This window comes from Astyanax mexicanus, chromosome 15, assembly GCF_023375975.1.
Source record: "Astyanax mexicanus isolate ESR-SI-001 chromosome 15, AstMex3_surface, whole genome shotgun sequence".
Taxonomy (NCBI): Eukaryota; Metazoa; Chordata; class Actinopteri; order Characiformes; family Acestrorhamphidae; genus Astyanax; species Astyanax mexicanus.
Window position 1 is genome coordinate 29,077,967 of NC_064422.1, and position 288,358 is coordinate 29,366,324.

A 288,358-nucleotide genomic window follows, 5' to 3' on the forward strand; every position below is an offset into this window, starting at 1 on the left:
TCTGAAAAAAGTATGCTAAAGCAATTATCTCCGCTTTTATCAAGAAGGAGGGGGTGCTTTTCCTGGCGGGGGTGCTGAATTTAGTACAACAACTGCTTTACACGCAAGGTCAGTGATGAGAGCAATAAATAGCAACAATAACAATATACTGAAATAAAAACAGGTTTTGTAGGTTGTAAAGTAACCTTTAGTTGGCGAGAAAAAGCTTGTTAGTATGTGCTTCCAAAGGTAGTATTCATGGTAAAAGAAACATAGAGGACACACTGTTTCAAAATAGATCTAGAATACTTGCCAAGGTGTACTTTAACTGTATTGTTTAAAATCTGTGAAGATTTCACATCCCCAGGCCTGTGACGGTCAGTGTGTGAACGTAAAAGGAATCTGCGTGGCGTTTTCATGGAAGCATGTGGGCCGAGACTGTGATACACTATCATTTTGTCCCAATAGCTACAACATGCCCTCTGACATGCACATACATCAATTCTCATTACACACACACTTACACTTTTACGTGCTCTCCGTGGGGCCGGTGTAACCGCTCTTCCATGCATTAGTCACGGCTGTGAGCTGATTTACGGACGTGTGTTTACTGAGGCTAACGTTTGAAACCGTACTCCTGTGTGGAGGAGAGGGTCTCGGAGGCACGGAAACAATGTGAGCGCTCTGGAAAAGATGGCCAAAACCTGTAGGAAACGATGCTCAGGAGAGAGCGGACGCATGAACATGAGAGCAGGCCACGGCCTGCAACGACTCCTTCCCCCTGCAGACACCGGGAACCTGCACAGCACACGCAGCTCTTTTTCATTCTGTAGATTTCATTCAGTGGATTTATGAAGAAACAGAATGTGATAAATGACTAAATATGAGTATTAAAAAAAACAAAAACATCAAAAGTAGTCTTGATAACAGATATAAATTAATTTCATACAACAATTAACAAATGTAAACCAACACATGTAAATGGCTTTTATTAAATTGTTTTGGTGGAATGTAGCAGCTATGAAAAGCTTTCTGCAAAATAAATCTGATTAAAGAGGAGTTTTAATACCATACTAATGTGAGTGCAATACATTGCAAGTTGTATGCAAATTTTCAGGCATCCCTAGTCGAAAAAACATGTTTTGTATATGGTTTAGCAGAAACCTTACACAGTAGTCCATTGTAATGCACACCCATTGTTTCCATTCATTCATGCCACATATGGTAAAAAAATTAGAGACCACTTTAAAATGATGAGTTTTTTTATTTTACCAAATTGAAAACCTTTGAAATATAATCAGGAGAAAGATGGATGATCACAAGCCATCAAACCAAGCTGAAAATCTGAACTGCTCAATTTTTTTGCACCAGGAGTGGCATAAAGTTATCCAAAAGCAGTGTGTAAGACTGGTGAAGGACAACATGCCAAGATGCATGAAAACTGTGATTAAAAACTAGGGTTATTCCACCAAATATTGATTTCTGAACTCTTAAATCTTTATGAATATGAACTTGTTTTCTTTGCATTATTTGCAAAGTCTGAAAGCTCTGCATCTTTTTTGTAATTTCAACCATTTCTCATTTTCTGCAAATAAATGCTCTAAATGACAATATTTATATTTGGAATTCGGAAGAAATGTTGTCTGTAGTTTATAGAATAAAACAACAATGTTCATTTTACTCAAACATATACCTATAAATAGCAAAATCAGAGAAACTGATTCAGAAACTTTAATATATATAGTATGTGGGTTGATTTTTTTTCCTTTCACAAAATTGTAATCTGGTTGGATTTTTTTTAATAGTCTGTCAATATTTTTTGATGAATGTACAAAAACGATCCAACAAATAATAAAAAAATATTGTCCATCTTTGCTTTTTCAGTAAATTTAATGGTATAATTAATTTAGCTGCTTGCAGAAAATAAATTCAAACACATTTGAAGTAGTAAGAGTAGTATTATTTATAAAAGATCAAACAGTAGCACAGATTCCTCCACAATACATACCCTGGAACCCTGAAACAGCTTAATGCTGATGTATTTGGGAATAAACCTGACTCTGATTCTCAGAATAAAGTGAAATTTTTGGGGGGAATGAATGTGAAATGAAGTCATAGAGCATCCACCAGTGGCAAGCTGCAGTACTGCACCTGTGCTTTTATTACAGTGTGACAAATGAGTGACCAGGGACAGATTTAAACATGATTTCTGCTCTGGCCAACAGGTGCCAAAATCCCTGCCTTATACAAGGGAGCACTCGGATCCAGTATGGTCCCTGTGAATGCTGTGGAATGAGTATCCCTCTCAATATGGCATGTTTCAGTGCAATATAAATAAATATGATGTAATGTTATGCAGTCGAATAAAAAGTGGAGGTCATTCATTGTCTATGAATAATGACAGAAATGACTTTGGCCAGTTTGACTTAAATAGAAGACAGATGTTCTTGTGAAAACAGTTCTTGGGTGGTGTAATTTAGGTCGCCCTCAGACATGGGGGAGTATAAAAACAAGGTTTCGACACAGTCACCACGACTGGGAGCACAACTGTGCGCCGTGTTACTGTGGTTTTAGGCTTTTTAATCCATAAAGCTGACAATTCACTGAATAAATACAATCCCAGATGAGTCTTGACCACATTTGAGGAGTATGGATAGTAATAGAACTGTAAAACAGATAAAAGGAAAGCTCATACACCCACATGCGCACACACACACACACATGCACAACCATGCACACACACATGCGAACAGTATGATGGTATAGTTTTAAAGTCTAACACATGTGGTTGAAGGTCATGGCCAGTGCATGACAACATGCTGAAATCACTACTAATGGCAACAAGAAGTCACATGAGTAATGTACGTAATTATTCACTGAATTATGGAGATCTCCTCGCTCTTTTAGTGGTGGCCATCTCTGAACATATTCTCTCAGGAGTCATATGGCTCGATAATGACCTGAAAATGGCTAAATGCTAACTCACACCGACTTCTGTAGCTTAAAGGTATTGTTCAACAATTACACTCTTACTCCATATGTAGCTGAACTGCTAAAACATGTGTTTTGTCTAAAGCACATTCTCTCAGGAGTTACGTAGCTTAATAATGACTTGCTAACTCCCACAGACTTCTGTATTTTGGTACTTTCCTGTAACTTGAAGGTATAGTTTCACAATCATACCGGCTAAAACATTTTTGGTGTTCAGTGTTTACCTATTTAGTTTTGTACTAAAGCTTTGAGTCTAATATGGTTAACAAATATAGCTATATGTACAGCAATTAGCATTATGTACTCATTATGTAAAAGCCCTATACTTTTTATTCTCGGTGCTCTATTACTGAGATAAAAATAATTATTTATTTCATATTTCATTACATTCCATTATTTTTCTCCACAATTTACACGGCCAGTTACCCAACCCACTCACACTAGTGATGCCCCAACACAAGTAGGGTGAAGACTAGCACATGCCTTTTCCAATACATGTGAAGTCAGCCCGCGCCTTTTTTTTTCAAACTGCTGCTGATACAGCATTGCCAAGTAGCATCACAGCGCACTCGGAGGAAAGCGCAGCAACTCGGTTCCGACACATCAGCTCACAGAGGCCCTGTGCTAATTGATGTGGGGAGAGAGCGCCATCTACCGATCCAGAGAGAGCAAGGACAATTGTGCTCTCTCAGGGCTCCGGCAGCCAATGGCAAGCTAAATGAACAGGATTTGAACCTGCGATCTTCTGATTAAATTCTAATTTTATCATTTTTTTTATCATTATATTTTGTGCAAAATGGTTCACTGTAGAGAAACATACTCAATCAGATTTTATGATAGTGAGAGTGATGCCTCGTAATGTATTTTCCAGGTTTTGAATATGTATTGTTGAACATTGTGAAACAAAAAGTAAATAAATAACAGTACTAATTTCCTGTCTAACCCCCTGTAAGTATCCCTGTGCAATGAATAAACATATAAATGTATGTTTAATGCCAGGAACTCATAAAATTCTGGATCTCATGTCCACTACTGTCATGATTGGACATTTCGGACCCATTCTGACAGGTTTCTCTGGAGCACAGAATTTCACACTTAACAACTCTAAAAACAACTGTAACAACTGTAACAGTAACATTAATACTTGTATATGCTGGAGGCAAGACCAGGAGTTGCCTAGAAAGTGAGACTGGAGAGGCCTAGGCTGAGACAAGACGCAGACCAGATTAAGCAAAGTTTTATCATGTAAAAAAAAAAAAAGTAATTCATTGTACATACATTTTCATAATAATTAATATTACATTCTATAATACATTTTTTAAAAGTAACATTACATTATATACAGCTTCAAATGTTATACATGTTTAATTCATTATAGTCGTGTCAACGTGTGTGAATTTACTGTAATAAAAATTAAAATATTAAAATCAACATAAAAATTATACGTTTTGACATTGCATTTTATACCCTTAAACATGACTAACCTAAAAAAAGTAACCTCAGACCGATGCACTAAACTTCTCTGGTTTCGACAACAATTTCGGAGTGGACTTCACCATTAGATTGAGACAAAAAGAAATTCTAATTAGTTATAAATGAGACCTAGACCTCTTTTATAGTCTTGAGACACTACTCAACACTACAGTCAAGAGTCCAGACTGTCATGTAAAAGTTGTGGAGTTCTAAAACTAATATGCCTTAAAGATGCATTTTGGTTATGCAAGATTTTGTATTGAATGAAAAACAAAAAACAGTGTTTAATGCTTCTAAGTTAAGGGTATGACCCTTTTTCCATGAACCAAACTCTCATTATTTGAACTATATCAAGGTCAGTAGAGTTTCCCATTGTATAGCAAATTTATAGATTTAAAGGTGATACTACAGGGATACTATACAATGTACATTTTACTTGTAGATAAAAGATTAAATGTTATATAGTATCAGAAACCATATAAGCAGGTTTTCATGGTTTGCAAGGTTTTAATTAGTGAGCATTAAGTTTCCTGTCCTTATTACATTAACCCTCAGTGCAAAACCAAATAAGCAAGATTCAGACACCAAACACGTCACGGCTGATAGACGTTGTGTAGACTGGTGTTTTGGGCAGAACTAGTTCTTTAACAATCCTACTTGTGTGTTCCTGAGTTAAACAGCTGTGTGGTAGATGTCACACTATCCATCATATGTTCCCATACGTTTATGATTTTGTTTGATTCCACCCTTCCTGAGGTGGTGCAGTGTATAGGAAATCATGTCTGTATAGCAATAAATCATGCAACACATTCATTCCTGAGGTCTGAGAGCTGGATTCTGACACCAAATCAACATTATTGAAAGCACAGCATACCAGCAAATTAGACACATTGAATATAAATCCACAATCCCTCATGTCTAAAGCTCTTAAGTTTCAAGTGTCGATGCATCTGGACATTATCTGTCAGTTTTGTATAGAAGTGTGGAGTGTGGAAACCTCACAAACGAGGCAAGAAATTAAAGTGACTGACAACAATCTGCAAGTGATTATCCCACCTGCTGCCAACTAGGAGTTATTAATGAATTTAAATAGTTGAAATGTTTTAACGTGTTCAGTGTGTTTTGTGTTGTATATGAAAACCATTTCTCACCCATCGCAACCTGGCCATCGCCTGTTTCAGATCCTCCACAATGGTACAAGCTTCAGTCAACGCAGGATAAAAATAATCAGATCGCAGAAAAAAGCTTCTTTTCTCAAGCAACCATTACTCTCAAGAACAGTTACTGCAGATCTTAGATTAGATGTTTTTCTTGACATGCCAATTTATTCTTATCCTTTTAAATCATGTTTTCTCTTATTGTATTTTACTTTATGTAACCTTATTATCCCAATTTAGGAAAAAAGCTGGGGCAGTTTCTATTAAAAATACAGAGAGCGACAGCGGTGAGAGACTGCTTCCCAGGGCAATTCCAAATTGCATAATTAATGCCAACCCGTCTCACCTTCTGGTTCCTTCATTTAAGTCTGTGGTTCCTGCTTGTCTTTGTCACACTTTTTTGAGTGGTGACTGGTTAGATACAGTCCAGACAAAACAAACCCAACACAAAGTCAAGACAAAGACAATACAAAGTGAACAAAAGTCAAAAAGGCAATGACAAAGTCAACACAAAGGCAAAGACAAAGTCAACAAAAGTCAATACAAAGGCAAAGACAAAGTCAACACAAAGGCAAAGACAAAGTCAACACAAAAGCAAAGTCAAGAAGAAGGAAAAGACAAAGTCAACAAAGTCAAGAAGAAGGAAAAGACAAAGTCAATAAAGTCAAGAAGAAGGAAAAGACAAAGCCATTAAAGTCAAGAAGAAGGAAAAGACAAAGTCAATAAAGTCAAGAAGAAGGAAAAGACAAAGTCAACACAAGCAAAGTCAAGAAGAAGGAAAAGACAAAGTCAACAAAGTCAAGAAGAAGGAAAAGACAAAGTCATTAATGTCAAGAAGAAGGAAAAGACAAAGTCAACACAAAAGCAAAGTCAAGAAGAAGGAAAAGACAAAGTCAAAAAGAAGGAAAAGACAAAGTCAACAAAGTCAAGAAGAAGGAAAAGACAAAGTCAACAAAGTCAAGAAGAAGGAAAAGACAAAATCAAGAAAAAGGAAAAGACAAAGTCAACACAAAGTCAAGAATAAGGAAAAGACAAAGTCAACACAAAAGCAAAGTCAAGAAGAAGGAAAAGACAAAGTCAAGAAGAAGGAAAAGACAAAGTCAACAAAGTCAAGAAGAAGGAAAAGACAAAATCAAGAAAAAGGAAAAGACAAAGTCAACACAAAGTCAAGAATAAGGAAAAGACAAAGTCAAAACAAAGTTAAACAATTGGCGAAATAATCTGTTTTCATGCATCTTAGCATGTTCTCCTCCACCAGTCTTACACACTGCTTTTGTATAGCTTTATGCCACTCCTGATGCAGAAATTCAAGCAGTTCAGTTTGGTTTTGTGGCTTGTGATCATCCTTCTTCCTCTTGATTATATTACAGAGGATTTCAATTTGGTCAAATCAAAGAAAATCAGCATTTTAATGTGGTCTCTTATTTTTTTTCCAGAGCTGTATGTCTTACATGATGTGAATAGATTATTTCATACACAAAACTCTAGATGGTACAAGAATGCTCTTTTTTTGTCATTTTCAGTCATTTTTGGTCTTTACGTCATTCCCACATACCATCCATTATCAGTATTTCACCGTTTATTCTCAGTGTGCTGATGCTGTTGCATTGTCAATATTTGATAAAGCATAAGTATTTGCTCGATTTTCGAGTTGCTTTAGAGCATTTCTCAGATTAGAATTGAGTTTCTCACAACACATTCTACAGCATAGGGTACATAGGTACACTGCTTTATGTAGGCTATATGGTGTAGGTTTGACATAAAAAGTATAAATTGACCTTAAACGTTGCTTAAGGACCTTCCAACTGTAGAGGGAGCCAAAAAGAAATAAATATTCTCAGATAATGCTGCATTAAACATTTAATAAATGTATTCTGTGAATTGTATATGGCCTGGTATAGTTGCACATACAAGGGCACTTATGGAGCAACATATGTGGAGCAAGGGCACTTGTGTATCAAATATACTCAAAGTTCTACTAATCAGACATACACACACAGACATTGAAGCATGCACAAATATACATTCTTAAATAAAATGGTATTTAAAGGACAAATTTTGTTTAAACTCAAACTGTATAATAGTAAACTATTTATTATAATTGCAGTAGTGAAAAAACTGGTGTACCATAAACACAGGAAGAATATGAAGAACACTGCAGTAAATGGAGGGAGTAATATTAGAAGCAAAATGCTGTGTTTTTCTTAATGTCCAGTAGAGGGAGCTATAGTCATATGTTAAAAGGGCTCTTTTTTTCTAAGAATGCAAAAAAAAGTCCATTTCACAAACAGTACAGAATGTAATGTAAAAGAAATCTGAAATTATTTGAATGTATTTATTTTATTTTAAATTTTGGCTCCAAACTGTTGCTGGCAGAAGGAAAGTTTACAGGAATCACATCAGGGTCTATTATTTCTCTTAAACTGTTTGGCATCGTAAGTTTGTTCTGCTCTCCAAGTCAGTGGCATGAATTCAAAAGGCTCTCAGACAGTGAAACCCGAGCGCCCGACTGAGGGCTCGTGATCGTCTGGATGTAGTGCATTATGTTTGACTTATAAGACATGCTTTCTAATGGAAATCATGGCAGTCCAGAGCAGAGTCTTACGCTGTGATACGCTGGCTGCACATTTGACACCCCCACAGTCACCACCTACACACTCACGCAGTGTTTGGCTTGGCTGTGGTGCTTGGGTCAGACTATCTGTATTGTTTCATGTTCTTGGGGCTGCACCAACATTCTGCCGGATAGTGTCCGCTTGCATAGAGGACAGTAAAACAGCGCTGAAGAATTCAGGATAACGCACACTTGTTATTATAACTTGTTAAGATATGGGGTCATACATACAGCTCTGGAAAAAAATAAGAGACCACTTCAGTTTCTGAATCAGCTTCTCTGATTTTGCTATTTATAGGTTTATATTTGAGTAAAATGAACATTGTTGTTTAATTCTATAAACTACGGACAATATTTCTCCCAAATTCCAAATAAAAATTTCGTAATTTAGAGCATTTATTTGTAGAAAATGAGAAATGGCTGAAAAAACATATCAGACCTCAAATAATGCAAAGAAAAAGTTTATATTGATAAAGTTTTAAGAGTTCAGCAATCAATATTTGGTGGAATAACCCTGGTTTTTAACCATCATCAGCCAAGCTACTCAAACGCTACTTTGTAAAAAAAATTGATTAAATCAAACTGTTTGAAATCATTGCATTACCTGTTTGATATCATATCATGTTCATATTTAGCTGTTTGATTAATTACTAGTGTAAGAAAGTGGTATGAACTGCCAACCCCCAGTAGAGGGCCTGGACACTGCAGTTCAAGAGCTGGTGGCAAAAAAACTCCAAGTCCCAGAATCCCCTGTGGTAATCATCACTGACCAGGCTCAGCTGTGTGCCACAGCATAAAAACCCCAGTCATAGTTCAGTTCTTTGTCACACCATTGTAGAGGGGTGACCGGTAATAATAGGTAACAAAAGAGAAAAAAAGAAGAAAAAAAAGAAAAAGAGATCGCAAAAGAAAGCTAAAGATGTAAGAAAGCGGCAAGTTCTGCCAACCACCACCGGAGGGCCTGGACGCTGCAGTGGAAGAGCTGGTGGATCTGGGGCAAAAAACTCCAAGTCCCAGAATCCCCAGCACTAATTAGTGCAAATCAGCCTCAGCTGTGAACAGAGCTTAAAAACCCCAGCCAAACCTCAGTTCACCATCACACCTTTGTAGAGGGGTGACCAGTGGGTAAAGAAGAAAGAGATTAGAAGGAAAAAAAAAGAAAAAAAAAAAGAATCAAAGGCTCACAAAAAAGAGATCTCAAAAGAAGCCACAAAAAAAGAAAAATATCTCAAAAGAAACAAAGGCTTACAAAAAATAGAGATCTTAAAAGAAGCCGCAAAAAAAGAGAAAAGATCTCAGTGTTATTTAAAGTTTTGTTTTTCAAGAAGTCTTTCCTAAGTTTTTTTCATTTCCTTTGTTTGGGCCATGCCACGTGGCAGCAGATCCTTTGTTTGATTTTCCCGCCCTTTTTCCTCCACTGCCACATGTAATGCCCTCTTCCAAAGACACTGCACACACTCTAAGTCAGGGGTCACCAACCTTTTTGAACCTGAGAGCTACTTCTTGGGTACCAATTAATGCGAAGGGCTACCAGTTTGATACACACTCGTGAAATTACAAATTTTCTCAATTTACCTTTAATTATATGTTATTATTAATAATTAATGACATTCATCTATGTGAAGACACAGATATCAATAGGCAACACTATTATTATAAATCTCTGCAAGTGTTTACATTTTATATTATATTTTAATATAATATTACATATTATATTACATTATATTGTATAATAATATATAAACTATAGGCTATCTCTAAGCTAATATTAATGTAATATAATCTAAAATTACATCAATGCAACTGTGATTTAAAAAAAAAAGAATAGCAACAAAAATGCTATTTTTAGACCAGGCCTGCGGGCTACTCATAAGGTCCTTGCGGGCTACCTGGTGCCCGCGGGCACCATGTTGGTGACCCCTGCTCTAAGTAGTGCAGTGGTAGCACACCTGTCTGCCGTTCCAAAGGTTGGGAATTCAAACCCTGGTTCAAGCACTCCATCCCAGATCTGTACACAGACACACAAGTAATATCAAATATATTGATAAATAATAAAACTAATAAATAAGCAAATAAATAAATAAAATAAAACAACTCCCACCTCCCCCACTAAACCGTAACAAAAGAGAAACAGAAAGCAAAGGGATCTTAAAGGAAAGCCACAAAAGAAACATATCTTAAAAGAAACCAAAAAAACTAGTTCCTTAGTAAAGTGTGTTTGTCCTTTGTTTGAGCCATACCATGTGGTATGTCTCTTGCTTGCCTTTCCCGCCATTTTTCCACCTGACATTTTTAACGGTTTATTTCACACCTCTTGCCAACATTCCCATTGGGGCAGTGGTAGCACACTGTCCTACAGACCCCAAGTTCAGGAAGTCAAATCCCACCTTGGGTAGCACCTTTAATCCCTCTTTTAAACTGACATACAACAAACTATATTGGCATATATACATATACACAAACAGACAAATTATAATAATATTGAATGAATATGCATTTTTAGTCAACTCGTGCTTTGTTGGTATTGGCACAAGGTTGGTTTGGTTTGTACTTGGTAGATTGATTGAACATACTATTTTTCCTTTTTTTCTGATTTCACACATGATTTTAATCCCAACGTTTGCTTCTACTTTAGCCACAGTTTTTGTAAGGCTTCATTATTTTTATCCAGACTTTTCATTGATCAGGACATTTTAATTCATATATATATATATATTACAAACCCACTCATATGTACACACAATGACCACACATTTTAAACATCTGCATGGAAAGCTCATAATGGAATATTATGTAGCAGTAAACTGTAGAATCATGTTTTCTGCTTTGGGTGTTTTGACTTCAGCAGCTGGACAGATCCTTCTTCCAGGGTTCAGAAGTTTGACCACCCCACGATGCAACAAAACATACGTTTTGATTCTCGATTTCTCATATCGATTTCTCATACTGCATATAAAACTCAAGAAAGTCCTGTACACTTTGTACTGAATCAAAGCCAGTTCTGGAGTGGTTACAGAAGTTGCTGTGGTCTGCTGTAAGACCTTTGCTGCAAGACCTCTCTGCTTTTTTCCTGAAACATTACACATGAAACACAACACGGTACATGCATGCTTTCTGTAGCCCTCTGCGAGTGATCCAGAGGGGTCTGGCTGGATATTGCAGTTCCTCACTCTCTTTCTCTTTCTGTCTCTCTCTCTCTTTCTCTTTTTCTGAGGCTCTCTCTGTTCTCTTACTCTCAGTTTGTCTATAAAAGCAAGCCAAGTCCTGCTGCTGAATGTTTCAATGTTTTCTCCACCAGCACTGGTTCTGGTTCACCTCAGTCCAGCATAATTCATATCTATAACCCATTTCAGCAGCTCTGGGGTCAGCCAGGGAAACATACTGCACTCCTTTCAGAAGAATAGGAGGCACAGTGGAACAGGAACAGTGTTGGGAAAGTTACTCATTAACTAAATTCTCATTATTAAAGTTGTCTGAGGATTGCTTTATTCATTAATTACTGGAAAATGTCTCATTCCAAATTACTATACTATATACTTCAGTTACACATACACTTACATTCTTAAACCTGTGCAAATGTATACAAAAATGAATGCTACAAATCTGAAAAGTTATTTTTATATATACAGCTCTGGAAAAAATTAAGAGACCACTTCAGTTTCTAAATCAGTTTGTTTGAGTAAAATGAACACTTTTGTTTTATTCTATAAACTTTAGACATTTCTCGCAAATTCCACATAAAAATATTGTCATTTAGAGCATTTTTTTGGAGAAAATGAGAAATAGAAATACCAAAAAAGACGCAGAGCTTGTCTTTTTTTTAGACATTAAATAATGCAAAGAAAACAAGTTCATATTCATAAAGTTTTAAGAGTTCAGAAATCAATATTTGGTGGAATAATCTAGTTTTTAATCACAGTTTTCATACACCTTAGCATGTTCTCCTCCACCAGTCTGGTAGGACTTCCTATGAAGAGTCCTTCTCAGAAGTGTGTTGGTCACATATATGGAACAGTCTAATGAGATTTTGTTATGACATCACAGTCAGGTGCAAAACGTGGGAGCTTTTTAAATTTTTTCTACAGAGATATCATTTTAAAAACATTTCAAAGTTTTTGCTCAATTTTCTTGGTTCTCTCGCATTCCCCTTACTTTGGACATGAGCAAAGAATTGTGGGTAACCAAGAGCCATGAAGGATACATCAGTTGAGCCCTGTCAATCAAAAGAGACAATTTAGGAAACAGCCTTGATTTTGGAATGCAGTTAAAACAGGGTTCTTGCTGAGTGCATTTACAGTCAGATGTGTCAAGGCACATATTACGCAGAAGATAGCATAGGAAATGTTTTATTTGTGGGGTTTTAAACACTTTTTTATTAAATAATTTAGTGTAATAAGTTAATTTTTAACTAATTAAACTAGTGCAACACACTACTTTGGGCTGTGTTAGCCCCAACGCTGGCTAGGATACTGTAGAACAGGGGTGTCCAAACTACGGCCCGCAGGGTATTATAGAAATAGAATGAAAGTTGGCCCGCTGTTAAGCAGGTTTTTATAATGTGAGATTCAAAGTTTGAACGCTAGGTGTCAGAAACGAGCCAAAGAGTCTAAAAGCGGAGAGAGTGCACATTTCTAGTGCAAAAAAACGGGCCAAAGAGTCTAAAAGCGGAGAGGGTGCGCATTTCTAGTGCTGAACGGAGGGAGTGCGCATTTCTAGCGCAGAAAAACGGGCCAAAGAGTCTAAAAGCGGAGAGGGTGCGCATTTCTAGCGCAGAATGGAGAAAGTGCGCATTTCTAGCGCAGAAAAACGGGCCAAAGAGTCTAAAAGCGGAGAGGGTGCGCATTTGTAGCGCAGAAAAACGGGCCAAAGAGTCTAAAAGCGGAGAGGGTGCGCATTTGTAGTGCAGAAAAATGGGGTAAAAGAGTCTAAAAGCGGAGAGGGTGCGCATTTCTAGCGCAGAAAAATGGGCCAAAGAGTCTAAAAGTTGCCGTAATTAAGGAGTTTAATTAAGAGACATCATGAAATTAAACATCAATTTGAATCTTAGTTGTGTAAACTAAATCTTAGTTTACACAACACTGTCAAAAAAAAGATAGTAAGTCAAGTAAAATGGTGTGTAAATGAAATAATCAGGAAAAAAATATTATTTAAAGTGGTATATTTCATTATTTGTTTTATTACAGAGTTTGTGGCCCGTGACTTCAAATATATTTCTCCTTCTGGCCCCCAACAAAAAAAGTTTGGACACCCCTGCTATAGAATCATTGATAGTGTTCATAGACCCTCTACATCAGCTTCTACAGGCAGGGAAAAGCCCCCATCTAATCACTGCACAATTCCCACACCTTCACTGGTGGAATTCCCAAACACCACTTCTACTGACAGTTTTTCACAGGGATTTGGGAAGAGCCTGGCACACTGAGGCAAGGCACTGCAGCCACACCGACTGATTGAAAGGCTTCCGAGAATTCTCTGACCACGTTAGTCTCCGTAGACGAGGCGGCTAATGGCTTTAGCAGGACAGGTACACAAAGCTCCTGTGAGCAGACACTGGAGCTGCGCCGAGTTTACTGTTGACATCTGGAATGTCTTTCCTCCTTCGCTTTTCCGTTTGATTGATGAGTGAGTCACATCAGCGCCCACCGCTGCCTCTTCCTCCTTCAGCCTGAAGCCCTCCACAGCTCCCAGCCCACACTCCGCTTCATTACAGTTAAAGGAGAGCTCCAGTGTGAGATGAATTTGGGTGTATTAAAGCTTGATAAAAAAGTACTCATCTTTGTTGAATAGCCCACCTCCGTTCTCCCGCAGCTTTTCGAGATACAGCCATTATGTGCACTTTACACAAAAAGGCTTTTAGAATTGATATTGAGACAGGGCATATTTTGCCCCTGCAGATAAATTACTTTTTTCACCCGTTATCCAGGCTAAAAGTAGCTCCAAACTTCATTGGTAGGATCTGGAGAGCCCTGATATTTTAAAATGATGCGTTTCGAACTTGAAAACTGCACAAGAAGTTTAAAAAAAAAAGCCACTGTTTACAATGTTTACTCATAGTATAGGTAAATCTCCAGGTGGCACCATCCTAAATTTAAGTCATAATAAGTCAACCACCGAGCACAAACAAGTAGGTAGGTTGAAATCCAAAAAGAAATCCTTTTAAATGCATGAGTTCCAGCTGTTGCTGAAAATATCTGCTTACTGTCGATATTAGAATGCAAAGAACCAACAACAAATTACATAAACATAGCAAAAAAAAATCACTATTTGTGCTCACTGGTTGACTTTTTGTGACCTAAATGTTAGATGGCAACGCCCAGAGGCAAACTATACCCTGTCTCACTCATTCTGCAAGCCTGTTTTGGCAAAGTGCACAAAAGACTGGATCTTAGAAAGCTACGAAGGATTGAAGGAGGGCTGTTCAACAAATGTAAGTACTTCACGTTTTAATACACCCAAAGTCCATTTCACACAAGGAGTTCTCCTTTAACTTGCATTTTAAACCTGTTAAAATCTTCTACTTAGAAATTCCAACATACAGCTCTGGAAAAAATAAGAGACCACTTAAAAATTATGAACTTTTTACCAAATTTTACCAAATTTAAAACCTCTGGAATATAATCAAGAGGAGGATGGATGATCACAAGCCATCAAACCGAGCTGAACTGCTTGAATTTTTGCACCAGGAGTGGCATAGAAATGATCCAAAAGCAGTGTGTAAGATTGGTGGAGGAGAACATGCAAAGATGCATGAAAACTGTGATTAAAAACCAGGATTATTCCACCAAATATTGATTTCTGTATGAACATGAACTTGTTTTCTTTTTTTTTTGTTATTTCAGGCATTTCTCATTTTCTGCAACTAAATGACAATTTAGATTTTTATTTGTAATTTGGGAGAAATGTGGTGCGTAGTTAATAGAATAAAACAACAATGTTCATTTTAGAATGATTTGGTGTTATTTTATTAAATTGGTTCGGGTTATTAAAATCATTGATTTAAATGTTTTTAACTTTCCAAAAATGTCTCCAGGCTTTGATCTATGGTGTACTGTATGTCCAACCTGATATGGTGATGCCTGGGTGAAACATGGTTGAACTCTGATCTTTTATAATTTGCTGTTAGGGAGATTTGTTCCAGTGTAAGCAGATGTTTTAGATGACTTTAGGAACTTACTCATCATTGTGTGTTCATTCATACGGAGAAAAAAAAAAACAGCAGATCTGAAATGCACAGCAGATCATTTCTTTCATCCTCCAAAACAAACAGGAAGAGTAAAAGCCCCAGAGCTCTCTAAAACATCAGAGCGGGGCAACGAGTCCCCTCTGGCCACAATAATGGATGGATATTATTAATTATTACCCTGGAAACGTGTCATTTTGAATTCTGAAGAAATTTGAGTTTGCATCAGGGGTGTCCTAATGACTGTAATAGCATAATAGCAGTACATGTGGTTTTATTAAGCTAAATAAAACAACAAGAGAGAAGAACATTTGCTTCCAAAGCTGACTAAGCCTTTGGCGATATCCTGCTCTGGTCTTTTAAACTCATAGGTGGCTGAAGATCAAAAAGAAACTGGACAATTGATGGAATGGAAAATAAGCACTCTGGAACAGAAAATACCTGAGAGAAAGTGATGGATCATGAGGTTCCTGATGAACCTGATGGGGATCACTGTCAGCAGGCCTCTGGGGACACCTTCGACCTCTGCAGATGTTCGTCTGAAAGCACAGAAAGCACTGCAGCCATGAATAACGCACTTTAAAAAAGCTACGACAATTTATGATCCATGTAAGATGCACTGAACTGAGTCTACTGATTCAACAAACAGTGCTGTTGGGCCTGAAGCCACTTCCATGCTGAGAAATGAGTGATATGTGTGGGATATAAAAGACACAGCATACACAGATCACATGTGTGTGTGTGAGAGAGAGAGAGCGTGTGGTGGCCTGGAACTTTCAGCAGATTCTGTACACTTGGAAGGAAGAGATAAGATGCTAATATTACGTGTGTATGTGCGTGAGCCTCTCGTGTAAACCCAAGTGCTTGAAGAGTGTCAGAGGAAGTGTTTGCTGAGGCTGTTCCCAATCGGGTTGTTTAGCAGGCTCGGGCCTGATCCTGAGAGGCCTCAGGAGAGCGGCCGAGATGGTGCGCTTCAAAGAGCCGCTCACACAGCAGGAAGTCCAGCCCTCGGCTGTTTGGGACAGGACAGGAAGGTATTCCACGAGTCTCAGCCCATCCCAGCAGAGCCAGAGACAAGCCCCCCAATGCAGGAAGCATCACAGAGGAACAAAGGGTCTACCCTCAGCACTGCACAGCTAAATACAGCAAAAATAAGTTCTGCACATATCAGAATCAGACACATCATTACCAGCTGCATCAGTGTTGTGAGTTATGTGCTCCAATGTGCTCAATATTTATATGATTTATATAAATATGTACTGTTTATAATAATCAAGGGTTATACCAAATACCAACATTGATTCAGTAGAGTACAGTAAGTGAAAAAGATATAGCAGTTCTAAATGAAGGATGATTCATAAAATACTCATATAATCCCAGTAATATCTAAGTAAAAAGGTGATTTTTTTCTCCATAAACCCTAAATTAACCCAATTATTATAATTATAATTGATTGTAATGTATAATTATACATTATTTATTCAGTTAAATTTGATTCCATTCCATTCCACATTCTATTCCACAAAATAAAGCCTTTCATCAAAGAAAAAATCAACGCAATGGTTTGCAATAGACCTTCTGAGTTGTGTCAACTTCTTGTAGAATTACATTGATCCAAAACAGTATTTTAAGTATGGTGAATTAGTATTTCAGTTACAGTAGAAAGCGTTTTAAATAGCATAAACTTAGCCCCATTTAGGTTATATGAATTTGTTTTTTGTAAGATCTGCTGACTATTCTTTAAGATCAACTAAAACAGTTAACTTGTGTCAATCATACTTTTTACATAAATCAAACTCACATAATAATGAGCACAACACTACATTTTTTGGTAATATGTTAGCAACTAAGAATTCATGACTATTACTTATCTGTCTTATTGGCAGCCACATAAGTATATACAGTATATACACTAGCAACCCAAAACACAGCAACTTACTCTTATAGCCTGCAACTCAAATAGCATGACCAACATCAGGTAAAAAAACTCCTGCATAATAGCTCAGTAGACCTCGTGTAACTAATGAGTAAAACTGAGCATGTGCAGTAGTGCAGAGTATTTGGCTTGGCCTCAACTAGAGCACAACTACAATTAGTTAATTTAGCAAAAACAAATGATTTAGGTAAACCAACTTTTAACAAGAAACTTAATGTTAATTGAGGCAACTAGTTTGAGTGTAGAGTGTACTGGGTTGTATAGAACAACAAACCACTAGACCTCTAGACTAGACCTCTGGTGCAGTAAAAGATAGACGTTAGTTCAAAAATAGACATTTGATAGACATTAGATCAAGAAAAAAAAACATAACTTCATGCAAGGACAATAAGTACAGTTGACAACAGACAATAAATACAATACATACAAGCACAGTTCCAGTCAAAGGTTTGGACAAACCTTAATGTTTTTTCTTTATTTCTTTATTTTAATTAATTTTTTACATTGTAGATTAATATTAAAGATATAAAAACAATTGTGAAGGAAAAGCAGCCACTATTGTTCAGCACCTCCAGGAACTCCAAGACGCTGAAAAAACAGGTGACTCTACCTCATAAAGACACTGAGATTAAAATACCAAGAGTGTGCAGATCTGTCCTCAAAGATAAATGTGAAACTTGGAAGAATCTAAAGTGTAAAACATATTCTGAGTTGTTTAACACTTTTTGTTTGCAAAATAATTCTGCATGTGTTCTTGTACAACTTTAATGGCTTCAGTATTGAATTTCCAATGTTAAAAATCATAAAAAGAAAAAAAAAACACATTGAATGGGAAGAGGGGTGTCTAAATTTCGTGATTATGTTGCAGTTTGTTACTGATTGTAGTAAATATGTAGTCAGTGATTTAACAAGGTAACCAAACAAATCTAATCATTTGACAACATAAACAGACCATGGATTTTCAAACACAATACCGTGTTATTGTCCTATAATATTCGTATTTAAAAATACAAATCCAATTCTAAAATGTTATTAATAATACCCAATTTTAACTTTTTAAAGATCAAACTTTTTTAATCATCAAACTAACATTGCAAGTCAAAGATTTACACCTTTTACCTCTTACCTTCTACAACTTGCTACTATCGGTTTAATGCGTACACATGAAAAAAAATGTTTGTTAAAAACATGTTTATTAAGCAGTACTGTAGTATTATTATCAGTCAAATTACATTTTACTGACGTAAAGGCACTAAAACTGAAGGTGACAGACATTTGTGACATTTTAAAGTCAATACCTGTGTTAATTGGAACAGTAAGATCTGGTCAGGATCTGCTCTTTTATGGTGGGATTAGTTTTAATACAGTGTTACAGCTTAACCTCTCAAAAAAAACTGTGAGATAATGTCCTCATCAAATGAATTCAGAACAGATTGTATTTGAAACCTGATTTAAAGGTCTTCTCAAATCTATTAGTATTTTAAATCATACTTTTTTTCCAAGAATACCCTAAATCCATATTCTCAGAACTCCCTTAAACTTAATTTGTTGTTAATATTTTTCTGAATGTGAGAATGTAAATACTTCTGTACAAAAACCCTGTACTTTAAAAAAGTCGAAAAAGTGTCTTTTTGATGTGATGTAATGCTAGGGTAAAATTCTTTCACCCTGAACAGCCTGTTGTTGTACCATAAATGTAACCTTTTTGTAATTACTCTTAAGTTTTGTGTAAAAATAACTAAATTCACTCGTAAATTATTTTAGTCAGACTCTAGACGGCTGTAATACAGCACCAGAAAAACAGCTCACAGTGGGAGCTAACAGGCTAAAGTTCAGCCTCCACACAGCAGGATTAGTTTTAACACCATGTAACAACTAAGACTAAGACACCCCCAAAGTAAACAGAGTAAACAATGAGCCCAAATTCATTTATTCAAAATTCAAAAATAAAGTTTGATTTTTTTTATGTGTAATTCTTAAATTTGCAGGCTAAGAAATCACATTTAATTGAGTTCACATATTTTATTTTTTAATATATAATTATTGATAACTTTTATAAGTAGCTCTTAGTTGTGGCTTTGGCATTTGGGTCACTTTAGACTGAATTGCTCATTTAAAAACAGTCTATGCTGGAGAAAGGTGCACAACATTTCAATTTGCAGCAAATCTGAGTTTGTTAATTGTGTAAAAATATGATTACTGTTGCTTAAATATATTTTAATTCATTTAGAAAAAAATATAATATGTTGTAATCTGAATACAGTCCATTTTGTACTTTATAAAAAAGTTGATTTTAACTATTTGTGGTTCTTTTAATTTGTGCAGTGTTGCTAAACTATAAACATATGCATTTGCTACAAAAATTGAAACAGCTCGTAAAAAATACTGTAAACTGAAGAGGCTTTATTTTTCTATTTTGTGCTGATCTTAATGTTAAGTCAAAAGTTTCAGTCCCAGAAATATCAGATCATCACCACAAGAGGGCATTATAGACTTGTTCTTACACTCCATTGTACTGATTCCAGGTCAGAGAATGGAGATCAATGCATTAAATTGATGTAAAATAGATTAGTAGATAAGTTATAAAAAAAAAAACACTCTTTGAATGATTAATATTTAATACTAGTTTTGAGAAATTGGTAATTTGTTCATATCTTACTTTTAAGTACTTTTCTAGTACCTACAAATAATAACAGCATATTTTTTTAATTTATATATTCTAAATATGATATAGAATATGTTTATACATACAGTACTGTGTAAAAGTTTTAGGCACCTGTGGAAATTACACCACAAAAAAAGCTTCTTATCTGGTAAGTGTTTTATTTGCTTAGTAACAGTAATATTGTAATAAATACAAAACAATAAGTGGTTTTATATCAGTAAAACATCATCAATTCTCTCCATGTGGGAGTCTGGTATTATTTCTAGTTCTTATCACATCAGCAGCTGGAATTGGTAAATCAGTGCTTATTGCTTATTGATGATAAATCAGGTGGCTGTGGGTGCTCCGGGAGAAATCCCGAACTAGAGATTCTTCTTTAGACTAGTTCGCATGAATATGATATGAATTAGTTTCTAATTACTAAAAATGAGAAATTCTTGTTACTTTTTACTTTGTTATTTATGTTCATTTGTGTATTTGTGGTGTTTTAGGCAAGTGTTTTTCATATTGCTGAGATAAATGGTTTTGAGTAAAAAAAGAAAATATCATTTCCTAAATAAAATGTAGTGGATTAAAATATAGATCCCCTCACCCATTACTTGTTGAGGTATCCACATGGGTATCCATGGGTAAGATTTCTCTCACTGTCCACACACAACTATATGTCCTTCAGATTGACATGGATTTTAAGGCAAACACCTGCTAGTGTTAAATGTTTATTGACTTTCCTGACAACAAGCTTAACGTCACTGGAACATTTCTTCAATACGTTTCTTTTTCTGATAGAGCTTCTCTTGAATTTTTTAATTTTCCACTGGCTTTGCTCTGTTCTGTATGTTTCTAAAAGCTTTCAGAGTACAGACACAAAGAATCTGTCTGTTTACTTATCTGTATTTAACAATGAGCATAATTGAGCTGTAACACTACATTCTCCTACATCCAATTTAAATATACCGCAAGTCCCACTTAATGAGAACCACAGGGTCCGTCCTAACAATAAGTGTTTTTAAATAAGTGTAGTCGAAAATATTTCATTATTACATGTTGGAATAGACAAAAATGTGGCACATTTATGAACGTAATAATATTTAAAAAAATTAATAAGATCATACTGACCAGTTCTAAATGCACTTACCTGTGAAATTAATCAAGCAACATTTTGTTACAGTTAGAATCAGATATGATCAAATGCTCAGTTGAATAAAAAAAGTGAAGACAAAACAGGAAATCATTCATGAAACGTTCTGAAACATTTTCACAATGATACCCTTCTGTATTAAAACTCTGACCAGACTAAAAAGAAAGTGTTCTACATGTTATACATCTACATGTTTAACGGTAGGCTGTTAGTAGCAGGATATTTCTTTCAGAAATGTATTGTGAACTTTATGTCAGCCTTGTAAAACTGCAGTTCTTTGCCAAGATATTGTATTCAGTGGTCTGGTGTGTGTGTGTGTGTGTTCTGTGGTGTGTGAGTGTGGTGAGCTGATGCTGGGCCGGGACGGTGAGTGAAGTGGACCTCAGCAGGGGTTCAGCAGGGCTGCGGGTTCCTCTGGGCTCCCACAGCTCGATGACCCCGGGCTGGACCGTCCCCAAACTGCCCATACGCCTGCCTCCCGTCCACTTCATCTTCTGCTCTGACACCAAGATGGATCAAACAAAAACACCAACACACCCGCACCATTCCACCACTGCCCTGCTGGAGTGACAGCAACAGGTTTCAGAGAGCAGCGGTGACCAACTCATGACTTACACCTACTTTCCCTCCAAAAATGTGTATGGAAACACACACACACACACACACACCGGGGCTTCACAATATGAACAAAATATCATATTTCAACTAAATTGCTACATAGTGTGACTGCAGTGTATTAAAAACACATTGATCTGCCTTTGATGTAACACTGGGCAGCTGTATTTCGACCACAGTAATTTTTATTTATAAATACTGGATTATTTAATGAATCAATACAGCCACAAAAACAGGAGCCAGGGGAATTATTGTTTTCCTAAGTGCACAAACAAGTAACATGTATAACATCCCTGTCATGCTATCAAGTTTTGGGATATTGGCCTATTTATTATCTTCAAAATCAAGAGGATTAAAAACAGACTTGTTCCTGCTTTTGCTGGAGTTTCTACTCTCTAGTGAAGGATTTCCACTAGATATTACTTTGGAACATTGCTGTGAGGATTGCATTGATTGCATTTAGCCAAGAGTTAAGAGTGATACTGATATCAGGATGTTAAATGCTATGAAGTGCTATGAAGCTTTATAACCCTCTAGTCCACACCTGGCATTGGGTTTGTCACAGCCTACAGCAGGTTAATATAAATCTGCTTCAGAAAGTAATATTTTATTATACCACGACCCTGCAATGTGATTGACTAAGAGGTGTTCTATAAGTGCCATTATCAGCTGGTAATGCACACAATATCCAAAGTTCTCCATGTATTACTCCGCCACATACAGGTAACTTAGCAGCGATGCAGCGCTTACAAGCCAAACAACGCAGCTACAAACAGAGCAGCAATTGAACTATTTTAACTTGCTGAATGTTTATAACCAAACAGATCATATTATCATTATTATCTCATCCTCTTTAACTATAAAATCGTTTAATAAACAGCAATAATCAAACTGTGTTATAATCGCAATGCAATTGCTAATGGTAATATTCGTAATGCTAATGCTTTATGCTTCATGCGATACGTGTAATATTGGCACTGCTATGCTGCAGTCATAGGCACGAGGCCGCAAGCCAATATTGCACGTCATAGCACTCCCTCTCATGTATTATTGCTTGATTATATTATATTATATTGTATTAGATTAGATTAGATTAGATTAGATTAAATTATAAGAAGATTATTTTAACCATGCAAACTGATTGGCTGAGACGCATTCAATGAGTGCTGTTATCAGCCGGTACCACATATAGGTAACCTAGCAACGATGCAGTTTTTAAGCCAAACAGCACGGCTACAAACAATGGAACTATTTTAACTCGCAGAGTGTTTATAACCAAACAGACCATATTTTCTCGTCCTCTTTAACTCAGTAAAAAGTGATAATGGAGCTGTGGTATAATTGTAATTGGCAATTTTACATGCTATAGCACTCCCTCTCGTGTATTATTGCTTAATTACATTATATTATATTATATTCTTATCTTATTTTATTTTATCTACATAACAATAGCTCTTGTGTGTAACTGGACTGTGAGATTACAATTTTGTTTCACCTTATGTACCACATGTGATACAAATGACAATGAAGTCTCCTTGAATACTTGAATATGGTCTAGACAAGCTGTGTGTATGCAGTGTTCATTAATTTGTCAGCAATTTTGTTAGAAGCGGTGTCCACAGACATTTGGACAAATATAAGGTATCTCCAGATGTGCAACTTGATAAGAGAAGCAAAAAATTGTCTAAACTTTAAATGAAAATCAGTGTGAAAAGACGTGATTTTGGAGCATGGATCTATTTATCATGAAATTTAGATTCAATGTAAAGAACATGTTACACCTTAGCCCATGTCTGTCTTCTGTTTCTCCCTTATTTTGTCTCTTGTGCTCCTGCCCCTCTGTTTACCTGTCATGTTTTCCAGCCATGTGCTTGTGTTGTTGTTTTTGTACCTGTCTCCACCCTAACTCCGCCCCAGCCCAGCCCTAGCTATTAGTGTTCTCACCTGTGTCTTGTCTGTAACCCCGCCCCCTCGTCATCCTAGCCCAGGTGTTTCTCACTCTCCTCATGTATTTAAGCCCGTCTGTTTGAATGTTCAGTGTCGAGTCTTTTGTATTTTGTCTTTTGTATCTTGTATCCAGTATCCTTTGTATCCAGTATCCAGTATGTATCCTTGCTACCCGTATGTTTCCTTGTCTTAGTTTCTTAGTCTGTGTTTCTAGTTTATATCATCCTAGCCTTGTTTTTGCGTTACCCGCGTTTTGTTTATTGTTTTATTTTATCTTGTATGTTTAAATAAATATATATTGCACTTACGTCCATCCCTCCCTCCTTCGTGACAGAACAACTGCCGGAACAACAATGATGTTTTTATTAAGAAGGCTGCAGATGTTCTGTTTGATTTATATACTCTTCAAGAAGAGGTTTGATTTGTTTTACTTATTAATTAATTCTTAATTCTTACTCCTTTTAATTTAAGCCCTCTTGTTCACTAGCAGCTCAACACTGTCAGAACAGCCAATAATGACCTACAGTATAGTTACCTTGATAACTGAACTGAATAATTGGAATGTCATGAGACAGCAGTATTTACGGAAAACAGTTACAGTTTTTTTTAAATTGTGAGGTGTTATCTTGTGAGTGTGGATGAACACTGGTCAGTGTGCTCATGGCAAGGTGATGTGAATTATTGGATCAGGAGAGGCCTGATAGCGGGTGTCAGATGGATGGAACACTTAACTTTCCTGGATTCACAGAAATGTGTCATATTGTATAAGGCATGACCACCAATGATCACTATCAGTGGTGTTTGACGGTACATACAGTACATTCTGCAAGTCACTGCAGTGTTCTTTGTCTTTCATGAGATATGGCAAAAGTCATGGGATATGATACCAATTTCATGATGTCATTATAATTCAATTTTTTTAAAGTCCATTCAGTTTCAGAAGGAGGCTATATTGAATGTTAATCTAAAATCATAACCATGGTGTATATCGTCATAATACACATCGACATGACGATACATACGTCTTAACCTTCACTGGTAAAAGATTAATTTCTTATGCTCCATTCATTGAGAAATGTTGATACAGTGTAAGGGAACATTTGTGTTTCAAATTGTGTAGAAAAAATAGAGATGCTTGTTTTTTTATTAGACAGTGATGATATGATATATGTGATATCAGAAAGGAAAATGAACAGCCCTGAGATCCTCAAAATGCTGCTTTGGATTTATATGATTTATTTGTGTCTTGTGAAGTCTTGTGACTGCAGTGTATCTAACAGTCTACATTAATAATGTAACATCAGACTGCATTCATTTGTTTGTATTTTTTGTTTATTTCTGCAGCCACAGAGACATTTTTGGAATGTCTGAGGTAATATATGAGGTTAAATATGAATGATTTATTAAAGAGCTCTTGTCAACAGTGCATAAATGTGTAATATCGGAATTGTGGAGAATGATAATGTGATAATTTATAAATTGCATATTGTGCAAGCAACAAACACACAGGCAAACTTTCTCTCTCTCTCCCTCTCTCTCACTTTCTCTTAACACATACACACACACACACACACACACACACACACACACACACACACACACACACACACACATGCTCCCAAATATACAGCTCTCACACAGATGGCCTGCACTAACCACAAATGCTGTGTAACCCCAGCCCCCTGTGGTCATGGCAGGGTCCAGATTGCCAGTAAAGAGGGGGATGCTTCATGGCTCAGCTATTCGCTGGTTAAAGGGAAAGGATTTCAGGCTGACCTCAGCCTCTTCACGCTCAGCCTGCCGCAGGAGAAGAGCAGGCCGCTCTCGCCGAGGAAATAATGTGAGGACCAAGCAGGAACACCGACCACAGATATTTACAAATACTAATACAAACATATGCTTTACATCATTCTCAACACAGCCCGAGGACACAGAGCCCGATTCAAACCTCAAATGTGTTCAAATAGCAGAGGAGACCCACAACAGCACAACAGCAAGCAGCCAGCATAAACAATCCCTAATAGCCTGGACTGTTACAGGCAAGAAGAGACCAGGAGTCCAAGAATTCCACTGAGTGATCCAGACTATGTGCAGAAATAACAGTCTGACCACAAACAAAGAACTGTTCACTCACTGTACTCATACACTGTGATTATCAGAGGTTAACACAGATATCCACCAATACATCACAGGATAGTGCTTATTCACATGAATAAAAAATACACGTACAAAGGTGAAACCAGTGGCAAAATACTGGCAAATGAAAGGGTTAAAAAAACGATTAGATGTTGACTTTGATAAACGCTTTAAATTATGTTTAAGAAACAAATGAATCAATACAGCGAGCATATAGGGTTCTATAAAGTACCAAAACACAATTAAGGAAAAAAAAGGACAGTGATTCAAACTAATTTGGTTCTATACAGTATAAAAAACAAAAATTAAACAAGAAAACAAGAAAATGTGGTTATATAAAGTACCAAAAGAAATGTAAAGTATGACATTAAACAATAAAACACATATTAAACAAATATAGTGCCATTATACATATATAGTGCCAAAGTACATAAAAAACAACTATATAACAAATAAAAATTGTTCTATACACTTAAATACAGTTGGCAATGAAAATGACAATTATCTATATCCATATTTATATCTGTATCAATAAAAAAACAAAAAAATTAATCTAGTACAAAAATACACTTGAATAAGAAATATTCAACATTGAAACATACAAATATTCACTTTAATTGCTTTAACAAAAGAAAAAAGGTTGATATAGTATTAAACACATTTAATTGAAAAGACATGGTTCTACATAGTAACAATCGACCTTTTAAGAATAAAAAATAAATAAAATAAAATACTGCTCTGTATAGTACCACAATCAATGTGAAAGGCAACATAAACAAACAGTGATTATATGATTATATATAATGTACCAAACAGATTTAAAGGAAAAGATATGAACACTTTAACAAGCAAAAACTGTTCTAAATAAGACCAAGACACAAAACAATAAAACAAACACAATGTGTTCTATATAATAGACAATAAGGACAGTATATAATATAAAACACCTTTAAATAAAACAACTTAAAACAATAGAGCAAGCTAAATCAACACATTCCATATAGTGTTATATAGTTCGTTTAAAAATGCAAATTGTAAACAATAAAAAATGGTTCTACATAGTCCTAAAAATAAAAAGCTTTTTCATGTGTAACAATAGTGAAAATATTTTTATGAATAAAATCTTGAGCGTAATGTATATGGCAGGTACTCGATTATTGTGGAGACCTGTTTACCCATACAAAGAACCATTCCACCATTCAAACTGACAGATTCCACATATAAACAAATATTAAAACATATACTAATAAACCTTTTTAAGAACACTCTTTTTTAAGGGTGTAATGCACACACCATTTTTGTTACAGATCTGTTTTCAATATTTTTGTGATTGATCCATTTCAACTCACTAATTGTAATTAAAACCTGAAACTGTTCAAATCAATTATTTAAATGATTCCAGTACATTTCTGTGGTTTCCTGTTTGTATATTGGTCTTGCTTGAAGCTTCCGCGTACGAGAGGTGTGAGAGGAGGCGCCCCTGCCAAAAAGTGCTTTTACACAGCAGCGCAGAGGAGGCATGAAGAGGAAAAGCTGGTCCTCAGAAAGGAAAAGCTGGCCCTCTTCCGCATGTGGGTGTTCGCTTTATATTTAACAGACAATGTTCCTTTAAAAGCCTGCGCCTGGAAATCCCATTAGATGTAGATATAAAATTCCCCCCATGATTAATAGTAGATGAGGCAGGGCTGGGTTGGAGGGTACCAACATGTGGCCTGCCGGGCTCCTCCTCCGCCGGCTCGCGTTACACTCCATAAACTTGCCACTCTTTCCCACCTAAGCATTTAAAAGGGAGGAGGGATCACTTGACAGGAACTGCTTTAGAAACTGTGAAAGCAGCCTGTAGAGCTGAGGCTGGATCTGAAGTGGGCTAAACCTTGAATGCTTGAATGAGAGGGTGTGAAAGTGTGGACCACGGCTCCATCACACACACACAGTCGCTCACACACTCACTCACTCGCACAGGGACTTTCAGAGAGGCTGTGGTGTAACACCATCACTGGGTGAAGGTGTTTGACCTCACACTTCTTGGTATTAGGCGAAGCAGCTTAAACTCTGAAGCTCTGACGGGATATAAGCCTCCAGAGTTAGCGTGCGATTTGATTTGTTCGAGGTGGTGGAAGAAGAAGAAAAAGAAGCAGAAGAAGATGATGATAATGATCATGATGATGTGTGTGTGCAAAACCACATGCTGAACTGGACCTTTCCAGCGCAGACCTGCTCCAGCTGCATCTCTGAGGGACTTTCGCTTTAGACTCTTGCTTTAGCAAGTGAGAGTGTGTGTGTGTGTGTGTGAGTGAGTGTGAGTGTGAGAGCGTGTGTGTGTGTGTCTGCAGGAGCACGTTTGAGACCTCATTTTCTTCAGAATGGATCAGCCGGCCAGCAGCTGCATGAGGAGCTCTCACCCCGGCAGCTCTCTCTGGGGTTGCGTGAGAGGCCCTCAACCAGTGGGGACGTCCGGACCAGCGGGCCCCTACCAGCAGGCCCCCTTCTCCCTGCACCAGAAGCCCGACTTCCTGGCCTACACAGACTTCTCGGGCTCGTGTTTGGTGCCGGCGCCGCACGTCTACCCCAGAGAGGACAGGCTGTACCCAGACCCCCACAGCGCGGCCTACCAGCGGACAGAGTGGCAGTTCAGCACCTGCGAGCCGCGGGTCAGAGGGCAGGAGCCGTGCCAGGCGGCGGTGGGCGGAGGAGCCGACATGGACAGTGCAGGAGCGGACAGGCTGCCCGGGACTGTGACGGCGGCTCTGGACGGGGAATACTCCCCTCAGAGCATGGGCACGGCCGAGACGGAGAAAAAGAGCTGCAAGAGGAAAAGAGAAATTACAGGTGAGTCTAAAGAGGAGGGAATGCTCTCACCTGTGTTTAACCCCTTAAACCCTATAAAAATGCAGACTAGAGTTAATTCCTATAAAGACCTGTACAGTATATGGTGCAAAACCTCTGTTTATTGGTTAAATTACTTGCTAAATAATATATAAATGCACTTATTAAAACTTTTATACCTACATATACATATACTGTCACTGTCTAAAAAAAAGTGGAATGGTGAATTGAAGTTCATGTAAATTTTATATACATCATTAAAATGATGATACAATGTCAAAGACAGCATTTGTATTCAAATGATGTATTAAGCTAAAACAAATATAGATACATGTTTTCATTGGACAGAAAAAATATATCACTTGTAGGTAAGATATCAAAGGCTTATAATAAACTCTTTAAACTGTATGTTTATTATCCAGCTGAAAATGACACATTTTCTTTTTTAAATACGACTCCCCAAATCAACTAATCAAAGCAAATCGTATTTATAATTCTATCACTCTGATTAACTTGTTAATCAACCAGCAGAATATATTACCTATATTTTGAGCTTTAGTAAATTGAATAATTAAATCAACTAATCAAGAGAAATATAGGGCTATAAATCTACTTATTTAAATAGTTCTCACTCTCAGTTTTGGTTCTGTAAAGAAATAAAATATTAATGTAATGTACATATGTGTGAAACTAAAGAACCTTGATGTTAAAGTTTATACATTTTTTCATTTGTTTTGGTTTGTTTTGACCAATATAAAGTTTTTTTCACACTGACAGGGTGGTTTATATATAGCATCACTCAAAGCACCATTTAAATCACCTTTATTTTAAGAGTGTAAACACAGAATCTAAGCAGTTTAAAAAGAAAAATCTTTAAGGTATTCATAAATATCTGTTTTTGTAAATTGTAATATTTCAGTATTACATTCTCATTACTAACACCACTATTTAATCAAGATAATCAGACAGAATATCATGTAGAAATGTTAGTTTACACTTGTACCATAATGTTCCTTCATAAGCAATGAAGAAAAGAGCCCTTCTCACAATGTGAAATAACAAACACCAGCTCACAGCTGGATTTAACACTCAGCACACTGCTCCTACCCCAGTGTAAACACTGACCCAGGCTGGATAATTAACACATGAAGCTTTGTGCTCTGAAAACCCTGGATCCATTCAGGAAGATGATTACAGCACAAACCAATGTAATGTAATGTAATGTAATGATGTTGCTGCGATAGCAGGCGTGCACACGGCTGATGATCCACAACACATTAATCTTATATGTATGTTTCCTGCTATTGTTAAAAGCCCTCAGGCACTTGGGTAAAGCTCATCCCCTCCTGGGAATTCAATTGTTTCATACTATCCATTTTGTGGTTGTGTCATGCAAAAATATACAATACCATATTCAGCCTACTGGTGAACTTCTGCACCAGTTACAGTCACGCCTGAAGATAACGAGAGATAGCAGCGACAGCAACAGATGGATCTGATAATTGTACTAATCTCATAAAACTCAGTGAGACAGTGAGTCATTTCAACTCTGACAAAGTCTGAGCTCATGAAATTGATACGACCCCCACGTATGGACACTGTTTTGTAGAGTAAAAATGATAAACAACTGTATTTAAACTCTTTAAATTAATCCAAAGAGCCCAAAGAGTGACAATTATCTCACAGACCCATTAAAAGATGTGTTAGATAAGTTCCTTACAGCACTTTCCTTGCCCTTCAGTTTAGGTCATGAAGTCCCTAAGTGACATACTGTATATTGATCATGTTAAGAGCATCACAGGACAGTGTGTGAATGTGTGTTTCTTCATCTGACCTCATTTCCTCATTAACAGAATGTAGGTGCGCTGGGTTAGTGCTTAGGGTGAAATTTACTCCTTTTAAAAATTTATTTATTTTGCTTCTACAGGTCTGTTCCAACCACTTTAACCAAAATGTTTTACATTGTGCATAGCTAGTTCTAAAACAATTTCTCAAACAAAATGTCAAAAAACAAGAATTTGTTACAGGATTATATATATTATATATATTATATTATATTATATGTATATTAACTCATGTCCTCTTTTTCACAATAAGAAAAGAAAACATGAAAGAGCTGCTCAATTAATTAAATTGATTCAATTTTAAATTTTGTATCAACATTCAGAACTTGGTCTGGGCTTTTATGGGTTAAAATAAAGTCTTTGTAAAGGTTTGTTCTCTACATCCAGAGCAAGTTTTCCTGGTAAAGCGAATCTAACAGAGAGAGGTCTGGTGCTAATCTACCATCCAATGGAAAGAGAATAAAATACCAGAAATCAGTATTCATCCAGTGCTTTGTTCTATAGGAGTCTATATTTCAGGGAATCTTGAGTTTACGCTTAATAACAGAAACGCTTAATTCTATGTATCGTAGCTCTAGAACTCAGGGGTTTTTTTGCATTCTTCCGATTTCATGCTATTCTGAGCAAAGGGGAAAGAGAACCTCAATGTTTGTGGCACATCTGGAGCAGGCATTAATTTCAGCTTTCAGTGGAAACTGAGACAGGCTGACCTTTCTGGAATAAAGGAAACTTTTTCAAAGATAAATATATTTCCCAAATAGCATTTGAGTGGTTTTGCGACTCATTGGCCAAAAAGGCAAGATAATAGTCTTTCTCTCTCTCAGACAATTGTGATTGGCTTACAGAAGTGATTAGACAAACTCCATCATCATCTGGTCCTCTCCCTCGCCAATCCACCCAGACCTTATGACTTAATATGGAGTAGAAATATATGATTTCTCTCCCTAAGTTACCTTAATGCAACCCTCACTCACACACTGCCGTTCGAAACATGCCAGACCACGTCTGTGATATAACTTCCCCGCGATTCCACTCCTGCGTTCTTACCCACTGACATTTTCCTGTCGTTAAGAGGTAACCAAATCCTAAGTGAACACACTCTCCGACCGGCTGGAGAGAAATACGCCATTGCGAAATGTATTCACAGCTAAAAGAAGTGAAATGTACTGCATACATAATAGATCATCAATATACGCTCGGTGATAGTGCGTCTCCGCCGAAATATCTACAAGGAAATTAGCATGAGGCAGTGTGTAAAGTGGTAGGTGATGACAAGATAATCATTCCCAGCTCTGTTTATGTTTTCACTGGGGTTTCACCTCGTCTGACAACAAGACCACTGCTGATTGTGCATAATTGTTAACAGATATGATATTTTGCTGCCAAAAACTAATTTTCTGTCAAAACCAATGAGCTCATCCTCATTTAACCTGCCAGAGTCAGGTCCTTATGGCAGATTAGAATTCAGGTGACTTTAGGTATGGGTACTGAATAGGAACAGAACTGTAAATGGTGTTTATGAAAATGTTTTCTATTAAAATAAAATAATTTTATAGAAACACTTTTGGATTCATGCAATGCAGTAAAAATCTTAAATACTTTTTTAACTCATTCTCACATACTCATGCCTAGTCTAACCATTCCAAAAATCTGATATAGCATCAGTCATAACAACTTCTTATAGCACCTTAATCTATCTGTTTTTTGTGTATCCAGTGTGTACTGTTTCCTCACACACCTACATAGTGTATTCATTTAACAGCACTTTCAATGTGCCTGTTTTAAGTTCCTTTTTTAGTCTTTTTTAAGTCTTTTTATATCTATTTTGTACAAATCTGTTCAAAAAGTTTATATTAAAGCAAAAACGTATAAAGCTTCTTTAACATTCAATGTATGTCATGTAGGACAAACAGTTTTATTCCAAAGTCCATTATGAGCATTTCTATTGGTCTATCATCATGGTCGATAATGGCAAAATGTTGACAGATTCAAAAATCTATTAGATTGCCCTCAGACAATCATGTAATTGCTGTTATTTGCCTCCAAATTCTGAGATTGAAGTAATTCAGTTCAGTAAATACATGTTTTTATTTAAATTTCCTCCTTAAAAATGCATCAAATAGTTTTTTAACAATGCCAGAGAAGACTATTTTTCGTTCTTTAATAAAGTTTCTGTTGATCTAAGAGAGAGGTGTAAGTATAAAAAAATTACTTTAAATGAAGCAAATATAAAAGTATATACACTCTTTTTTTTCATTATTTTTAATAAACCAACCAAGAGTGGGTCTTCCTTTCTTGCATTACTCGAAGAAACCACTGTAGACCTTAATTTTTTAAGAGTCTTTTCTTCATTCCATGAAGCATAACAGGTTTAAAAATAATCCTGTAAAACACATTGAGCAGTGTTATGTTGCTTTGGAACAATCAGATGACAATAAACAGGACTTAAATAGCAGACTTATTGTGGCTTCATTTGGAGCAACAAATTTAGCACCCTTGGAGGAGCCGCCAAATGCTGCATGTCCTCCAGGCACCCTGCTGAGGTTAGGAGCTGCTCCCTTAAAGTTTATAGGCTTTTGCTGGGGAAATTTATTGGCGACTGTTTGGTGGTGGACACACAAACACCAGTACACACTCACTCACACACTCACACACACACTCACACGTTCTGCCAGGTGTTTCTCCCCAACCTGCTGCCACACCATTCTTTCTAGTGTGCTGAAATGAATGGAACTAGCTGATCTATATTGTTTTTTCGTATAAGTTAAATTTGGTTAACTTAAAATGTGAGTTAATTCAACTCAAACTCAAAAACACTTTAACACGTTATATCAATTGCTTGTCTCCTTCAAGATTTACAGTCATTTAAGCAACATTGATTTGTTTATATTTGATAGTCTTCTATTTAATTCCATTCATGTAAACTATAGATTTTAAATATTTATAGAAAATTAGACAGAGAAGGGAAATGTTATAGAGTGAATGGTATAGCACACAGTTAACACAGAGTCAGTTACAGCCTACATCATGGCATCAGGACAGACAGTTAACCATTAGTCGTGATCTACAGGTTTATCGAAAGTAGCCTGTGGGGAATGACTACACACTGACAGTGAGTGTCAGTGACTGGAGGACATGTCCAGTATGCAAACAGATGTTGCCAGTCGCCAATGAAAGATAAGTTTTCAATGGCAATCGACTAAACTCAATTATTATAAGTTGATTCATCTCAAATATCCCATTTGAATGTCTAAAATGACCACAAATGTCAAACAGACAAACCCACAAATGCGCTGAAACGAATGGGACTAGCTTAAAGCAGCGTGGGCCACAAGTTGTCAAGTGTGCGAGACAGCATTCTGCTCTGCTGCAAGCAAACCCATCTGGCTCTCCTCGCTCACATCTGGCCATATGACTGCAGTCCATTTCCCAGTCTGGCCTTGAGGATCTGGCGAACGGCAAAGACGAATTCTCAGTTTGACAAATTATAGACATTTTGTAGTTATTGCGTCACTTCTTGGTGGTGCTACCGATGCTGATATATGATTCAGAACTTAATTGAGTTCATAAGGTCCTGGATGGTGAAAACAATCTAGGCCTAGACCTTCTTCTTTTTGTAATGGAAAAAGTTCCACCTGCCATGGCCTTACACACTGTATAAAGTATTTTTCAGACAGCTTGATAAAAGACAGAGTCTCTACTGGTCCCCTGAACAACAAACTCCATTTTCTGTTTCTGCTCCAATGTGGGATGTCAGGTTGTGTTGAATTACAGTGGCAAACAGTGCAAAGGCCAAGAAGACTTCCCACACACATATTCACCCACACACACACACTCACACACACACACACACACACACACACACACACACACACACACACACACACACATATCCCCACACACTTGTACCCATCCAAGTCTTTGTTCTTTTGATAGCAGATTTAACAATGTTCCGGTGCATTCCTTCCTAACGCGACTCCTCTGTGGCCTGTTCGGGGTGCCCCTTTACCCTGACACACTATAACTCCGTCCCAGGCCCTCTCTGATCTTCCTGCAGCTTGTGGAAAGTGTGTGGCCTGTGCTGGTCACAACTGCCAGTAACCGCGTCGTAAAAGAAGGAGCATTTTTAACGCAACACGCATGAAACCCAGAACAGCCACGAAGATCCCTTTTTAACGCTGCTCACCTTTTTGTGAGGGGTTGAACTGTAACAAATGCTTGGGGATGTTAATTGAAATTTTACATATATTGATGCTGTCCAATAAAATAGCATATATCTGCAAAATAATATTGTAGCCTTTCTTTTTGTCTATATATATATATATATATATATATATATATATATATATATATATATATATATATATATATATATATATATATATACATCTATCTATAGGGTTCAAACTATGAACTGATCTAAAAATGGACAAAAATGGATGAACATATGATTTTTTTTTCTTTGAACACCAGCTTTATACAATATATGTTGCATTAGTTATATTCTCTCAGTTACTTAAACTTAAAGTATTTAAATAATAATTTTAACAAATATAAATTACAATGTTATGTCATAACTGCTAGAAAACAAACTAATTTTTTTTATTAAATAAAAATGTCCTTTTGGTTTTAGGTGACTGATTATATGCGTAATAATAAATTGCTAAAAATAAGTCATAATAATAATAATAATATTCAGTTTACTTTTATGTTTATTCGGACAAATACTAAACATAACCATATGTACAATAGTTCTATGATTTTAATTGTGAACTCACGCACAGTACTGTATACTGAATAACACAGGATGGTAATTATTTTTACATTTAATTGTATAATATTACACAGTATAAGAAGATCTGAAACTCAACAATAAAGGTCTCAGTTTAAGGTCTGATCAGTAAAAGATTAACATATTTCTTTTTCTCTCTCTTTCTTCCTCTTTCTGTTTTTTTCAGATATCCAAGACTCTGGTTTTAAAGCTGATTCCAACTGCAAGGCCAGGAAAGAGCGGACGGCCTTCACTAAGGAGCAGTTGAGGGAGCTGGAGGCTGAGTTTACACATCATAACTACTTAACCCGCCTGCGTCGCTACGAGATTGCTGTCAACCTCGACCTCACTGAGAGACAGGTACCTTCAAAGCACTTTCACTGTCTTTACAGCAGACTTAAGAGAAACTTTTGGTGTCTGTATCTTCTTCAGTGATACCAGTGTAGTTGGTTTATAACTAAGGCTATACTGTATATGCAAATTTGACCTCACTAATGCTCTTCACGGCAGTGCTCCAAACCTCTGAGAAGAAGTGCTACTTTCATGGACATTAGAAACTGTTACTCCAACAAAAGCAGGATAAACTCTTTGATTTTAGAAAAAAACATTGAATAAGCAGGTGCTCCAAAACGTCTGTACAGTAAAGTAAATATACTTGCAATTTGTTTCTTGCTCAGAATGATGACAATAATCAAAAGGTTTCTATATATATATACAATATATATACATTATATATAATGTTAAATATTACTATAAATTCACAGTATATATGCCTGGAAACGATCTTACATTCACAGTAAGTGTTACCTCTAGTCTGCTTGCTCACTGATATTATTGTACACATTGCTTGCACCTTTATTAAGGTAGCACAAGCCGCTATCTAGTTTTTTAAATACACTTTATTGCCTTCAGTAAATCTCTCTTATAAAGATGTTAAGTTGTTTGAATTTAACGTTCCACCTCCAAAAGATGCTGTGGTGACACACTGGCTTCAGACAGAAGATGCATTTTTTTAGGTGCTCCGAATTTAACATCTTCATCTTTTAAGGTGGAACAGAACGTTCAAATAAGGTTCAAATAAGGTTAACAATTCAGGTTTAGTTTATGTGAACTGTTTGTGATCAGCACATCATAAGCAGAAATGTATATAACCCTCAACAGGCTCACTGTAACATTAAGGTTAAAGGGAAATATGTTTAAGGCTGGAAGGAAAATATGTATGTACTGGTTTACCTTTATACCCTGTAGAATTCACACCTTGCTAGTGGGTATAGACGATTATGGCTGCTTATCACATTAACTACACCTATACACCCTAAATCCTCAATATTACTCTTTACCCTCACCTTTAGCTTTGTAGGCACTTATTTTTACACAAACCCACACTGGTCTAGTCCTGGATGGCTTTCCCAGGCCCACACACACACATACACACACACCCACCCAAACACACATACAAATCAGTGACTGTAGGTCCCAAAACTGCTCTGGGTTCCTCTCAAATCCCTCTGCAACTCTGTCTCCACTTTTTCCGATACATCCTACATTTCTTGGCCGAACGCCGCTCCCCGCTCTCAAATGAGTGGCAGACAGATTGAGAAAAAGGCATACACTCAAAAATAGTGTGGGAACAGATGGTCTGCGCTCCTGTGTTTCCGTGGGGAATGCTGAGAGGGATGCACAAGGGTCACAGATTTGCGCTCCTCTGAGTTTAGCCATCAAAACAATTAAATCACAAGTTGCTTGAATGCTGAGCGCAAAATCCCCTACTGTACTTTAGAACTAAAGATGGTACACAGGGCTATACACTGATGCCAAACGTCATGGTATAGAAGTATGTAATTATAATTGATCAAAGAGAAAATATTACCTTAGGGGAAAAGCTTGGAAATGCCCATGCCTGTATAAGTTGTGAGGTAATATCTTGTGAGTGAGGTTAAGCCCTGGCCAGCATGTTCATGGATGATGGGGGGTGATGGATGGGACATTCATTTTCCCAAGTTCCCAGTGAACAGTTCAGACAATGGGAGGTAATGATTGTGACTGGCAGCATCTGGCTTAAATTGTCCATGCAAATAGTTAGTCAACTCCAGCAAATATCACATCCACAGGACCATAGTACAGCATTCTTTAGCTTACATAAAACAAACGTTAAAAGCCATAGGACACAAAACTAGTTCCTGTCTCATGTCAGTGTATATTTGCTGCACCCACACACAATAACTATATAACTTTGATGTTTTGTAATTTTTAAAATGTGAAAAATATTCTGTAGAAAATAATAATCTTACAGTTTTAAGGGTTTTAACTGGTTTTAACAGCCTATTAAAACCAGTATCAGCTCTGGGGTTATGTTTGGTGTACTGACTGTGCCTATTTTCCACAGGTAAAGGTGTGGTTCCAGAACAGACGCATGAAATGGAAGAGGGTGAAAGGAGGTCAGCCTGCTTCCCCTCATGACCTGGAAGCAGATGAGCTGGATTCTGCAGCTTCTCCCAGTTCAGAGTAGATGACCCTGACCTCCACCTCCATGTACAGAGACATTCACACACACATACCAAAGTGCCTCCTGGGATACCTGTTATGGTGAAGCCACAGATACAGTGTGCAATTAATATGATGTCAAAGTTTCCCATAAATCTCTTAACACATTCCAACTGCAGTTTTATGGACTTTTTTTTTTTTCGGGATTCCCAGCTCGTCCATAAAATCAGATTAACCCAAAAGAGCCCATGCTGACGTGTGTGACATCACAAACCCTTTAAAAGATGTGGAAAAGTTGCTTACAGCTCTTTGTCCTTCAGTTAGTGTGATAATGTGACCTCATTTACATTTACAGAATGTAGGTGTTCTGGGTTAGTGCTTAAGATAAAACTAACTTCTTTTACAAGTTTTTTTTTTTACTTTATCCATTCAAACACTCTAATAACAGGTTATATATTACAGTTTATCAGCAGTTCTAACCCCATTTTTAGAATGCAATGATAAAATATAAGTTAAAAATAAAAATAAATATGTGAATGTATCACAGTATGAAAAAAAAACAGTAAATACCTGATTCAGTTATTTTGAACAAATATTCAGGACTGAGTCTGGGCTCTTATGGGTTAAATATTGACAAAAAGTGACATCAGATAATGCAGATGTAGATAAGAATGTAGATAATTAACTCTTTAAATCCGAGATTAACTGCTTTGACCGATGGTAATGACGTCACAACGTTGCTCACATATGCATTTGCTGGACAGGCTTAATACACCACAGTGGTGGTTTCAGAAGCTTGGTCAGAACCACCTGTTGTAGTTCCAACAAAATACGAAAAAAGACCCACTCAGGATCTCTCTGCTGGTGCTGAAGCAATAGAGAGGCTCAATGTCACATGTCTGTTTTTTTGTAAGTTGTGCTGTCAAGTTGATGTTCTTAGGATATACTTTTTTCTGTCATTCAAATGTTTTTGATTTTTATTTCTCTTTTTTTATATGACTGAAATCGATGAAACACAGATGTTGCATATTGAAAACCACACATAAAAAAGAATAAATGCTTGAAAAAAATGGGAACACTATCATATTATTTCTTCGAAACCTCATACATTGAATTATGATCTGAAAAAAAAAAAAAAACATCCAGACATCCAGAAACAGCTTCTTGGCTTTAAAAGAACACTATTTCTTGTCTATTTCTTGGCCTTTGGTGCACGATTAAGTTTGCTTGGCATGACAATACTGTCTACAAATTTCAATAAAATGTATATTATTTAAAGTTATTTAAAGCTCTCGTGAGACGCTGCGACACTTAATCATGATTCTCGCAATGAAGAGGACGTTTGAAATATCTAATCCATCCTCATGTAGGCCTGTGTTTGAGCCAGGGCTCAGAGACAGTTGGATGAATGAATAAGCTGGATTTGTAAATCTTTCGTAAATCATTGATGACAGACACGGGACAGTCAGTGTAACACTCTCTATACTGTATAAACACTTTTCAGGGTCTTTGTGATTTTAGGGATGAATTTACAGGTGTGACATATGGAGTTTTGAGTTGTTATATGATTGTTGGAGCACTTTATTATCCTCCTTTCAGCCTGTTATTCAACACTCAGGATCTCGCAGGACTACCACATTGCTGGCTGGCATGGTGGTGGTGTGCTAGTCTGTGTTATGCTGGGGGTACTAGCGGTTTAGACACAGCAGTGCTGCTGGAGTTTTTAAACACGGAGAACTATCCACCAACAACATTCTGTGACCACTAATAAAGCACTAAAGACAGTGACTGGACACAGTGTTTAAAAACTCCAGCAGCACTGCTGTGTCTGATCCACTTATGCCAGCACAACACACACTAACACACCACCCATCATGTCAGTGTGTTAATGAAGGGCAAGAAAGTATAAAGAGACAGAGAACAGACACAAAACAAGCAAGGTGTCATATTGTTATGCTTGATCTGTGTATACTAGCTCTGGCCTGGTTGAAAATCTAGTGCATTTTGAAGGAATACAGAACTCATTTTACATAACGCATTTCTCCCTGCTGCTAGGCCGTGCCTGTGCATAATAACCACCTGCCTGAGGGCTCTCAGTCTACCTGAGCTTCCAATTGTTGGTAATTCATAAGTGCAATTGGCTTCAAATCCAGACCTGGCCTCAAACCCAGGTTTTGACGGAAGCATCTGTACGGACGCACAAATTGATCCCGGCCCTGAGTGGAATTCGCCCGAGCCCACGTGGGGGCCTGGCGCACCAGAAGTCTGGAGACTGTGTGAGTGGGAAATAATAGGTGGGTATGGGTGAAAAGACGGCTTCTCAAGTGCAGGATGTTGTTGTAGCAGGTAGCCAGTCATCCAATTTCCTGCTTCCCAAAGAAAACAGTGGTAAAGCATCCAGGGTCCGGGGGCTTACAATGGTGGGCCTATACTGTGGCCGGCCAGCCAAACAAAGACTGAAGAGGTGAGTGGCCTCTGTTCTGGACTGGCGCAGGAATGGTTCCATACACACCCACGGCAGGGGCTAAGTCATCCCGCGCCGCTGACCCCAGCCAACCACAGCTGCTCTCGGCCCATCCTTCATTACTTCCTGCACATTCCTCTCTTATGAGGACTATTATTGTATTAGTGCTAATGGCTGTCAAAATAAACCCTACATATAAATATAATTATTGTATTAGGGCTCCTAATGGAAGCGCACTGTAGTGGACTGTGGTTCATTTACACCTGTGACATTCTGTTAAATAAACTATTGGGAAGAAAAAATATATTAGCTCTATAGAATTTCATATGCTTCTACAATAGATATACATTTTTAAGTATTGATAGAAGATAGAAGAAGATAAATACGCAGCAAATAATACGCATAATATATTGTAATCCTTCTATTCATTCTTACTGAAAATATAAAAAAACACTGTAAAACAGTGATATATGAGCCACTGTGGTCTTTGTCACTTGATAAATAGAAAAGAAAGCTGAGAAGCTGAGAAGGTCCACGCCACCTGACAGTAAACTACTGAGATAGAAAACAGAACGTTCTCCAGCCAGCATGTGATCATGAAAGCAGATTTCACTTGGGGACATTCTTTTAATAGCGTATGACTACAAGTATTGTGAAAATGACCTTTCCGGGGTCAGTTTTTTAGTATTTGGATGTGCAGCAAGTGACTACACTTCAAAACAAACATTTCACAACGAGAATGTTTATTAAGAGACATTTCAGTTTCAGAGGTATAAATCAAAACTCTTCCTATCTGCTTTTGCTGTTAACTTTTTTTTTCCGAATGAGAAAGATATATTAGGTCGTATTAGGTGTGTTCAGAGGTTTATATGGACCCCTCATAACAATATTAGTCTTTTTGCGGTTTAGAAAAACTTGTGGCAACTTCATATTGTATTAAAAAAAAGAATTTGGGGCATCTTTATTCTTTGGGGGGATTTCTAAAAAACATATTTTTATATACAGGATTAAAAAATATATACATGCACCCAAAAAAAGTTTTCTAAATGTCTTTTAACATGCCAAGACTAGGCATCTAACCTTCCTGTTTGTAATCATGATTGACTACAGCTCTAGTAGCTTCTCTGTGCTTACATAAACCATATTGTGTTAGACAAGACAAGACAAGACAACCATATTAAATATACTTCTGTATAGTTGTTTCTATTCATAATTTGACCACCGCATTTAACCCATCCATGCATTGAGCACACATGCCCGAAGCAGTGGGCAGCCATCGCTCCGGCACCCAGGGAAAAATGCTCCACTACCAGAATTTATGCACTCAACATTCCCACATTTAGGGAATTCACAGGGGTCAGCACCCCAGAGACTCAACCTGGGTGAACCTCACCCTGCGTGAACCACCCTCTTCATCATGGTTTCTCCCCTCCTAGGTAAGTATGGTAAGTTGGTAAGTAACAATGAAAGTACAATGAGAAAGTCCAAGAGCTCAGTGTAGATATAAAAAAAATGCTTGTCAATATTCACATCAAAAATGTATTTTTATGCAGAGTCCAAACCCAAACTCATCACTTTAAACAGTGAGAATGGGGAGTTTGACGGATGGTCGGAAGTGTGTAGGTCAGCTGTAGGAAGCAGCGTCTCAAATTAATGAGTGTCCTGAAAGACCAGCTTCATTGCTGTGGCCCACCTGCAGCCTGTTACTCTAACAAGAGTTCGCAATTCACAGAGACATCAAAACATACTGACACCTTTCAATGCCCAGCCATGCCTACCCACAGGACACGCTAGGGGTCTTCATGAGGAGCATCTATGATATGGCACAAAATGATAGACTTCATTAGAATAAGTTTATTAGAGATATATAGCCAAGTTTGTTTCCAAAAAATAAGATGACACAACAAGGCATTCAAACTCATAGGAATTTAGTGTGATTTTGAACTTTTCTTTCAGTTCCTCAATAATAAATCTTAGTATGTATTAAGTCGGTGAATTTAAAGGATTTAAAGTCTTATGAAGCTGCCTTTCTTATGAGGGTTTATTCTAATTAGATTTTGTTGGAGCAGACAATGAAAGGAAAAGATAGTAAAAGCTACTCAAAAAGCATAAATTCTTGCCCTAGAATAATTTATTTTTTACCAGACATTCAGGATGTGTGGCACCTGACAAAAAAAGCTTATAGCCTGGTGTAATGGTGGGGGGTGCAATTTCGTACAATTAGGCCACCCTTGGCATTATAATACAGGTACTTCGACATTTCAATACACTCTAAAAAACAGAGGTACGATATAAGTACTTTTTTGTACTCAAAGGTACACTCTTCGTAATTGTACCCTCAAAGGTACAACATTGGTCTTTACAGGATCAGATATCTGAAGTACAAAGTCTTTTCTCACAGCAGTAAGTACAGATTTGTACCATTTAACCATATACATATTCAGTTGATGATGATAATGTTTATAATCTTTATAATCTTTACTGGTACAAAAACATGGGTACAAATAAGGACTTTCACTAAAAAGTACTTTTTTGTACCTTAATATAAGGTACAGCCCCAGCGACAAGCTTTGTACTCTTTTAAGTACAAATCTGTACTTATTTTTCTAAGAATGTAGGACAATGCTCGTCCTCATACTGCTGTCATGTTAGCAGCTTGAAAATGTTTGGGATGCTGTTGGACAAGTTATTAGCACAGCACTCCACCCCTACTGCAAAATCTGCCGGGATTGTATGAGAGTATTTAAGTTGCATGGGATGCAATATTTCAGGACATCATATGGAAACTTCTACATCTCTGGTTTGTTGCGTTACACAAGGCTCAGACATGCTTTACAAACTGCTCCTGTAGTATGTCATTTATTATTCCTGGTAAGTTGTATCTTTCTACCGAACCCAGACACTTCTATGTGGCTGAAACCACTTCTTTTGTTGATTTCTCTTTGCCATAGTAGATTGTTGATTGTCCAATGAAAAACAAAATATCTCCAAAACAGCAACTTCACAGGAGAGAGAAAAAAACGTATAAACTTCCAATGAAAGTAAATGTAAAAACACTTTATTTCAGGTTATTTGTATAAGTATAAGTATTCATATTGGTCTGTTCATCAATAAATGTTGGCACAGTGAAAAAGACTATAAATAAAGTTAATTAAAAATTGACAAAAATGAAGGTACTTGTTTTTCATTGGACAGCGACGAGATGCAGTTTCACATTACCATATACCATTCTCTCAGTTTACTTCCCTTTCCCACCAGATGTGTTAAAGTAATTTGAATGTACTTTTTTCAGACACTTGAATCACATTGAAGCACATTCATACAGCAAATACAGTTTTCTATGTGAAAATGTAGATATTCTTACATTATGCTGAAATGTAAGAATGTAATTGTTTAATTTTAAATCCTGTGTGCGGCAGTACAGATCCAAGACGATAAAAAAACTGTCACTTTCAGATAAAACTGTTGTATACATGACTGGTGTTTTTCTATTCATGTAATTTACACATCCAAAAGTGTGTTGCCCTTTTTATTTTTAAGGTGAGAATATCTAAGAGAGCCATTCTGGCCCAAGATCTGCCCATCACTGCTCATCACCCAGCAGCACAGCGGCCCAGGAGCACTGGCTTTCATCAGACAAATAAACCGAGTGCTGGCCTGGGGCTCTCTGTTCTTCTTACATCCCAGATACTGCCTCAGATACTCCCTGCTTTCTTCTTCTTCCTTCTTGTTCCGCGCTGGTATTTTTAAGCCACCTGCAAATCCATTCCCCTTTCTCCACACTGATGTCTGAGTTTGGCTGCTGCTCACGGGGGAGAAGCTGCTGGACAGGAGGAGAAGAGAGGAGCGCAGAGGAAACACGCGATGGCTTCCGCCTGGCCTCCCAAGACAGCACTTGCACTAAAAAGGGGGATGCAAGGAAAACGTGTGTGTGTGAGTGTGTGTGTGTGTGTGTGTGTGTGTGTACGAGAGCATGCCGGTTTGCGTAGCTCTGTAGGTAAATGCATGTTGTGTGCTCAAGTGCACGTGTGTGCGTGTGTGCGTCTGTTGAAACAGCTTGTATGTAGGATGTGGTCAGTGAACGTCTGAGGCCATCCTCCCCCAAAAAAGCCGCTCTGATGATTAGTGACCCCCCAAGGACGAGTAAATCTTGCAGTTCCATTGCACAATCAGTCAAGATGGGCCAGGGTTGCGCAGCACAGCTTTAAATTATGCGAGACTTCCTTAAATGCTCCTCTGATGGTTCCTATAGAGAGGAAAAGGATAGCAGGCGTTTGAGTCCGAATAGATAAATTGAATCTGGCTAACTGCAGATGATCTGCTTTTACCTTAAAGAAGAACTCTGGTGTAAAATGGACCTTTGGTGTAGTAAAACATGATAAAAAAAGTATTTAACTTTGATGAATAGCACACCTCCGTTCTCCCACAGCATTCTGAGATACAGAAATTTTAACAGTTTGTGCAAATACTCTTCAGACTGGGTGACACGGGGCATAATTTGCCCCAATAATTTTTTTTTTTTCCACCGATATCCAGCTCAAAGCAGCTCCACACCTCCTTTCTAGAAACAAGGTATTAATAACTTAAAAGTGCACAAGAAGCTTATTAAAAACACTGTTTACATCCTAGAACACAAGCTTCAGCTCAGTTATGTGGATATATATGTCTATGTTATTTTCAATACAGTGATAGTGGCACTCAGAGCTGAAGCTCGCGTTGTAGGATGTAAACAGTAGTTTTTAATAAGCTTCTTGTGCACTTTTAAGTTATTAATGCCTTGTTTTAAATGTCAGGGCTCTCTGCATTCTAGCAAGAAGGCGTGGAGCTACTTTGAGTCTGTATAATGGCGGAAAAGGCGTATTATTGGGGCAAATTATGGCCTTTGTTACCCAGTCTGAAGGGTGTTTGGACAAATTGTTAAAATTTCTGGATCTCAGAACACTGTGGGAGAACGGAGGTGTGCTATTTATCACAGGTAAGTACTTTTTAATCATGTTTTACTACAACAAAAGTCCTTTTTATACCAGAATTCTCCTTTAAATATAAAGCTCCAAGTGCTGCTATGTGATTTAAATCTGGAATACGTGGAACTAACTGAAGAAAAGAATAACAACAATGAGAAGATATCATTGATAAATATAAAAAAACAATAGTCATTATCATTGTTTGATATATCGGTGAGGATGAATTGTTCTGTAGATTCTATCATCATTTACTCACCACAGGTCCATTATTAATAAGTTATAACACTAAATTATATAAGTTATTACTCTAAAAAAGGTATGCACCCATCCAACCAGGCTGATATCAACAGGAAATACTTGAAAAGAAATTGGAGAAAAAAATGAAACAGAATGAATCCAGTCCAGTTCTGTAACAAATCCAGCCAGAACCAGCTGAACCAGGATGTTGATAGCTGTATGTTGTATCCTGTAGTAGCCTGGTCTCAAGAGGAATTCATACATGTGAGTCTAAAGGACTATTTATAGATCATCGCTCAAACATATATGGACAAATTACTGATGCTGAGCAACCAACCCAAGCAAAATTAAACCATTTAAAAAGTTAATGTTACAAAGAAAGCAGTGTATTTTAATGACCTAAACCTACACATTACCTGTAGTTGATGTTTAAACTAGTTGAACTAAAACTATTCTAACGCTAACCCCCCAAAAAAGCAGAATGAATGAAGCTGTATTAACACTGTTTTCTCAATTTATCTTCAAGAGCTGTACTGTGAATAGAACTGATGGATAGAATAAAATAGTGCTACCAGTAGACGGATCCTCCTTTTTAGAACTGTAAAATGTGTATAAAAATATCCAAATGTTATATAGTTATTTGGGGAACACTTTCAGTCCTTATTTAGTATAATTTTTATGAGACTTTGTTGCCTGTAGGGTAGCACAGTGTTTTGTATGTTATTTTCAGAACCATTTTGTGCCATAATAATGTAATTAAAAAGAGCAAGGCATTGTTAATAGGAATTAGGAATATTTAGGCATTTTGGGATTGGAACATAAATATATATATATATATATATATATATATATATATATATATATATATATATATATATATATATACCATCATATGGGTGAGATATTAAAATATACAAGAATTTCATCAGATTTGTATCAAAAGTCAATAATCCAGAATGCCATGATACAAATAATGCACTACAAATATCTCAATATATCCAGGATTACAGTAAAATTAATGATACTGGACAGATATAATCTGTCTCTAGTAGATATACGAAACTGAAACACCTGTAATTTTGTGTGGGGGGTTTCATGGCAGAGTGTGAGGGTTCAATTAGCAGGGTAAGAGCACAGTTTTGCTCAAAATATTGCAGTGCACACAACATAATGACACACCAGAGTTCAAAAGAGGACAAATTGTTGGCGCACGTCTTGCTGGCGCATCTGTGACCAAGAGAGCAAGTCTTTGTTATGTATCAATAGCCATGGTATCCAGGGCAATGTCAGCATACCACCAAGAAGGACGAACCACATCCAACAGGATTAACTGTGGACGCAAGAGGAAGCTGTCTGAAAGGGATGTTGGGGTGCTAACCCGGATTGTATTAAAAAAACATAAAACCACAGCAGTTCAAATCACGGCAGAATTCAATGTGCACCTCAACTCTCATGTTTCCACCAGAACTGTCCGTCGAGACAATAAATTATTGTGGTCTAAAACCAGGTGTTTCAGTTTCATTGTCCAAACCCTGTATAACGGAAAATGAGAACAGTGTGAACTTTTATTTTTGCTAAAAACAGCAGAAGAAGTAGTACCCTGATGTGATAATTAACATAGCACTATATATCAGGGTGTAATATTGTTCATTATATTTAAAAAATGTTGGTGATTTTACTGCGTATGATAAAAGCTTGATAATGTAATTATTAGGCCACAATGACTTTATATTACTTTTGCCAAATTCATGTACTGTATTGATACTAAAAAAGGAGAATTTACATACACCATTTACAAAACAGCAGAGCTCCAGTGGTTAAATATAATAACTTAAATATAATAACAAATTCTTATTAAAAGTATTGTATCCATACTTTTCATGCCAATTTTTTTAATTTTCGGAGGAACTCCTACACCAGACGCCGGATCTGAAGATTCATGGGATGATGGAAGAGGAACTTAAGGCACTGTCTGTCTGTCTCTCTGTGTATCACTCTCAGAGGTGTCCCTGCAGCCAGACAGTCTCTACCTAACAAAGGCAGTCCTGTCTGATCAGTTCATCTGATCCAGTGTCTGTACCAGAAACGTACGGCCGAATACGATTGGCTCAGACAAGTTAAGGTGCTGCTTTATGAGCAACCCAGTAGAGTGAAACAGGAGTAAAATGATCTGTAATGGATGAGTACTGCTTCTTTCTCCACGGTAGAATCCATGCGTTATCAATAAAACTAATGTGCTTTAGACTCACTTTTATTACCATCAATAAATACCAGACTTGGATTTTGTGGCGCATATTTTGAGACACACAGAGGCCAAAGAGTATGTGTGTGTGTGTGTGAACATTCTCCATATTCTCTCTTGAAGTTACTGCAATTTCATGTCAAAGCTGATATTTTTGGCGATATTTTTGAGAACTGACCCAAGAGCATCTGAAAGTATAAAAAACGTATATTTGGGTGTCTACTAGATATATATAAAGAAGAATATTGCATTCAACAAACCTATTAAAAGTCTAATTTATATATCTACAGTATGGTTATAAGTCTGCCTGTTATTTGGTGCTTAATTTTAGTCATGACTTCTGAAAGCATGCATTCCAATCACAAGCGGAAATGCTAGCTAGCTGAATGCATTGTGATGTTTCCAGGTTTTCTCTTGCATTCTTTCTGGCTGCTGTCAGTCTAAGGGTGCTTTCCCATCTACCTTGTTTGGTCCAGACCTTTCGACTTGATCCGAACCAACCTAGCAGCAGTGAAAAGTGCTGTGGATCAAGGTCTGAGACAAAGAACCAAAATTAACCTAATCAAAAAAAATTGTCTTGATTTTCACACTTTAGCCCTTTTCTGTCTTGTTCCTTTCTGTTCCTTTCTCGTTTTCTTGCTTGTTTTCCTCACTGTGTGCTGTGTAGCACATGGCTCTGTTTTGTTTCTCTTTTGGCTCCACCCTAGACCCCACCTTTTCATTAGTGTTCTCATCTGTGTCTCATTTGTAACCCAACCATCTCATTATCTTCCCCAGGTGTTCCTTGTCTGTGTCTGTGTATATATAGCCCCTTTGTTTCAGTCTTCCTTGCTCTGGTCTTGTACGATTTCATGTCAGTTCATGCTTTGTTTCTTGTACCTACATCTGCCCTCCCATTCTTGAACATCTGTGACACGGCTCAAATGAACAGTGTTTCAATTAAATTAAATGTAATTATGAAAACTCTTATTTAAATGGTTTAAACTATCAGACCAATCAAAGGAAGTTGAGACGACTGTGGTCTCACATTAAAGAAGAAGAGAAGAAAAAGAATTTGTGTTCTGCTTAAATCTTACACCCGTTTCTGTCTAGGTATGCCTTTCATCACTACGGCCTCAACATATTAGCTAGTGAATGTACTGTAACCTTAAATCAACTTGTATTTATAAATAGAAATAAAGTAAATAAGTCTTAGAGTAATGTGTTAGACGCATTGTCTCATGCATGTGCACCTGCGGAGATTCAGATGCTTGTAGGGAGGCAAATTTTGGTACAGCACCACAAAGAAAGCAACCAACTTTACATGAAGGTAACCATGAAAATGCTTTATATACAGTAATTCATTGGAAGGGCTCAAATAAGGGTAGGGGGTGTGTTTTTTTTTTTTAAACCATGGGTGAATTTTTTAGGTGCATTTACAATATATGCGGATTCAAACCGTTTCCCATTCCTAATGACAACCCTTTTTTCACATGTAACTATATCAATTTTTGTAGTTCTTGGCATTAAGAAGAAAAGACAGTAACTAGTTTGTTCTGCATAAACCTATAAATGTTTACATTACATTTTTAGGAAGTCTTCAACATAAAGTGCATGTGGAATCACTGAATACAATCATAACGTACATCAGTTCTACTTCCCCTACACACACTACACAAGCTGCATGTTCATCATTGGTCTGTGAGTGTGTGTACTATAGTGTAAATATCCACCCTTCAGTCATGGGTCAGATCAAGAACCATCACTCAACTCAGTAAAGCAGTAAAGCCATGGGAACACTTCAGCTGGGGGAAGTGAGCTTCACGCAAGAGCGGCACCTAAAAATAAAGCACTGTGGCCATTGTGCACACATACAATTCATACCATGTTTTCAAAGGTCATACGAGTGAACAGACGCTGCAGTGTGGAAGTGTGGAAGTGTGTAATCAAGGAGAGTGTGAGGTAGGAGGCATGTTCAGACTGACCTTATTGGGGTCGGTCCAAAACTCATAATTTTTTTAAGGCAGGCAGAGATCAAAACACATGCAGGCAGGTAACATATGGTCTGGTCAGTACATGACCAGTAAATGCAAGAAAATAGGAAAAATGCAGCTGGGGTTCAAAGAAAATTTCTTGGACGCAACTGAGGTATCACTTGTGGCATCGGTTACCCACAATTTTGTTAAAGTGGGAATCCAGGGACAAAATATTATGTTTAATGGCACCAGTGTGCTAAAATTACCATCCCTGCTAAGCCTAATATATTCATTTTAAAAACTGGGGTGTTGGGTCGCTTTTCGTGGAAGTTCTTCTGGCCATGTCACGCACTTTTACGTACTTACATCACACGTACAGCCTCTAAAAAAGGAACTGGCTCAGTTTTACTGAATGCGAGCGGCTGGTGAAGCAACGGAGACTTCAGAAGGGGAAACTCAGACCTCAATAGGTCATTTACCCATAGTAAAAACAAAGAAACAAAGGAGTGAAGCAAGCTCCAAAGCCAAACAGGAAAGCAATAGAGTCCACATTAAAACCAGAATTAATATCAGATTGGTGTTTGAACAGTGGAGAGAGCTCGGTGAGCGATGCTGAGTCTGACTGAGCGCGCTCTCTCTCACTCTCTGACAGAACATAACCTGGAATCGGATTCATTCTCTTTGAAAGGAGACCACATCACACCCGCCCAGTTTAAATTGATTCTTCCACACGATCAGTGCAATTACCAACTACCAATTCTTACCAGAGAAATTCCAGAAGTTACGGACTTTAAGGGCAAAAAACACAATTAAAAATTGGTGGAAATGGTAGACAACAAAGCTTTTAAAGCAGAGAAATTATAATTCTTTTCCATTAAGAAAAGATAAAGCACAAAAAGTTTTGTCCAGCATGTGACTTTTTTTTAAATTTTAATAGTATGGTCTAAAAATCTAATTAAGAAATAAGTGAAGAAGCTGGACTTTAGCTCTGTTATTTTTCTCAGTCCATGTACACTCTTACGTCAGAGAATTCTCGTATTTCTCGTCTGTACACGTGTAAAAACAGACAGTGGTAGCAGAAAGAATATGCGAGCAGTGTTTAACACAGAATCTGTGATATGGCAACAAAACATTTTTATAGCAACATTGAAACAGAAGGATTTACATAATCTTCACTTTTGAGACAAAAAAAGTCGCCACCAAAAAACAAAAAAGGTCACACACTATAATATTTTGTTGGACCACATTTAGCTTTGATTGCGGCGCGCAATCGCTTTGGCATTGTTTTGAAAAGCTTCTGCAATGTCACAAGATTTTTTTTACCTTGCAGCATTGATGATGGTAGAGTCTGACCACTGCACAAAGCCTTCTCCAGCACATCCCAAAGATTCTCAATGGGGTTAGGGTTTGGACTCTGTGATGAACAATCCATGTGTGAAAATGATGATCTCATGCTCCCTGAATCACACTTTCACAATTCCAGCCCCATGAATCCTGAAATTGTTATCTTGGAATATGCTCGTATCATCAGGGAAGAAAAAAATCCATTGATGGAATAACCTGGTCTATATTCAGTATATTTAGGTAGTCAGCTGACCTCATTCTTTCAGCACATACTGTTGCTGTATCTAGACCTGACCAACTGCTGCATCAACCCCACATCACTTACTTAGTTAAATCCAGTTAGTTTATGTTCATGAAGTTTGTTTTAACATGATATTTATGTTGCATCTTAGTGTGCAAGATTATTGGGTGACTGCAAAGTAAAAAAACAGATTATTTACGGAGATTTTCTATTATATGCAATTGTAATAGAAGGAAATTCATACACATTAGGTGTCAGATTAGGGGCAGTTTTAATCTCAAATGCAAATCTGAGCACAAGTTTATATAATCAGAAGTCAACACTATGGGCAAGATGTCAGGTGGGCACAGGTGTATTTAGACTGAAGTCTTATTGCCCCTGACCCTGAGACCCTTCAATATCACAGTACTGTAAGCAGCTTGTTCTCACCTTGAAAAAAGGGCAGTCTTTCAGCTTTTTATCCACCAGACCGGTGCAGACATAAGCCTTACAGCCTCCCACCCCTCAACACCCCCAGACTTCCATTCCTCTCTTTCATTCTCTCCTGTCTCTTTCCGCCCCCACACTCAGACTCCAACTCCCATAAGGCTGTGGGGAGGGGGTGGCTGAGCCGTGGCGTGACAGGCTGGGATTTCTGGAGCCTTGGCTTTAATATTCCTCTTCCCGCACTGTCTTTCATCAGCGCCATGCTCCTGGGCCTGAGCTTGGGTTTCAGCCGTCCGCGCCACGTGGGAGGATGATTTCTAACACATGGATGCCGGTTCCATCAGACAATGGAGGTCCTGTCACTGTCTGCTCTCTCTCGCTCTCTCTGGATGAATCCCAAAAAGATAACCTACTGGACATGAAGAGCACTGTTTGGGTGCAAGACCTACATATGTAGTGAAAATAGGACTTATTGAGTCATTTTAGATTCAGCTTTTTTTTTCAGAGTGTGGAGTCAATTCTTGTGACTCAATTGGAGTCAATTGTGTCAGTCAATTGGAGTCAACTGTGGAGTCAATTGTTGTGACTCAATTGTTTCTTCAGGCTCTTACATAGCAATATGACTATTGGTTATAAGCTATACAATGTAGATTGTTCAGAAGTTAAAATGTAAGCTATTTATATTTTACAAGTAAAACAGAGCAGCACAATGGCCAATTCAAAACCTAAAAACTGTAACAAACAGTCTTTGTTCATTTTATTTACATTCTAAATACACATAGACTCAAACAACAGCTTTTTTCAGTTAAAAAAGGGAAATTTAGGAAACTTAGAAACTTAGGATAATTATCCTTGCAAGAGCAAAAAGAATAAAAGGTTGACGTTAGGCCGACTGTAGCAAGGGCCACTGCAGTTATTCAGCATGTAGAAAAATCTTAGGTAGTTGAGGAGACTAAAAGCTAATGCTAGCTCTACTGGAGCATGGTCTGCTTTGGTTATTCTGCTCTGCTAATAGCTAATGCTAGACAAACTGTAGCAAGTGCCACTGCAGTGTTTTGCATGTGGAAGCATCTTAAGCATCTAAAAAGGCTAAAACCTAACGCTAGCTCTACTGGATTAAGGTCTGCTTTGGTTTGCTACTGGATTATGGTCTGATTTGGCTCTCAGAAGCTGTTGAAGTATTTGAAAAGGCTAAAAGCTAATGGTTGGCAAAACCATAGACTGTTTACAAAAGTGGACTGGATGACAGCAGGTGAAAAGTAAAGCCAAAACACCTACAGCAAAAATATTAACACAGCTAATCCAATTTTTACCAGCTTCTTTAATACCTCACCATCTCCAAACAAATATAGTTGGTTACACCTTTTAAAACTATTTGATTAACACTTTTTTAACACAACTACTGCTGTTTAAAATGGCTAAGATTAGCTAATTAACTACGTTAGCTATTTCAGAACAATAAATGGCATACTGATGTACTTATAGACTTGGTGCACAGTTGATTAAGCCCTTATTGCATTGTTCTCCACTGTGCATGGTCTGGCTCAAAACTTCCTCTTCTGAACTTGCATAAACAAAGCTCTATTTCAGCCATCCTTTGGCTTCAAAGTGTCACAGTGGGAGTGAACAGGGGCATACTATTCCCTCTTACACAGTCGACGGTTCAAATGGGCTTATCCACTATCCAAGTAGCTAAAGAGGCTAAAAGCTAACTGAGTCAACAAGCTACAAGATAGACATCCTGAGGAACCAGAAAGGCTAACGTATGCACAGCTAGGCTGGGCTAGGCTACACGATGCTAGTCTATGTGGCTTTAAGCTGTTACAGTGATGTAAACCAGCCAAAAAGCATGAGCTCGTAGACATAAATTCAATGACTATTGTCCTCCATTTTTTATTCTGCTCAAGTCGTATTCTTTGCTTCATGTTTAAGTAATGAGGTACAGCGACACTGAGTGGCAGAAGGACCTTAAGTAGCGCTAGATCTTTGGTATCTGCATGCTGTGTCAAGGTCTTTACACAGACGCATTCTAACAAACTCTCTGCCCACAACCATCAGTATCACTAGCGCCACCCCCGCAATAAGCTGTCTCTAATTAACACCTGCTTTCACGAGCGTGTTCCCTGGCCTGGGTAAGCTGTTTGGTCTGTGTGAGATTAGTGTGGGAACAGCAGTAATGCACAGCCTCTGTGTATCGCTCACGTCTGCAGGACACTGAGCCGTGCAACACACACACACACACACACACACACAGATGCCTCTGCTCTTTTACACTGGCCTGGCTGGCAGTGCAGATGTGTGGGCAGCCTCTCTGGCACACTGCCTAGCCATCAGGACCTGCAATTAAAGCTAGAGCATAGTGGCAAATTCTCGGTCACACTAGAAAACAGTAAATATATAATAGCTATATCTTGCTAGACTTGCAATAGAATGTTCAGAATTGACTATTTTAACTATTTTAACTATTTATTCGGTACTGTAATTTGTTAACAATAGACAGACCTTGTTTATGGATATGGTTTCTTTGTTGCATGATACAGCTTCAAATTGCACCTTTGGATTGCACAGTAAACTGTATTCAAAGACAAGAGACAAGGATTTCTGGAAGTGTTCCAGAGCCCACGCAATGATTCCCAGTACAGAACCATGCCTGTTTTTAAAGCAGTGCCACCTGAGGGCCCAAAGATCACCAGCATCTAATGGATTCTGTGGCTGATTGGGGACAGAATTTTCCACTGAACTGACAATAAATGGAACTTAGACCATGGATATGGTAATCAGTGCTAGATATCAGGATAACATTCCCTCGCCACCATCTCTGATCATGTCTGGCCATAACATCAGCAATGCCACCACTTTCAAACTGCTTCAGAGTTCAGATCTCATCTGATCTGTCCTGGGATTCTCATATTAACTATTAAGGATCCACTATTTCGCTATTTTGACTAAAGAGCTAGTATTTCATGTGATGTCCTAAAACAAATATACCTGACTTTTATACAACCAATCTATGAGTATGCTGGCCCAGTTTTGCCCAGGTAAACTGACAAAAAAGAGTTAAAAAAGGATGTTGCTGTATCATCAGCATCCCTTCATCCTCTCTTTCACCATTCACAAAGGCTTGATGAGGCTACCCTGCGCATCCTTACTGACCTACTCAAGCAAATCGTCTTCTCTACATGGCTTTCTGCATACAGCTCCAACAGCCACTTACTCACACATGGACATGGTAGTGGGGGGGGTTACCTGACTACCCAGGGTCCGAGTAGAGAGGGAGGCCCATGAAAATACAGATTCCGTATAGCATAGCAGCTGGTGGCAGGAGGTCTATGACATTATCAATACAAATATGGCGGCGCATGGAGTTGAAGCTAGCGTTATGGGATGTAAACAATGGTTTTTAATAAGCCTTCTGTGCACTTTTTATTCATTAATGCCTCGTTTTAAATGTCAGGGCTCTCCCTGGATTCTAGCAAGGAGGTGTGGAGCTATGTTGAGCTGGATATCGGTGGAAAAAGTGATTTATCGGGGCAAATTATGCCACATGTCACCCAGTCTGAAGGGTGTTTGGACAAACTATTAAAATTTCTGGATCTCTGAATGCTGTGGGAGAACGGAGGTGTCCTATTCATCAAAGGTAAGTACTTTTGATCATGTTTTACTACACCAAAAGTCCTTTTTATTTATTTTTGTAACTTATTTATTTATTTTAGGATAGATGGTCTGAAGTTAATTGTTTCTGTTTTTGATACTGATTGTTGAATGTTTGACACATTTCAGGTCTCACTGCTTAAAAAATGTTTTTTTTATGCAGGTGTGTCCTGCCTTGTCAAATTTAATAAATTATACTAATACTGACCGTCAGACTTGTCCTTTGTGCACAGGGTTTTCTTCAGATTCAGATGATATTATGGACTGTAGATAGAAAAGTGAGATATCCAAAACCTTCCCAATGTATGCTGAGGAACATTCTTCTAAAAATGTTCAACAATTTGTAGAAACAGCTTTTTGCAGACTGGTGAACCTATGCCCAACTTTGCTTCTGCGTATCACTTACCATTTACCACTTCAACGGTTGTTATCTCAACAGTTTGAGATGTCTTGCAGCCATTAGGTTCTAAATGAATTCACCATAAGTTTTTATACAATATTAAATAGTACAAGTACAGTCTTTAGTGTGCGTTTCAGTATGTTTTTTTTAATATTTTATTATGAATGTAATATTAGAAAATGGGATTCGCAGATACTGTACTTGTCACACCAGCCTGTGTCTGTCCTGTGTTTCTCTCTCATTTGGTCCCTTGTGCTCCTCCCCTCTGTTTACCTGTCATGTGTTTCCCAGCCATGTGCTACTGTTGTGTTTTGGTCCTGTCTCCGCCCTAGCCCTGCCCTGTCATCAGTTATTTGTAAGCCCGCCCCCTCTTGATTGATCCTCAGGTGTTTCCAGTTTCCTGTTCCCTCCTTGTGCATATAAGCCCCTCTGTTTCAGTGTTCAGTGTGGAGTCTTTTGTGTGATACCTTGCTGTGTATGTGTCAGGTTGGGTTTCGTTTCTAGTATTACTGTTTTCTTAGTTTTGATTATTCTTAAATCCTCTCTTTGTTATTTTAGTTATGTCAGTCTTGTTTTTTTGTCTTGCGTTTACCCATGTTTGTTTTCTCTTTGTTTTCAGTGTAGCTTTGGTTTAAGTCTATTTGTTTGTTAGTTTATTAGTTTGTTTATTTAATAAATATATATCTATAGAAATATCCTGCAATTACGTCCATCCCTTCTCATTCGTAACAGTACTTTTCTTCTGTGTTTATTAACATTTATTTAAATCTTACAACTGTGTCCCAACTTTGGATTTGGGATTGTAAAATCAGGTTATACTGACCTATAGTCAATTTTAGGATAGTTAAAAAGCAGTTAACACTACCTCTTCTGAGCAGAGACAGACCCATTCTGCACTGCCTGTAAACAGTAAAACAGTCTATTTCTGGTGGAAACAAACAGCATTTATTACGTGAGCATGGTGTACTAAGAAAAAGCCACTCCGTTTCACCGAGTGCAGAAATAGAATTCTCGGAAATGCTCTGAGATTTTTTCCCTATTGACACAAGCTCTCCAAATTTCCAGCAACCAAATATAATTTTTTCCTCTGTTCCTATCTCCCCGACACACGTCTGCATCCGCATCTCCCTCTAGCTCCAATTAGAGTCGCATTTCGCGCCGTGGCCCAGCGCCTCCTCTTGTTTGAAAGCAGATATGTGAGAACAGTTAGCTGTGCTAGCTGTGGACTGAGAGCCAGACGGCTTTCTAATGAGACATCTTGCAGCTTGTGTGCAAAATCAGGGCACAACCTCTGGGAACCAGGGAGTTTTCAGGATCTAGACGTAGATATACAGGCACATATACATACACACAAACACACACGAATACACACTGTAGAATTAGGTGAGAAATTTGTCAACAGGATGTAGTGAAAGCCAGTCGAACAATCCACTGTAGGCTGACATTTATGGTGTAATAGGTATTGTGTTTACTGAATGACTGCCCACCTAGTGACCTAAATATTAATCATCCATTAAGTCTAACACTCAGCACTCTACACTGAAATAAAAGAGTTTAATTCAATGTAGTGGATTAAATTTGTGTTTAACCAAAAATATCTATTTACTGAATAAGGTAATGTTTTCTATTACATTTTTAGTACTTTTAGTATTCAATTAGGTTCTGTGTTTGAATCCCAAGTCTGCCAAGAAAGTTTTATGATATTTTCACACCTGCAATTTTTATCTGAATTAAATTGTACATGAATTGTTTTTTTTTTGCCTTAGGTACACAGCAAATTCTGTTTTTTTAGAATAAACTCCCTACGAGTTAATATCAACTTTAAAGTGTATATACGTGACCATCGAATACACTCCACTGCAGAGTTAAAGTATCTTCTTTCTGGGAGTTGGCTTTTTAAATCTGTTCAGGAGTTCTATCTGAACCGTTGTGGGAGTTATATTACTTACCCTATCTAGGGTAAAAAACATCTTAGCTGGAGTTAATTTTAATATAAACTCCTTTACAGTGTTAACAAATAGTGCAAAAAAAATTGTGTTATTAAATTTATATTATTAAAAACATTGTAATATTTTAAAACCTTAAAAATAATGACAGATTATTGATTACAATAACAATTTTTATACTCAAGAAGTGTATGCCAGTGTATTTTTCCATTTTGCATGGGAACTTTAATCCTGCATCGCAGTTCTCAGTGCATTGCCAGCACTTTGACACAATTTACAGTGCAGAAAATGGTTAGCCTCTCACATTTTAACACTTTCACAAATTTTTGTTTAACTCCAGATTTTGTTCAACTCCAGAAATTAGCTGTGAATGAATTGTTTAAGAGGGTATGAATACAGAAATTGCACTTCTTGAGATTTTTGGGAGGAGGTGGTCTCAGATCTGCCTGATCCTGCATTTTGACTCTGGCTTATGCAAGGTGTACTGTCTCTGTACTGTGCAAGTGTATGCATATAATTCCAATAAAAATACTCTTATTTTGGGGCCTAAAGGTTACAAAAGCAGATTTAGAAGTGGAACGCCGATGGTTCATTTGGCCCACTGCTCAGGGTGTGTTTACTTTCTGAGCTTTTTCCTGCGTGAAGCACCTTTTTATGTTCTAAAGAACCTTCTAAGAACCTTCACTTGATGTAAAAGTTCTTTACTAATTTTTTTTGGTCACTTTCACACATCTGTGTTTATTGAACCAAAAGTGTTTGGTATCAAACGTATATGGCATCCCACAGAGAACCATTCAAAGCACCTTCATAAGATTAGTATAAGCTTTTAGTATAGGTATAAGCATAATCCATTTACAGGAAAATAACCCGTAGTCTTGTCTATCAGCAGGTGTTTAATTGTACAATGATCAAATGATCATAAACCCTCTGTGAAGAGGTAAATATGGTATTCTCATAAACTCTGAGCAGACATTGTTAATTCTCTGTCTGCCCTTAACCTTAAGCCTATCTAAACCATGAATCCAACCAGAGACTGAACCATCGCATTTGCACAGTGTATATAAAAGTCACCAGCTGTTTACTGAACATGGTTAGCGCTTTCACATCAGCAGACATGAATCTCCAGACAGACTGATTATGGTAACGGAACTTTTAACAGCTGTGTGAAGTGCTGACGGGATTACCCTCTTAATTCCACTACACTCGCCTTTGATATAAAGCAGCCTTTGATTCAGGAATCTGAAGCTACTCAACAACAATAGCGAGTGAAACTGTAGGACACAGTTGTCTGCAGTGAAGTGTTGCACTGTACTGTATTCCTTCCTCTAGTCACAAGGCCATCAGCACCTGCCACTGGCTTTCATCCTCGCAGCCGGGCCTGTATGATATGGACAGGATATTATATTGCAATCGGATTTTGATACACTGACATGCTGGAAAGCTAAAGAAATGCTGTACTGACCTGTGGGATTTGTATTTGGGGCCTCCTGCATTAAAATTGCATGTCTGTCAAAAAAAAAAGTCAAGTGAGATATCATCAGTCACCATCATTCCCACCCAGTGCACTGTCTTGGTGTGCACATGACATTGTGATTCAAGTAATAATAAACTGGCACTGACTATTACACATCACTTGAACTCTGATTCAGTTCATGTCACCTTGCCATGAGCATGCTGGCCAGTGTCTCACTCACATGGTAACACCTTACAACTTACACAGGCTTTCCCTAAGCCATACTCTGTGGTATTGCTTCAAAATCAATGTACATACCTAAAAATGTAAAAAATTAAGATGTTTTAGGCAAGCCAAAAGCAACAGTGAAAACGAGAATGGTCTTAGATTAAGAGTTATAAACCATAAGAGGAACCAAGACCTATCCCATGACTTGAGGCATCCTTTACAATACACTGCAAGCTAAATTGCAAACCTCTGATACATGGTTATAAATATGGTTAAGACATCCAAAAACACAATGGGTCAGTTTCTGGAAGTTGTAGACTATATTTTCCATTTAATGTAAAAACTCAAATTCAAAATTGCTGTACAGCTTAAAACTAGGCTCAATCCATGTTTTGAAAACAACCCCTATGAGCCCTTTCAACAAATAATCATATATCATGTAAATAATGTCAATCATTTTTGGGGAAAAAGTGAATTTTTTCTTACTATTGAAATCCCAATTAATGTACAAATATATGTCTAACTAAAGCATGCTTTTTTATATATATATATAAAACAGTTGTTCAAATGAAAAAAATCCAAAAAGAGTTCTGGAAGGCTAATCAGAAATGTTTGATATATGATTATATTTTGTTTTGGCTCAATTTATAAACATTTTGTCACTCCACACAATTAAGAATTTCTATCTATTCATCACATAACCGTCACCTTACAGAGGGCTCGTTTGCATATGGCAGACGTCTCTAATATCAACACTACAAAGCCAATGCTGCAATAACGCTTAATAAAAGACAGACTGTGCAGCTCTCTCTATTCTCTGTCCATGAAAGTGAAAGAAAGGAAATCTACTCTTACAGCCATTCAGATGAAAAGTACCAGCGTCTGAGGATAATGTCTCAGCAGCATCCAGGACTGCTGCTCTCGGGGCATCTGGCCGTAAACCAACGCCTGCCAGGCTATCAGCTTTCTCTGAGCCGGGCCTTGAGTTATTGCAGCTTGGCCCATCAGATCCCAGCAGCACCACGCTTCTCCCTTCAGAACGCCAGGGCCTGCTGATCCAGGACCAATGCATGCTGGGCTTCCGCCACAGGTGTCAGAACCTATTTCTCTCTCTCTCATTCTTTTTGTTTCTTACTTTCTTTCTCCTTTTTCACAAGAAAGAGAACCGTTGCCTCTCTTTTTTGTCTCACTCCCTGCCGATGTCTCTGGGTTTGAGTCACAGCTCACGAGCCCTAGCAGACTGTTCTCATTTAGCAATAGAGGTCTGACCCTCAACCCACAGTCCACTCTCCCTCTCCATCACTCTCTCCCAGCTCTCTTACAGCTCACAGCAGCTGGCCTCGCCACCAGGTCCCCTGAGATTTTGGGGAGTTGAAAGGATGAGGCAAGGTAGCAGACAGAAAGAAGAGACTTTAAAGAGAGTAAAAGAGTGGCAGACATGACGTTTTGAACTGTAACACACTGCAGGAACCCAGCTTAACTGGGATTTGTGGTCATAATTCTTTTAATATTGAATATTTTGAGTAAAAAAGAGACCCTGAGAATTTTAAGCAAAATAAATAACAATGTAATTTTAATAACATTGTACATTGTGTTAGGACACAAAATCCACTTGGAACAACAATTCAGAACCAATGTGTTGTAATTAGCTGTTATCCAGCCAGCTATTGTTACTGGAGGTATACTCTTAATTCTGGTATTTGTACCGTAATTAGTCTTGAACAGTTTGAACCTCAGTGGTTTTTCATTACTTTAAAACGTGTTGAATTGTAGATTAATACTAAGTAACCTATACTAAACTGAAAAAAACATATGGAATTATTTAGTCAACAAAAAAGTGTAAAAAAAACAGAGTATGTTTTATATTTTAGATTATTCTAAGTAGCACCTCTTGCTTACAGCTTTGTACATCTTGGTTGGATTTTCTCAGTCAGCTTTATGAGGTGGAGTCATCTGGAATTCAGGCTTTCAGTTAACAGCTGTGCTGAACTCGTCAACACCTAATTATTAATTGTCTCTTAATGTGTTTGAGGGCATCAGTTGTAAAGTTGTGAAGAGGTATTTTTGGTATACAGTGAATAGCCCTATTTGAGTAATGTTCTAATGCGTATCATGAGAAGCAAGAACTACTCAATTAAGTAAAGGGGGGGGAGTAATAACATTGTAATAAACAGTAATAAAATAGTACTAGCGCACATTACATCAGCAACATAGATAAACAGAAAGACATAATTGTGTTGATTTACTTTACTCTGGTGTTAAGTATCTGGAATTGAAATTTTCTGTGCTTAGTAGCAGATTTACTACAATCTTGATTAACTTATTTGTGTGTACACTGACATGTACATGCGAAAAGTACGGGAGAGCAGTGAAAATTTGTAATGAAGAGGTACAACAGGGGACACTTGGGCTCACCCACACCTATGTAAATTGTGAGGTGTTATCTTGTTATCTTGTTGAAGCGGTTTAGACAGGATTAATATCCACAGTGTCACATGTTCTGGTTATATATCATAACAGCCATTATCACTGACAGTGGACAGCAGCATGACTAGCAGCATCTGGTTAGAACTTTCTATGCAAGTAAAGAAGCAAATCCTGCCAGAAATTCAGCAGCTATTCGGTATTCTTTAGCTTCCATGGGATACATACTATATATGAAATACATTCACCCCATACATGTCTGTAAATATTAATATAACATAATGCACTGACAATGCTGAGTATTTACCCATAGGGTGGTAATGATCGTGACTGGTAGAATCTGGCTAAAACTGTCCATACAAACATTTTATTGACTCCACATTCAATGCAGAAGGCCCTCAAGCACATCCCACAGGTCAGTGATTTGTTGTTTAGCCAACAAAGAACATGGCAAAAGTCAAGGGAAACTAGATCCTATTATATACTAAATATCTTTAAGCACTGATTTATAAACATCCTTTATCCTATTTTGCGTTTTTTTTTTTGTTTCCAATATTGTTTGTTTCTATAAACCTACAACAAGAACCCCTTCTAAACAGTTGCAAGAAAAAGTATGTGAACCCTTTGGGATTACTTGGATTTCTGCATGAATTGGTCAATAAATGTGTTCTGATCTTCATCTAAGTCACACTAAAACTTAAGACCATCTGTCCGCCAACTGAAGCTCGACAGAGGATGGATGATGCAACAGGACAACGACCCAAAACATAGAAGTAAATCAACAACCGAGTGGTTTTAACAGAAAAAATATGCCTTTTGGAGAGTCCTGAGTCAACCATTTATTAAATCCAAAGGTTCGCATACTTTTTCAACCCTGCATTGTGAATGCTAACATGTGGTGTTCAATAAAACAATGCAAACATATCATTTTTTGTGTGGTATTAGTTTAAGCAGACTGTGCTTGTCTATTGTTGTGACTTAGATGAAGATCAGAACAATTTAATGATTAATTTATGCAGAAATCCAAGTAATCCCAAAGGGTTCATATACTTTTTCTTGCAACTGTACACTCTCCCACATCTTGACATCACATAATACACTTTCAATTGCCTGTGCAAAATCATAATAATGATTAATACTACATTTTACTTACACATACAGTCCTATGGGTCAGTGCAGCTTTCTTCAACTTTCATGTGACACAATATTAATAGTTCCTGTTCTATGACAGTGCAAGTCAGTATACGTTATTTACTGAATGTGTTCTAAAAAACATATTGCATAAATGTATGCACCAATTTCTTGACATCCTGTCTGTTTTTGTGCATTTTTTTTTTTTTTTTTTACCAATTTTGTTTGTTTTATGCACAGACACCAAGAAACACCGCTACTCATGCCTGTGCATCTTAATATCACTTAATGCACCAGAAAAAAAAGTGTTTTGTGCCTCCAATGGTGTCCATAAATGAGCTGAGCAGCTGTTTTAATCAAAGCCACTGGACCACAAGGCCGGTGCTGAAATCATAATGTTGAGTATTTACTTGGCACTAATCTGGCCATGTTTTATATCAGCTCAGTTCTCTCAGGGCATGCAGTCAGACATGTCTGAGACTAAACACTTGGAAAAGGGAGCCCCACGTTCACCCACACCTCATCGTGACCCTTTGTGAAAACCAGTAGACACTTTGGAGGAAACCCGATCTGCAGCGAAAACAATGATGAAGTCAGAGCTTTATTTAAGGAGTCAGCCGGCAGATCTCTGATAGCCCAGGCAAAGCGCTGGTGTGCTGTTGCAGGGAGTGGGGGTGTCGGGGGTGGCGGGGGTGTAGAGGTTGGGGTAGGGAGGGGGTAGGGAAGGCAGGAGGGGGAAGGAGGAGGAGGAGATGGTGGGGGGGGGGGGGTCTGGGTGAGGTTTTTCGCCGCTGTTTTCTGAACGGCTGCCAGGAAAGTTTAATGGCTATGGAATTTGGACAGGAAAAAAGCGGGCTGGAAGTTTCAGAGGAAGCGGGGATTTGTGGCTCACGCAGCACCTCTGTTTGTGTTCTCCTGGACTGGCTCCTCTGCTCCGCTTCACTCGCTGTGAGGAAGAGCGTCAAGCACTTTTCCACAGATCAGCCCCACCGCCTCAGGAGAATACACACCGGCGACATGCAGACCATGGCCCGTCCACCTCCACCTCCACCTCCACCCGTCTATACAACACATGCCACATACCGCCGTACATACACACAAACACTGATTCAAACAAACTCATACAGTATTTCCACATCAAATTTGCTTAATTCAATTCTACAATAGTAATAACATGGTATAAAATAGTAATAAACAGTAATAAAGTAGTAGGAGACTTAAAAAAAACACACTGATACAAACATATACAGTATTCATGCATGATATGATATTTGCTCAACCCCTTAAAATGCCTTGTTCCATATACAGGCTACAGGTGTAGGTGATACAAAACCCTTTTTTTCTGAAGTAAAATAAATTATTTACATTCTGAACATTTAAGGGCTTTGAAATCTCGTACAGGACACTTGTAGAAGCTTCTTCAATTAATAAATTCAGATCAGTAACAGGAATCTACAAAAATTCTGCCTGTTTGAAAATGGACATAAAAACTAGGCAAACATAATGAAACTAAAGGTTTGGAGGACATGAACTGTTTGATTTGTATTTTGGAAAATATTGATTTGTAAAGGTTCAGGAAAGAGACCATTTTTATGATTTTATTAATTATATTTTTGACATGATCAGATTTACCTTATATTGTTTTATATTTTCTATTACAAATAGAAAAATGCTTGAATGGAAATCCTCAAGATTTCGTAGTGTAATGTCAGGCAGACAATTGACAAAAATCCTGGCCTGTTAGGAGGATAAATCAATTATACAAGAGTAATAACATGGTATAAAGTGGTAATAAACAGGAATAAAGTAGTAGAAGACTTACTGTACATACATATACAAAACCACACTGATACAAACACAATGTATTCATACTTAGTTCAATTATGCAATAGTAATAACATGGTATAAAATGTACTAAACAGTATTACAGTACTAATAGAGCATATCGCATGAGAAAGTAAATGGAAAGACACACTGAGACATTGTATTGATGTACTACATTTTCTTATTAAGAATCAAGAGTTTAAAGCTATACCTCTTCATTCCCAATGTCAGACAATGAGAGTGTGGTTCTAGAAAACCTAAATATATACATTACCAACAGGAACCGACATTACGCAATCACAGCACAGGCTTAAAAAGCATTAAAGAACCACAAAACACCACCAACCATAATCAAACTCACATTAAATCTCATTTAAAAAAATGTTTAATCCACACTCCATCCATCTAACTAATGTTCTCCCGCAGGATATTAAATACAGAAGCACACAATCTCATAATCAATCAACACACCTGTTCTGTTTTATTCTCAACGCACACCACCACATTCTAGCTGCTTTCCTCAAGCAACCTCAATCATGGTTACAATGCATAACTTCATATTGAAAAAGAAAACAGTCATTCTGTATTGTTTAACTCCACTGTAGTCCAACTTCTCCCCCCAACCATCCGTGTACTTCATTCTTATATTGTATGAGTCAGAGGGACTTCCAAGAACTCATCAAGATCTTGTCAGAGTTTTTCCTCACAGAAGCTCACACACTAATAACGAAAGCTTTTTAAAGCACTGCCAGAAAAGAAGCATTTTAACTTCAATGAAAAAACATGTTTGTAGAAGAGACTTGAAGTGAAGAAGGTTCTTTATAGCTTTTTAAAGTTCTATAGATTTACCCATCAATCTGTTACAAACATGGTTCTTTCTCTCATGGACCTACACTATATTTTTAGGCATGAACAAAATATAAAAGTGCTTTGGGGGAAATGTGGGACTACAGTAAAGTTAAAACAATACAAAAGCTATGCATTCTAGCCATGATTGGGGTCAAAGAAACCAACCACACTGTAAGCCCGGATAAGTCTAATTTACTTAACAAATCTGAGGAAAACTGTTACCTTTAAAAAAAAGTTAAGTAATGAGTAATAAAAACTTAAGTTACCATAAGTTAAAACTCAAAGATCTCAGTTTGAATGTATATGTGCCCACAAATGTTCAACTAACTCAACTACTAAAATAGTATTATTAAATACTACTACTAAATAGTATTATTTAGAAATCCCCTCCTTTACTCCTCTATCCTATCATTTCCCTTTGTCCTCCTTTAGGCCCTATCTAAAGATGTTTTTTTTTCTTTTAACTTCTATTACTTTTGGACTTCACTATTGTAAGTCGCTTTGAACAAAAGTGTCTGCAAAAATGTAATATAATGTAATGTAAGGTAAAATAATCTAATTTTATGTAAAACAGACTTGAATAATTTGAGTTCAAACTACTTCTGGGTTTACAGTGCAGAATGTAGTGGTGTGTTCTAAGACGAGAAGTGAATAGTACTGTTGATTAGCTGTTGAGTGTATGTAATGTAGGCTGAATGCTTCTTTCACAAGTGTTCACACACCTGGCTTTCCCTTTTTTTATTTGAAATATCTTCCACTATTGGAAAGTACCCATTATATACACATATACAGCCATAAATATTTTTAGTCCATATACTGCAGCCCTCTTAAGAGCTTGCATTGTGTATACAGATGCTATAACATGTGCAATAAAAATGATTTTATGCAAAATTGCATTTGTTTTAAAACTGTTTGGCCTCTGGACTGAGCGAGATCCTGTATAATCCTATATAACTCTGATAATCCTGCTGTTATAGTTTTTGGATTATTATTTTAAGCATTTAGCTCAAGCTGGAATGAACATAATCTAACAAAATGGATTTAGTTATTTTTCCTATAACAATAGGGGAACCATTTTTGATGCTATATAGAATATTTTTTAAGGTTCTTTAAAAGAAAACTTAAGCTTAAGTTACAGAGAAAGAAAATATGTTAAATTACACTGCAGCCAAAGCTCAATCTATTTTAAAGAGTTAATAAGATTTAAAACTTGTTTACATACTTTTAGGTGACTGAAATATAAGATTTACCTTGTTTTCCAACTCATCCAATCATTTAGTGACCCCTTGCGCCAAACCACTTGCCAGTAAAATGCCCCTCACAGCATAACAGAGACACAGATTCATACAACAGGAAGCCTGCCTTGTAGGGGTCAAGTATTTAGGACTGTACTGCACTTTTGGTGCACAACAAACTTGCACTCAACCATTTGTGGACTCATCTGACCATCTAACTTGGTTCCCCCTCCTTTCTGCAGAGCAGGTCCTGTGGTTTTTACACCACTGATCTCTTAAATGTGCATTCGTCTTTGTAATGAAGGGTTTATGAATGCAACCCTGCTATAATATGCCTCTGTGTGTGTGTGTGTGTGTGTGTGTGGCTGAGGACAAACTGTTCCTGATATCCCTCAGTCACTTAAAGAATACTTATTTCTCAATTTCCAACCCAGTTTATTGCCTTTTTCCCATAAATCTAAATGTAGATGCCCCATGAGTCAATATTTATGTGGACTGTAAATTTAATTTGCTTATATCTTAATGCTACTGTTGTATTATATAACTTATACTACAACAATATATAAACATGTTATGCGTATATAATGCACCTGTCTGGAAGCATCAGTAGCCGACCTGTTATACAACCCAATCCCTAAAAAGTTGGGATGTTGCGTAAAATGTTAATAAATGTACAGTCACCAAGGCCAGGACAAGGTGAGACAAGTGCTGATTAGAAAACACAGGTTTATTGGTAACACAGATCCCAAAGCGATTGGTGTACAATGTACAACTAGTAAACAACAGGGCAGCACTAAACAGCAACATACCAGAACATAGTGAGCCAGAAGCAGGGTCGGTACACGGTTACACAATCAGGAGTAAAGGGATAAGGCAAGAGAGTAGTCAGAGGGGAAAGTAAGGTCAGTAACTAAAGATCAACAGCAGAACTATCAGGCTAAACAAGAGAGTATACTAAGAGCAGAAAAGGGTCGATAACAATAAGGCAAGAAAGCAAGGAAAGCAAGTTGTAACAGAGCTAAAAAACTAGATAATACTCGGCAGAGAACCAAGGGAATAAAGGGCTATTTATACAAACAAAAACAGGTGTGGGAAATGAGCAATCAGAATGTGGGCGAGGCTGAATGCAGCATCGTCACGTGTTCAGCCGAGTCATTGTAGTCCATGGGCTGAGAATGCTGGGAAATGGAGTCTTTAGTGATAAAATTGTCCTGAATGGGCAGACTAACAGCATCAGGACTGACATGTACATAAAATCAGAATGTAATTTTTTTTTTTTAAATCTCATACTAACATTTATTTCACAATAGAACATAAAACACATTTCAGATCCTGAAAGTGAGCTCACATATTTTATTTAAAAATTGAAGGAGGCAACATGAAATACAGATTAATCACAATTTGACATTTAAAATGAACTTCAGACGTTTTTGAAGCAGTGCTGCCTGAGCGCCCAATGATCACTAGCTGGACCGCTGGTCTTGTCCATTATGCACAAGGATTTCTCCAGATTTTCTGAATTCACTAATGATATTGTGTTGTAGATGTTTGTAGAAGTATATTGTGTACTGTATAAGTCTTAATCATTTTACCTTGAGCAAAATTTCTAGACACAATTCTAGTTTTTCATATGGTAGATCCATATACACTGCCTGGTAAAAAAAAGTCTCCACCTAATTGATTAGGCTGGAATTGTGAAAGAGTGATTCAGGGAGCATGAGATTGGATTGGCCACCACAAAGTCCAGACCTTAACCCCATTGAGAGTCTTTGGGATGTGCTGGAGAAGGCTTTGTGCAGGGGTCAGACTCTACCATCATCAATGCTGCTGCAAGATCTTGGTGAAAAATTAATGCAACACTGGATTGAAATAAATTTTGTGACATTGAAGAAGCTTATCAAAATAATGCCACAGTGAATGTGTGCCGCAATCAAAGTTAAAGGCGGTCCAACAAAATATTACAAACCATTAGGAATTTTCGAAGATCATCACTTTCTCCCATGCCCCCTGGAACAGTGACTAGTGCAAAGCATGGCATGGATCACCAGTTTACACATGTTTCTTATACAGCATCTAGTCCCAGTGGTCCATATCTGGAAGTGGAACTGGTTAAGGCGAGAAAGATGGAATGAGTATCTCAGACTACTGAGGTCTACAGTCCCTGTCACCAGTAATTATCCTGCCTCTCAGCCCACTCCCTATCCCTCAACACACACCTCCAACCAGAGGCCCTTACCCGGCCACACACAACCAGCACGTCCAGACCTCCTCAGCCCCGGCCAGCACTGACAGCATGCAGAACACTCGGATTAAGAGGAGAGCAACCTGAACAGGCTCATATCCCCACAAAAGATCTGGAAGGTTGGAGAGGGTCTTTGAATAAAGGTTGAGCACTGTAACTAAGTGCTATTAAAACTAGGAACATCCTGATCCCAGTATACGTAATGATAGTGCTACTTTTTTATTCTTTAATTTACTATATTATATCAAACAGCTAATCTGCTTCCTTTATTCCAATATGTGGAAATGGATATTGTTAAATGAATGTTATCATGGAAAATATTGTGAAATATAGTGAAGTTATAGCAGCTGTAAAAAGACAACAGTCAACTGAGAACCGCAACCAAAACCTTGGTCCACTAAATCTTAAGATAGGTAACTGAATGTTAGAAGCATTATGAGATACACTGTAACAAAGTAAAACACTCCTTTTTCACAGACACAATATTACCAAAAGTATTCACTCACCCATTCAGTGCACTGAACTCAGGTTCCAATCACATCCATGACCACAGGTGTATAAAACCAAGTACCTAGGCATGCAGACTGCTTCTACAAACACCAGGAGCTCAGTGTATTCCAGCTTGGTACTGTGATAAGATGCCACCTGTGCAACAAGTCCAGTCGTTAAATGTCCTCACTACTAAATATTCCACAGCCAACTGTTAGTGATATTATTACACAGTGGAAGAGCAGTCAGTGGATGCTGAGGAGCATAGTGTGCAAAGAGGTCACCAACTTTTTGTACAGTCACTCACTACATACATCCAAACTTCATGTGGCCTTCAGATAAGCTCAAGAACAGTAGAGCATACAGAGCTTTTTGAAATGGGTTTCCATGGCTAAGCAGCTCAATTCAAGCTTTATATCACCAAGTGCAATTATACTAACAACAGATTTAGACCAATTTCAGAGTGTCTGTGTCCTGTAGAACAACAATCATGTATTGCAACAGAATTTAAACTGTATAATAATAGTAGTACTTTAATAAGCAGCAAATATTCATAAAAAATAGATTATTGTCTAATCTTTAAACTGTTAAGTTGTTTAACTGCTTGAACCCTATGATTGTTTTTCAGCTATTAATCCTAATTTAGTAAGTATTGTGAACTATTAGCTCACCATCTTGTTTTCCTTATTTTACGGAGTCCCACAAGGTTTTATCTTGGGGCCTAAGAAAACAGATTAATAACGTCAATTGTTTATTAGTTATTTTTAAAATTGTAATTTTAAAAAGCACTAATTTTAGAACTATTCAAGACCAACCTTCCTTGCAGACCTATTTTTCTAACTTTACATAAGAATATGCAAACGTTGGTTCTTGGGTTTCCTTATTCTGCATTTTGTTTGGAAGAAAACAAGTTGTATTTTGTTAGTATGATGGTAAAAAATGTTGCATCTCCATCGTTGGCATTTTCATCTGTCACACTTTAAATCAAGCAGTTTTACACTGACAGCATTTCAATTATATGATGAATAAAAATACTGAATACATATTTTTTAAGAAAAAAAAGGTTTTCCTCTTTTTCTCTAAAGTTTTTTTATCTTTGTAAAAATGTAAAAACATGCTCAGCTCATTCCTCATGGAACTGACTGCAGTGCAGAGTCTGTTTAGCTGTTGTATGCAGGGATATCAGGGCTAATTGTTTAGAATCCCAGTGTGGATAGTCTGTTTGTTTAAGGGGGACGATGGTGTTGGAAGTTTGTTTCTCGTACAAAGCTCTGGTGTCAAAAGTTGTACTCTTCACCTAGCAGGGGGCTTTCCACAGTGATGTTATTAGTCTTACGATGGCCATTCCCTCCCTCCAGTCCGCAGGTAACTGGGAAAGGGATTTTACGTTCAGCCAGTTCCCTCTCATTTGGGCCATTTGTCAGTGGACATTTCCTCCTTTATTTGTTTGATTTTTGCTTTTGGTGTCTGGCCTCACACCTCTCAAACTGGAGCTGATTGGCAAGGTTGACCTGCACCCAAATGGGAGACACGCTCGCAAAACCAGGGTTCATCCCGTTCCCATCATGGTCAATTGTTAAGTTCAGTTAACACACTTCTTACACTGCCTTGTTTAACAATAAAAGCTATTTTAATTTTTTTTACAGATTGCTAAATATTTTAAGTAACTGAAGGCCTTTTTTTTTTTTTTACAATGTAGTTGACATGTTATTTAATTGTAAAATCAAACCTGGATTAAAACAAATACTGTATGTATTCTAAGTATAGGATATTACCATATTATATACTTAGCTCTTTAAATATTGTTATTATATTATACACCACTATACAGTCTTAACATATACATACTACTGTCCCCTACATATTTGCACATTTGCACAGCCAATTCTGCAAAACATATCTCAAACTATTTTTATGGTAAAAAAAAAAATAACCTCTTTCTTTTTGCACTTTAATGCTCTTTAACTGCACTACCTCCGTTATTCATAGATACTGAGAGTTCAGAATTTTTATATTTCTATTTTATTTGTAATAATAATTTGTAATATCTATTTGTTATTATTTCACTTTATATTTTATTTTTATCTCTTCTTTTGTTATTGTTGTTTGATTCCTGTGCAATGAGGATCTGTTACTGCCTTGAATATGCCTCTTGGATCAATAAAGTGTCTGTCTGTCTGTCTGTCTGTCTGTCTATCCATCTATCTGTCTTTAGCCCATTCCTATTTGTGTCTCTTACTGCTGAGTATCAGTGATGAGATACTATAATGAGACATTTTTACTGATTTATTTAGTTGTTTAATATTTAATGTTTTGTCATCCTGTCTGACTGACCTATCCAAACCATTCAGTTCCCAGTTCATATCCAGTTTGTGCGTGTGTGTGTGTGTGTGTGTGTGGGGGTAGTACGTACTCTAGACTGATATCTCTTGACGATTTTACTTATGAAAATTGTTTAACTATTTTATAGTGGGTGAATATCCAGTGATGGGTTTCTACAGGTTCCCTTATATTAGCATTAGCTTTAGCCTCCTCCAGGTACTAAATGTGATGTCCAGTGCTGTTTTAAAAACCCAGAAAGATGTGTGGTTCTCCTGTAAGTTTAGGACAAAAGTCTAAAAGTTAATGGCAATCAAAAAGCTTGTATCTCCAAGCCATCTCCATAGCCATTTTTCATTTTTGTTAAGTTTTAATAAAAGTAATTTAAAAAGTATTTTAATGGAGCATTTCAATTAGTCCATTCTTAATGCAACTTTGACACAATGTAAAGATCAACTGCCAAATAAATATGGTAAAAATGTAGATACAAAGTGTGACAGTAGCATCATATTATGACCACAGGAACTCTCTCCTTAACTCAGCAGAGATATAAACACAAATACTGTAGTATTGAGATCCAGTTTTGAGCTACCGGCCTGCACTGCTCTGTATTGTGATGATATACTCTCTGTCCTCGACCCGGCTGTCGCCCTCTGCCGTTACCCTGTGCGTGAGAGGGTTTTCCCAGCAGAGAGAGTGGGGAGGTGTTCGGGGCACGCTGGGGCTTTTTGGCTACCTGTAGCTGAGCTCCCAAAGCGGGTCGGGCTGCAATAACGCGGGCTGTTTACTCAGCTGGTTTGGGGGAAAGAGGATGTGTTCAGGGCCTCATTAATCACGGCCGCTTCGGAAGAGATAAACAGGCCAGGACCCGGCGGGGTGCTGACGCTCTGGCTCGGCCTAGGGAGAGGGGGGGGCACTGAGGGAGCAGAATCTGTCCTCACTGCAGGGAGAACAGCCAAATATTCACTGCACAAACACATCATCCTTTTTAGGCACATCAGTAAAATAAAATAGGGCGTTATTTTATAGTGCAGAATTAGGATTTTTTTTCTTGATATTTAACACAGCATACCCATATCTTGGCTAGACCTATCGTGATACAGTAGTATGAGAAAAGTTGGGCACCTCTGATAATTTTTATGATTTTCCTTTATAAATCATTGGTTGTTTGGATCAGCAATTTCAGGGGAACACAGTAAAATTTGAGAAGCAAAATTAAGTTTAAAGGATTTACAGAACCAGTGCAATAATTCTTTAAACAAAATTAGCCAGGTGCATAAAACACATGCACAGTTCTGTGTTTGTCTGCTATATGATATATTTAACTGAAATTTCTGATCTGAACAAGTCGATTTATAAAGGAAAATTATGAAAATTATCAGGGGTGCCCTACCTTTTTCATTCCACTGTAACAGCTTTTGGTCGATTAGAATACACTTTTGTAAAATTCTAAATAAATAAAACATAATAATAAATAATTTAGTTTTAAAACAAAGATGACATATTGGCTCAATTAAGTTAATGGGATCTCCTTGCTAAGTAAGCATACTGTGCAATACTGAGGTCAACAAAAAAGACTGAAGTCATTTATTATATTATATGACACCAGGTATAACTGGGGGCTATTTATTGTCAGTGTTATTAATGGAAAGTATTGATATCTCAGTGATATCAGTGAAAATGCTGGTTCAGATTTCAGAGGGAAATATAAGAAATCTGATCCAAGTCTCTAACAAATCTAACCTTAAACAGCACACACACACAATATGTGTGAATATCTGTGGGGTATTAGAATGGTTGAGTAGTTTGAATAGAATAAAACAATAAGACAAAAAAGTGACAAACATTCATCAACTGAATAACAATCATTCAGAACTGTTACAGAGTTAAAGGTAAAAGAGTTTTGATTGTTTGCTGAAAAGATATAGGTCTTTTTTGTTTGCTAGCAAACACTTTGTACTACTTTACAAAAAAATGTTTTCCATAATGCATGTCTCTACCAGAGATTTGCATACTTGAATGAGATGTTAAACAGTGTGCATCAGCCAAAATGCTGAAGTAATACAATTAAATCCACATTGTTTGTTTTTAAATGTTGATGTGCTGAGAAGCTCTGTCAGAGCTGAGCACAGAAACAGCGTAACGCAGCACTGCAGACAGAAAGGGGGAGGAACCGCTTTAATCTTAAACTAAACACTCACATACCGGCTTTATGAAGGAGCTGCACCTGTAACGACAAACAAACCACACAAACACGCCCACTGACACTGACAGCAACTGATGCATCTGCCCTTCAGAATTCCGTCAAAAGAGCTGTGTCAATATCGGTAAAACATGCTGATTTAATTCCATACAAACACTGTGTATCAATACTTTTCCCATATTCTCTTTGAATGGATACATTATTACAAATATGGAGGAAAGTTACTTTTAATTTAAAGCACTTTTTAAAATTTTATACAGTTAAACAGTTTGATATGGGAGAAGTGGGTTATTGCCATATCCAAAGTGTTTCAGAAAAAAATTAATGATTTTTTTTAAGTGTTTAAGTAAAGTTCAGTTAAAGTTTCATTAAAAAATATCAAGAATATTTAAACGTGTTTGAGAATTCCTTGTCATATTGGAATAAACACCCCTAAAAACGTCACCTTTCACATTTTTAGTTACATCACAAGCTTTATAGAAGACACTTGCTGCATGTTTAGAAATGAATCAAATTAATTTAGCTTAATATTTCTCATATTGTCTCCGTACTTAGCTAAGGTAAAGCTTAAGTTGTGCATGCTGTTGTTGTAAAATATATTTAAAAAAAAAATGTATCTTTGAAACAGAACATGGTCATCATTTAAATAAAAAATGTTCTAGGTCCAGCAAGTTTTCCTTAAAAGCCAATTTTCACTAAACGTTTCCACCCTGTGATGTTAAGCTACACTACAGGTTGGCTAATGACAAGGTGGACAATTTCAGCTAAAACTTCAATTTGATTACTTTAAAACTTGTTGAATTTGAATTCAATATGAAAGCATTTTTTCTCTGCCAAGATTTTTGTCTTAATATGCCTTCTAAGTGTAAGATTATTTTTTGCTTATTTTAGGAATAATGATCTTCAGGATAATCAGTCTGACTAAGGATTCTGACTTTATTAAGAGTGATTTGTGTTACTTATTCTTTGTGCCTGTGCCCCTTTCAAAAAGTTATTTAAGTTCCTAGGAAGCCCCATTTCACATAGTGGAAAATGCTTAATGTAGTGTTTTTACACTTGGTTCTTTAGATAGATAAGTGAATACATGAAATGGGAAATGAGATTTGAACTAAAAATAAGCAAAATTTAACAGTTTAACAGTTAACTGTGTCCAAATCAAAAGAATGAAGTCAAAAGAATATGTGATTTTTGCTTGATGAAGTCATAATGATCTCATTAAATACTTTCCGATTGCTTTGTTTTTTTTTTTTTTAGAAATGTTACTAAAGAAGAATTGCTTACCACAATGGTAGATTTTTTTGCTTAATATAAGCATATACATTTCAATTTACATATTTTGTAATTTTTTTGCCATTTTTTTTTCTCAGTGCACCAGTATCTGACACTTATCGAGTGTTTTGATCAGTATTCTGATTTCAGCTTGTGCCCAAAGCAGGCTTTGTTCTGCAGGCCCGGCGAGCAGCTCACCGCTACAATGGCTTTCACAGCACAAACTCTTTTGGAAATGGTATACACGATAGAGGAATGTTCCCCACACCAGCAAACAGGCGGGAAGAAATACAGAATCTGTCATCTGCTGCAGACACATGGCCAGCCGGGTGTTATTCTACACTTTCCAACTCTCCGCCATCCTCCTTCCACTGTTCGGCAGCGGAGAATAAAACGCTGCTGAAATCCGGGGTCTGCTCCAAGAAGGCTCCTGTTATTACCTGCTGGCCCTCCATACTCCGCACACAGCCCATGTGTTTCTCTCCAGCCAAGCTTTCACTCATCTTCCTGGCCCATAATTCACCAGGGACACGAGGCTGAGGAGGGAGGGAGCGGAGAACAAGAGCAGGACAGAAAAAAAGACAGACAGCTGAGACGGGAGAGAAAGTGAGTGGTGAAGAAGAGGTGATGAAGAGGATTGTGTGTGTATTTGCTGGAGGAATAGAGGATAAAGACATTTTATACTTGAATAAAGGAGGATTCATTCAGAGACTTGTAAAATGTTTACTTGATGGCTCAGAAAATATATGGATGACCCTCCGGATTCTGTGCTTTGAATAATATTAGTTTAGATGTTTATATGGGCTCGTACTGAGGGAGAGAGGGAGTGAGTAAAGATAAGTGTGTGTGTTTCATCTGTACACATCAATGGTCAGACTTCTAAATCTGTCTAAAGTCTTATATAAGCTGATATATAGAAGTGTTTCTATACCTAATTGCCAGGGGTGTCTATACTATATACCATAAAGCCATAATGTATAGTGTCCTGCACACATGTACAGTTATAATATTATAAAGGCTTAGGTGCATTAGAGTATCTTGTAGTAGAATAAAAAACACAATATATACACAATTAAAGGAGAATATCCAAAATGTAACCTATGATATAAATACGTTCCTTGTACTATGAACATACAGCTCTGGAAAAAATAAGAGACGACTTAACAATTTTGCCAGATTGAAAAGGAAGATGGATGATCACAAGCCATCAAACCCAAGTTGAACTGCTTGAATTTTTGCAGCAGGAGTGGCATAAAGTTATCAAAAAGCAGTGTGTAAGACTGATGGAGGAGAACATGCCAAGATGCATGAAAACTGTGATTAAAGGGTTATTCCACCAAAATATTGATTTCTGAACTCGTAAACCTTTATGAATATGAACTTGTTTTCTTTGCATTTGAAATGTTGTCCGTAGTATATAGAATAAAACAACAATGTTCATTTTACTCAAACATATACCTACAAATAGCAAAATCAGAGAAATTGATTCAGAAACTGAAGCGGCCTCTTTTTTTCCCAGAGCTGTATATTATTGCACTGCTTGAAAGTAAATGTATAAAGGATGGAATAAAAAAAATAAATATATCCACACCAGGCCTTAATATAACTGATCACCCATGCTGTGTCTATAAGCTTGCAAAATACATTAAACAATAAATAAATTATAATAAATTGTGTGATTACATTTCTATTGATTACAGACATTCCTTCTAATCATACTTAAACTTTGTCTAATTTGTCAGCAGAAAACAAATGCTTTAAAATATTAGTATATATTAGTTTCTTTACATGCAAGAAGAAGTGGAGGAAGAGGAGGAGGAAGAGGAGGAGGGGAGGGGGAGGAAAAGCAAAATGCATATTAGTGTTAAAAGCACAGCTGGATGCAGGTGAAGGATACAAAAACGAAGTCTCTCCTGCCACCTAGTGGTTACTGTATTTATTGCACTACAAAAATCACACTGGCTTTACTCAGATACTGATATTAATAAACATAAATAAACAATTGTTAGCTGTAGAAAAAAAAAAAAAATATATATATATATATATATAGATATTTAATTTATGAGTAATTCTGCTGATAAGCATTTGAGTAGTTGAATTTCAGCTACAAGTAAGGCTATTTAAAATAATTAAAAAGTTGAGCAACCCACTTTTACTTATCCCATCTTATCCCCACTTATCACATCAGAAATTAATCTTACCAATAAAACATTAAATTAGGTCAAAATCTTAAATTTTACATCAAGGAAAATCTAAATCTGTCAATAGCAAACACTCCAACACAGACACAATGAATAAGTAAGTAAATATATGTTTACCGATTTAGACTATTTCTTTTCCAGAAATGTTGGTATTCAGTTATTTACCAGTACTGACCACTAGGTGGCATCTGATACCACTAAAGATTCACCACTCTTCACGCAAACTCTAAGAAATATTTATTAGGAGTTTTTTTAAGTATTTATAAAAACATTAGAGAACCTGGTTTAAGAGAATAAACACTGAACACTGAAGGACTGTAAAAAAAAAACATATACTATACAGTCATTTCTGTATGCTTACTGTCACGGTAAAATGAATTACTAAACTTTTTTGCATTGTATTAAGTATTAAGTATTAGCACTAAGACATATTTAGAAGATGGTAGTGGGAAGATTACTTGAGAAAAAAAATCTATTTCAGATTACTTAAAATGTATAACATGTTCATATTTCATTTCCGTTATTACAGTGTAGTATGTAAAAGGTTTAAATATTTCATATTTGGTACAGTTGTCTCATAATAAAGTCCAACCACCTGAAGACACAGAGAAATGATCTTTTCTTAATCACACCTATTATATATAAGATATTTCCATTTACATTTAGGCATTTAGCTGACGGTCTTTTCGAGAGCGTCTTACAAGGATATTCCTATTATAATGCTTGGTCAACGTAGTGTTAGGAGTCTTGACCACGGACATTTACTGAAGTAGAGCATCTTATACAGATTTATTAATATAATACAGCATAAGCAGATATAATATTGTACTTACTCTAATTAATCTTAATACCAGTTTTAAAATTGCTTATAGCTAATGATCAGTAAGTTATCTTAATATAAAAATCTGTTAAGAGTTGGTTTCCCAGCCAAGAAATAAGCGTAGTGACAGACTATGTTTTTCTTTCTATTAAGGAACTTCATACATAATGCCCTGTAGTCAAAGACTAGGCTAAATCCCTATCTGGAAAACTGCTACTATGTATGTAACAAAAATGTAATTAAAAGAGTAATCCATAAGAAGTTACTGTCATTTGTTTCTAGATATTTTGACTTTTATTAATAGTGTCCACAGTTTTGTGATCAAATTCAGATTACATGTGTCCTGCATTTACCCATTACTGTAGACACTTTAATATATTAAACTCTTCTGACTGATTAAAAAAGAAGCTGATTTCAAAATAAAAGCTGGAATCTCTGATTTAAAGCTGTATTTGTGAGAAAATAAGTTAAAATACACTTCAAGGTGAGGTTTTGATACATTTATCTCTAGGTAGATTTCTAACCAATAAATCAGGCTTCATTTAATGTTTTAAAGCCTGTCCCACTCAGAAACACATCCAATACATCTCTGCCTGCTCTTTCAGAAGATGTTTTTTTTTGAAAGCCTGCTGAGGTAAGAGAAATATTTACCTCTAACAAACAGGTCGCTGCATTTATTTCACTGGGCTCTGTTGCCGAGAGATAGCGCCATAAACCTTATCAAGCGTTTTCTCTGAATGATCCATCTGCCTCAGCGAGCTCCCAATAACACACTGCACCTCCACACAGGCCTGGCAGCGGTCGGCTGATTCGCAGGACGATCACGATGACAAGGCAAGTTTATAACTGTTTGCTCGCTCTACTGTTTACCTGGATGACATTGTCGTCTTTTGCCACTTTGTGCATTAAAATAGGGGCAGTATTGACTTTCAGCACAGCAGTGGCATCACGCTCGGTTATGGGTAACTGGAGATTTTCCCACCTCACACACACTGCCCATAGCTGAATGAGATGCGATAGTCCCATCTAAAGGTGATACTCACTATTCTGATTGAGGCCAGCAGGATATTAAAGCTGAGATTCACCTTGGCACCATGTCCTAGATAAGATTGTGACACCGCAAAACCAAAAAAATGTGCTACCTGACACTCAGGAGGGTTTTGTGCTCATCTGCAGAGAGTAAACAATTCCTGTGAACGGCCAACTTTTTCTCCCGGCTGAATGTTTCCGTGCACGGCGTCTTTACAGTTTGATATCTGAGAACGCTTCACAACAGGCCTGCCACTTAACCATGCTCCAATGTGAAATGGATCCTGCCTGAGGTATTCTCCCACATATTGTGATACGCCATAAAAACAACATTCTCCAAAGAGCTTAAGTAACGAATTGCTAAATGCCCTCTTTTGAACCTCAGATGATTGTGTAATGGCAACTGTAACATGATATCACGGGCAAAACAGCACTTTCAATTCACTCGGCTCCACCCAAACCCATCCTTTCAGCCCCTGTACATCACATCCCAGCCGGCAGTTTAACATTTATTCACGGTTGAATCAAACTCATATTAGGGCTGAATCAACGTAGAATTATTTTTGAATTTTGAAAGATGAATCAATGTTGAAATTGCAATGTTGTTTGAACATCCGACGGTCCAACATTTAAGATATTTTGACTTTTATTAATAGTGTCCAGTTTTGTGATCAAATTCAGATTACATGTGTCCTGCATTTACCCATTACTGTAGACACTTTAATATATTAAACTCTTCTATAATATATGCAATATATATGCAATATATTGAAATTGCAATGTTGTTTGAACATCCTACGGTCCAACATTTAATAAACTATAGTTTACATTCCCTTTTCATGCTACACTGTTAGGTCCTTGAAGATTTTTTTTAGGGGTTCCTTCTTTTCAACTGTAGAGGAACTCTTTAAGATGCTTTAAGGAAACTTCAAGAACGTTTTCTTGTTGCTTCAAGAAACATTTTCCTCTATAAAGCATTTTCTTGAAGCACGTTAATGGGTTCCTTCATAGTTTCACATTGAAGAATCACAAAAATTATTTAAGGTTTCTTTCATCTGAAACTGTGGAGAAACCCATTAAAGTGCTTCAAGAAATCTTAATGAATAGTTCACTGAGGGTTCCTTGAAGCACCTTTCTCAAGGAATCCTTTTTGACCCAAAAAAATCTGGTTCTTGAACTGGTTTCATTCAGGCTCAAAAGAATCTAGGTGCTTTTCAGCGAACCAGCAAACATGTTTGTACCAGTTTTAGAGGAATCAAGGATATGTCACAGAATATGTCATCAACAGATGGTGTTAAAAAAAGGCTCTTAGTTTGAGCTGAAGAATTAACTATTTTTTGGTTCCAGGTGGGAACAAACATTTTGGGTTCTATAACCTATTTTGTTGTTGAAAAAATGGAGAACAGTTTAAAATTAGGTGTGGAGCCCATTCCATATTGGTTGAAAAGGGGCAAAAGCCCCATATGGTTTTCTCCACAGTTGAATAAAAAGAAACTAAAAAAAAACCCTTACCCCTAGTTCCTCAAGGAACTATATTTAACTATACTTTTAACAGTGTACATTTTTCAACCTTAAAAAAATTTGATCTGCGAGGGAATAGGAAAAAAAAATTGGTTCTGTATAGAGTCATCAATACTCAAAACAAATTCATGTGCTAGAAATTGAAGCAGAAACAAGTTTACTCTTTACTCTCTATAGGGGTTCTTCAATTTGTTTCCTGTGGCATTTTCCTGTTCCTTTCAGGAACCATAAAAAAGGTTTATAGAAGAAAATGTTTCTTAATGCACCTAAACTTTCTTGAAAGTTCCTCAAAGCACTTTAAGAGGTCCTCAATGTAATATACATTTTGATATCTGAAGTGGTCGTATGATCCAATATAAATCGAATACAAATGCTAATAAAACCATAATATAATGATATTTTTAAGACAATGACATTTCATTGATTGCAAGCTAAACTTTCAATGTTGAATTTTTCTACCTACTTTAGTCGTGTGCCATGAAACAGTATGCAGGAGTCTCTCTGGGAAAATGAAAGCTTAAATAAAGTTGAAGCTTGTATAAGCTCAGGTCTATCCAGATTTAAGATCAAGTGAACGGATCAGATAAGGTCAGAAATCAGTTAGATGAGTGAAAGCAGGTGAACAGAACAGGTGTTGTCTCTCTGTGAGTGATGTGCCGCGGCTAATTGTGGAAGCCTGTATGCACTGTTATAATTCAACCTCATCACCACCTCACACAGATCAAAGAGCTAAAGCATGTGCTTTGTTCTTCATTTACCCGAGGAGGAATTTACACGAGCAGGGATGGGAGGATCAATAATGACATATCAATGCTTCTGATCCTGACGTTTTTTATGGGGGACCAGTCTGTACATGACAATATAACTGTATTGTAAAAGTGTAGACTGCTGCCGAGGTGGGCGGTTCCTCATTTGGACTGTCCTATAAAGACTTCTGCTTCGTAGGCTATTGGTCGCACATCTGGATTTAAATTTAAACATCTTCTGGGCATTTAAAGGCTATGTAAATCCCATGTTTAGCTGTTTCTGTTCTTTCCTAGAAAGCTAAGAACGGGAGTCGTACCCACAGGAAACACAGACTGTGGATATGGCTGGAATAATTGTTGACCAATTGACTAATCAGAAAAATACAATTAACAGATTAAACGACTACGAAAGTAATTATTAGATGCAGCCCTGGTGTGCAGTGAATTGTTGGCAACCCAGAACTGTGAAGGATACATCATCTGCGTCGTTCAATTCACTCTGAACATCGACAAAATTTCTCAGTTGTATATAAAGAGTCCTTCACTTGCCCAAAGATTTTTTATTATTGCTGTAGTATTGTGTGCTTGCATGGCTACAGGGAAAAGCATAATTTCCCAATTTTCCATCTATAATAATGACAAATTGAACTTAAATTTAATGCTTCCAACAGGTAAAGGAGAACTCCGGTGTGAAATGGACTTGGAGTGTAACATAATTACGAGCACTTACTTTTGTTAGTTTGAATCGCTGACATGTGTTTACAGACAGGTTTTAGAATGGGTGCTATAGGGGCATCACTTTTTCCACCGTTAATAAGCTCAAAGTAGCTTCTAACTTTATTGGTAGAATACAGAGAGCCTTAAGATTTAAAACGAAATATTGATAACTTTGAAAGTGAAAAAACAGAAGTTTATTAAAATAGTAGCACTAAGCTAGTTCTCTGGATTTAACTTTCATAAACTTCCGGTGCACTTTCAAAGTTCTCCATGTCTCGTTTTAAACATCTAGGCTCTTCGAATTCTGCCAATGAAGTGTGGAGCTATTTTGAGCTTGTTAGCGGTGGACGAAATTGATTTCTCTACAAGGGCAAAAATATGCCCCAATAGCACCCATTCGAACCTGTTTGGAGAAACTGGGAAAAAAAATCTGTATTCTTGAATGCTGTCTGCAAACAGAGGTTGGATATTTAACTAAGGTTAGTGCTTGTAATTATGTTTCAGTACACCCCAAGATAATTTTACACCGTAGTTCTCCTTTAAGTTCACTGAAAGACAATCAATGATGAAAACATTTCAATATTAGATCCATATAGAAATCAAAAAGTGATGTTAAAAAAGCTGTATATTTTGTTGGTATATATAGCTGGCTCTTTTTTTTTCTACTTCTCCACTTGGTGCATTCTTTCTAAACTGTTCACAGACACTTGATTACTGGCCATCATTTCCTCCTTGGTGGAGAACCCATTTTCTGGGTCACTGAACCCTACTAAGGGAGTTATTTAGCCATTCAAGAAGATCCCCTAAAGCTTGAGCAGACTCACAACACAGCCAGCACAACACAGCACAGCCCGGCACAGCACTACGACATTTAGGAAGTGTTACAAAAACATCACATGCACCTCTCTGAGGTAGTCTGAGAGGTTGGCCAGGTCATTCATCTAAGTAATGGAACTCTAGAGTTACTGCCTAAGAAACTGAGAGACAGAGGAAGACTAAAGGACATGAAAAGAGAGAGAGAGAGAGAGAGAGAGAGAGAGAGAGAGAGAGAAATGCATTTCCGTTCACCTGCTTGTTTTTTTGGCTCTGCTCATCTCAATTAGGGCAAAGAGGAAGGGAGGGATCCATTGCTCCATGTAACGAGATTCCCGGCTAATCAGTGACTTTCCTGCGTTATCTCAGCCATCAGGACACTGGGGAGGATGTGTAACTGAGACAAAGGCTGATGTCATGTTGCGATGGATTAAGTAAGGGTAAAGTGGGATGGGAAAATAAACAGCTTTTGATCTTGTATGATGCTCTGTGATACAGCCCACAAATATGATGTGAGTAAAGCAATGTCACTACAGAATGAAGGCAGTGTAATCTGTGGCATGAGCACGAGAAAATAGGACAGTTTAATTTGTCGTGATCAGATATCTGTTTGTACATGAAGATTAGGGACCTGCTGTCCTGTTTGTTTTGAACGCTACTTTTAGAATGAGGGTTTGAGAAGGTGAGAAAACATGATGGAGTGCACTCATCAGATGATCCATGTTGAACCTGATGAGGCTCTCTCACTTACTCTGAGCTGGAGGTGTCCCTTACACTTGCCCACTGTGCTGTGTGTGTGAATGGAAAAATGATCTCATGCCTTCAAATACCACTGACTTCATCCACTGACATTAGGCAGAGGTCTGACATCAGAGTGTACCTTTACTCCCCTTTAAGTGGAGGCCGGCATTTCTTCAGAAGGACTCGTGGAGTAGCATCACAACAAGATTAACATGCCTGTATTTATTTACAAGATCATATATTTAAAAAAATTGGTTGGTATATAGATGTACGTATTAAATATAGAAATATATTCAAATAATGTTACATTGGGCCCATAAATTATTATTTGTTATTTATAATTATTATTTATACGTTTTGTTTTCCTTTTGCTGTAAATGTGCTAATTTGGAGATATACTGTATAATGTTTAATTTACAGTTCTGGAAAAAATAAGAGACCACTTCAGTTTCTGAACCAGTTTCTCTGATTTTACTATTTATAATTTGCTTTTTATAAGTTTGAGAAAAATGAACAATGTTGTTTTATTCTATAAACTATGTACAAAATATGTCCAGATAAAAATATTGCCATTTAGAGCATTTATTTGCAGAAAATGAGAAATGGCTGAAATAACAAAAAAGATGCAGAGCTTTCAGACCTCAAAACAAAGAAAACAAGTTCATATTCATAAAGTTTTAAAAGTTCAGAAATCAATATTTAGTGGAATAATCCTTGTTTTTCACAGTTTCACATCACAGTTTTTATGCATCTTGGCATGTTCTCCTCCACCAGTCTTACACACTGCTTTTGGATAACTTTATGCCACTCCTGGTGCAAAAGATTCAAGCAGTTCAGCTTGGTTTGATGACTTGTGATCATCCATCTCCCTCCTTGTTTTAATCTGGTAAAATCAAAGAAACTCTTCAGTTTTAAATGGTCTCTTTTTCCCCCAGAGCTGTATATATTATTTGAGTTAATTACAAAAAAAACATATGCACATTCACTACAAAACGGTTAAAAATATATTTTATATTTGGACTGCTGTGTGGAACAGATTAATAATGTATTTTGCAGTTAAATAATTATAAGCAGAAGCTGTCATTACTGTTTTTGTGATCCTGAGATTGCGCTGGTCTCTCTCTCTCGAGGGGCTGGTTTCATTACTGTGGACTGGTCTGAGTGTAGAAGAATCTCCAGCACTGGAAGCATCTTGTGCACGTGCAGCACTAAACCATTCCCTGAGCTCACAGGCCACAGAGCACAGGTCCCACATGCCTCTCTGATCACAAAGATCAGGCGTGTACATTCCAGCTGCTTCTCATCTCCATCCTCAGCCTTTTACAGGCCTGTGTAACACGATAAAGGATTCACACCACGACTCACATGCATTCACTTCACTGTGCTTTACACAGCTCAGAGAATGGTAATCCTGACCTTTACATACTCTACAACACTAATGACTTAATGAAGAACGTTAATGTGTTATATCCAAGCACTCAGATAGCATACTCTATATGTGTATTTTCTCTCTGTTGATTAAAGCAACATTAAGTAGCATTTCTAACTTAAAATAATAGCTTCAAAATAATTTAAAGAAGCATTATGTAGCATAATATCAAAGTCATATTCATGTATAATTCTGTAATATTACTCTACCTTGTCAGTTCACATGCTTCTGTAATTTCAGTGACAGTACAAAATTCCTCAGCTTGTCCAAAAATGCATCTAAGTGTGTCTTTTTGGGGCAATGTAATGTAGTGTAAATTATTCTTTCTGACATTAGGGGGAGCCTAGGTAAAAGCTTGCAAAATATTATACATAATGATATTTAATGACTATTATCTAATGCTATGTGTAATACTGAACATTGGACATTATCTCAGCAACAAGAAACATATTACATAGAAACTGATGCCAGTAAATGTAAGACAGTAAAAAGTAACAAAGAATCATTTTATCAGTCCATGATTCAGAGTTGTGGAAATATTTTATTGAACACAATTTGTATCAATGCTAATTTATGTCAGTTTTAATGATTTACTGCACATATATAAAACACATACTGCCCAAATAAAGAGCTTTTTCATTTTGTAAAATCAACTGTAGCCAGTTCATTCACATACTACATAAACTGAATGAATGCACATTTGTGGACAAGCTGATCTTATCAGGTAACACATATCTGGATAAATCTAAAGTAAACACAGTGGTCTATTTATTTACACTAATCTCCCACGCCACATTGGAGGGAAGTCTGTACATTGTTTATTAAGTTACACTCATAAGTTTACAGACTTATTAAAACATGGAACACAAATTTTGCATAATTAAAAAAATCAATCTAAACTCATCAATCTAAACTCACAATAAAAATTGTAACAATTAAACACAGTAGATTCATTATTGTATGTCCATTTTTGCAATATTATTTTTTTATTATTTAAATTTAGCAGTTGTTCTTTTGATTTTGTTAAAATTGCTCCAAAATAACTTGAAATAAAATCTTTTTTTTTACATTAATTTTCATCAAAATAAGATTTCCTCCTGTAAAGTTGCCTTTTTAGAGAAGCAAATAACACAATTAATGACAATCCTTACTAATTCAACTAACACATATTTTGCATCCACATAATTTCTGGAAATAGCTTGACCAGATTCTGTTTACGCTTTTTACAAAATGCCTTGCAGTATGACCAGATGAGATCCAATTCTAATTTCATGCATGAAAACATAGTATAAAATAAACAGTAAATGGTATTTATAAACACCTCTAAATGTGGTTTAACTAATCTGATTGTAATCTGATCACAAAACATCTTGGGGTGTTTACTTTACAATTTTTTATGTGGAAAAGTGAAATCTGAATGTGATCCGATCACTAAAAACATTAAACTCGCGTTAATGCCAGTTGTAAACAGCGTCACTCATTTTCTAGCTGAAGTGTACAGTCTCTACCACCAGACTTTAAAAACATTACATAACTTGAGGCAGATGCTTACAGCATACAGCTTAAAAGAGCAGGAAAGGTTCTTGATCTCAGATGAGTGACATCATTGTTAGGAACAGTTCATTAGTTTAAAGGCTTTAGTCAGAGTTTCATCTTCGTCAGAGAGAAAGGTATTTTGTATTGTCAGTGTTGTGTGACTGACTTCCTCTGTTGTTGCATATTTTACACAGAGCAAACCTTTTTACACAAGTAAAACTTTCCCGAAAACAAACTTCAGGTTTTAATGATTATTTTGTCAGTTTCGAAAGATAAAGTTGCAAATGTTTCACATATTTTTATAATTCAAATGTAGATCTGCTTCTATGTTTTGAGTCATTGTCTTGCTGCATAATCTAATTATTCTGATGCTTTAGCTCGCACTGAGCAATATAAAAATGAATTAGGAATACTATGATATAATCAGTGCTAAAAAATACTAATCAACTGCATATTTAATTATAAAAGATGTAATCAGTCCTGTTAATTAATCAGATAAAGAGCAGCACATTTTGAATAAAGCTAATACATTTTAGCTGTAGGTCAGAAAATCACAAAGACAATATAGTGCACAGTAGAAATGCCTATAAATATCGAGAAACAATATTTTTTTTACCATATTGCACAGCCTTAGGTTTAGCTACTTAATAATAGAGATACATGACAAAATACCCAATTTACTTCTGAAATCCTGATTTAACCAATGGTTTACAGGCATAATATAGACATTTTTTCTTCTTTACTAGCCTACAATATCTTGGAGGAAAGCATTTACAAACAGGGTGTTGTGAAATTTGACAAAATAAACAAAACTAATGCCAATGAGCAGTGTAAGGATAGAGCAATTAATGGCCAGTGTTAAGTGTTAAACAAATGGTTTTAAAAATTTGCTCCCAAAGATGCTTTCAAAAAAGTCTTAAATAGGTTGACTTTGTAACAAATATCCTCTTTGCTAGTGTTAAAATAGCAATTTACAGCAGGAATTCATTGTTATAGCATATATTTTGTTTTAAATTGATGCTTATCAGTTTATCAGTTCACTCCAGATTCAGCGAATTTAGCAAAGGCAGTAAATATTTAAAAGAATTGTGAATGTGAGCGGAAGTTTATACATAGAGCACAACACGTGTTCTATTTAGTTTCTCTACTTTTTTCGACATCAACTGGGAATGCCACTGGTTTTCCCCATGCTTTGCCGTAGCCAGATAAATACAAGTGGATTACTATAACTGACATGTGATTTTGCATTGTCCCTGAATTAGCATGGAAATGAAGTGGAAAAAGGGCTATAAATGTAAATGTCAGTGAGCTGGCGGAACCAACAATTGAGCATTTAAACAAAACCGGCACTGTCAGAGACACTAACAACACTCCTCTGTGTGTCCCCAGTGCTGAAATCCCACTCGATTTAGAACAAAATAGAAAAAAAAGAAGTTCAGCCATTCCCTCCGTGATGCGTTGCTGGCAGCCAGAGAAAAGCTGGGATGGGGGGATTAAGAAGGAAAGGGCATTGTTTTGGGATGTATACGTTCAGCTGGGGCTAGTGCAGCTGTGTGGGCAGTAGAAGGAGCTCGCTGAAGGGCAGGCCCGTAAAGCAGGAGTCCATTGTGCCAGCCTGATTGATCTCCCGTGCCACCGAGCTTACGGAGAGACCCTGACTTTAACAAGGAGAAGGCCTGTTGACAAACAAGCAAGCCTCTGTCTGGGGCAGGAGACTAAGGGCTGCAGGTGCTTGGAGCACGTTTGGAGCCTTGGACTGGCTTCTCAGATGCCAGCCCAGACATTTCCTGCCCAGTCCTTCACAGACGGGCGTCCGGGCAACGGCCAAACACCCAGCAGGAATGAGGAACGGACAAGGAGCGATATCAGGGTGCATATAAACACCCGTCAGACCAACAAAAACCTACATACGCACAAGCACGTTTAAAAACACATCCCAGTACAATGCACACACAGGAAAAGGCATAGAAAAACCTCTACAATACACTCAGACAGATCCTTTTACATACAGTCACACAATGACCAACCCAGACAAACACACACACACATACAATACACACACAGTCACAGTTGTTATAAGGAGGCCTGCGTCTCATCTGGTTGTGTGTTTCCAGTACCAAGCATTCCATGGGGGCTGGTGAGAAATCATTTATTGCGGGCTGGTGTAGGGCAGCAGGCAAACACAATTTGACATGGCGCAGGACCCATGCCAAAGGGTGTAAATCTGACGGCGTCCGCCACTACACCACACAGTGACTTACAACCAGCCACAGACAGACAGACAGCCACAGCGCTCCACTGACTCTGCACTTGACGGTTGCTGCTATTTAGTACTGCTATTTTCATAGCAAGACACAGGCTTGTAAATAAGATGAAAGGAACAGTTGAAATAAAATGATTCGCCATTTATGGAAAGAAAAGCTGCTGCTGGCATTTGGCCGGACATGCCAGGTGTTTAGCTTTGACACGCTTAGCATTTCCAAACAACAAGCCAGAATGTAAGGTGATGTGAAATTACAGTAAATGAAGATCAATTATTACTAATAGTACAAAATAACTTTCACAGCTTTATAATGTGGCTTTCTCTAATTTGTTGTACATTTCTTAAGAGAGTCCCAATAAAAAAAGAAAGAAGTCCATTGATATGTGAACAATTCTGGGATTGAGAACTTTCCCCTACTGGTGCTTCAATGGATGGGCAAAAAAAATGCTCTAAAAATGTGGCTTATCAGTTTATTCATGATAACATTATTCACAGAGCATATGCAACTCCATATAGTGGATACAATAAGATATGAAATGTTTCCCATTGTTTCTGTTTCAGCACCTGGTACATTTTACCATGTTTTGGTGATGTTCAAAATAAGACCATATATGGATTTATACATTATATACATTATCTAAACTATTTAATCTAAGCATACCATAACTCAAACTCACTTTCATAAAGTAAAATGTGTCACAGCTACCAATAAAACTATTTTACTACCTTTAACAATTAGCCATTGGGAGAACTGATATGAATGTATCAAGGATTTTTATCTTTTTTTTGTTGTTTTTTTTAATTGTCTTCTGGATCAGTGTAGCGCTTATTGAGGATAAATGCAAAAATAGAAAACTGGATGTAACAACTCATTATTTATTTTTTTAATATTGTGCAGTGCACAAGAAATAAGCTTTCATCCATTTTTCCAATTACATTTTTTTTATCTACGCCCATCACAATCGTAATTTCAGGAATAATCAAAAAGGAATTTTTAATTTTGGCATTTTGCAAGTTATTATTCCATCAGATTTGTGTTACAACATACAAAAATGGACAAATCTGAAAATTGAGAGAAGCTTCAACCTTTCATTTTCCGTGAAATTCTGTTTGCAAAAGGCTGAAATGAAAAACGATATTTGAAAAATTCAATGAAAACCTATTTCTTCTTCATTTCGAATTTAGCTTGATACAGTCAGACAATTAAACTACTAAATGTTACACTGAACCTACTGTTTGGTTATCTTTCGTTATTTTATATTGTCTGTGTCACTAAAAGATGTTGATTCTTCCAAAAAAGAGAGTCCAAATACTAGATGCTAGCCGTCAACACAACAGCCTTTGTAGAAGATCTCACTCAGGTGAAACTCATTCCCTGGCTGTGACAACTAAAGGAAATCAGAGTAGACATGGGCAGGCGCCTGGACCGGCGCACTGCAGGATACCAGGCAGTCAAGGCCAAATTTGGCAAGCTGGCATAAAAAGGATGTCAGATAAGTCCGCGGCCAAACGTTCTGCACGGCTTATTTTTAGTCTCTTTATTTAGCTGAGGTTAGAAAGGAAAAGTTTGTCCCCCGCCCTGGTGGACAGAGTCGACTCCTAGTTTCTCACGAGGCCGGTTTGCATTCAGAATCTCCTTTAAGGACAGGGCAGCACAGCAGATTCATCCACCCTGTGTGCTGTAAACATCCCAGACCCAGCCCCTTAGTCAGTGTCCGCTTGCTAGACACTACACTTCCTGTTTACCTGAAACACTACTATCCCCACCAACCAGCAACAACTCAGACAACTCAACCTGTATTACTTTTATAATGTAAACAGTATGCATTACAGTAACATCACACAATTCAACAACAATTACAACCCCAAAATCTTAAAAAGTTAAGACAAACAAAAAAAAGTACAGTGTTTCTCATATTTTCTTTTTCATTTGTTAATATACATCCATTTTTGTATCTCAGGCCAGCACCACATTGGAAAAAAGGTTGGGATGGAGCAATTTAGGGCTAATGATAAGATAAATTAAACAGTCTTTAAGGAGCAGAGATAAACAGAGGATCTGCAGCTTGCTAACAAATGCATGAAAAAATAGAAATAAAATGTTTAGAAACAGTAGTACGTAACACAGTGCAACACTATGTAACAATAGTGACTTACACTTCTATTATGGCAGCATTAATACAGAAATGTACTATAAATAAAGCCTTAGAGCAACATATATTGCATTTAAGCATCTTTTTCAGTGATATTTGTGATTTTTTTCAACAAGACAATGTGAGAACACATGCTGCACACATCACAAAAGATAAAGAGTGTACGGGTAGTGGACTGGCCTACTGGAATACAGTCCTGACGTGTCCGCAATAGAGAATGTGTGGAGAATTTTGAAAACAAAAATGTGACAACAACAACCAGGTACTGTTGTTCATCTTACAACATGCTTACAGGAAGAATACAGCAAAATAACACCTGAAACATTTCACTGCTTGGAGTCCTTAGTGTATTTTAAATGTTTTTTTTTTTCATAAAAACGAAAACAGCCATGACAAAAAGTAAGGTTATAAGTCTTAAACGTGCTATTAAACAATGAACTACGGCTAAATCATTCTGAACACTTTCTTTTTTGCCTTATCACTTCTATAATGAAAATTATATAAAATGTCTGTTAAGCAGAATATAATACACCAGAGAGCCAGAGTAATTATCTGGCAGCGAAAAAAGTGAACATACGTTTCATGCCTTGCACAATTGGCTGAACCATGGGAGATAATGGGAATCTCAATAGGGGGTCAAAGTGCTGGGACCTGACTGACTGCTTTAACCATTAAACCTCTAAAATCTCATGGTGTGAGTTTCAACATCCCATTCTTTGTCAGCAAGTTTAAATTGAAATTCACAACAGTGCTGATAAGATAATATAGTGGGCCCTGGTCCTCTCTTTAAGGACTTTTAAGGACCCCTCAATGATTTCCTACATAGGCCTACATAAGGTAATATAGAATACATACACATGTAGTGTTGCATGCATGTAGTCTTTAAAGCTTTTGAATTGCAAATCAATATTCATTCTAAACAACAGTTGAGTAAGTCATTCAAAATGTGCTATAATTAAATTTAAATGGCTGCATAAGCTGAGGTCCACATTATCTTATCAGTTGCCATCAGCCTTATCAGGACGTGAAATAAACAGGAAAGGCTTGATTTGATTAATGTGGGAGGTGGGAAAGGTGTTCGCTCAGGATAAAACAAGTTTGATGTGTTTTTTACAGACCTACCAGTCCTGGTGTTGAGATAAAGTAGTTCCCCTGGCTAAATATATGAAACAACACACATTAAATAGTAAAAGATGAAGATTATGTACTGTATAAAATATTAATGTCCAAATGACCGCTTTCTGTTCCCCTGAACATATCAATGCAGGTATCAAAATGAAGGAAACCTTCACAATAATAGACAAATAATTTTAAATGGACAAATAGTGTAAAAAAACAGTAAAAACAGAAATACAATCATCGAAAAATGATCAACAGTAGGCTGCATCTACACAATGGGATCTGAAATGGTTGAACATAAATAACATTAGAACAATTCTTGCCTAATTAATAGGACTAAAAGCATCAATACTCATATTAAAGTGAGTCCACTATATTAGTTTTAAAGGCACTGTAACAAAGGCATCCCTCTGCATAAAATTGTCAATGATATTTTAACACACAGTTTCCCTTCACCCCAAAAAATAAAGTAAAAAAATATATAAACATATTTAATGGCTAATAAAAATACATAACATTAATTCTTAGAGAAATTATGTTTAATTTAGTACACAAATTATTAAGGCACCAGTTTAGCTGGAAGCACAAACTGAGAGGGAAAAGAGAAAAGTTTACCCAAAAAGTGTAAAAAAAACCAAAACAGGAGCTGTTGTCCAGGTAAGCTGATTTTTTGAGTGCATTTAAAGAAAAAACACATGTAGCTAGCTGCAAATATTTTACATGAAGAAATGCCCGTACTAACACTTATCTGGCTAGCTACCTAGTGTTCCATTCCAAGTTAAGGGAAAAGAAGAAGCTGAGTTAAGGTCTGTCCTGTTTTAGGTTTAATGAACCTAAACTACATAAAATAAAAAGTACTATACAAAATCAATGCAGTGGTCCTTTAATTAATTAATAAATTATTGTTTGTAACTTAACTAGTATATGTGAGAAAATGTGCTTTTTAACTACAAACAAGACCTTCTTTTCATCTTGGTCTTAAGCTAGGGTCTACTTTAAGGCCCAATCCCAATTTCACATTCACGATTTACATTGCACGTGCACTTCTAGGGGTAGGGTGTCCCAAATTTTGTTATCGTCCTGCAGTAGGGGTAAATTAGGACTACATGACCCTTTAAACTGAGATTTGTATAAGCACAATCCAAACAGAGGACTATGAGAATCACTGGCAAGATGGGAAACAAGTTACCAAAGAAACCCACACATGTAAGTATTTTCCTTGTTTAATATTTTATGACCATTTTCTTCATGGAGAAGCATTTTAAAAGTTGTTTATTAGTTTATCTCTGTAGCTAGCTAACTAGCTAGCTAACTTTCCCATTCTACATTAATTTCAATTTTTAAAATGAAAGAAACTCATCATTTTTTAAGTGGTCTCTTATTATTATTATTATTATTATTATTATTATTATTATTATTATTATTATTATTATTATTATTATTATTATTATTTGCAGAGCTGTATCTGTATTAATAAGGCTTGTGCCTTTTAGGGGGGGGGGGAGTTCTCTCGAAAACAAGGGGTAGGGCACAAAAGAGAAATTGGATTGTGCCTAAGTGTCCAGCACAGCATAGGAGTTTTCAAAATGCCCGAGCAGAAAGATCAGACCTAAAATGGCACACCCACACACCCACACACACACCCCCGCGATTTGAAAGGACTGGTGTAGTCGTGTAGTCTCTGTGTACACGTAGGCATATATGCAGGTTTAGGTCAAGAATGTTCTCGCTGTATCTCTAGACAGCTAGCCTATTTCTAATCTAAATTGGTAGTAACAGTAAAAGGCACAGTAATAGAGTGTTACAGCCTGGTTTAAACTCTTTAACTAATGCAGTGCAGCTTCAGTGGGGAGGGACCTCGTGATGTGTTTTCTTTTCCTCGCGCTGCGTCTGTTGTTAATAGAGCGTATGCTGAAAACAACTCGGTACATTCATGCCAGGGCAAGTTTTTATGAATGGAGTGTTTTTTTTTCTCCCTCTCTCTCTCTCTCTCTCTGTTTCTCTCCTCCCTCAACTTTCTCTTTCCTTTTTGTGAATGAAAAACAACTGAAAAAGTCCAGGAGGGAAACTCTCGGGGTCCCGGCGCAGGGGATTGGTCTCCGCGGCGCAAGCCCCGCCCATCGTTGCTATGGTCTGGTACAGTTCGCGCTCTGATTGGTGCAGAGGAGGAGCCGAGATTTCATTCATAAGTAAGACCATTCATGTGGACAAAGACTGAGAGAAATCTGAGCTCCTGAAAGAGTGAATCCACCAATCACGAAGTTCCTGCGAGAGGAGCGAACATACGACAAGCGAGAGAGAAACAGCTCTGAGCAGAATCAACAGTGCAAAAAAGTTTTGGGGTAGAAAAAAAATATATATATTTTTTTTAAATATGTGTTTACGCCTAATCAATGTCACTTTTAATAAGGCTAATGATATATAATACACGGGTTATGATGCATTTAGACGTGCAATGTTACATCAGTTCATAGTTTAGATGGATGATTTTTTTTTTTTTTTTTTTTTTACATTTTCAATATATATATATATATATATATATATATATATATATATATATATATATATATATATATATATATATTTACTGCTGACCCAAACACATCCTATTATCTTTGCATCCACGTCTGCACGGTCAGTTAGGGTTGCCTGGATTACTGTTTTCTGGACGCCACAGACAATAGCGTGTGGTTGCATATAGGAAAGGAGTGTTCCTGTGTTGTGTGAATGAGCTTTGATTTGGGGTTTGGGGAAGGATGAGCGTGTGCCTGTTTGTGTGTGTGTGTGCGTGTGTAGATCTGTGTGTGTAGACCTCTGTGTGTGTGTGTTTGCGCGCGCGCTGTGGGCCAGTCTGCGTTTTAGTGAATGGAGCTCATTACGTATGCAGCTTTCTCGCGGCTCCATTCACAACTCCTGCTGCCTCTCGTGCCCCTCTCTTCCCTCTCCCTGCAGACTGCGCGGACCCCACTCAGCACAGTCCAAATGACCACGGACGGTTAACGCATGGATTATAAGATGGATGGATATCTGGACCAGCAAGTGCCTTATACTTTAGCTAATGTAAGTACTGCGCTCTGTCGTGCCCATGTGGATCTCGGAGCTTTGTGTAAACGTGTGTTTTGCTGTTGTTGCTCTCTCTCTCTGTTTCTCTGTGTTTCTCTGTATCGTCGTTGCCTCTGTGATTTGTTTCGAGCGCAGCTGCGACTAAAACCGAGCCGAGTTTTAGCCAAAATAAGCAAACAAGCGGCTAAATAGCATTTGTTTACTGTGTTGTTGTGAAATATAGCATTCCTCATGTGTGGTACAGTGTGTATCTGTAGTTTATTAGGTGTAAAATAGGAGGAAAGTTCATGTTTATACAAAAAAATTACAGTAATGGAGCTGAGCGCTCCAGTAGATATGGTGAGGGTTGCCAGATTGCTAATTTAAGGACTTTTAGGGACTTTTGTTATATGTATCAACACAGCTTGCAAATTGAATATTGTACTTTATTTATATATTTAAAAGAAACCAATGTATTGGGAAACTGTACTATACACCATAAGGTGCCAATATCACACCATTTATAATTATTAGTATTTGTTTGTCCCTTTGGTGTGTGTAGTTGTACTAGATATCTTTACATTAAGTAGGGTACTTTGCAAATTTAGGGATTTAACAAAGGTCAATTGTGTGGTTTACCTTTTATTTTTTATTTTTTATTAAGTCAACTGCTAGCATTTTTACTCATATATATTACTCAAGCCTACATCATGATTATATTATATTTTTATAAATATAGTGTATTTTTTCACTAGGTGCCTATATCACATCTTCTTCTACTTCTTCTTCTTTCTATTATTATTGTTTGTTTCTCTGCTTTTCATGTGTAGCAATATTTCCACTTACATAATGTACTTGCTGTTTTGCAGAGGTCGCAAGGAAATGGGCCCCTAAATAGACTGTTGATGGCAGCAAAAAGGAAATACATGGACACCGAATTACCCCCTCAGGAATCCGAAGGTAAAGTAACAAGCACGTCCAGGAAACTTACTGTGGCCTCTACGCAGCCAGTACATCTTTCCAATAGTTGGGGAATCTGTGTTTATCAACAACAGAGGCATTATGGTGATCGAAATTTGCAGAGAAAATGTGCCTCACGAGTTATCTTTTTTCTACAGGCTGAGATTTTATCGTGAGTTATCTGATCTCTGTTGTTTATGTTTTGTTTGTTTGTTTTTCCCCAGATCTCTTTCAGGATTTAAGTCAGCTTCAGGAGACATGGCTGACAGAAGGTGAGACTGGCACTCTGGCATTCCCTTTGCGTCTGTTGTATGTCAGGATGTCTGTGGCTATGCCCCTCTAGTGGCAGCAGTGCATCGACAAAGGTAGCTTAAGTACAGCACAACATATTTTCCACTGTGGAAATTAAAGGATTAATTAGATACTAAAATGCGACGACCCTTTTTGATTAGGCGCACGGCTGGATAGCTCAGGACAGACTGAAACGCGATCTGTTTGACTCCTGGCCAGAGTCCGGTGTTGATTTGATTGCAATGATCTCAAGAAAAAAAATCTGGAACTTGAACCCATATGAATCTGATAGTCTGGTGCCATATTAAATCATGGGGATGACTTATTTATTTATTTATTTTATTTTTTTGCTTAGATGTTGGAAATGCTTTTGCCCTCATCATAAATGAGTTGTTATCTTTAACCGTGAGCTACATATAATCTGGAAACATGGGCAGTTTGGGCCACAGTGGCAGGCACACAGCTAAGTCAAATAAACAGCATCAAAGCTAGACGGCCAGGAAGTGAATAGTTGAAATGAATTCTGGCAGAAAAGCAATATACAGTGTCCGGGCAGGCCAGGGAGGGGTGGATAAAGGGGGCATACTCATAACCACAGCTTCTGATCTTTACTGTATTTGACATGTTCTAGACAAGCTAGGAAATCTTTGAACTAAATAGACAAAGCATGTCAGTCTTTTGGCTTTCAATACTGTTTGTATGTTTAATTATTTGTATACATAAATGTAGCTTACTTATTAGTATATGTAGATGAGTATATGAATCATTGATAGTAGAAAGCAAGGTACCGTAACTAAATTTGTTAATTTTAATTACTAACCAAAAATATTCATTTACTGCTACTTCATATATTTTATATTATATTAGGTATTTAGAAAGAACTATTTTTTTGACCTATTTACAGTGACATCTGTACTGTTATGGACAGAAAAACTCACATCACATGTTCACACAAAAACCAGAACTGAAAACCAAAATAAAATTAGAAATGTATAAATATATATAATAACTCATCAAAGTAATCACAACAAGGAGAAAATGTGTGTCTGTAAAGTATATTATCATGGCCATTAATTTATTTTCTTCAGACCAAAATTGTCCAAATTATTGTCCAACTCCATTTAGTTCTTCAGAGCTGTTCTTTCAGAGGAAGGGAAGTACTTGAGTAGAGAACACAGACACTGTAGAACTGTAGTTCAAGGTCAGTGCTCACATGTCAAAGTGGAGCTGTAATTAATGCTTGCAGTGATTAATGGTCAGCACTTTGAAAATGGGAATCTCCGGTCTCTTTTACAACTGGAAGTGCCTGTCTACTGGGTTTTAAATATTCTTTACACTACTGATGTTACTAGCATGTATTATCACTGTAACACAAAAAAAACGATTTTTCTTTATGTTTTAAAATATGTTTAACATAATGTAAATCTGGCAGTTGTTCTATATTTTGTGTCAAAATCTATGGAAAACTGTAAAACAAATGTTAGGCCAATGTTAGCCTTAAATTGATAAAGTAACTGAATACAGTGATTTTTTTTTTTACATTTTCAGTTTGGCATCTCAGCAAGTTACACATTTTGAGTTAACCTATTCTATTGTAAACAATAGTTAAAACTGAATGGCAGACCAGCTTAAATAGTTTAAGTAACATATTACAGAGTATTTTGAGTTAAATCAACCTAGTGTACTCAGAAGATCTTCTAACTCACATTTTCTGTTCTGCATCTCGGTCAGCAACACATTTTAAGTTAATCTATTCTATCTTTTAAAAGTTAACTCAACTTAGTTAGTTAAAGGTTCTACTAGCTCCTAACATTTTTAATTCTGCATCAGGAGCCTAAAAAAATGACTTAAAATTTGTTACTGACGAATCTGAGATGCAGAACTAGGAGAACCTTTGGCCCAAATAAAAAAAATTGGTCAAAAATCAAAATCAGTTACTTATCAAATATATAGTGCTGGTTTGTAAGATTTTAAAAATTTACAATCTTGTAATTTTTTAAAAACAAGTTTTTTTGTTTTTTATTTCTAAGTTATAGTTAAATCAGTGAGAACTGTGAACTGGAACAGATCAAGCACATCCTATAGTCAGAATGGGGATTGTTTGAAATAAATGGATATTGCCCATTCACAGCACAGAGTGTAATTATCATGCAATGCCTATTAACATGCAGCGTCAAACTGGGAACTGGGAAGTTCACACATCATTGTCAGTGAAACAGAGGCAATGAGCATAAAACATACCAATGAGAAGTACGCCTCTATTCTCACTGTATGCAGTATTGGGAAACAAGTACGTCTGAAGAATGAACTACTTTTATGTACTTTTAAGAATTTTTTTTTTACCTTTCTCAGTTCTTGGGAAAATTAAATAGTTTGGAGTGGTATTAATAAGAACTAGGCATCAAGTGTTTAGCAGATGTAAAAAAGTACTTCAAAGTTATTAATAGTATGGAATGAATGCTTTTTCTGATGCTGAAGACAATGTTTAATGATAGTTCTGAAAGGAAGTCTGGGCCTAAAACATAGGTATTTTAAAATTATATTCCGCAACTACTACTATACTTTAACATACCAGATTTTTTTTTGTTATTAAAAATAGCTGTATTTGTATGTAACAATTGCAATTCCTAGTTACTATCATCACTACTACAGAATTTAGTTTTGCAGCACTGTATTGACTTTTAAAAACACACTGGTGATTTTTAATTATTAGATGTAGTGAGTTGTAGTGGTTGTTGGACAGTGGTTCTTATCACTAGATAAGAGCTATACTCTTTTTTTAACCTTTTTAGAAAGATTTTAGAAACAATGTATTTTTTATAGTATTAAATTTTTTTTATATAGTATTGTAATAAATTGTAATATAATAATTTGTAACCCCTTTATAGCGACACATATTGTGCCACAGAGTTCTTTCCAATACACAGCCTTACACTTCTAAGAAGTTCTAAGTTTCTCCTAAAAGTACCATTTACATCACTAAAAGATTGAATGATTTGATTGAATGTGAATCTTAATTTTTAATTTTATGTTCATGGTTCCACCTTTAACAAAAGGACTAAAAAAAGGGTCAGATTATAATTCTGAGTGGTCCTTTCCCCTCGAAAAAGAAAAGAGCAGCCCGTCTGCTGCTGCTGTTCCGACTGGATAGCCAAACAGCTTATTATCAGGTGATTGAGGTTGTGGGTGATTCACCATATTGTAAAAACAGCGGCTTGAGGGCTTTCACACTTTAAAGGGGAGAGAGGAAGAGAGGGAAAGAGGGACAAGAAAGTTCTGAATGGATATGCTTGTCGAGTCTTGTCATTAGCCTTTACCTTTTTTTTAAAGACAGACCTCCTGGCTCCTCCCAGGATCTGCCTGACCAAAAAAAAAAGTCATTCAGGGTCCCTGAGAGAAAAAGGAAACATGTCTCCACACTCGCACAGACGCACTTCCAGTCTTGTGCTGACTTGCATTTCAAAGCCCTTGACAAGACGTTCCTGGAAGCTAACTGGTCTCAGACACACACACACACACACACACACACAGAGGCACACACACATACATATGTTCACTTACAGAGAAAGCGACAGAGAGACAGAAAGAGAGAGAGACAGATTGGGTTGGGTTCCAGTTAGCTCTGAGGGCACTGATGTTCAGACAATCCTTAATGTTATTTGTGTTCTTTACACATATCGCATATGTTCCGTTTCAGGCATGTTGAAACAAGCTCAAATGATTTATTGTTCGATCTGAAAGACCAAATATTGGCCTCTGCTCTGACTCATAAAAACAGCCTCTCGCTTCTCCTCCAGGGCAGAGAAGAAGAAAACTTGAGTGGCTCTAATAGAATTACACTATAGCAACAGGATAGAGGAATATTTTTTAGATTAATGTAGTTTATCTGAGCATGCTTGAAAGGGCATCAGCGCGGGTTTCCGTCACACAGGAAGTGGCAGAACAATCTTTAGTCTCAGGCTTTGCTCTTTCTGATTGCAGCGTTTATGGTCTGCTGGTTGAGAAGAGAGGCCGGAGTGTGTGAGGCCTGGTAAAACAGCATGCCGGGGTTGTGTTCCTGACCATGTGGGGTGATGATCTCAGTCAGCATGGCGCTTACAGTATATGCACTAGGCCTAGCTGATTAATGATTCCTTCTATTGTAGATGATAAACAGCAGCGGCTCAGGAAAAGTACATTTTAATGTGTGTGTGTGTGTGTGTGTGTGTGTGTGGGTGTAGGCTGTAGTGTGAATCATGAATCAATGGATGTAATGCATATTTGACTGCAAATGAGCCTAAACTGTTGCTGTTTATGCACTATTACAGTTTTTAAATGCACTATTATTCTTTCTGCAAGTTGTGTTTACAGTCAGTTCAGCGAGCCAGGATAATAAAGCTGTTTTCTTTTAGGTCATAAATTGTTTTAAATCATTCTGGGATGGAGCATGTTATTGCTTTCATAACATAACTTAGATTTTAATATAAATATTTTAAAATATTCCAAATTTTAATGTAGCAATATAATGTAGTACTACAGAGTTTTTAAAAGTCTCATTCCAACATTTTTTCATTCATTTTAAAATGTCTAATTGTAGTCTGTAGTATGAATGAATGCCTCGTGAGCTGTTTTTTGTGAAAAAAAAATGCTTCAGTTTTTCTTTTTAGCCCTGCTTTAGATCACTAAATTACTGGTCTCTGAAGAAAGACAGGATTTGTAAACAAGGCATTTCACATTAAAATTTCTGCCATTTTGGCAATCCTGGCATAAGATTGATTTACAATTGAATTCTTGCCCAGTTACTTTTATTGCTATAATGTGATCTGCTTGCTTGGAATAATTGCACATTTGTTAGATTTGGAAGGATTGGGGAAGCACTGACTTGGGAATTCTGGAGATTTTTAATGGACAAATCTGCTTATATCGATACCTAACCATTTTTAAACTGTGGAAATTGAGACTACAAATACCTTGATGAGAACTACAGTTGTATAAAATACAGAATTTTTAGCCCAGTAGCCATTCTGCTTTCAAATATATAATAACCATCTTTTACAATTTGTTTCGAAAGACTTTTAAACCTTAATTTCTTAAGTACAAGGTTAATGATTCTGTTATTAATCCCAAAGCAATTTTAGGTTTTGTTTTCTTGCTCCATTTGAGGGCCTATGAAATTGATGTACATTCCACTGGTAATTAAAAGTGGACTTAAATATATGAGTTTTTAAATGGTTAACCAATTGTTAAAATGACTTTGATATAACTGAAAAAAGCATATCTATCCTAAAAGTCTGCAGTTTTGTTAATTGTTGTAATTGATGTATGCTGTATTTTCCATTAGTAGTTTAGCAATGAGTCCAGAGAAAAAAAAGCACTGGTAGAACTGCAGTTACCATCGAAACAGTTGATTCCTTACTTTTCAACATGACCTCTGTCCGAATGTCCTAGTCCTACCTGGCCTGTATCCCAGCAGAGGGCTACCGGCTGAAGGCTGGCATGCCACGAGCCCAGTGGGTCATTGTCCAGTTCCAGCAGTCCGCATTCAGATGCACTGGAGAGTAAATGAGTTGGTTGTGTCCACAGAAAAGCATGTAGATGACTATAATGTCAATGGCACACCTGCGACCACAAAAAGCTTCTTTTGCATAACAACTGCACTGGGGTAGATCGGATCTGCTCTGATTCATAATCGAGCGACTACAGAAGTAAATTCATAAGGCCGCTAGTAGAGGAGAGGACAAAACCATCATTCATGAAAGTCATGGAGAGACTCCAGTTACTGGCATAGAGCTTGTTGAAAGGTTGGGATGATTTAGCTGCACATGCTTCTCGAGGTCAGTTTGGGAAGTGGAGACAGCATTATTTGTGTTGGCGTTGACTATTTAGACTGCTCTTATTTTAGCCATTTCCCTGCTCCGGTTTACCAGAGCTGCGTACAAAACAGGACACAACAAAAGTCTTCGCATGACTTGAGGAGTTTATTGTACACTTTGAATGACTCGGGCGTTTCAGCAAAGTTGTACTAAGTGGATAATTTTGAAATTAGAGTCCATTATCGACCCTGTATTTTCCTTTGTAAATACATACAGTGCAAGCTCAGCATAACCACAGACTGCCACTGATACATTTTATGGAGCTGTATTGAGTTTTACTATATGTCATTTTGCAATTTAAGACTTACCATCTCCATTTGGGTGTATACATATATATGAGTGTGTGTTTGTGGCCTTCACCCAGTGTGACCTCTGAATAGAAGCAGAACCCATTCTTATTTGAGGTTAGCCAGTGCTTGCATTTAGGTCCAGCTCTTTTTTTTTTCTTTTCTCAGCACCAGATTTTCATGCCAACTACTCAACACTGTAAACTAAATAGTGACCACACTAAAAAATATATAATAAAAAATATATATATACGCAAAAATATAGTTTGAAATCATAATTAATTAATTAAATAGAAATCAAAGCAAAGAAACAATGGTCTTTCTCTTTTTTATTGTATTTTTTATTACATTCTTGAAAACAGGGAGCCAGTTGTGCTCTCTTCTCTCTCTTTCTTTCTCACTCTTCCCCCTCTCTTCAACCACTTCTTATTTGACCTTAAGAGCCAGTCTTCAAAGGGCTTAGAGCAGGTGATGAATTCCAGAACCCTTCACTGAACAGAGCACATCAACATTGTCAGAGAAATGTCCTTCAGTTGGCTGAACTTGGTCTGGAATGAGACATTAGACATGAACACCAGGCCCTGTAGAGATGTTCTTATCCTTTCTCAATCTGTGAACTAGTGAGATTTAGGGATGGAGTGATATCTAATATTTTTTATTTTATTTTTATTTTGATTTTAATGCTGCTACTGTTGTCTTTAATGCACACACTGTTATAAAATGGAGATTTTTTTTAACAAATGCAGTTTTTAAGCAGTAATCTTCTTGAGAACACCTACATATAGCTCTGGAAAAAATATGTGACCAATTATAAATAATGAGTTTCATTGATTTTACAAAATTAAAAACCTCTGGAATATACTTAAGAAGAATATGAATGACCACAAGCCAGCAAACCAAGCTTAACTGCTTGATTTTTTGCACCAGGCGTGGCATAATGTTATCCAAAAGCAGTGTGTAAGACTGGTGCAGGAGAACATGCTAAGATGCATAAAACTATAATTAAAAAGCAGGGTTATTCCACCAAATATTGATTTCTGAACTATTGAAACTTTATGAATATGAACTCGTTGTCTTTGCATTATTTGAGGTCTGAAAGCTCTGCCTCTTTTTTGTTATTTCAGCCATTTCTCATTTTCCGCACATAAATGCTTTAAATTACAATATGATACGATACAAATGTTGTTCGTAGTTTTTAGAATAAAACAACAATGTTCATTTTACTCAAACATATACCTATAAACAGCACAAGCAGAGAAACTGATTCAGAAACTGAAGTCTTCATTTTTTTTTTTCCAGAGCTGTGTATATAAGCTGTGAGGTGTTATCTTGTGAGTGAGGCTCTGGCTAGTGTACTTATTGGAAAAAAATGTGAATTATCAGTTAGAATTTTGAGTTAAAGTGTTTGCCAGATAGGTGGGATAGTCACTTGCATCTCAGTTCAGCGCAGTATTTGTTAACTTCCATAGGACAAAAGTCATGGGACACAATACTACAGTAGTTCCTGTCCCAAGACTGTATCAGCTTTCTCATTTCTAATACTGCTGAAGTAAACACAATACCAACCCCTGAATTGTTAATAGTGACTTCTGGTAAACCTGACCAATCACAGATGCTCCCTAGCATCTAAATCTGTTTTCATTGTTTTTCTGTCAATATGAAAACAGGCTGATCTTTGATCATCAAGTTAATCAAGTTATCAACATCAACATATCCAGTAATATAATCACAATATAGTAGGTTTTGTCCATATCATGCAGCCCTTGTTTGCACATCCATTAACTGCATCATTCAGGTCTGAAAGTCCATCAGCAGGATAAGACCAGACAGAGTAACGCTAAGAGAGAGAGAGATGGATGGTGTTAGTGCTGCTCGGGGAGGCCATCAGTTCCTGCGCTTTTATATTGATCTGCTATCAGTTCAGTTCAATAAGAAACAAGAGCATGGCTGACAATCAGCTACGCAACACCGACTGCTTGTGAGCATTTTATCACATCCAGCTTCTGAATATCTTCAGACCAAAGTCAAACACTCACTAGAAATAGTTTTGGAATGTCTGGAACAAGGACGGTCATGATTGATTGGTGACACATTATTTGTTTAAAAAAAAAACAAAAAAAAGAATTCACATTTACCTTATTAATTGAAAGTTGAGTAGTTTTGTGAGTAGTTTACAATATTTTCAATATTACATAATCTAAAACTAAAATATAAAAATCATCTGTGTGACCTATGAAAAAGTTTTGAAGTAGTTTTGTGCACTAAATGTTGGCATTGTAACAGTTAGGGATGTGAAAAGGAGGAACTTCTTATGTTCTGGATGTCTGAAGGAATCCAGTAGTAATCAAGCTATCCACACTCACGCATACATACACAGTGTTCAGCAGAGGTATTGATCTGCTGCTCATGGAAAAGTGCTAGCACAAGCAAAAGTGGAGGTGAAGGTCGCGCGGCTGTCCACAGGCAGTAACTCAGGTTTCAAACAGATGAAGATGAAGGGAGAGGCAGGCTAGCCTAATGGACAGGCTTAGTCTATTCCCCAATGAATTAAGACAAATGGCCCTGTTTAAGACAAATTATGACTCTGATCCTCCAGTCTCATATTATCATGAGGACAATATTTCAAGAAAAACGTATTTAGAAATAATGTGTGGAGCTTTCAGGATTCCCAACTTCCGCTCTTTGATAAGGTTCGCTCTTCATATACTTCCACATTTATCTCTTTGTATTGAGTTTTCATCACTATATCTCTATGAATCTTGTGTCAGTGTTCTAAGCATGTCTTCTGCTTCTTCTGACTGCAGCTCAAGTTCCTGATAGCGATGAGCAGTTTGTTCCTGACTTTCACTCAGAAAACTGTAAGTAAAACTTCCTTTCCTGGTTTACAGCTGTGTAGCGTTCACTCTTAAAAATGTGTTAAAAAGAAGAAAAATAGACCAAACCTTTTAATTGATTGTAACATTGTGAGTGTGAGTAAGAATCTACATATTTTGGAACCTTTATTTTTAAAAGTATTATTTTTAGGATTTGTATATTTTTATGTATTGTTTTGTAGAGTTTGTATGCATTTCTTTTTTTTTGTTTCTGCATGATTTAAATGTCAAAATGTAAGCTAACTTACTCAGAACTGTGTGAAAAAAATGGTTAATGGTAAAATTTTAATATATCTAAAAAAATAATATTCAAAATCCTCATTGAATAATATTTTTCTTCTAATGCCCTGCATGTACCTGTCTGCCAAAAAGGAAAAAAAAACATTGGGCAGTTTATACATTTTTGTGTTATATATTTTTGTAAGGTATCTTTTAGAGGCATTAAAAAGTTTGCTAATTGTCTAAGTTTGCTAACTGTCATTGTTACTGAGACTTATTACTATACTGAGTTATATTATAATTTTCTCTAGAACAGCACATTTTAGTCCACTCTGAATTGCCTTGTTGTATCTTAAAGATTTCACTATGCAGAAAATCTGAAAGTTAAAAATGTCTGGAATTCTAATTTGCCAAGTTTCTACTTGTATTCGATGATCAAATGAGAGAGAGAGAGAGAGAGAGAGAGAGAGAGAGAGAGAGAGAGAAAAATTAATGTGATAGATAGAGAGAGGTTAGAACACCCTTGGCATGAGAGACTGAGACTGATTGGTTGAGGAACTGCTTAAGGCTGAGGTGTGGTTGTTGCACTTGCCAGGGATTTAAGGGTGCTGTCTGGAAGGCTGTGCACAGGAAACACTAGGGCTGTAAGAAAATATCGATATATGTTGAAGTATTGCAATATTATGCTTTGATAATATTGTATCGATTCTCAAAAGCACAGTACAGATTTTAAGCTAATGGTTAAGATAATTAAATAATAATTGCAAAATATTGTCTAGCTAATATTATCACAATATATATTGCAGTATATTGAGTCTTAACATTGATGTGATGAGCATCATATCGCCAGATACTTGCCAATACACAGCTGTGTAAGAAACACTGTGAGGAGAGCACACTTCATGACCTGCTGCTGTACAGTCACATTTGGATGCTGGTATTAAAGAGCACCTTGATTTGCATGCGCTTCAAAGGCTCAATTGAGCAGTTCAGGAAACCAGTAAAAGATCATTCAGGAGTCACCTACAAATACTGGCTTTTGTGTCTGTCAGAGGTGTAAATGTGAAAAGCAAATTCCTGTTTAACACAACGCCAAGGCTGCCTTTTCAACTGCTTTCCTTTTTGTGTTGCGCGTCCGCACAATGGCGTGCCGGGCTTTGTGGAGGGGTGTGCGCTCTGTAAACAGTTCTCCAGGACCTTTTGTCGAAGCCATTCACACAGACCTATGGGCTGGGCCTTTACCACGCTGGCAAGTGCGCAGGCCGTGTTGTGGAAACTCTGCTGGCATTTTTCATGGGTTACAGAGTTCGAGGCATGAGTCACACAAACAAGGTCTATTTTTTTGTAACAGAAATTGTAACTTGAACTGGGCAGTGGCTTGGTAAAGCAGAAAGGACAGGGAATGTCTGCCTCTTGTAAACCCAAATCTAGCTGACAAATCGCTATTGTATTATAGACGTCAAACTTAACAAAGCATATTAAGAAGTCAATTTTGTAGATGCATTTAATTTTGCCTTATATTTTATGCCAAATTTCATAATAGCACAAATTCTAGCATTTGTTATAAACATTTTTAAATTGTAGAAACTGGCTATTGGCTAATCTACTAAATACCTTTTTGAGAGTGATGGGTTACAAATGTAGTAAAATGACCAAAATCCTGTATGCTCCATGCTTCAAACTGGTCGTATATTGCATTTGTCTTTGGTAACGGTAAAAAAAAAACCCAAATGCAATTTTACAAGCCCATTTACAACCCAATGATTTGGCTCTAAGATTTCCCTTTTATGATTAGTTCTGCTCTGATTGGCTGGTTTACAGCAAAACACCATGATGTCTCAAACAAAAGCAACATACTACAGAATAGCCTTGTGTTTATCACTGTAAGAAAAGCATTTTCAAGTTTTACTGGATAATTCTGTGATAATATCTTGTCTTTTCACTCTTCAGTCAAAGGTGCAATCATGAGGCCTGGTTGTTGTAGTTTCCCATAGGTAGCTGTTAAAAATTAATTTATTTCTCCAAATGGTTTCCTAAATTGATGTCACTCAGTTTGCTCATTTCTTAAAATATCGTCCCATATTGGCCATGGTCCTAGTCCACCATGCCTTAACAAATGAAATAGAATCTCATTTTATGACTAGAAATGAACAATAAGATTCATTCACAAGCAAAAGAAACAGACGTCCAGGTTTTATGAATGAAATTCTCGACTTGTTCCGGAAACTTCATATCAGACTCCCCAGAGTCCCTGTGTGCTGTATGCTCAAATCTAGTGTATGCAAACATTGCCATTTAACCCCATCACAAGCATGACCTTTGGTGACAGATGCTCCTATAACATATTGTTCTTGTCTGTTGTCCAACAATGGCAAGTAGGAAGTGGAGATGAACTCAGGGGCATTTCGGGGTCATGTCCACTTAACCCCATCAGGGCAGAACCAATTGCCACATTGCAGTCAGCCAGTGACAGCTCCTCACAGCCCCTCGCAACCCCTCGCAGAGGCAGTGCAGGCTTCATCCTGACAGGCCTGTCACATTAGTTAAGTAGTATAAGGCTTTGATTGACAGCTGTGCACACCCTTTCTCTTAAGATATAATGCGACAATAATTCATGTGCTCTCTGCAGTTTCTACGAGATGCGGCTGCTGACAGGCAGTCATAAACATAAACTCATTCCTCTTCGTGTTTGTGGTCTCTGTGGTGAGGGTGTATTGAAGTCACCCATTTAGAGGAAATGAAACGTCGCCTTGTGCCACTGCTGGGGCGTGTGCAGCCTTGTCCAGAGCTGGCAGGTTGTTGTGTGTTTCAGGTGAGTCAGATGTGTTGGTAAGGGGTGCCAGCATGCCGTGTTTCATAACAGTCTCCTGGCCTCCCATCTGTAAACACATCTGAGATAAAAAAAAAAGAAAAGAAAAGAAAAAATACCTGCTGTGATCAAATCAAATGTTTAGCCGTCCATTCAGTCAGAGCTGTTGCCCGACCGGGTGTGACGGAGAACTCCCCCTCCCCCGCCATGTTCTTTTTCTTCTTCTTTTTTTTCTTCTTCTTGTAAGTGGGGCATGATGTTGTGCAACACCTGCACAGCTGACAAATCTATCTGCATCTCTTCCTCATTTTCCACAATAAGAGCTAACTCACTCACTGCATGTGCGGCAGCTGTGACCTGTTTTTGTGGAGTTAAACTGTTAGAGAAGTAAAACTCTTCAGCAGATGAAGTTCACACACGTTCGTCCAAAGTCTGCAGGGTATTAAAAAACAGCTTTTGTGAGCAAAGCTGTTAAACACTAAATACCCAAATACATTGACTTTAACACTACTGTTCAGAATAGTTTTTTTATCGCATGCCAAATGGGGAATGAGATGTTTTTCAAGTTTCAGGGTCTTTTAAAATGATACACAAAACATGCATAATACACGTTTTTTTTTAATGGTCAGATTTCAGGGGATTTGAAGAGTTATTTTTCTTGAAAATAAGGAGTTTATTCTGCCCTTATTAGACAATCTTTACAGCCCACAGAATTTTATTTATACAAATTTGGAACACTGCTGTGAGAATGTAACAACATTAGTGAGGTCTATATTCCTTATGAGCTCCACCCTACCTCATCCCCAAAGTATTTGATGGAGCACCATCATTTCACAGAAAACAGTTCCCACACTATCCCACACCTCAATACTGGGGGCTTTATACCCCTCTAGCCCATGCCTGGTGTTAGAAATAGATTCATGCTTATCTGTGCCATAGAGTTCTATTCTATTGGCAGTACTTACTTACAGGGACTAGACAAGCTGGTGTTTGTGTGTACATTTGAACACATGTGTCAGCAGTGGGTACATTTTAATATATAATAATAAATCTTTATTCAAAATGTTAATGTATAGTCCAAGACTAGACCTGTAGTGCCTTATAGTGTATGAACAGTGAAATGAATTTTTAATGATATCCACAAAATACTCAGAAAAGTAGATCATAATGTAATTAAGCCACAGTTGTCTCAAATTAGTAAAAATCCCTGTTTATTGATTGGAAGACAGTACACATGTACACAAATAAAACACTCATTTCCAACAGCTGTTTCGCAACATGCTCCTCCATTGACCATTGGAATGCAGGATGCCATGTGAGAGCCAAAAAGAGGCTTCTCACAATAAACGAGGAACATAATGATTCTTTAGGGTCTTTCAGCAAGAAGTCTATAAACAGTTTTGAAGGTGCATTGTGTATTTTGTCTTGTCATTTTGCTGCTTATCTGCACAGATATATTTAATAAATATGAGTGTTTTTTGGATCATGAAGATTTTGTCTTTTACGTATTTTAAGTATTTTAATCAGGAAAGTAGCAGAAATAGAGATTTCCATATCTCTTGTTTGTGGCTAAACTCAAGCCTGTAGTTGCGTCTGCTCCATTCATGAAAATGTCCTACAGCTGGCTCCACCCTCACGGTTCCTTTTTCTGAATGGAGACTTTAGCTCCGCCCTTTTCCTGTTTCTCTACAAACTGAGCTCAAATGTGAAAATCTGGACTGCTTGCCTCGCCTCACCTCCCCCTCCCTTCTCTTTCTCTCTCTCTCTCTCTCTCTCTCTCTCTCTCTCTCTCTCTCTCTCTCTCTCTCTCTCTCTCTCTCTCTCTCTCTCTCTCTTTTTCTCTGTCTCTCGCTTGCTCTCTCCCTCTGCTCTGAGTGTTCCAAGATGTGAGTTAATCCAGCAATTGCAATGTTGTGTGGGCTGATTGTTTGATTTTTTGCCTTGTAGTAATTATATAGGAAGTTGTGGCCATAAATCCACTTTCAGCTTTTTTTTTCTGAGCGTAGAAGAGTGTGATGAAGATGGGACAGAAGAGAGCGAAAGCACGACAGTGGGTTTAGTCGACACAACATACACAAGTTCTCTGAAATTTATAGTCTAGAAGTTGTTTGTGTTGCTCTGACCTTCCGCTTGCTCTTTCGTAGTGTCTGGCATATCACCTAATAGCTGTGCCTCACACACACACATACACACACGACCCCCCCCCCCCCCCCCCCTCAACCCACCACCCCCTCAAAGCTCTCTCCTAACAAAATACACTGCTCCAAAAGCTCTCGACTTTCCAAAATACAGCTGCTATGCAACAAAAGTCTGCAAAAACATCCTTCAGACTGCCAGAAATGCAGCGAGACCACTCGTCCTATCCCTTCCTCCCGCCCTCTCCTAACTTTTAACAGAGAAACAACCCATGTACAGGCACACACACACACACATAAACACATGCGTGCGCACACACACACTTAAGCCCCACGTTTGTATGAATGGACTGGTTGTGAGAGACTGGCTGAGGCAGCAGTGAGTGAAAACGCAACCTCCATTCATAAAGCCTGCAGCCTGAGAGACGCACCATTCAACAGCACACTCACAGTCCGTTCTTTCTTTCTTTAACTAAACAACACAACATTACACCTACGTTTGTTTTACAGTTATTTAACAATGCTGTAGTCACTATTCTAGTCTCTTTTTTCTATCTTTCTTTCTCTCTTTCTTTCTTTCCTTTTTAACAGTATAAAACTGCATCTAGTTATTATTACTACTTTCTTTATTTCTTTCTACTTTCTATTTTTAACTAAACATTACAAAATCAACAACTTGTAGCTACAGTTTTTGGTAGCTACAGTTCTTTGTTTTTACTTTATTTTTAAGCAGAAATCTACAAAATCTAAAGAAAATGTAGATCCAGTTTTTAGTACTATTTTCTTTTTTTTAACAAAACAAACAATACTAAATTGACAAGTTCATAGCTGTTTTTTACTTCTTTCTTTTTCTTTTTTAACTGTTAATACAAAATGGACTGCAAATTTGTGCTACTACATTAAAACATTGCTACTAAACTGAGCTGAACAGTTACTTCCCTACCATTTAGCTATGTTGTAAAGTTATTTTTGTTTTTATAAAATAAGTTCTAATGTCCTAAACCATGTTGTTTTTGCAAAAAAAAAGGATCTTGGTTATGTTTTGAGTATAAATACATTTTTCAAAATGTCTCTTACATTGCTCTCAACCCAGACGTGAAATTCGTTATAGTATTTCAGTGTTTATTAACATTGTTAACCTTGCTGTTCTAAACTTTAGATATTAAACAGTTTAGTTACTTAACAAAAGTTCAGTATTTTTTTATTCTTTCTGTTGTGCTTGCTTACAGTTTTTCTTGCTAAGCAACCCAACTGTGGTTGCATTTGAACTTATTAAAATGTCACTAAAAGTTTTTATAAACTATTTTAATCCATAAACATAGGCGCTAAATGTGTCTCGTCAGTGATTTTATGACCGTAGACCCAAAAAAACTCCTCATTCTGTTTACACTCTGGTCTATAAACTGTAGTAAACTGTAACTCCTCTGTTTGGGTGAAAGCATTTCCTCTAACTGTCGAGGATGAAGCTCCGGCTGGAACGTGCTCGAATATCCCCTCTGGCTGGGGTTCGCTCAGATTGAGGTATGGCCAGTGGAGCTCAGCTTAGCGTGCTGAATGGACGGCAGTGTGTGTGTTTTACTGCATCACTGGGCCGGGAGGTGATACAAGGGAGGGGAGGAGGGGAGTGAGGAAAACAGCAAAACTCAAACCAGCCCAGGACTATGTCTGCTCTCCCTTTTCTCAGAGGGGGCTCCCTCCCCCTTCTTTCTGCTGCTGAAAGGAAAAGGAACGGTGGGGGAGGACTAATGATAACAAGGCAGCCCTATATCTAGCAACTCACAACAGAAGAGCTAGGAGGACACAACCAGTGAACTGCTGTCACAAACAGCTTTTTGTTTCTAGATTATTTTTATATTTTTAAAATTTAGTAATATTGACTGTTTTTGAAAATTGTCGAGTTAAAAAAAAAGTGGGAGAGCATTATCCTGCTGAAAGATTCCAGTTGGAAACCCTGCCATTAAAGTTGAACAAGTTAATACAGTGACCTCAGTATATCGTGCACACACTGCTTTGTTGTTTCTATTATACAAAAAAAAAAAACTGAACTGAAAAACTGAAACTGATATTTTGAGCAATACCAAAATCAAACATATAAGACATTTGGCGAAATGCATTAAAGAGTATTAAAGAGGTTTTATCAAAGCATGTCTAAAATGTTGCTTTTTTTACATTGTAGAAACTATATAACCTAAGTGTATTTGTAATCTATTCTACAGATCTTTTTAAAGTGTATTGCTTTGTTTTCAGGTTTTAACATTCATATTTTAACATTCTGCTAAATTGTTACTCTTGTACAACAAAATGCAATGAAATTAAATATTTGAGCGAGACCAAAATCAAACAAATAAGACATTTGGCAGAAGGCAGAATAGTAAAGATGTTTTTTTTTCCATTGTATAAATTAAATTGTATAATTGTATTGTATCTGTAATCTATACTAAAGCTCCTTTAAATGTATTGCTTTGTTTTTAGGTTTAACCATTAATATATAACAATATAACATTATCAAATAGACTATATGACCAAAAAGCTTAGAATAAAGTCATATAATATTATTTTATTTTATTAATTAAGACCATTGTTTTCTTCTCCTATAAAGTTATAAAGCTGTTTCAGAGTATGTTTTATGATTATTGCAAAGCTAATATCAATAAAAAGAAAAAAAGATGGCCATGCATTTCATACACTGTTGTAAATTCTATATGCGATCGTTCATTGTTAGGTCTGACTAGCTTTGCCCTTTTCTTTTGTTCTGGCTGATCTTTCAGAGATTTTCTGCTGACACAGAGCAGGTCGTATATTGAAAAAGCAAAGATGGATCAGTCGATCGTAAGTGTAGATGAGAGACAGCAAGAAGCGGGGCTGAGTGTCTGTACTCCAAACTATTATAATAATTAAGGCCTTAACCCAGATTAGAGGAGAGCATGCGGAGTCTCTGTAGAAATGTATTTCTCACGGGCCTGACAGGAACTCGATGGGCGCGTGTTATCTCTCTCAGGAGATAAGGAGTGCACTTTTTTTTCGCTCTCCGACACATCACTGAATGGATATCTCTACAGTCAGGTTCATTATATAATTTCTGCAATGAGAGGGAAATCAATATGTGCATTAAACATTTAAAGAGGACAGCTATATTGAGAGCTGAGGGATGGGAGGTGGAGAGATTAATTACTTCTGCTACATACACCCCCCCCCCCAACCATCCCAACACACACACACACTGTCTCTTTTTCACACACTGAGTCATTCTCCCTTTCTCATTCACACTCATGCATTCACCACAACAATATCATTTTGCATGAAGTTACATCATTTCACAGTATCTTCTTTTTTTTGGTATTTTCTTTATTCTGATTGATCTTAGTTTAAAAAATAATCTTCCGTTAATTTTAGTTCATATCATGGGACTTTATATGAAATGAGATCATGATGTGAAATCTCTGTAGCAGGAGTGCATCCGGTTTTCTCCGTGCTTCAGAAAGGGAAGCGAAACTGTGAATTTGGCGAAATCAGAGCGCGCTCTCGTCACATGCACACAGTGACTAGCACAGCGATGGCACTGATTTACGTGCACAAGCTGGGATTGGGACAGTCAAAGAGAAGGCAATCTACAATGTGTGAAATTCCTTTTATTTTAGTCTGAGTGTGTTTGCAGTCAGAGCCTGCTGTACTACTTGACAATGTCAGGTTGACATTCGACAATCAAGTCAAATAGAATTTATTTATATAACACTGTTCAAAGCAGACATTGGTGCAGGGAAGCTTTACAGGAATCCATGTGTAAGCAATGGTCAGAAAAGACCAACTATTACATCAATTAGAAATAAGAAAATATATGATTATAATTTGTAGTTTGTATTTATTAGAAGCATGCTTGTTTTTATACTCTAATAATTCTATTCTATTGTACTCTAATAATTTTACTGTCAAATAACTGTAGAAACACTTTGGATCTTCCATTGGTTAGGAGTTCACTGGTAGAACTGAAGGCCTTAAAACATGTCAGGTTAACTGTCAACATAATTAGACATAATTCGCTGTAAATCCAATATGCATCCTACCCAGGGTAAGGTCACTTGTTAGAAATGGAAAACAGTGTTGGCAGCTCTGTATTGCAAATTTTGATGAATCAATGTCTAGGTAATTTAGGATCTATTATGATTTAGCTTTACAGTTAAATGTTATTAAAATAGCAGAAAATCTTTGCATCACAAAAGAGTGATTCATCCAAGTTTTGATATATATATACAGTATTGTCAGAATTGAAGGTCAAGTTTATTAAACATATATTGTAGGTATTGTAATATAAGCTGCCCTTTTCAGGGTGTGAACATTTCATTTTATGTTGAACAAACAGAACTGGTTATATATTGCTTGGAATAAAAAAAAATAGTTGCATTAACATACATTACATTCTAAACATTTCCATTCTGGATGAGTGGTCCAGCTGAAATGCTTACTTTAACTAAAACCTCATTCAATTTATTTATGTTAAAGTTAAGACTTTAACATAAACCCTTTCCTTCTCCTATAGCTACAGTTTCCAAAATGCACAGTTTGGTTATGACCACAACAATACAGCAAAGCTCTGAGGTCTGAAAACTGACATGCAATGATCTCTATCTATGCCAGGAAAAAGAGCAGTAAAATCTTATAGCAACATTAAAACACAAGAAATCCTGCAAGATTTTATTTTCTATCTCCAAGAGATGAGTTCTGACTCCTCTTTCATTGAGCTTGCATGCTGACCTGAAGCCCAGCACATGTCCAGCACATGTTTCTACGCTCTGCTGAAATGACAGACTTGTTTCTTTGAGAGCTTTGCAGCCCAGTCATTTCCCTCATCCTCTCCCTTCACTTGAGTTTTCCACTGATTGTTTTATTGAAGGTAGAGTTACGTACGCAGAAGAACTGGCCCAACAAACACGGAAACCTCAGCAAAATTTAACAGGATTTCCAGACCCCAGCAGCACTGTTAAAAATAAGCTCGCAACAGACGTTCCCAGCCAGTGGTTGACTAATGCTTGAAGTATTTTTTAAATCCCAGTCTACACAACAACATGAATGAATTATATCATGCTTTAATGCTGTCCTTCTGTTCCTCTATTCATTACCGAGGCGTTGTCTTGGCATATTGTGCTCCTGCCATTGGAAAAGTGCCCTGACTAGACATGTTGTGACTGCTGTGACCATCAACCGTGACACCCTTGTACCATCATTATTTTCCAGTCTGATGTATAGCAGCCTTTGACAGGCACTGTTCACAGAGGAACGAATGGCTCGGCTTTGAAAGCCGTGTTAAGTGGGATGCAAAAAATCAATACCTCCATTTTAACATTTAAAGCCATTCTAGTGTAATTGGCATTCTTGTTGTTCTTATTGATTTGGCCCTGTTAGCTGCAGCTGGCCAATAGGATGCAGGGTGGATCTCTCCTAACCTGCCAGTTTGGCGCAGTGGCCTAAAGTGCGCCTGTATCGTAACAACAGATCAAATCGCAAACACACTGTAATGTGGAAAAGGATATTTGCTCACAGCGTACTGGTCCAAACACAAAGCACCAGTCCATTATATCTGCAGCTCTGAATTCTATCTTATCGACTGTGTTTACTTAATCGTTCACTCTTTTTTTTTGCACTCTTTCACTGTAACACACTACAGCCCACAGTCGTCACATGCTCCAGCCTGTGCTCTGCTAAAGCACTGTGTGTTTATGGGCCTGAGATATTCTACCGAAGTCAGTGAATCATCCTACCTGTTGAGATATTGAGGAGCTGGCCTCGTCCACAGCTGTCACGAGCTGAAAACCTCCAGGAAGTCATTCTGACATGAATATACAATACTGTAAAACTCTCCAGATCTTCGCTGGTGTCGAGGTTTAGCTCAAAAGCAGAGCGCAAGATGGAAATTTATTAGCAGTTTAAAAAGCAATGAAGCAACAACAGACTTTAGTGAACAGTTCTGATTCTACACACTTGAAAAAAAATATTCTTTTAGGGTTCTTTAGTAGAAGCAGGGATTTAACATAGAACTCAAAACGTTCTTTGTAGAATAAGATAGAAAAGAAGATAGAATATTAAAAGATAAAAAATAGTATAATACGATATGATCCATTAGTAAACATTATAATGTAAATTCTTCTGTAACGCTAGAACTGAAGCTCTACATACTACATTCTAGATGGCTGTGTTAAGCAGAGTGTATTCAGACAAATGTATTTTAACAGCTTAGTTAATAAGATTTTGGTATTGGCTAGAGACATTAAATTTTGTAATGTAATTTTAAATGTTTTAAATTATACATTTATTATATATTTGATTTATTATGTATTTTAAAAGTGGCATAATAAAAGAAAACATGCTCTGTATTTGTCCTTCAGGCAAATGTATAATTTGTTCAGTCTGGGCCAAAAAATGTATTTTGTTGACTGAATGTTCTTAGCATTGCAATGTCAGTATCAGACATAAAAACTGCTATTTTGCCATGCCAGATAATATATTTGGATACACACAACTGACACTATACTGTTATTAAGTGGCAAATTGTATTAAATTTTAGTATTATATAGCATAATAATCTGAATATATATATATATATATATATATATATATATATATATATATATATATATATATATATATATATATATAGTGTATATATATATTTTTTATATTATAATTAATTCCATTTAAAACCATCATTAATCGACATGCGAATAAAAAAAATGAGAATTGGCAGTTTCATATTTTTGGGGGGTATTTTTTTGTAGAAACTATATACATTGAACCTCAGAATAACAGCTGTTTATTTTAGCTATGCAATCGATTTTTTCATTTAATTGATAATACAGTTGAGTGCAATAAATTACATAGAGGGTTTATTTCAGATTATGTAATCACTCCTCAAAGATTGAGAAAAAAAAAGAGTGTGAGGGTTTGCAGATATATAATTTGGACAATGCTAATGACATATAAGCTTTCTTCATTAGTTGGCTATGTTAGATTTCATAGCTCCAGATCAGTATAAAACACACAGACACCAAACCTTAGACACCAGACATGTATTGGCTAATCGACTGCAATTGTGTACATTTAATTTTTGGCCTAGACCATCGTTAAGTGGGCTCCCTGTCGGGCCAATCACCAGCGCTGCTCCTCCTGACAGACCTGCAGAGGCTTTTGAGGAGCCACTGGTGCCTCCATCTGTCACAGCTGGTGGCTGTCTTTTTTGTCTGGGCCGGCAGTGGGGGTATCGAGGTCCTGAGATCTGTTTGTGGTGGGAGTTGACTGAATGGCCCTCCATAATGATCCTCCACTTCCTAAAGCACTCAACCATGACCATCCCCCTTCACCTCCCTGTCCTCTCCTCTCAAGCATGCTATTTACATATGTAAAGTCCAGCTCCTCTGTCCTGGCCTGGACTGCCTCTTTCAGGTCACTCTGAATGGGAGATGCTCTCGCCAGGTTGTGCACAATGCTACTGGATTTTCACACATACGTGTGTGACTTCAATAGAGATGCGAATGCTAAGTGGTAGCCACGTTCACGTGTTCACTGTTGGGTTTATAGCCTCGTTTAGCAGTTTGCGAGAAAGTGTAGAGGTGTAGAGGTCTTTTTAGGTGCTTTCATTTTTGTATCTTTGCTGTGGTTAATTAATAAAAAAAAGGAAAAACGGGCATAGCAAAATAAGTTTTAACCAGATGTCCCAAGAAATCAGTAATCTATCATTTAATTATATTACTAATACAATTTATTTACCAAAGATTGTATTAAAATGAGTAATATTGGGCAGATATAATCTGATTTTGTTTGATGGGTAATGAAAAATGAGAACAGTGTAATTATTCCTTTTGTATCAAGGATGACCTGCATTAATTAATTTACCTTATATAACATCAAGTCCTGCGATGTGACGATTGCACTTGCGCACATTGCAATTACAGCTCTGAAACAATATATAATTGTTCAGTTTCTGCTAGTCCATTCATTATGGGCCCTTCACACAACACAACAGTGGTTTGACAAGGTTTTCTCATGACAGAAATGATGTATCTGAGAGATAGTTCTATATTTAAGATCTTTAAAATCTCTCCTATGAAAATTTCCAAAAGAAACTGTCCACATTTCCACATTTCCTAAATCCTGATTTGTAATTTCTAAGAATCTCTCTCTCTCTGTATTTCTTAAAGCAGTAACTCTATGTGCGTACTGTGTACAGTGTTCGATCAGAAACATCTAAACACTTCACCCAGATGTCACACTCCACGTTCAGGTTCACGACCTCCCTTCCTCTTGCACAAGAAACAAAACCTGTGAAATATGAGTGGATCTGAGGAATAGTGACGTAGCTTCCAAATGAATCGCACGGAGAGAAGCCAGAAACTGAGAGCTTTGGTTGAGTTTCCTCAAATAAAGTGGGAGAAAGAAGAACACATAGTACATTTAGTGTCACATCTCTGTTTACACTCTCTGCCACTGGTCTATAAACTGAGTGTAGGTTTAACGGCAGGAGGAAACGTCTTGATAATGTTACATTTTCCCAGGGATTGACTCCAGTAACTGTGCATGTTTTCTGTAAACGAGCCTCAGTTCAGCTGCTTTATAATTCTCTGCTCGGTATAATGAGTTTATTGGACAGTGTGATTTGAGGCATATGATTACTACTGAATAGCACCACACAGCAAATTTCACCTCTTCCCAGCTAAATTAATTTGATTCATTACAAGTGATTTGTTAAAGGGGGAGAACGGGAGGTCGGCCAAGATTTTTTAATTACAATCTAGTGCCAGCCATGACGCACAATAGCTCAACTGGAATATCAACATCAACTTCCAGTGCATATGAGAATAATATAATGACATATGACTTTTACAATTATGCAATTGTGATATTTAGTTTTTCTGAGATTTAATAAGTTCTGAAAGACATAATTGATAGGCTGTACCTAGGGCTGAACACTAATTTAGTATCAGTATCAATATATTGCAAAGAAAATGCTTCCATAACAGTAATATTACTTTTATCTATGCATTGTGGATGTTCTTGTCACAATTTTTATATGGCTTTTTATTGTTCATATTATTATTATTATTACCATTATATTGTATTGACCAAAAATAGGAAATACAGCTCTGGAAAAAATGAGAGAATAATAATAATTAATAATTTCCTTAGATTTTACTTAATTGTAAACCTCTAGAATATAATCAAGAGGAAGATGGATGATCACAAGCCATCAAACCAAGCTGACCTGCTTGAATGTTTGCACCAGGAGTGGCATAAAGTTATCCAAAAACAGTTTGTAAGACTGGTGGAGGAGAACATGCCGAGATGCATGAAACCGTGATAAAAAAACAGGCTTATTCCCCCAAATATTGATTTCTGAACATTTCTTAAAAAATTATGAATATCTTTTTTTTTTTTTTTCCAGAGCTGTACATTGTGGTAAGATTTTGCTACACGGCCCAGCACTAGTTGTACCTCTTAAAAAAATACACTGGTTGCTAATTGGAGAGCAAAAATACAAATATTTCAACAAGATTTTTATACAAACATATTCCTGCTAAAATTCCTGAAAATATAAATTTGCTAAAACAGTACCCTTGTTTTATATATTTCAATTATTTTGAAGCTTATCAATTTATTTAAACTTATATTTTTTTAACTGTAGTCTGTTTTTTAGAATACTACACTATGCTTAAGAAAATGCTTTATGGGAATTACATTATTATATTGTCCACCTCAGCTGTAGTTCCACATGGTTGTGTATGGTGTTTATCAATACATAATACGCATTTATTAAAAAAAAAATATGTTAGATCCAGCAAATATGGTGCAGCATGCTTCACACTAGGAAAACATAATCTTACAAAATTTCATCCTTGTTACAATGTAGGAACATAAATAGTATAAAAATGGGTACGTTTTTAAAAGCATACGTGCCTGTGCAGACGCATTCCTAAAGTGTATTGGACTTTGTATATCTACCCATACTAAAGTCTTAGACTTCATGGCATGTTTTCATGGGCCGAGTGGATTAAAATGCTTAACTTCTATTGTCTCCCTCCCTGAGAAGTCTGCTTAAATACAGGCTAATCCATTCTGAGCTTTGCACTAAGCCAACACTTCCTCATCACTTTGCCCAGCATGGGAAAAAAAGGAGATAAACGAGTGCCATCCCCCTCTCGCCCAACTCTCTCAGCTCTCTTAGCTTTCTGGCTCTCTCTCTGATGCCTGTGGTAGGGCCGTTACTTGTTACTGCAGAATTACAGCGAGAAGAGGCCTTTCCTCTATTCCTCTTTCTTCTCTAAGAGAGAGAATATGTAATTACCTGGGCTTGGGTTTTAGCCTGTGCCTGTTCCGTCAGGTCTGCGCCCACGACAATCAACACATAAACAGCCATAAACACAGGGCTGGAACTCAGCTGGAGGAGCACAGCTGCTGCTGTTTACCCTGAGCGGCCCAGAAAAACATCCTGTACCATACAGTCTGCGCGCCGGCCTGCTCCCTTCCAATAATAAACAGCAGCGCAGTGCTGTAGTGCAGACCCAGGCCCAAACGCGCTGGGTGGCTCGTCGGCTACTCCGCTGGATGGTCCATCCCTCTCTCACTCTGAATAAGATCTGAACTCAGACTCAAACAGCATCACATGCAGTCAACCAGCTAAGACATTTTTGTTGTCTGACATTTGCTTCTTTAGTTTTGTACTGGATGTTTTATTACTGGGTTTTATTTTGGTATGAAAAAAAATAATAATAAAACAGGACACGTTGTTCACTGTGGTTGGGATGTCATGGCCAGAGGGGCTTCAAATAAGTTGTAAAGCCATGGAAATGTGTATGTGTGTTGATGAGAGGAGGCTAAATACTGCACCTTTTAAAACTGTGTGAAACTAGGACTAAAACAATGTTCATGAACTTTAATAATTAAAATGTATAACATTTACTAATTTACCAGGACCAATTAATTAATATAATAGCCAATTAGTATAATAGCCAATGTAGAAAGTACAAATTCAATTAAGTAAAGTTAAATGAAATAAAAATAATTGTGTGTGTTAGTGACATTAAATTTGATTATGCATTTAAAACTCTGTGCTTTTGTACATAAAAAAAAAATGCTCCGCTTCGTTTTAACAATTCAACAATACCAAATCTCAGGCATTCCTTGTTTTTTTCCTCCCGCTACAGTTAGGAAGTGTCAATTGCGTTTTGAGCCAATACTACAGGACATGCTTCACACATGCATTTCAGGACAAGCTGAAGGAGTGAGTTGCTGTAGGGCTGGTGCTGAGGCAAAAAAAAAAAAAATCACAATATATTTTGCATTAAAAAAAACAACAGAAACAAAGCCAGGAATGTCCACAACAGATGTTCTTAGCTACAAACCGATGAATGAATTTGCCAATATATGTCTTGAAATAAATGCCAGTAAGTGACGGATGCTGTAAATAATGGATCTCTAAACATTGGAAAATCACATTACTATTTTTGAAGCATTTTCTATTGTGATATATACAGTGTATTCATATTGAATGATTATTATTATAGAAATTCTATGCTTCCTAGTGCAAGTTATTTTAAAGTAAATTGCTACATCATGTTGCTTTGGAAGGCAGTGCTGCTTCTTAAGGCCAGCTGTGGGTCTGTGCATGAAAAGTGCACTTATTTCAGCTCAGCCACTTAGTATTAATACCATTTTCCATTAGACACATGATTTAAAGTGCTCTTAAAGAAAATATCCGTACATTTCTCTGTGATATCTTCCCCCTGCACCTGTGCGTTGGCTTTTCTTTCTTTTACACAGAGTTAATCATATGATAAGTGAGTGCAGCGTCAGCCATTACAGTGAAAAACAGTCTGAATGGGGGAAAACTCTTAATGGCATACCTTGGCAGCAGCAGCATGACAGTTAACAAAAGCATGCCACTGGCATTGTGTATCTGAGCAGAGCCGTGTGACGGCAGTGAATGTTTATGCCGTGATGAACCTGTTGAGAGCGTGGGATGTTAATAGTTTTGTTGTGTCTGAAGGAGGAGAGGTTAAAATGAATCTGTCAACAGACTGAGGTGTGTCTGTGCATTTGTGAATGTGTGTGAGTGTGTGTATGCTCCATTGATGACAAGTGCACCTCTTTTGGAGTAGCTGGAACGTTTGTACATGTGTGTCTTTTCTCTCCAGTCTTGTTTTGGCTGAGAAGTCATTGAACTGCTCTGGTATTTCCAGCGCAGACAAAAGTATTTGCCTCTGTGCTGTTCCCTGAGGCCAGAGCGGAGCGCCCTGGAATGTGTCTATATTAATGAACCTGTTTGTCTCTATCGCAGCAGTGGCATTCCACAGCCCGCCGGTGAAGATTAAGAAAGAGCCCCAGAGCCCCGGCTCAGACCCCAGCCAGTCATGCAGCCACAAGCAGAGCTTCAGCTACCCCAGTGGAGAGCAGTGCCTTTACGCCAGGTCAGCACGCACGATCAGCAACTGTACCCAACCATCCGGCCTTCACTCACTGCTTCACTTACTGCACTTACACTACACTCACTCCTCTTAAATAAAACCTGTAAGCCTGTTTAAAAAAAAGTTAAAAAGATTTCTTTAAAGTTATCTATTTATATTTCTATTCATTTAGATTTAGATTTATTTAGAAGATTTCTTTTTAAATCTGCTTAGTTTAATAAATGAGGTATATTAACTAGATTATAAGTAAGCTGGTAAATTGTACTGTTATTTATAGATTTAGATTTACTTTAGATTTATATATATATATATTGTAAAAAATAATAAATACATAAATAATGAAAAAGTTTTCTTAAGGGTATATTCTGTCTTATAACACCCTAATTAAATAGATTTTAAATATGTGCTTTTAGTAGGGCTGACGGGTATACGAAAATATTTTAAAATTATATTTAAACACGTTTTTTTTTGTTTACAATGCACACTATTTACATATTTACTATAATTTACAATATACTTTAGATTCAATACCTTAAACTTTTTATCTATTTAAAGAGGACTAACTACAATATCTGATGTAAACTATACTCACAATAGGCTAAGAAATTAATGTCATCACAATAACATAATTCATTGTAATACAATAGATTTAGCTTTCCACTTGTTTTTTTATGTCAGGTGTTTGTGAAGGCCAAACACATTTTTACTTACTAATTATATATACATATATGCGTTTGTGTGTGTATGTTTGTGTGTGTGTGTGTATGTGTGTTTTTAAGTAATCTAATCAAAAATGTAGTAAATAATGCATATAAATAACTAACATTAATGAAAATGTGTGTCCAAACTTTTGACTTGTACTGTATGTATTATTGTAATGTGTAATTATATTATTTTCCTTTTAAGGTTCTCTATGCAAAAGTACAGATTACGTCTTGTTAAAAGTTGTAAAGGAATGTAATATTAAGCTTTCATATTGTGATTACCTTAAGTTTTATGATTTAACTACAAATGCATTAATAACTGGCTTCTTTAATTAAAACATTATTTTATATTTTATTCTGCTGTTTATTTGAACTGAAGAGATGAATATATATACATGCTGTGTTCTACAGTGCCTATGAACAGAAGAGAGCAGCAGCGTCAGCAGCAGCGTCAACAGCAACGGCTGCAGCTGGAGCAGGACCAGGACCAGGAGCAGGACCAGGTGCAGGACCAGGACCCAAGAGCTCCTGCCCCGGGACCCCAATGTCCCCCATGCCGCATTACTCCCCGAAACCACCGGTGGGCACTCGACCTGAAACGGGCTACATGAACCCACCGTCGACCAGCCAGTCACACCCCAGCCACAGCCACAGTTTCCCCATTAACCACAGGTAACACACCAGCACACTCCATCCCAACTGTTGAACAACACTGCAGACCATGTTGCTCAATTCAGTAGTTTGGCTCAGATCAGATTCAAATGTGACTCACGCAAAAGGTGACACTGGCTGTTGATGAGCTCAATATTTGCATGCAAGAAAGTGAGGGAAAAAAAAAAGCTGTGGTCTGCTGGGTTTTAACATGGTTGCATCATCTTGTATCTGACGACATGTTTTATTCACATAATGAGGTCTTTAAAAAAGCCTTTGAAAAAAAAAACCTTGTAACATTTCAGAAATCATGATTTTCCTTATTTTTAAATACATTTTTGCCATTTACATTTTCTAGCTCCAGATTCCCCGCAGGCTCAGCAGAGATGGGTCCCCCATTTGGACCTCCGGGTCAGGCCCTGCAGCGCATGCACCCTGCTCCAGCTGGAGGAGGAGGAGGAGGAGGTGCTGGTGGAGGTGGAGGTTATCACCGGCAGCACTCTGACCCCTGCATGCCCTATCTGCAGCAGAGCTTTAAGCAGGAGTTCATGGACCCCCTGTATGAACGGGCAGCTCACATGGCCGGCCCTCACCCTCAGAGGTTCCCCCCAGCCCATATGATGGTCAAGCAGGAGCCCACTGACTACACCTATGAGCCTGGTGAGTGTAATAAAAATCATTTGCTGTTGACGGGTGTATGAATGGAGTTCTTCAAAGGTCCTATGATGAAGATGGTTCTATACAGAATTATGACAAGACAAATAACTATTTAGATATATACAGTAAATTATTTTTGAAGTGGATAACTTTTTATATGGATTTAAGAGCCCATTTTTTTAGTCAAACAATGGCAGTGTGCTCATGGCAAGGCAAGGCAATTTTATCGTAGAGTAAGTTGGAATGCAGACTAATAGTGCAAAGTAATATAATATTTCTCGATCCACAGTATCACAGTTGGTAATAGAACTAGACAAAATGGCCATAAAACAATATTTCGTTATTTTAGGCTGTTTTTGCGATATTCTTGGCAATATGGCAAAACTTTAACATTTTTAAAAATAATAATAGTGTAACAAAATCTACCACAAAACTAAAGTTTAAAGTTCAGCATATTTAGTGCTGCATATAAACAATTGCAAACCAACAATTAAAAGTAAATACAGTAAATAACAAAACAAATACAATATCCCAATATGGAGTTCTATTGTATAACTATTTTTGTTACAATAATATTGTGTATTATATTATATGGCACAGCGCTAGTTAGTGATCAGTGTATGATCTTGACCAGCCGCATCTAAGAAGTACATTATTGTCTGTGCGATCAGACAAACACCGACATCACATCCACATTCAGTGCAGAAGCTTCAGAGGAACATGGCCTGTACTAGTTCCTGCCCTATGACCTTGTAGAGCATATGTAATTTGCAATCCAATTAATAGCTAGAATTAGTTATACTCAAAAATAAAAAGTAATGATCCATTCAAATTTGATTATGTTACATAAACTACTGTAAATAAGTAATTACCGGTATGCTATATTATAATTGAATAGTCTCTTACTAGTCTATTTTTGTTGTAAATGCTATATGCCTACTATATGCTTAGTGTTGCATGTATTAATAAAAAAACATTACAATTAACAACATTAATTAATCAGTATTTTTATTGAATAAAAACAATTACATGTAAAAGAAACCCCTGCAATTAACATTTTAAAAAGATTGCACACTTCTATGTGGTAGTTTAACTTGGGCTTTACGGGAAGAAAAAGGCGGGATTGGGAAGGTTTAACTGAGTATTACTCATACAGTAATCCGACCGCACTGAAATCCATTAAAATGATCTTCTCTGTTACTGAGAGATCAAAAGCTGTGTTGAAGAACACTACTGTAAACATTGAGTGAATTCAAGGGCACAGAGATGTCTATAAGAAGTTTTTTTTTCTCTCTCTCTCTCTCTCTCTCTCTCTCTTTATCTCCCTTTTGTGAAGTTGTTGTTTCTCCCTCCCACAACTCTGACACTTTGTAAAGGTCTCAACTGTATATCAGTGTTTCTTCCTCCCTCTCTCTCTCTCTCTCTCTCTCTCTCTCTCTCGGTCTTGCTCTCTCTCTCTCATCCACCCCTCCCCTTGGCGGCTGTGTGAAAGGCAGAGGAATTTCATTGAGAAAATGGAGTTCACTGGAAAGACTAGAATCCCCGGCGGAGCGCTGGCGGGTGTTGGGTTGCAGCAGCGGCTTCCTTTTTCTGCAAGGCAGATGAACTCATAATGGAAAAATGAGAGTAGCGGCAGTAACCTGAGAGGAGGGGGGGGGGGGCTGCGTTTGAGGAGAGGTGGGGGGGTAAAGGCTGTTTTGCTGTAGCTGGGCCGTACACACTTAGCTTCAGAGCAAGTCATTGCTCTTACTGAGCTGTGGTTTGACTGACAAGAGATGGAAACATGAGCCCGGGTGACTGGCTCATCTGTACGACTTACTGTATATTGCGTTTTCTTGTAATTGCACATAACTTTTTTTTGTAAAACGTTTGGATGAAAGCCCAGTCATTTATTTTGAAAGCTCCCGTTTGTTTCTTTTGACTTTTATAAAGTAACTAACTTTCATGTGGCTTGGTTGTGCTGTATCTGAGCTGTACATTCTCAGCTTTAGCTGTAGTCATTGCTCTTACTGAGCTGTGGATTGACTGACAAGAGATGGAAACCTGAGCCCGGGTGAATCTGGCTCATCTGTACGCTGTGAAAGATTTCAAACAGCAGTGGTTTAGCTCCTTTTGTTCTTCAGCACAACCCTACTTTCACACAGACAAAGCCACCCAGCCACGGACAGTCAGGAAACCGAGCATAACTCTACGCTAGGGAATTAAAAGAGGAAGTGTGATGTTGGGTCTTCAGTGTTTTGTGTCTCTTGTGGCTGTTTTGTTCTGGTATTGATAGCTTTGATGAGTGCTGATTACAGTAACAAAGTTCAGAGTTGTACGTGCTGAAATCTCTCTGAAAAAGGATGTTTTGTGTTTAGATACGGTGCTATCTGAGGTGGAGCTTCTCTTGGTGGGACTGTTTATCAGTGGATGTTTAACCCCTACGCTTGCCAGCTGTTAGTCATGCTCTGCAGGGCCATGAGAGCATGAATGCTCCAAAAGAGAAAAGAGAAAAGTCCCATTAATTAGAAATGTGTACTACATACTTTATTGCTTAACCTTTACATGTAGGTAACATGAAGCCTTTTTGTACTTACAGTTAGTTTGATGCTTCCGCTGTCTTTATTTTATACAGTGCTTTGCAAAACTCAGAGACCACCGTTCATTTATTTAGCTTTTTTAAAGTGACTCATTTTTAATGTTTGCAGAAATCTGCTTGGAGACTTTTCCATGCCTCCAAAATTCTGTCTTTCTTTAAAGCATTCTCTAAGAATACTAGACAGATGATCACACAGGAGAACACTCAGCAGTTTTTTTATCCACTATAGAGAAATGCAGAATCCAAAAGCTCATCTAAAACAGAGGATCACCACTGCTGTTCTAAAACTGTCTGGTGCCTTTGTGCTCCCAGATGTGTGGTGGATGTTGCCGGGGTGGCCCAGAGATTTCAGCACTCATTAGATGGGCCCCTGCTCTTCACATTTCAAATGGCTGTAAATATGACTATTAAAAATTGCATCTATGCAACTTCCAATTACAGTGTCGTACTTCATCTAAAGTTTCTTCACATAACTGTAGTGGGTGAACATGATTAATTCAAAATCTCTTAATTGCTTGTAACCTTTTTAAAACTTCTCTCTGACTTTTGCTTAGAAATTTACTTAATAGAAAAAAAAACTGAAATATTCATACTTTTTGAATGGGGCAGAAACATGGAATTTCACAGTTTATTTATTGATTTATTTTTAATTATCTGTGACAGTAAATTAAATATTTGTTTTCTTAACAATTTAACAGTTATTCCCTTGCACTGGAAATAAAAAACATATTTCTGCTCATGAAATTGATTTAAATTATTATATTTTTCCATATTGTTAAAGTGCCTCAATAAGATGAGAAAACGAATCTCATTTTAGTCTGAGACAAAACAGGAAGCTTTACTAAATGTGTTAAATCTGCCTGCTCAAGATAGCACCCATTCAAAATGAAAGTGCAACAGATTCATGCACAGTGTCACAGGTCTGACGTGCCAGAGTGATCGTGGTAGCATGCAGATGTCGTGGTGAGCAGTAGCATTACTCCCAACTGCGTGAGCGACATGAGCTCACTGCCTCCATACTGAAAACTTCCCCCTGTGGCATCTTATCTCTGTGCCACTGCATTCCCCAGACCTGAGTCACTACACAGAGGCGAGAATGAGGGTCCATTCTTACGATTCTTCCAGCGGTTACTTGTACAGTAATTTCATTGTCTCTAAGCATAGTACCAGAGCAAGAATCATGGTAATATGTCCATAACACTTCATCACAGTTGGTCATGACTCAGAAATATGACTCTCAGGTATTACAACTTTAAACTTTACTGTGCAAAACAGAACCTTGTGTTAAGTATATCCAGAAGTGGCTTTGACTTATCCAGAATATTGCAGAATATTTTCATGCATATAAACTGCAAACTAAAACAATTATACAATAAATACACCTAAAGCTTCACAGTGAATAATAGATTACTTTTAAGACAGAATATCTCTATCACGGTATGGATTTTTATTGTTATGATATTTCTGTGTCACAATATTTTGTATACAATATAATATTGTCCACCCCTAGTAATAAAGTAAAAGTCAGTTAATAAATGAGAAACACTGCATTGTTTTTTTATTTGTATTTTTAAACTGTCCCAACTTTTACATGATGTGAAAATTCCATACCAACTAACATTGACTCTATGAAGCCTGAGATTCTTATTTAAACATATATTCTTGTTTCTTTTCCTCATAGATGTTCCTGGTTGCACCTCCATGTACCACCACAGTGAGGGCTACCCCAACCCCCAGCACAACAATGAAGGTAAAGTATTCCCAACCATCTTTAACTAAATCATATGTTAAAGTTATAGCATTGCCCTTTATATAATAAGACTTTACTGACTGTTTACTGACTGTTAAGACTTGTATGCCTTAATATAGTGTATGTCTTCAGCGCTATTCAAAGCACAGAGCGTGATGTCATGCCCTTCATGCTAAAGCTGGAAAGGCTCAATGATATATTTGAATTAATCCCGTTTTAAGCTCTATGTCACAACCAAGGTCTCACTATATTGTAAAACATTTAAGTCTATTTAATAGTTTTGAGTGATTTATAAAGAGCATATTTCAATAGCACTGAACATTAGCGTTGCTGAGATACACCATTTTGTAACTACATGCATGATTAGATTGTGCACGAACAGCAATAGTCCATGTCCACTTCGGCTATAGATAAAATGACAAGCTTAGAAAGATGTCCGTCTCACACCCATCAGTCATGGCCAGCTCGGATTGGCCAGTGCTCTGCGGTCATTGGCTAACCAAGCCAGCGGGCCTGTGTTTCCACTGGCACCGGCATTCGTCTCTCCGCTGCCTGAAGAATTCCAGGGTAAATATTACTACTGGAAAAGGCCAGTATTTTTCCTGGAGCGAAGAAAAATAACCCACCTCTTTGCTCACTCTGTTTGTCGCACCATTTTGGGTCATTTCAAGGCGCAGACTGGGCTCAGCTCAGTAATGAGGGATTAATTACAGAAACTTCGAGTCACTTCCTTTACTGAGAGTCTAGTGTGCTACATGCTAATGATAATTGTTGTAATTGCTCCATGTTTTCTCATTTTCCAAAAAGGCACCAGTAGTCGCAGAGAAGTTATGAAATTGTACAATTATGTCATTATCTTGCAGACAGTCATGGCATGTTTCTAAAATGGACTATCATTAATACATCACTCTCTCTGCTGTTTGCTTTGTCGTTCTGCCTGAATTGATGCAAAAACATGACTTAAGACTGGCCAGGGAGTTAACACTGATTTTGTCCTGTTTCTAGGCTACATGTTCGAAAACGACTCGCGTGTTGTTCCTGAGAAATTTGAAGGTGAGTCTTGATTGACTGCTATTTATGATAGTACAGTATAAACTAAAGAAGTCTAACATTGTTTAAGTATGACCACATCCTTGTTCCTACATGCTTTTTTTTTAAGTTACACTATATCATTTAGGGGCACTTTGTAGTTCCATGATTAAAGAGTGGAATTAGGTCCAGGACCAGCTAGATAGAGGAGTGTCTAATAAAGTGAGTGTTGTTTAAAAACTCCAGCAGCAATGCTGTGTAGCAGCAGTAACACACAACCACCACATCAGTGAAAAGAGGAGAATAAAGTATGCAGAGAAATAGATACAAGGCTACAGTCTGTAATTATTATCTGTAACTACAAACTGATCCTATATGATCCAGGGTCACTGAAACCATACAGAAAAAAAAACACTATTGAAAGAGAAGCAGAACCTCTCATAGTTGGTAGTTCATAGTTTGAGATCAAATGGCCATCATGAACACGCAGAGTATGACAGGCACTATATTGCAGGACCCTGTCTCAGTAACATCATCCAGTGTCTAAAGTCTTCTGATACTGTGCTAAACAATGACCAGTCTGGATGTTTTTACATAAGCTGTGCTGGGCCGAGGCTATGGTTTCTCATGCACAACGATGATCCAGCCTCTGCTGACGTTGTGGAGGAAGCAGATCTGCTAGTTCCCATGGCTGGGGTGATTGATGGGATAGCTGGAATAGCTGTAGATCATTTCAACTGGCTGAACTGGTGCAAGCACTCTATTGAGGTGTCAGTTATCCATCGAAGTTCCCACGGTCTAGTTTGGTAAAGCAGAGAGTTGTTCATACCAGGCTAATGCGAATACATCATGGGAAAATTTAAGGAGTGATATCTGACACTGAAGCCGTCTGCTTCATTAACATTAGCATACCACTTTCTGAATGATGAGAGCCTCTGCTAAAGTGCTGTTATTGTGAATGGCACTCATTTTTACAATCACTTACAAGATATATATATATATATATATATATATATATATATACAGCTCTTGAAAAAAATAAGAGATCACTTAAAATTTTTTTTTTATTTGACTTTATCAAATTGAAAATCTCAGGAATGTAATCGAGAGGAAGATGGATGATCACAAGCCATCAAACTAAACTGAACTACTTGAATTTTATACCAGGAGTGGTATAAAGTTACCTAAAAGCAGATTGTAAGACTGGTGGAGGAAAACATGCCAAGATGGATAAAAAAATCAGTTATTCCAGCACATATTGATTTCTGAAAACTTTATGAATATGAACTTGTTTTCTTTGCATTATTTGAGGTCTGAAAGCTCTGCATCCTTTTTCTTTTTTTGTTATTTCAGCCATTTCTCATTTTATGCAAATAAATGCTCTAAATGACAATATTTTTATTTGGAATTTGGGAGAAATGTTGTCTGTAGTTTTTAGAATAAAACAACATTTATTTTACTTAAATACCCATATACTTGTACCTATAAATAGCAAAATCCGAGAAACTGATTCAGGCGCTGTATATAAATTTATATTCTAGATACAGCTAATTACTGTATACTTGACATATTGTATATAGCATCGCAACAATTTAAACTAAAATATGTTTGCTGATTGTTGTAATTGTAATTGAATGATTTTACTAATCACCTGACCCAGCCAAGGTGTGTTTACTACTTTAGCTATAATTGCTAACACATGCCAGAAGTCATGGGATAGCAGTATGTTGTGAGGCATTATCTTGTGAGTGAGGTACAAGGTTCCTAGGAACAACAGTAGATATGTTTCATGTCAATGAAAATCCTCTAAACTTCCCACTCAGACTGCATCCTGGCCATTAGGGCTGCACAGTCTTGTCAGTGTGCTTTAAGGGCAGCCCTTCCTAGACAACAGATGTTGTGCTACATTCCTACTCCTGTTTGGGTGCGTGTATGTTATACAGTTCATGATCATCATGATCATCATCATCCAAAAAATAGTTAGATACAGTAAACATTACCAGAAACAATACAACACTGGGAATGTTGCGTTACGCAGATGGTACGCACTACTTCTGTAAGTATAGCTTAGTAAATATTGCCCATTTTAGTCAAAATTTCTAATCATTTGTTGTTCCTTGTAACCTTTATCTTAGCATTGCAACCTGACAAGCAATCCTGATGGTTTTTCTACAGTTGTGTCAGTCATACTGTGTCCAAGAAACCGACGTCTGTACAACCTGATTAAGTTTAAGAGACTTAGGACAAGTTTATGGGCATGTACCATGTACTTACAGAAACTTATGGATAATGGTTAATCTTATTAACCATTGATTTCTAGTGTTTTTTTTTAGTAAGCTAAGCTAAGGAAGCCAAATTTGGAATTTTTGACTGAGCAACTACAACTTTAGCTGCTTAGAGGTCTAGAAAGTCTAGACCTCACTAGACAAGACCTTTTTTTTAACAATATCTCTTCTCATATGCTCAGGTGAAGTAAAGCAGGAGGGAGGCAGCGTGTTTCGCGAGGGCGCCCCCTATCAGCGGCGTGGCTCACTGCAGCTGTGGCAGTTTCTGGTGGCTCTCCTGGATGATCCTGGAAATGCACACTTCATTGCATGGACTGGCCGCGGCATGGAGTTCAAACTGATCGAGCCAGAAGAGGTGAGGATCTAAAAGTTCTGTTGGTTAATGTTGGAAAATAAGTGATTTATGGTTTGATGTAAATGCAGTAATGTAGTAAAATGATGTTTGAGAGTGAGGGCCCACTGGATAACCACGATCCAGTTTGTCTTCAGGGTAAAAGAACTTTTTTTTAATGGTTCAAAATGGACTTTTGAACCATTAACAGGAGGTTAAGACAGGCTGTTGTTGCCCAATCAACAACAAAAGAAGAAAAATAACTGGTGTTGTGGAGAAATCTCGCTACCTCTCAAGTGCACTTGCATCATGCCGCAGTATGGGCACAAATGCTTATAGTCAGTAGACTCCTGTATTTACTGTGACTGTAGATTAGCCCTAAAACAGAAAACAGAAATAAAATAAATCCAAGACAAATCTGTTATGCTCATTCTGCTGCATAAGGAATGTGCACACGAATTAAGTGGATTCTTTCCAGCAGATGGAAAGACAACATGCAGAACTGAAAATTTTGTACAAACCAATCGGTCTCCAGTATATGCACTCCATGTCAAGACGTACCAAATTTATTAAAACCACTCGATAAACTGCAGTGTGAAACCAAAATGTATCAGATTGAACAAATACAACATTATAAAAAAAAGAACCTTCATTTGGACTTGATCCAGACTTTCAGGTGTAAAAGTGCCCTTTGATTAGTGCACACAATAAAGACATAATGCAAATGTTTCAATACATGTTATGGAGTACAGTTGTGATTTATTTTTCTGATTACTGAGCTTTAAACTACTCATTGCAACAGATAAAATTTTCTTTTGCTTGCGATCAGCACCGTTCTCCAGTTCCTACCCACACACACAAATCCGACATCCATTAGTAGCTATGCATTATTTACCCCACTTAACAGCAGAGTGAAACAAAATGGAGTATGGCTCCATTACAAAATATTACAACCCTCCACTCCGAGTCAAAGCAGGCTGCTGTGGTGGAGGCATGAATGTTAACCTCCCATTGTCTGTGGTCAGTAGACGGCTAAATAGCACGAGTCAGCAGCCTGTCATGCAGAGATGCCTCCATCAGGCCTGTTCTACTGTACAGCATTAATCTTTCATTACTGCCAGGGTTTGACTATTGCAATTAGACCGCCACAGAGCTCTCAGACAGATCAAACACAACTAGCAGCGCTGGGACAACTTTACACGAGTCTGCCTGAAGTTTGTGTGAAGTGAGGTCTTTGTCTTTGTTGACAAAAAATTACGACCTTTTTTACAGTGTTATAAGTTTCTGTTAGTTTTATTCATAGTTCTTCCATAGTCTGTATGCAGACTCCTAGTAATTTTCTAGGGAAGAGTGGGGCAAAACTAATCTAATAATGTAATTTGGATCTTATGTGGTTACAATAGTTTAAATACAATATGATTTTAATTATGTTCTTGTGTTAAATAAATAACTCGCAAAGTACAGCCTCCATACTGTGGGGTTACTTTTATCACATTGTTAAAACTTAGCCTCTCTAATAATGAAGAAAACTCTAGATTCTCTATTTGGAGTGTTGTGTAGTTCAGGACTACACTTAATTACAGCCTGGGAAATGCACAATGTATCGTCCAGCATAAATAAATAGATTCACAACAGTCAAGTTGGACTTTGGACATTTTTTAATGTATAGATTAATCAAAAAAATTCTAAAGACGTTCAATAGTATTGTGCTTATATTTCTTCTTCCACTTTGTGGTCAAAAATACAAATGTTTAAAAAAAACACCAATTTTGAAAACACTTACTGATGAAAACTGTTGTTGAATAGATTTTATGGTTTAGGGCTGGGCCTCAAATACCATAGAATTAAAGCTAGGGCTATTTCACTGAGTGTTCAAGAAAAAGTCTATCACAGTAATCCCCCATATGTACAGCATGTTGTAATGTTTGCTCATATTTAGCTTTTGGCCAAATTCACTTGGTGCTGGAATCATCATTTACACTGTTACTGTCTAGCACTGTTTACACTGTATTCCATAGCAGACATGTGTAGCTTGTTGAAATGTGTTTGATTATATTAGACAGTGGAAATTCTCAGGTTCTGTTTCTGGTTTCTGCTGGAGCTAAAAAGGCATTTTGGGTCTGTAAAAGGAACTGTACTGTATAAACCTGTGGGAGTTGTCCTGGTCTCATTAGAATGACATTTTAAAGTGTTTTGACATATTAACACTCTCTAGTGATGAATAATTTTAAAGAACATTTATGAGTGCCTGTGAACATCATTGAAATGTCATTAGGATTAAATATGTGTCAGTGATGTATATAGTATGACATTCTTTGGTGATGTCAGCAACATCTTTTTTTGTCTCTGTTTTTTTTATTCAATAATTGACAAAAAACCCCAGAGGCTGTGCTTTGGATGTGTACATATTAAAGCACATGCAAGGATTTCCCTTTTTCTAACTTCTTTCCTGTTTTTTCTGCTTTAGGTAGCCAGGCTGTGGGGGATGCAGAAGAACCGTCCAGCCATGAATTACGACAAACTGAGCCGCTCTCTGCGCTACTACTACGAGAAGGGAATTATGCAAAAGGTAAAATGTGAACTTCTATTGTGTTTTTTTGTGTTGTGTGTGTTTTTAATTTATAAGAGCCCACGATGACCATGAAGTTACATACCCTTTAAAAAGAGAAACTTTTGTTTAACCTTGACCTTCAAATGAATTTCTAAACAGAAGCTTTGCTATAGTTATAATTAAATCAATGTACTAATGGAAGTAAATTTTTATTTTTTTTTCCTTGCTTGTGACTATTTTTAATATTAATTAATTTGCTGATTTTGTAACTATGTTCTTTGTTTTAAATATGGGACATTAAACACTGATCCATTAGTTCTTTTTGATAGATTCATTAGTTTAATATGTAATCATAAAGAAGATTTCATTGTGACTGATGGCACTGATTTCTGTGTGCACAGGTGGCAGGCGAGCGCTATGTTTACAAATTTGTGTGCGAGCCGGAGGCGTTGATCTCGCTGGCCTTCCCCGACAATCAGCGGCCCAGCCTGAAGGCCGAGTTTGAGCGCTATGTGAACGAAGAGGACACGGTGCCGCTGTCCCACCTGGATGAAGGCGTGTCTTACCCCTCTGAACCAGCTGCCACCAACATGGGCCCGCAGCCCTACTCCAAAGGCTACATGTACTAACGCCTCCAACAGCCCCATTTTCCCCCACCTTTCCCTCTTACCATGCACCTATTGCACATGCCCAACCCCATCCACTTGTATATACGGCTTATGGTGTTTTTTTTTTTTTTTTTTGGTTTGTTTAAATTAATATCATTAGGGACTCATGATTCCTCTCAGCTATGAGGCGTATCCAATACAAACACGTGAGACTGTGGATCGACAAGTGGCTAAATAAAGACCCAACATTATTACTACTCCATCATCCTGAGACCAGACTGTTTTCCCACTGTGGAGGTCTATTGAATGTTAACTTAAAGATACTGGGGTTCAGGATACAAAGCTGAGGAGTTTATCGATGACTTAGTTATGCAACCTGCTGGAGAAACCGCCGATCAATGGGTGACAAAGGGCTCTTTTTCGAACAAATGTCTTTAGCATACAAGTATGTAAACAAGCCAAATATAAGTCCTCTAATATATCAGTTCAGTGGAATCCGTATCTACTCAGCAACACGTGACCAGCGCGTCACTCTCTGCGTCACTCTCCCTAGGATATTTCCAGTGTTCCTGAAGGCTTGTTGGATATAGACAACCTCAACACACAGAATTGCCTTCCATGATGTAAATATCACTGTCACATGGCTACTCCTCCAGCAAGCAGTCAGGAAGCATTTAAATTACCGCTTAAACAATGTGCTGGACCTGTAGTCTGAGGAGGGCATTTCTCAAGAAGCAGTAACACTATAATCCAAATAACTTGAATAATACTATAAATAAATAGTACAATGTTTATCAGTAATATCCCAGTGTTGTTGTTTTTTTAACAAAATCACATATTCCTGATAGTAAATCTGCTGTTTATGCTGTTGAAATAAACTCTTTTTGCTTTACAGACATTTCAAGTTAAGTCATCTTTGATTTAAGCAAGATCAAGTCATGGAGTTATACACATATATAAACTATGCAGCATCTGCAAAAAACATGGAATAAATAAACAGTATTGTCTTTAAATCAGTGTGTTAGCTCAACCATTTCCTAAAATCTTTTTGAAGAAGACCTGTATACAAATTTACTGTCCGGTACCGTAATCCTTTAATCCAGAGTTTTTTTTTAGTTTGTGGACTGCAGCCCCTCTGTGGGCAGCAGTGGTACTGCTAGAGTGCCATTGGACAAAAAAACTTTGCAACCTGAAATAAATCCAATATATTGACATTTCAGTATGTGACATGACCTAACCAACCTAAACATGCATCTTGGATATTTAAATATATAACTCTATGTATCTATACTAAATACCTCATACTCAAAAATAATTAGTATTAGTAATTAGTACACTATTGGGATTAGAATGATATTATTTACATACAAAAATAAATACACTAAGTACATTATTAAAAAGACTAGGACCTTTTGCTCTCAGAATAGAATTGATTATTGTGGCATGGATTCCAAAAGATGCGATCCAGGCCCATGTTGATATGATGGCATCAAATGTATTGGACATAAAAGGACACTGAACCAGTTTAAGAGACATTTGCTTTTTTGTGATATGGTTCACTATTATGTTGGAAGCAGCCATTAGAAGATAAATCAGACCAGGCTCCATCTTTTCCATTCTTCATCTGTTGCTTAGTCTGTTCTCTTCAGCCTCAGCTTTCTGTTCTTTTGGAGATTTTGCTTACTGAAAATGTACAGCGGTTATGAGCTACAGTACAGGCCCAAAGTTTGGACACACCTTCTCTTTTTCAACGCGTTTTCTTTATTTTCATGACTATTTACATTGTAGATTCTCACTGAAGGCATCAAAACTATAAATGAACAGGTGGAGTTATGTACTTAAATGACCAATATCCGATTTTGGTCCGACTAAGAGAGGGGGTCTCGGTCCGGATCTTCTGAACCATGGTCCGGTTCGCCTGCAATGTGAAAGCACTTTTCTGCATGGTTCGAAGCAATTACAGGAAGCTGAGCAGGCGTTCCTCAACAACGGCAGCAGAAGAAGAAAAATAACCAACTACTGACTGCAGCCTGCGGGAAGGCGGAGTTGGACGTCAGACGAATGTCCTTCAAGTTAAGGAAAACGCATCAATACGTAGGTGATAATCAAAGGATATAGGAGTATCACACAAAGGTCTTTGGTGCGCTCCCTAAACTGCAGTGTGAAAACAAAAATAAGTGGACCAAATATATACAATGTAGCAAACACATAAACCTTGGTTCGTAACACGGTCCGGACTTTCAGGTGTGAAAGCACCCTTAGTTTTGTCCTCTGTTTCCGCCTGCTGCTCGTTCCCTAACATTTACCTCACCCCTGAGGTTGCCAGCACCATACACAACAAATAGCAGCAGGTGGTACAGGACAGAAGCTAGTAAGCAGGGCTGGTTCAGTTAAACCTCACCTGCTACACAGCTTTAAAAGCCTCAGCATGTCTCAAAAAAGCTCAGTGACTAAAGAAGGAATATAACAAGAGTGAATACTGGCAGTGAGTTTGAAAGGTGGAGAAGACTAAAGCTCAAAAAGACTACAAGACCGACCCAGAGCTGCTAATTTTCTCCTGAACAGGTAAGCTAACTGGCTAGCTAATTTAGTCAGGTAATTTATCACCACCAATAGATGTGCTTACTAGGGACTGGTGTTTAAATTAATTAAAAAAATTAAGTGTTCACATTCATATCAGTGGTCCGTGTGCAGCTGTGATAAAAAGGCAGAGGGTATCTAAGAGAGAAGGTTTGCTAAGGTGAACTGTATTATGCTGGATATGGCAGTCAGGCTACATATTTTAACATGAGCTGCAATCAGTCACAATGGAGGAGCAGCCGTGTCACATCCGATTAATACCCCGGCAGTGATAAGTACTCCAAAATAAACGGCAGAAGCCGATAGTTAGTCTCTATTGTGACTCAGTTTAAGCTAAGCAGTAAATTACTAGGACTAAGTCTCCACTCCAGCTCTGGGGTGTGTATTTTTGGAGCAGTGTGATTTTTCAGGTATAACAGGAGGCTTGGCTTAGGCTAACGCAGCTAGCGGTGCATGAGGCAAGTTTAGCTAATTACACGTAGCTAAGTTCACATGAGTCGGTTTATAATATGACATTCTTCTCATGGTAAAAGTTACTGAACGCGTCTTTTACTGGATTGTGTAGATTCAGCCTGCTCAACTTGGCAACCCGATGTAGCGTGTGGCTGGGGAGGGGTGGGCGGAGCAGACTACTCTCTGTGCTGTTTTGAAATTGGACCGTCCAGCTATTTCACACCCTCGCTCTCTTTTTTTTTCCTACAGAATGTACCTTTAACAAAAAAAGGTGAGATAAATTAAAAAAATAAATATATATTCTAGTTTCTTCAAAATAGCCACCGTTTGCTCTGATTACTGCTTTGCACACTCTTGGCATTCTCTCAATGAGCGTCAAGAGGTGGTCACCTGAAATGGTTTTCCAGCAGTCTTGAAGGAGTTTCCAGAGGTGTTTTAGCACTTGTTGGCCCCTTCGCCTTCACTCTGCGGTCCAGCTCACCCCAAACCATCTCGATTGGGTTAAGGTCCAGTGACAGGGCCAGGTCATTTTTTGTTAAATACATAACTCCACGTGTTCATTCATAGTTTTGATGCTTTCAGTGAGAAGCTACAATGTAAATAGTCATGAAAATAAAGAAAACGCATTGAATGAGAAGACATGTCCAAACTTTTGGCCTGTACTGTACTATAAAGGCTTTCTGTCAGCTCCAACCAGTGTGATCTTTTTCCAGTAACATCTGTAGAATCACTGCTCACCGCTCTGTGACCATGGTATCATCATTAGGGCAAAATCCTTCAATTACGCAAGTTTGGGAAAGGCGCTATATAAGTTGAACTTATTATTCATAGCCAGCAGTTGTAAATAGGAATTTTCCATTGGTAATGTCATACTTTTTAAGCCATACTAAACCAATATCACATTGGCAACATTCATACAGCAAGTAAATGTGTTTTAAATCTAAAACCTTCTCAAAACTATGTACATAGATATGTTATCTGGGTGGCCGTGTTTACAGCCTCTCAATCTGACATTATAAATTGCAATTTAGGCCACAATGTAAACTGTTCTGATAAATGTCAGAAACGGGTCACATTAAAAAATATATATATATATATATATATATATATATATATATATTATAGATGGTAATTCAAAGTAAAATGTGATGAGGTGAATAATTAATTTGTATTAAACAAATCTCCTTTGTTTTAAAGGGGTTAAATACTTTTGTAAGACAGCATATAAAACATCACTGACAATGGTTACACAACCAGCCTTTTTAAGTGGGAAAGTTTATTATAAACACAGAACGGAAATGATCCCAGATAATAAAACACAACTGAGGGGTTAACAATAGAAAAAACTTCTGCACATTTCAATTCCCAATCATTTCCTGCCGTGAAACGCGATTACAATAAAAGCTGGTCTGGGTTGTGCATGTTGATCCTGTGTTGAGTCATGGTCCATAAATGACAGTAAATCCTAAATAAGGACGGTTCCAGACAGGAAAACAGAAGAACTAACAGTAAGAACTGGATCGATCATGACCTCCTTCCCTGCCAGCACTTCAGGCAGTCTTGGAGGATCTGTTATGCAACAGAAAATAAACTGATTTTTGCATAAGAGCTGCTTGGCCAGATATACTCTAGGACCCCTGTATTACAGCAGACACACTGCCCTGAACATCTGTGGTTGCCCTGCTCTGACACGCCTACTTCAAATCAGTAAGGAGGTTACAATTACACATATCCAAATATTTTTAAAAACCTCACATAGATGGAAACACTTTCATGAGCATGCTAGCAATGTATGGGCCATCTGTACCTCTAACGTATCTCAATAGTACCTCAATAGTACCTCAGTGAGACCTTAAAACCACCAAGAAGCTGGAAAGGGGTCCAATCCCAAATTACACTGTAATCTCTGTAGCGTGCGATGCAAGGAACAAAATTATGGATTCTCAATCTAAACAGAGCATTCTATATTTGTAATGGAACAGTATTTACATGTTGATATCTGAAATCTAGTGCTATCTGCTTATAAATGTTGTTGTTTTATGACTTGCGTTCACTATATAGGGAGTAAGGAGGTATTTGAAATTCAGATCTAAAGATTCAGATTAAATCTACATGCTTTTACACATAAAGACCTTTAAAAAAAGTTTAATCTGAAACATTTTACAATAATTTACAACATGTCGTAAGTTGGTTTATTCAAAATCTAAAGTTTTCTTTAAACTGAGAAGTTTCCCTTAAATCGATAAATAGTTAAAGGGAAAAAATGATGGTGAAAGGGTCCAAATCTTTAACATTCGTGTTGGAGCAATCCAGCCTGTTTTCACTGTGTAGGTAGGTGTGGATCTACCCCTTAACAGCAGTACTGGACAAAGGCAGTCTATAGAGATCTTGTAGGAGTGTTCTACCGCCTGCGGAAAGCTCTGGAGATTCGCCATGCGTTGGGCTCCTCGTAACGGTTGTACAGAGGCTCCAGGCGCTGCTGTTTCTTCTGTTTGCTGAGGCGAGTCGGATCAGACACTTTAAAGAAGGCTGGAGCAAACTCCACCAGCCAGCGGGGGTCAATGGTGGTCACCTCCCTCATATACTCTTTGGTGGTCAAGACTAATTCATGGTACACCACCCTGCAGGAAGATGAAAAAGGAGAAGTCACATTAGACTAAAGCAAAGGATTAACAAAGAATATGCAATTACAGGGCTGTAAAATCACTGTTATCTTCACACTTTTCATGTCAACATACCACTCAGGCTGGCGGTTAAACAGAGCACTGGAAGGGTGGATGTAAACCACCTGCTGGTCAATGAGGGTTCTGTAACCTTCTTGAGGGTCTTTCTTGGCAGCGTTACGGAAGAAACCACTGCAGATTGCCTTCTGTACTCGAACTGTGGCCTTGCCACAAGAGAATACGTCCAATTTGTGTCTAGAAAGAAAAAGAAAAGATAAACAATATTACAATGTCTGCTCAGAATCCAATCTAAGGCAGGAAATCTGCAGGTATGGGAAATAAAACTTTAATAAGACCTTTAATACCAATCTGGAAAACAATAAGACCACTTTTCTAAAACCAAAATGGCAAAGCTTGTGATTATTTTCTGACAAACCAATATTTCAACCAAATATAAATGCAAGTGTTCTTGTGGGTTATCCACCCAGTTCCGTTTTAATTCAATTTCCCATACCCATGCCCACAGTATCATATTAATAAGATCCAAGGATTATTGTGCCGCTAGATCAGTATGCTAACTTCTAAATTATATTTGGACAATAAAACTAAATCTACATTGATTGTATGCCATTTTAAAACTTTTGGTAGAAGATTTAGGACAAGCCAATGCCTTTTTTTTTTTTTTTGGCTGAACAAATTTAAGACCTTTTAAGATTTTTTTTAAGGCTCCACAGACACCCTGTAAAAGCATTGTAAGGTTTCCGCAGAGTGAGCTAAATGCAGGCTAGATGTTCCAAAACTGTACAATAAAATTTCTCACCGGTCCATGATGCCCAGCATCTGTTTACGGATATCCTGTGCACGCCGCAAAGACCGTGCCTGAATAAAGTTTTCATAGCACCAAGGATTAGAGAACTTGTTGTTCTTCCAAGAGTTGTACACAGCCAGGAGGGTCAGGTGGTCTCCCTCAGGCTGGTGGAACTTGGCCTTCTTCTGGTCAGCCAGGGCCTGTTTGTCCTGAAATATAATATGTACGTATGATATTAAGTATCTTGATATAAAAACAATATTTCCTTAACACTGCCATGCTAATCCTATGATCTTCTTCAGAGTGCTTTAATGCTGATCATATCTAGTCTTATCTGATCATGTAGCCAGTAACAATCCAGGAACAGTATGAAGTGTGACAGGAGCAAGAGTCCTGCAAAATTACCTTCGGCCTGTAGAAAACGTTCTGCACAGAGAGCATGGACACGATGGTCAGCATCTCTTCACTGCAGCCCAGGTGGACAGACATGATGAGCATCTTACACAACATGGGCTCCAGAGGGAACTCAGCCATCTGAGAGAAACAGAAGAGGGTGGAGGCAGGATTGTTTAGCATTCATCTTCATATTGTCTAAACATATACATCATAATTAAATACTAAAACACAACTGGGATGCAATGGTGTAGGAACTGCAATACAAAATGGTTTTAGATAGTACAATATAGTACCCCGGCTCCACCTAAAGCAGTGCCAACATTTTTGAACCTTGTGATCAATATTATACCCTGAAATATCATGCAATATTACCTACCCCTAATTACCACACCAGGGTACTACTTTTTTGGTGTTTTTAGCAAAAGAATAATTCACACTGTTCACATTACTCCATTATATATCTACTAGAGACAGATTATATCTGTCCAGTATCATATCTGGAGAGTATTATTAGTATCATGACATTCTGGATCATTGACTTCTGTTACAAATCTGATCAAATTCTTGTATTTTTCTCAGTTAGGGATGTGTAATATCATATCGTGCGCAATAATACAATTTAATCTTTTTATCGCCTAGTTCTCAGTAAACGGCAAATATTGTGCTCATAATACAAACAATATACAGAAACACAGTGCTCAGTAGATCATACCCTGCGTCCAAGACGAGTGAGCAGTCCCTCATCATCCAGAGCTCCTAGCGTATACAGCTGTTCCATAGCTGTGATTAAAGTCTCCATAGGAGGGGCGTCCATGAAGTCAAATGATAGCAGATCATTGATGCCCATAGCCTGAACAGAAGAGATAATAAACAACATATTTACTAAGATGGATATGTTAACATGGAAGCTGTTTTCTACAATAAGGTCAAAGTGAGAAACAAAGTGAAGTCTATAAATGTGTTTAAATGTGTCACACCTTGAGAGAAAGCACAGTGCTGGCCAAGTTAGTTCTCTGGATCTCAGGTACGTTGGTGGTGAGCATCTCGTCTCTGTACGCACGTTCTGTATACAGTCTGTAGCACTTCCCAGGTCCAGTCCTACCAGCTCTGCCTGCTCGTTGCTTAGCTTGGGCCTGGAATGTCAAACAGAGATTTTTAAGAGAAGAAACTTAATACTGTATTTTCATTGTGATCAAGTGAGGATTTTTTTGTTTATCCTCCCATTAGTTTTAATTGCAATTTTGGGAGGGGCTATGAAGTTTACTTGGCAAAAAAAAAAGTTACACATTTCAAAGTATTAATTTTTTCTATGCACTTGCATTTTAAGATATGTTTAACCTTTACTGTAAAAGATGAGCAAAAGAAGGTTTTGTTTGATTGTGTTAACAGGGTTCTTTTAAATTTAAAAGTCAAATTTAATGCTTTGTAAGACCTCAATAAAGTGTAGTCATAATTTCTTTGGGAGAATATGATTGTACTGGAAACCTTCGCTAACCTTAGTTCTCTTCCTGGTAGCTTAGCCAACTCGCTGGGAAGCTCGCCGCTAACCATACTTCTTTCCTGGGTAACATAGCTAGCTTGCTGCTAATGTTAGCTAGCTCTCCACTGACGTTAGTTCTCTCCCCGGATTACCTGTTTACGGTGGGCCACTGTTTTTTTTCCACTGGCATTAAATGCATGGTATGAAAATGTAATACCTACAGTGAATTTCTAGGAAATGTAAGACCTTAATTACCAGGATTTTCATTTAAGACATTTCAAAACTTTAGGGAACTGCGGGAACCATGGTTAAGTGGCCAAGCAATTATAAAACAGAAACATACCTGAGAGATTGGAGTCACCACTAGCTGGTCAATGCCTGTTTTGGAGTTGTACACTTTCTGCTTGACAAAACCTGGATCCACCACATAGTAGATCCCATCAATGGTCAGTGAAGTCTCAGCAATGTTTGTAGCAATGACCACCTACAGATATATTAAAGAGAAATGCACATACATATATTTTATATACATGTAATGTTTACATATGTTTTGTTTAAAGGCAACCCGCAGTAGTTTGTACCAGTTTACAAATCATATCCTACCTTTCTGCTTCCAGGTGGAGCTGGGTCAAAGATCCTGGTCTGCATCTCGCTGGGCAAGGCAGAGTACACAGGCAGAATGATCAACTCAGGAACGTCAGGTCCGAGTGATTTCATTCGCTCGTAAAGGATCTCGCACGCCGTGTCGATTTCTTCCTGACCCGTCAAGAACACCAGAATGTCGCCTGAAGGTAAAAACAAAAAAAGGTTACTGGTGTGATGACTGGCAGTGACTAAGATTTAATGAAAAGATGTATAATAGGCTGTCTTCTAGATTGGGATGGTGAAAATGCCTCATATAATTACAGTGCAATACTTGCACCTGTGTAATCATAAAATACTGGGTGGTTACCTGGAGGCTCTGTGAGGTGGATCTGCATGACCGTTATTAAACTGGCATCCAGGTAGTCTGTCTCAGGTTCTTTAGTGTATAGAACTTCTACAGGGTAGGTACGACCAGGGATGGTGAAAATGGGGGCTTCATAGAAATACTGTGAGAACTTCACAGCATCCAGTGTAGCAGATGTCACAATGAGCTTCATGTCTGTGCGCTTCTGTACTGTCTGAAAAAGTAAAAAGGAAAAATACATATGAAGTTAGAAGTTGCTCAAGAAATGTCCAAAAGAAGAAATGTAGGCACCAACTGTTACTAACTGTATTTATCCTCACAAAAATAAGAACTTAACCAACACACTAAGAAACCAAGGTTTGTAGCCCTGTTGTATACTTCTGGAACATTGACATTTGGCATCTGTATAATAATATGCCATTAGATAAGAACTATTCTTGAAGCATTCTGGAAAATTCAAGTCAACAGTCAACTGTACATGGAATGCAATGGAGAGGACCATTTGTACTAAAAATCCTTCAGATATAAACTTCCCTATTAAACAGGCAGCATGGCTCTACACCCTTTTATTTGTCACCCATCCACCAGTGGAAAGAATGCCTTATGGAGCTGCTGCTGCTCTTCACTGAGCTAGAGGGGGTCCTAAACAATACTACTTTCTAACCAATGACCTTTGACATGTCAATATACATATTCAACACCACTGCAATTAATGCTTTGCAGCAAGTCCATACCTTTTTAAGTAAGCCGAAGAGTACATCAGTGTGGATGGTTCTCTCGTGAGCCTCGTCCAACATAATGATGGCATACTGGCCCAAATCAGGGTCAATCAGGCACTCTCTCAGCAGCATACCGTCCGTCATGTACTTGATGACAGTCTCCGGACTCGTACAATCCTCAAAACGGATGGTATAACCAACCTGCAATCACAAGAAGAAAGAAACAAAAAATGTAAAGCTCTGATCACTTATACATACAAGGGTTAAGTCATGGCAAACAGGGCAAAACATTCACTCAAACATGGATGCTAAATATGTAACAACTATAACAAATTTCCACCAGTATTTACCTCCTGTCCCAAACAACACCCATACTCTTCAGACACTCTCTTAGCCACAGACATGGCAGCCACTCTTCTGGGTTGTGTGCACCCTATCTTCCCACGTGTTGTGTATCCGGCCTCAGCTAGGTACTGAGTGATTTGAGTGGTTTTCCCAGAGCCCGTCTCTCCAATCACAATCAGAATCTGGTTATCATGAACAGCCTGCAATGAGAGGAACATAGGATATTAGAAGGTTGTGACATGTTGCCAGTATTTTTACCAGGCATAGGCATGTTACATAGAGCTTATGTAAACAGGTTTTTAAAAAGGTTTATTTTTGAATGTTTCACTCACTACCAGTACAATCAATGGCTGCGAAGGGGTTTAAACTGGAACGTGCTGTTAACAGCCACAATGCTAATATGAACAGAAGCTAATAACATACACAGCTAATTTTGTAAATATCGGGACTGATATCCAATCAAAATATCAGAAAAATGCATTTCTAGTCACATTTACACAATGAGGCACTTTATCATGTGTTCTTTGTATCAGCTGTAGACTGTCTTCAATTGGTTTATATGCAAAAATAACCTTTTAAGGGAGTGCTAGAATAAAGCCTTATACTTATTAGCTTAGTTACTAGCCAAATTAGACTGACCGAGCTAATGCTTCAATCAAAGAAAGGCTAAAAGTAGAGGTTATCTAGGTGTCTAGAACAAGTATTGCTTGTTATGTTTTAACAAGCATTTATTCATTGGTATCAATCATTTTGTAAGAAGAGCTTAAAAGTGAGGCATGTGGAAAGATGTGTTATTTTGGGTTGTAAATAAACTTCTACACTGTGATTAACAAAGCATGTACCTGAATGAGTTGCTCTTTAAGCTTGTAGATGGGCAGACTCTCTCTCTGCTCAATGATGGACAGCTGTGTCTTCTTTCCATATGAGGCCTTATTGCCGCCGAAAGCATGTTTCTTCCACTCAGGGATGTCATTGGGCATCATGCCGATGCCCCTCATGTTGGCGGCAATCTGCCTTCCATCCGCTGTACGTGGGTTGTGGAGGTGGGGAGGAAGAGGGGAGGGTGTGGAGAGAAAGGAAAATGCATTTATTGAGAGACTAACATGATGGAGTCTTGCCAGGCCAGAGGGCATATAGGGAGCAGAGATAACTGCAGCCAATCCTACCATCCGCCCTTAAAAGGGTGCAGGAAACCAGATGGACATCAGGCCACAGGCTGAAACTCAACATTATGTAACACTGGTCTTATCATTTAATGTTCAAGACACACAGAATGCACAGGAAATAAGAGGAAAGCATTCTAAACCCAAAACTTATCACTGGAATCATCTTCCAAAATCACTGACAACAGGCTTGATACTAGGGCCTGACCACTATATCTAAGAACATATTGGACAGTGACTATCTGTATGAGCAGAATTATTGCTACTTAGATTAGTAGAATACAAAACATTTTACAAAACTTACAAACATCCCAGGACAGGAACTAGTATTGTGTCCCACTCTCAGCCCTCACTCAAATGCCGGTAATTCACACTGGCTTACTAGGACAATCTGGGCCAGAGTTTTAGTCATTCATGATAAGACTTAACAACTTACACAGGTACGGATGGGCATTCCCAAGCCATTAACCAAATTACCATACTGCTATGCCATAACTTATGGCACATCAGTACATACAAATAATAATTTTAGTGTTTCTAAGTTTGTATTGTAGCCCAATGTGGCAAATCATACAAGTCAGGGCATAACAGATTTCACAGTAAAGAAATAAAGAAAAGCAAATGCACAAGAACATACTGTCAGGCAGAGGGTCGACCCAGTGTTTGTTGAGGCCCATGGGGATGGAGTCCATCTCAGCTTCCCGCTGTGCCTGCTTCACTTCCCTTCGCTCTTTAGCCAGAGCACTCTGCATCATGGCTGCCTGAGACAGTGAGCCATCAGGGTTCTGCAAGAGATGAGGGGAAAAAAACAAATAGGTAAAGATCAACTACGTACACTTCACCAACCTGTGACAGAGAATGTGTGCTGATCAGAATGTTTAATGACCTTCACAATTTTCACAGGACTCATATCCATGCTCTGTTTGGTGTGCCCACGCAGGAAAGGCGGTTCTTCTTCCACCAGTTCAATTTCAAGGTCCTCATCTGAGAGAGAAAGAGAGAGACAGAGAGAGAAAGAGACAGTAGAAGGTAAGATATTGATTTCACACATTGAGTGATGTTTATTTTAGGCAGTGATGTCAAACTTGAAACTCAGATTTGAACTGAATCTATTCATTTGAATTACAGTGTATCGATACACTGCTTTTTAAAATACATATCTAAACCGAAAAAAGCCATGTGCCTGTCTCAAAATGCACATTTTGTCCACATTTTAAAAGAGATGCAAATCATTGTAATCATTTTTCGTGGAGAACAATCCCAAACATGTTGCATTGCTTTATTATTTACTGCTAATAATCAATTAGCATTGTGAAATGGAAATATCTCAAGAAAAACTTGGGTCTGCTTATTGGGATCATTTTGAACTTAAAGACAAAAAAAGGTCTGAAAAAAGTGCCTGAATGTCCACAAGATATTACTGTGATAGATGAACAAATCTTTGAACAAACCTTTTTCCAAATCGATTGGCTAAATTTTATTTGATCTCTCAAAAGCCCTACTTTTACCGTTCACTAATTTCAGACTCACACGAGCAAGTAAAAAAATATTTTTTTTTTTAAATGATGTAAAAGGAAAATAAAATAATGGGCAATATTCATTGTTCAATGTTCAGGAATTTACATAACATAGGTGTTGTTCTGGCACACAGAACATAAGTAGACTCAATGTAAAGAGCCTTTTTTAAGATTTAAAAGATCACAACGTACAGGGTGAATCAAAAGTCGCAGGACACAACACAAAAAGGAAAATAACTTATTTAAATGCTCCAGCAAGCAATGGGTGAAGGTCTACCTTTCATGTTTTGTCTGAAACATGGCTGCCATATTTGGTTTCTAAAAATACAAGTGTCCTGCAACATTTGACTCATCCTGCAAATGTTCTTCACGCTCACTTTTACAAAATGGCTCCTTACATAAATACAAATGGTTCTTCAAAAGCATATCGCAAAGTGCCTTTTGTAGCACCTTTTTTCTTAAGTTTCAGTATATGACCCATTAATGCTTAAGACATGATAGCATACCTTCTTCATCATCAACTTTAGGCAGGATCCCAGTTTCCTCATCAAAGTCTGGGAACTCTTCTTTTGAGAGGACATTAGCAGCAATCATCTACAGAAAGAAATGAATAATTAATAAACCTGCACCTGATTACTAATGCACTAATACTCTGCATATATGTATAGCTAAAATCTTAAACTGTGGCAACACAGCTCAGTTCAGTTTCCATCAATAAAGACAATGCTGCCACCTAGAGGAGCTGAACACAAAATAGTATAATTTTTCATCAGTACAATCACATACTTGTTTGATCTCCCATTTCTCAGGATCAGAGATCTTGGTGAGTCTCTTGCGTTCTAGTGTGTCATCCTCCACCTCAGGAGCATGACCCAGATTAAGGTTGGTGGGTCTGTCTGGGTTCCTCATGGCTGATTCTTCCTGACCCTCTCCCCCAACATTCCTTCTCCTGTTGGGGTTCAAGTCCTCACCCGTGTCTTGGTCAACATCCTGAGAAAAATCAAAACAAGGAATTCATGAACACAGGCTCAGCTGAGGCAGTAAAAAGGTTGTAGATGTTTAGCCATCTTGTGCTTGCTTGTTTTTCTCCACTTACCTTCATGCTGAGACTGGTCTTAGAGCCTGTAAAGGACAACACCTTGACTTTGACCCTTTGACCTTTGCTGACCACGTCTGCCACATTTGCCACTCTGCCCTCTCTCCTAAGTTCAGAGATGTGAACCAACCCTTCCCAACGTTTCCTTCAAGAGAGAAAAAGAAAGCAATATTCTAAATCTTATGTTCAGTTTATTTAACATTACATATTCAAAAATATGATATTGCAGGTGTGGTACATCATAATTAGGACTAACCTCAACCCCTCTAGCTGAACAAAACAGCCAAACTGCATGATGCTGGTGACTTTGCCATTGTAGATGTCTCCCACTGATGGCTCCTCTGGGGGTGGGCGGTCCACATGTTTGTCCTTCCAGCGGTCTGAAACCTTTTCTCTATCTCCTCTATCCCCTCGTTCTCTATCTCCTCTATCCCCTCGTTCTCTATCTCCTTTATCCCCTCGTTCTCCTCTTTCTCCACGATCTCCTCGGCCAGGACTCCTGGACCGACTGCGGGAATGCCAGCGGGTCTTGCGTCTTCTCTCCTTAACTGGAGAACGAGATCTAGAGCGGGAGCGTGAACGTGAGCGGTGACGTCTCCTCCTGTCCCTGTCTCTATCCCGGTCCCTGTCTCGATCTCTGTCTCTTTCTCTGTCTCGATCTCTGCTCCGACTGCGGCTTCTGCGACTTTTCTTGCTGCTGCTGGCACCTTCAGATCTAAAGAAAATACCAATATTGTTACAAATCTGACATAATTAAACTCAAAATAATTAAACAAACATATTAGGAAACAATTTCGAGCTTTAATATATCTTAAATATTAACAAAATTTATTTAAAAAACATTTTCTTAAACAGTCAAAGACACATCCATTGAATATTACAATAACCAGCTCTATACATTTTGTTTGATGCTAGATTAAAGTAAAATAATAATTCTTAAATCAAGCATAATTACTTGACATGTTTATCATTACTGTCGGTCAAGAATATGTTTTTTCGTTTCCCCATGTTTTTAAATCACTAAATCCAGCCGTTTTTCTTTATTTTGTGTTAAAATGTCTTCTTGAACAGACCAACAAACAGGTTCCAAAATCTTTTAACATCGTATACTGAAGGTTATGTAAATTCTGAAGTCTTACTTGTTTTACATGGTATACAATGAAAGCAAATGTAGAACAGAATTCTACAGTATCACTGAGCTTCAAGTAACATGAATCCCACCTGTGTTTGCTGCTCTTTGTGTCTGGTCCACAAGCACTGGGCATAAACATCTCCAACTCTTTCATTGCATCGGCTGCAACCTTCACATCATCTTCATCCAGCATGGTCTGGTCAACAACAAAGAACAAATTATTATCTATGTGTTATGATTTAGTTTAAAATATATGTAGCTGAATGCACACAACTGCAACACACGGTTGTCACTGTCAGTATAAACAAGTGTGATTCTTGTTACCCTGGTGGTGGGATTGTCTGGTCTGCAGAGGGCTGGAAACAGCTCCTTTAACTTGTCTTTCTCACTCTTTGGCTTGACAACCGGCTCACCTACACAATGCATAAAAATACATACATACACAATAAAATGCTAGTCTAGTTTACCAATGGCACATAGTCAGAATTTCATATTATGCTCAAAACAGAATTACTTAACTTCAATAAATAATAAAATGATTTATTAAGATGATAACTTTCTGACAAACCTTTACTTGTGGATGGTTCAGGTGGTGGTCGCATGGTTTGAATGAGACGAAGCAGATTGCTGATGAGCGAGTCCTGTGGAGCATAAAGAAACTTAATGAGTAAATCTATAAAAACTTTATATTAAGTACACAAACAGTGCAGGCCTACATGCAATGGTTACTGTATCACTTTTATCTTCTTTGGACAAATATATTCAATATGTAAAGTATTCTGGATTTATTCTGTACTACAGCACGCTCATACAGATCACTAAGTGAACCCAGTAAACAAAGTAACAGCAATTCTCACAGCTGACATATAAAGAGTAGAACACACACTCACCGTAAACTCAGCTCCATTTTTGAGCAGCACTGATTTGAAGCCATCAAATGTTGGGTTTTTCTCTGCAAGACTGATGACAAACTCAGCTGTAAACATCATAAAGAGGGTGTGTGTTAGCATTAATGAAATAATATACATGCAAGCAGCCTCAATACACAGTATATACAGTTTATATATTAATGTGTTCAGCTGTGGAGAAATTTCCTAAACATTACTAACTGAAAAAATATAACTTCCTGATACCTTTTCAATTTTCACAAAGGTAAAAAATATTTTACTTCTGAAAATGATCACTGGACTTAAACCCTTTGAAAATAATATAATTTGTACTATAAATTTAGATGCGTTATTAGTTTAAAATGTGTTAAGAAATTAAGTGGTCTCATTTTTTAGAGCTGTATGTATGACTTCATGACAAAATACAGTCTAAAAGTTACTTGTATATCGCCTATTTAAAAATAGGATTACAGAAAACACGAGGACAAGAGAATTCGTTGTTACAAAAAATTTACAAAAACATCTTTCAAAACCAACAACTTTAGCTACAGGTAGAAAACTCCTCACTCCTCATAAAAGTCAACGTGAAACGTAATTTTGGGAACATTCCTGTTGCGCCATACATTGTAAACGTTTGAGATAACGTAGCTAAAAGAACAAACGACAGACTTACTTAACACATTAAAATGTAAAAGATATATAACTAATATAGCGGAAATCTATTATTAACCGGGACATGTCTAATTTGAGGTTTCGATTGTTTAGCTAAATAACAGTGTCGGGTAAAGTAATAAAATAAACCAACAACGACAAATACACAGACAATTGAATATAATAATGTTAACCTAGCTAACGTTACTAAGCTAACTATGATACGAAGTTAGTATGTTAAATTAGTAGTTTACGTGCCGTGCTTATTTATGAGTTTCAGTAACTAACGTTACGGTGCTAACGATGGTAGCATAACAGAACATCAGGTTAACTAAACTAGCGTTAGCTAAACCACTGTAGATAATCATTCTGATTTATCTACAATACTTAAATGATTTAGCAAACATTCTCAGACCGTGTATAAATGTTCCTGAACACAGGGCTGACTAATTTGAACAAATATCGAGCTGAACTTCTTCAGAAAGGCCACTGAAGTCTGAGCTCACTCCGCACCGCTAGAACGTTAGCTCACATTAGCTAAGCTAACTAGCTAACTAAGCTAGATTCACTAACGCTACGGTTTTTTTTAAATAACTAAACCTCACCGCTTACCCAGGTCTTTGTCGCTGATCCCCAAGTGGTTATCGAGCTCAGTACAGACTTTAGACACTAGAGACAGATACTCAAGCTGTTTCAGCTCGTCTTCTCCCACATCCACCATGTTTCAGCCTCTGCTGTGTTGTTGTGAAGAGTGGAGACTGTCGCTCTCGTCTTTTACTTCCGGAGTAAAGGAGCTGCCCACAAGAGAGGAGTGCCTCCCTCCTGTGGACAAATACCCACATACCACATACCCAGCATACTGTACTATAATATAACTTACAGCTCATACATACAGTGGGGTATTCTGTTGGGTGTTCATACATACAGCTCCAGACAAATGATCCTTTTTAAAAAATATATAGTTTCTCAGATTTTGCTATTTATGTTTGAGTAAAATGAACATTGTTGTTTTATTCTATAAAATACTGACAACATTTCTTCCAAACCCCAACATTGATATTCCAAAATAACATTGCCTTTAAGACCATTAGTTGCAAAAAAAAAGAAAAATAATGTAAAGCAAACAAGATCATATTCATTTAAAAACAACAATACTCAGGAAGAGTTCAAATCTGTCATCAAAGCTAAATGTGGCTACTAAGAATTGTATGTATAAAACATATTCTGGTTTGTGTAGCACTTTTTGTTTACAAAATAATAATAATAATAATAATAATAATAATAATAATAATAATAATAATAATAAAAAAAAAAAATATATATATATATATATATATATATATGTATATATATATATATATATATATATATATATATATATATATATATATATATATATATATATATATATAACTTTAAAGAATAAACATATAAATGTATATATTTAAATATATATATATATAAATATATATATATTTAAAGTTATCCAAAAGCAGTGTGTAAGACTGATGGAGGAGAACATGCCAAGTTATATTAAACCTTGATTAAAAAACAGGGTTATTCCACACAAACATTGATTTCTGAGCTCTTAAAACTTTATGAATATGAACATGTTTTCTTTGCATTATTTGAGGTCTGAAAGCTCTGCATCTTTTTTGTTATTTCAGCCATTTCTCATTTTCTGCAAATAAATGCTCTAAATGACAATATTTTTATTTGGAATTTAAACAACGTTCATTTTACTCCAACATATAAAGTATGAAAATATTAAATATATTATTATTATAAAAAAATAGTAACATTTAGCTGGAGGCTCAAAAGGTTCTTTCAAATCAATAAATGATTTGCTAATTTTTATTTATCTCTTCCTCAGTTTCACTAAACAAAGCTTTAAGTTGAGAGAGAAGAGTGTCAAATTGAAAGAACAATTTATTAAATTGAAAGACTGAAAGAGCAGTTAGCAGCAGTTAGCAGCAAGTTTTATTGAACACATGTAGTAGATAGCATCATAGCATAAAACAATCATGATGTGTACACAATACTGTGTGTACTACTATGAGGGATATAGCTACTTGACTAAACACATACTGCATCTTAAGATACAGACTTTAAAATGTTTCATAGGTTTTTGTTCTAAAGAACGCTATATAAAAAATGATTGACTAATAATAACTAGAATAAGTAAATTGAATGTCTCTGGGTAATAATAATACTAGTTTTTTGCATTTTGATATTTAGAGGCTCTAGTGAGCTCAGCTGGTGCATTAGCTTCAGTCTAATAGCTCCAGTGGCCTCTGGTGGCGGGTTTGTGAACTGCACGCTGCTTCACAGTCAGTGCTGTGCCACAGTGGGCACTCCAGGCGGGACTGTGCTCGGGGTTAGGATGCTCAGACTGCTCTGGACTCGTTCCCCCTCTTCTTCCAGACGCTTCGGACCCTCCAGGCTGCTTAGTGGAGCTTTCTCGAGGAAAGACAGAGCTCGTACTCGCACTCTGTTTAACAGACAGGGCTCTGAACCCACGCCCACCCAACACTTTGACAGCTACCCTAGACTTCTGAATTTCAGGTCGTCCCAGCACAGCAGCAGCTTCAGGTAAAAACTGCAGGAATAAAGGCGGTTTTAATGGTGAAGGAGCTGTGCCACTAGCTGAAATACTAGCTAACTTATACCTGTGTTGGAAGGCAAGTTAACTAGCTGGCTAGCTAACTGTCACTGTGTCCCAGTGTGCTAAGTTAGCTAACTGATGTAAAAAAACTCAGCTGTGTTACAGCCGGCGTGCAGTGCAGGCAAACCAGTCAATAAACGAGCTGTCCAGCAGAAGAGCTGCGGTTACAGTAAACATAATGACACAACAAACAAGCTGACAGCAGGTGGCTAGCTAGTGTTAGCTATCTTAAGTGGCAGAGAGCAGAGTAAGCGAGCTAGTGCCCGAGATTAGCTAATCTAACGTTAGCTCGGTAACGAGCTCTGCTGCTGCTGGGGTGCATGTTTATCATACATAACCTAGCTTAGCTGTCCTGCTAACATAGCTAACTTAACCTACTGATTAAGAAATTAATTATAAGACTTATCAAGATGCATAAGTACACTCAGTAGCCAGTAGTATATTTCACTGCAATGAAATAACTGTCAGCAACTTCTGGCAACTGACAATTTCTTGCCTCAGTGCAGAAACTGAGCAGCAATACCATGTGTTGGGTACTAAATGAAGAAGAGAAGCTACAGAGCTAAACCTTGTAGCTTTTTGATTTAGAGTAGAGACACCCAAAGTAGTTAAATATTAGAGTTAGAACAGTTAGAACAGAGACACTCAAAGAAGCTAAAAGATTAGAATTAGACTAGAGACACCCAATGTAGCTGAACTATTTGAGTTAGAGTAGAGGCAACCACAGTAGCTAAATATTAGAGTTACAGTAGAGATACCCAAAGTAGCTAAATATTAGAGTTAGAGTAGAGACACTCAAAGTAGCTAAAATATTAGAGTTAGGGTAGAGGCACCCAAAGTAGCTAAAATATTAGTGTTACAGTAGAGACACTCAAAGTAGCTAAACTATTAGAGTTAGGGTAGAGGCACCCAAATTAGCCAAAATATTAGTGTTAGAATACGCACACCTAAATTAACTGAAATATAAGAGTTACAGTGGAGACACCAAAAGTAGCTAAACTTTTAGAGTTAAAGTAGAGCCAAAGTAGTTCGCTAAACTATTAGAGTTAGAGTAGAGACACACAAAGTAGCCAAAATATTACTTAAGTAAAAGTAGAAGTCCCCCCCCTGAATATCTTGTACACAATCTTGTATTGATGATGGGAGATTTGAAGCACTGCACAAGTTAAAAGGGTTTGCGTCTAGACTCTATGTGTGTTTTCTTAAGGCTTCCCAGCTATTTAGTCCCAATTCTTTGAGTGTCCTTTACATTGTAAATCAAAAGTAACATTTTAGAGTTTGTACAATGTAGTTTAAGAAAAAGTAAAATGTAGTAAAATGTAAATAACTTAAGTAAAGATACACAAAACTGCTTAAGTACTGCAAGAAATTACATTTACTTGTGCACTCTCTACCACCGTTGGGCTAACTGTGTTTTTACATGGATGCAAATTTTTATTTGTCCCACTTCTGTCTGAACAGGGCACCTGAAGCAGCCTGCTTCAGTATGGCATCAGGAAGTGATGGTCAAGAGAGTTTATCTCCACCGAAACACACCAACCGCTTGCGGAAGGAGAGGTCCCCCTACCTGCTGCAGCATGCTCACAACCCTGTAGACTGGTGAGAACCTCCTTACAAGATGGGAAATTGTACAGTTTTGCAAACATACATACAATACAGTGCTACAATAATTTGGGTAGTTGATATCTTGTTAGTTAGCTTATTTTGTCTGGCCTGGATTTGTTATGGAGAACCCCAAACAGATTATAGATTTGTTTCATTCCTAGCTCACCAGATTCAACGTTACTAAGCACTGATTTACCAAACCAAGTGTTGGTGATGATAACTATAAATAATTGCAAAGTTATTTATTAATGTTTAGCTGACAAAACCAAAAATGTACTGCCTAGATACAAAGCGTTTGAACAGTTTTGTATTTCATAAAAAACAAGGAAAAAGTAACACACAGTTATTGAAAGTTAGGCAGCTTTAAAGACAAACAAAGAAAATTGGCTCTTCACTAAGCCCCACCTCCACATGCTTGTTATTGACCATCTAAAGTCAGATCAGCAACTATTGAAGATGAATAAACTCTTTAAACAGGCGTTTTTTACCAAAACATGTATGAATAACAAGAAATATCCTCTGTTCTGATTGACTGACCTGTGTTTAAATCAAAATTTAATCAAATTTCTTTGTACAGCACATTTTTAATCTAAATGAGACTAACACATAAATATAGCAAGCAGCTTGAACATGAAAATTACTGCTCCCTGAATGAGTTCTTTAAAATGTTCCTGTCTGAAAAACAAGCCTGTTTCAGACTAAAGAGATGGCCAGGTTTTATATGCAAAAATGTAGTGTATCTTGATTATCTGGATTAAAACGGGTAATTTACATTAACTAAATTTATTGTGAAGGTTGGCCAGTGCTAGAAAATTAGTAATCAGTTAATGCACACCTGCTTTAATAGTTTGCCTTGGTTTCAGGTTTCCATGGGGCCAGGAGGCCTTTGATAAAGCAAAAAGTGAAGACAAGCCCATTTTCTTGTCAGGTAGGGAAAGATAAGGATCACCTGAAAGCCTGAAACCATTTCTGTCACTTTGTCCACTTTGTGTTTCACACGGTACGTTGTACTTTGTCACAGTGGGTTACTCTACTTGTCACTGGTGTCACGTGATGGAGAGAGAGTCGTTTGAGGATGAGGAGATTGGGAAGATCCTGAGTGACAACTTTGTGTGTATAAAGGTTGACAGGGAGGAGAGACCTGATGTTGATAAAGTCTACATGACGTTTGTACAGGTTTGATCCACTTTAAAATCAGAACAGTCCAGTTTACTATTAAGTGCAAGTGAAGTACACGTTAAAAGTAATGTAATATGCCAATCTATGTCTATTTGTTCCCTGTTAGGCAACTAGTGGAGGTGGTGGCTGGCCGATGAGTGTGTGGCTTACTCCCAGTCTTAGACCATTCATAGGGGGCACATATTTCCCTCCAAGAGACAGCAGCAGAAGACCTGGGTTTAAAACTATACTTCTGCGCATTATGGAACAGGTATATTATACATTTTCTACCAGTTCATGCACTGAATCTCTTGAAGGATGACAGTTTCGAAAGTCAAGGCGTGTCTCTTTTAAGGTTACTGGCCTATAGGAGTTTTGCTGTAGGAGTTGGGAAATACAGATTATTATCTGTCCAGTACTCAAATGGCTAATTGCTCTATCTCACTCTGGCCTCAGTGGCAGAATAACAGAGAAGCACTGGAGTCCAGTGGGGAACGGGTGGTGGAAGCTCTACGGAAGGGCACATCCATCTCAGCCAGCCCAGGAGAATCTCTGCCGTCAGGCCCAGATGTTGCTAACAGATGTTTTCAGCAACTGGCCCACTCATATGAGGAGGAGTATGGAGGATTTCGAGATGCACCCAAATTCCCCACACCAGGTAAACAGATGCTGAAATGATCAGAAAGAAGCGAGACCAAAATAAACAATGCCGAGTAAGAAAAGAAGAATAATTGTTTATTAGGACTTTTCTAGTGTGAATTTCTTTGTAACATTTTGCTCAAAGTACAATGTCATACAATTAGAAAGATTGTTGACATTGTGAAAGATTATTAGTATCTATTTCTCAAATATGTGGCAGTATTTTAGGGGGTGTTCACACCTACCTTGTTTAGTCTGTCCAAACCAAAAGAAGTGGTGTCTGTCTGGATAGAGTAAACCATGGTTTGGCTTGTTCACATGGATGGTCCAGACTTTTAGACCAATTGAAGGATTATGATTCAGGCTATCATGACCTTGATAAACAAGATCCACATTCATGTGTGTCACGCAGCTACTGTATCTATTGTAACTGTAGAATCCTGTGGTATCTAATGATAATCTCCTACACTAATTCTGTAAACATGATGAGTGTGCAGTGTTAATGATTCATATTTTAGTAGGGATGACGCTTGCTTGATTTGACAAAAAGCCAATCAGTATCATGTATGGAGAGATGCGGTGCACAGAGATAATGATAACAGGCTATTGCAAAGTCCTGCAATGTTGAACTAAAACAAACTGAGAAGGCTTGTGGACATTTTTTACCCCAACCATAGTAACACTTATATTTTTTATAGACTAGAAAATAATTAAATATTGAATATAAATTGTCTGTTGACTATTCCTAAATTTGTGAATTTACAAGAGAGAACTTCACTGATTGTAAATGTGTGGTGCATGTGATTCTCTGTTTCTGGGTTACAGTGAACCTGCTGTTCCTAATGTCATTCTGGACGGTAAATCGTTCTTCCGCTGAGGGAGCAGAAGCATTGCAGATGGCTCTTCACACTCTCAGGATGATGGCCTTAGGAGGAATTCATGACCACGTGGCTCAGGTATTCCAGTATAACATTTGTATAACTTCACAAAGGTATCCAATATGTAAATAAGGCCTCAAACAAATCATTAGTGTTTTATTGTCTTCTGGCTGTATCTCAAATATCCCAGGTGTGTTTTTATAGGAATTTGGATGATTCAAGGCATTCAAACCATCTAACAACTGTAGATGATTTTGGGGTAAAAATAATGCAGCCCAGACTTTAATCATATGACATGAAGGGTTTAAAGTCATTCACCAATATCTTAGATCTGATTCATGATGTTTTAAACCCCTAAAACATTTTGCTTTTATAATGCTTTTATATTGATGTATCCCATTGATCTTATAAGTTGTGCAATTTCCAGTTATGAAAACATTGGTGAATGTAAAAAATGTTTTAAGAGAAATATTTTTCCTTTAAAAGGTTTTTGTCACTAAAGTCCATTATTTTAATATATTACAAAGCATAACATGATCCCAATGTCTTATGCATAATTTTAGTCATTATATGCTGAGTCCAAAATAATGCAGACACATTTCTTTCTATTTTCACTTTCTTATGATTTATGTTTATTTTATCTGTCTTTTTGCCTCTCTCAGGGTTTTCACAGGTACTCCACAGACTCCTCTTGGCATGTGCCCCACTTTGAGAAGATGCTGTATGATCAGGCCCAGCTGGCAGTTGCGTACATCACTGCCTACCAGGTGCGAGTGTGTGCATGTGTGCCTGATATAATGTCATTTTTTCTTTCTTCTCTACATACCAGTGCTTCTAGCAACACAAATAAACAGACATGCTGGATGTCCCATTAAAGCTACAGAATGCTGCACTGACCTGCAGGATATGTGTGTATGGGGTATCCTGTATTGAATGTTATGTGATTTCAGCCAGAGCTGCTTGTTTCTAGCCAGACTTCACTGGTCACAATCATTACTACCCACTGTACTGTCCACCGTGGGTGATAATGCCAGTACTGTTTAGGAATTAAGAAATGGATTCATTTACAAACTGTAGCTCAATATATTCTTACTTTATCATTTTCTTTCTGGTCTGTTTTTTTTTAAATATAATTCAGAATTATATAACCAGGCCTGGTTTTAAATATTAGGCTTATAAAAGCATTTAAGCATATGTAATTCTCGCTTTACCTATTCATAGGGTTTATATGGGTACTATTATGCAACCATATAAACGTCTTTATGTTCTAATACATAACTTACATATTTTACACTCTAGGGCAGATTTTTCTATTAAATTGAAAGCTCTAGTTTTTTTCTCTACAGTTGGGAGGAGCCAAAAAGTTTGGTAGGTCTGTTGCTTAAATAGAAGCTTGTTTTAAAATCATCCAGTGTGTTTTTCCAAATCTGTTGCTTCACCAAGGATTATGACAGCTCAGCAGCTCAGTGTATACACAATATAAATGTATATAGGTGGTGACTTGCTGTGTTTCATGCTGCAGGTGTCTGGGGAGCGCCTATTTGCAGATGTGGCCCTCGACGTGTTGCAGTACGTCTCCAGAGACCTTAGCCACAAGGTGTGCCATCTTTCTACTCATTAGTAATTGCTTTCAGTATAGCCTTGCTGAGTCGGCACTGTTGCCAGATAGGAGAAACATCATCCAGGCCCAGGGCCATTTTGAGGTCAGCCCACCTACAGTATATGCACACTGCTGCAGCGTGGTGGCCATTTTATGATGATAAATGGTCCACTGTCAGTGAACGAAATGCACAATTAAAATCCTTTGGCTGATTAGGATGATATTTCGTATGATTTATGAACTAATTAGAGGTTAAGGGAATTCATCATGATGCTAATTTTCTTCACAGTATATTTTGGTGTATTGTTCTACGTGGTGCTTTTTAGTGGAGGTCAGCTTTCATCTAGAACTTAGCTTTGTAGGTGAGCGTGACCTGAGAGGTCACCTAGTCTAAAGCGAATTCAATAATAAATGTAAACAGAAAGTTTATTAATTCTGTAGGGCTGCCAATTTGTTTTTTAACACTCTACTGCCCTCTACAGTCTGGTGGCTTTTACAGTGCTGAGGATGCAGACTCACTGCCCACACCTGAGTCTGCTGAGAAGAGAGAGGGAGCCTTCTGTGTGTGGACAGCTGGGGAGGTCAGAGATCTGCTCTCAGAAACAGTGGAGGGGGCGACTGGTGGTGCGACACAAGCTGACATCTTCATGCATCATTATGGTGTGAAAGACCAAGGCAATGTCGAGCCAGAACAGGTGTGCATAAGGTTTGGACCTTAACCAAGAAAAGTGTTAAAATGTTACGTTTTTTTTTTTTTTTGCCATATACGTTTTATTCTGCTTTGAACTTAGCATATGCATTCACTCACTGAGCATTTTATTAGGAATATATAAAGAGACTAGTACTTGTTAGGACCTCCTACTGCTCTCAACTTTAAGTCTTGATGGAATGGAACTCACAAGATGTTGGAAACATTACTTAGAGATCCTGGTCCATGTTTACATGAACGTCAATGCAGCCAGTCTCTCACAGATCAGATTCACATGCAGTAATTTAGAAAATCACTGTAGAAAAAAAATATTCATAATTAAAACAAAATTAAATTCAGGAGGCTTTTTTCTTTGTAACTTTGTACATAATTTGGCTGTTGCTTTATATTAACAGGCCTGACTTGCATCCATGGATTCAGGTTGTAGGCCAGGCCTTAAATTGAACAGTTTTAGTGAGCCTCAGCTTTTTAGTGAGACCTTTTGCTGTTGTAGTCTGTTTGTCTCAAAGTTGGACAATAAACTTTTTATTCTGAGAGGCTTTTATGTTCACTACAATTGTAAACAGTGAGTGTATAGCCACTATATAAATTATAGTATATCGTTTATATAACATTATATAGTGTATATAACAGTGACGTACTATAGCCTTTCTGTAAGCTCAAACCACTTTTAGTCTGACCATGCTCCTTTGACCACTTTCATCAACAAGGCATTTCTGCCTGCAAAACTGTGGATCTGGTTTTATTTATTGCACCATTCTGAGACACTCTAAAGGCTGCTGTCTTTATAATCCTAGGAGATCAGCAGTTCTTGAAAGACTCAAGCTGTCTGGCACTAATAACTGTGCCACGCTCAAAGTCTGTCTCTGAGATCACAGTAACCCCATTTACACCTGGCGTTAACATAAGTCCTGCATGATCCAATCATAAGAGGCCTGCACAAAGTGAACAGGTATGAACAGGATATAATGTGACTTAAGGACACATCATGATCCTATCACTCAAACTACATTTGGATGTGGTCAGAGACGCATATGGGCGTATTCTATTTTTAGTGTAAATGTCAAATCTCCACATTTACTGCTTCACTGTCTAAACATGTGACAAAACTACTAAAACACACTGCCCAAGATCCACATAAGCACCTTGCAATCACAATGTAATAGATAAAGCCAGTACATTTAAAGACAACTGGAAGACTCTTACTGTAACTGGTCCCTCATTCAGTGAAAATGATGTGAGAAATCTAATGATAAATGGTCAGAGGGGACACATTTAATTTGGGCATTCTGTGAAATAAACCAGAATATAACTTGCCATTCCCTTTTAAGAGCCAAGTGCACTCTGACTTTGACAGATTGGTATTATAATGGTGCAGCACTTCTGCGCTTCTCAGCAGAGGAGACTGACTGCTTGTTCATGCTCTGAAGGTGTACGAGCAACTAATTTATGGGAACAGCAATGTTATTATATAATGTATTCTGTTTATTGTTAATGTAAAAGTAAGGTTGCCAAGATAGCAATGAACATTCTACTGATGCCTATCGTTTATCTTAATTTTAGTCAGTGGCACACCTGTGTTTTCCTGTGCCAAGATAGCAATGTGGCAGAAATGCACCTGAACACACCTCACTTTCAGAACACCACGCCCATCAGTGTAGATGTATTCACAAGCACTGTTGCTTTTTCAACGATGCAGGTGCAAGGTGTGAAAAGGTGGGTTGCATGGTAACAATGACCATCAGGTAGCTCCTTGTGCAGGGTGTAGGATAGGGCCCCAGGTGTGAACAGCTCTGCGCTTTGGCAATCATTTGTGATCAGATCACCCAGGACACATGTTAATACCTGGTGTGAATGGGGCTATTTATCCCCCTTTTGGTGTAAACATTACCTGAATGTGGCAGCCTGTATTTGCATGGTTAAAGGCATTTTACTGCTGATAATTGCATGAAATAAGTAGTTGTACAGATCCTCCTAATAAATCGCTTGGTGAGTAAGAAACTTTTGTGTTTTACATTTTTTTGAGTGAGTTATATTAGTGGAAACCTGTTTGTTTGGAGCTTCTGTTGATGGTTTGTTTGTTTGGTATGTTCACAGGACCCGCATGGTGAGCTACAGGGTCAGAATGTGCTGATAGTGCGCTATTCAGTGGAGCTCACTGCCGCTCGTTTCGGCCTCAGCGTGGACAGACTGACTGAAGTGCTGGCCAGTGCCAGGGCCAAACTGGCCGAGGTGCGCAGGGAACGCCCTCCACCTCATCTAGACTCAAAGATGCTGGCCTCCTGGAATGGTAGGACATCTACAACTCCTCTAATGTGCTCTCCTTTCATTCCTTTCATTCAGGCAAGTGGTGTAATAACTGGGAAGTTGGGAAACAAGGCACTTTACTAATTAGTTTCCTTAATTACCTTCCATAGAATATGTTTTAATGGAAACAGCCATCAATTAATAAGCGAAATGCTGAGGCATGGAAAAAAAATCATGCCAAAAGCAAAGCCCTTAAAGAGTCAGCTCGCCCACTCAAGCCCTCTGGCTTTATTGATCGTGCAAAGCCAGCTCTGCCATTGTAAATTCAGTGCTGTGATATTGTTTTCACTAATAGCACCGCTGTTATGAGTGTTCTCCTGAGACGCTCGTGCTGAGAAATGTTGAGGCAGGCTTTTTTTTTTTTTTTTTTTTGAAAGCTCTGTAAGAAGCTTTCTGTTCTGTGTGCACACCTAATGAAAAGCTATCAAAACCTTCACAGGGTTCCCTGTCCCTTTTAAGAGCCCCCTAAATGTCTAATACAGCTCATGGTGACTAATGAAGTGATATTTTAATTGAAGAAAGATGGAGACATTGTTTAATCACAGCGGTCTTCAGTGTGCTCCACTCCATTACTTTGCTAATTCACTGAGACCGCATTTCTCTACCTGCAAAGTAACGCACATTAATCAGAGATGATGGGGCCCCCTCACACAGTGCTGTGGGCTAATGGAGCAGTCTGACAGGTGTATTGTTTGAGAGTTGGGAACTCACGGTGAGTTGAACTCACAGCGCTTGTGTTTCTTTAGATCAAATGCTCCTCAGATAAACTCCTTTGTCCTGAGTAGAACTTGTTTCGGTTTTGTGTTTACTCTATAGCTATGAGTGGAGTAGCCATATGCAGCTTAGTACCTGTCTGGTGAAGAAGCAGTCTTCAAACTAGGCCCTGCAGGTTGGGCTTAAAATTTTTATTAGTTGTATTTTGCCTTTTAAACACCTCTAATTTTCAGTACTCTGTTTATTTAATCTGCTTGTTTAAAACACCAGAAATGAACAAACTGTCAAAATATAAAGTATAGCGGCACGTCTCTTATATGTGCAGTTCAGTGAAAATAGGAAAGGACAAGTACAAGGCCCTGGATTGTTATTTGAACTTATCCACAAAGAGGGGCGTTAGGCAAAAAAGGTTTGTGAATTACTGCTATAAAGTATCTGTTTAATTCAATTCAACCAGTTTTAAGTGGTGTTTTTGTTTCATTGTAAGACATATCTACTGTTTGCTATTTGCAAATGATTAAAATTCAATTAGCATAATCTTATTACTTTTTACACATTACATTTGGATTTTTCATTCAGTCCCATAGCTATGCAGTCTGAGTTTATGATATTAGTGAAAGAATGGGTGGTTCTAAAGAGCACACTGAATTGTAGTGTGATACTGTTTTAGGTCATTAGTTGGTAAAATATCTTCACTACTAGATATTTCACCATCAGCTATGAATGATATTTTTGCAGCAACTCTGTGTCCCACTTTGTAAAGTTATATAATGGGTTGCCGAGAAAGGATCTACATCATGCATGAAGTTTGCCAGCTCTTCTGACTTAATAATTACAAAGCTCCAAACATGCTGTCATATTAATGCATATTAATTGAGAATGGGATATCATAAAACCTCCTGTAGGTGTAATGAGTAGATGCCCTAGTTGTTAAAAAATACAAATTATTAATTGGCAAATGATGAGAATATTAGTCTTAAGTTTTAACATAGTTCATAGTAAAAAAAAAAACACTCCAAAGGAATCATATGTTTTTTTTCTTATTTTTTTAAGACTCTCTCTCCTTAAAAATAAGTTCAAATCTACATAAATTTTAAGAGTGTGTTCCATTTGGATGAGTTTGTAGCTGATAAATTTGTTTTTATAATGTATATTATATATTATATATATGATCAGATTACATTTTCTTGTAACTATAATACAATTATTTTTTAACTATATTTATAGGATTTTTGTAACACTGTTGCACATATTCTGTTACATACAAACTCTATTCATTTGCTTTTGTGCCAAGTACCAAGTTTCGTATTGACCTGATCCAAGTTCTTACAGGTGATAAAAATGGAAGATTGACATCCCACCCCTCTCACGAACAGCACTTACTGGTTTTATTTGCTCATTCTGCAATAAATGTCTTCCTCCAGGTCTGATGCTGTCAGGGTTTGCTCGGGTTGGCGCTGTGTTGGGGGACAAGGCGCTGCTACAGAGAGCAGAGCAGGCTGCACAGTTTCTTCAGGAGCATCTGTGGGATAAAGAGGGACAGCGGATACTGCACTCCTGCTACCGAGGAGACGACATGGAAATGGAACAAACGTAAGAAACTTCCCTTACTCTCCTGTAAAATCAGTTTACACAGCTCTGTGCTGTTTTCTTTTACACACGGGAAACCTTGGCCCAACTTTTTTGTGTTTTTTTTTTCTGCTACTGGCAGGACACATTTATTTTTACATAGAGGAAAGAGCTGTTTCCTCAGTTTATTCTGTGAAAGTGTTACCACCTCCCAGCTGGAAATCCTCCATTTGTTTTATTCTTATCCTACTTGTTTTATTCTTATCCTACTTATCCTACTAAAACAAGACACATTTATGTGTATTTCTTAAGATATTTTATTTTACCTTTATCTTATTTTCATCTGTAAAGTCAGATGTGTGATGCTAATTTAAATAGATACATGTTTAATACCCTTTATTTCTTTCAAAATATTGGTTGCATCACCATCATTCCAGAGAACACACTTCCACTACTCCACAGCTAAATGATGAGCCCTATTCTATTGGCAATACTTCTCACTAGGGAATAGACTAGCTGTATGTGTGCATTTGCACATCTGCATCAGCAATGTGTCTACAAAACAACTTAAAAGTAGCTAAACAAACACTTGGACATGTAGATATTGTATTTGGAACAGCAGGCTGTAACACACCAAGGCTGTTCTGGCAGCATGGCAATTGTTGAATCTTCAGTTATGCAAGAAAAAAGCTAGCACACCTCCTCCTCCTTCCTGTTTCTAAATGTAACACACTGCTCATAATTGCTTTGGCACAGATTTCGCCAATGCACTAGTGACCCAGAGTCAGCACAAAACAATGAAACTTCTTTCACCAGTGCATACATAGCCATTGCTCTTTTTTGGGGTCAGCTCTTATTTGTATTCTTTAGTTACTTTCGTACATTTGAATCTGCAGTAATCTCATAGCTTTTTAGGATTTTTATACAATATTTCTTTAGACTTTTTTTTTGCTGTTTTGCTCACTAGTGCTATTACAAGTAGGGGTGTGCCATATCATATTGTACGCAATAATATCATCAACATTCTTTAATATCGTAGGTTTGATGCAGGCGTATAAAATATTCTCCCCCAATTTGACATACTAAAGTCAGTGCTTCATGTGGTGCTGCTAATCAAATGAAATAGGGTAAACCTGTGGTGAAGAATATTGTTTGTCAAATTGTTTTAAACGAACAGTAATAAATCCATAATTCCTGGCATTTTCTTATTTTATTCACTTTAGTAACTAGGGGTGTCATGATTCTCTAAATCCTCGATTCGATTTTAGGGTCACGATTTGATTCGATTCTCGATTTTCTTTTTTTTTTTCTTTTTTACAGCCGAGAGGCCTATGCCAGTTTTAGGTTAGTCTATGGTCAGTCATTGGTTTAATTAATCAAATTTACAATATCTTATTTCAAAAGGTGGGAAGTGATCTGTAATACACCACATTAGGCACTAATGGTCAAATTTAAATAATTTAATTAAGATATATATGTAATGCCATCTAGTGGCTTTTTTGGTAGCAGCAGTGTGCACTATTAAAACAGCAACATAACAAAATAAATAATACAGTCATGGTCAAAATAATAGAACAATTAGAGCCTTAACAAACTGAACTCTGAACTACTATAACAGTTGCACATGAAAAATAAGACTCGGTCCCTGAGAATGACAAGTTTTTTTCTTTAACAAAGATATATTATTATATTATTAACTTTATCTGAGAGAAAGATGCTCCTTGAGGTACCAAAACTATTAACTTTTTTGAGGCTAGACAAAACAGCTGTAATTTTTATAGTTTCAAGTTTTTCTTTAAGAAGATGAGAATGTCCACATTCTCTGGAGAAAGGGCTGCTCTTTGAGCAGTCACAGTGACAGCGGCGTTGGCTACAGTGTGCTGCGCCATTTGCGTAGTGCGCGCATGCTTGCGTAGCTTAGAGAGAGGGATCGTCGATCATCTTTTTGACTTCAGTGCTCGAGACCATGACATAATTTCGATAAAATATTGAAATCGTGACACCCCTATTAGTAACACAGGCTGTAAAGTATCATAGAGATTGCTTTTGCGATATATATAGAGAGAGTATCGCAGAATCACAGTATCGTTATATCATTGTTCTTGTGAGCAAGATATTGTAATATTATCGATTTGTGAGATGCTCTGAGATTCTCACCCCAAATCTTTAGGCTGTTGACACTATAAGCATCACAGCATTACAGGAGTCAGTATCCAGAGCCTTACAGCTGAGCTTATATCTCTGATAATGTATTTTAACTCACTGAAAATAGGGTTTGTTGTTTGGACACAAAGCTTTTTGTCTTCTGTTAACACTGCAACCACCTCCTCCTGTGGCCGCGTTCGGCCATTTCTTAAGAAACAGGAAGCGGTTGTGGTATATGCTTTTTAATTTAGTTTAAACAGAAACAAAATCTCAAATGTTTATGATCTGTGTTAAATTTCAATCTGTTACCTCAAAACTGGAACATCTCTCACTGTCATCCCATTCTCCATTGTTCTCAGCAAAGGTAAATTTGGATTAAGGTAAAAGTTGCATGAAATTCGAACTGGCTGTTCAGACTGAGTGGCATTTCTGTGTATCAGAAATGTGTCAGATTTCATTATCTCACTTGAAAGTGACCAGAATTAAAATTAAAAAAATTGCCAGATTCACTGTTTTTTTTCACGTGTCTGATATATCACATATTACCAAAAATATCAGATTTGGACCATTTACCTCCTTTGTGAACACAGCAACTCTAGTGTGAACATCAGGGAACACGTTAATTTAACATTTTCAGTGCAGATTTTGGTCACTTTCATATGTGATATTAAAATTTAATACATAACTGAAATTCAATATTTGAATAGTGTAAACAGTTAAATTGGAATTTGTATAACTTTTAAATAAATGAAACAGAAGCCAAATCTGTGAGTCATATGAAGCATTAAATGTCAGAAATGTCAAGATATAGGTCACATTAAAAAGATGTGAAGCAAAGTATGAACAGGCTAAAGAACTTCTGATTTGTAAACATCTTATAAAAGCCTATTTATACTATGTCTGTTTAATGTTGTATTGCACATTTTAAGCAATATTGTAACACTAATATATCAGGAATGGAACATTACGTCCTTTATAGAGAACACTTGCTAATAGCGTGATTACAGTACGGGGAGCTAGCGTGCTGTGGTGCTCTCAGGAGTAGCTGTGTGCAGCACTGTTTGTTTAGAGAAGCAGTTTACTGAAAAACTGGATGTGGGGCTGCTTTTAATTTGCTTTTAATTTCTTTCTGGAGGATTTCCCTTCTCTGAGAGTAATAACTGAGACTCTGAAAGCCCGGGTGAGCTGGAGATGATTAAATTACAGGAGAGGGGAGACTGTAGCGTGTCTGCTGATTGTGTATCTGCTCCGCTCAATTTCACCCTCACGAGGAAGCGTTTCTTTTGTCTGTTCCTCTGTGTGAATTTTGCACACTGCAAACTAAAGTCTTCTCGAGAGCCAAATCAAACATTGAGAGATGAGATGTGTAAGAATTAATATCTGATAAGAAGGAGACAGATTTTACTGAAGTCACTGTCAAATGAAACACCTCTTGCAGATGAAATTATTACGCTGTGAAAAAAAATTGTAATTTTATTTTTCTTAGCAAAACATGTACCACACAAAAACATAAAAAACTGTATTTTTAATGGTAAATTACTTTTTCTGGCACCCCCAGAAATTATTTACTATTTTACTATTTTACTAATTCACCCAAAACCAAAACCAAAAAAGATTTTTTCTGGGCAAATTTTACGGGGAATATAATGTAAAACATACTGAGAAATACCTGTAAACATATTTTCTCTTTACCATGTACCTGATTTAGAGCAGAAATGTAATGCTGGAATATCTGGACAGGTATAGTGTTGATAACAGTCCTGGTGCATATGGTCATTCTAGCACTTCTATAATTGCTAAGGAACTTTCTCCACATGCTCGGCATCGCTTGTTTGTGTTTACCTGTTTACATACCTATCAGACCTTGTGTGTAGGTCTGTGTATATTGATTTTAAACAATTGCACGGCTGTTTATCATTTCCCCAGGAGAGATAGAGGTAGGGTTTTTATGAGATTAGGAGATATGCTGTGGAAAAGCTGCGCTTTATGGAGGCTGCATCACCCGGGGAGTCAGGGAAGAGAAGGAATGGAAAATCGAGGCACAGAGCAGTTCATTAAAAATTGACTGGCCTAGTTTGATTCGTTTTTGCTGTCTCACAGGCCTTTTCGCTAGTTCAGTAGCAGTTCTCCACCTTGAGTTCAGCTGCAGAATAAGGAGAAACATGTTTTTCCACTGAACCCAGTGCTCTTGTTGTGAACAGAATGTACCTGAGGCAAAGCCTCCTTCACAGTGCAGCAGAAGTAACCCTGCTTTCTGAATCACTCTGCAACTTTGCTCGCACAACATTTTAATGGCTCCCTGACTCTCACAACTGTCTGCAGTGACATGCTGAGGTCAGATGCAGGGTCAGATAGCTAGGCAGCTTCCCCTCTCAGATGCCAAACACAGCTATTCTCTCTTCTTTGGAAGTCTCAGTTATGTAAAATTGACTCTGACCTCCCAGAACAGAGGTGGCCTCCAGCACTAGACCTGCTCTCCATGTTCTACTAACACAATGCTATCTCCAGCCCTGTCACTATCAGCTCTCTCACACTCAGCCATCTACACTGACACCTCACTGGAGGTGCCTGAAACCCGAGGCTGAAAAGTCCTTGATGCGTTCAGTTTAATCAACAACGTAACCTATTTTAAACTTCAAAGATTCTCCTGGCTTTGGTGATCATGGCTTTTTCAAGTGCAGGGTTTGAAGAGCCCTCACTGTGCACCTTCCACACTTTCACCAGCTTTACAACATCAGACAGAAATCTTAGAGATGTTTTCATAGTCACGCAGCGTAATATATCGTTTGAGCATCATCATCGCAATGTGGGAATGTGCAATAGTCACATTGTGTATGTGCAATATCATGCAAGAGAAAAAATATAAAATTTTAAAGCATTTTTGCTTTAGGATGCAAAAGAAAAAGGTACCCAGTTTACACAGCATACCTTACCTACCAGAGGCAGGATGTATCAGCCCAATAGAATTTAATTTACTCCTCTCTTTTATACACAGAAAGCATTATTAATATTGTGCTGGGTCACTGACTTCGGGTAAAATCTACTAAAATCTCTGTATTTTTTCAATTCACAATATACAGCTCTAGAAAAAATTGAGAGACCACTTCAGTTTCTGAAAATTTCTCTTTCATTTTCTCTAATTTTGCTATTTATAGGTATATGTTCAAATGAAATGAACATTGTTGTTTTATTCTATAAACTACAGATAATATTTCTCCCAAATTCCAAATATAGAATATTGTCATTTAGAGGATTTATTTGCAGAAATTGAGAAATGGCTAAAAAAAAACGATGCAGAGCTTTCAGGCCTCAAATAATGCAAAGGAATCAATATTTGGTGCAATAACTGCTGGTTTTTAATCACAGTTTTCATTCATCTTGGCATGTTCTCCTCCACCAGTCTTACACACTGCACACTGCCAAATAAGTATGCATATGTCATTTTTGTTTTTTCCCTGAACAGTTAGTTTAATAATTAAGCATTATTTTATTCTCAATAATAGCATTAGTGTGAATGTTCTTACATTTTAATATACAATAATGTTGCATGGACAAATCATTAAAAAACAAACACAATGGAAAAAACAATAATCATATTTACTGCCACCCACCTTCATAGATTTCTCAATTTGAAGACAGATTGCTTCTTTTTATACCAGGACTGAAAATGCTTGGTTAGGAATTGAAACTGACACATTGAAGGTTTCTAATGGATGCATTCAGCTACTTGTGTGCAAAGCAAGCTGTTTAGTGGAGGAGTATTGTCAATATAATAGGACTCCCTGAAACAATTAATAATCATGGATACACTGGCACCATTCTTAATACCAGGTGTTTCGGTGTTTCAGTAGAAAAAACTGCTGAAATCATTTTGACACCTTCAAGACACGAATGGTGATCTATCGTCTCACTTCCCAGTTTTGCAGCCAAAATCATCACTGTGTTCTTGGTAGAACAGACTGGACATTCACCAACCATGCAGTAATCCATCCATCTGCTTTGTCCATTGTAATGTGGAGAGCACTGATATTGCTGAGCTCACTTTAAACATTTATTTTGTGGGTTTCGGTTATGGGGTGGCCAGCCTCTATCTGAAAATCCTCTGTCTCTGGAAGATCCTGCATTAAGAGGATCATACGATTAAAGAGAAACCAGCAGTGCATTTAAAAAAAATATATATATATATATATTATTTATTTATTTATTGTTATTTACATTTCATTAAGATCACCTGGAAAATCAATTAACAAACTTCAGAATAGAAAAAAAATGTAAACTAAAGCCCTATCCTGATGGGATTAGTTTCTCAGGGGGGCGTCTGTGAAAAATATTTCACACTTCTACTCATTGATAAAACTCGTGCATCCGGACTGCAATAAAAAAAAAAAACAGGCAGACCAGTGAGTTTTTTTTGGGCTTTTTCGGTCACATGACAGCTCGTTTAGTAGCTCATTCATTTCCACTTGCTGTTGTGTTTACATGGATCTCTGTGGAAACACGCGCTCAAAGTGCAATTACAGTGTGTAGCAGTGAACAAATAGCTTTTTTATTAAACGCAAGGAGATGAAACTCAGAGATGTGCGTCCAGATGGACGGGACTAAAATTACCGGAGGATCACGGAGTTCAGTGAAAAGTAGTAGGTAATTCAGCCTGTTATTTTCTCAGAGGACATCTCTGAGAATTTCCAAATCTGGAGAATCTCTAAGATTCTTCAAATAAAGAGATATGTGGTCTAGGACTAGGCTTAATCCCTGTCCATAAACTGAGCCAATAAGTTAATAATAATTTGATAAGTGTATGAACAACCTTGCAATATGATCACGGGGTGTACAATATTGATATTGTATCACAATGTTATGTTTTGCAAAACTGTATTGATTTACATATTATTACAGTTAATGTAGTATTGATATTTAATGATTAGTTTACAGGTAAAGATTGGTGGCACACATTTATTTTCTGTTGTGCTTTAAACCCTGACAGCTAGATAGTAGTGTTGCACTCTCTCGCTAGATCCGACTGTTCTGATTGGATTTGAATTGTAACCCCTGTGTTTTGCAATATGTATTGTAGCACCAGTTTTTTGCCAAAACACAACAATAATGATCATCATCATGTTCATGATGGAAACCGTTTTTTTTTACTGAATATTTTAAAGACTGCTTCAACACCTCAATCCCTTTCTCACACATTGCACTTTTTTAGCACAGTCAAATACTTTTCCAGTACTTGAAACCATGAGAATTGCACAGATGGTCCGGCATGCACAAAAAACAAAGCAACTGTGACGATTTTGTGCTTCAAAGCTCCACTTCGAAACCAAAAGCTTGATGATTCAGATATTCCTCTTTTCTTCCAGGGGCACCCGTCCAAATCCTCATATTGCACCAAACAAAGGAATAGACAGAACCAAATTACCAGTCAGAGTGGGGTGGCAGTTGTCATCATAGATAACATGATGATTTGTACTTGAACTCAGACAGAAAGAAAACATGACTGTTGAAACTCCTCTCATTTACATAGCGTGAGTCAGATTCATATAAAACAGCTCAGTTTGAGTTTGAAACTTCACTGTACTAAAGGCTTTGTAACCAATCCTTCGGAAGTGGCCTTGATTTGGTATGTGAAACTATGTTGTTTAAGTTGTATTCTGGCCATGTAAACAAACATGCCTTTTTAAACTCAGTGGATATTCGGGTTTGATGATGTATATGGTACTAAGTTCTGAGGTAAATATGAAAGGAACTCTTGGTAGAAAAACTTACCTTTGGTGTGGATTTTGGGAGCAGGATTTAACTAAGCAAATGATATGGAGTTGCTGCAGTTGGTCTGCAGGTTTAGGTTCAGCAACAGTATGTTCTGAAAGAATGAGGTCAGCTGACTACCTGAATATTCTGAATATAGAGCAGGTTATTCCATCAATGGATTTTTTCTTCCCTGTTTGGACGAGCATATTCCAAGATAACAATATCAGGATTCATGTGGCTGGAATTGTGAAAAAGTGATTCAGGGAGCATGAGATCATCATTTTCACACATGGATTGTTCACCACAGAGTCCAGACCTTAACCTCATTGAGAATCTTTGGGATGTGCTGGAGAAGGCTTTGTGCAGCAGACAGACTCTGCCATCATCAATGCTGCTGCAAGATCTTGGTGATTTTTTTTTGCAACACTGGATTTAAATGCCACAGAGAATGCATGCCGCCATCAAACCTAAAAGCAAAAATATTAGAGTGTGTGACCTTTTTTATGGTGGCGATTTTTTTTGGCCATATGATTACCCTGCAGTGGAGAAATTAATACCATTTTAGAGAAAGAGGACAACAAGCTAAGAGCAAGGTAATTAGTTAATATAGTTAGTTTGTGTAAGTTTTACTCAAAGTAAATTTTAAATTGAGTACTTTTTTACTTTTACTCGAGTAGATTTTTAGATGGCTACTTTTACTTTTACTTGAGTAGAATTTTAGCCAAGTAAAGGTACTTTTACTCAATTATAATTTCCACCAACTGCCAGATTCACATTATTTAAAAAAAATGGGGTTTTGGTCTGGCCTTGACTAAATGTATCCAAAAGCCAAATTTGACATATTGGAAATTGGTAATACAAACTTACTCCAGACAATCTCTTCCTTCTTGCATATTAGTATAAAGTAGAGCATTTAAATTCCATCTGTGTCCAACACAAATATTAAATTTGCCTTACTTTGTTCTATTAAACTATGTTTCTTACAAAAGTATGTTTTTAATACCCAATGTAAGAATGACACTACATGTCCTTGGTTGGTTGTAATTATTAGCCTATAGATCAGTGGACAGAGTAGGTAGGTTTTCCCAGTGGCTGTTTGATTGGTTTGCTCAGTGCATGCTGGATGCTTTATTGAAAGAACACTGATGAATACTGCATAGCACACTAAGTGAGGTGTGGGCAGGGTTAAAATGAGCCAATTTGAAGGGTTTGAATAGTAAATATTTGTTTTGATGCCAACAACTGCTAGGTAACCGTGAGGAAAATCCTCAATATCATCTTTTAATTGAAGTGAAGTTACAGATGCAGCGGAACAAATTCTGAAGATTTTCACTCTAACCATGGTTTAATTAGCAAAAGTGTAATTTGTCTGAATGAAATGATCATTGTTGGACAAACAACTTGATTTGATTGTTTTGCAAAATAAAGCAAGCAGTATGTATGTGAAAATAAATGTAGTTAATAATATTTTTTTATTGTTCACTTACTCTTTAAAATACTTATGATCTAGCCATAAATCCAACAAGGCGATCAGAATGAATACAGCTGTTTCTGTAGAACAGATGTAAAAGCATGTAGTCTCAGGATAACTGGATTTTCACGTTTGCTTGTAAACTGTTAAGTCTGTACCTGTTTATTTGTGTTTATGTTCAGAGCTCAGTGGTAACTTTCCCTTGTCCTCTCTCCAGAGCCTCGCCCATCGCAGGCTTCCTGGATGACTATGCCTTTGTGGTGTGTGGTCTCTTGGACCTCTTCGAGGCCACACAGACTGTGCAGTGGCTGAAGTGGGCTGAGGATCTCCAGAACATGCAGGACCAGCTCTTCTGGGATGCCCAGGGCAGTGGCTACTTCTCTAGTGACCCATCAGACCCCACCTTGCTGCTGTCCCTCAAACAGGGTGAGAGACAAAGCACACAAACTGGACACAAAATGGATTAAAAGATTAGTTTAATCAAAAATGGTTTATCATGTACTTTAATCAAGATGGAGTCAATCTGCACTGTGCTGTCCTCAGTGGTTGTTAATGGTAATTCTTTAATGAGCTCCTGGTTAACAAGTGACACTCTTACATGCCCACACAACATTGAAAGTGGAATAAAATATCCATCTGGCACCCTTTATCAAGCCTTGTTTGAATTCCAATAATTGACTTATTCAGTCTAACTCACAAGATAACACCTTACAACTTATACAGGTGTAGGCATTCCCAACCTGTCCCCTGAGAAAATGCTTCATGACCAGTTTACTTATTGGTGATGCTATCACATAACAGTGTATGCCTGGAAATGTAATACATCTCAAAATTAAGAGAGCACTTCAGTTTCTGAATCAGTTTCTCTGATTTTGCTATTTCTAGGTATATGTTTACGTAACATGAACATTGTTGTTTTAGTCTTTTAACTTCGGACAACAGTTCTCCAAAATTCCAAATACAATATTGTAATTTAGAGTATTTATTCGAAAAAAAAAAGAGAAATGGCTGACATAACAAAAAAGATGCAGAGCTTTCAGACCTTAAATAATGCGAAGAAAACAAGTTCATATTCATAAAGTTTTGAGAGTTCAGAAATCAATATTTGGTGGAATAACACGGTTTTAAGCACAGTTTTCATGCATCTTGGCATGTTCTACTCCACTAGTCTTACACACTGCTTTTGGATAATTTTTGCCACTCCTGGTGCAAAAATGTAAGCAGTTTAGCTTGGTTTGATGGCTTGTGATCATCCATCTTCCTCTTGATTATATTTCAGAGGTTTTCAATTTGGCAAAATTGGAAAAAAAAATTGGCTGCAGTCAGTTTAGTTTTATATTAATAAAAATGTTGATTACAAATTTTGCCAAATCTTCTGATTTCCAAATATTAGTCGTTTTGGTCATTACATTTGAAGAGTCGGTACATACTGATTTCATCCACACTGTGCTTTGTTTTCTCGGCTGGGCTGATTGACGTGGGAGTGTGTGGGAGTTTGAGGGAGTGAGTCATTCGGACAGGGTGATGGAGATGTCCTGCTGTCACTCACTGTTCAGCATCACTCCACTGCATAGCACTCCCATCACCCCGCTGCTGATAGCACTCCACCAAAGTCTGAGGAATCCTTCACCACTCCACCACCGCTCCATCCTCTGACCCCTGCTTACCCCTTTGTTCTTGCAGAATGTGTTTTCCCTTCATTCCATTCCTTTCTTCCTTCATTTCTTACTTGAGTTCATGTCTTTTAAAAAATATTGTTCCATTAATGTTATGTTTTCTGGTCCATGCAAACTAATCTATTCACTTTCTGACACGTTTGGGGTAAAAACCACTAGGGATGCATTAAAAGAAAATTTGTGCCACTTTTTTCAAATCTGAAAAATATAAATAGCCTATAGGTATTTTACTCTTTCTTCATAAATTTTTTTTTTTTTACAAAACAACATTTTACAAATATCTATTGAACACTTTTGGTATCCCAGCAGACCTGCCAACAAAGCACAATGCATTTACCTCAGTAGATTTTTATAATCATTAATTTACTTATCATTGACTTTTCTAATCATAAGTGCACCTCAGCAGTGTCATTTATTGTCATATATTTACCTCATTGGTGCTATTATAATCATAAAGGAACCTCAGCAATGCTATTCTAATCATTAATATGCCTAAGCAGTGCCATTATAGTCATAAATGTACCTCAGCAGTGTCATTTATTTTCATATATTTACCTCAGTGGTGCTATTATAATCATAAAGGAACCTCAGCAATCCTATTCTAATCATTAATATGCCTAAGCTGTGCCATTTTAGTCATGAATGTACCTTAGTAGAGCCATTTCAATCATAAAGGAACATACTCAAGTCACATGAAATTTGGGCCTGTTGCCATTACTGGAAAAAAAAAATCTTAACATTACACTAAACAGTACACTCTTGTCACTTATTTTTTAGCTATTTTCAACTGCGTACATTTGGTTGCCAAATATTCAGTGCATTCCTAACAACCACAACTGCCAGGTGCATTGGGGTCTGAGTCTGAGACCTTGAGTGACTTAGTTCTATATTTCTTTTGTAAATCAGAGTGATGTGCAGATTCTAGCTCACAATAACGCTGCTCCTTGGCCTGTGCCTGATGGCACTGTGGAAATGACACTGACACCAGAGAGATACGGATGAAGAGAAAGGAAAACTGCTAACTGTTATGCTTTTGTTGTTGCCGCTGATAAATTAAAGGGGACGTAAGACAGATTTTTCCTCTTTTCAGACCGACTGCAGCTATAGAGTTCCATTAGGAACTGCACTGTGCCACAGCCAAGTTCCTTCAGCACACTGTCACTGGAAGACGGATTACCTCCCAGACCATATGCCACTCTCCATTTTACGCCCTGTCCAAAAGCAGCCACTTCTAGACTTCTCACTGCTAGAGCATCGACTGCAAATCACATTATTTCACATTCACGCAGTGTTGTTGTTTGTTGTCGTTTGTGTAGGCATTATTATTCCTCTGGGATTTTTTATTCCATTAGCTCAGTTCTTTGAGTGTCTGTATTCTGGTCAGAGTGAATGTCTGTGAGTTATACTGAATTGGCTTTATGAACAGAGTGCTTATTCTATTGCAATGAGAGTTTTGTTTAATAATGTATATTATAGATTAAACTTTGAAACTAGAGAATTGAATATTACAGGGTGAACTACAGCCTTGAGACTAGACATTTAATGTATTAGTCAGTAAGTTCATTCTTGATGTTTTCTGTTTAGAATTACCCAAGACTCCATTAATCATTCAAGACACATATAAATCTTAGAAGGGCTACAGCTTCTGGAGATTCAAATTGTGCAAATGTATTTGGGTACCTGGTGTGCCTAAAACTTAAAACTCTTTAATGCTGTTTTAACATCCCTATCACGTGAGAAACAGCATTATACAACCCCGTCCAACCCTGTCTTGAGTAGCTTCACCTACAAGCATTGCAAAAGGGGAGTTTTAGAAGATAGCTGCATGTCATATCAGGATATGGTGTGCATTATTTTGTTTTTTAGAGGTTTGGGGGGCTACTTTTCCAGCCAATAAAGATAAATAAGCGAATGCTTAGACTGCAAACAAGTATGAAGTGGATTGTGAGTGTGTCAGGTCAGATTTGAGTAGCTGGAAACCTAAGGACAAATTATACGGAATATACAGCAGACTAGCAGAGAGAGGAAAAGGAAAGTAGGAAAGAAAATAAATAAATAAAGATAGAAAGAAGAAAGAAATTTATAGTTGAAGTAAGGACATTTATTAAGGCCATTTATTGTAGAAACACTTAAAAAGTAAACTGGGAGCATTTACGCTGCTCTGATTTCTGTTTAAACAAGGACACCATCACAACAAACCACATGAGAACATTCTCTCCACTTAGTCAGGCCTGTGTTGACCTGGGGCAAAAAATAAATACAAAAAGAAGGTCCTATGTTTTGGACTTATGCATATTTCTGCCATTTGTTCATAACTATAAAAAATATTGGCTGTTTAGCTCCGTAGTTCATTTGGGACCATGCTTTGATTACCTCAAAGGATGTGAAAAAAAGTGCAGGTGTGAATTTACCCGAAATATTTTCAAACTAGTTCAAATGGACGAGTGAGAATAAACTTGCAGTGACTTCGTCAGAATTTAATAGAAAAGTTCTAGAAAAGTAGATGTGGAGAATCAATTCAAAATGAGGAAATTATCACTTAACATCACCATTCACTGTGATGCTTGGTTTGTCACAGCCATTTCAATAAGACTCCAAGATAATGTGTTAATTGGCTCAAGTGCCTTTGCAGAAAACAGTGTATGTTACTTTTTAAACACATGAATCATAGAGCATCAACATCAGTTCATACCAGCATCTTGTATATGCAAGAAAATGAGTTTACAACGTTATTGAAAACAGGACTTCCGAACTTCTGCACCAGCATCTGTTTGGGTCAGTGTTGTGCTGAATATCAGTCACCACCTCGGTCTGTCTCTTAGCCACCAGACTGTCCACGACTCCGGCTGCATGAGGTCATGGAGCACGGGAAACTTCTCCCAGGATACATACACACAAACACAGAGAGCAGATAAAAACAATCCACTCGCCACTGCCTGCCACTTCATCTGTGATGTCGGCCACTTTCTGGCTTTAAAGGCCTGATAAACGAACAAAGGTCATATTGATAATTTGTTTTATCACTTAAATGCCACTTAAGTTTCCAAGAACAGGGAGGCATATATACTGTGGATTAAAGAGTGAAGGAAAAGAAACAGCTCATTTGTTTACTTACCTTATAATTCATCTGATTACTTTGTGCTCTTAAATAAAATAACATTACCATTAAAATAATATCTTTAGATAGTTTAGAACATTTTAGTTGCCGCTTCATCATAACTAAAATATGATGTGTGACTGTAGAACTTTAGTTTAAAGTTTAGATTGAATGATATATTGTTTAAATGTTCTTTCCCAGCCTGCCTTATTATTAAAATCATAAGAAATTCTATTTTTTTCTCTGTTTAAAGATCAGGATGGTGCAGAGCCCAGTGCAAACTCTGTGTCTGCAATGAATTTGCAACGCCTGTCCCACTTGACGGGCAAACAAGAGTGGATGCAGCGCTCTGAGCAGCTGCTGACAGCCTTCTCTGATCGGCTAACTAAGGTGCCCATCGCCCTTCCTGACATGGTCCGAGGCCTCATGGCACATCACTACACTTTAAAACAGGTATGTGTTTTGTAGTTTCCCCACAGCCAACTTAGATTTTGCATTTTTTTATTGGAAACAAAATATATAGGTCTGGATGTCCTGACAACTGCAACATTATCAAAACAAGTGAGTCAGTAACAGCTGTGTTCAGTGTTAGCCAGCATACTAGAGCTACAACCACAATGAGAGTCATAAGCAAAATCCTCAAACAAAGCCAAAAATATTCCGGGGGCAAAACCGGGAAACGGACAAGAGATAAACAGTCGAAACAAAGGGATGAAATAAAAGTTCAAACATGAACCTTTAAAGGACCAATAAGGATTAGATTTTCTGTAGCAACTCATACCCAGCGCCAATTCCCTAGTCCCATTTCCACACTCAGGGGTGCCAGTTAAAGACAGCAGCATGTAAACTTAGAAGAAAATGTTCTGCTGAACAGGTCATCTCTGAGCTTCTATTAGGTTACTGACCTTTACTGGGTAATTTATCGCCACCAGTAGCATTGTAGAGATGGCATTTTGAACATTTCAAACATATAAATATATATTCACTAATTAGCTACAGAGTATAACTCGCCATCGCCTGCCACTGTGGATCAATCTGGCAATTCGCATGAGCATCGCCTCTGGGGAGGTGTGGACGGAGTGGATGGGAAATTGGACTGCTGTAGCCATTTCAGACATTCACTCTCATTTTATTACTGATTGTTTACTAAGCAAACATTAAGAGAAATGCTCAGTATGCAATAGGCCAGGTTGGCAATACTTTGCAAAGAGATGATAAATCCAACATGTATAAATTAACAAAGATATTGATAAACACTGATATGATGACACTCCGTCCTCCACATCCAAAATCAGTGTCTGACCTCAGAAATGCACAAAAAGTCCCATAAATACACTCCTAAACCTCGTAGAGAAACTTCAGTTATAGCTGCAAAGGGTGGGCTGATATCATATTAAATCCTATAGATTAAGAATGGGATGTCACTTAACTTCATATGCGTGTTAAGGCAGTTAAGAGAATACTTAGTGTATTTGAATTTTAAATAGAACAGACTCCTCCAAAATCCTCCTTAACGCTGGTTTAATCATCTCCTTTCTAATGGTCTCTACACATTGTATTCTGTGTATAGAAATATAGGATGTCATCTCTCAAGAACAAATCACAGTTATTTATGGAGACACTTTCAATGCAACCAGGATCTCACGCACGTAAACCAAGCAGGGACTGTAAAGCCTGACTGACAGTTATGCTGCATGTCAGTCTCCGAGTGAAGACACTTTCTCCAAAGTTTCCTCCTCTGCCAGCATGTTTTAAAAGCTGTTGAAATTGTGTTGCGACCGTTAGAGCTCACCTGCACAGTAGAAGTCATCTGAGGAGGAGAAATAACAAACTGGAGGTCCAGGCGAGGGCAGGCTTATCCTCAGCCCACCTGCCCACCTCATTACTGCTACAGCAAGAACTGACCCCCTCTCTTTCTGTCCTTCCTTCCGTCTTTCTTTCTTTCTTAGATAATCATCTGTGGCCAGCCTGATGCAGAAGATACAGCCAGTCTGATGGCCTGTGTTAACTCCCTGTTCCTTCCCTATAAAGTAAGTCTTATTTGCAGTGATTTAGGTGTTCTCTCACATAAGGGGGAGGAGGGGCAGATTTTAGAAGTGGGCCTGGTATTACAGCCATGGGTAACATTTTGTGTTAGGGGTGCGCTAATCAGACAGAAAGGCACTTGATAATAAACTAGGCTGATAATAGATAAGGAGAGGATCGCATTGTGTTTGTTTTTTGCTGGAGGTTGAAGAACACAAGGAGTACAGCACTGTAGGGTACTTGACTGATTGATTGTAGCTCAGCATGCTGCACAAAACGACTGCTGCCCAAGGCACACGGAACACAAGGTACATTACTCACAAAAATAGCAAGCGAAAATCTTGATATAATTGTGCTTAGGGCTGGACAGTAATTTACTATCACTATTTATTGCAATAGAAAATGTTTTAATAATGATTATAGGGTTTTTAGGCCTGCACTGAGTTGGCAGCTACATGTCAGTGTTCTGAGCTTCGTAACTGAGGACCAGAGTAAAGTACAGGCATTATATCATGTCATATTAAACAGCCCACTATCTATCTAATTAGTGCTATTAACATCTTATCATCTATCAGTGCAAAATTCAGTAAACCATTAGCGAACTCCATTGTGGAAAATCCGCTATTGTAGACTTTAGCAAAATGTCATGTGTCCTAAAACCAGATCACTTTCTATAAATATATATTGACAAATAATAATAATAAAACAAAATCCAGCTTTTTTATTTTATTTGGAATATTTCATTTCTTTGTACAGTATTTGCAGCACCTGTCACTGACTGACGTTCATACAGAGGACACAGGCGTCAATTTACTGGAATAAAGCTAAGCAGAAAGGGCAGAGCAATATATAGGCTTCCGTAGCTTATTATGATTTAAAGCTTGTGATAATATACACTGGTCTTTACACCATTCATAATGATATCCATTTATAACTATTTAATACCAATTTTACTCTCTTTGCATATTATTGGTAAGGTTCTATTTTGGTTTTCTTTTAATGACTTTTCTATTAACAATATGCTTGTGTAGACAATGTAGTGCAGTGAAACAATGCACCACTGTTTTTGGTAAACTTTCAAACATTTTCAAGTTTTTAGTAGTAATATGGAGATTTTAATTTGCACGTCTTACTAGCCTTAAAGAAGTTATCTTTGCAAGTTTTCTTAGTCTTCTATATCTCTTGCTGACATCCACAGTTCCCCTGAATTGTCATTACATAAAGTATAGCATTCCATACAGTAAAAAAAAATTGTGACTCTAAATATATTTTTATTTCAGTTCTAAAATTAAGATTAATGATGGTTTTTAACTTGACTGTATACCAATATCTGTGTTGGTTCAACAGGGCATTCGCTAGATTTACAATTTATCAAGGACATGACAGTATATATTCTGAGATAAAAAAAAAGTATTTGAATGTTTTGATATAGAAGGGAATGCTTTCCAAATGGTCAAATTTTGCTTTTTTGTTCTCTAAAGCTGGGCTGCAGACATAACCTTACAGATATCATAGTACAATTACATGCCACTAGTGTCCTGTCCCAGGACTTTTGCCATGCATTAAAAATTCTACTTCTGCATTGAATGCAGATCTGATTCCTGGCAGAGTTGCTTGACTATTTGCGTGGACGATTCTATCAAGATCATTGCCAATCAAGATCATAAATGCCTTCTATGACGTTTTCATTGGTATACACATCACACTGTCTCGCCTCACTCTAGCTCGGATAATTTCCATCACTGATCACACTGGTCAGAGTTCAGCCCACAAGATTGCACCTTATAATTTATACCGTTGTGGGAATTCCCAAGCTGTCCCCTGAGGTAACACTTCATGATTAAATTACATACTGCTGGCCCGTGACTTTTGGCGCATCGGGGTATAACCCCCACCCTTTCCCCTTTTTGAATGACACATTTGTTGGTTTCCCCAGGACTGCAGTGTGAATTAACGCGTAGTCTGAGCCCTCGTGCTTTTATTTTTTTTACAGCCCTCATGCTAATGAGTGGGCAAAAGTAATCTCCCACAAAAGGTCAAGTTGTCAGATTTGTGCCCTGTGCATGCTGATGCACACACTGCGAGGCAGGAGCTGGGACAATGGCTACACAGTGCACCGCGTGCAGAATGATTTTGGAATAATTAGTAAATAATTTGGGTTTCTGTAGGCCGTTGCCAGAGGCCCGGCTTTGTGCTTTCTTCCCTTTAGTGTAAAGGTCATGCTAGCTCAGAGATAGCATTTCCACTCTTCCTGCCCTTTTCCCAGCTCATATAGCCCCCCCTGCACCCCCCTGCCACAGCTTACTCAACATGGAAAACAAACACACATGCACACACAGATCCCACCTGGCCTTTTAGGTGTTTACTGTGCAGCACAGGTATCTAATGCAACACACGTGAGGTTTACACACTGCTGGAGTGGGGGATGTTGGGGGGGTTCCTCTTTTTTCTGTTTGCTGTGTTCTCAGGAAGAAAGCTGGAGTTTATTGAGAAGGCAGACATACCCTCCTTTGTACTAGTGTGATTACATAGCAGTGCTGTTTATATGGAAACACAATATGTGTTAAATTAGAGGTACCAGTCAATTACAGAATAATTGAGTGATTCGAAAAAGTATTCTGTATTTTACCTTGTATAATTGTATTTACACAAGGAATTTTCTACTATTTTGCAGAATCCACTCTTCCCTTCACCTGTGCAATATTGCCAATATCTCTGGAGGCAATACAGCCTCATGCTTCCCAGTTGGCAACATTTTATCTTTTTTTTTTTTTATCAGAATTTGGGAAAAAGTTCTTTATTGATTGATCTTGATTAATCACACCATCTTTTATTCTTAAAGCTAAAGCTTTTAATAACGGAAATGTAAATGCAATAAAAATGTCGATATGTAATTATATTTTATTTAGTGGGGTTCATTCGCTTAAAAATGGTTTATTACTCATAGCAGTACAATATGTAAGTAAAACCATCATTTAAATAGTTTAAAAGCTAGTACATTCTTGCGCTTATGGAGAAAAATAATTGTGATATACCTGACCAACAGACCAGAGCTTTTTAAATTAGAATCCTTCAATTCGCTGAGTAAAAGTTTAGTGGAGAGCTTTAGCATTAAACATGAGGAAGCTTGAACAGAGAAGTTTTAATGGAAGAAATCATAACTAGCATAATGCAACTCAAACAGTAAAACATCTCCATGTTCCAGCTTCAACATTTTTTAACAGAAAAACAGATTAAGTAATCCAGGTAGAAGAGAAAATGTTTTAAATTTATGCCTCACAGTAGAAGAATGAGACGAAAAGGTGGGGGGTAAGACGGGGTGTTAGTTATTTCTGAGATTTATTCCATATTTCACCATAAATAAAACTTAATCTACCTTTTGAACTCAACAGTAGTGACACTGTGTTTATATCGCTAAATAAAACCACTAATACACTAAATCACCAGATATATGCACACACACTAGACAAATGATTGTCTAGTCCCTATAGAGACGTAGCATCTATAGAATGAGACTCTACAGGACAGATAACTTATTGCGACTAAGCCTTATGCCAGGCATTGAGCTGTGGGGCAGAGGAACTGAACTGTGTTCTCTGGAATGATTGTACTCCATTTAGTTCTTTTGGAATATGACCTGTAGAGCTGGGGATGGGGGTGTAGGGTGGTGATCTCCCAACATCCAGACCTTCACCTTCACAGTGTAGATCAGGTGTGCTAGAGGTGGAAAGTAGCTCAGAACCTTTATGCTCCTCTTTCTGTGTCATGGATAGAGCAGGTGGGTTTACAGAGTGATGATGAGGAGGATCAGCTGAGTTCAGCTTTCACGTCAGTGATTCTTTCTGTGAAGAGTGTGTTACTATATTGTGTTCTGCTTTGTGTGCATGTACAGAATCTTGATTCTCTATATATACGTTATTATTTTATTTTGTATGATTCATGTTAATTTAAAGGCTTTCTCTCGTATCTTTCTCAGAAAAGCTATTTTGAAATCTGAATCTTTAATAGCAACATCCCTAATGTTAATGTATCTGTATTATTTTAATTATTCTATTGAATAAGGCTAATCTTGTTCCTGTCAGCATGCAGTGTACTGATATTCCACCATATTTCTCATCTTTCATTGTGAACTAGGGCCGTCCCAATCTTGGGTAATGCTTACATAACTAGTACTTTCATCTTTAATAAGTCTGATGTGTTTTTTAACACTACAGTTTTAACGAAACTATAAAACTACAAATGTTCCTCACAGTTTTGTTGTTTAGTTCAGTCGGACAACCCTAGCAAAAGCAAAAGCAAAAGCTAGCTAACAATTTCAACCTAGGTATAATTCTTACATAAGTGCTATTCTCACATTTCATATGTGTTGTGTTTTTTTGGGTCCAAACAACTTTAACAAAACAACGCTCTTCCCTGGGTTTCGTTAGATTTAGCGAGAAGCTAACAAGAAGACAAGCTACAGAGAACATAACCACATATAACCAAAAGCTAGCAGGTTTGCTAATCTTCATTTAGAGAATTTTTTTCCCCACACGATTTTGTCCTTTCTTATAAAAAAAAAATCTCTACCTTCTGTTAAAAAAAAAAAACGACGTGAAAACAAAACGTCATTTTAAAATGATCATACATTATGCCACTAATTTCAACTGGAACGCCCCCGCAAGACTTTTTCCTACTCTGAATGTTAGGAGAGCCTCACCAGCTGCAAGTTCAAAATCCAAAATGGGTGCACCATTTATCAACAGTGGTAAAAGCAACAGTATTACACAGTTTATTAGCACTGCTATTTATTTGTGTTTTATTAAAACCGTCTTGCACACAGTCTTACTGTCCAACTTCTATCTGAGGACATGATTCCATGTGTGTTCAATGTGGAAAGTACTGTATAATGTGTTATCAACTAGGTTTGCAAACTATGCTAACAATAATAAGCTGGGGCATTGAAAAAGTGAGACATAAATAGATTAAAATTATCTGAATGTTTAACTGTAACAAAGTCAGCCTGGATGCAATGTCAGTCCTCCTGCTCCAGCATATGTCTTCCATGGTTAATGGAACACAGAATTAGGAAATTACCAGTTATTACATTATTTGTTGGTTTTGGATGACACTTCATTGTAGTATAATCATTTCATCAATTAATTTCAGTAAAAAAAAATGTTTGTAGTTTGTTTGTTGCTGTTTTTCTTCAGTATGGCCCTGTTGCATCCCTGTTTTGCTGCTTCAGCTCTGAATTATTGTACCCCCGACAAGCTGCTGTCCCCTGCTTGTTAACACTGAACCCTGGCTTTGACCCCACTCATAAGCGCCAGTGTTCAGTATGTGGGACACAGAGTGTCAGCTCCTATAAGCTGGTACTGCTGTACTGACAGAAGCACAGAGCTGTCCCCTGATCCAGCATCCTGCTGCTGTCACTCTGATTAGCCCCATCCGTCTCTGCTAGCCCTGTCACCATAAACCACTCTGACTACAACAACAGCACGAAGACGGCTCAGACGCTAATATATCCACCTGTGCTGATATTCTTCTACTTTGCACGTTGTTATTCTGGCTAGTTTGTGGATGTAATTGGCCACAAATTAGCAAGGAGGATGAAATACCACAGGACTACAGCGGAATTTCAGCCAAATGCTGGTTTTATAGGGCAGTAAAACTGTGCACTTGTTGTTGAATGAGTAGCGATTCAGTCATTTGTTTTGGAAGCAAGTGAGGTCAACTAAATCCATCACAGTGATTTGTACTTTCCCCTAGAAACCACAACCGAGGGCTTGTGAGAAGGGTTGGGTGAAGTTCCTTTGTTTAATCCCGACATACCGTCTCAAAATTTTACTAAAAGATAAATTGTATTTTGTTGTTATCATGATATGAGCTTTCACAATAAAAAGAGCAGTGATAACACCATGAATAAATGCAGAAACAGAGGGAGCTTTTTACGCTGCAGTCAACGTGACATAACTAGGCTGGAGGCAGAGGTCCACAGTAAACAAACACACCAAACTACTTCTTAGCATGGGAAAAAGTCTAGTTGTGCTGCCAAACCAGATGCCGATTTAGTATCTTAAATTATCCTGTATAATATCGATATCTGATATCCAACAATGTCATTTCATATCCCGCATTGGGGGCAATGAAAAAGCAGACATTTTAGCAAGGGAAGCAAGAAACCAGGAACTCACTTGGATCTATGTCCCGATTACGGATGCCTATTATCTAGTCGAAGTTCACTGTAGAAGAAATGGCAAGATGAATGGTCCAGCAATCCACAAAATAAACTGTATGAAATATCCCCAATCATTAATATTAAATGCAATATGGACTTCCTTAATAGACAAGATCAGACAATCATGACTAGGTGCTGAATTGGACATACTGCTCTTACCCACCGCCACCTCCTGGTTGGCGAACAGACTCTAGCCTGCCAGTTCTGTAATACTCCTCAAACTATTAAACACATCTTAGTAGACTGCCCTGCACTTTTAAGCACCAGAAAAACTTTTATAGGGTTACAAATGTGAAAGAACAGTTTGAAAAGATTCCACCAGCTAAAATACTTAATTTTCTGGAAGTCCTTCATATGAAGACACTGATTTAAATCTGTGATGCTCAAGTTATAAACATTGTTGATGCCATAAAATAGCCAACATGTTGCTGATATGGCACAAAATCCAAACAAACATTACACATCCCAATTTGTGCCTATATCATACATTCCTAGTAATAATAGGGGGGAGCACAAGTAGAGCTAATAGTCCTACATAAATATGGCTTGTTTTTAAACATCTCATCCTGTATTATACTAAAACAAAACAGAAAAATAACAGACACAGTTTGCCCACATGATCACAGACTAAGTGAACACTGAAATGAATTATTTGATTAATGTTAAACCTTCAGTCTGACATTCTATTACTAGTACTATTCTGAAGCTTAGCATTAGCTTAGTTAGCGGTACAGCTAACATTTAGTTCACCACAGCAAACACTCAAGTCTGACTGACTAAAACCACACTTATTATATATAAGATGAGAACGCATTTTGGAGATAAACTAATGTGCTAACACCACAGGGGTGTGCTAACACCCCAGCTGCTAAGTATAATATGGGAATCGGCTCATGCCGCTTGTGTCAACACCCTGGTTTCTGAGTTTAATATGGGATTGGCCCACAACACTTGTGCCAGCACCCTTGTTGCTGAGTATAATTCAACAATTGGGCAGAGCCACGTTTGCCAAAACCCCAGTTGCAAAGTGTAATATGGATGTAATGGCCTGCTGCTTTTGCCAACTTGCCAGTAGCCAAGAACAAATCAATTTCAAATTCCCAGCCGATTCTGCCAAAGATTAGCTGATTCTGCATGTTGTCTGAGGCAGACTATGAACTTAATCCCAGAAACTGCTGAGCAAATTTGTGTGAGTTTTCATTTGGAGTCTAAATTCAATTGTATATCCTCCTCATGTGTTCTGTCCACACATCAACAGGTGTCACACTTCCCCGGGTTTGCTAGCGGCAGGGGGAGAGCTCAGTCTGTTGCCTAGACACAGCCAGCCGTATAAGGCTGACGAAGCTGGGAGTAATGAGTTAGTGTTAGTGAGGCCAGTTAAAAAAAAAAAGGACAGAACAGAATTTCATCTGGCCAGGCACTGATAAAGAAGCGAGCATCCCACGCGCGGCCCCATTTTGCAGCAGCTAAGCCTCAGATGGACCCTGGCCCAAATTGTTTGTTTAATTGACTTGACGTGATCGAAAGACCCAGTCGCCTCTCCCTGTTGATTGCAGAGACGGAAGAACCTGCTGAAAAATAGATGACTTTCTCTTATTGAGCTGAGCCTGCAGTCAAATCATCATTCCTACCTTAAATCCTCTGGGGATAGAGCTATTCTTAGAGACCTGGAGAAAATGCTTCTTTTCAGTGTCACATTTCGGAGTCAGACTGTCCGTCGGAGTACCCCATACCTTAGATGCACTATACAGTTTGTCCACATGTTTGTGGACACACTTCTAATGAATGCATTCAGCTGCTATAAGTTCTGCACCCATTTCTGACACTAAGATGCAAATGTACAAACACCTCGTCTTGTCCCTGTAGTGATTATTGTCAATAGAATAGGACTCTCAGGAGCAGATAGACATGAACCAATTGGAAACACCTGTAACTTAAAGCAGCACTAGGTAGGATTTCCTCAATTTTTGATCTTTTTAAAGAAGTAACATTACAGCTTGAAACTCACTGCAGCGCTGCATTGAGGTGTAATAGGAGGAATAGCGGTGCTCTCGTGTCTGTGCCGGAGCTCCTCTGAGCTCAAACCAGACTCTGTAAGTTTTCTGAGGCGGCCGCGACCAACGCTCACGAGAACTGCGACATGCTTTCCGACCTTAAGTTTTAACAGTTCTACAAGGACTACTGGTTCATTCTTTACAAACTAACATACAGACACTCTGGCAGAAGCTGGAAAGAGACCGAATATGTCTGTGAAAGCCAGAAAACAAGAAATAGAAACTAATCCGCCTGAAACATTTATTACACTCTACAACTGTAGGGGGAGCCCACGAGTACAAAATCTCAATCCTACCTAGTGGAGCTTTAATGGCAGTTGTGAATTCTCTGGAATGATGGTGCTCGATGCAATATGTTATGGACAGGGTGGGATTGTGCAACATCCGTACTATACTACTGTTCTTGTGCTGTATGGCTGAATACAATCAAATTCTCAGCAATGGTGCAAATATAACAGAAAGATGTTAATTCTCGACAATATAGGCAGTTACATCAACATTTTTTTTTTTATAAAAATGTGTTTATAAACAAATTAAAGTATAGATGTGTGTGGTTTGGGGTGTAAGCATTTCTGAGCACTTTGTCCTGATAGCAGCATAACAGCAGTGTTAGTGTTGTGTGTCTTTATCACCCCATGTTAAAAGTAATTTCTGTAACATTGCTGTTTTTATAAAGTAACGCAACATCATGCGTTATCTAACAAATGTCTTTGTTTTTTTTTTTGTTTTTTTTTTAAGAGTTGCCGAGATATAAAACAGAGGAAACCTGTTAACACTGACATATTTATGCTTCAGAATATTATAAATAAATATTATAATATTAAGAAAAATAAGGATTTTTTATTACTTTTCATTACTATGCTCATATACTCATTATTAAGGCACACACACGCATACCCTTTAGAATAATCAGTATTGGTCGATAGATTATTTGAATCATTAAAAAAAATTATCAAATTAATCTTTAAAACAATATTGTTAGTTGCAGCCCTATTATTGAGAAAGATCTTGAGTTTATTTACTTGCACACTCTGCCCAGCAACTCCCAGCCTCAAAAAGAGAGAGAGAAAGAGAGACAGACAGACAGGAAGCGATTGAGAGAGAGGAGGGGGGTGGAAGGAGCAACTCTGTTTGTCTGTGTGCTGCTCTAAAAAATGTTTTCTATATGTGAAATTGAGTACCTGACCTTTTCTACAGTAGTTACTCAACTTTTGTATTTAATCTGTGTATTAGGGCTGATTTGCCATTGTTAAGGTCTATTTCTAAATGCTAGCTCATTCACTCATTGCTATTCTGTTCATCACTAAGGAGACTTTTGTTTTAAAAAAAAAAAATAGGTAGATTATACTCTAAACAGCCCATTTAACAAGACTATACTCTATACCTATACTCTATACTCTATAGACTTATGAAAGCCAAAAACAAAGATTGTGGTGTATTTTTAAATCTCCTCCAGAATTAGGGTGATATAACGTACTTGAAGGCAAATGGAAATGGTTTTCACATGCACACTCAGAACTAAAATTACCTTTAAGAGTTATCATTATCATCTTTACTCACTAAATCAGCCAAATAGAGCCATCCTTACTGGTCTAGCTATACTGTCTAAACAATATACCATCAATACTATGTTTATTACAGTCATATATTTCTCCACAGTGGAAGTATAAATGCGTCAATATATCAATATCTCTCAAGCCACAAAATACACACACACACACACACACACACACAGCCACATATTAAAGCCATGAAGATCTGCTTCCATGCGCAGAATAGGAAATTGAGTTTTACTGTCGGAAGCTCAGAGACTATGCAGGTGATGAGATTTCCCGCTCGCAGGTTGACAGTAGAAAGACACTGGGCTCTCCAATACACTCCAATGCAGCTGGCCAGCAATGACCTAAGACCTTTTATATGACTGTATAGCACCCAAACAGCACTTAGACTGTCCCCATGATAAACTAGACCTCAGTGTGGTGAGCATTATTAAAGAAGCGTTTCATGATTTTATCCAGTGTGCCAGTGTGTTTAGTGTGCGCACAATAAGAGGGTATGTATTGACGTCATGTTCCCGCCAGAACAAGTCCCCTTAGATGAGCTGAGCGGCAAAACGTTCTAGAACATATCTGTGTTTCATCAGGGCAACAGCCAAACCAGCAATAAAGCATTCAATTATAAAATCAAATCAAAGGTATTTGGCTTAATATTAGTTAATCAAAATAAAATAAAAATGTCCATGGATCTGATTTTCTGGTATTTATGTTATGTATCTGATTTCTACACTGGGGAAAAATACACTAAGCCAATGGTTCTCAGTACTGGTCCTCTGGTATTACTGCTTGTTATTGTAGTATTTTCACTTAGCAGTGGCTCATTAGGTTTGCTATAATTATTACAGTATAATTATTCAGGTTCAGGTTTAAACCCCTCTGCACTGGATTACTGGATTTGGTTCTGCAAATTGCTACAATCCATTGAAGTGTTGCAATCTGGCAGAAACATTTTGGAAAACCTGTTTGTGGATAAGCATTATGCTGCTGAAAAATTTAATGTTGTTTAAAAACAGAGTGTAAATTAAGTTGCTCTTTACCAATTTAAAGGTTCTTCAGACTCACACAATTATTTTATAAGCATGGTTAAATTGGAAACCAAAAGTGCTTCTTCTATGGCATATTGTAGTTCTAAGAACCCTTCGTAGCATCTATATAAAATGCGAAGAACATATTGAATTCTTAAATAATTAATTGACTGGTGTTATATGAATTGGTGTTGGTAGTTTGATAAAGTACTAGAAAGGGTTCTGATATTGTTACAAGTTAAATAGCTCTTTTTCAGCACTCTAGAAAAAAGCCACTTCTTCTTTTATCAACTTTATTTAAATCATAATATCTTAATAAAGTTCTAATTTCGTATCAAAGAAGTGAACAACACTTGAGTAAAGTATACTGAGTATAATATTGTAGTACCATATTAATCTATGCATCTTCCCTATTGGTTCCTGGTATAATTTATTGAATTTATATGATTGGTATGCCCCTTACAGCAACCTCACAATATGGCAGTATTGCCTAAACAAGTTCAGTTTCCTTTTTCTTTACTGTGAGGTGTGATTTTATGCTGGTTGTATGCTGCAATGAAGAAACTCTGAGCTGGATTTACTTTCCCATGTAATGGCAAAGTGGTCTAGCAAAAAGGATGCAGACAGTTCATTCTCTATTACTAAACAAAAACTAATATACTCATGAAACTAATTAAAGCTAACTCTGCCTGCGTGAACAGGCAGGCATTTTATAGGCAATCCTCTCATGGCAAGATAGTGGTGGGGGAACACAGCCATTACATAACTTTGTTACAATGATATTTAAAGTTAAGATAAGATGAGTAAATAAAACAGAGTTTTAATTACACTTAAATAGTAGAAATTAAGCAAACACACAGCTCTAGAAAAAAATAAGAGACTACTTAAAAATGTTTCTTTGATTTTGCCAAATTGAAAAGCTCTGGAATATAATCAAGTGGAAGCTGGATGATAACAAGCCATCAAATCAAGCTGAACTGCTTGAATTTTGCACCAGGAGTGGCATAAAGTTATCCAAAAGCAGTGTGTAAGACTGGTGAAGGAGAACATGCCAAGATGCATGAAAACTGTGATTAAAAACCAGGGTTGTTCCACCAAATATTGATTTCTGAACTCTTAAAACCTTTTTAATATGAACTTTTCTTTGCATTATTTGAGGTCTGAAAGCTCTGTGTCTTTTTTTATTTCAGTCATTTCTCTTTTTCTGCAAATAAATGCTCTAAATTACAATAATTTTATTTGGAATTTGGGAGAAATGTTGTCTGTAGTTTATAGAATAAAAAATTTAAATGTTCATTTTGCTCAAACATATACCTATAAATAGCAAAGTCAGAGAAACTGATTCAGAAACTGAAGTGGTCTCGTCATTTTTTTCCAGAGCTGTATATATATAAAACAGTTATATTTACTTAACTTTTCCGAAATTCTCTCATGGAAAACTTCTTAAGCTTTACAGTGTAGTGTGTCACTAATGTAACAAGACACATTCAGATGATGTAGTGTAGAGATATTTTCAGTTGCATCCTGGTGTGTGTTTTTGCACAGTTTAGCCTTATTAAGTTTGCATTAGTTGAGTTTCTGGGTGTTTACTTCATTTAGGCTTGAACAAGTCAAGACAGGGAATTTAATTAATTAACCGCAGATTGAAATACAAAATACACAGTACAAAATGTTTCTGTATTCACCTTCAGCTTATTCAGCTTTTTAATTATAAATGATAGACAGAATACATCCTTCTAAATGGGAAAAAAATCCTTCTATTTTTCTCTCAATGCTCGTGATTATGATTAACATGAAAAATATCTTACTCCAGCATGAGCACTGTTAACACTGTAGAATTTCCCTCATGTGCTCATAGCATGTTCAGTCTTATCAGACACTCAGCCCAGTGTTTACAGCTGTATGAATCTCAGCCTTTCGAGTATTGACTGAATGTTTTGGAGCAGAGAAGTGAAAATGCATTTTCCTCGACACATTACCCTCCCCGGCTACAGAATGTGTTTTTAATTTAAATCCAATTATTGTGTCATCTGTTCCTTCATTTTAGGGCACAGGGGTTTAATTGTGGGGAATGAACTGTGTAAGAATCCTCTGCTTTTTCAGTCTCATCTGCACTTATTTATTTCATTCACATTTGCATCAATGTTAATCAGTTAATCTCACAAATCACAACTTTAAAATATGGAGATGGACTAGATTTTTTTTGTCCCCATTCTGTAATCAGGCTTCAGTTTGTGGTAATAGAGCTGCTGTGGCAAAGATATGATTCCAGTATAGCGTCCAATTCTTCCAAACGACTCTTCCATCTCTTTGATGATGGCAACTAGCTGCTCGCTGTGGTAATACAGCTTCCGTCTCCTGAGACAAACTTGGCAAGGATATCATGCACTGATGTTTTGCTTTGTGTTAATGAGATATCTAGATTTAGTGTTCAGTATTTGAACAATTTTGAGGCAATATTTTATAAAGTGTGCTTGTCCATTACCGGCCCTATAGTTGATGCACATTATGCTAAATCATGTTAAAATGCTAGAGGAAACACACCCAAGATGCATGTAAAACAAATACAAATCTGTATCCAAATTATTCAAGCCACATTTAAGTCACATGTTAAGACGCGCCAAGTGGTCTAGCGGTCTAAAGCACTGCCAATATGAGCAGGAGGTCCCAGGTTCGAAACCCCGTTCATGCAGCTTTGCCATCAAGCTGCCGACGCTCAGGGGGGTAGATTGCGTATCAATGTGGGCAGCTGCGTAGGGCACTCGTGCAGACTATGCTGTAGACAACACTGTAGACAACGCATTGACTCAACCCAGCAGTATAAATTGGCCTTTAGTCCGAGAGGCATCCAAGCTATGAAGTAGTCACTCCAGTGACTGGAAAAAAAACCCCTGCAAGAAAATCCTATGAAGTTCCACATTCAATACAGATTTCCTCTGGAAGCCTGCTTTCTTAAAAATCCAAGCTACAATGCCTTCCTAGCTGTGATGCAGAGCCTACGCAATAACAGACTATAGAAACATCCAAGCCCTGGTATATAGAATCATGAGCATCCAGCCCCAAGAGACTGATGGCTGTGATTTACATTACATTACATTTGGCAGATGCTTTTGTCCAAAGAGACTTACAATAGTGAAGCACATTAAGTAATAGAAGTTATAAAGGTAAAAAAAAAAAAATTTAGACAGGGCCTAAAGGAGGTCAAAGGGAAATAGTGGGATAGAGGAGTGAAGGAGGGGAAGAATGAAATAAGGTTCGAAGTAGTTAGTTATTTAGAGATGTTAGGAGGGTAAGTGCTCTTTGAAGAGCTCTGTCTTCAGGAGTTTCTTAAAGATAGCAAGAAATTCTCCTGATCTGGTAGTGGAAGGTAGTTAGTTAAGAGGTGTTAGGAGGGTAAGTGCTCTTTGAAGAGCTCTGTCTTCAGGAGTTCCTTAAAGATAGTGAGAGATTCTCTTAATTTGGTAGTGGAAGGTAGTTAGTTAGAGGTGTTAGGAGAGTAAGTGCTCTTTGCTATGGTTTGTTCCACCATTGGGGAACTCTGTATGAGAACAGTCTGGATTGCTTTGTGTGAATGTTTGTTTGGTAAAGCGAGGCGACGTTCATTGGAGGAGTGCAGTGGGCGGGAGGTGGCGTAAACCTTCAGGAGTGAGTGCAGGTAGAAAGGAACCTGTTCTGTCATCACCTTGTAGGCGATTGTAAGAGCTTTACAATTTAGACACACAGGCAGGACATTTCAAACCTATGCAGAAAAGTCCCTTTCAGCCAACAAGGAAACAGACGATTTAAAACAGCTCTACAACAAAAAAAACAAGTGAGTCTGATACAAAGTGACAGTTAATTTGTATTATCGTATGTACGCTCACTGCAAACACGCTTACAAATACCCTCACATATGCTTCATCAGTTTCTGATCGTTTCTGAATGAGAATCACTAAGGGTTGTTATTGATTTTTTTCTTCTTCTTAAGCAGTAGAGAGCAGCTCTGGAATGGAAATAGGTGTAGCACTGTTGTAACCTCCTGGTATTTGGCTTTTTTTGAAACACAGTAGCAGTGAGAAACGGGATCAACGTTCTGATGACTATGCACCATTTGAGAAAAAGTGTTAAGAAAGAAACAGAAAAATCATCTTCGTATGTTTTAGTTCTGTACCCCAATCAGTTTTTTCTGTGTCGTTTAGACACATATAGCAGATACATAAAGCTTCAGATTTCCCTAAAAAATTATATAGTGAAAGACAGGGGGCCCTATTTTACACCCTGCACAAGACGCTTCACAATGCTCATTGCTATTTTTATTTTATATTTTTAACGAGTCTCTCTATAACAAAGACACACTGACACGCCCTAAATCAAGCTGCACTGTGCTTGGTGGTCAGCTTGCCTGAAATTTCGCTAAAATAAGGCCCTGAATGTTGTGTTTTTTTCCATTTCAAAAACAGAAAAGTCAGGTTTAAATTTTCTGTGTCAACAAATGAATACACACAAGAATTAACAAAGCAGTCTAGACTAAATGAACTTAATCACACAGCCAAGATTTCCAGACAGTTTGAAATAAATCCTGGGAAGGTTTTCTACTTTCTGAACTAAAACGACTCGCTTCAGGAAAAGCCTTGAGTTTTGTTCGATCTAGACTGTCTCAGTATAAACTCCCACTCTGTTTTACCAAATCAGTAACACAGAAAGAGCAGTGTGTGTGTCTGTCTCTGTGGTTGGCTTGGGCATGTATATAGGCAGTTCGGTACACTCAGGGCTTGGCCTTTGAGGCTGCAAAGAGTTTTCACCTAAGTCTGATTACAGAGACGAATACTCTAACAAGACCTTGGAGACGTGACAGCAGCCAGCGAGGTTCAGGGAGGAAGCCTGAGGAGCAAGCAGACAGAGAGAGACAGAGGGAGAGAGCAGGAGAAGGCGATCTAGCACAGCATGACTCTAAGCTGGGCTTACCAACTCTCAAACAACACAACAAAGGATTAGTAGATCTGAAAGCCCTGCTACAGTTTTCTATCCGCTGTGTTTGAGTTACTGGAGAGGCTACAAAGTGATATTGGTGCTAAAAGGTTTTGAAGCTCACATTGTTTCAGTGTAAAAACAGAACATTATAGAAGAGTTTGTTAAAGAAATGTGTGGTCATGTTTGGTAACTAGTCTTATTTGCCTTGACAGGTTTGTACAATAGGATGTGTCTCTTTTACATTTCAGATATCAAAATTCAGAACCTTCTTGATCATCACATCACACTGCACATTTATGATATAAAATGATCTGTCAGAGGCAGGAAACAACCCAGGAACCATCAGTGGAATTTGCTTTTTAATCCGTTCTATCCAATATCTATTCTAAACAAACGAAATAGTTAACTTACTAGAATTCATGTCTATTTTAAGATTAAGATTAAATTCTTAGTGATCATTCTTAAAGTACTGTTAGTTGTTTACCTATAAACAATAATGCCAAAAACATGCCAAAATGGCTTAGCAAAAAAAAAAGCAAAAAGTTGTCTTTAAACAGAAGTGTGTCACTGAAAAAGTTGATCATTAAACAGAATTTTAAGACTGAAAATACAGCAGTCTCCCTTACCGAGCAAATAATTATGCACTTTCTTTCACTGACTATTTGCTGGGCTTACACACATTATACAGCACTCTTTATTTTGTTGTTGTTTGACGTGTGTGTGTGTGTGTCTGTGTGTGTCTGTGTGTGTGTGTGTGTGTGTGTGTGTGTACATGAGCCAGTCAGCCATGAATATTTAGTTGTTGTTCCAGCAGGTTCAAGTACAAGAATAAGGTGAAAATAAATAGTGGGATTTCATTGCTCAGCATGAGCAGATGCCCTGAAAAATCCAAACTGAGGTTTTGAATAGGTTTATGCTTTTAGCTATAAGCTATTAGCTATTTATATTAGATTAGATAATGGACAATGCAGATGTGGGAGCATTTTGTCATAAAAAAATTGATATATTATATATATATACACAGGAAATTTGGCAGTGTTAAATCAACACTATTAGTGTTAAATTAACACTGAGAGTGTAAAGTTTAACACTAATAAGTGTTGATTTAACACTAACAGTGTTGATTTAACACTGCCAAATTTCCTGTGTATAACACCCAAAAATGTTTCAAATGAAAGTGACACATGTGTCCCCTGTACGTAATAGTTTGTGTGTGTCTGATTCGAATCTAAATGATTCTATTTCTTTTGAAATGATCCACTCACCTCTCCTGTGCGGGGTATGTGTGGTGTGTGTGTGGAGGGGGGTTAGAATCGCTTCTGCTACATAGTATGAGCATTTTGCTATGAGATTAAAATACTAGTTCTGAATGTCAAATTCTCAGCTGGACGCAATAATAGAGCTTTATTTCAAAACGTTGTGCTCATTAAGTCTTTGGCAAGCCTTAAGGTGTGTCCATCCGTGCCATAATATCCACTAGTAAATTGCTGAGGTGACAATATATCAGCATAATCAGCACAACCAAACAGAAAAAAAACAATAAATAAAAAAACATGTGACTTGAGAAGTAAAGTGAATATAATTTTAGGTAAATACATTTTTATTTTTGCATGTAGTATTTCAGTCATTTGTTACATTGAAAACTGCTCCTCTGAACTTAAGTTTAAACCACTGTACTGCTCAGACTTTCATGGTTTCTTAGTCTTCTAAATGCATTTTGTAATAGTAACAGCACAGCAAAGACATTTACAAAGTCATCACTTCTGCTTTGTTGACACTTCTGTTCACACACATCCAGCTGTCATGTCCTACATGCTCTCACACTCACACCCAGGCTCTCACTTTCTGCTGAACCGTGGTGCAGGTAGCGCAGAGTCATAACCTCAGGTGTGTGGGACTATGATCTAGATTACTGCTGAAGGGACCAGTGTCATCTCCCTGTCCCTCTCTCTTACGTCAGACCCTGTCAGAATAAACAGGGTCTTTGTCTCTGTTAATTAATGTCATAACGAATGCCCTGCTGCCTCCACCCACCTATATTTAGGCCTTTCATTTCCTCAACAGCCATCTGTTTGCTGAATTTCGGAAAGACATAAGAGGAACAGCCTCCTGATTAAAAAAAACACTTTTTTTTAGGAGAATTAGGAGAATTTAGTTGAGTTAGTTTTTTGAGTTATTGGCTTCTCCCAGTACATATGGATTTTAGCTGTCAGTATTTGAGATGCATTGTCTCAACAGTAGGGCCATAAAACATTATTTCCTGTGTATGTTGTGAGGTGTTATCTTGTGAGTGAGCTGAAACACTGGACAGCATGCACAAAGTAGGACAACCTTAATTATAGGAGTTTGAATGAGGTCTGAAAGTGGATGCCAGATAGAAGAGACATTCCAAATTGTGAATGTGTGTTTAAGCATGTAATGTTTCCTGATTCACAGTGTCAGGTATAGACTGGGAATACATCATATAAGGCATTATCACCTTCAGTGGACAGTGGACAGCAGTGAGTGGTAATAATCGTGACTGGCAGCAATCGGCTGGAAATGTCAGAGTAAACAGTGAAAAGTGACTTAAACTAGCTGAAATCACATCCACATTCAACACAAGCCATATGAGTATCTTACAGGTCTGGGCAGCATTCTTTAGCTTTCGTTTAGCTTCCAGTGTTTAGCATAATTGTATTTAATGTTATTAGCATGATCGGTTAACTTACCACCAGGAACTGCTTTCACTGAAATAGCTACAAGTCTGACTGTGTACTTTGGAGAGAATAGTAATGATTTAAAATATTTTTACTCAAGTTTGTTCTTATGCCTCATTTTCACTCTAAAGTTCTTTTTATGCCTCTTTTCACGTTTTAAGAATCTATCTGTGTTCTCTGCATCACAGGAATCATGGAGCCTAAACATGTATGGGCAGTTCCCCAGACAGGGATTACGCTAAACTATAAGTCATAAACCATTCCTGCCCGTATAGGGCTCTAGTCTCTCAAGGGGTCCTTTGTAATTTTATTCCCATCCGGAATGACCATGTATGTGTTTTTCTCAGACATCCTACTGTTTTTTGCTGAACTCTGTGGTCGTCCTTTAATGTTGGTCCCATCAAGACTTACATCGCTGAGTTTCGTCACCTCGCATTTAATAAAATAGCTATTTGTCCACTGCCACACACCACAATTACATTTTGGGCGCGTGTTTCCACGGAGATCCATGTAAACAGCCATTGTTCTCTGTGTGCAAAACCTGATATCACATGACAATGCAATGTCATGTGACTAAGAAAGACAAAAAACTCTCTTGTCCTCCTGTTTTTTTCAATTGCAGTCCGAATGCAACAGTAAAGTGTGAAATATTTTTCTCAGGCGTGGAAAAAATTCCTTTCAAAATGCTGTGTAGGCCAAGAGGTTCCTATCTAAGAAACGGTCCCATAGAGTTTATATTTCGCAGTACAGTACAGTTAAAAGTACAGAAAAAAGCACATTGTGTGTGTTTTAGCACACCTGATAAAGTCACCCCTGTGTGAGTCTTAATTTTCGTGATATTAATCCAGGACCTCTATATTGAGTGAACCATAGATTTTTTTTTTTATAATACATAAACCTTAGGTTAATGCATTAACCTCATTTTAACCTCATTGCTTTTCTTTCATTTAAAATAAATTGCGCTGGAGTTCAGTTAAAAAAAAAAAAAAGTGCCATTTTCCAATTACTTACAAAGTGCACTGTAATAAAAGCAATACTGTTTCAGTCTTCACCTCAATGAAACAACTGATGAGAGAATGCCCCGCTCTGTAAAATCCAGCCGGTTGCTTTTTAGCTAAGTTGTAAAGCTGCTGCTTTGATTGTGGGAGGTAACCTGAGGGAGAGAAGCGTGAAAAGACCAGGTTTTAACCCCAGATTTGTGCTGAGGCTTTGATTATCCCCATCAGAGCCTTCCCCCAGGTGTTCCTTCTCAGGGGAAAAGGGTGCTTTGCGCTGGCTTTGCTGCAGTGAGAAAGCCAGTGAGAAATTAATGAGGAGCCCAGGAGACAGCTCTACAGTAAAGAGCTGGAGGGGTTCAGGAGGACAGGCACACCTTCAGACCTTCTTCTGTTCTAAACTAAGTTAGCTGAAAACTAGCCGGGTCGTGGCTCGCCCTCGTTACACACTGTATGTGCTCTGATTGTACTCGCCATGAGACGGGGCCACCTTCATTCTGTGGGCTGAGTTTGAAAAGATCTAGAGATACACCAATGCTTCGATTGTGTAAGGATTTCCTCACCCTCGTACATGGTTTAAATTCTCATAGACTGTGGGCAGACAAGAGCAGATCAGGCAAAAATAAAGACATGAGGGTGAAGATATTCTATACTCGTGCATTTGACCTTTTTAAGGAGGTCACACAGTGAATGTGCCATGTCTCAGCACTCTAAAAATTCAAAACCATTGTTTTTAATGGAGCTGATAGTAAGTGTGCTGGAATACAGATGCAATTATGTGCTTCTGTACAATTGCACTGTACTATGCTTTGTACAGGCATATCTGTAGGCACTGTGCATGTTCTAGGCATTTAGAGTTCTATCATGCATGGAATTGTGGAATCGATGGATAAAACTAGATTTTAAATCAAGTGGAAAATCAAGTGAATTTAGAGATTTAAGTGATAATATTTTAAATACAGCTCTGAAAAGTTTTTAGAGATCACTTCAGTTTCTGAATCAGTTTATCTGATTTGCTATTTAAAGGTAAATGTTTGAGTAAAATGAACATTGAACTAGGGACAATATTTCTGCCAAATTCCAAATAAAAATATTTTCATTAAGAGCATTTATTTGCAGAAAATGAGAAATGGCTGAAATAATAAAAAGATGCAGTGCTTTTCAGACCTCAAATAATGCAAAGAAAACAAGTTCATATTCATAAAGTTTTAAGAGTTCATAAACCAACATTTGGTGGAATAACCCTGGTTTTTAATCACAGTTTTCATGCATCTTGACATGTTCTTCTCCACCAGTCTTACACACTGCTTTTGGATAACTTTATGCCGCTTCAACAATTCAAGCAGTTCAGTTTGGTTTGATGGTTGTGATCATCCATTTTCCTCCTGATTATATTTCAGAGGTTTTTAAGCTGTATATGCTACATTTGTAGCTATTTTAGCAAATTCTGTTTTATTAGATAACCATGTGAGACATTTGTTTATAAATGGTCCTGTCTAATTGGTGAGCTAGCTGAAGGTTTAAATTAATGACAAAGCATGAGTGGGAGAAATTACCTTTTCTTTTTTTTTTACTTCACTGACATAACAAGACAAAGCTCAGAGTGCTTGAGGTTTAATGGGTTTAACTACTTCATGTGCCATACGATACAAGACACAGTATTTTCATGATGTGATTTCTGACAAGTATTTTACTATTTAAAAAAAAAGCTTTCAGTTCAGAACGTCACATTTTGCTCTCTAGAAACTTCACTGTGGTGATGGATAAGGAGAAGCTGATCAACAAACTAGACAAATTAGGTAATAAATAATTCCTATATACTTAGTTTGCCACACTATAACACCTTCAAATTAAAAGAATTATTCGTTAAGGTGCTTTCACTTTTGCACTACATTGACTGGTGCTGCGTAGTCCTGTAGTACGTGACGTGATATGATGCGTCCAGTGTTCAACCGCCTTTACCTTTTACTCATATACTATATCCACATTATTTACTGTTCATGAAGGCAAAAAAATCCTGATCAGTTGATATAGATTTCAACCATAGTGATAATAAATGTAGAAAATTAATAGTAGAGGGTGTTTTAATTATTGGCAGTAGAGGAGAATTTCACTAGAACTACAGACCTACAACACAACACTAAAAAAGTGTTTGGGACACCAAACACTGTATATCCCTGACCTTCCAAAAAAGGAGAGCTGCGTCTATGCTTAAAGTTTTCAAGTTTGAAAAACACACCCAAGTGTCCATACATACACTGCTGTTACACTCCTCTTTATTTGGAGGAAAACCAATACAAGAACATATTTACCTAGGGTATAACCATGGGTGGAGCATACTCTGTAAAATGAGTGTGGCAAAATATGGGGGTAATGTAAAAAGATGTGTAAATTACCTAAACATCCAATTTCTTTTACAAATATGGTTATTTAAGAAACGAAATTTGGTTCTTTTCAGGCATCCCTCAAAAAAAAAGATGAAATCACTTTTATTTTTAAGAGTGTATGAAGTTGTGTAGACAACAATAATAACAGCTTCCAAGTGTTACGTGCTTCTCGTAAGCATTAATTCATTAGTTGAGGAAACACCACATGATTGTACATTAGCCTGCGTCTCTGGAGAAGGTAACGGAGACTCGGAAATGAGGCTCCATCACCGCTGCGCTCCGAAATAAACTCGCGGCAGATAATTGAATGAGTAATGGCTGCGTGCTCCACCTGCTTGTGCTGACAGCCTCAAGCTCTCTAGAGGAGCTCCGTCCTGCTAGGAGACAAAGCTGATGAAATTCCCCAGACTAATCAAGCGTGTGTGTGCATCTGTGTGTATGTGTGTTTAGGTGTGCAGGAGAATGAGCTGACAGACTGGAAGATGGATATCAGTACATGTTTCTAGTGATGGAATCCTGGGTTAGATAGCTCCTGGGAATTCAGGGCCAGGACTGTGTGTTCTGTGTGGAGATGCAGACAGCTCGGAGATAGGAGTCAGTTTACCAGCTATGTGGTGTTGTGAGCTCAGATAGAGAATGAAGTGCAGGAATGGGGTGGATTCCAGCTCCTCTCCACCAGTAATGGAAACGTGAATGAGTCACAAGATAGGAAGATTTGTGGTTTATTTTTGCTTGTGGTTGTTGACCATCATGTAGGTCAACAGGACGGAGTTCAGCCTCTAAAAAGTTCATCCAGAAATGATCCAGAATGCATTTAATTAAGATTAAATAGTGTAAAAAATAGTGTTTTCTTAGGATTAAATAAACAGCTGTCAGATATACTAAACTGCCAGATGTCTACTGGGATAGCAGTAATGTAGCTTGATTAAGAAGTGTTTGCTTGAAAGTCTTCTGGATCCACCACACGTTTAAAGTCTATCCATATATATTTTTTATGACGTTGTGGGGGGCTGTGAGGGCCACGACAAAACCTTTATCTTGGGCACTTCGTTGTGGATGTGCTCGTTGTGCGTTGGTGCACTAAGAAAAAGGTGTGGGGCCGCTGCTTAGAGGAGCCCATGATTTCTGATTCTTGCGACAGTCAGACTATACTTTACATACACTTTGAATCACATTTGAATTACATGGATAAAAAAAAATACAGTATAAATATGTGAAAATTATGAATTAAATTAAGCGAAGGGGTTGTGGACTGGGAGAGTACCATTGCAAAACCTTTAGCTTGGGCCTCTTAAAACACTCTACTATGGATGATAAGGTGTGTTTAGGATCACTATTCTTTGGTAGAAGCCAGCCCAATTTTAATCTTTAGATTTTTTTCTGATTTGTTCATTAAGTAGTCAAGTTAATTACTTGAATTTCTTGCCTCTTAATGTGTTTTTGACAGCATCAGTTGTAAAGTCGTGAAGAGGTAGAGTTGGTATACAGTGAATAGCTTTATTTGAGTAATGTTCTAAACCATATTATGACAAGAACTACTCAACTAAGTAAAGAAAAGAAACTTAAGGATTAAATGTCTGTCAATACAAAAAATAAAAACTAGAATTTTGAAAGTGTCCTCAAGTGCAGTGGCAAAGAACATCAAAAACATTATGATGAAACTGGCTCTCATCAGGAACGCCCCAGCAAAGGAAGATCAAGCGTTACCACTGTTGCACAGGATAGGTTCATCAGCGTTTCCAGCCTCAGAATAAAATGCACCTAAATGCTTCACAGGGTATTTTGGTTTGTTTAACACTTTCAAGTTACTACATGATTCCTTATGTGTTGCTTCATAGATTGTATGAATTCAGTATTAATTTAAAAACATTGAATGAGAAGGTGTCCAAACACCTCAGGTAAACCTAGTGTCCATATTCATTTAGATTTTCTACTAATGCAGTTTCAGAAACTCAGCATTTTAACAAGGGACTGTATAAGACTGAAGAGATGTTTAGGTGTTTTGCAGAGTGACACAGAGCTCCGACACAAGCTGTAAAGAAAAGAATCACCTTGCGTAACCCCGGAGTGTCTCTCGGCGGCGAGTGTTTGGTCTGCATGTTGTTATTGATGTGCTGCCTTGGTGGACTGTCATGGCCCTTTGAGTCTGGCTGCTGACAGGCCTTGTGATGTCCCCACACGTCTGACAGGAAGCTGCTCCGGGCTGCTCGCGGGAAGGTAATGATGCGGAATTCTCTATGGCCTCCGAGTTGCAGTAAAGTGAGACTTCTCTGCAGCAGCCGAGGCTGCGCTGCCTAGGTGACTGGGAACAGGTTTTAGAGGGTTGACTTGTTACCATGACTGTCAAAAAAAATCACACCATGGAACTTCTTCTTCTTCGCGGTCGGGAGAGGTTAAGAGAAAGCAAATAGAACTGCTGGCTGCAGCAGACTGGATTCTACAGTTCGCCGGCTCTCCTCTCTGCCTCTTGAGCTGTGTCCCGAGATGTAACCTATTGTCATATTTTGCAGTGTCTTCTTCATAACTGCAACTGTCTTTGGGTACTCTGCAGTGGCATTCTTGGTCGAGGTAGTAACAGCTAGAATATTTGCACTCTTTTTGGCTGTTTTCCCTCCAGTCCGCGTCTGCTCCTGGGTGGCTCGGACTTCCTCTCTGCGCTCAGCCTACATGTGTCTCCCCTCCCGCTGCTTTTTTATTGGGTGGAAGGCGAATGCCAGTCAGGTCTTCCCTCTTGTTGTGGAAGTCTAAACCCAGCATGACCACATCGCTGTCCGTCCCTGCTGCTGTGTTAACTGGACCTGCAGAAAACCATTGACTGTCAGCCACCCCCTGACTGGCCTCTACCCTGATTGAGTTATTTCAGGCTTCTCTCTCTGTACGAGAGTCAGAAAACATGGACAGATGTGATAACCCCAACTGAGTGAATCAATAGTTGAGTGAGTTGAATTATTGAAGGTTGAGCTTTGCGTGTTATTGCTCACTGCAGACGTCTGTGGCTAAAGACACACAAACTGTTTTTTGTGAGGAAGGGGTTGCTGGAATCAAATGAAACTTTTTTTGTGTGTAAATTAGTGGTGTCAATCATTAGTGGATATTTAAATGTAAATAAAAGAATGACTGTAAGAAATGTAAAATTTCATTATATTTGTATATTAGTGGTGTCAGTTAAAATACTAGTATATACTTGTATGTTTGAGGGGAGATAAATTCATATAAAGAATGCATTATAAATTGGATAGACACATTTTTTTTTACTTTATTGTAAACATCTCAGCTTGATTGTAAGGATTTCTGAATTAGAATTTGATTTGCTGACTATAAAAGAGTCTTTTCACACCTGTAGTTGATTTTTATGGTCCGGATCAGTTGAGGAGTTTTTTTTTTTTACTTATAGCGTTTTCTCCCTCTGTTTGGTTTAGTTTCACACAGGCACAAACCTAAATGCACCAAAATGTGGCAGGAGGATTTTTTTTTTTTACACATCACTGAGCTGTTAGTGTCCCTCCAATTACTACTAGGTGTGACCGACTGTGCCTTTTGTCGCAAGAACCAGTGTCTAAACAAACCACACCTGTTATAATTTTTATATCTGTCTGAGACATACTGTAACTGCATACAGAGTATTGCAGCAGTCCAGAGTATGTGTATGCCATTTTATTTCTGCTAAATATCGACTCCAGGTCAAAGTCATGTCAGGGTCATTCCTGCTGTAGTGGCTTCATTGACTCTGCATGCCCCCCTGTGGGAGAGAGGGCCATATATATATATATATATACGATATATACTCTTTCAACTAGACATAAGCCGCTGATGGGACTGCCACTGTAATCATCCCTCTCGGTTGCTCTATCATGGTTTATTACCAAAGGGACATATGGAGTTGTACATTTTACACTGGGTTAAGATGATGTGTCTCTCCAGCCGCCCTCTCCCACTCGCTGTCTATATTCTTCCGCCTAATTGGCATCATTATGACAATCATTGTTATTTCTCTCCTCCACAGTCCTTCTCTGTGTGGTCCTCTTTTTTTTCTCCATGCCCTCATTCCCTCTCCTATTCTATCTTTAACCCCTCTCTCACTGCCATTTCTCTCCATGTTCTATCATCAGGTTCTGATCCTGGCGGACGGGAATACAGAAGATTACCTCTACCAGAAGCTGCCCGTCCTCTCCTCCCTGGTTCAGCAAGAAGGCAAAGCCACGGCGTACGTGTGTCAGGACTTCGCCTGCGCCCTGCCTGTTACTTGCCCTCAGGAGCTCAGGAGGCTGCTGCTGGAGTGACACCATGGGTTCTTACGTAGCCACATTAGACTGCATAGATATCTCATAGAACTGTATGGGTGCGAGCAGTCACCAGAAACTCTGAATCATAAGCTGAGGTGCACTTCCCTTGAACCTACGTTCAGTTCAGTTTATCAGAAACACCTGCCATGTAGGTGCACGTTAGGTATACTAGTACTGACTGTGGCCGATCTGTTGCTGCACAGTTTATCAGTAGCCATTTAACAGGTCCCAGAAGGTCTGCAGGGCCTGTTACGCTCAAGCAGTCTAAGTACACACTAAAATGTCACCACCAGTGTTGGTTTCACTGCACGCACAGCCCACAAACACTGTTTTAAAATCAGGTAAAAGATCCCAATAGGGCAATTAGGAGAGGTTTAACGATGGTAGATGGATGATGGCAACATGGAACAGTGACAGGACATTCTACCACCAGCATTTTATGGTACTATTTTACCATAGTAGCAGGTAATGGAATGTTCTGTACAGAGATACATTTTGCAAACCTTTGCTTTTACCTTTGCTCCCACTGAGGTAAAATGCTCTTAGTAAGTCCAGGCAGACCCATTCAAGAACATTAAGTCCCAAAGCTCAACAAAAACACAAAATGTTGGAAACATTACTGTGTGTTTGAAAGACTTTGTAGGATAAAGGATTGGAAAACACCACCTCACTAAGAAAAGTGTGGAAATATGAGGGCAATAAAAGTAGTCCCATTTGCTTAGATCATAGTTCTCAAAAAGTTCAGTTGTAAAGCAGTAAGCTGTGGTTCTGTGTTGGCCTCTTATTACATGCAATTGTCACTTATGAATTTGAGAATTTGATCTGGACCTTATCTGGAGTTGCCCTTCTTCTACACAGGCAGTGTACATCCATCATTTTTGCCAACGAAAATTTGTTTTGTGTGATTTAGGCAAGAGGCGGAGCCTGTGTACCACATATAATAAGCATGATGTGACCCACTGACACTTCCCAAGTAATATTCCTGCTCTTTTCAAATGTTGGCTCACTCAGACATTACCCAGACTAAATGTTGTACTAGGGGGCTGGCAGGATAAAGCCTGGGACTGATATATTGTGCAGCAACATATGTACAGCTTACAGTTGTGACAAAGTGTCCCAACAATAAACATGGTAGGTATACATGATGGGCAGAGTGAATGGGTAACACTTTATGGTAAGGAACACGATTTAGAGAAGTTTTAGGGTCTTGTTTTTTGTTCAATAAAGCCAAAATTAGACATTTATCATTGATTAATTCACTAGAAATTTAGCTTCATTCATCATGTCCGTTATTAGTACACAATTAACTTACATAATTATATCATTAGCTATCATTTTAGTTTTCTGAACTACAAGGCTAAATTAAGAACTATTATATGTAGAATCAATCATATTCTTATATGGAACAAATACTGACATAACGGAGCCAGCTTATCACAAATATCTCCATTCATATTGTGTCGGTGATAATTGGACCAATAGAAATGTGCCAAAATAACTTTGAATTAAAAACTTTTTACAATGACTTCCATTAAAAAATAAGAACATTTTGTGTATATGAGCAATTCTCAATTCTTACACAACTAGTGTTTTTTTTTAAACAGCATCATTTAAAGAGATGTGCAAGCTGTTAAGCAGAATTAAAAGCCCCCTTCAACCTTACAAGCAGCTTTTATATTAAACATGGTGCAAACATTACATCCATTAATTTCACATAAATATAAGAAAAAGTGTAAAATACGAAAATCATTGTCACATAAAAAGTTATTTACAGCTTTCCGACAAAAGCAAATGTGTATCTACTGAGACTTCCTGTGGCAGCTTCTATATGTAAAGATGTACTCATTTTAAAAATGGCTAAAAACAGTAATTCAATTAATCAAATAATTCAGTTAACCTCCCAGCCCCACTCTATAGTCTATGATGCAAATTGACTTAAACAGTACTTACGTATGATGAGTAGAACATCTCTATAGAACATGGAAAACTTCTGGATGTATTAGTGACTTTAAAACTCTTAATAACCCAATAGTCTTATATAAAGCAATTCACTTTGCACAACAAGTGATAACAGTGTTTATTGTGTTTTATTGCAACTAAAAAGCCATGTATTTGTGTTTATTATGTTAGAGACTTCCAGTTGTGTGTTACTAAAGGTCATGATGAATGAAGCTAGTTAAACATTTAGAAATGTCTAATTTAGGCATTAATTAGCAACTGCTAAGACTAAATTGAGGTTAATAGATGCAGGTACAAACTAAATGCACTTGTAACTGACAGCATAGTATATTTCCTTCCTTTCTTTTCTGATCATGGCTGAAATGTACTTCAAGACATATCTGGTCTATAGAAAGATTGTACCTCATGTGCACCATTATAGTAGAAATGAACTCTGAAAGTGACCACCCTGTAGTGAGAGCTTCCTGCACCCCAAAACCCCCATTGCTGAAGTCTTATGGAGCTCAAATTCTGTGAAGTTGACTAAATCATCTCCTGCATTTCTCCTGCGACTGAATTGAGTGCTATAGAAAAAAGGATTGGGCTGAAAAGTATCAGCATGTCCTTCTAAAGCTGTCCATCCACTGTGAATGATCAAACCAGCCCGCTGTTCTGCACACTAGATCTCAGTATTTAAAGCACTGAAACATACAATGTATGCATATGTTGAGCTCTAGCTTGACTGAATATAGTAAATACTCATTGAGTAACATTGTTTCTAAGTGCCGTCTCTGCTTTTTGCGCACTCTCTGCTCATTTTCTATTGATGAATAGAGTTTAATAGTCTCTGCTTGGGATGAGCATGATTGGTAATTTAAAAGGTGCCTCGAGGAGCATCTCTCGCACTGCACTGAGACAGCTTCTCTTTCTCCACTTCCACCCACACAGAACAACAATATTAGGCAATTTGTGCAAATCACATCCTTCCCCTTATTTCATAAGGCCATTCTGAAGTATTCCTAGAAATTTCCAGCCTCCTGTCTGAGCTGCATGTGGTTAGAGTGCGTGTGCACAGAGCACAGGGCTTGGGTGCGCTGCGGATGGGGAGATGGCAGTACGGCTGCAGGGAAGCGAGCACTGCTGTCTCTTTTGGAAACAAAAGCGGGGAAATAGAACACAATGAATAAAACTCTGCCATTGAGACTCTGCTTCAGTCTTATCTCCAGTAGGAGAGCAGGAAAGAGAAAGAGAGAGAGAAAAGGAGAGAGAGAGAAACAGAGCAAGAGAGTGAGAGGCAGGCAGAAAATCCGCCCTGCCCACGCACAATAGCACAGCGAGTTGAAGCAGACAAATTTGCCGTTGGTAGACGCTGCCTCTGACTGCCAATTCCCTCCCTGCTAGATCCGCTGGGAGACACGTTCCCCCAGTAAATGTGAGCTGGCAAACGAGCTTTTTTGCAGATGAAGCCAGCGAGGAGGGGGCTTTGCTCTACTTCTGTCTTGTCCTCACTTCACTCAAGCCTTTGTCAAGAGTACAGCTGTGTTGCAGTCACTTTTTCTTCTCATCAGTTCACGTCTATATCAGCTGCTTTGATAAAGAGAGGTACACTGTCACTGAGGGACGTGTCCAATCCTTTAGAAATGTCTGGAACAGTGACAGTTCTGCTCTTCACATGGAGAAAACTAGGTAGGAAAACACACACCGCATTGAATCACATTGATTTTATGACTGTGGTAAAGGGTGGAGGTTTTAGCCTAAATATAACATTGCAAAACTTGAATTGGATTCGTGGTATATTTTGCAATTTAAATTTTGCTTAAAAAACAAACAAACATATTTTTTCACACTATAAGGTGCACCTAAGTAGAAGGCACACTATTAATAAACCTATTTTTTTTTAACCTTTTTTAATATATAAGTTGCACCAGATTAAAAGGCGCTCTGACAATTTTTGAGAAAATGAAAGGATTTTTAGTGCGCCTTATAGTGCGAAAATGCTGTAATATTACAAAGCGATAGAGGAAAAATTACGGTGTTTAAAAAAATAAAAATATATATATATTTTATTGGTTTTCTGAGCAAAAATCTATTATTTTTTTATTGGTCGAAATATAAAAAATATATATAATTAATTAATGTTAAAAAAAGTTAAGTTATTAGGTTTTATTTATATTTATGTGTGGTACCTTCTTCATTGAATGTGGATGTGATATTTGCCAGAGTTGCCTTTTACATGGATAACTTTAGCCAGAATTTGTTTGTTGTCACACAATTTCTGTCTTTATTACAAGCCCAACATTATGTTAATTAGGTCCTGCAATCAGTGGCCCTACCCTTTCTGAACATTCACTTCATTGTGCTAGTCCAACAGGACAATGCTCGCCCACATACTGCTGCTATTTCAAGAGTAGGGGTGTGTCATATCATATTCCATCCTGCTCAACAATATCGCCAAATGTTTTCAGTATCCTTACAGCAAAAATACCCTGAAATATTGTCATATTAATTTAGAGGCGTTACCTTTTTGCTTTTTGTATAAAAAAAAGAAATTTTCCCATTTTGTTGCAGTAGAGTATTCTTGAAATGATTTTTAAAAATTAAAAAAGTTTTGTCATATTGCCAAGAATATCATTGTAGCAAAAATACCTCTCAATATTGTGATTTTAAGAGCTCAATTGCTTGCCTTGAAGACACAGATACTACATCGTGGTCAGCCTATCCTTGACTGAAAATATGTGGGATGCTATGAACACTCCACCCCTACCGCACAATCTGCTGAAATATTTGAGCTGCTTGGAATGGATTATCTTCGAACACCGTTAGAACCCCACTACAGCTCCATGCTGAGATGCCTGCTTTTACTTCTGTATATGTAGCTCAAATATGTTTCCAATATCAGTCAAAATTTTTATAAGTTATTGTTCACGTTAACCTTTATAATGCTTCTGAATAACATTGAACTCTGACGCTTCCTTTTTGGTGCAACAATGTTTTAGATGATGAGTGTCATTATATAGAAATATATACTGACCAGACCAGTGTTCTGATACCTGCTATTGTGACAATATCCAAATATACTCATAAAAATATGCCTTGATGTGATTTATCTTAAAAAGAATACAATACTCTCATATTGTCTACCTTTACTATACAACATTACAGTTACATTATCCACCACTACTTGTAGAGACTAAAAAACACAGAAATTCAAATTACACGTTTTTTCCATTTATAAAATGTTACCTGCAGCTACCTCCACTGTTCTGCTTCTCTCTAAGATGAACCCATCTTTGCTGTATATTATTGCATGACGAAGTAATGTGGGGAACAGCTGCTACCTTTCAGATCTGGAAGACGGACATCAGAAGAAAAGTGCTCTTCAGGATAGTCCATAATCCGTCTCCTCCTCTTCCTCACTGCCTGAGACGGCGCTGGGACAGAGTGAATGGGTCCCATTGGAGATCATTACTGTGGGAGGACTGTGAGTGTGTCTCCAAACAGTAGCCCCTTACCTCTGCCAGCTGCCTGTATAATAAGGCCACATGAGGCCCCACTGTACCCAGAGCCATTTCAGCATCCGACTGGGAGGCGAAGCATAGAGGAATTAAAATGTCACTGGATGACTTCAGTTCCTGAAAAATCCTGTGAAAATGGGAGGAAATTTTAAACAATTTCTGGGAAAAGGTGAGTTGAAAAATGACTTGTAACGACTGCTACTTATGAGTTGTCACCTTCAACACGTAGCTTTACATTTCTACTAGTGATCGACCGATTGATCAGCCAGAATTTTTTTTGCACACAATGTCCGATATCTGCACACACGAACCCCATATTCAAATAATGCTTTCATGCACCTCTCTGGAAAGCAATGTGAGTTTTACTTACCATTACTGACAGATCTGATTGCGGTAAAATTCTATTTTCTGCAAGTGTTTCCTTGGAGCATAACACACCCCCAGAACCTTTTCTACAGGGAGCTTTAAGATGCAGGCTAAACAAGGCTCATCTGCAGCAATGTAACTCTCTCCAGGGAGAGAACTGCTTAATTTCAGCCTGGACTCCATTCACACTACCAGTAAGTAAATCCATCTGACTGGCTTTTGCAATAAACAGTACACTAATATGTTAGGCAGTATTCTGTTCTCTAAAACATCTCTCAGTTTTCACTAGCTTCTTACACAGCTTAGCTCCGTGCTAACTAGAGTTAGCTACTTTAGCTCAGCTAAGCTAACAGACAGCTAAAGAAATGATAGCTGGAGGCAACTTATCAGAAACTCTTGTTTTTTTGGCTGATACGCTGACACACTGATAGCAGCGTCTGTGGTGCTGAATAACTAAAAACAAACAAAAAAAAGCATTCCAACAAGTAAATCAGTGTTAGTGTTTCCTCAATTGTAAATACACTGTTATCATTTCCGTAACATTATGAGCTCTAATTTATGAGCTTTAATTTATTGATATTATTGTGGGTTGTCATAATGAATCAAATGTAAATGATAGAAATGCCACTAAATGTGTGTCATGCTGAAATGTGAATAGTGTCTAAATAAGTATGGTATTGTAAAATTAACTGTATCATTATTTTAGGTTGGATAGAGGTGGCAACTGTAATGCATAGGTCAGGTGTAAATTACTTAAATATTTGTAAATATGTGTCTGAGTAATACAGAAATATTAGATGGCTGGACAGAGACAGTGCTGACAATAAAAGTGCTAAAAATGTGAATTTTAATTTAGCACAATTGTCTTATATATTATTATTAGTAGTAGTAGTATTACAGGGGGAAGGGGAAAAATCCATTGCCAAAAAAAATCATAAATATTGGCTTTGTTTCTCATCCATCGGCCACATCTGCTATCTAAATAAGGGCATCGATCAATTAAAAAAAATGGTTGATCACTAATTTCTATGGAAAAGGTATTAGTATTGCATCCTGTGACTTCTGCCATCACAATCATTACCACCCACAGTGTTGTCCACTGTGGGAGGTAATGCCTTCTATGATTTATTCCTGATAGACATGATGCTGTGGATTAAGTAACATTAAATTCCCACATAAGTTTGTAATGAATAAGTTCAGCTCTCGTTAACTTACTTTTTCATGTATCAGTAAATCAGTATTTTAAAGGTTTTCTGGGTCTTCTGTAGCTCCTCACTTTTGGCACCTTTGTTTTAAGTGTAGTTGGGCAAGAGTCCTGAAAGTGGCGTTTTAGAGCAGGAGAGCTGTGTGTGATTGGATTTCAAAGGATTAATCACGAGCTGCTGGTTTCTAAGGATCACTGGTGCACAACAGCATTAAATTGGGGTGTCCAGATCTAATCCTGCAGGGTCACGGCACAGTCCATGAGAACTGAACTTCCTCCACTAAGGGCTGTAGTGTTCACATGCTGTGGGATTTTTTTCTGCTAGTAGTTACAGTCACTCACCATAAGGCCTGACTTGGTGGTAATTAGACGTCTTATTAAAGAGGAGAGTTTGTTAGTGAATTATGAGGTTGAGCAGGCTTGGTAGTGATAATTGTATCTGATCACCTAATGAGCTGATGCGAACAGAAGGCTCTGTAAGGTAGAAATATTCACCCAGCAGTTTCAACTAAAGATAAAAATAATGCACGTCTTGTGTTTGGTCTGGCAGAAGGTCTGGAGAGTGAACCCACTCTAATTTACCTCTCGCAGCCTGACCCTAGAACAGGTGGTAACAAAATTGCAAAATGTAAACTTGAGACATAGAATTAGCTGCTAATAAGCATTGGCTGAAAAATGGTGAAATTTACCAATTCTACTTTCAAAACAGCCCCAGATCATGATGCTTCCAGCACCATGCTTAACAGTTTTACTTCTTTACTCCTTTTTCCCTCAACTGACAAACTTTTCCTCCCGCAAGCAGGTCTTTTCTTTGAAAATATGGTCAGCTGAAAACTTTAGTCAGCTTTACGATTTTTTGGCACCTTTATCGAATTGGAACTTTTAATTTCATGATGAGCCAGTGGCTCTGCTGATTTAGCAGCTTCCATTTCATGATTAGCCTGTGCCTTGGTGTTTTTTGGGGCTTCTAAAGCTCATGTTTGAGGGCAGTTGAACAAGCTACTAGTAGTCTCTCAAATTACAGAAATATTTGGACCATTTTAGTGAACAGTTTATTATCACATTTATTGCTCACATTGGATTATGAGGTGCATTAAGTGACACTTGTAAGGATGCCAACATCAAAGTGAGCAAGGGTATATTTCCCTTCTAATGGGTAAGCACCTAACTATACTATAATATAACTGTAATATAAAAAAATGAGCGCTGGATGTTAATCTACACAGATTTGTCATCTAAAAACTGTTTATTTGGGTGAGTTTGGGATTATAAGGGGCACTGAATTTAAATGCGACTGTAGAGTAACTTTAGAATGTTAAAACCTGTGCACATGCTTTGTTTTCAGCCATAACATTAACACCACTGGCAGGTGAAGGAAAAACACTAATGGTGTTCTGAAAGTATAGTCTTGTCCATGTCTTGAATGTTCAGATCTCTTGTACGTTATTTTTTTCTGTGGAGACTTTTTTTTTAAAGAAAATGCTTTCCTTTAGTTTATTAGTTTTTCTTTTACTAATAGTTTTACTAATATTTAATAATTGTGCATCCTGATCAGACCTCATCATCAGCAGACTGATGATGTCCTGACGACTGAAGACTGCTCAGGAGTTTATTTGGGTATTGATTTCTGCCTGTGTGTGTCTGTGCCATATTGGCAGATGACCAGTAGGGTACCTGCCCCACAGAGATGCTGCAGAAGCCACTGCACATGCCATGTTGATTATAGATCCACACTGTATTGATTATCAGAGTGGGAGGAATTCACTCACACAAACAACTGCACGTCATGTGTTATGACCTCTGAGTCATAAAAGAAACTTGTGAGGTTGAACATTTATAAACATTGTTATACATGAACATATGAAATCTGACCTTCTGCGTAATCAATCCTGTGGGTTGATTTATCAGAAACATTTATCAGAAACATGGTGCTTTGTTTGTTTTTGTTTGTTTGTTTGGTTGGTTGTGTAGTTTGTTTTTTAGACCAAAGTCCAAAAGGTTAAGTTAACATTTATAGATTTATATAACATTTAGTTTCAGTGCTTGCAAAGCAGTGCACTGTATTGTTATCCATTGGCTTCTACTGCTAACATATTCTTATTATTCTTCCAGGATCAGTAACGCAAAAAGTGCTTAACATAGAAATGTGTTTAAACTTTCTTATGTATTTATTTTCTATGTATTGTAAAGGACACAACATGTAATACTATTACAATGAAAAATAAATATAATCACAGTAAGATAGTAATAACAGTAGTGAAATAATTATGCAATAATAAAAAACATGGTAATAATACCATTATAACAACTTGGTCACAACATAATAGTAATAAAATTGTATATAAATATTTTAATACAATGTAGTATAAGTAATAACATGGTAATAACATTATTCTATAGTTGTAGTAATAATAATACAATAGTACTCAAATTGTATCGGCACAATTGGAACAATGTTGTAAAAATTTGCAATAACAGTAATAACACAGTAGTATAAACATGGTAATAATTTTAATAGCACAGTAATTACACAATAGTAATTAACATCAGCAAAACATTTTACTTTTATTGATGCAGTCTATTAATTAATTTATAATGTTTGTCTAATGTAATGTTTTAAATGTTTTTTTATTTTACTTTTTTGGTGTCCTTCAGGAAATGCATATGTAGTTTAGAAATTATTTTATTTTTGTCAACAAATAATATTTAAGTTCTTTAATAGAATAACTCATATTTTATTTCTCTCAGTTATTTGCTTTATTGTTGTAGTTTTATTTTTATTTTAAGTCTCTTCGTAAATGATGGCATGTAAGTTTAGATAAATAACCAAATAAAAAAACAACTAAAGTGTGAATAACTAATTACTCCCAAAAGGCAATTAATGGCAATGTATATATCTATCTATCCATCTATCCATCCATCCGTCCATCAATCCATTAATCCATTACTTTATTCTATAACATTCATGTTTCCCCTGCCTTGGACTTTTTCCCTGCCAGAAACTTTTTGTAACCCTGTTTTTTTTATTTCTTAATTTAATAATTCTGTTCAGTTAAAAGTTTAATTTCTACAATGATAGAATCCTGCTGCTCTAGTAGCTTCTCGTTATTTCTCCACTGTTAGACTGTGGCCTTCTTTTTGCTGCTTCATCAAGCTGCGCGACCGCCGTTCACTGAGAAACATCTCTGTCCCAGATCTCCTGCTCCCGGGGGGCACAATTAGCCATCCTCTTGCTCTACACTTTGATACAGGATAAACCACCCCTACCCCCCCCACACACCCACACCCACACCCACCCAAACAACTACTGCCACACGACTTGGAAACTGTTACTGTAGCAGCAACAATGTGGCTTCCAGTGTCATCAGCTAAATGCAACAGGGGCAGTATATCTTCATAGAGCAGCGCGTGCAGTCCCATCCCGGTCACCCTGTGTCAGAGAGCCGGTGCGGGGTGGGGAAGTGAGGGAGTGGGGTGTGTGCGGTAGGCCCCAGCGCGGTGATTGATCTGGTTTTAGTATTCTCGCTCGCCCGGTTCGGAGATGGAGCTGATGGTGTGGACAGGATCTGCCCATACATATTCATCAGCAGGAGAAGGTCAAGGAAGAGGAAGAGAGCACAAACACACAGCGCAGTGCTTAGGCAGTAAATTCAGAGCGCTGAGCCGCGCCGGGCCTCAGCAGCCACCGTTAGAAGTGACATTTCCTGGCGCACGGAGAGTGCCAGACACTGGGGAGATGTCTGTCATTTTAGCCTGATCCCACCTGGCTAATGCTGTATACGTGAATAACTAGCCACTGATGTGGTCAAGTCAGGTCATGTGTGCAGAAATCCCAGCTGCCACTCAGCCTGGCCTGCCTGAGCAATTTCAAAATCAAACACTAAAGCAAAATGTTCTTTAATATGTTAAAGTCAAGGGCATTTTTCTAGATTTGTGTCTGTTTTGAAAGGAACAGTCTTCATTAGCTTTTAAAACAGGAAAGACAGGAAAGAGTAAAACAGTTATACACTGTAAAAGAAAGAATATAGAGATTTTCCATTTGGTACTTGAATCTTTTTTCAATTCTGCGTTTCATTTACATTAAACGATTGAAATGGAAAAGACACTCAAGTTGATGCCCTTTCAAGTATAGTCATCGTTAAATACGTCTTTTAATGGTTATTTACCATTGTTTAACCATTTATTATGTTAGCATTAAGTTAGCATTATTAGCATTGTTAGGGAAACCTCTTGCATTACACAAGATTCAGTACTTAGCTAGCCACCATACAACACATGGCACGATGGCCTAGTGGTTAAAACATTTGCCTCTCAGTGCTGGGGTCCTGGGTTCAAGTCCCTATCTGGGTGGGGTTTCCATGTTCTCCCCATGTCTGTGGTCAGGTAAATTATGGTAGATATTCTAAATTGCCCAGAAAAGTGGTGTGTGAAGAGATATGGATTGACACTCTTGGTGCTGGGTCAACTCCTCAATGCAGTCCTCTAGGTGGACGGTCATTCCGGTTAAGAGTATGCTGTGCACGATTGGCTTCTGCTTCTCACAGGTGCGTGGTAAGAGTGTGTGGAATGCAATTCACACACACTCACCACACACCTGTAAGAAGCAGAAGCCAATCGTGCACAAAATGCAGTTGTAGGCATGACACAGTAACTTGAGGAATGTTTAATGCCCACACAACATCAGAAATTGAATACTCTATTTATCTGTGCCCGGTTGCAATAAAAAACCTTAAATTAATTGTTTCCCATAAAGTGGAAATAACTCTAAACCATATTTTTGTTATCATTAATAGCTGAACTGTTTTTCTCTGAACTAATGAAATACACCAGTCCTACTTTAAATTTTTAAAAACCTTTCATAACCTTTAAAAAATGTTTTTTTTTCGCCTCTGCAGCGCCCTCACAGGTTCAGCTGTACTATACACCAGGATGATGTGTTGATGTCCCGTACTGTGGTACCATATGGACATCACCCCCCCCCCCCCCCCCCGGTGATGTCCAACCCTCTGCATCTCGCTGCTATCGGAGGCACACTGCTCATCCCAGTCAGCTCTCCGTTCTGCCCCATTCCTAAACCCATACATCACTCAGTGCCCCTCCCATAAACACTCCTCCCATTTTTTTTTTTTCATTTTTCAAGTTTAATCTGGGGGTGGAGTCAGCTAAAATCAGGGGATTTGTTTAAATGTTATCTATTTTCGTTATTTTTGTTATCTACTTTCTATCAAGGAAATCCTCATAAACCTTTAAATCGTCCCTTAAGTATTGAATTTCCCTTAATTAATTCCCTCAAGTGTTGCATGAACTCCCTTAAAATGTACTCTGTTCCCTTAGAATTCATTAAGGGACCCAAAACCTTACCTTAACTTCTAAAAAACTGAGAGTTTTTGAGATTAATGAGCTTTTATATCTGTATTTTCTAATTAATCAGGTAGGAGTGCCAAAAAAATTAGTTCAGAAACTGAAATAAAGTAAATGTAACTTAGGAGAAACGTAATTGTTTATGTACATTCACATCTGAGTGAGTTAGGGTGATTGTTTGCTCACTTTTTAATATAATACCTTAAAAGCTTCTCCAGAGTATCTAAATATGGCGGCAAAATTGCTCAATTAACTTTGTTCAGTGAACGGTTATTGGTAAGTGGTTGTCATGGTTACAGTGGAACTTTACTGCAGTAAAACCCTTTTTGTTCTCCCTTGGTTAAGTGAATCGTCTGAGGGACTTTATGCAGAACCTAAGTGATTCCCTTAGTTTCCCTTAATGTTTATAATTAGGGGAAAAACATTGTTTTTTTCAGCTGGGCACTGGCTCTCAATTTTAAGCCTTATTAGGTGTTCAACATCACTCACAAGATAACACCTCACAACTTAAACAGCTGTCAGCCTGTGTTCCCAAGCCTTTCCCTGAAATATCACTTCATAATCAGTTTATTTACTGCTATTCCGTGACTTTTAGCATGCCTGTGTAAATCTGTGCTGTGTGTAGCTCGTCTTGGCTAATGAAAGTACATTAAATTGCTGTTTATTTTGTGTACTGTGTCTAATAGCAGTAAGCGATTTGAAAGCAGAGGCCAGCGAACGCTTCACTTCCAGAAGGTACTGTACGTACATCATGTACTGTACTTCCCATTGGAAGAAATAGGGTAATGGAAACGTTAATAGCCAACACACCAGTATGAATCAAAATGTGACATGAAAGCTCATTTGTTCGGAAAGTATGACCACACACTGTTTAATAACATAATAACATAATTGCCGGAAAGATAATTTGTGTCTATTTCTCATTTTCACTTCATGTGCTCCTTTTCCATTAGGATTTATTTTCTTCTTGCACGGCTAATGAATATCCAGAACCTTTACTCGCATTATTACAAATTACGAATTAGTATAAAGAAAGGAAAGGAGTGTAATTAGTTCTTGTGTGAGTTGTGGAGATAGCAGAACTACCTGAGCTTTTCTCAGCTTGACTTGTAAGATATATTGAGTTCAGCAGTAGTTTTTTGCATGCAGGCGTCTTGCTAACTAGAGCAGTGAGAGCTGATGGCAAATGGAGGGACTAGTTTATCATTTTAGCCTAGTTTACTTGAAAGGGATGGAGAAGCTGGGCTAAAACCCACTCCACCCGTCAAACGCACCATCACAACACTCGCCCAGCGCTGCCAGCTCCCGGCCCTCCGCACACCTCTCATACATTCAGTGCTAATAACCCAGCCGACTGCTGGCCAGCCTGCATACCGAGCCCTGACCCTCTTTCCCACTGACACAATTATATGTCATATTTTGCACACATAAGCAGCTCTGTGGACACACTTGATCATTTTCACATGCACCTGCTAACCTATTCACTGAGGTGATTGTTCGCTGCTTACATCAGCTGCTTTCAAAGTGGGTCGTGCTCATTTTTACACACCTGAAAACCTGTGTGAATACAGTCATTCAATCACTCTGTGGAATAAGGGAGCATGTTTAGCCTGGGATACACTGGTGTTAATAACTCAGGCCTAGCCAGTTTTAAAGTACTGCTTGGGCAAAACTAGTTTTTTTGAGGCAGCAATGGTCTTTTTGGAGAGCAATGGCTTTCTTCTTGCAATCCTGCCATGAACTGTACATGCCATTTTTGTTCAGTGTTCTTCTTGTGGTGGACTCATCAACATTAACATTAACCAGTATAAGAAAGGCCTTCAGTTGCTTAGAAGTTACCTTGAGTTTCTTTGTGACCTCGCAGATCATTAAATGCCTTTCACTTAGTGTGGTTTGTGTTTGTTGATCTCTTTTTTTAGGAGGGTAGGATAATAATTGTGTTTTGTAACCTTTTCCAGCCTGATGAGCATCAACAACTCTCCTTCTGAGCTCCTCAGTGATCTCTTTTGATTGGGCCATGATTAATTTCCACAAACATGTTGTAAAGATCAGACTTTGATTGATCCATGTTATTTAAATAAAAACAGGATTATCCCCTTAAAGTCAAATATTTTGGTATCATTTGTTTGATTTGGTTCTTCTTGTTAGACTTTTAGGTGAGGAATCTGATAAAGTTTAAAGGCAAATTCATACAGAAAACTCTATATTAGTAAAAAAGAGTAAAAAAAAAAAAGATAAAGCACTGCTGTACCTGCTAATTAAAGAAAGTATAGCTATATACACTTACATCTTACTAACATTAGTCACTTCATCAATAAACACCAGTGAATTAATGAAGGCATCTCTCGATTGTAGACTTTGACAGTGCCTCCAGCTGCCTCCTTGAGAGTGTTACTGACTCAATGAAAAACACACTAGATGCTTTGAAGTGAAAGAATGTAGACAATCTACTGATCTGCTTTTCTTCTGTGGTCTACCTGGCTTGTTGGTGTTGCTGAGCTCACCAGTATGCTTCTTTTTTATGAAGTACATAGCATAGCAATTGTTGCCATTCCTAAAGTTTTAGCTACTTTACCAATAGTTCCAGTTTAATGATGGCCTCCTTCTCTTGCATCGTCACATCTTTGGATTGCATATTATGAGTTCCCATGAGCAGCTACGTAATGCAAACTCAGCATTTAGACTGAATTCAGGCCTTTTATCTCCTTCAATCTGTCAAAAAAAAGAATGAGGGAACGGGTCACTCCTAGACATGAAATTGCTAATCTGTAATTTGTCCAATTACTATTGATCCTAAATATAATATGGCATCCAACAATGGCTGGAAGCAATCTGGGAGAGAAATGTAGAGTGGAATTTTGAAAATGCAAGTCTTTAGAATGTATGTATGTTTTAATAAAAGTAGTATGAAGGATGCAGTGAGTAGCAAGACATAACTATGCAGTGTGTGAATTCATTTCAGATCATTTGAACAATATAACATAACATATTTTACATTATATAAGCAATAATTAATTGATTAACATTATGATCTTAGACAATAGTAGGGCAAAAATCTGGCCATACTATATGTTTCACAATACAGGGAATCCAAGTATATTGTGATATTTTCCAATACTGTTTTATTGTTTAAATACATTTGAGTACACTATAATGTAAAAAGTATCCGCTCGTTTGGTGATGTAAGGCTTCTGTCATTTTCTTTTGAGACAGCAAGTTGCTGTTGTTCTCAGTCACTTTTTCTTTGTTATAAATTTACTGACAGTTGGCTGTGGAATATTTAGCAGTGAACAATTTTCACGACTAGACTTGTTACACAGGTGGCAACTTATCACAGTACCCCTCTGAAATACACTGAGCAACAGATAAGGAAAATCTGAGTGCGCGAACGCAATACTTTTGTTAAACCCCTTTAAATTAAAGCCAAATATTTACAGTTAATTCGCATATTAATTGCCTTTACTTCTCACATAGTCCAAATACTTATGGACCTGACTGCCTGTGTTGTAGGAGTGAGGAATAAAGCTCTGGACCCTCCATAAAGCAGATCATGATCACATATAGAGACAATATAGAATCCACACTTGGGTCATTTGAGGACAGTGTGGCCCAGAAGGCTGCTAGACTATTGTCACGAACACAGTGTAGAGACCACATGCTCCACTACGAGCCCAAATGTGGCCTGGACACACCAGCCCTTGACATTTCCTTGACATTTGTTGACATTTCTGGACACATGTAAATGGGAGACATGAGAAGTTAATCAAAACTAGGCAAGAATATTGATGTACAAATGTCAACAAGCGGGACCATCTGCCCTGTCTGGGTCAGGATCACTCTTAGAAAGGAGGGTTCTTCAGTGGTTGTTGGTTCTGAATGTACAGTTCTAGGAAATGCTTAGAATTAGTAGAACATTTTACTGATTATGGGGAGGTTCTACACACTTACACAACCCCAATGTAAGTCTCTTGAGTAGTCTGTTTTATAGTGGGGGTAATGTGGCATAATTTGCCACATTACCCCCAAGCACTGTTGTAAGTCGCTCTGGATAAGGGCGTCTGCTAAATACCGAAAATGTAAAAATGTAAAAATGTAAATTTGGGGTTCGATAGTGTGGCTGTTCATGTTTGTGGATGCTTGTGTGTGTGTGTGTATTAGCATTAGCATTAGCTTCTCAGCCACTCAGTTCAGAACATGCTGTTCAGTGATGTTTTATAAATATATGTTTAATAAAACAAACATATATATATATGTTTAATAAAACAAAGAAAGATGTGCAGATCTCTGGCAGGAAAACAGTTTTATATGGTTTTATGCAGATTATTTTTCTTGGAAAGACTGTAACTGCTAAAGTATTTTGTTTAATTTGTTTCTTATTTATGCAGTGATGGTTCATGAAATGTGTACGTTTTATATTCAAGTTTACATGTGTTTTAATGATAATGAATTACTATGTTACTCGACATGGCGTGGCTTTTTCTACCTATCTATCGAACTATTTAGTGCCTCCTTCTATGCTTAGTTTTTCTCAAGATTTCCCCTGTGTTTATTCGAAAATACATCATATAAAACAGGTCACGATCCTACCTGAAGGTGATATGACCGAAATACAGTAGTATGCAGGGTTGGCAGTGGCGCTTTTTGTTGATTGGTAGAGCCTGGGGGTAAAAAAGGGGGATAAAAAATATATAAGTAGCCTATTAAACATACTTGTTTTACATACAGACTTTAACATTCTGAGAACTCTCCTCAGTGCTGCGCATTGACCAACAATGTCCATTACTGGATCTTCCTTGATCCTGAGTTACTGGATTGGAACAGGTTGTCCCTGTGTTTTTTCTGTGGCATGGCTCCTGCTTCGCTCCATTTATGTTTAAGATTAAAAATGAAGTGGAAGAAAGAGAGACTGGATAATTGTGTGCAGTTCAACCTGCTTAATCTCCAAATAAAGACCTTATGCATGGTAAACGCCATCTTCTTTGACATATGCACTTAAGCAAAGGGCACGCATTCTTCCATCATGTGCTCTGAGCATTAAATTTAAACCCTCTGCTCATGTGCAAATGTAATGGAAATCATTTTGGGGAGTTTAATCTGCCTAAACCCATTATTGTTAGCAAATGTTATGACTCACTTCTGCTCGCTGGACGTATGGCTGGAATGCGTGCCTGTGCTCAGTTCCCTGGAGCACGGGGCTTGTCCTTGAGAGAAGATTTGAAGATACGGTTAAAACGGCTCAGCTAATCGCACGCAGGGATCTGAAGGAGAAAATCACTTCAGTTGGCAACACTTCCTTTCCCATATCTCCTTTTGTCGGAATTGCCGCAGAACAGCCCCTACGCCAGCCCATATCCAATGAGAGAGTATACCTTTACTGATAAGGGCGCACTACAGTGTCATAGATCAAGCTGCCGGCCCAATCCATCCTCGTGCACGTTCTCCGTTCTTCACTTCTCACATTCTAGCACTTCTGGATTTAGAGCCAATGTCAAGAACAGACAGGCACAAGAGGGTTGTCTTTTAGAAGCACCATTCCATATTAGGACAGGTAGCCCTGACCAATGACTGTAGAGGTGCTGTGGTTCCATTCTCTTCTGTTCTATAGAAATAAAGCCAAAAAAAAACAGTATGCAACCAAAGTCTGCACAGTATATAAACTGAGACAGATTAAGTGTTACGTCTCAGACTGCCATCATTGAGCATTACAGTTGTCATGTTTCATGTTATGTAGAGTCATGTTTCAACAGTTAAAATGCAGTTCATGCAAGTTTAGGGTGACCAGATTTGGGTTCCTGGAAAGGAGCACACCTTTTTTCTGAATTTCTCTGATATAACAGCTCAATTCTAATTCTTCAGGTTAAAGGTGCTTCCTCCTTTAAACAGCTATAACATGTATTTGTATCAGGCTACAGGAGCGTTTTAGATTGGGTTCATGTGATAGCAACACCTAGCACTCAAACTTTGAATTTCACATTATAAAAGCCTGCCAAAAAAAGCGGGCCAACTTTCAGTTTCATTTCATTTTCATTTTATTTCTGAAATACCTTGCAGGCCACTCCTGGTTGTTTGGACACCCCTGTCCTAAGTGATGGAGCAACAGGGTAACAATCCTACCAACACAGAGAATGCTCTGTCGGACTCCTGCTAACAGCTAGTTAATGTGGTGGTACTGTAAGGGAATTGAACTCATAATCTCTTGATTAGGCCCAGTACGTGGCTGAGACAGATGGTTGCACAACTTATAGGAGCCTTTTCTACAGACCTTTTTAAAATCTTATACAATCTCCTAAGAGACGTCTGCTGAAAAATAAAGTAACTTGCAATAAACCCAAACCTCCCCACACACAATGATGAATTGAATGATGGACAGTCTCACCTGCACATCATTTTTGAATAGCTTTTTGTGCAGTGCTTCACTGCTGTCTAGGACTAATGCTCTTAAAAATCAATGTTTATTTGCTACTCATCTCTTCACCAGTAACCTTCATTTCAGACAGGCGTATGTTGAGAATAATGAAGGCTAACCAATACTGTGAATCTAATGAGCTACTCGCGGTATTGATCTGTTTCATAATGTGCTATCTTATCTGTGGGCAGTAGTGAGTACAGTTCTGAGGGAAGGACGAGCAGAGATTGATTGTTCAATTTGTTGTGGGGTTGATCTCTAGCATTCACAATACATAAGCGTATCTGATATTTAAACTGTACACAGTACATATTGCTACAACATAAGGAATGTTATTTTGATATGTTTTGCTTTAATTTATTTAGTTTGTTTTTTTTTATTTCAAAAACATAATTCCAAATGCATATCACCATGTTATTTTTTATATTTTTTTTTAGTTAAAGGAGCAGTCAGTAGGAATTGAGAGTGAGCGAGTGAAATGGTAACAGCAGTCCAATTTCAAAACACCCGAGAGAGTTGTCTGCCCCGCCCACCCATTCACAGACACCAAGTTCACTTGGGTTGCCAAGCTGAAGACACTGAACCTACACGAAGGTGCAGGACGAGTTCAATAACTTCTACCAAACAGGTATCTAGCGTTATATTGACTGGATTTTATACGATAGACAGACTAGGATTGGCCATTAGTAACATTTACTGTTACTCATTTTGGATGTAAGCAATTGTTCAACCTATAATCCCATTTGTAGCTAAATTGAATTAATATAAAGTCAAATATTTGGTTTTTGATGTATATTTTGTTATCCCAGCTGCATACAGACCAATAATATGACTGCGAACACTTGATTTTTTGTATTAATTTAAATGCCCATCCCTAGTAAGCTAACCTAGTGGTCAGGATCAATTACTGGGTGTAATAAATTACTTGGCTAAAGTAGCGTAACTACCTGTTCTGGAGAAAAGTGGCAGCTTACCATCTGTCTTGTAGTCTTTCTGAGCTCTTCAAAGCCTTCTCCTCCTGTCAAACTCATTAACAATATTTACTGTTGGGCCATTGAGCTTTTTCTGCTAATACCAAGGCTTGCCAGGCTGTGTAGCTGTGTAGTAGCAACATCAGATGAGACTATTTTATGGCCATGTGGAATTGGGCTGAATGTGGTTTATATTTGGCAACTGGACAGTTGCGGGCTTATTTCCATACTATGCTCAGAAACCTGGGTTTTGGAACCTGCAGCACTCGGCTCAAATCTGATTTGGGCCATAATTGGGCTTAGATTCAAACTGGAATCAGGCCGATGCAACTCTTAGCATCTCAGTGTTTGCTATTTGGCTTGGAAATGGCCTGAGTGATTTTGCTGCTTGGGTTAGCACTGAGTCCTTGTTGGAATTTAAACTTATGATGTCCTTGCATTCAGAAAGGTGGCAGTTAGGCAGTTGTGCCACCCTCAAGCGGTAAAATTTACAGTACGTGAAACACAACTCTGAGTAAGCGTACCTTTCTGTTCTTTCTTGGACACATATACAGTAGGTCTTTGGCTTTACAGCTCTAGGGTGGCACAACTGTCTAACTGCTTTCTTATTAGGAGAGAGGAGATGATAAGTTTTAATTAGCTTCACAGATGCAGCTATGGACAAACAGTAAATATATATTTAAGGGAGGTATGAAAGAAAAAAAAATACTTCAGTTGCTGCTCATTAATTAATTCAACTCGAGTGTAATATTGACCAAAACAAAAGCCTACACTGTATGTCAGCTTGTATGGATTTAAAATAGTCTAAGTATCTGCTGAATAATTATAATTTAGAGGGCAAAATAGTAAAAAAAAAAAAGAAAAAGAAAAAGTCAGAATGATGCAGATCCACTTTTGACAGACATGATTTTTGATGAATTGGGTGTAAATTCCGATGCTGTCACATAGCTCCACAACTGTAAACGTGGATGGTAATATTGTGACCACATTAAAGAATTTGCAAGGGTGGAAGTAATTTTACTGTAGGAACAAATCTGTAATTTCTGCCTGGTGTTATTGTTACTACATCTCTTTTTAGATTCATTTCCTAAACATTAGGAGTTTTCCATCAATCATAGTGTTCTATATTTCCTTTGATACTCTGTATATTTACCGCCATGCAAATTGCGAGCTGAGGCTGGAATGAGTTGGAAACCTCAAGTACTTTAACAGAGTTTAACTTGTGTGGGGCGCAGAATCGTGTTGTTTTAATGGTGTTCACAACTTTATCACAAAGTTATGTCATAGAGCGCACTAAGTTTGGTGCATGACGTGACACGGAACACGTGTGTGTGTGTGTGTGTGTGTGTGTATATGTGTGTGTGTAATTCAGATTATATTGCACCTATAACATCTGCTCAGCCTGGTCCCAGTTCTCTGAAGTGCTTCCAATTTACATTCCTGCATAGTGATTTCTATCAGCGCACTTTGATAAATCATACAACGATTTACATAAAGGCAGGCCCACGGTCAGACCCACCGAGTCACGCAAGCAAGCCTAGTGACCGGAGCTGGCCTGCAGTCCGGCAGAACGAGAACAGATGGGCTCAGCAGCCCCAGAGTGCAGAAATGTGAAAGAAGAGAAAAAAGAAGGGCATAATAACGCGCCTCTACTGTACAATACAAGACAGGCTGTATCATATTTAGAAAAGAGTAATAAACTGCATGAAAAATTGAACTGGAACCTAAAACAAAGCTGTAATTCAGAATTATGCCGTGCACAGCAACACTTATAATACAATCAGTAAGCATGAGTACACACAGCGAGCCTGAAGACGCATGAGAGAGAGAGAGAGAGAGAGGACACTCATTATTAACTGTGTTCAATATATTAAAGCCTCTGGGCAGGATACACACATTGACCTTATCGAGTGAAGCGTGCGCTGCTCCTCCAGACTCTGTCGTTTACCAAATTGCCTGTGTGCACATTTTATCACTGTGGGAATAAATACTACATCTGCTCAACACAAAAGGTGACATTAATGCAAAGCATAGCTTCCTTATTTAACCCTAAAAGTCCCACGAGGTCACCAATGGCCACGTTGCACAGGTTTTTATTCAAATTTATATCCTGCCAAGTCATTAGTTACCCACAGTTATCTGAGCATGTACAATTAAAAAATAAAAAAGAAATAAATAAAATACAGCACCACAAAAGTGGTGTAAGCGAAGCTTTAGGATGTCACACACTTTAGCTCTTGTCTGTCTTGTTTTCTTCCTTTCTTTGTCTTTCTTTGTCCTGTTTCTTTGGCCTGGTTTTGTTGATGTCTTGTCTTTGCCCTAGCCCAGCCCTGTTTGGTTTGTGACCCCTCCCCCCTGTTATCTTCCCCAGGTATTCCCAGTCTCTCACTCTATTTGGTGTTCTGTTTTAGTCTAGTCTTCTCTGTTTTGTTTTCTCAGTCATGTTTTCTCACTTTCTCCCAGTTTAATTTCTTCTGTCTAGTTTTCTCAGTTTAGTCTTCTTTGTTTTGAATTTTCAATCTAGTTATCTTAGTCATGTTTTCTCAGTTTGTTGTTTTCATTAGTAATGTTTTTTTTTTTTTTTGGTTTATCCTACCCATGTTTGCTTTCTGTCTTGCTTTTGTTTTACTTTTAGCCATACCTGCATTTTGATCCACCCTCTCATCCCTTAACATTCATGACAATGAAGCAGAGTTTTAAATAATTAACAAAAAGTAGGAAAAAAGAAAGAAAGAAAGTTTCTTTTTTTATAAACTTTACACCACAACTGCCAACTGCCTTTCTGATGACATCATCCTGAAGCTTTATTAGACTGTTCCATATTTGTGTTATTGTTATTGTGTTATTGTTATTGTTACCCAGATAAGAGCATGTGTAGACTCTGTGGAGCTTACTGTGGTTAATTAACATTGTAAAGTATATCAAAAATAGTCAAATGTCCAGGATTTCACGTGATTAAAAGCTTCTGTTTATGAGAGAGAGTCAAGCTGTACAGCAGAACCAATTAGAGTCACTGCTTCTGGTGGGGGTAGGACCACAGAGTCAAACTCACAGAAGCAATCAGAATCTCTGGTTTAGCTAAAAATATATATTACTCTCCACAACCTTAATGTTAGCTTTCTAGCTATCTATAACATCCTTCCTACTTGATGGCGTTGGTCAAAGCCAGATCTGCACCAAGAACTCTTAGAGCTTCCAGTACGGCTCGGCTCGAACCACCATCAAGACCAACAGAAAACAAACATCCCAAAGTGGTGGAACTTTCACTGGGTGTCAGAACAGCAGAGTCTCTTGCGGTCTAAAAACGTCGACTAAATATTCTTTCAAAGAGTTCTTTGAAAAAAATCTCATAGGGTTCTAAACATTATCAGGCTTTGTGTATCTCTTGATCCTAGTCTCTACAAAATAGCCATGGATATTTTGAAGGAAACAACGAAGCACTGTTAGTAATAGTATGGTAATTATCACTACTGTAATAGCATTGTACTTTTTTTTTCTTTGCAAGCGCTGGTAATGCATGTATAGTGTTTTTTTAATTGTTTACCTACAATAATCTCTTCAATTTCCTAAGGGCGGTGTTAGACAAGGTTATATAAGAAATCACACAGTCGGTTGGAAAGATGCAGGTGCAACCAGCTTACAATTCACACTCCATCTCTGGATTGAAGCTCCCTCAGCTCTGACAAATGGTCACCCCTGGCTCTTGTAAGGAAAGCTGTGGTCTGCTGGTTCTATTTTCCTCCAATCCTGTCAGTACAGGTGATACTTGTATCGGGAGAAGCTTTGGCCTCTTTCTTCTCATTTGGAAATCCACAGCTGGGTCCCATTAAAAGAAAGCTCTCTCCATGTCACAGAGTGAGATAGGAAGGAGAACGGGGTCAGGGGTTAGAACAGCCCATCTCCTCTCTCTTGAGTTGTCACAAGTTCAGTGCTGTATGTGCTGCCAGAATGCTGGAGTTCGAAAGGTTTTCAGTATTTGCAGAAAATGATTTCACTTGATGTAGTGTAAATTAAGACATGTCTTTTATTATTTATATTCATTTTTACTGTATGGGTTTCCTTTGCCTACATAAATGGGTGTAGAATTGAGTCTCTCAGGAGGACTGTAATTATTGAGGATCATCTTCTAAGCTGTAGGAATCTGATAGTGGCAGAGTATTATTAAAAGTTAACACTGTGGTATATTCTATTAAGGGACATACATTCCATTAGGGAGCTAAGAAATATTTCTTCCGTTTAATTTTTTCCCATGTCATTGAGATGATGAGGTTTGGTCACTTCTTTGTACAAAACTCTCTGTGGTGTGAGGTTAGCTAGATAGTAGAGAAATTTATAGTTGGTTGACTGGGTTCATTTTTAGTTTAGCACCAATAAAACAAAACCCAATAGAAGAAGATTTTAAGGTGCCGAAACATTTTTTTTTTGCATCAGTATCTCAGAAAATCCACTTTGGCATCCTAAAGAACCTTTCAATAAACAGTATGTAGACATCCCACCTCTCCTGTGACTTGTGGGATTCTCCCACATATTGTTAGCAGCCATCTGGTGCCCGCAAAAATACACAGTTTACCGTAAAACAGAATATTGTGTATCAGGCTTTTATGCACAGCATTTGGAATTTATTGGGTATGACAGTTTTAAGTAGGGACAGAGGTACACAGAGAGACCATACTTATACGTTTCTCCTAGTGCTTAGTAGATCTGTCAGTGTGCCCTATGGACAGGATTTACACCCGACCACTTTATTTTATAGTGCCTTGCTTCCATATGTTCTGTAACAGGAAATAAACTGGAAATATAAAAGGCACTTCCCCATCCTCTGTTGTCCGTGGTAGGCAAATGGGCAAATGACTTTAGGAAGACTGTTTTTTCAGTTTTAATCTGAAGCATACTGTTGCTCGCCAGGAACAATTTGCTATAATTAAGTATAATTAAAATAATATACATTTTTCCTGAACTAAAGAGAAAGCCTTTAGACTGAAAAGGCATTTATTATATATTGCAAAGAGGCCAATTTTCAGTATGGTTAGAGTTATACTGTATGTCTAACTTTTTAAATCCATGTCTAAGTGACTATATGCTACAGATGCAGCACACTGAGATGAAAAGAGCCATTAAACCATTCAATGCTCTTTACAAAACCTAAGCTGCTTTTTCTATGGCATCACAGTTGGTCGAATGTGCAGGAAATGCTCAAGTAGTTTCTAATGGCTTCCTTAGAACTGCTTTGGAGGCTTTGTGAATTTATTATTTGTTCTTTTTAAATTCCTGATGATGTGCATCAGTAAAGCTCCGCATTCAGCTGGACAGTTGGAGCGCGTGTTTCTAGCATACCGGCCGTCGTTTCTGGCCATGTTGGTCTTCAGGCTCTCGTGTGTAGCGAGCTTAATGCTTATGTGGTTTGGAGTGATCTGGTTAATGGCCAAATGACATGAGCTTAATGTGACAGAACGTTGCCTCACGAGATCTTTCAGGGTCAGCGCTCTCCTCCAAGGTGAGCCAGTCCCCCCCTCCCCGTGTCGGATGCTGTGTGACAGTATGTCTTGCCCAACCTGCTGCCTGTAAATGGCCGTACTGTGATAGACCGCTCACTCGGAACAGGAGTTTTGATGCAGCAGGTTCACACTTTGTCAATAACCCTGCCCTGAGGAGAAGATCAATTGCGATGATGGCAATTCTTTAACCGCATGAATGAACATGACAGGAGCCTTAATGGCCTGCCACCATCATGCCTTAGATGCTTGGCTGCACTGTTCTACCTGTCTAGGTTCATCATCCTGCCTGTGGCCGTCTATATTCTCAAAACTATGGGTGATTTCCTGCTTGTTTATAAATGTTGTTATGAGTTTCCGACGTTCTCTAAGCACAATTATTTTCATCTACATAATTTAAAACTTGTTCAGGATAAGAAAGAGAAAAACATGATATGTAGTGATTAAATTTAAGTGCAACAAGGTTCACAATATCCAGTTTTAAGATGTCAGCAATAAACAGAGCATGATGAGTTCTAGGTGAAAATAATCATATAGCAGGGTTGCCAGGTACTAAAAATTAAATAAATGTGCAGAAACTCTATAACAATCAGAATTTAGCCAAAACTCTTAACACTGAAATCCAGCCATGGACCGGTCAGGACAGCTCAGTTCAGCTTACTGCAATAAATATTTAGTAGGCATTTAATTTCAGTACTCAATTTTTTTATTGTTGAATTATTTCTGTTCTCTAATCTTTAGGAATTTTCTTTAATACATTAATATTAAAAAAAAAAGTCATGGCGTATCAGTATGTAACTTTATCATGAAGTTTTACCTCAAGGGATGGTTTTGGACTACAACTGTATAATTTGTGAGGTGTTGTGAGTGAGGTTGAACACTGGTCTGCAGGCAAGATGACATGAATTATTTGAGTTCAAGCAAGAACTTGTGTGGACATTTACATTAAATGTATAATAGAAATACATTATAGAAGGCATTACTGCCCACAGTGGACAGTCCAGTGGTTGGAAATGAGCGTTACTTTTGGCATGAGAAGAGTAAGAAGATACATATTTGTATTTGTAGTTTATCCATATGTATAATATTTTATTCTTATATACATGGCACTGGGTAAATGTGGGTATATATTACATAGCTCTGTTTATTTTACTGAGGTTCATATCCATATTTATAAGCTTAGTATTTAACAGTAACTCTGTAGATCAGTAGACTCTGAAATATGATTTTAATCATCAGACTTAACATCTCTACGTGGAAAATATGGCCCTTCCAAGCTTGAATATTGTAAAGTCATGCACTAATCCTACTAACAGTTACAGCCACATTTCAATCTTAAGTCCTGCTGAAATAAATATTTTTTAACATTTATATTAATTCTAAGATGGTTTGCACAGTAAAGCATGACAGCAGATGGAAATACTGTTCATATTTATAAGATTAAATTCTTAATTCCTGACTGCTGGGCTTCAGTGCCCGTGAGAAGAGTGTCTGAGAGCAGAAGTGTGGAGGGGTAGCCCGTGCCCGGCGGGATGTATTCCACCGAGCAGTGTTCAGCACATCACAGAGCTCAGACTGGAGGAGTCTGGAGGAAAGTCAGAAAGAAAAGATGAAAGAAGATGCTCGGAGGCGCCCCTGCTCTGTTTCTTCCTTTCCTGCCCTTCATTCCTGCACCACAAACAAAACTCCGGCAGAATGTTTGCTCTCAAACATATCATCCTAATTAACAGAGAAAATCAAATAACTCTGAGGACGTCCCGTCTCCGAGGTGACGCGCCAAACAAATACAGTCGTGAGAAGAGGCCTGAAAAAGTCTGCATGAGGAGAAGACTGTTGTTTCAGAGAGTCGGAGAAACAGCTGCTGAAACTAACTCAAACCAAAAGCGCAGGCACAATGTCCTTGAGTAGAAGTTGAGGCTTCATTTGCATAACTAAGAATATGATTGAGCTGCACACTATATACTATATACTCCACGGATATGTATCTATATAAATTCAGATTCTGTTTCTGAATAAATAAAACCTCATGCCAGAAAAAGTTAGGAGAAACAAAAGACATGCATTCATTTCATTGCAGATAGTATGAATCTAAGATAGCATGTGTTTTGTCTGGTAAACTGTGTGTCAGTACACGCCTGTGATTACAAGTCTTAAGATGAGCAACATATGCCGTGGTAAAAAAAACAAAAAAAAACAACTTTTATTCCTAGGATGCCCTGTAGGTTGCTGTAGGTTGAATAGGAGTATCTATAAAAAATAAGCCTGCTAATCAATTAAAAAATTAACTAATTGATCACACACTGATTCTTCTTTATTAATCACATTTTTTGCATCCTTACACTGAAATTGTAACAATGGATATTTAAATGTAATATAAAAGAGTAGATAGTTTTTCTTTAATTGTACCTTTTTTAACTTTGAACACAGATTCAAAGCTTTATTAACTATGTTCAAGTAATAGTTGAATTCCAGAAAATGTCAAGATCAACGCAAAATAAAAAAAAAGAAAAAAGGAAAGATTCTACCTAAGGTTAAATTTTCTTATTCTTTCGGTAATAAAGGATTCAGCTTACTTCTTTACATTTAGCCAGTTACTGAGACAAACCAGTTTATTTTAGTGGTAAAATCTTTAATGAAGGGAGAGGAACACAGAGAACAACCCTACATAAAACCCTAAATAAAACCACTAATGTCTCACTTGGCTTGATAAAATTAGTGAATTAGAGGATATTATGTTGGGGCCAAACTTGGCAAAAGTATAAATTTGTGCTTTTAAAAAAAACAACATGATAAAATTTCCATATCAGTCGTGTGCATTATCGCTTTAACGTTGCCGGCAGCACTGAAAATATACATGTTTTCATGATATCACAAAAAACAACTAATTTAAAATATGTCATTAAACTCATTTGAATTTTCGTAATAGGAGCCCTTTAAAATAAGTGTTTTATAAGTCTTTTCTAGCTGCCGTGTTTTGTGACTAACTGTATCCAATGCCATGCTGCAGCGTGACCGATCCCCACACCAAGCGACCTAAAGATATCGCCCCCAGGGCAGAGGTTAGTAATGGTCTTATCTACTTTTTTTTTCTGGGAATGTCTTGAACTGCAGCGGAGTGCAGCATGCTACGCTAATCAGTGGATCCCCAAGACACCCCGAATGCTCTCTGGCTCTGAGGCTAGAGTTTTTGGACTAGAGAGCAAAGCTTGCAAAGCAAGGATGCTGAGAAAAGTATACTCCTCTCACACACCAAATTGGATAACCACTTCTGCTGGAGTTCAATGGCTTGAGGAGAATCTAATGACCGGTTGTTCCACTAACAGCAAGAAACCACATTTCAGCCTGTGGAAGGTTTAAGGATTGGCCAAACATTGCATCATCAATTACCAGCCCACTTTAGAGACAGGACCTGCGATTCTGAACTGGGGTAAGTCATTGAAACTGCTCCAGTATTGATTTCATGTATTGGTTGACTACGTTGTGGCTCATCCTTCAGCAAATGATGCAGATGGCAGACACCATCAGTCTAGCCCTCTGTGGACACAGATGGTGTGGATGTGTTGATATTAGGGGTGTCACGATCTCGATATTTTATCGAAATCGAATCGAAATGAGGTCACGATCTCGAGTATCGAAGTCAAAAAGAGGATCGACGATCCCTCCCGCGCGCGCTACGCAAATAGCGCAGCGCGCTACGCAAATGGCGCGGCACCAACACAGCGCATCCTATTCATTTAAATAGAGATAGCCACTGCATGAGCGCAGTCGGCGGGAGTGTGATCACTGTTTTTTATCTGTCCAACGGGGGAGGGGAGGGGAGGGGAGGGGGGGGGAGGGGAGGGGAGAGGGGAGGGGAGGGGGGGGGAGGGGAGGGGAGAGGGGAGAGGGGAGGGGAGGGGGGAGGGGAGGTGGGGGGGGTTGGGCGCGCAGGTTTTGTATCTGTATCTGACGGAGGGGTGGGTGCGCGCAGGTGAGAGCGTGTGAACTCGCTGAAATGCGTGTGTCAGTGTGACTTGAGAACACTGACTATAGATCACAGTGAGGTGGATTAAAAATCTTAAACTTATAATTGACTACACCTGTTGCTTTCCATTGAATTAAAAAAACATCTTTCTCTCAGATAAAGTAAACACAAGCGTGTTTCTGACTAAAATAAAAGCTTTTCAGGAGAGATATAAGTTATGTGTAAATATTTATAAGACAATACCCACATCACTTATCTAACCAGCCTGTACTGATTTCTGCCCCCCAATAATGCTTTCAATAACCTCTTGTAACCCCTGGGAGCCAGGGGTTACACTCTAATAGCCTTTAATAGTCTTCAGTAGCCTTTAAAAGACTTACCTGGCGGCCGTGGTGTGTCCACTAAACTCCGTAGTTATAAACATCCTGAGGTTAGCAGCGCGCTAACTGACCTGTTTATAATGTAATCCGAGCAGTGACTCCGTGTCGGCTGTTCTAACCTGCTGCTGTTAGCTGCTTGGGCTGAAAGATGAACTGTAGTGAGCTGTATTATCCGGTTAGTGGGGTTAAAACCTTTATTTGTTTACAGAAACAGTAAAAACGGACTGGCTGAGCTCTGTAGCCCGTGGCTGGGCTGTACTGAAGTAGTGACTGAGTGAAGAGAGCGGGGCTTGTGCTGCTGCAGCTCCGACTAGTGGTTGGATGAAGAACTGCAGCTTCATGTAATGAGCAGTTTCACCAGCCATCCACACACAGCTCTGATAAACTGCTTGTTTTAATAGTGCACACTGTTGCTACCAAAAAAAGTCACTAGATTGCATTACCATATATATCTTAATAAATAATAATAATAATATTTATAATAATAATAATAATAATAATAATAATAATAATAAATATATTATTTAAATTTTATGAGGCATAAAATAATAACAAGAAAAAAAAACAAGAAAATCGAGAATCGAATCGAATCGTGACCCTCAAATCGAAAATGAAATCGAATCGAGGATTTAGAGAATCGTGACACCCCTAGTTGATATGGCTGTTTTTTTGTGGCTGTTGGTCTCATCACAGTTATGTAACAGTGGCCATGATAAATCTGCAATAATATGATGATTATTTAATTATAACAAGCATCTTAATCTCGAGGCTTGGAGGTTTTATAGCGTAACACTAGTATGATTTGTTGTGTTGAGTTGTTGAGTTATGAGCAGTTATGAGCTGTGCTGCAGCAAGTGAATTTACCCTCAGGGCTGTCTGCTCCACACTGCCGGTATACCCCGGCTTGTACCATGGGGACCTGGGCCAGTGGAGTGATATTATGGGGTGTGGATCTGTGGGGTTGTTAGGTAGCACTGGCTACGACACTGTCAATTACAGTTGCAGCATGAAATTCCCAAGCAGTCTTGAAGGAGGCAGAAACTCCATACACATTTTACTCCATTTGGAATATACACAGTCCAGACAGACTATCCTTATCCGTTTCTGCACTCACTGTTCTTTTTATCAGCTCCACAGAGCACTTTGTAGTTACATAATTACAGACCACACTCTGTCTGAGGTGTTTAAAATCTCCAGCAGCACTGCCGTGTCCACTCCAATGCAACTTAAACTACTGACACAGCATGACCATGTCAATCAGTAGTGTCACTGTAGTGTTGAGAATGACACACCATCTAAATAATCCCTACTCTGTGATGGTCATGTGGGGTCCTGACCATTGAAGAAGAGAGTGACTATAATAAAATAATAAATAAATTATAGATTTAAACAGGATGTTTTTGTTAATGTGCCCTTAAGACTGTACATGCCCATCTGTGGACTGTACATCATTCTGTGGATTGCTCTGCATTGTCCCTTATTCAAAAAGCAACCCAGGCTAAAATCTTCTAATAACTCTTGTGTGAATGGAAGGGGCTAACCTGCTGCAGGCTGACCAGGAAAATATAGTGTATGTATATAAAATTACATTATAAAACTAAATATTATTCAAAAATTATTGCAATGTAGCCTCTGTAAATCGATTGTATGAACTGGTGAGAGAATTGTGCTTTTTGAAACCAGGCTGTAAAGCACATTTTTAATCTATAAATGATTTTAAATATAACTTTTTTACAGTTTAACAGTTATATCTAAACAAAAAAACTGACATTTGTGTTTACTGTACTAACACATTTGAGCTGAAAAAGACTGTATTGGATGATGATGATCATGTTGTCAAGTGATACCTTAAACCAATAAAAAAAGGGTATATTGTGACTTAATGCATGTCATTAAACAAATGCTGAGTTTTGGATAAAATAATTATTGATGGAACTTCAAATAGCATTACAATATTACTAAAACACTATGTAATATGCAATTGGATGTAATTGTAATTATAAACAGTAAGTAATTGTAAATTCTGACTTGCTAACATAGCTGAGATAGTTTCAGAGATTATTATTCAGACATTATTTATTTTTGCTCCTACTCCTACCACTGTTAATTTAGGGACTCCTGAATAAAAATAACTTCACATTTGTAACTCGATATCTTACAGAGATTCAAAGTCTGACTTCTGCCAAAAAATAAAAACATTAGAAAAGGAGAGAATGAGGATTGCCGGTTTAAAGCCCAGAGGCCACTTTTCCTCCACATCATTTCTAATGTGCAGTAGGTGATGTTGGTTAGCAAAGGCATCTTTTAGCTGATGTATGGATTTTTTTTATTTTTGGTAAATTATCCCAAAGAACATGATTACATTGGGGTCACATGGGTGGAACATAGGTTTCAAGTGGGTTTCAAGCGGATTTTTTTTTTTTTTTTTTTACTGGGACCCAATTGGGCTTTCCAAATGGTACCCATTATTACAGCCCACCCTAATCTCACATGGTATGGGTCCCATCTAGGCCCTGTGTGCAATGTACAATACGTATGGGGCCCATGTATAACCTCTCCTGGTCATATAACTGATTACTGACATCCATAGGTGGGGCCGACATGGAACCTGTGGATAAAACTTCCTAGGTTCCTAGTTTGGCTACTCAGAAACTGGCATGTTATCTGGGATGTGGGAAGGACCTGGCTGAAATGTCTACATTGTGGGGGGGTTGAGTGGATTTAAAGGGGATTTAAAATCAGTCTTGTCAGACCTCTATGGCACAGTTTCAAAAAACAGTCCTGGAGAAACACTGAAAAGAAGATTTTTCTAAAAAAAAAAAAAAAGATCCAAAACTTTTGATTGATATTTTTAGTATTTGCAATCAAGTTGACAGCCCATTTAACAATGTTTATATACCACATTAAACTCTTTTATTCAATAAAAAAATTCAAAATGGGAATTGAATTGAATTGCACGGTTCAGATATTTTGTCTTCATCTGATTTATCAAAGTGTCATTTTCTTCCTAATGATGGAATATCTGAGCTTTTTGGGGAAGCAGCGGCGGTAGTGAAGTACCTGAGGGATGATGTGCTTTGCATTATTATTATAATTTTCCTCCATTCAAATTGACATTCATTAAGAACCATAGAAATGATGACTGCATGAGCTTAATTCATGAAGTATCTTTTTTATTGAGGGTGCGGAAAGTGATTAATAACCAAATTGCTATTGGAGTCAAATTAATTCATAGATAATTATAATGAAGATTAATTTTACTTTTCAGAGCTCCTGTGTTATTCCAGAAACGTGAAAAATGTTCAAGGGGTATATATTAGATATTTTCTGCTGGTGTGCCTGTTATTTAATGATTATTTGATATGCTTATATGTGAATATGAGTGAATGTGTTTGATACTGTATTTGTGTCTCCGTTGTTTGGCTGTGTTACCAGTTTTCATCACAGGGGGCAGTGTGGTAAAGCCTCAGTGTGCTGGTCCTCTGTGCTGGCGGGTACAGGCTGACATGCTCAGTGAACTTAAGTAAGTTTCAACACAGCAGTGCAGTGATGCATGAAGGGAAAATGGACCTCTGTTTGTTCATCACAGTTTTCATTCAGGACTGTGGGCTGTAAAAAACGTCTGTTGCTTTTGTGGTGACATTTAACACATTTTTCATGGGTTTTAGTACTTGTGGAGCTTGTAGTGGTTTGGTGGCAGTTTCCCAGAAAGGGATTAGGCCTAGCCCTGAACTACACAGCATTATGAATGGAGATGTTTCATTAAAAGGAGAATAATGAGAACAACTGAGCTTAATCCTTGTGTGGGAAACTGTCCCATAGAGATACCTCTTAAAGATTAGTGAATTTCTTTCTAGTTTTGTAGGCTTTTTCTCTCTCTTTTTTTTGCACGTTACCATAGTCAGTGCTGTCACTTCATATTTTCACTGGAGTGACTGAAGACCCCAGACTGCTGGACTAAACCTAACAACATTCCTGCTGGAACTTTCCCTGTCGAGTGTTACTTTACATAACACACTGCAGTCCTTTTGATTGTTATTACACACAACCTCTGTGCCAGCCATACTTGAGATATTTGGTGGAAGAGACATTAAATGGCCCATATCCTGTATTTTGCCCCCTTTTTCTCCCTGAGCGCACTTGAGAAATTTTAATGCAATTATGACTGGCTAAAAAAACAGTCTGGGAAAAAAAATATGTGTCAAAACTAATGGAACAGCACTCTGTAAATGAATAATGAGGTATCACCTCAGTGAACAGCTTGTGAGTGCCCAGATGTGTATGTGTATAAGTTGTGAGGTGTTTTCTTGTAAGTGAGGTGGAACATTGGCCAGCTTGCTCATGACAAGGCACTGTAAATTATCGAGAAGTTTGAAGAAGGCCTGGTAGTGGGTACTAGATGGGTGGGACATATTATTTCTGAAGTTGTGAGTATATTTAACATTCCCCAATCCATAGTGTCACAGTGTGTACTGGGAATACGTCACAGTGGGCATTACCACCCACAGTGAACAGTGCAATGGATGGTAATGGTCACGACTGGCGAGAAATTCATTCACACATATCCCACAGGTCAGTGCCGTATTCTTTAGCTTCCATAGGACATAGATACTAGTTGGTATATAAGTGTATGTTTTATTTCAGATTATCAAAGGGGTTTCTTTTCTGTAACAAATACAGTTAGGTACATTACAATCATTTTTTTTTCTAGTTTTCCGGGTAAAAAAATAATTGGACATGCTATCATAGTTATACAATAAAGCATTCAGTGATCATCTGAAGTCTGGAAACCATGACCAGTTGCTTCTTTGTGGTTATTTCTTCTGTACAGTTTACAGTTTGTCTTCAGTAAGAGTGAAGAGCATGTGCAGTTAAGTTGAGGTCACATGACTGACTCTGACATCTACAAACATTGTTTATTTGCATTGAGAAGCTCTTGGGTTGCTTTGGCTGTATGGTTTTTATCAGTAGAAAATACAACATAATGCCATCCTATTGGTTTGGCAGTATTTGACCAGTAAATGTAACACATCCTGATGCTTTTGGCAGCATTCACATCATAAATAAACATAGGTGACCCAGTTCCATTGGAAGAAGCCAGCATGACTAGGTCATAACACTGCCTTCACCATGTTTGACAAATGATTTTCAGAGGATTTGCTTCGTGATTATTACCTATTTCTTTCTTCTTGGTGCTCAATGTATTCTTGGATAGGCATGCATCAGTCAAATGAACTTTGTTTCTGAATGTTAACCGTAGTTTACATCTTGAAATAAAACAGCAATATGTACATTCATGAAGGCATCTCTGGATTGTGAACTTTGAGAAAATATGCTTGCCTCATTGAGAGAGTTCTTTACTAAAGGAAGAACTTTACAATCATCTACTTTAGTTGCATAATTTACTTTAGTTCTTCTGTGCTTTTACAGGTCTTTTGATGTTGCTGAATTTCAATTAAAAGCTACCAAATGCAAATTCAGCACTTGGACTTTTTGTCTCCTTAATCTATCATGACATAATGAGTTCACCACACCTGGCCATGGAACTGCTCGTCAGTTACTTTTGAGCTGGAGTTTAATATTTTGAGGGCAGCACTTTTTGTTAAATCACTTTCATTAAAGTTAAAAATAATCTTTAATCTGCTTAATTTTTAATCTTTAAAATAGCTTAATTCCAAATCCGTGGAGGTGTAAAGAGTCGAAACTACACAGATTTCACACTAACCAGCTTAATCACTTTGTTATTTTTACTTTTAATTTCCTGTCATGCAGCTTGAGGTGACGGGGTGGACGCATGCATGACAGGACATTAAAAGTAAAAATAATAAAGTGATTAAGCTGGTTAGTGTGAACAATGGCAGATTGGACACTTTTTGTGAAATTTGGCATTTGTTAAATGAGTGGTTGACCTAAAGTTGTGGACCTGTTGAACTGTTCACTGAGACCTTGCTTTAAAGATACATTAGCTGAACATGCAGCAGGTGTCTTCAGTCCCTTAAAAAAAGAAAAGTGTGAAGGCTGTGATTTTACTAATGTCATAGGATACTCTCTTAAAGGGGCGGTAATTCCAAGACCATAGAGTGGACGGGGAATGCTTGGAGATGTTTACATAGAGTGGTATTTCTATAACTGTCTAAAAATTTCTTATTTAACAGCCTAAAAGTATTTTTTAATTTAACCAGGCATCAACCCACATAAAAAAAACTATATGAAATGAACCAAAGGGGAAGAAGAAGGTTAACATTCCTATATTTGTAAAAATGTGTTTACTCAGAGTAGATGTTGAAAAATGTTAAATGATATTGACCTATAATACAGCTCTGGAAAAAATAAGAGACCACTTAAACATGATGAGTTTCTTTGATTTTACCAAATTGAAAACCTCTGGAATATAATTAGGAGGAAGATGGATGATCACAAGCCATCAAACCAAGATGCCTTTTTGCACCAGGAGTGGCATAAAGTTATCCAAAAGCAGTGTGTAAGACTGGTGGAGGAGAACATGCCAAGATGCATGAAAACTGTGATTACAAACCAGGGTTATTCCACCAAATATTGATTTCTGAACTCTTAAAACTTGAATATGAATATTAGCTTGTTTTCTTTGAATTATTTGAGGTCTGAAAGCTCTGCATCTTTTTTGTTATTTCAGCCATTTCTCATTTTCTGCAAATAAATGCTCTAAATGACAATGATTTTATTTGGAATTTGGGAGAAATGTTGTCCGTAGTTTATAGAATAAAACAACAATGTTCATTTTACTCAAACATATACCTATACATAGCAAATTCAGATAAACTGATTCCCTTAATTTTTTTCTGAGCTGTATAAGGAATAACTTACTGTTGCTTTACTTTATTCCACACAGCCAGAATGTGTGTAAGCTTAATATTGAGGTGACAGTGCTGTTCTTCTTCCAGACACTCAGACAGTCAGTCAGTTGCATGTGTTCAGTTCCCTTCCTTGTCCCTTCACAAAACCACTTGCATAATAAACACAGTCCAATCATAAAAGTGGGTTTGGTTCGAGCCCAAAGAATCCCCAGCTTTTTATTGGCTAACAGTAAACAATCCTGTTCCAGCTGTTTCTCAAGTCCTCTGCTGGTCCAGCCGGTGAGTGGCGCGCCATGCAGCCAACAGGAATATGAGTGGACTTTTGGCCGCGCTGGATTGGCTGTAGCGCTGATGAGGGGGCGGATCCTGAAAACTGAACCCAGTTCCAGCTGTGAGTTGGTGTGGATGAGCGAGCGGCTTGGTGCTGGAGATGAGAGCGTGTTTGCCGAGAAGAAGAAATGGGAGAATTTGGTTTATTTTATTGGAGTGAAGCACGAGCTGCTCGCGCCTGAGCTCGCGCTGCTAAAAAAAAAGACTGAGCAGACCGAGGAGACTGAGAAGACTTTATCATGTGCCTGTTAGAGAGAACGAGACCTGGCTTTTAGGAGAAAACACACTTTTACTGGATTTTAAGTAGCTAATTTAGCTGGAGATGTGAGAGTTTGGTACTGTAGAGCATCGCTGAGAAACTCAGTAATTAGTGCACGTTGTTTTTTGTTTGTGTGTGTTTTTCTGCGCGCGCGGCTCCTGTTTTTCTGCAGTTTTGAGGGAGTTGCTCTCTTGCTCTCAGTCAGAAGCAGAGGGAGAAGAGAGAGGGAAGCCCAGCATCCTGAAGGAGCATCGTGTGCAGCAGGCACGGCTGGACTGAGCTGAGGCTGCCATGCCCGTCAGGCTTATTTTACTGTAAACTTAGCCTAGAGAGAAAGCTCCACTTTCTCACCACAGAAAAAAAACAACCTGGGCTACTTTTCCTGTCTGCACAAATGCTCATGCGATGAGTGAATTCCGTCTGGGCTTATCAGCAGAAGCAACTACAGGTAAGAAACAAAAAACGAGCACTTTTTTAAACCTTTATTTCACACTTGCATATTTCTCACGCGCAGGTATAGTCTGTTTGCCACGCGCTGTATCAACAATGTATCACCGTGTATCAACTGAGATGTGCTGGGCTGTATGTGCTCACTGCTCACCCCTCACCTTTAAGCTATCTACCTAATAACTTACTGCAGGCTAATATGCCCCCATAATATTGTGCATAACAGACTTTTTTCACGGGTGCTTATGTGTTATGCAGTTTTATGAGTTCAGGTTCGAGATAAAGCTGCAGTTAATGCTGTTGCTGGTGGTAAAATGTCTTTGTTTAGCGGTAATTGTTTAGCCACTGTTTCTCCTCCTCTCTGCGCCGTTCGTTTCATTCCTCACTGTCTGTGAGAATAACGACTGTTTAATTGCACGCTTTTCCCGGGGAAGACGCGACCACGGCAGCAGGTTATTATAATCATAATAACAATAAACAGGTGCGTTAAATAACACATGACGACGTTTTAAAAAATAAATAAAGTCCTCGTATAAATAAAAAACGTTGTAGTCAGATATTATTTCAAATATTTATGTTTAGAACACGAGAAAACAATTTGAAAAAAAAAAAAACAATACGTTAGCTTTGCTGTTTGGTTTTGGTCAAATTTAGGGCTCTTATTTTGTAGAAAAGCTTAACTAACAAGTTAAAATTATATATATTTATTATTTATATTTAATCAATATTTATTTACACAACATATATGTATTTTTGTACATTTTTATCACTGCTAAGAAAAAATAGCTTTTGTAAAAAAAATATAATAATTCACAAGTCATGCTTTCTGAAATGGTATGTATTTATTTATATATATTTAGATTTGTGGTTATTTATTTAATGGCTGTATACAGGCTGAATGTATATCCATGTTTATTTTATTTTTTTTTATTTAGCTTTTGTAAGATATTTTGTAAATAAATATAATAATTCACAAGTCTTGCTTTCTGAAATTAGACACTTTTTATTTATTTATTTATGAATGTATATAGGCTGTATGTGTGTCCACGTCAGACTGATTAGACTAAGATAAAGTCTCTAAGATGTGCCTTCTCATTTTATATTCTCCATCTGTATGTCATTCTATTTATCTATCCACCTCTCTGTCTATTTATCTGTCTCTGCATCTGCCTGACTGCCTGCCTACCTACCTATCTATTATGTCCACCTCATAACTAATTTATTCTTATTTTTAACTCCCGTCCTCTCTCCCTGAAGGAGGTGAATGATGGCTGAGGATGGAGGAAACATTTGCGAGGACCACACAGACAGGGAAGCAGAGGGCAGGTCCTCTCTTCCTCGGACTTTTATCCGACTCAATGACCTGTCCGGCAGCGGGGAGCACGCCGAGCAGGAGGGGGCCGAGCAAGGAGCAGAGAGGAGGGAGAGTGCAGCCGACACGGTGGCGGAGGAGGTGACGGAGGAGGCGGCGTCTAACAGCGGCGAGGAGGCTTTACCCTACCCCTCACTGGCACCGGTTGTGTTTTTCTATCTGAAGCAAACCACACGCCCCAGGAGTTGGTGTCTGAAAATGGTCTGCAATCCATATCCTTTCATTCCAAACCCAGAGTGTAAGTCCTGTCACATCACATGGCACATGGATGGCAAAGGGCTTGACATATGTGAGTGTGTGTGAGTGTGTCTATGCCTGGTGCCTGTGTGCCAGAACACACACACACACACACCTCACACCTGTGAAGGTAGGATGCTCGACTCCTACACGCATCTACATATCTGTTTCTCTATTTTCTCTATATGTGAAATCTGTGAATGTGAGAATAATACACATTTTCTCATATATACATACATACATACATATATACATATACACACATAAGAGAAAATTAAATTAATTACTCTTCCTTATTTTAAGTGAGTTAATTCCTTTCAGAGCAGCATTCACACACTAGCAAATGCTGTGGTTCTGAAATCTAATGCCAGCTTAGATAGCATGCTTTCTAATTTCATTAAATAGAAATATTGTTCTCGGTAAAACGACTGAATGAAAAACGAGTCATTTATAGTTTCAGTCACAGCTGATAATGAAGGTGGCAGTTTTTCCAGTGAGGCTGTGCTTCAGGCAGATGCCTATTGCAGCACGGAATATAATCCGGGGATGTGGAGTTTTACCTGGCATGAATGCTTTCACAAAAGTGCCCTGGCTGCTTGCTGCATGCAAATTTTTTGACAGACAAGCCGAGGGCGGTCATTATAGCTCATTAGCCGGCCAACTCGGCATCTGTCTGTGGCAGTTCATGAATCTCCTTGTTTGTTAGTGTCACGTTGATGAGCTCTGTTGCTTTCTATGTGCTTGCGGTCTCTTGAACAGGTGATTACAGTGGTCAATTTGAATAAGTCAGTGCCGGTGTTGTGTGGGTTTTTTTTTTTCCTTCCCTGACTGAATTTGCTGCTTACCCTTAAGCTCTGGATGATGTACCTGCTCGGCTGAGAGAAGGGGGAGTCAGCGGGGCTGTGTATGAATCACTTAAGCACATCTGCTTTGTGGTTGTGTGTCGAGGACTTTCTTTTAGTCACCTGCTGTGTGGGGGGGACTTTGGCTTTCACTGACCACAGGGAAGTGAGGTCAGTGCTTGTTATAGTGCATACATGCATTATACATATTGACAGTATGCCTGTGGGCGTGGAGATATATATGGAAAATTCATATGTGCAGCCATTTATTTTAATGAGTTCTGAGACCTGACGGTCAATAGTGGCATAATTCATACTTATTTACAAGTTATATACTGATTTATTAGCTCTGTAACTGTGGTATTTAGTCTAAAAGCAGAAAGAGTCCAGTAAGTAATTTTGCTCATCAGAATACATATCAGGAACATTTGAAGATGCATATAAAGAACATTTTATGTTTTTTTACTGTATATCCAAACGCATAGTTTAGAATTGTAGCATCTTAAGCATCTGTTCATCCACTTTTGATGGCTTATTATTTACTAATAAGGGTTCCTGAGTGGCACAACTGTCTAACTGTCTAACCGTTGTCATTGGTAGATTTTAACTTTGATACCCAGTAACTAAAAAACTCCCTCAAAGTGGGTAACAGGTCTGTTCCTCTCCCCCATCATTCAGTTCAGTGCCTAGCCAAGCAGGCATCTACTGTCAGTCATTAAAACTGGCCCATTAGTGTTCTCCTGCAAGTATGTTGAGCTGTCCAGTAACATATTTAAAACATTAATTGGTGCTTTATTTCTTGGAGGAAGCACATGCCAGCCTTCACCATCTCAGTACTTGTAGCATCATGTGATGGAGAGAAGCCTATCTAGGTAGGTGGGAATGGCCAATGGCTAAACTGGGAAAAAGTTACTGAAGTGAAAAATGGACATCTGGATCTGCCAGTGTTTCTGTGAATGCTTTTTGTCTTCTGGCAGACAGAATATCAAACAGAAAAAGCAGCTACTTACCATTCCTTAAGCTCTGATTGTTGCACACTCTCTGAAGGTGCCTAATATAATATTAAATCTAGAACTTTTGGTTCTTTAAAGAACATTTCTGTGAACAATGAGTTGAAGAGTAATTTTTGTGGCAGTTTAAAGAAAAATTTAAAACCATTATTCCTAAAGGCAACCCTTTCTGGTATGACTAATAAAATTAAATTTAGTGTGCATGTCCAATAATAGCATTAATGCTATTGTTTGGGACTATAAATCAAAGCAAACATGATTTATTTACTTTTTACATTTTCTAAATTCTTCTTTATTTGTAAGCTGACATTTTTGTCATGGTTGTTCGCTCGTGTCCACTGAGCGAGAAACAGCATGATAATTATTCATTTGTACTCAACTATATCATTCAGCTTTTTGAGCTTCAGCTAGAGTGTGCCAATCACCCAAGAAAAACCTGTTACTGATTGTCTTTAATTTTCTGTAGGATGGAGTCCAATGCAACCATATGACATCATAATGGTGTAATGGTGACCTCTTGTAGAAGAGCATTTCAGTTGTTGTATGCATGAACACATATATACACTGATATAGCATAACATTATGACCACCTCCTTGTTTCTACAACATACATATTCTTCATTGAGCGTATAGGAGCACTTTGTAGTTCTATAAATACAGACTGTACTTTTATTATCTTCCGTTCATCCTGTTATTTAATGGTCAGGACCCCACAGGACCACCACAGATTCACCTTGTTGATGTAAAATCAGAGACAGAAGCTCTAAAGATCTGTGTTGGTCCTCCTCTAGTCTTTTATCAATGGATGTTTATTGCTCCTTATAGGACAATTTTGAAAGACTATACTTAGTCCAGCAGTAAAAATTAGTTGTTTAAAAACACCAGCAGCACTGCTGTGTCTGATCCACTCATACCATCACAACACATACACACTATGCTTGATCGCTGTATATGAACAGTATTGGGAATGTACACTATTTAGGGCAGAGGCTACAGAGATAAAGGCTTCCCCCAGGACTGTAAAGTTGTTGGGTGTGAATAATGTGAGTCAGGCAGGTATGTGGCTCTCATCTGAGCCTGAGGAGGATCTCATGAGTGTAGGTGCAGTGTTTGGTTTTGGGATGGACTCTGCAGCAGCTTCTCTGAAGGAAAGAATGCGCTTTTGGAGCAGCGAGCTGGCTGGACCAGATTGTGATGTCTGGGTGCAGATGCTTTGTTTTTCTTCGCAGGGAAATATGATGAGCCTTGCGGGCTCTGAAAGGCTGCCCAATCAAACACACTCGTCTTACCCCTCTTTCGCTTGTTTCTCAGTCTCCCTCATGCTCACTCCTCCGCCGCAGAAGCCCACATCCCTGCAGAAAGAGCCAGCCTTGTGAAATGGCTCTCAGAAAAAAAAGCAGGAGAAGATTGTGCGGTTCCCTTTGCCTGGGCTATTATAGAGGTATTTGACGTCTGGGATTCCGCGCTGATAGCAGGGCCACATTTCCATATTGTTAAAAGGCCACCATTTTTCTCAAGTCCCCTTTTGGTGCAGAGGTCCCAGGTAGTCTGCTTAAGAATGGAGCAGACCAAAAGGGACCTCATTAAGAGTGCTTTGTGAAGAAAGCACCATCTCCCAGACTCATCCTGCTGCTACACAGCTGTATAGGCTTGTGCCGGTTCGCTTAAGAGAATGCTGTGGAGGTCAAGAGACCCAGCGGTGGCGTACTGGTATTTAAATTTGAAATAAGTTGTTATACTCTTGATAGAATAGCTTTGTAGTGTGTAGGCTAGTAAAATGTAATTTGAATATATGAGTATTTTTACATGATTATACACTATATGGTCGTGTTTATTCTAGAAATGCACCAAAATAAACATTTTTGACCAAAGCCAAACAAAATGAAACAATTGGCTGAAAGACTAATACTATATATATTTTTTGTTTTACTATTATTTAGTTTTCATTAATTTTGGCATATTTTTCACTATTGATAAACCAATTACACTACTAATTACAAATTAAAATGTGTATTAAACACTTACTTTTTTTAATATGCAAGCACAAAACATTTACTTCAGCAGTGCTAATTTAATCATGATTTTACCTCAGCAGTTCTATTTTATTCACATCCAGACTTTCGGTAAACAAGCATCAGCCAGCGTTACCATCCTAGCCCTGTACAGCTTATATCCTTTAACTAAAAAACAGTCAGTTTGTGAAGAGGTTGTAAACACATTCTAAGCATAATAAGTGATGCTCTATTTTTTATTTTGTTTCATTTATGAGAGCAGAGCATTAAAATGAATAAATATTCGGTGCATTCCTAATGCATTCATAGCAAAATATAATATTCTGGGTAATGTCCAAATCTGTGTGTCTCTATATTCCCCATAGGAGCTGGATATATGAAACAGTCAATGGCAAACTTAATATAGTGTGGATTTTTCTGTGTAGAGTGTCGTGTCATGCTTTCTCTTGATATGATTATAGATTGTCTGTGTTCTTTATTGCACTGCTTTTAAACCCCCTATAATACATTCTAATAGAGAAAGCCCACCTTTTAAGTTCTCAGCAGAACTAAACCTTTAACCCTTTAAAGGTTAACGTCTACTCAACCATTAGGTAGAACACATTTGAGCCACTATATCTTAATAAGGAAGGTGTTGAAGTTACCCCAACAAAATTGTGCCATCGCTACCAATTGGTAGAAAAAGCCTAAAACAAACAAAAAAAAAACAGTAGAGATCGCAGTGTCCTTCATTAGTATACCTTTTCAGTTCTTATCCATTGTTTTGGGTAAGCATATAACTATGTAGCAAAGTATAGTTTAAGATGTTTTATTAAATATGATTATGTTGTTGTATGTTGTACAACATACACTGTATTATTATTATTTTGTATTTGTTGTTAGTGTTATAATCTTGTCTTAAGCTTTTGATATATAGGTATATTTCGGAAACTGGGGTCTTTAAAAAGTATAAAGAAAAAGTTTAAAAGGTAAAGACATAAAAAAAAATAATAATTCAGATTTCTTTTGATGTGAAATGCACCATTCTAGTTCAAAACATTTCAACTTCAGTCAGAATTTTTAACAGTGGTGGTGATGAGAACAAGACATCCCAATCTTTTATTGCGTCTAAAAGCTCCCACACTGAAACGCAGCACTTAAAATCATTACAGATCCACTGCTTGATGCCCCAGGCATAGTTATTTCTACAATAAAAGTCATGGAATAGCAGTATTTAAGTCTATCATGAACTTTCACCTCAGGGGACAGCTTGTATAAGTTGTCAGGTGATTCCTTGTTTTAATAAGTTCTTAAAGTTGGTGCCAGGTAAATGGGACATTTTAACATTTAACATTATTTAACAGGGAATTTATCATTCCTCAAAACACTGTGTCTCATATATTTTAGGAAAAACCTTATAGAAGTCATTATCACCCACAGTGGACAGCACAGAGGGTGATGATGATCGTGACCTGCAGCATCTGGCTTAAATTGTCCATGGGCACAGACATAGCACAAGTCATGGAACACAATACTAGTTCCTGTATAGGCCATTTAGCAGCAGTAAGTGTTATCTTTTAAATGTTTTTATTGCTAAATTATGTGTTTTACTGCATTTTATGGCAAAATAGTCCCAAAATAAAACTTTTAAAATGAGGTTTACCATTATAAATTTTGCTTTAATCAACAATGCAAACAAACATTTGTCAGTGTAAGCCATAACTTGTGCCACCACCACTGGAAAATATATAAATTAATAAACTAATTAAAATAATGGGATGTTGCAGATGTTGCAGTATGCGATACTGAGTAGTAGGGGTGTCACGATTTCGATATTTCATCGAAATCGATCGAAATAATGTCTTGGCCTCAAGCCTATATATATCTTTGTTAAATAAAAAAAACTTGTCATTCTTAAGTCTTATTTTTCATGTTTAACTGTTATAGTAGGATGGAGTTCAGTTTGTTAAGGCCTTAATTGTTCTATTATTTTGTACATGACTGTTCCTGTATTTTTTATTATTTATTTTGTTATGTTGCACGTTGCTGTTTTAATAGTGCACACTGCTACTACCAAAAAATGAACTAGATGGCATTACATATATATCTTAATTAAATTGTTTAAATTTGACCATTAGTGCCTAATGTGGTGTATTACAGATCACTTGTATCACTTTGCATCACTTATATCAAGCCCACCTTTTGAAATAAGTCTCTCTGCTGTAAAAAAAAAAAAAAAAGAAAAAAGAAAATGGAGAATCAAATCGAATCGTGACCCTAAAATCGGAAATAAAATCGAATCGAGGATTTAGAGAATCATGACACCCCTACTGAGTACTGAACTTACACATTATTTTTAAACTGTCACTAACCCTGCATTATACTGTACACTTCCATTTGTTACCAGGCCATGTGGAGATGTATACACTTGACATCATTGTTCTGGCTTGGTATGTGGCTTGTTACAGGAGGAAGCTTTTATTTATATATGTGTTGTGTACATGTTTGACCTTTAATACATCTCAGTGGCTATTTCATAAAGGTCACTGTTTTAAAATCCTTTAAAATTTAGCTGGGATCGATCCCACAATCCTCCCAATGGAAACATGTTTAAGTGGCTTCCCTATTTGAGATTCTATGCAGAATCTTAGTGTTGTGCTTCGACTTCTCTCAACCAGTCCGAAATCTCTGCTGTATCCCTGCAGTCTTCTTTTTTTAATGTGAAGAATCAACAATAATAAAATGCCTCTGTAAATTCTTAAACCTTATAAGAATCTCTATCAGTTCTATCATATCAATTCTTTACAGACTTCCACACTACCTGCGCACAATCATAAGGTAATTGCTCAGCAATGCAGCCTATCCATCCAGTGATTTGATTTGCGGTTTGGACTCATCACTTTACCGGTTGACCACTCAGTCTTGGCCTGATGATTAATTTTGTTTATGTCCTCGGTTCATTTGTTGCACTCCCATAGCTCTGTTCTGAATAGCATTTTATAGCCCTGGCTTACGCCTGGCCATGTGACTTATTCTGGTCCCTCCTGGCTGGAGGAGTTAACATTTGGCACCCCTGAACTGTGTTTGTGTGTGTTTAGGAGAGAAAGAGAGAGAGAAAGAGAGAGAGAATTAGAGTGTGTGAGTGTGAGTGGTTAGTGAATGATCCCCTATGTGGTGTCTGGAAAATTCTCTCTGATAGCTCTACAAATGGCTGTGATTGGAGTCTGTGGCAGACGCAGAGGAATCCCATAGGTGTCGCCTCTTAGCCAATGGCCTGGTTAGTGCCAGAGCAATCTTCACGGTTGCACTGCCAGTTTCCCTTCAGATTGAATCTGATATAGCAGAAAGGATTACTGTATGTTCTTCAAACCGCCGGAAAATGGCAGATCACTGATGGCAGCAGCTCGATGCAGAAGCATGGATGTCTGTGTCCAGTCACAGTGTAACAGCATACGCAGTGAAAACGACTAAGCTAAGCTAGGGCTGGGTGATATGACTGTTAAACTTGTAATATCTCAGTATGTTTAAGAGCCATAATGATAAAATAGTGGTAAATCTGATAATATATATGTTTTTTTTTTGGGAGGGGGGGCTGTTTGGTTGTTTGGCTGTAGGGCTGTAACTAATGATTATTTTGGCAGTCGACTAATCTGATGATTATTTTTTTCAATTAGTCAATTAAGTCAATTATTGTTTTTGCCAGTGATTGTCTTTTATCACTTGATGAAATGAAAGAAACATGGGATTGAACATGGGATTAAAATGTCCTTTTAATTCTGAGAAGAAACAGATTGAGTTAAATGTAAATTGTGTGACTAAGCTCATTACCTCTCTCCCACTGCGTTACTGTCCCCAGCACTTCGTTTAGAACCGTGTTTAGAACTTCAATATTAAAAATTCAATATCCAATCCATCTGGCACACACTATTAGGCCTTGCTTAAACTTCAATAATTATCACTTCATTGACTTATTTCCATACAAACGATCCATGCTCATTTTATTTATTATTATTATTTTTTATTAAACCGCACAAATGATAACCTACGTAGCCGGCACAATATGACAATACGATATATTTTAATCTTTTATTAAATATTTTTCAATATATCAGTATTTATGATATATTGCCCATGTCTACTCAAAGCACTTTCTACTTTTCCTCCTTTCTTTTTCTCCTCTCCCCTTCAGGCTAATTTTCTTTGCCTCACTTCTACATCAGAGAACAGGCTGTTGTTGGCTTATCTGATCTGTCTGTGAAATAATAGAACGTTACAAGAACACTTACTTAATCAGCAGAAAATGTTAGGCTGGCAGGCCTAGTCAGAGTGTAGAGCATTATTAGCCACTTCTCAGGGTAACAAAGGGTAACATTTCTCAGAAGAGAAAGCTCTTTTCTGTGTTTTTGAGACGACAGGCCTTTTCCTGACTTTAAGAGTATGGAAATTTCCTTGCGCACATGGCTGCTTGTGTGGAAATCGTGACCCACTTCCTTATATATGTGTAGATTCAGATAATAAATGAATGACATAAATGAATATGACATAGAACAATTATGTGTACAAATGTAGTAAAATTAAGATTTCCAGAATCATCTAAACTCTTTAAAGCAGCATGATGGAGAGAATTTGTATAACTTGCTTCTGGGTCCCTCTATAGCAAGGAAGTGTAATTCAAGCTTTGAGCCACCCGAAGGACATGCTTTACACATGCATTTGTGGCATTTGTATTAAATATACGCTTAAATATATTAAATATAGGTCTCACCAAAGTCACATTGAGCAGTACGCAGCATGTTGAACTTGATAGAGATTGTGTTGTCCCTATAACAAATCAATGGAGCATCACAGTGTTTTAATGCTGTTATTTTAATTTAAATCCTACATATTATTGCTTTAATCTCCTCGACTTTCATTATCAACTGAACTGTGCATTGTCTATCCCTTAATATAACAGTCATATTGTTGTATACACTGAGATATAGTCAGCTTGTGCACACATTCAGAACACTAAGGGCTATTGTTTTTATTGATTATTAAACATATGTTGATAGATGATGCTAAAACTGTTTATCCAGTTGTTGCATCTCATTCTGCTGAGGTGAGCTTGGACCCCATAAATTACCACCTGCAGCTGTATTTATATTTATAGTATTCTTTCAGTAATCAGTAATCAAGCTAATTAAAAGTATATGGGGTTTGGTTATATAAATCATAAATCCAGGTATTATCATTTGTGATACATAGTATAATGTTTCTTACTTTACATGTCATTTTATTACATACAGCTCTGGAAAAATAAGAGACCACTTAAAAAGTTTCTTTGATTTTACCAAATTGAAAACCTCTTGAATATAATCAAGAGGAAGATGGATGATCACAAGCCATCAAACCAAGCTAAACTGCTTGCATTTTTGCACCAGGAGTGGCATAAAGTTATCCAAAAGCAGTGTTTAAGACTGGTGGAGAAGAGGAACCAGGGTTATTCCAAATATTGATTTCTGAACTCTTAAAACTTTATGAATATAAACTTGATGTTTTGTTTTCTGCAAATAAATGCTCTAAATTACAATATTTTTCTTTAGAATTTGGGAGCAATGTTATCAGTAGTTTATAGAATAGAACAACAATGTTCATTTTACTTAAATATATACCTATAAATAGCAAAATCAGAGAAACTGATTCAGAAACAGAAGTTGTCTCTTTATTTTTTCTAGAGCTGTATATTGCAGATGACACAGTTTATATTATTGAACATACTGTGTATAGATATGAAGAAGCCGCTATGCTTATAGGAAGTGTCCCCTCAGGCCGCAAGTGTTCTGGAAGCCTGAGGCGTGTGTGTGTGTGTACATATGGATGTGTATTCATGTGTGTATTTGTGTGTCTGTTTACTGTGAATTAGTTTTTATTCACCCAGGCAGTCAGTGCAGGAGATAATGCTGAGAGCATCAGGTTTTGGGGAGTTTGGGATGGTCACACCTCCACTCTTACTACAGAATGGGCTGTATGTGCTCCTCAAGAGTAGAACTGCCTCACATCCACACACACACACACACACACTGATGGAAACCTTACTTTAAGCATTGAGCATTGAGTCCATGCATTTAAATTTAACATCTGAGCTTCTGAAACTGCAGCAACTAGCAGAAAATTCTTTTTTTCCCCTCTCTTTTGCTTTTCTTCCACCGTCTCTCATTGAGAGCTCCCCCTCCAGTACAGGCCGAGCTCATGCTCCGGCTCTGGCTCCGGCTCTTTGTGTGCCAGGGCCGTGATTTAGAGCTGCTGTATTTTTTTTCAGGATGTGGAACGGTTCATGTAAAAAGCTCTATTCATTAGCAAACAATTCCATCCCGAGCGTTTGGATTCTCACTCTCTTTTTTGAAAGTACTCGAGCCGTTTGGCACCTCCAGCTACTGTCTCTGCGCTCCCATAATATCAGCAGCACCCTCAGCTTGGCAGCTTTTGACTTTCTTATGCATTGTTACTCCTGCTCTAATTGGCCGTTCGGTAGCCAAATGCTATCAGATTGTTGATTTATGAAGAAAGAATTTTGACTCCCGAAGCTGGTCGTTGCTGTAACTATTGTCAATTAATCACAGTTCAGCAGCCGATTTCACCCCTTTTGGCCCGTCAGAATTCCAGCGTCAGTTGAGAGAGAGAAAAAAAAGCCAGTCTAGAAGCCAGAAGGATGAAGCTGGTCTAGTCTCGCCATGCAGAAAATGGTCATTACTCAGTCTTCAATATTTCATAATTCTATCATTTCTGGGATTCACCACCCCACCCCACCCCAACCTCCCCATAACACATTTCAGGCAGGATACCGTATACGCCAGGCCTGGAAATAATGTACAGAGGCTCATTATGGGGCCCTGTCAAAGCCGCCCATCTATAAGGCAGCTATTTGAACAGAGAGGAAAGTTATAATTACAGCTCAGCTAATCTGTCCTTTAAATTACCCCTCTATTTCATGTCTTCCTATCTGCTGAGCTGAGCTGATGGAGTTGTGGGACAGGATGTAGTGTTCTTTGACTTTTGCCACATCGAATGGAAGCTAAAGAGCACTGCACTCTTTGCATGGACAATTCTAGCCAGATATCGCCAATCCCGATCATTACCACCCACTGCACTGTGGGTGGGGTAATGCCATCTATGATGTATTTCTGGTACACACAAGTGACACTGTGGATTGAGGAGTGTTAAATAGCTGCACAATGAAAAACCCAGGAACGATTGTCTCACATTCAATCACTGTCTTACATTTCTTATTTTAAATAATTTTTATTATATTATATTTTATTATAAATCATTTCTAATTTTCTCCCCAATTTACATGGCCAATTACCCAATCCACTAAATAGGACTCCCTCTATTAATAGTCATGCCCCACAACGAGCACAAACTTCCTCCGATACATGTGAAGTCAGCTACTGCCTCTTTTTTCGAACTGCTGCTGATGCAGCTTTGCTGAGTAGCATCACAGCGCGCTCGGAGGACAGCGCAGTGACTCGGTTCCAATACATCAGCTCACAGATGCCTTGTACTGAGCGACATCACCCTTTGGAGTGATGTAGGGAGAGAGCACCCTCTACCCACCCAGAAGGAGCAAGGCCAATTGTGCTCTCTCAGGGTTCCGGTAGCCGATGGTAAGCTACATGAACAGGATTCGAACCAGCGATCTTCTGAACATAGTGGCAGCATTTATCCCATCACTATCCTACCTTGCTCGAACCAGTGTTCAAACTTACTCAGTAGATAACACCTCACAACATGTACAGTATGTGTGGAAGTTCTTAAGCCGTTCCACAAGGCAACACTTCACATCATTTTACACAACTTGTGTTTTTGACATGTTAGTATCTTTAGAAATGCTAACACATATCTACTGTATATTTTTGCACACTGTGTTGTATTCATATTGTTAGTTATTGTTCAGTTACTGTATTCACGTGTCTTCTTATAAAGCCTTTCGTACACTCTGTTTGTGTTTGTGAGTTCGGTGTGTGTGGGGTTACGCCGCCCATACATGCCAGTCAGCCTTACAGGCTTGTCAGTAATCGTTCAAGACGTTCCACATCAAAAAATAAAGGTGGCAACAAAAGCATGACAACTGACATATGTTTGGGAATATGACTCAGCTAATTCAGTGCCTGTGACGGGGTTGTAATAGGCCTTTGTGTGCTGTGTGAATGCATGTGTGCAGTGTGTGTGTGTGTGTGTGTGTGAGTGTGTGTGTGTGTGTATGTATGCCTATACGCAGGTCTTTGCGTATGTTGTGTGTGGTTAGTGAGAGTAGGGGTGGGCAAAATGACAGTGTTTTATTGTATTGTGATAAACTGTGTTATCGAGATCCTTAACACCCTTTTTTGAACATATTGTGGACATTGTCTATATGAAAAGGACACTGACCCACTGCAAGTTTCATTATTAAGAGTGTTACCACTGTATAAGTATGGGAGAGTATTTGAATAGCAGATTTTAATCATTTATCTAAAATGAAGAATGTATTGGTATTGGTGCTGATACTGGCAACTGTATCAGTATCAATACTATGAAGCAGTTACTGATGCTCATGTGTGCCACTAGATGCTTGAATTAACCAGTAAATTCAGTTTTTTTTTTAAGATTGTTAAACATTATTTGGGATACAACAGACTGCATTTACCAAAATAAAACCTGTAAAAAAACAGGCAGATGTGTAAAATCCATTTTTAAATGTAATTTTTTGCACGTAACGTCCACCCGTAAGTAAGCGTTCTCTTGCTCGTCTTTTCCATCTTTCCATCTGCTTGGCTTTTGGCATTTATAGCCCTTTACATTCTGGATTAGTAATGTTCTCTTTCTCTGTGGGTATTCATCTACACATATTGTAATGGAGATGACTGGAGATTGAGGTAATGCTTATGGCTTTCATTTTTCAGTGGAATTTCTCAACTATATTCAGCATCCTACTCTCTCTCTCTCTCTCTCTCTCTCTACCTCTCTCTCTCACCCTCTCTCTTCCTCTCTTTCCCTACTTATTCTCTCTTCTCCCATCCCCCCTCTTTCATGCCTTCTCTCTCTCTCTGTCTTTTTCCTTTACTCCTTTCTTTAATGTGTTCAGTATACTCCTTCTCTCTCTTTCCCTCCCTCTCTCTCTCTCTCTCCCTCTCTCTCTCTCTCTCTTTCTCTCTCTGTCTCACTCTGTCTTTCTTCCTCTCGCTCCCTCCCGTGTTTTTCCCTCTATACCTCTCTCTCTCTGCTCTCTGTCACTCTTCTGTTCTCTCTTTCTTTGTCTCCTTCTTTTCTTCACTGTTTAAAATTCTTTCTCTCTCTCTTTATCCATTTTCTTTACTGTATTCAATACCCTACGTCCTCCCTTCTCCATTCTCTTTTTCTCTCTTTCTCTGTCATCTTCTCTTTCTCTCCCTCCTACCCTCTCTCTCTCTCTCTCTCGATCACTTGTTCTCCCTTTTTAACTCTGTTCGATATCCTATTGCTCTCTATCGCTCTCCATCTCTATCCCCTCTCTTTGTCTCTTTTCTTTCTTTACTGTGTTCAATATTTTTCTCCACTCTCTCCCTCTCTCTCTCTCTCTCTCTTTCTCTCTCACTTCTTTCTTTCTCCATGGGCTTTTCCGTGAGATATCTGTACGTTTATATAGGACTCAGGCCAGGATTTTCTTACCAGCTTTTTCTCATTAGAGAATTGTAGAAGACTGGGGCTGAGGGGAATGGCGAGAGAGAGAGAGTGAGAGAGAGTGAGAGTGAGTAGAGAGAGCGAGAGAGTGAGAGAGAGGGGTTTGGAAGGAGGTTTGTGGGATGCATGTTGGCCAGCTTAACCAAATTCCCATATGGCCTCTGAAACTCGTTACCTTGACCGCTAGTTATGGCCAGTGTGATGGAGGCTGTACACCCTCCCCCCCTTACACACACACACACACATAAATACACTCTTTTTGGATATAAGTAACCACCCTGTCTTATTATCCGTTGCTATTCATATTTAATCCTTGCTGATCAGGATGTGTGCACTGCTCTGTGTGCCTGTTAAAGAAGCCTGTGTATTTGGGAGCTTGCCTTTAACAGATTCACACCTATTTACTGTACACATCCTCCGCTCGGCAGCTCCGCTTCAGAACACTGACTCGTTACCCAGAGAAGTGTGTTTGTGTCTGGAATGCCGGACGTGTTGGGTGGCTATGGACGGTCAGTGTTTGGGAGTGTGTATATTTATGTGTGTTTGGATGTGCGTGTGCAGATGTGTTTGTTTTCACACACGTTCAGGACGAAAAAAAAAGCTCTGGCTGTGTTGGAAAAGCTGAGAAAAACAGGTTGAACCTACAACATCACAATGCAACACCTAAAAACAGCTAAAATGAAAAGTCGAAACTTTCTGCTTGGAAATATTTATGGTTACGATTAAGTTTAGGGTGGTATTTAATCAAATGTCTGTTAAATCGACATGAACTGTTCCATCCCCACTCCAACAGTCAGCCTAAACCTAGTAAACTATGCTGCTTTTCCATTACTTGGTACTTACACTACTCCACTCTTCAACTCCACTCTAAATGGCAAAAAAAAAAACTTTCATTGTTAAGACAAATAGAGACGGCAGAGTGCCAAAAAGGGAGCAGGCAAACGGCAGATTTAAGTTTTTCTTTTTTTTTTACTTGCATAAATTAAACAAAATATAGTGTTCAGCATCACATATCACACTTGGTATCAGTTTACTACTCTTTCACAAACAGGCTGTTTTACATCTGAAATATATGAACTGTGCAGCTGTATATTTGTTTTTGTTCACCAAGAATAAATATATATTTTTTTGTAAATTTGACTTATATGGGACTCAAATACTGAGGTAAATATATGACTTAAATATCATTGTTAGAGTTAAATTCATGGCTCAAATATCACTGCTTTGGTGAATGTATTGTGCTTTGTTGATTTGTTTGCTTGGAAATCAATTGGGTCATTAATTTATGCTATTTAATATATTCAGTGTTAAAACAAGTGCTGAAAATAATGAAAATATAAAAAAAATGTGATTTACATTCAGTATTTGGCCTTCTTACCAAGTGTTTTATTTAGTTTAATTTTGCACAAATATTTTATTTCCATGGCATCTCTACTGCACTCACTTTTTGGTACCTTGTACCCGATTGGAAATATAGTTTGTGACATCACTCCTCTAGTTGAATTACTTTGTCAGCCACCAATCCAAGGAACATATACCTGTTCAAATAAGCATGGTATAATTTTTGAGCTGCAGTTGTGAACGAGATAAAAGCAAATATGAGCACTACAGAGATTTTACAGTTAGATCATTTGTGCTGAATGTCTGCCGTGCATGTGTAGAGTCAAGTAGTGCAGGTAGCTTGCAGTGGAAAAGCACCACAAGAGACTGAGCAGTAATCTTAGAGCAGGCACTGCTGCTTTAGCCTAGCATTTAGCCTGTTTTTAGATAAACCAGGCTACACAGTCAGGTTATTGACTTGTTAAGGTTCTAATAGGATCTATGAACTAAAGGGACAATAAGAATCTCCCCGATTTCTTGCTGGTTACTACTACTCAGATGTTTGGCAGATGTTTGGCAGATGTCTGTTGGACGGCAGTCTCCCGCGAACAACATAACCCCAACCCTGATAACCTACTCAAACTTACCAGATAGTTTGGGTATCTGGTGATAAGCCTGTTTTTCAATATGTTGCTAAAAAGACGTTGGGATGTTTGTTGAAACTACATTACGTTTTGGTTGGAGGTGAAAGTGGAAAATATTTTTCAAGGACACATATCATTAATATGTGACACATTCTTACATTGTATAGAAACAAACCTGTGTGTGTGTGTGTGTGTGTGTGTGTGTAAATTGGTGGTGGGGGCACTCCTCTGTCTGCTCAGTAGGTGAGGCATTCCTGATTGCTTTGTCAGTCGCTGCCAGGACGTCCTCCTACACTCCTATCCTCCTTTTATCCCCTTTTTTGGACATGCCTGGCTGACTGGGGGTCTCAGGTGGCAGTGATAGACCCCAGGACTGACCAGTGCTTATCTGTAGACCACCTCCTAAACACAACCCCCCGCCACCGAGCCCCTCGTGTCATCACATCCCCAATCAGAATTCCCGACCTGGGAAAGAAGTGTCTGGGAAGAGAAAAAGGCAGTTTCTTATTAAAGCTAAAAATCCCTGAGGTTATAATTATCTCTTAAAGTGAGATAGTTACAGGGGGGTTGGATGAGGGTTGCATAGCATCTTCACTACACTGATGTCATTGTCATCTTGTTTCAGCACTCCTTTGATCTTCTACTTTTACTGTGAAAGAATTTGTAGAAAATAGAGAGGTTGGAGTAGAACTTGCTTTTAGTCATTTTAGCCATTGTGTTCCCATACGAGCAGCACAATCAATGAATTTTGACCATATTCAACTTTCATATTTCTTTTATTCATAGTGAGTGTGTAAATTTAACATATTCATTACTGTGTTTAACATATTTATTTTATTAACAAATTATGCGTTAATACTGGGTAATACTGGAAATCATGGGATAGCAGTATGAAAAATAATCATGAATTGTTACTTTTCCAGGTGTTGTCAAGTTGAGCATTGGACAGTATGTTAAGTTAGAACAAGTCCTGATAGTTGGTGCCAGATGGATGGGACTTTCTATTTCTGAAGTTGTGTGGGTATTTAACACTCCTGAATCCACAGTGTCACGTGTCCCTGAAATTAATAAACAACATAAAAAGCATTACCTCCCACAGTGGACAGCTCAGTAGGTGGTAATCACATCCACATTTAATGCAAAAGGCCTCATACGCATAGCCTTAGCTTCCATGAGACATGGCAAAAGTCATGGGATACAATACTAGTACCATGTTCTATGATGTTTGGCTTGTCAGTGTATTTTGTCTATACTTTGTACCTAAATGGACATGCTTTGGTGTTGCTTATTGATTTTAGCAGTCTTTTACCAACATTTTGGATTGAAAAATGGACGAATCCATGATATAATATGGATACAATAGCAGGGGTTTATTCTGTTTTTTGCAAGTCGAATGGACTTGGCATTTAACTACATTCTTATTCTCTTGGTGCTTCAGATTACAGAAAGAACAGCATAAGTCTGGATAATGGTTACAAAAACTTTCTGTTTGGTGTAATGTTAAGAGATAAAAAGGAAAAAGGAGCTGAACGGAAACTGTAGTAATATAAAATGAGTTCTATCAGGGTTGTGAGACATTTTAGTTTAGTATAGATTAGTATAAATGAGTATGAATTACTCAAGAGGAATGGTCCTAATAGGTTTTATAATGCTAAATGATTACAAACTAAATCTGATACTGATAGTAATTTGTTGCCAATTTAGCAAAATTATTATTATTCAGCTCTAGTATGCACATTGACAGAGTTACCTATTAAATTCTCACTAATTGTAGCATTTTAATTCCCAAAACTTGTACATTAGATGCTGCGAAGTTCTTGCTATACTGCAAAATGCACTGTAAAAATGATTCAAAAATAGATATGCCCTATTGTTTAAAAAATCCACAGCATATCTCTTTATACCTCTTTTAGAAATGAAACTCTGAAGCGACTGAGGTGCGAGCAGTCCCATTCTGCTCTAATAATTGTTGTCCGGCACTTATCCAGACAGTCCCCCGTGGCACTTATAATTAAAGAATGGCTTCCAGGAGGCACACCTCAATATTTTCTGCACTCACTACTCTGCCAACCTGAAAAGTGGCTGAGGGGGGGGGGAGGGGTGGCTAAACCATCCCGGCATTCCTTCACTGTACACTAATTACAATGTAGCGCTTCATTGCTTTTTATTGGGATCCATTTTGCTGGTGCAGTGGCGAACAATAAGACAACAGATTTGGAAAAATGCTCTGTGCTGTTGCTGTTGTTGCTGCTGCTGCCTGTTGACAAGAAGCAGTGGTGACATTTATAACATTTACAGCTACCAAACCATTATTGTTAATGACTAGAGCTGAAGGCTTCTGACTGCAGTTTTAATATAATAGGAAATATTACAGGATTAAGGCGGTAAATGTGAGTATAGGTTACATCTGAATGTCATGGTTTAGGCTGAGTAGGCTTAAATGGCATTGAAAGAGGTTAGGGCTGTATTCAAACTGCCAGCCTAAATGAGATTTTTGGCATGTCTAGATTGTATCCAGATTGATTTTTGATAGTCTGGACAGACAGCAACCATATTTGGTGGTGGCTTAAAATGTGTTTGCAGGCAGATTCATACAGATGCATCTCAAACTAAACACTCTGGCTGCTCAAAATGGCATTACGCACAACGTTTGTGATGTCCAGACATGCAAGTCTGACTTGATGACTTGTACATAACTGATCTGATTAACCTGCAGTCTGAACAGTCTTGCATCTCATTTACACATGATCAATTCATGTGTCTTGACACATTCAACAACTAAAACTCTTGCTAGTAGATCTGACCGAACAGGCAATTGCATGTGTTTAAAAAACATGTTAGGAATTATTTCAGACACTATTTACATAAAAATTGCAAAATTAGCAGGGGTGTAAGAAAATATCAATATGTCAAAGTTTTGCAATATCTAGTTTTGCAATATTTTTTAAAAACACAATATTGAAAATATTTTTATTAATTAGTTTACATATAGAGAATGGTGTCAGGCAGTAGCTCATTTTTGCTATTGATAGATTTCACTGCTATAATTTGCATAAAAAGTTAATTTTTTTGTGGATATATTGTGTTTTTCTAAAGTTTGATTTAAACAATCACATTGTATCTTCTTGCTTACGGTACTACAAAATATTGTAATATATTGAATTGCAACCTGTGTGTTATTTATTGTATCGCCATGTTCTTGCCAATACACAAGCCTTTTTTTGCGTCAGTCTTGTTATTTTGCGTGAGATTTAAAACCTTGAGACATCAGAGAGCCTTTGCTCTGCAGAAAAACAGGCTTCTCCATCTGCAGATATTTTGTATGTATTGTTTTGTTATGTATCGACATATTGAGCGCACTCTTCTCAGAACGTTCTCCTTCGCCGCCGAAAATTTGAGCTTGTTATTGCCTTTTTCTTCCTTTCTTCTTTTTTGCTATGTTTTTGATCTGCTGCTTTTTAGTTCAGGGATATCGTGATGTGATTGTGAAGTGATTTAGGGCTTTGCATGCAACAAGTGTACTAAAGCAGTTTCTTGTGATCTGGACTAGATTAGGAGTTGCAGTCAGGCTTCCCCAGAACATGTCTTCATTTTTATATGGTTTCATTTTTCGAAAACCATCCCCCCCGTCCTCCATCCCGACCCTGCTAAACCCCCCACCCCCCATGTTTTATTGGAATTCATTGTGGGGTTGTAATTTTGTTGGTTGGAGTGGTTGTGTAGGCCTCTGAGAAAGAGCTTCTCTGTGCTAATGCTCGACGTGAGACGGTTTATGTGTGTTTTCTGGGGGTTCGCCTCCTCGCCTGTGTGTGCTGCTGTCACACTGAGTAAGAGGAGGAGGGGAGACACGGTTTTGGTGGTTTCTTCGTGTCTCTCGTTAACATTTTCTGTTCAGGATTTCCTACAAGATGTGGCTACGAAAACAGTTCCAGACCCCCTCCAACCTCTCCTACTTGCCCTCAGAAGACAGGGGGAAAAAAGGAAAAAAAAGGAGAAAAAAAAATGGAAGTCTGCTTTTAATTTACAGGAGAGCAGCGGTACGCTGGAGCCGTTCCACAGGGTCCTAACTCCCCTCCCCTCGTCTAAACTTGCCCTGCCAAATGCCTGTTTAAGTTATTGAAAGAGAGGAGGGGAAAAAAGCAAGCGAGAAAGAAAGAAATGAACACAGAAATGAATCCAGGGCCTTTTGGCAGCAGCCTATTGTTGCGAGAGGCTTTTTATTATGTACCTCTTCATGGAGTCTGATTTCAGGCCCAGTATGCAGAAGGTAAAGGAGAGAATAAAACAGAACGTCAGGCTCTTTTGTGGGCTGTGGTTGTTGTTTAGGGTACATGTGTAAGTTTAAACGCGTGTGCATTCTGCTCGCTCTCTCGCTTGCTTGAGACAGCAGAAACAGAGAGAGAGAGGGAGATAAGACAGTTGGACGGAAGCGAACAGATGAAAGTAATTAATGTTTTACATTGTAGAAAGGATGCCTGCCAGAGCTACAGTAGAATATGCTTAAGAAATGTTCTCCAAAACAAAAGAAAGGCTGGTAGTGGAGGGTACTGTATATAAACACTGTATAAAATAATATTAAAGGATAGTGAATGCTCCTTATTGTTATTTATCCCTTATACTCTGAGTATAATCCCACACTTCTACAGATCTAACTGCATTATTGTTATAATTCACATATGTTTCATAGGCCCCTTATATTTAGCATATAATAATATAATATATGCCATTTTATATACTATCCAGCATTGAATGTGAATGTGATTCTTCCCCGAGTTCAGGTTCAGTCCCCTCAACGCCCTGGTAAAATAAAAGTGTATTTAGGATATTTGGTAAAAGTATACTTAACAAGAAAAAGTACATCTTTTTTAAAATAAAAATATGTACTAAAATACATACTAAATTAACTATTTTAGTTGTAATTAAGCCATATTTAAACACAACATAAAAACATTAAATTGTACTTTTGACCGCTTTTTTCGTACAACTTCTGCAAAAGTACACAAAGTATGTGTTTCTTAAACACCTCTTTTAATACACTTAAAGTATATTGTATATATTTCTTGTTGATGCACATATTGTGTACACCTTAATGCTCCTGAAAAAAAAAAAACATTGAAGTGCACGCTAAGCAGCATTTAATGCCACAAATTATATATTTTCTATCAACACAACGTATAATTTAAAGCATATTTTAAGTAAATTTAATGTTTATTTTCATAAAGTATATTGAAAATGCACTTTTAGTATTCTTTACCTAATTTGAACATAGTTTTTAATACTTCCTTTTCACAAGGGCAGACCAGCACACAATCACACTTTCTTACCAACCAATAAAACTCATCAAGCCAAATTCTATAAATGCTGATTGATGGCTTGTAAGCTTATCACATTTAGTTTATTAATGAAGAATATTAAGAACAAGTACATAAAACACAGATTCAGAATTATTGATGTACGGAGAAACTGTATTAGACTTGGTTTCCTGATTATTTAATCTTCTGGTCCTGGAGATCCATTGTTCTGAGAATTTAGTGTTTTTCCTACTTTAACACACCTAATTTAACTCAGTAATTGAATGTTAATCAGCTGATTAGTGTGATCATGTATGCTGGGAGTAGGGAGAATGCTAAGACCTGCTGGTCAGCGGGTCTACATTGGGATCGGCGTTGAGAAATACTGGACTGTGTGATGGAGATTTGAGTACCGGTAACTTACATGTCTAACTTTCTCTATAAAGAATGCAGATGTGGACAATAATTGAGATGTGTATTTAACACTAACTGTTGCTTATGCCAATAGTGATGTGAAATGCAATATATTAAAGCCCTGAATTAGTTTAATCTTCTTAAAGGATTTTCTGCAGTTTGCTTGACTGCACTCATTGTTCCCTGGATAAAAAAGTAGTTTGGTGTGTGAGTTCAGTGTGGACCTCTACCTCACTCTGCCTCCAGCCTGGATTTGACACATAAGCACTGTGAGCAGAGTGAAAATCTGTCTGAGTAATCGCAGCTCTTCCAATGCGTGTATATCAAAAAATTCTAGTCAGCATAATTAATATTGCCTATTTAAAAAAACTGTCGATACTTAAGGTATGTGTATAAAGTTTTATATGCAGATTTCATTGGTCATTATTGGTCATATAATTAATTGCAATGGGAACTTATTATGTTGTATTAAGGCAGAGACTGGACAGCAGGTAATAGACTTAATGCACTGATTGTGCATTGACTAATCAACTAATCAAAAAAGGCATCATCAGTATCAAACTTATCATAATGATAATAATCATTACTATCAGTCTTAGAAAATTCATATTGCAACAGCAGTTGTATAGCATTACTCTATATCTATCTGAAGTTCTGTCCAGGTTTCTAATCTTTTAATCTAATCATACTTACTGGTAGATAAAGACACTGCAATCCACAGTGTCATTTTACAAGCATATTTAATAAGGACACAAAAATCATCACCCAAAATCTATCCTTCTGGGACAGAAAGGTTATTCCACAGTGCAGACAATGAGGATATATTTTGTTTTAGTATCTTTTTCAGTAAATCACCCTTAATGTGCTCACCTGACATGAAGTGCAGAATTGGAAAAGCCCATTAAGCATGGAGGCCAGCGTTAGAGAAGAAAAGGCTGAAAGCATGATGAGGACACGTCTCTCTTCGCTAGGTCACAGGATCTTTAAGGCAGCCCCAGATATGATCTTTAACAATTCTCTCCTGTTCTTCAGTCAAGCAAGAGACAATTTAAGAGATGAATTATTTTAATTAAGTGCTCAGCGAGAGTTGGTCCAGTTTGACAAAGTCAACCAAGCATGAAATTTCATCTGGTCATTCCCTTTTTTTCTCTTGCCCTCTGCTTGAAAGTTGTTTTTGAGTGAGTGTGGAATTCAAACAAAGTTAATGAGATGTAAAATGAACGTCAGAGTCTTGATATAATCCAAATGGAAGAGCTGCTGTGTCTAAATACAGAATCCATTATTGGACATGACGAAGAGAAAAAGTTTTGTGGTGTAATATTATTAAATATTGTAAATTAAGCATTTAAGAGTTTTTTTTCTTGTTTATTTATTTTTGAAAGCAGTTTATTTTGCATTTTTTTATCTTTATACTGTAAAGCTTGAAGGGTGTTTTCTATGTTTGCAGTTAATATGCATGCATGAAATATTCTGCACTTTATTATTGTGGCAGTGTTTGCTACCTTATATTATTAATATTGTGACATTTATTACTATTTTATACAAAATCAGAGTCTTAGTAGGGTAATGTGGTTTGCAAAATAGACCAATGCTATATGTGTGGTTGGTGTGGTGCAGTGGATAACACTACTGCCTGCCAGTGAGCTACCATGTGGGAGACTGAGGTTCAATTCCAGGTCTGGGTAACTGTGCTGTGCTACACCAATAAGAGTCCTTGTGCAAGACTCCTAACAATACATCGGCTCAACTCTGTAATAGAAATAACTTTGTAAGTTGCTTTGGATAAAAGTGTCAGCTAAATGTAAATAGTTTTTTTTGTTGCAGTAGTATTAGGCATATCACAATAAGATTTTTTTGTGGATGATATATTGTTCCAAAAGTTATTGTGATTTTTGTCATTTTAAGACCATTAAATGCCACTGATGTAATGAGAACAGAATATCATAAATAAAAGCAACATTTTGAGGACCAAAAAATTGTATTGATCATAGTTCAGGAATCATATATTTATTTTTTTAACCTACTGCAGTTCACACTGTGTGTATGGAGTGCCAGATATTAAAACAATGTTTTTTGAAGCAGGATTGGCTAAAATAATAGTGTTCACTAATATATATGTGAACAAACATACAAAAAAACTATAAACGATATCACGATTATCAAATCTTATTGATGTCATGTTCATTTATTGTTCGATAAATCGAAAATGTAATTATTGTGACAGGCCTAAGTAGTATATTCCTAAATGTCATCAAATATATTTCAGTGTTTTGACATATCACCGAGAATACTATTATCAATATTTTAAAAATGCCCTAAACCACTGTGATATTATTTTAGGGCAATTTCACCCACCCCTTACAGCATATGTGTACATTTATCCATCTGAGAGTGTCCTGACTGCTATCTGGTTTTATTAACTTTATATTGTATGTACTCACCTGAGGGTGATGTTATGCTTCATGTTGCACTGACCCTGAAAAGAGCAGAGCGGTCTTTTAACTGTGTGCCCTTAGTTGCTCTTGTTGTCATGAATAATTGAGAAGACATCATAGAGCAAAGTGAAGTCATTTTTGAGCTAGAGGTAGTGCTGCGTGGCTCTCGTCCACGTATGCAGCTTGTTGTGTCTTACAGCTGTATCTTCATTACAAATCTCGTCCCTTGGCAATGCAGATTGTCTGTTTTGGAGTTGTATTGCTGCAGTGCAGATAAGTTTAGCTGTCCAAAGTTCAGAGTTCAGTGCAAAGATTTATGAATATGAATTAAAAACCTGAGGTCAGGATTTAATCATTTGGGTCTAACTATGTAGCTTTTTTAATAAAATACACAGATCTTGTGCCTTTATAGATGTAAGCACTGCTTTTAATACAATAAACAACAATGTACTTCTCATTCTTTTTCATCTCATTTTCTCTCTCTCAGTTTGCCGTCTAATTGGTTAAGTCCCACATTACTGGGAGATATCATTTTCCTAGCTCTGCGGCTCTATACATCAAATATTGATACTATTATGGAAGGTGATCTCCAGGGATTAGTGTTTGGCCCTCTCCTTTTTGTTGTTTACATGCGGCCTGTTGGGAAAATCATGCATAGGCATGGTCTCAGTTTTCATTCCAATGCTGATCATACACAGATTTATGTGTTTAAGTATCAAAGCTAAAAAATCTTTTTTACCTTCTTATGTTTCTGTGATATTAAGCAGTGGATTAATTATACTAAACACTGACACAACTGATCTATTTCTCATTAGTATCATAAAATCCTTGTTAGGCAAGGTACAGTATCCCAATTTATGACTTTCTCATTTATTATATTTAGTGTGGAAATTTGTTATTGTAATCTTTAGCATATTGGCATTTAAGGAAAAATATTTTCCTGCATTGGCTCTTTATTTCACAGAGTACTAATTTCAAGGTCCTATTTTTTGCTTCTCCCATACACTCCTGCCTGCTTGTTGAGGTCTTCTTGTACTGGTCTCCTTATTGGTGTTTTCACATTATAAACTGGATTTCAGTATTGATGCTTTTAAAGCATCATACAGAAAATGACTGGTCTAGGTGCATCCAACTGATTTTAGAAGTTCTAAATTTGCTGACTAGTAATATACGTGGTAGTTTAATCCAGCACACCTGCGTTGCCAAGATAGCAATGAACGTCTAACGGTTAACTGTTGTCATTGGCGCGACTGAGTTTTTTAGCTTCCAAGATATCAAGACACCAGAAATGTACCTTTTTTAGAGTAGGGCTGTGTGTTGGCAGAAACTTAGTGATATGATATGTATCACAATATAAGGGTTATAAATCAATATATCGTAACAAGCCACTGTCAGACACCAATCTTTTATTTAAACTAATAATTAAAACTCAATAATGTGTTTTTGAAAATCAATACAATATTTCAAAACAAAATATTACTATGCTTTGCTATTTATTAGTAATGTATTTACATACTTTCCAACACCTCTTCCAACAGTATGTAAAAATGATGATGACAGTTTCTTTAAATGGATCAGTTGCTGGTTCAGTCCACTGGGCCAAGAAAAAAAAAGAAAGGATCAGTGCTTTCTCCTCCCTCACTGTTCACAGCTGAGCAAGGGATATCTAACCTCCCAAGTGCTCCCCAGGCACCGAGGAGCTACCCCTGCTGTGTGTGTCTGTGTGCCATAATTGCTCACTAGTATTGTGTATGTGTGTGGGGGTTAAGTACGAAGGCTGAGTGTACTGAAATCTAACAATTCTAACAATTTGAAGCCAGTCTTTTAATAAACAAATACGTGCTAAAGTTAGCTTAGCAAATGTTACTAGCATAGCCCTGTACAGCTTTGTATTTTTCAGCTGTAAAACAAAAGTAAGAAGAAGTCAGTAAAACTGAGTAAAATTATATCAAAAGTATCAAAAGTGATGGTGAATGCTTTATTTCATTTAGTGTATGCAAGTAGAGCATAAAAATGAACTTAAACCTGCCGTTTCAGAACATGCTGTCAGCTCTCCCTGTCTGCTTTTTCCCTTACAGGATGCCTGATCTGTACACAGCACTACTCTGAGCTCTTTTGCCGCTTCCTAAACAATTGTAATTTTAAAGAAAACACTGCAATATAGCTTAAAAGGGTCTGTCATTGTTTGATATAACTGATTTGGCCATTTCACCTATTCGCTCAAACACCAAAGGTGCTTTTTTTTTCCATTTACGACCACCTTTTTTCAGTGAATCTTTATTAAGTACACTAATTACCTTTAGTAAACTCTGTAATGATCTTCTGCAAACTTCTCCTCCAACTTTTCAATGTTGATTTTAGTCTGTACTTGTGTGTCTTTTTTCACTTGCTTTGCCTGCTTTGCTCCAGTTTTTCTCCCACAATCCTTCACACAGGACTGTCACCTGTCTGCACAGATATCCGTGGGAGGCGAAACATAGACTTTTTACATTTTTTTTCCCCCAAAGCCAGCACAAGATGGACTTTTGGCTATCGAAAAGATTGCTAGGAGAGAGTGTTGGATTTTACGTCTTATTTTAGGCTTACCTTTTTCCTTTAAAAAAACATCAGTAACTCAGAAATGTGTGCTGTCATGAGACACCAGAGAGATTTTCTTCTTGTGTTTGTAGATAATTTTCTTCCTGTAATCTAAAACAAGCAAACACCCTGTCAGAGGAGGAAATTAAAAAGGCCACAGACTTGTTGTGGTACACACACTGTCCCATGGGAAGCAAATGAGAGGCTTGGCTGCTGACTCTCTCATACCACACCATTTATCTTGTCCTGTAGAGTGTAATCATCGGAGTGGTGTGTAGCTGTTCAGCCGGGTTGTGTCCAGGGAACACCCCAGGGGGCTCCCGCCTCCAAACTGCCCTGATTGGCTACAGTGACCTGGAATCCAGCCGAGGCAGAGAGCCTGTCTGCAGTGCTGCAATGAGACAATAATCAGAGAGTCAAGTAAAGTCAAGTTGTAATATAATGTAACTGTAGCCTGTAGTGGATTTAATAGTATGTGGTATAGTATAAAAACTGTATGTACAATACGTTTATTTCACAATGCATGTCATTTATATTTTATGACATCTGTTAAGAGCCAGGAATGACACATTAAAACAAAATTGTAAAAAATGGAACAAATGATTTTCCCTGAACACTACTCACACTGCTGCAATAAATCAGGGTAGCCTGGCAATATCCACAACACTGTGGCATATTAGTATGCGATGTTTTTTCTGTAATATACAGCTCTGGAAAAAAATAAGAGACCACTTAAAAATTATGAGTTTTTTGATTTTACCAAATAGAAAACCTCTGGAATATAATCAAGGGGAAGATGGATGATCACAAGCCATCAAACCAAGCTGAACTGCACCAGAAGTGGCATAAAGTTATCCAAAAGCAGTGTGTAAGACTGGTGGAGCAGAACATGTCAAGATACATGAAAACTGTGATTAAAAACCAGGGTTATTCCACCAAATATTCTGAACCGTTAAAAAAAAGTCAGAGAAACTGATTTAAAAACTGAAGTGGTCTCATCATTTTATCCAAAACCGTATAATGTAATACACGTATGATAATCCAAAGCATTAATGCACTGAAATAAATATATTAAATAAAATATAAATTAAAAAAAGAAATTAAAATATTAATTAATACCTAAAGATTACATAAACTGACATGCCAAATGTGATGGGACAGAGCAAATAAATTAGGAATTAAAACTTTATATTGCAGGTCTTCAGTATTTCTTAAAAATGCTAAATGATAATTTAGCATTTTTCAAAAATGTTTGTAATAGTTTCAGTGGAAAACTCACTTTATATGAGTGAATTTGCTAACTCTGCTTAGTGCACAGTTATGGAAAATAATGTAAGAGTGTGTATGTGCAGAGAATTATCACTTTACCTCCCAGCCCTGAAACGTATATCATCTACTGTAATAGGAATCTGGACACACAGAGACCGGGGCAGTTAAGAGACTGTTTGGTAGCGGGTTGTAGCGTGGCAGTTTGCTGTTTCTGTCTCTTTTTTTTTTTAAGGACCTCAACCTTTTTTGGAAATTGGGGTGTGTTTTTTATAATTGTTAAACCCCTCAACTGTCAGGTATAAACATCTCCTCCAAATCAATTCCACTGAAAGCTTTCATCTGATATGACATGGCGATAAGTGCTCACAAAACATCCCAGCTCTGAGAGCAAATGCCCTCCTGAACAGCAGCCAATTAGCATGCATGGACTGCCCAGACCCTCTTTTTCTTTTTTCCATCCTCTGGCAATGTGTGGAATGAGTAAACGTACTGTAGTCTAGGTTAGTGGATGGTGTTGTCGAGTGAATGTTGTTGTCTACCTGTTTTAATAGAGATGCTAAAAGGGAAAAACTAAAACTCACTCTGCGCAAACTTCCCAGTACTTTGTTTGATTTTTTTTTCAGATGACAAATGTAATGTAACTTATTTAACAGCATAGTTGTTACATATTTAATGCCTTTTTTAAATGCTCCATTACCCAACTGGACTGGTTGCTGTAGATCTGTTTTCTGTAGATCTGTTTGCTGTAGATCTAGTTGCTGTAGATCTGGATGCTGTAGATCTGGATGCTGTAGATCTGGTTGCTGTAGAGCTTGTTGCTGTAAAGCTGGTTGCTGTAGATCTGGTTGCTGTAGATCTAGTTGTTTTAGATCTAGTTGCTGTAGATCTAATTGTTTTAGATCTGGTTGCTGTAGATCTGTTTCCTGTAGATGTAATTGCTGTAGATCTGTTTGCTGTAAATCTGGTTGCTGTAGAGCTGGTTGCTGTAGATCTGGTTGCTGTAGAGCTAGTTGCTGTAGAGCTGGTTGCTGTAGAGCTGGTTGCTGTAGAGCTGGTTGCTGTAGAGCTGGTTGCTGTAGATCTAGTTGCTGTATATGTAATTGCTGTAGATCTAGTTGCTGTAGAGCTGGTTGCTGTAGATCTAGTTTCTGTAGATCTAGTTGCTGTAGATCTGGATGCTGTAGATCTGGTTGCTGTACAGCTTGTTGCTGTAAAGCTGGTTGCTGTAGATCTGGTTGCTATAGATCTAGTTGCTGTAGAGCTGGTTGCTGTAGATCTGGTTGCTCTAGATCTGGTTGCTGTAGATCTGGATGCTCTAGATCTGTTTGCTCTAGATCTGTTTGCTCTAGATCTGGTTGCTGTAGATCTGGATGCTGTAGATCTGGTTGCTCTAGATCTGGTTGCTGTAGATCTGGATGCTGTAGATCTGGTTGCTCTAGATCTGGTTGCTGTAGATCTGGTTGCTGTAGATCTGGATGCTGTAGATCTGGATGCTGTAGATCTGGATGCTGTAGATCTGGATGCTGTAGATCTGGTTGCTGTAGATCTGTTTGCTGTAGATGTAATTGCTGTAGATCTAGTTGCTGTAGATCTAGTTGCAGTAGATCTGGATGCTGTAGATCTGGTTGGTGTAGATCTAGTTGTTTTAGATCTAGTTGCTGTAGATCTAATTGTTTTAGATCTGGTTGCTGTAGATCTGTTTCCTGTAGATGTAATTGCTGTAGATCTGTTTGCTGTAAATCTGGTTGCTGTAGAGCTGGTTGCTGTAGAGCTGGTTGCTGTAGAGCTGGTTGCTGTAGAGCTGGTTGCTGTAGAGCTGGTTGCTGTAGATCTGGTTGCTGTAGAGCTAGTTGCTGTAGAGCTGGTTGCTGTAGAGCTGGTTGCTGTAGATCTAGTTTCTGTAGATCTAGTTGCTGTAGATCTAGTTTCTGTAGATCTGGTTGCTGTATATGTAGTTGCTGTAGAGCTGGTTGCTGTAGAGCTGGTTGCTGTAGATCTAGTTTCTGTAGATCTGGTTGCTGTATATGTAATTGCTGTAGATCTAGTTGCTGTATATGTAATTGGTATAGATCTAGTTGCTGTAGAGCTGGTTGCTGTAGAGCTGGTTGCTGTAGATCTAGTTTCTGTAGATCTAGTTTCTGTAGATCTGGTTGCTGTAGATCTAGTTTCTGTAGATCTAGTTGCTGTATATGTAATTGCTGTAGATCTAGTTGCTGTATATGTAATTGCTGTAGAGCTGGTTGCTGTAGAGCTGGTTGCTGTAGATCTATGGTGCTGGTCAACGAATTAGAATAATTTGAAATAGTGCAATCATGAAATTCTTTGAATGCATTTTTTGTGCAGAAAGCAAATCAGGTGTTCACCGCACCTGTCCTACTCGTTAGACTAATCACAGAACTCGTTACCTGGAAAAAAATTTGCTCAGCTGAGCTTTCCAAAAGGCCCATTTAGGCCATTTAACTGTGACCCTGTTGTTTTATTGAATTAGAATAATGGAGAAACCGTTTCATTGAATTAGAATAAATGCTTGAATTTTTGTTTTCTGTGAAGAGTGTTCACTGTGCAGTATAAAGTCAGGGTTGAGTAGAATTTCTAAGTTGTAAAATCAATCATGGGTAAGCAGCGCGACCTCTCAACCGGAATAGTGGCTCAAATTCAAGCCCTTCGCCAACAAGGCTTGACCCAAACTAAAATTGCTGAGCAGCTCGGCATTCAGCCAGTCTTCCGTCTGCAAAGCTCTCAAGAAAAACTGCAGCAAGCGCACCAACTGTTCCGGCGTCCGAAAAACTTCTGCTCGCAACAACAAGCAGCTGAGAAAGATCGCAGTCAGCAACCGGTTCAAGTCCACTTCTGAGCTCACCGACTTGTGGAACAAGCAGACCGGCGCTGACGTCTCCAGATCAAGCACTTACCGTCATCTGCGCGAACTCGGCTTCAAATCTCGCGTTCCAGCAGTAAAACCGATGCTGAACAAGAAACAAATGGAGAAACGGCTGAAGTGGGCCAAAGAACACGGCGAGTGGACTGCTGAAGACTGGCAGAAAGTGGTCTTCAATGACGAATCACGCTTCTGCATCTCCTTCGGTGACCAAGGTCCTCGTGTCTGGCGTTGTGGTGGCGAAACCTACAACCACGAGTGCGTGAAAAGATCCGTCAAGTTTCCCCAGAGCGTTATGGTCTGGGGATGCATGTCTGCTCGAGGTGTAGGGAAACTCTGCTTCCTCAAGAAGACTGTCAATGCTGCCGTATATCAAGATGTTCTGGAAACGTTCCTGATTCCGACTGTTGAGGAACAGTTCGGCGAAGAAGACTTCATATTTCAACAGGATCTTGCACCGGCTCATGCGGCAAAGTCGACCAAAGATTGGTTCACTAAAAAACAGCTTGAAGTTTTGGCATGGCCGGCCAACTCGCCTGACCTCAATGTCATTGAAAACCTTTGGGCCATCGTCAAGCGGAAAATTTGCGACAGAAAGCCTACTACGCTGGACCAACTGAAGCAGAACATCGCCACTGCCTGGGAAGCTGTGAGTGCGGAAACTTGTGACAAGCTGGTCAAATCGATGCCGCGGAGACTTCAGGCAGTCATACAAGTCAAGGGGGCAGCCACAAAATACTGAGAAAGTGATGATTGTAATTATAATAAAAATTATTCTAATTCAATGAAACGGTTTCTCCATTATTCTAATTCAATAAAACAACAGTGTCACAGTTAAATGGCCTAAATGGGCCTTTTGGAAAGCTCAGCTGAGCAAATTTCTTTCCAGGTAACGAGTTCTGTGATTAGTCTAACGAGTAGGACAGGTGCGGTGAACACCTGATTTGCTTTCTGCACAAAAAATGCATTCAAAGAATTTCATGATTGCACTATTTCAAATTATTCTAATTCGTTGACCAGCACCTGTAGTTTCTGTAGATCTATTTGCTGTATATGTAATTGCTGTAGATCTAGTTGCTGTAGAGCTGGTTGCTGTAGATCTAGTTTCTGTAGATCTGGTTGCTGTATATGTAGTTGCTGTAGAGCTGGTTGCTGTAGAGCTGGTTGCTGTAGATCTGGTTGCTGTAGATCTGGTTGCTGTAGATCTATTTGCTGTAGTAATTAAATTCTGTAACTTTTACTATCTTGCCTGAAAAATGCATGTTTTGACCTATTTTTATCTAAATTATTTCTGGTGCATTACTAATTTGGTTTATTTTACCACTGGGGTTAATGCTCGACTGGATTTTTCTGAAAATATAATACAATAAATTAAATTTGCATTTGTCTGTCTGCCCACCAACAAGATGTAAAGGCACCAGTACTGTGATTGTTGTGCTAGTGTTTTGTGTTCTGATGCCAACCAGAGAAGAATGGGTCTTAATTCCTTTATAGGATTCTTCTTCTCTTCTTCTCTGTGGGTGTGTTCCCTTGCTTTTGCTTTGTCTTAGACCTGGGAAGGTTCTGGAAAGCTGCTTTGTGGCAACACCCATTGTAGAACGGGCTATACAAATAACTTTGAATTGATTTGAATTAGTCCTAGCAACAGTAGGTAGGAAGACTGCATCTGTGGGCGGAGCATAAATGGGTCAAATAGGCAACTTGAAATCATGAGTAGTACCTGTTCCATTTGTTGGTTATTTGCAGTGCAGTTTTACAGCATTACAATGGACTATGGTCATGATGGATGCTTACATGTAAGGTGACCACCCTTTCCCTTCAGAATACGTCGTATATCTTCTCAGTTCTTCTCCGTGTTCTCTCGTCTTTTTCACGCAACACACTTTTCCGTCTAGTATCTGCGCTACTCTCGCTTCCTCGGCCAGGGTTGTCATGGAAATGAGTTCTCCTTCATAGAAAGAAAAAAAACGCTGCTTCGTTCCTCCTGCTCTCCTCCTTAGTTTTATTTTCCATCACACTCCTTTCTTTCCCCTTTTCTTTGCCTCTCCATGTCTTTGTTGCTATGGTTTCTTGCAGAGCGCATAGTTAAGGTGTGTGACAGTCCAGCCATACCTTGAGTTTTTATGCTGCCGATCAGACTGACATCTCCATTGACCATCGCAGTTTGATAACACACCAGGGAGGAGACTCTCTCAGGCATGGTTCACAAAGCAGAGGGACAAATCTATTTAGACCATTTCACACTTTTGGGGCTTCACAGGTCAGCAGACCAACACATCAATATCTACCTCCTCTTCCTCCTTGTAATACATATGAAACTTCTTTCAGAACTGTGGTTTGGTTGTTTTGTGACTTTTACTTCCACCTTAACATGAAATCATCTAATTAAAGACCCACATGGCACCTCTACTGGCCAACATGTGGTGTGTGACAAGTGCCAGTTTACACTGAATGACCACTGAGAATACATGCCAAGCTGCCACTACATATTAGAGTTAAACTGGGCATTTCACTGACCTTTGGTTAAATCCTTTTTGTATCCTTCAAAACTTTTTTTCTTATTATTCAAGCCTTGTTGAGAATATACGGGTGGGTGGGATTAAAAATATTAAGAACATATAACATTCTATGGCTGATATTGATTCAATATTAACATGTGTTGCAATAGAATATATTTTATCTGTAATAGAATATATTTTCTATATAACTAGCACAGTCACATCAATCTGTTATTAAAACTCACAGAAATTGTTAGCATCAACAGTTAAACATCCGGCAGCTTTATATTAATATAATCCACTATTTTAAGCTACATAATAAGAATGTTGTGTATTTAGGCCAGATCTTATTAAAAAGAGATGTAGATCAAAAATATTAAAGAACATTAAGGTTTTTGATTTTATTTTGACTTTACTAAGTACCCTTTTGATGATACCAAATATCTGTCAAATATGTAGATTATCTTAATATTTGCATTATAGGCTGGACTGGTGCTCTAGATTGTATTAATGCAGAGCAACAAATTTTAGATATTAATGTACAAAAATGTAAAAAGTGTAGATATATAATATATATCTACATAGCCTAAAATCTCCTAAAAAAATAATATATAGCATGTATGACCATCTTCTATCTTCTAAAATTGGCCTTGCATTCCAATAGATTCCATCTATTGTTGCCTGGCAGTGCCAGTGTATGTTGACGTACACCACAGGAGGTGGCTTTTATACTGTTTATACTGTATTGATATTGACATTTTATTGTTTATTGACTGAAATTAAGAAAAAATATTGTGAAATACTTTTGGCCATGTTGTTATATATGATGCACCCTACTCTTAGAAAAACCCTTTAACCTTCTGTGTTTGAATGTGTAAAATGTTTGATATCATTTTCTTTGACTGGAAATCATGTTACATCTAATCTTAAGGGACCTCCTGGATATATAAAGGGTAAATAAAAAATAACACATATATATATGCAATTTATTGCTATGTAGAGCCTCCTTTTGCTCTGAAAACTTCCTAATTTTTTGTAGCATGGATTCCACAAGATGTTGGACACGATCCTCTGGGATTTTGGTCCATGTTGACATGATTGCATCATGCAGTTCCTGTTGATTTTTTTATTTTTTTACTCTTGTTCTCTGAATCTCTTGCTCTACCACATCTATTCTATTACATTCAGATCCTGTTACTGGGAAGACATATGAAGAAAACTGAACTGATTGTCAAGTTCGTGTTCAACCAGTTAACATGCAAGAACTAGCCATTAAAAGATAAAAAATTGGAATTTTAAATAACGATTGATTGGTAATAACATGTCCAAGCGAGCAGTGCCAAGAAAACATAAGTCCATGTATTCATTCCATTGGCAAGAAATTCTAACTCTACCATTTCCCTGCTTTAACAGAAAACAATATTTATCAGACCAGGCTACATTTATTTACGGTCCTCAACTGTCCAGTGTTGATGAGCCTGTGCCCACTGTTCTTTTGGATTTTGATCTAGTGACTAGGAAGACTATTAAACGTAAAGTTTTAATGAGCCTGTGCTCACTCTCTGCAGCCTCAGCTTTCTGTTCTTGTCTCACAGAAGTTGAAACAGACATGATCCTCTGCTGCTGTAGCCCATCTGCCTCAAGGTTGGATGTGTCTTGCAAATTCTGAGACACTTTTCTGTTCACCACATCTGTATAGAGTTACTGTTATCTCAGTTACTGTAGCCTTTTTGTTGGCTTGAACAAGTCAACACAGAAGGTGTTTTCGTCAGCAGAACATATCACTATTTCTATAAGCTCTAGAGACTGTTGTGTTGAAAATCCCAAGAGTTCAGATGAAATTACCATAAGGAACAATGTTTGGCGTAAAAGTCTTTAATGTTGGCACTGTCATCGCCTCAGGTCTTCTGGTAAAATTCTGGTAAGACTCTTGCAGAGTGTAATCTGAGGTAATCAGCGTCTAAAAGCAGCAAAGTAGGCGTGTAAATAGTATAGATCGTTTAAAGAGAGGTAAAAGCTGGTAATTGGTTGGTTAAGTCTCTTGGTAGAACTTTCTGGAGCTTTCATTTCTAGAACTACCCAAAGTAGTGTAAACAATATAATTTTTTTGTTGTTGTTTTAACCAGAGACTGTAAAAAAAGATGGACACCATGTCGCCATTCCCATTCATTCAATGAAAGTGAAGCCAAAATCTTCTGCCATGTTGGCGATCCTGAAACTGAGTCTGCGCAGTAGAGACCAGAGGAGGGAGAAAGACTGTGAAGAGACAGCCTACTCATTTAAATAACCCCGCCCCTGAGGGCTGCCTCGCTGTCACAGGCTGCAGAGCGGAGCTGACGATCTGTTATTGGTCCTGCCCATAACCAGCCCTTTTTCAATAACCACCCCTGTTTTGAATAGAGCTGAATAATGTTTTTAAAAAACGAATTATGTGGGGATATAAAAATTTGAGCAATATAAGCAGATGTTACACTAGCTGCTGCATTTAAATAATGGAGGTAGAATTACAGTATATTTAGAAAAAAACGATTGAAAGTTGTCTGTTTTGCCATTGAAACCTATGTGGATGGGTGGGGTTACACAGCTTTCTGCAACCGAGCAGCAGGGGGTGCCCTACCTGTGGTGGCTTCACTTTTTAGAGACGATGCTCTGTCCAGCTATATACAGTCTATGGTTTTAACTGATAAAAATCAGTTAAATAACATAATACCATAATGTGCTGAGATCCCAGAGAGCACACTTTGTATGCTACATGCTGTAGATTACTGCTCTAGAAAATATGACAATGCCACAAAACACACACAACACCATGTTGTGGCATAATTTATCACAATAGCTATAACTATAACAGAACTGCTACATACAGTACTGCTTCTATATCCTTACCTGTCCCTATTTATTGAACATGTTTGTGAACATGTTGTGTGATCCTGTGTTTCTTTGTTTCTCCTCGTCGTCTCCTCGTCTCTGGCTGTGGTTCAGTGCGTCTCAGTGAAGTGTGCTGAGAGCTCATGCTCAGCGCTGTGTGTAATGCTATCCGTGTCTCTGTTTGAGTGGTGAGCTTTGTGTCAGAGTGAACACAAATGCTTCCATTTTACCAGACTAATATACAAGACCCAAGGACCACCATGATAATACGGGCCTGCGGAGATTGGAACCTGCACTGTATTCAGCATACATATGTACGTAGTGATTTTTTTATTAGTATTGACATTGGAGCATGTTTGAGTGCTGGATTCTGGCAGTCGCTGAAGTATGCTGTGATGCTTCAGGATAATACACTCTGTACTGTGGGATCAATTCCTTTGCCTGCATCTTAACTCAGCGCCTCTGAGAATCGATATGAACGCTGATGCTCAAAAGAAGCGGTGAGCTGTATATTGAAGGGAAAAGATTTACTACCTTTCCGTGGACCTTTCTTCACTTTTGTTCAGTCTCTGGCCTTGTGCAGGTACTAGACAGCAGCACTGACGTCATCTATTTCCTCTTTGCAGCGTGCTGGAGGCTTTATATTAAATAATTTCTCCTTTCCTTTGGAACAATGCTTATCACATTGACTTCCATTGGTCTCATCACATGTTAAGTCAGACACTAAAGGCTAAATGGAGGAGCAGTGGAAGGAGAGGTGCTAATGTGACCTATGGGACTATGAGAGAATGACAGAGGAAGACAATATCCCACACACACACACACCTCTAAAGATTGCTATTATTCTGACAGTTATACTGTCAGTCAGCTGGGGTAATCACGTGTGCATTTGTATGTAGAAGCTGTATATATTTTAAGCTTAATAAAGGTTTGTCCTTCTCCTCTCCATGCTTTTGAGTAACTTTATTGATAATATGATGCCTTCATATAATTGTTAATATGATGAAGGGATTGTATGAGAATATGTGGAGAGTATGTGCTGCTACACATTCCAAAAGTACATAAATAAATTAGATCTGTCTTCTGTTGATTCATCAAAACACCCTGCTCTTTTACATACTGAAGCCTTTTGCAAAGTCATCGATAACAGTATTGCATAGGTCAATACAAACAAAATATACATGCTAATAAATTAAATTTTACATGTGCCTGCTCTAACCGCTCCTCTGGTAGCCGTTTCAGCCAGTAAAAATTTATAACTAAATAAAGGAATAAATGTATTTAAATCAATTCCTGCAACAAAATTACCTTTGGGGGGATCTGTGGAAAGAGACTACAAGGCTGAAGATTCTCTGCAAGGAGGAAAGGGGGCTAGTACTGAAAAAAGCATTTGATGTTTCAAGTCAGTAAAACTCAAACATTCAACATTAGTATTTTGATCTGTGATTTGAAAGAACTTACAATGCATTTCAGTAGGACCTGTCACAACTTATGTTTGGCTAATACATTGTTCCAGAAATAATTGTGATAAACAATAGAGTTGTCATTTAAAAAACAATTTATGCAAAGAGATTAATGATAATATAACTGCAAAATAACAAAATTACAGAGCAACGATAGCAATTGAGATATTTGAATTAGAACATGTTAAAAAATATAGATATGTTTTTCAATTTCCTAAATAAATACAACACAAATAAAATAAAATCACTTTTTAGCGAAAAAAAGGTGATTTTATTTTATGCGAAATCACCATATTAATCGGCTCCCCTCGCTAAAAACACAAAGACAAAAAGTAAAAAGACAAAATGGAGGTTTTGTACATAAACTGTGTGATGAATTGATAAAGTAACTACTTTGGCAGGTCTAATGTGTTCATTTTTTGATTATTCTTAAGTTTTATAAAGCTTAATTCTAGCCATATTTTAGCAATTAGCCTCATTAGCAAAAAGTCTAAGAAAGAAGTGCCAGTGTCTATGAGCAGATTATTGTATTGCATTAATGTGTGTTGAATTGTTTAGGTGCACTATTTTTGGGAGTTCAACAAAATCATTGAAGGTGATTTACATTTAAGTTATGCTTCAAAATGAGCAGTCAAAATGAGGGTTGATTCTAAATAAAACAAATCTAGATGAAGAAGTGCATTCCTTTAATATTAGTTTAAATGTAGCAGATACTGACATAACCTAATTACTTATTTCTGTATCTGTAACTATCGGAAATAGTTATTTCAGATTTCAGCCTTAAGAGCTACGCATATGTGTACACGAATATCAGTTTACAGTTAATATGCACAGTGTGCATATACGCCTGGGAGGCAGTACTGTCATCCAATATGATGCTCTGAGCCTGGGGAGATGAACGTGTGTGTAATGTACACATCTTAAGTAGTTCATATGTGTTGCAGTGTGTGTGTGTGAGTGTTTTTTTTACTCTCAGATGAATGCGTGTTTACTGTACATGTCTGAGTTGATATGCTTTACATTATGAATTATGTGTGCACAGTGTGCCATCCATTCTCGTTAACAGTTTGTAAACAGCAACAATAGGGATGGTAGCAGATGCTTGAGCATAAATTAGAGCACACGGAGGCAGGAATTAAATATTGAAAGACAGAGGAGTAGATGAGGATAGAGAGATGAGCTCCTTTTTTTCCTTTGTAAAGAAATCCACCCAGAAGTACAATTGTAATATTATATTAATTTAGAAAACTCTTGTATGATGTGTTATGAAGTGTGTTACAAAGCTGTTTGTAAATCATGGTCTTTTTTTGAGGGCATATAGTTATATAGCACAACACTACTGATGAAGTAGAGAAACCTTTTGGTCAAAGCCAAATGCTAGTTAGCATGCTACACAGTAAACAACAACAAGGATGAAATGTAAAGTACCATGTTTCTCAATGTAGACTAAGAAGACTAAAATATTTTGTTTAAATTAAGTTTTGGTTTTAATTCAGTTGTTAAGAGGAAGTAGTTTGGTGTGTGTGTGTTTCCTGTGGACCTCTACACTGTCTCTGTATATACACACCTCTCTCTGTATATCACTCTTACACACTCAAACTCACTCACTCTTTATTTACCACACTCTAACTTGCTCTACATTACTCTTCATCACTTTACCCCACTCTACCTCGCTCTATATCACTCTACCACACTCTACCACACTCTACCTCTCTCTACCTCTCTCTATATCACTTTACCACGCTCTACCTCACTCTACATCTCTCTACCGCTCTCTATATCACTTTATATCACTCTATCACACTCTACTTCTCTCTACCTCTCTGTATCTCGCTCTGTATCACTTTATATCACTCTACCACACTCTACCTCACTCTACCTTTCTCTACCTCTCTCTATATCACTTTACCACACTCTACCTTACTCTACCTCTCTCTATATCACTTTACCACACTCTACATTACTCTGCCTCTCTCTATATCACTTTTTATCACTCTACCACACTCTACCTCTCTCTATATCATTTTCTATCACTCTACCACACTCTACCTCTCTCTATATCACTTTACCACACTCTACCTCACTCTACATCTCTCTACCTCTCGCTATATCACTTTATATCACTCTACCTCACTCTACATCTCTCTACCTCTCTCTATATCACTTTATATCACTCTACCACACTCTACATCTCTCTACCTCTCTCTAGATCACTTTATATCACCCTATCACACTCTACTTCTTTCTACCTCTCTGTATCTTGCTCTGTATCACTTTATATCACTTTACCACACTCTACCTCTCTGTATCACTTTATATCACTCTACCACACTCTACCTCTCTCTGTATCACTTTACCACACTCTACCTCACTCTACCTCTCTCTATATCACTTTATATCACTCTACCACACTACCTCTCTCTATATCACTTTTTATCACTCTACCACACTCTACCTCTCTCTATATCACTTTACCACACTCTACCTCACTCTACATCTCTCTACCTCTCGCTATATCACTTTATATCACTCTACCTCACTCTACATCTCTCTACCTCTCTCTATATCACTTAATATCACTCTACCACATTCTACTTCTCTCTACCTCTCTCTATCTCGCTCTATATCACTTTATATCTCTGTACCCCATTCGATC

The 288,358-nt window shown here is 37.7% G+C and overlaps 5 protein-coding genes across 8 annotated transcripts; 4 read left to right on the forward strand and 1 right to left on the reverse strand.

The window, feature by feature from the left end:
* Nucleotides 1-27,576: 27,576 nt before the first annotated feature.
* On the forward strand, nt 27,577-38,831 carry meox1 (mesenchyme homeobox 1). Its single transcript, XM_007259139.4, has 3 exons — nt 27,577-28,660; nt 35,460-35,632; nt 37,659-38,831. Exons 1-3 carry the CDS (start codon nt 28,195-28,197, stop codon nt 37,779-37,781), a joined length of 762 nt encoding a protein of 253 aa, XP_007259201.3. The 5' UTR covers nt 27,577-28,194; the 3' UTR covers nt 37,782-38,831.
* Nucleotides 38,832-94,597: 55,766 nt separating this feature from the next.
* On the forward strand, nt 94,598-137,336 carry etv4 (ETS variant transcription factor 4). Of its 3 annotated transcripts, XM_022668918.2 has the most exons (13): nt 94,598-94,722; nt 95,333-95,440; nt 96,292-96,382; nt 96,607-96,654; nt 105,617-105,670; nt 123,168-123,297; nt 124,410-124,670; nt 125,008-125,309; nt 129,566-129,634; nt 130,640-130,687; nt 133,131-133,303; nt 135,747-135,848; nt 136,232-137,336. In XM_022668918.2, exons 2-13 carry the CDS (start codon nt 95,384-95,386, stop codon nt 136,457-136,459), a joined length of 1,563 nt encoding a protein of 520 aa, XP_022524639.1. In that variant the 5' UTR covers nt 94,598-94,722; nt 95,333-95,383; the 3' UTR covers nt 136,460-137,336. The 3 variants fall into 3 exon arrangements, with proteins under 3 accessions (XP_022524639.1, XP_022524640.1, XP_049320890.1); XM_022668919.2 differs by lacking the exon at nt 94,598-94,722 and having other exon boundaries at nt 95,160-95,440; nt 123,171-123,297; XM_049464933.1 differs by lacking the exon at nt 94,598-94,722 and having other exon boundaries at nt 95,164-95,440.
* A 3,392-nt stretch (nt 137,337-140,728) lies between these two features.
* On the reverse strand, nt 140,729-154,048 carry dhx8 (DEAH (Asp-Glu-Ala-His) box polypeptide 8). Its single transcript, XM_007259140.4, has 23 exons — nt 153,890-154,048; nt 152,630-152,715; nt 152,308-152,380; nt 152,064-152,152; nt 151,829-151,935; nt 150,864-151,322; nt 150,608-150,752; nt 150,298-150,501; nt 150,018-150,105; nt 148,881-148,978; nt 148,632-148,779; nt 147,674-147,855; nt 146,837-147,031; nt 146,502-146,687; nt 145,771-145,981; nt 145,422-145,603; nt 145,162-145,302; nt 144,316-144,471; nt 144,051-144,188; nt 143,348-143,476; nt 142,955-143,151; nt 142,210-142,389; nt 140,729-142,092 (listed from the first exon to the last, which is right to left on the reverse strand). The coding sequence occupies exons 1-23, from the start codon at nt 153,996-153,998 to the stop codon at nt 141,873-141,875; spliced, it is 3,723 nt and encodes a 1,240-aa protein (XP_007259202.3). The 5' UTR covers nt 153,999-154,048; the 3' UTR covers nt 140,729-141,872.
* A 1,544-nt stretch (nt 154,049-155,592) lies between these two features.
* spata20 (spermatogenesis associated 20) lies at nt 155,593-212,165 on the forward strand. Of its 2 annotated transcripts, XM_007259141.4 has the most exons (16): nt 155,593-155,869; nt 157,404-157,541; nt 158,411-158,475; nt 158,569-158,723; nt 158,833-158,976; nt 159,162-159,363; nt 160,170-160,300; nt 160,885-160,989; nt 161,745-161,819; nt 162,305-162,517; nt 164,629-164,821; nt 166,977-167,145; nt 176,703-176,911; nt 181,512-181,711; nt 183,208-183,288; nt 209,279-212,165. In XM_007259141.4, exons 1-16 carry the CDS (start codon nt 155,661-155,663, stop codon nt 209,447-209,449), a joined length of 2,460 nt encoding a protein of 819 aa, XP_007259203.4. In that variant the 5' UTR covers nt 155,593-155,660; the 3' UTR covers nt 209,450-212,165. The 2 variants fall into 2 exon arrangements, with proteins under 2 accessions (XP_007259203.4, XP_049320821.1); XM_049464864.1 differs by lacking the exons at nt 181,512-181,711; nt 183,208-183,288; nt 209,279-212,165 and adding an exon at nt 179,252-179,723.
* Nucleotides 212,166-275,862: 63,697 nt separating this feature from the next.
* On the forward strand, nt 275,863-278,527 carry LOC125781155 (keratin-associated protein 10-4-like). The gene has a single exon (XM_049464286.1). It carries the CDS (start codon nt 276,668-276,670, stop codon nt 278,288-278,290), a length of 1,623 nt encoding a protein of 540 aa, XP_049320243.1. The 5' UTR covers nt 275,863-276,667; the 3' UTR covers nt 278,291-278,527.
* The last annotated feature ends 9,831 nt before the right edge of the window (nt 278,528-288,358 follow it).

Excerpts from the sequence above, each read along its gene's own strand:
- meox1 (XM_007259139.4), top strand. The coding sequence starts at position 28,195 with ATGGATCAGCCGGCCAGCAGCTGCATGAGGAGCTCTCACCCCGGCAGC. Across the intron at positions 28,661-35,459 it reads GAGGAAAAGAGAAATTACAG|ATATCCAAGACTCTGGTTTT; the intron begins GTGAGTCTAAAG and ends TGTTTTTTTCAG. Across the intron at positions 35,633-37,658 it reads TCGACCTCACTGAGAGACAG|GTAAAGGTGTGGTTCCAGAA; the intron begins GTACCTTCAAAG and ends TATTTTCCACAG.
- etv4 (XM_022668918.2), top strand. The coding sequence starts at position 95,384 with ATGGATTATAAGATGGATGGATATCTGGACCAGCAAGTGCCTTATACT. Across the intron at positions 105,671-123,167 it reads TGACTTTCACTCAGAAAACT|CAGTGGCATTCCACAGCCCG; the intron begins GTAAGTAAAACT and ends TCTCTATCGCAG. Across the intron at positions 125,310-129,565 it reads TGACTACACCTATGAGCCTG|ATGTTCCTGGTTGCACCTCC; the intron begins GTGAGTGTAATA and ends TTTTCCTCATAG.
- dhx8 (XM_007259140.4), bottom strand. The coding sequence starts at position 153,998 with ATGGTGGATGTGGGAGAAGACGAGCTGAAACAGCTTGAGTATCTGTCT. Across the intron at positions 145,303-145,421 it reads CTCCACCTGGAAGCAGAAAG|GTGGTCATTGCTACAAACAT; the intron begins GTAGGATATGAT and ends ATATATCTGTAG. Across the intron at positions 144,189-144,315 it reads GCACTGTGCTTTCTCTCAAG|GCTATGGGCATCAATGATCT; the intron begins GTGTGACACATT and ends TCTTCTGTTCAG.
- spata20 (XM_007259141.4), top strand. The coding sequence starts at position 155,661 with ATGCTCAGACTGCTCTGGACTCGTTCCCCCTCTTCTTCCAGACGCTTC. Across the intron at positions 157,542-158,410 it reads GCTCACAACCCTGTAGACTG|GTTTCCATGGGGCCAGGAGG; the intron begins GTGAGAACCTCC and ends CCTTGGTTTCAG. Across the intron at positions 181,712-183,207 it reads ATCACTACACTTTAAAACAG|ATAATCATCTGTGGCCAGCC; the intron begins GTATGTGTTTTG and ends TTTCTTTCTTAG.
- LOC125781155 (XM_049464286.1), top strand. The coding sequence starts at position 276,668 with ATGCCTTTTTTAAATGCTCCATTACCCAACTGGACTGGTTGCTGTAGA.